Genomic DNA, 288358 nt, shown 5'->3' with positions numbered 1-288358 from the left:
GAGTGTAGCCGTCTGGAGGTTGCCTGGTTGTGGTACTGACAGGATCGAGGCGTGTGCAAGTGTCAACTGCGGCAGTATATCTCTGCCAAACGGATCTACGACTAAAAGTTTGGAAATCGACGTGGCGTCACACCCGCCGGCGGCAGGCATCCTGACAAGAGCGAGCTGCCGACGGACCGAACCCACGCCGCCGCCCAGCGGTTCCGTCACAATATATATATATATATATATTCGGTAGATATTCCACGTGTTGGGGTAATATTAAGAGAAACAAGGTTGAAACTTTTATGCTTTAATCCAACTTCAATACATTTTGTTGGATTAAAGCATTAAAGTTTCAACCTTGTTTCTCTCTGTGTGTGTATGTATATATATATATATATGCATTTTTTTTTATTTTTTTTTTGCGGAAATCATTTTTTCTTTTTCATATCAGTTTCCAATTGAATGAGTTCAAAGTTTCAATCGTACATGTGGGCCTATATGACAAAGGTAATAATAGGATGAATCTTAAACAGTACTTAACATATTAGAATAGGTAGGGATGCGGTTTCACGAGAAGTGAGCTGACAGAGTGCCTCCTCACGCTGTCATCTATAATGCCGCATGCTAAGAACCATAAGGTCCGTGGTTCTAGTCCCACAACATCACTCGTGTCGTGCTGAAGTAAAGGCCACCACACACACGCCACTACTTACGACTGTTTCTTTATACCCCTTTTCCACTAGGGCCAGGAAATCGTCAGGACAAGGCGCGGAATGTAATAATTGCAATCCGCGACCCTTCCGCAACCTGTCCGGACATTCCTGGGAGTGTCCGCACGCTGTCCTAAACCCTTCCTGTTGTTCGGGAAATCAAAATTTGTCCGCATCCAAATTTTGGTCGAGACCAAAATTTGGACGCGGATATTGAATTCCTGACACCTTCGGGACCCTGTCCTGACGATGTCCTGCCCTTCCTAAACCCTTCCGCGTCTTCCGGAAACCATCCGCAATCAGGTCAGCTTCAAGAAGGAAAGAAGAAGCCATGCGGAATGTTTCAGGAACGTGCGGATTGGAATAAGAAGGCAAGCGGACAGTTTCAGGAACGTGCGGACAGGAATAAGAAGGCAAGCGAACTGTTTCAGGAACGTTCGGACTGGGATAGGAAGGCAAGAGAAGTGATTCAGGAATGTGTGGATCCAATGCTAATTATGTATGGAGCGAGTACACTTAATATTTCAAGCAGTGTTTTAAACATATTACGCGAACGCGAAGCACGAGTTGATTTTTTTTTTTTTGGGGGGGGGCGGGTTACAGACTTGAAGGAGGAATATTTCAAGCATTTTCTACTGATCCGAAAAGTGGACTTTTCGAATATTTATTGCAATAGTTAAGCTGGAAATGATGCGAGCAGATTTTTTTTGTTCTGTACTGAACATAAAAAGATGTTTCATGCAACGTATGATTATGAATTAGATTATTTTAATGTACTCGACTGAAAAAAGGACCGTGTAGGCAGCGCTTGACTTTACGAATAGGACAAATATCATAACAAAATTAATAATACAGGTATAGATTTCAAACTGAAATTCAAGTTTATATTCCCATTACATTTTAAGTACTTTGTTTGATCATGAATGAGATATCATTAATAATAAATTATAGCAAGTTTATAAATATCGCTTTTCTCAGAACGGCTCAAAACGATTTACCCCGGGATTCATTTCAATCCCGCATGAAAAGTGCACAATTTCCACACCCTGGGAAGCATTCCTTGCATTCATCGCAGCCTCAAAATGGCACTGGCAAATTCAAGCATACAATAACTTTCGCATCCAACCGGGTACCCATTTAGCACCTGGGTGGAGAGTGGCAAGCTGTGCAATACGTCTTGCCAAAGGACGGTTTATAGACCGCGGTGGGAATCGAACACATGACTCTCCGTTTACAAGGCAGGAGTCAGAACCACTACACCACGACTATTTACAAAAAACATGTTTCTCATACACATAGAATATGAGCGCGAAGCGCGAACTTCTTTTAAACATCAAGGACGAAAAAGAAAAGACAAAAAGACCTAAGTTTTTTTCGTAAAAAAATGAACAGCGTGCACAATCTTTTTATAATTAAACTATTGAAAGAATGAACCATTAATTTTTAAAAATTGACCTAGATGAAACGCAGATATTCTCCCCGTCTGCAGGTCTGTCAATTTCTTCACTCTTCTTGCTTTTCCCCCTCTTTTTTGGTTATTCCATTTGTCCTTTTTTAACGCAGAGAATAGGGCGTAGCAATCGCATTCGGCTTCCTGAAATTTTACATTTTCTTTCTTAGTCTATTTCAATTTGTACAAGAGGAGACAAAGGCGATTAGACACTGGATTCACATTTTTTCAAAAAAAATACTGATATTTCTAATCTTACATATTCATAATCTCGGTCAATTATTTTCTGATCATTATCGCGATTTTCCCCCTACTTGATTCTATTTCACCTCATTTCATTCATCTCCTTTGTTTATTCCTATTTCTTTTGGGCTGTTTGTATATCTCTCTACTGGGAGGGGTAAGCCAGAAGCATGGGGAGGAGGGCCGTATCAGCACGGCATCCCCCTTTTTCTTTTCCACCATATCATTTTTTAAGTTTCCCTTTCCATTTCACTTATTTTTCTTTTGTTTGTACTTTTTAAAGGGGGAGTAAGACCACCTCGCCCATTGATCCACATGTGCCTGTCGAATGCAATTTGCATCATAACTTCCTGTTTTCTTCCTCTTTTGTAATATATGTATTGATCTGTTGAAAATTCTAAGAAAGTAACGTTATAAAGAGAGCCCCGACTTTGCTATGAACATATGCAGTCTTTTTAAAGTTACCTTAGTTGAAAAAAATCAAGATCCGAGATAGTTTATTGTTATGTATAAAAATGCACAAAATCTGCTTTAAAAAGTGAATACTACATTACACCGACAAACACACTTTCCTTTAGCCTACACATTTTAACAATCAAATAATGCGAGCGCGAAGCGCGAGCTGAACATTTTTTACATTCCGACCTAAATACTGGGTATTCTAAGCACCTTTTAAAAGCATGAACAGGATAGGGGTATGACTATACACTTGATTTGAGCGCGAAGCGCGAGCCGAAACGAAATTCAACATCAGGAAAGGGATGGATAATTGTTTAAATGGATAACAGTGTTGTAGTCAAGGCTCAAACCTCCAAGGCCAAGGCCAAGGCCAAGGCTTTAATACCCAAGGCCAAGGCTTCAATAACCAAGGCTGAGGCCAAGGCATGGAAACCCAAGGCCAAGGCCAAGGCCTGAAAACCTCAAGGCCAAGGCCAAGGCCAAGGCATTTCAATTGTACAATATATGGAAAAAAAATTAGACAACAATGCTTAGGCAGCATACATGACACACAGGACCAAATGTATAAAAGGTGTGAGCGAGCAAAATTTTTGACCCTTGTACATTTAAACGAAAATAATTTCATGATAGATCATGTAGATTTAGACATAAAATTAAAATAAATATGTAGTTACCTTTGTACATTTAATTATTGTTCTAGGCGATTCACATTGCAATCATTATTACCAAGGTGATCTGATCCTGGCATGCCCATTCTCAACATATGTCTTTCTCCTCTACCTGGGACAGGGGAGGCAGAATGTATTTTTTTTTTGGGGGGGGAGGTCAAAGCCAAAAATGCACTTACAGTATAAGTCAAAATGATAATTTTGGTGCAGTTCAGCAAAGCTTTTTTAAGTTATTTCTAATTGATAAGACAGATATTTTGATTTAGGCTTTAATTAGCGAGCAAGTGGTTTTGAAAAAAAAAACAATTTTGAAGTTGTAAAACTCGATTTTGGGTCAATTATGGTGCTAATCACTGTTAAAAGGGCATCCTTGCGAGATGTTGTAATAAGATGTAATAAGAAATGAAATTTAAATATTTCGAGCTGTTTTTGTAATCATGAAAAAGGTATGCATCTTACTAAACAAATTAACGCAAGCACAAAACACAAGCTGAAATTTTTACAGACCAGAAAAGGAAGCTGTTCTGGACTGCATTTAGTGACTCATAAATAGGATACATAACTCACCAATCAAATAATGCGAGCGCAAAGCGCGAGCTCAAAAATTTGTAATATTCCGACCTAAAAACTAGACATTCTAAGCATTTTTTTGTGTAAATTGAATGCGAACCTTAACAATAATTTATGCAAGCACAATCCAAAATTTGTTGATTTTGAAACCTAAAATTTTGCTCTGTATGCCATGCTTGGCCCCTCAACATTCTCAACAATTGAAGTTTGTGTTCAAGTTTACCGAATCTTTTCAGAATATCATTAAAACTTAAACTATCTTGTTGGTCAAAGAAAATGATACAAGGAAAACCTAATGGAATAGAAATCAACCTTGTTATCATTCTTTAGAGTAAGCTATTTTTAAAGTATGAAAATTGTTGTCTAAATTGCAGTCAGATCTGTCAGAATTATTCCTGTCATAAAATCACTATAATCAGTGGCGTAGCGTGGGTCACGGCATTGGGGGGCACCAGCAAAAACTTGGAATTGCCTAGTGAGCGCGCCCAGTTGCCAGGTAAACTGACCAAATAGAGATATTTTTATAAGGACAGTGCCAATAAACGGACATGTATCTCACTAGTCAAATAATGCGAGCGCGAAGCGCGAGCTTAAAATTTTTGATATTCAAACCTAAAAAGGGACATTACAATCAATCTTTTGTAATCATGATACGTACCTGTCTCGCTAAATAATGCGAGCGCAAAGTGCGAACTGAAATTTTTGTAAATATTGACCCCAAACAGGAAGATTTTAAGGACTATATTTTAGGAATCTTTTATCTATTAAGATTATCCACATCTCACCATAGTCATCTAATGGGAGTGCCAATAAGCGCTTGCTGATTTTGTTAGAATTACATCTAAACATGCACATAAAGCACTTGTAATCATGATTAACATACCCATCTCACTAATCAAATCTTGCGAGCGCGAAGCGCGAGCTGAAAATTTAGGAAATTCAGACCTGAAGAGGGGCATTTTAAGGCTTGTTTGTAGGAATTCAAGAAGACATTACGTAGTTCACTAACCAAATGATGCGAGCGCGAAGCGCGAGCTAAAAATTTTTGATATTCAGATCAGAAAACAGAAAAGGGACATTTTAAGGACTCATTCTAGGAATTGATGGAGAGCAGACATCTTTCACCAATCCACTACTGCGAACGTAAGCACGGACAGGAAATGTTTTATATTAAGACCTTAAAATGGGACAATCACTTAAAGTATTCATGAAAAAGAAGCATACTATTGTACATGTAAAAGAATAACTCGAAGTGCGAGGAAATATATTTGGTAGTTTGGTGTATATTGACTTGAAAACGGGAGGTTTTAGTATAACAGGATTATATATCTCGGTAAACAGACAATGGGAGCACCAGGAACAATGAAGACATATGCCCTGAGCAAATTATGTGTCATTTATATGAAAAAATGTTTCTTATGTAATGTAACATAACATAATTATAACATTATAATGAACATTAATGTCTTCTTTCCCACTACGTTTCTCTTCCTTTCTCCCTCTTTTCCTCCTTTTTTAGTCAGCCGATTGGGGGGGGGAGGGGGGGGGGCACATGCCCCCATGCCCCCCCTGTAGTTACGCCACTGACTATAATCCTAATCATAATTATTATCATTATCATTAATATTGTCATTATCCTTATTAGTCATGATTACATCATATTACCAATAAATAAGATTAATTTTCATCACTTCTCTTTGTTACATAATTATGTGATGATAATTGCAATTGATGGCACTGCTAAGTACACTTACTGCTTCTGCTGCAGCTGACTGGTAGTATTTAGTGTCATTAGATTTACAGAATAATTGAAACATTTATTATTACTTGTATAAAACAAATGAAAGTACAAAATACAAAATGCCTTGAAAAAGCCTTGAAAATGCCTTGAAAATGCCTTGAAATTTCAAGGCTCGAAATCCTCAAGGCCAAGGCCAAGGCTCTCTCAAGGCCAAGGCTTGAATGTTCAAGGCCAAGGCTTTGAAAAAATAGGCCTTAAGGCGCCTTAAGGCCAAGGCCGAGCATCAAGGCACTACAACACTGGTAAATAGATAGTCCTACATTAATAATTTTAGAATATCTGATCTGAAACTGGCACAAGATTCGTATCTAAATAAACATGCGTGCGTGTGCTCAGACCTAGAATCTGGACATTCTAATAACATTCTTTATGATAATATTAATAATAAGAGCGCGATGAGCGAGCTAAAGATATTTGATTTTCCGATCTAAAAAAAAATTAAGCTCAGGTATGAATTAGATATGGATCGCGCTTAATAAATGATGCGAGTGCAAAGCTCAAGTTGATATTTTTATCAATACATATATTTTGAGTTGCGACCGGGACATTTTAAGGACATTTTTTGTCTTCATATGACTATGATGACTATCTTCCTAAGCGAGAGATGAAACTTGTCGATATTCCATTTTGAAAAAACGGACAATGATTATAAAGAAATCATGAAACTATTATTATCTTACTTATTAATCTAATAAGCTAATAAGCCCAATAATCTAATAAGCCCAATGAGGGCGCGAAATTGATGATGATTGATGAAATTGATCATGAATAGGATGCATGGGTTAATATATTTTAACAAAAATAATGCGAGCGCAAATTGCGAGCCGAAAATTTTGATAAACTGTTAGGAAAGAGGAATCTAAAATAATTTGTTACAATTGATACAGGTATACATAACTCCCCAATCAATCAGCTTTAGCCGATACTTTTCACAATCAGCCCAGCCTAAAAACTGAAAAAGGGATATTTTTCAAAAAATTAAGGAATTCACGAAGAGAATAGTTATTTGACAAATCAAATAATGCTAGCGCGCAGCGTGAGCGGAAAATGTTCATATTTAGACCATTAAACATAGTTATTTTACAGAAAACTATAAAATCTATTTGTAAACCAAACAAATTCAAAATTTAATGTCCGATAGATGTTTTGTATATTTACTTAAAAATTTGATATTTGAAGCTCAGTATAAGTCTATTTAGCAAGGTATGTCTCTCATAGATTAGGCAATGCGAGCACAAAGCATGAGCGAACATAGTGACATGAAAATCACCCCCTCATCTTATTTAATTCACTCGTCTTTCTCCTCTTGTTTTTCCTCTTCATTTTCTCTTCTCTTTTCCCTTCTTGTTCTTTTCCCTCTCTTTCCACTTTTTCTTTTTTGCTCGTTCCAAAAAGTTTTTGGAAAGGGGAGGGGGGGCATTTGATATCAAATGCCCCTCCCTTCCAAAAAGTGAGGGGACGCGTCGCCCCTGTCCCCTTGGCCACCGATGTATGCAATTTGATTTGAAATAAAAGAAAAACCTACATAGTCTTTGTAGTCGAAAAAAAAAACAAATAACACCCCTAAATTCATTAAAAAAATATATGAACGATAATTTTTATGGAGTATTCTCAAGTTGTCCGATTGTCCTAGTCCTTGAATTCACCACTCGTGACGTTGTCCTGAATGTCTCCGGTTCTGTCCTAATACGATCTGGATGCTGTCCGCACCGAACGCCGGCAAATTTATTTGGATAATCTTGTCCTAGGACAGTCCCAGGAAAGTCCTACGACAATACGCTGACAGCCCTGGTCGTGTCCTAGGACAAGATCATTTGCATAATCTTTTACGGAATTTGGTTGCGGACAGCATGCCGAAATGACAAAAGTTGCTTCCGCAACCCTTCCTGGTCTTGTCCGCGCCCTAGTGGAAAACCGCCTTTAAGGAACACTATCCTATTTTGGAGCAAATCGATTTTTTGCTTATTTTCTGAGAATTTGAATGAAAAGTACTTAATATGAGGTTAAAATTGACTGAAAAAATACTACACTAACATTGTTTGATGATTGTACGCCTTTTGGAGTAAATGCCAAATTTATAGCATAGTCGCAGATTTCAAGTATTCGTACGATGATTTAGAACATTACACAATAAGATATTCTATGCCTCAATATTAGCATGAAATTCTACGACGTTTTAGTAAAAAATCGGGTCACAGACCTATCATATAAGGGATGCGATGTCCTATAGTCATCCTCTGAGACTACTGCTGACGTTACGCGTAATAGCACTAGACTCGCGTTAAGTTGAATACAAACGTTGCAGCGTATGCCTCGACTAATTCCATTGCTACTCAAAAAAAATTAAGTGAATTAAGGGATTATTTTCTTCTTCCTCGTATGTCGAATTCGATGAAAATGGCATAAAATTTTGTTAACATGATAACCATTCTCTCTTTTAATTGCTTCTCATTAGGAAGGTGTATTCATGCACGGAGTCCTGACCGTCATCGCTTTAATCTATTTTTTTGTAGGTATTGTGGGTTTCGTCTACTGGTGCAAAACTCTCTGTGGAATGACTGCAAGTGTAATAAACGTGGTATGATAATTATTGTACAACAATATATTAGATGCAGAATAAACATCATGTTATGGTTATGGAGGAAAGGGTGGCGTAGACGAACAAGGGAGTTGGTGTGTAGTTGAATCTGTGTCCTCAAAAATAAACTTACATAATGATTTCCGAATCTGTTCAATCATCAGGCCTCAAGCCTGATGATTGAACAGATTCGGAAATCATTATGTAAGAACAGAAATGTATAAAATCGTGATTCGTGTACAGATTTAATGCATATCATGTTTGCAGGTAAAATCAAATTTTCTAATCAAAATCAATAAATGTCACGATGCTTATGATCGGAAAAAAGTAGCCGAGAAATAAAAAACAATAAAACCAAAAAACTCAACGGAATTCAAAAGGGTTTTATTTATATCATTTTATAGTCGAATTCTACTTTCGTTCATAAATTATGATAAAGAATAAATATAATTCAACACCTAAAACAATTTGCAGGTTACGTCGCGCGTGATGATTTTCTTTGCAATCACGCGATCAGCAGCTGAGATCTTTGGGGAAGGGGGCAAAATACCCTAGTCTTATTAGGGCTAAGTCTTATTACTTCTACTTCATCGGAAACCTCCGGTTTACTCACTACGATAATCGACTTAAAAAAAGATATGTAGATCTATCATTACGGAGTAGGTAATATACCACTGATGCTTTATTTTTCACACCTCCTTCATTTTCAGTAAATAGAGGAACGAAGCGCCATCAACGCCCATCCTTGAGGTCCCAGCCTACTGCAATGTATCAGCATCAACATAATGAATACTGGATAGATCAGGGGAGCGTTTCATGAAAGGACTTGTCGGACGTTTTATCCGACAAGTCCCGTTTTATCCGACAGTTACTATAGTAACAGTGCCTCTCAGCCAATCACAATCAAGGAAAGATGTCAGATCTGACATCTTGTCAGACAAAAATGTTGATGAAACGGTCCCCTCGTTGTATGCTCCTACACACACGACCTTAAAACAGAGTACTCCATGGTCAAGTCCATCCCAGACAAGTATTGATTTGGATAAAAAGAGAAAAATTGAACAAGCTTAACACAGAAAATTTCATCGAAATCGGATCTAAAATAAGAAAGTTATGACATTTTAAAATTTCGCTTATTTTTCACAAAACAGTCACATATGCACAACTCAGTGTTAAGCAGATGAGAGAGTCGATGATGTCCCTCATTCACTATTCCTTTTTTTCATTGTTTGTGAATTATACAGTATTTCAATTTTTTTTACAGATTTGACATTAAGGACCCTCTTCTTTAAACCACAAAATGTTAAAACAATGATAATTCCACATGTTCAGGTAGGTATAAAACTTTGTTTCACATGACAATGAGGAGAAAAGTAAAATATTTCATATTCCATGTAATGAAATACAAAAGAAATAGTGAATTAATAATGCCATCAGTCTCCTTATTTGTATAGCGAACACAATGTGAATATAACTATTTTGTGAAATTAAGCAAACTTTAAAATGTCATAACTTTCTTATTTTACATCCGATTTTGATGAAATCTTTGGTGTTATGCTTGTTTGATTTTTCTCTTTTTATTCAATCCAACTTTTTTGTTGGGGTGGACTTGTCCTTTAGCAATACGAGGGGCCATGCCTAACACGTAACAAACAACATGCACACAAACATCCAAGAAAACAAATGCTTTGTGTGCACCTGACTATTTGGAGAAGTTTTAAGCATTTCCGGTCGCCTCAAACAAATCAAAATGAACCCGTTTTTGTTCTATCCATTTTTTTTTCAAATCGATAAGTATCACGGATCAGCTGGCCATAAAACTTAAAAAGGGAGATCATGATGAGGGCGTAATCTCATTTAAATTTAATCTACGTGATGTTTTGGTGTTGGTCTGCCTCTTTATTTTGTAAATCTAGAATTTATAGCCATGTGTCAAGTTAAGATAGGATTATTCAAAGGGGAAGTTTACCCTGACAAAAAGTTTATTGTAAAAATAGCATAAAAAATAATAAAAAATATTGCCGAAGTTTTGAGAAAAATTCATCAAATAATTGAAAACTTATGAGAATTTCAATTATTTGATTAGTGACGTCATATGCGTGCAGCATTCCTACAAAGCGAATGGTAAAAAATCAATGAAATGTCATTTTCTAAAAAAAATTGAAAATGGTTTTCACTGTACCCTATGTATATCAGTAGACAAATCATTTCACACCAAATCATGAATAGAAAACAAAATTAAGTCATCAGGAACCATACAAAATTTGAAATTCATGCATTTTTTATTACATAACACATGGGACAGCTGCTCGTTTATGACATCACAAATCCAAAACTTTGAACTCTAATAACTTTCTTACTCTTTAACGGATTTTCCTCAAACGTTCACCAATATTTTTTACTATTTTTTCTGCTAATTTTACAGCAAAGTTTTCTTCAGGGTGAACTTCCCCTTTAAAGTACATGCGATTTATAGCCTATATACAAGTCTGATTCTGTTATGCGAAACGTCAGCAATGCGTCTAATGCCTCAGACAAATTCCTGACGTTCGTACCTCCAATGATATCATTTTACAAACAGATCATTCCAATATCACTGGTATCAAAATAATATTTATTAAAAGATAGATAAGATAAAGCAATGCGCATCACTCACCTGAGAAGATTAATTAATGTAACCTTAAAATTGGAACCTCTTGAAACATTTCCCACGACCTACTCCTTGTACTTTAAGGATGATTTAGAAGTTGTGTCGAAATTGTTTTTCGTTTTAGAAATTCTTTGGAACTAAGGAAACTTGAGCTTATGTTCAGGTTGCCGCGTAATTTTGGAATATTGCATCCCTTGTTTATTTACCGTATCGATATTAGAAAGAGAATCATATTAAATCGGTCGAAGCAGAATGCTCCATTCGTTTTCATTTTCAATTTTGAAAGTCCAAATTCTCTTTCATACTACGTCGAAGGTTTATCAATGTTAGGCTTGTTACCTGTTTATAATAGAATGATATACTTTGCTTTGTTTTTGAGGTTCAATGTGTAATTTTACCAGATGTACTTTTGCATATAGTTTAGAAGGAAACCTTTGATTCTTTTTTCTTACCAGTAAAGAAATTTATGATGTTTAGCTCCCCCGTTTTCTTGATAAATTTCTATCTTTGATTTGTCATGAGTATCTTAATCTGTTTGACATTTTGAAAGGCTATAAATAATGCATGCAGCCGAATGCGTAAGTGGAAATGCAGAGCACGCGAGGTCTATTTAGATAGGTGCCGCAATGTGCACGAGCCGCTTGTGGTGAGTGCCCAGTGTGCATCATCTGAAGAAACCGAGCTTTCTCTGCATTTACTTTTAAGCACGACAGAGCAAGTGCATTATTTATTTTATAAAATAGCAACACAGAAACAATTTGTTTAAAAAGTTACAGTACAGTTTTGTTGGACTTCTCCCGGGACTTATACCGCACTGGTTTGCAAGAGCGTTCAATGTCAATTTTCGTTGCGCACCTTTTGCACTGCCGTGCATTGCACCAAAAAGTTGGATGTCATGTGACGCGTATTGGCCAATCGCGATGCTTGAAATAATACACCTATTTTACAAATGTATTTAATGTTCTTTTGGCATGCCTCCAATATGGTGGATTCGTAATATGGTGTGCCATCTATCGGTTGCAGCGAAGAGGCGAAATTTCTTGTGATGCGCGCGGTATTCACTTTAGTACTTGCACGCCATAGAGATGTATACTAGTACTAGTTTATATCTCTATGCATCTGTTGTGTGTGCAACAGATGCATAGAGTTGGATAAAGCGTATCGACTTTTCTCCATGATGCATTGCGAATTATGGCCTGTCCGGTCTGTCTGCTGCAACCGAAAGATGACGTACTGTGTTGTGAATCCACCGAATTAACCTTTAAAATAATCTTTTATCCATTTTTTTTTCTTGTATATTTATGTACAAAAGAGATTATTTCTATTCTGTACAGGGAAAAAGTCATCTTTTTTCAAAGTCTATTGATACATTTTTTCTCTGTTTTCACATTGTTATGGAAGATAAAGTTGGGCAATTAATTTCATTTCTAAGAATTTGTAGTCCCATTGATATTGATATATTTCTTTGTTCGTATACATGTACAAAATCTTGATTTATATGAATCGTGATTGTAAACGCTTATTGATTTGAAAGAGGAAGAAAATAAAATATCATTTTAAAAAAAGTTGTTGATGCATATATAATTTGTTTTATTTGTGATCAGAGTGTTCAATGATTTTGATGGTTCCCTGACGAATGTAACAGCAATTTCTTCTCACATTCTTCTGTCACATACATACTCTCCATTTTGTTTGTATAACTATGTATCACAACGAGTAAGCATAGCCTTTTTACAAAAGAAAATCTTTTCGGTCATCAACAGGCATTGATCATGTTTGTGCCGGATATATTACGTATATTGTAGGTTTCCTTAAGAAATGTTCTTTGCATGTCATTCACCATTAATAAATTTTACAGAAAAAACAGATAATAAATAAGCATATACATATCAGAAGCCCACTTCCTGTTAATTAACCTGCGCCTATTTCGACTAATTCATTACGGATACTTTGCCTTGAGAGTTTCTGGCAAAAACCTTGGGCAGAGGTGATTCCAATAAATGGGTGCAGTAAAGTAGGATTGGAGACACTGAAGCCCATAGTTTAAACTAGAAACTCGAAATTAGACAGGATATATTTGGGATCAAATTTTCGTCCTAAAGGGGGGGGGGGGTAATTGCTTACTTATTATACCTCTACATGTCTTTTTCCTACTTCCAAAATCAAATGCAATGAAAACTAAGTTTAAACAGTCAACGGGAAAATGTGTTATGAGAACTCAAACTATTATCTTAACATATATTTTCACTTTCCAACTGAGGTAATGAATCCATCCAAGTCATCGACATTATACTGACCACATCGCTTGTTATAGAGGAAGCCATCCTTGTTCAGCAGACGACTAAATTCGTTTACAAGCTAAACTAAAGCAATATCAAAAGCTGGCGCTATTCCGATCGGTATGTCATGTGTGTGGCAACTTGCTACAGAGTGATACAAGTGATACAAAATATGAAAGAAATGGCCTGAAATGCATTAAGACAGATGTGAACATATGTAATGGAATAGATCCCTCTATTCATCAACAATTAACTTAAGTAAAATATTCTCAGCATGAATTTAAACTACATTTTTAGTAATAGCGTACAAAAGCATAATGAAATGCAAATTTGTCGTACTAGTATGACCTTCTTTCTCAAAAGCAACGAGCGAACGAAAAGGTTACAAATCGAAGATTTTTTCACCTTTATGATATATTTTGGAGAGTGCAGGACTTATCGGGCTTCCACAGCTTTATCATTTAGCTGCATACTCTGGTGTGACTTTTTTGTATCGATGCTATTTTTTCACTCCATATCCCATGACTGTGTTGTATTTGTGTGCGTGTGTGTGGGTGTGTAAGGATGCGTGTGTATGAGGGTATGTGCGTGTGTGTGGTAATATTATGTATGAATTCGTGGTTGCAACCAGGTAATGAATTTTTTTAATGAATTTTTTGAAATTATGTTTTACGGACTTGGCGAATAACAGCCTTGTTGGCTCAGAGCAGGTTACTATTTAGGTTTTTTAAAAGTATTGAAAAATATAAACCAGGGGTTCTCAAACTTTTTCCTTGAAGGGCCAGATGAGACTCCAAGAAAACCTGAAAGGGCTAGGGTGAAGTGGATACTCAGAAAGAAGAAAAAAAATGTGCGCGAAGCGCAAAGACCCTTGCGGTCAGGGCCCTAGATGCTCTCTTGTGCAATCTGGCGCTTATTTTGGGAGCATTTAATCCATTATTAATACAATTTGTAACAGTTTCATGGAACGCAGGCAAAATTAGACTTGAAAAATTTAAAAAATACAGCCAGAGACAATATTAATGATAACAAAATTGTAGTACTTTGTTAAAAGGAATCTAGATTGTACCTTTACACACCTGGTATTGGGGAGACAGATAATGTCTTGAAGTATCAATATTTTTTGTAGTCAAAGTAGAATGAGTAATAGAGCATGTCTGTTGTAGACTCTAACAAGGATGTCAGTCTCCCGTCAGTCTCCTAGTCACTTTCAATATGGGAAACGTGACAGTCTGTCAGCAACAAGTTGCTTGAACCTTGGCACAAAAGGTGTAATTGCCAAATGTTCACTGGTCAAGCAGGCCTTCCCCACTTTTTTTTCCAAAACCATGTACAAAAACGTAAAAATGAACATATGATTGTGATTTTTTTTGCATGGCCAGCCTCCCCCACCCCCCTTGAAAACCGTTCCAACGCCCCTGTCAACGTACTTCGATATGAGTTAGTTTAATAAAATGTTCATCGTGGAAAATGCACTTTTGCACCTGTATGTATGTATAGATCCAAACATGGTGAGAACAGCGCTGGTCATCTAATAAGAAAGTAGATCAAACAGACAGGAAAGACTCCAATAAACTTTATTTAAAAGTAAAATTAATTTGACTGCCATTACTTTTATTACGGTTAGGTCTACATGGATACACAATGTAATCATATTGAGATATGTTTCATATTGTGACTTAAAAGTGATTAAAAAAAAAAAACAGCAGAGTCTCGCGGGCCGGAATGAGAAGCTCCACGGACCGGATCCGGCCCGCGGGCCGTAGTTTGAGAACCCCTGATATAAACCAACAAACAAACACATTTGCATTTTTCGTCAGCTTCGAAACTTAGGACGAACTGCCGTTCCAATTCACAAATATATCGACAAAGAACTTCCAGCTGTTCATTGTCATTTGACTTCCATTTTCAATACATTAACTGTCCTCTAGAAATCGTTCTTCATTACAGTGAGAAAACTCGCCTCTTAACGGGATGGCGCTATGAAACCAAAAGCTTCAAAATGAACATTGAACCCGATGGTGCAAGCAATCAAGTGAGAATTATTGATTGCACAATTCAATAAACGTGTTTTGATGAAGAATGGATACTAGTTATGACAGAAGAATCAGCCGTGGGAGAGACATATAGGGCAACCGATAACTTCTAAAAATATATACATCCTTCTTACAGAAAAAAAGAGCGAGATGTCGTGACATTGTTGAGCTATGAATGGTATGAATTGAAGAAAGACTTGAAGAGAAGTATTTTTCGCATACATTCGTAATTCCGAAGCTTTGTTATTCCGAATGTTCAGATATTCCGAAAACGAAATGATTAAGGAACCTTATTTCGGACTAACAAACCTTCGGAACAACGAACCTTTTTTCGTTTTCGGATTTTCGAACCTTCGGAATAACGCCACAAATGATCGGATTAACGAACCCTTTTACGTTTTCGGATTAACGAACATTGAGGCACAGGCAATTTACGTGTTTCGGAATTACGAACCTTCGGAATTACGAAGTGTAACCATATTTTTATACCCGCGTTTATCTCTTAGCTTGCTTTTTGGTCTGATATTCTATATTTTCAATTTTGTCAATTCAACTCATTCCTATCCCATCCACAGGTTTGCAAACATAATCCTTTCCTGTCTGATGTTTGAGGTTAGAACATATCACAATGATGTATCTAAACCTCTGGCGTACAGATGGAGGGCTAGGGAGACACCCCCCCCCCTTCTCCCGAATAAGGTTCTACGACCGACCACAAAAAAAGGAAAAAGGAGAAAAAAATAAAGGAAATAAAACAGAGTAAGACATGATGTTATTTAAAAAAAATAATATTTCCAAATCTGAGAAAAAATTATATTTTTTTTACAATTTTAAGAAATTTTGTCACACACGTCATGTTGCACCCCCTCAATTTTTATTTTGGGCTATACGCTCCTTGTCTTACACTGCCTTAAGACAATCTTGAGGGACTATTTACCTGTCCTATATCTGACAGGGGTAAGTGGTCAATTTCACTAAATGCCCTTCGATTGGTAATCTATATTATCTTCTGTTATGGATCTTCCATAGTTCATATAGCTTTATCAATCGTGAGTTTACCAACACGAACGATACCACATTTGTGTTAATGTTCTCTAATGATTTGCATGGCTGTAGCTGGAAACTAAATTGACATTGTTTTAATGTGAAAATCGTAAATATACGCCAGTAAAATATTGTAAGAAAATCAGTGGAAGGTGCATGAGTAGCATCGATACCGTGTTAAACAAAAAAATTCAAGCACCAAGTCCCGACGTGGTTTCTGTACCATGTATACATGCAGTGTAAATATACATTGACTTGTATATTCATGCAATTAAGAAAGGATATGATCAGAAAGTAGAATCTGCTCCTTTCATTTTAATGATACAAACATGAACAGTATCATTTTCAGTATATTCAGCAATCTGTACCGGTTTTTTAATAGCTAGCAGTTCTTTTGATCGTCATGGAAGTGTAAACTTGTGTTCGAAATCAGGAATTACTTGTTTATTACATTAACATTGGTGCGAATTAATGACAGTGTGTCACTGTGCACCCGTACCATCTTCTGTAGACAACTATATCATCAGTAAAGGTTAATAACTGAAGCCAAACTTCGGAATGGTTAATAACTGAAGCCAAACTTCGGAATGTCATTTAGGTTTTAGTTGAAGCATGAGAATCAACATTCAAATATCATGTCAAAAGTACTATAGGGGCTATTTTAACATTATTGACAATCTGTGAGATCTGTGAAATAGCACTTTTGCTGGTAGAACCTTTGTAATCGTGATCAGCATGCTCAATGTTAACATGACCTACAACAAGACTGTTTTGCATATTGGATTAACGTGGAAGCTTGTGATTTATCTTTTGTGTCCATTTGTGTCATATGCTATATTTCTTGAAGCCGGACCCCGAAACATGACAGTAGTGGAGGGAGAAAGAGTGTCTATGATTTGTGATTTGAATGATAACAATGATAAAACAATATTTTGGACTCATTTGCTCGGACCATCACGACGCCGATATGTAAGTAGCAATGACAACATATATCCCAGTACAGGATATGATGTGGACCCTGGGAACTATGAAATGGTAGTAAATCAGTCCCAACAAACTTATGAGCTTATAATTAAAAGCATCAGTAAGACTTCAGAAGCTGGAACCTATGAATGTGGATATACATATGGCCCCAATGTGTTATACACACCACTTTCCAATGCAACGATTACTGTTCAGCCATCCGAAGAATCTGTAAGTTTCACAGCCGAACAACCATTAGGAGCGGTCGAACTCAATACAGACCAAATCACAGCTAGTGAGAGACAACCTCACGTTGATATGACAGTCAAAAGAATGTTAACAAATCTTCCTCAAACGACAAATGAGTCAACAGTTGGAACAGATGCCTATTCCATACATGATGTAAACATTGTTACACAATCTACTGATCCTCCAAGACAAGGTGTTACTATGGCTGTTATACTGTCAGTAATTGCGACCCTCATCTTAGCCATATTCTCAATTGCTGTTTTGTTTTTTCTAAAGAAGCGGTCACCTCCTCGTGTGCGCGAAGATAGGAAAACTGAGGACATAGAGCTTACGAACATCCCTCACATAATGCATAAAGAGAGTTCGGAGATGTATGCCTTATCCTTCAAGGATAAACGTCTCCAGGTACGAGGAGGTGGTGAGCCTGAAATCCTACATCGCAGCGGAGATAACCTTGACAGTGTACCTTCTTCATCTACAGGGATGCTGCCTTTGCAACTGCCTGAGTGTAAGGATGGTCACCAGTATGCTGACGCCAGTGCTGCTGATACTTCAGACGAAGTACATCCTTTTTCAGACGAGCCGCTATACCACACCATCTGAAAGTAACATGGTGTATGTCCATATTTGAATAGCCTAGACATCCACCCCGGAATTTCTCCTTTATAGGTCCCTTATAATTTGCTATAACAATGTGCCAGTTTGTCCGAATTTGTGGTCCATCGACAATATTGCACATTCAACACAATGATTCGTCTGATAAATCAGTAGACTGACAATTGTTCATAAAGTATAAGTGCAAAATGCATGCCACTGCTGAATCGCATTAGCATGATAGCTACATTGGTAATTCGACAAAATGAATTGAGAACGAGTGCAATATCAGATCAGATGATATTTGGTAATTTGGTCAAATGGGTATGGTGGTGATTGGAAAAATCAAGCATAGACAACCGTTTAGGCTCAAAGAACGATTTAAGTGGAACACGATTAAAATATATTTAGAAGCATAAAGTATATAATAAAAAGTTATAAAGTACATATATTTGAATTTCTACGCATATCTGCAGATGGTATCACAACCTACATGTACATATTCTGTTTCTCAAGTTTTCCCCCGAAATATATTTGAATGAAATCAATCCAGAATCACTGAGTGAAACTGTCTAAAATTGATGTCTGAAAAACTAGTTTCAAATGAAATATAATTGATTTAATCACCATCGAGGATGTTTCGTGTATAGCTTGATGAAATATCACGCACCATTAGTAATGATGTTATTAAACATCAAACAATGATATGCTACCAGTGTGGAACGCTGGTCTTACAAAGTATCAGGTTAGAAGGATTGAGAGCATCCAGAAAAGAGCCTTGAAGATCATAATGGGCTCTCATTATTCAACCTATGAGAGCGCTCTTCTAAACTATGGTATGGCTACCCTGGCTGATCGACGTTATAAATTGTGCAAAGACTTTGCAACTAAACTGGACTATAAATCCCGATTCAACCACCTCTTTCCAACTGCCCCCGAAAGAGGATCAGCTATGAGGCTCCGAAGGAGGGTGAAGGTACCAGAGATAAGATTTAGGACAAATAGACTTCGGGATAGCCCGGTACCCTACTTGATCAAGCTGATTAATGAATCGTGATCACTAATAAGACATTGCCTATTTTGATGTATATATTGTATATTTGATGTATATATTGTATATTGTATATTTAAGTACCTGTAAAATAATATACATATGACAGTCATTTGATTTGCACTCTGTGATTTGGTCAAGTTATGGAATTAAAAATGAATTTAAATTATGATCAAATAACATCAATAAATAAATCGAATGTCTTAACAATTGAAATTTAAAAAAAAATGCAATCTCATTTATATTGTATTATATATCTACCAATGTATTAATTATCTGTATATATATTGTACATAAACATTCAATTAATTTGCATTTTGTAATTTGGCTCTAATATAAGTTTTGAAATTAAAAATGAATTTCCATTATGATAAAGTAACTTCAATCAATCGAATGCCTTAACAATTAAGACTATATTAATTGCAATCTCATTCTTGTACTATATCTACTTAATAATTATCTCAATCTTAAACAGCTCAATTCACAAACTGATCGATGCATTATTTAGTAACTAGCCGCAGTTATTGACAAATTTGCAATAGTTTCTCAACTTCTCATTCAAATCATTCCTAGTTAATATTATTTAATTATTGTCGCCATTTCACATTTTGTTCTATACATTCAATTAACTACTTTTCAAAATCAATGTTTATATTATATTTATCAATTAATCTCCTGTTTAAATCAGTTTCAATTCAATTTCTTCTAGTTCACAATTATCCAATTCCAATTATTGATGCATCAAGGATTACAGTTACATTTGCGATTAATGAATTTGTATTTTAATGAATTTGCATTTTAATCATACTATTAGGTATTTATATTCAACAATGCTTGCGTTCATTATTATTCATTTCAATGATATGTATTCAATTTTTGATGTATTGATTTATTTTTTTTTAATTTATATGTAAATGCATCACAATTCGGCTTGGCCGCCATGATGTATGAGTTTTATCAAATAAACCATTTATCTATCCATCTATGCTACCATCAATTTAAAATTCGTCATTTAACACAAACAAAGCTGTTCACAAATATCCACACGTCATTCTGATGACATTCATCTACCACTACCCGGGACCATCTTTGCAACATCAATATCTACTTTCGAAGACCCTAGACTCTGGGGCTCTATTAAAGGACAAGTCCACCCCAACAAAAAGTTGATTTTAATAAAAAGAGAAAATTCAACCAACATGAGACTGAAAGTTTCATCAAAATCGGATGTAAAATGAGAAAGTTATGACATTTCAAAGTTTCGCTTAATTTCACAAAACAGTTATAACTATGCACATCCTGGCTGATATGCAAACGAGGAGACTATGACGTCATCCACTTACTATTTATATGTATTTTGTTATATAAAATGTGAAATATTCTAATTTTCTCCTCATTGTAAAGTTTTCCAACGATTAATTCCTCCCTGAACGTGTGGAATGAGCATTGTTTAATACCAATAAAACAAAATAGTGAGTGATGGACATCATCGACTGACTCGCCTAGTTTTACATATCACTGTTTGGTGAAAAATAAGCGAAACTTTAAAATGTCATAACTTTCTTATTTTACAACCAATGAACTTTTCAGCACTATGCTAGTTTGATTTTTCTCAATTTATTCAAGTCAGCATTTTCCTTGGGTGGACTTGACCTTTAGTAACATTAAAGGCGAAAGAACAAACAGGTCGACAGACAAGGTGTACAAATTGAACAATTTATTTTTGAACACGATCCACGGCAAAAGCGTGTGAGCATTTCTGTGTGTGTTTGCTTGTTGGGTTTTTGTGCGTGTATGGGATTAAGGATGGTCTACCGCTTGATTTTGCTTAACTAAAATAAGAGTTACCTGATATAAAGTGTTGAAAGAAACTGCACATAACATCTCTTAATCATTTTGTTCAAAGAATTTCAAGAAAATATCTTTATCTTTTTATGGTGCAATGTTGCCCCTGAAAATTTATGGTTCTTCATTGATATTTTCTCGACTGAACATGCTCAAAGGTTATTTAGGAAAGTACTATGCAATAAAAAAAATAATAATCTGCATGCAAGAAGTAACATCGAAAGTAGGAAATGGTATAAGGAAACTAAAACATGTAAAACAAGAATGCTGAAGTATATCATTACAACATAATAGTTCAAGTTGAGATCAACTTGAATAATGGTGTTGATATTAAATTCATTGGAAGTTCATGAGTGTAGTGATATTAAATTCATTGGAAGTTCATGAGTGCAGTCACAAACAAATCCGAGTGGGCGGGTGATTATAACCAATTTATGGCATTAAAGGTCGGGCATTAATGGTAGCTGTATGTTACGCAATGCAGGCCTATTTACACCAAAGGCGTTCATTCACCCCAGAGAGTGATTGTGGTTGATTTATAATTTCGATGACTGCCTGCCTTAATTGTTTGTTGTAAGAATGCCAGAAAAAAAAAGAAATATTGGTGAAGGTTTGAGGAAAAAAATCCATAAAAGATTAAGACAATTATTGGAATTTTACGTTTTTGTTTTGTAACTAGCAGCTGCTAAAGTACATTATATCTTATAAAATGCATGAATGTCATTGTTTTTAATGGTTTATGATGACTAATAAAAACAATTATTTCAGGACCAGGCGTTGAATAATTTGTCTGTTGATATAATCATAAGGTACAATACAATTCCAGTGAAATCCTTGGTTTTGATTGGCTTAGAGGCACTGGCCTCTGACAGTTACCATGGTAACTGTCGGAGTAAGACGACTTGTCAGTGCTGACAACTTTCATTAAACGGTCCCCAAATTTATTAGACCTATACATGTTTGTTAAAAAAAAATTAACAGAAGTTTCTGTAGCAGTCTCGAGAACTCCTGTAATCTTACTGCATTCTGAAATCGCACATGGATTCTGTGACATAACATAAAATTGGTATTGATGATTAAAACCATAAGAACCTTACAAATTTCCTTTTATAGATTTTATTTTTTCTATTTTGTTTCAAACAGACCTGTTCTGTTAATTGCAGGAAAATGTTCATTATTATTATCATTATAATAATCATTATGATCAAATATCATCATTATTGCCGAATACATTGCCTATATAAAATAAATTGTATACAAAAGAAAAAGAAACAAATAGAAAAATATCTAAAAGTAATTGAAACGGTCATTCTTTCAGCATCAAAAAATAAACTTAACTGATAAAGATAATTAGTGTAACAAGGAAACGAAACTATTAAAGAAATACTATACTGTAGACCTTTTATGTTTTATTACGGCTATAATATGTTTAAAAATTATTTGTAAATATTTCCAAATACAAGGAAATTGTATCAAATAGGGAACAATCTTCGATTTTCCATCATTCAAACTCCACTTTTCTGCTCGTAGTCTTCTCCGGTAATTTCGATATTTGAACCATCTTTGTAAAGAATCGAGTGATTGACTATATTTAATTATTTCACGGAGCTGTACAAGAGCATCATTAGGGTTCAATCAAAAGCAGGAAGAAGTGCAATCTGCATTACAAGAAAGCACATCGAAACATGGCTTATAACAAGGCTGTATTGTGTTGTGGAATGACCTCGATGCTTTGGATATATCTCTCATGTCCATTGGTGTCATATGCCATATTTCTTGAAGCCGGACCCTGAAACGTGGTAGTAGTGGAGGGAGATAGAGTGTCAATGGTTGTGATTTAAAGGAGAATGAAACCATTGGAACAAGATAGCTTGTGTTAAAACAAAAAAATCAAAGAAACAGATCAACTAAAGTTTGAGAAAAATCAGACAAATAATGAGAAAGCTATGAGCATTTGAATATTGCGATCACTAATGCTATGGAGATAGCAAATTGGCAATGCGACAAAGATGTGTGATGTCACTTGTGAACGACTCTCCCCATTACTTCAGTATATATTTCACTAGAATTGCCTCTTTTATCACATATATCCATAAATCATGTGTTCTGTCTACATGAGGGCATTTAATGCATATTTTTTAAGAATACATCATGGATAAAGAGTTTGTATCATCATATGAAAAAGCATATGACATCACACATTCTTGTCGCATTGCCAATGTGAGGATCTCCATAGCATTAGTGATTGCAATATTCAAATGCTCATAACTTTCTCATTATTTGTCCGATTTTTCTCAAACTTTCTTTAATCTTATTCTTTGATTTTTCTCTTTCTACACAAGCCTATTTGTTCCAAAGGTTTTATTCCCCTTTAAATGATGACAATAATAAGACAATATATTGGGAATATTTAGGACCATCGCCATTCCGATATGTAAATAGCAATGATAACATATATTACGTGGGGTTCGGTTATCATAAGTATGGTTTGGACCATAAGAACTATGAAATATTCATTAATCAGTCCCAACAAACCTACGAGCTAGTGATCACAAGCGTAAATTTGCTTGCAGAGACTGGGACATAATGCGTGTTGATATAAACATGGCACCAACAGCATACATAGAGAACTCGCCTCAGCAACCATTTCTCTCATCAGTTGTCATCAATATATTTTGCCATCTTTGGGTTCCGCAATTAACCAAGAATTTGAATTAGCATTCTTCTCGACCCCTATTCAAAAACAGGCGAGGCAAAGTTTTACAGTAGCAACGGGGAGACCGTCCATGTTGATCTCAGAGTACCAGGTCTAATCATCAGTCGTATTCAGTCTGAAGGTAATCCGGAAGTAATCTGTAGTTTCATGCAAGACAGTGATAGGCCTGCTTCTGAAATTGGACATAAAATGTGTACTGGTGGAAATAAAACTGGATCAGTATAAGAGTTGACCCTTTTATTGGTAAAGCCACTCTTGGTTCCAACCAATCTTATGTGTGTACTTCTGTTAATCAAAGTTATCCTCCTGAATTTTCGTGGAAGCTAAAGGTCATTGGAACTTATCTTTTCGGTAGTCATGACCGAATTGTCGAAATCGGTAATGTAATTTCAATTGTCAACGTACAGGAAGAGGATCGAGACATGCTAATCGAGTGTCAAGTCAGTATATCTGAAGATGTGATGAGGTCGAGTTATGCGTCTTTGCAGATTCTGGAAATCACAACTCTTCTGTCTCGGAGTCAGTTCAGGCTCTCAACTGGGGGAACAACATTGCAAAATGAAATCATTGAAGTTACGAGACCCGCTCTATCCATAGCGATTTATAACGTGAGAATTACCAAAATTGTAATAGTATTTGTCGTGGTTATACTTGTCATCATTGTCGTATTCGTTATCAGAAGATATAGCGGGCTGTTATCGCGACTTCATGAGTCCGATCAAGCTGACGATGAAGATGATTGTGTTAACATGGTTAGTAGCAGGTCTCAAAATGTTGATGATAATGAACTCATTCATACCTATTTGAGTGATGCTCAAGATTCGTCCAATTCTCATTTACCTCACCAACTGGGACTGGGACTGGACTATGCAACTACAATATATATAACTACGTTCTCTTGGTCTTCCCCTCCCGACCCCGAAAGAGGGGAATGCCTGGTTATGGATACTCCAACCTCCGAAACCGTCAGTGAGCTGATTCATACCTATATGAGTAGCAGCCCCTCTTCTCAGCCACAAAACATTTACCAGAACAAAGTAACGTCCTTTAACGGAGCATTTATGAGTCATTTCCCATCCAATCCTGAAGATAGAGAATGTCTCTCAATGGATTCTAAAGCCTATGAGGCCGTCAGTGACTGCGAGATTGTTCATACTTATATGAGTAATGGACCTTCTCCACTCGACTATCCGCAGTCGGAGTACACTGACCATAGCAAGATAATCACACTCAACGAAGCAATTCCATCCAGTTCTTCCCCACCCTATCCTGAAGAAAGAGAATGTCTGTCCATGGACACTCCAACCTTTGAGACCATCAGTGACTACGATATCGTAACTACATACATATGAGTAAGGAACCCTTTTCACTCGACTATTCTGTGCCAGAAGGCATTGGTCACAATAAGTGAAGCTCACATAATGGAGCAACGTCATCGAACACTTCCACATCTGGGGCCCGTTTCATAAAACTTTTGACTTGCAACTGTAACATCTCCCATATCTATGGCAAATCTTGTTATTGCAATGGCAACTTGTCATAGTTGCAAATATCCGTTTCATAAAAGCAATGACAAATTGTTATCGTAAATAAAAATAATTAAATGAAAAATAGTTCGTGAACGAGCCTGATATGCAGCTAACAGCCGGTTTTTTTCTTCACACACGTCGTCTGCGATAAAATTTTGATGGTGACAGAATTTACGGAAAATTTGAATCGGAGATGTAAGTACTTTCTAATTATCGTGTTTATTCAATTATTACATCATTTGATAAAGTAATGAATAAATCACTTCCGAAAGAATGACATTGATAATACATATCATATTTCCACCGTTTTCTACGAGGTAAACATGCATTTTGCCCGGGGATATCGTGGAGGCATCATCGAGATGCCGAGTGATCGCTATCCCGGAGCTTCCGCGTAGTAGTGTTGGTGTGTGTGGGGTGGAGCTCGAATGAGCGGCGTTGCGACTGTACTGTCTTGACTCTGAGAGTTGCATCTGTCTTTCTTTCTGACTTTAGTCTTTAATTACCTAATTCAGTGCGATATGTGAAAAGCTGTGTGAGAGTGAGCCTTTATTTTTTGTGGCTTGGGTTGTTGTGGGCGACAAAAATACAGTCAAGTCTCGAGAATCATGAATGGGTTTCGATTGGTGTTCACGCTCAAGTTTGGCCTCGGCTTGGGCATGTTTTTTTTTTTTTTTTTTTTTTTTTTTGGGGGGGGGGGTAACTAACACAAACATTTACTCTGTAACTGTGAGGGATTGTTTTTCTTATAGTTTTCAGGAGGGGGGGGGGGGGCTTGCGAGTATAAAAAAGTTTGGTGGCCAGACAGTGATCAAAAAAGGCAAAATTATTTTTTTTTGAAAGCTAGCTTGGGGGTTTAAAAGGTGCAGCACGTCTCGGGCAACCATAAAATCACTGGCTTGCCCTAATACGAGGACTTTCGGGGGACAAAAGTCAGTGAAAAAAAGGGTATGAATTTTTTTTTGTTGAGAGGCCTGAAGGGTATTCCGACGGCCTAGCCGGGGTAATCACATGTCCTAACTTGTAGAACTTGACTCGGGCAACAAGAAAAGCCCTAACTTGACCTGGCGCATGCACATTAAAGGGGGCTCAAATTAACAAAATTAAAGGGAATAAAGGGCTATATAGAGCATTTTTTTTAATTTAAAATAAGTATTTTTTTCAAGGGGCCCCAAGGGATACCCCAACGGCCTAGCCAGGGTAACCACCTATCTTAACTTGTAGAACTCGACTGGGGCAACAAGATAAACACTAGCTTGACCCGGCGCATGCACATTTAGGAGGCTCAAATAAAATTTAAAGGGAATAAAGGGCTATTTAGAGCACTTTTTAATTAAAAAAAGTATTTTTTTCAAGGGGCCCCAAGGGATATCCCAACGGCCTAGCCAGGGTAACCACCTATCTTAACTTGTAGAACTCGACTGGGGCAACAAGATAAGCACTAGCTTGACCCGGCTCATGCACATTTAGGGGGCTCAAATAACAAAATTTAAAGGGAATAAAGGGCTATTTAGAGCACTTTTTAATTAAAAAAAGTATTATTTTTCAAGGGGCCCCAAGGGATACCCAACCGCCTAGCCAGGGTAACCACCTATCTTAACTTGTAGAACTCGACTGGGGCAACAAGATAAGCACTAGCTTGACCCGGCGCATGCACATTTAGGAGGCTCAATCAAATTTAAAGGGAATAAAGGGCTATTAAGAGCACTGTTTAATTTAAAAAAAGTATTTTTTCAAGGGGCCCCCAGGGATATCCCGACGGTCTAGCCAGGGTAACCACCTATCCGAACTTGTAGAATTCGACTGGGGCAACAAGATAAGCACTAGCTCGATCCAGCGGATGCACATTTAGCGGGCTCAAATTAACAAAAATGAAGGGAATAAAGGGCTATTTAGAGCATTATTTGCATGTTTTTTGTTGAATTCAATTGACCATTGACCCCCCCTCAAGAAAAAAATAAATGAATAAATGAAATAAAAATATTGAAAATAGAATAAATAAAAAAAAAAAACAGGCAAAATATATTACCGTATATATAATCTATAGAGGGGGGGGGGAATCTAGATCTAATAATGTGTGCATTAGAAATTGCACATTACGTTGATGATGGACACAATTTATGTGCTGGAAATGACCGCATTTGTCAAGCCTCATAGCTGAAATATCAAGACAGAGCGACCGAGGCCGAGACATCAGGCTTCGAGGATGCAAATTCTGGTCCCGAGGCCAGCCTCGGTATACAACACTGATAACTATAGCATCAGCATGCACTCTATACCCTAGAAGATTGATAACAAAGACATGTGTTTCAACAAGAAATAATTGGTCAACATATATCTAAATGGGGTATTATACAGTATGATTGATCAACCAATGATACCAGTTCTTGTATTCTGACATTTAAATCCATGTTCCTCTGACCAATGTTGTCAAATAAGAACCTTGCTTTGAGCATAACATCCTCAAGGTGGTCTGAAATTCTATTAGAGGAAGGTGCAAGTACTCTTCTGTTTAAGTTTATTTTATGCTTTGACTGCTATATCTACAAGTTTTATTATCAATATGCTAGTGTTCTGAAGTTGATGTGTTAATAATCAAATGTTTATTCTACTTAAAACATAATAGATGGAGACCAGCAGCGTGGCAGCAGGAGCTAATGTTGGTTGTAATAAGGCATATACCACCATCAACAATGCTGCAATTGCAGTCACCACCACTACTGCTGCCACCACCATCAGTGCTGCTAATGCCACCACCACCAGTCTGCTTCTGCCACTGCCATCACCATTGCCACCGCCACTACCAAGACCACTCCTGACACAAAGCCCCCAAGTCCTCAACTGACCAGATATTGCAGCTGGAGAAGGATAGACCAGGAACTTCAAAGCCAGGGCTTGCCGGTCTCCTACAATAAGAAAATTGCCAAGGGCCCATCTAAAGAACTTCTAGCAGAATATTTGGCCACAGTTGTAGAAATGCAGAGACTAACAAACTACCACAGGTAATAGGCTTTGAAATATGGGTTGCAGAATGAATATCAGTAAAACCCATCATGATTTGCAATCTGATTTAACCCTATAAAGGTGGTGGGGGCCCAAAAATTTTTACGATTAATCAACAACGTGAAAGATGGTGCCGCGTGATTATATGCCTTTTTTTAAAGATTCAGGAGTTTTCAGACAAAATTTTTGACACATGGGTACCCGGTCCTGAAATTACGCAACGTTGTGTAAGCACATGTCAGAATTGCTTTAAAATGCGATTTCCTGAACAAATCCAATGGAAATTTGGTTTCTAGCCAAAATTCATAATTGCATCATACCGGTTAATAATTATTTTTACTGATTAAAATCAATTAATTTCATGGTGATTATTATGATAAGAAAATTTTGTCAACAATATAAAAAAAAGTAAAAAAAAAAAAAAAAAGAAATACTTCAGAAAGGAAAAAAAAAAAAATCGATTTTTATGTTTCTAAACAAAAAAAACTTCAAGGGGTTTGTTTATAAATTTCCAGCCAAATTCTAATTTCATGGATGATTTCGTAAATTATATTAATTGAAAATAATTTTAAATAATTTTAGAATTATCAAATATACAATTTTTTCATCTGTGGCTGGCATTTTGCATTCCTTCACAATTGCGCAATTAACTGTCAATCTTGAGGGCCCCCACCCCCCTTCCACCCATCTTTCCTGCCTCCAAAATACCCTGGCAGTCTTATTAGGGTTAGATAAGCAAACAAAATTCTTACAATGGAGTGGCGTTATGAGCCAAATATTTTGAGAGGGCTAAATATGGCGGATGGAACAAAAGTTCTCCAAAGATGCGAGAGGGCGAAGGGAGTGAGCAAAATTTTTGAACTTTTTGATACAGAAATAAAATATTTGGAAAGATTTTGACGTAATAATGTTCAGTAAATACTTCTCTATTTCACCCTTTCCTGTTCTCTTTCTTTCTTTTCTTTTTTTTTCTTGGCCCCCCATCTATATGCCAGTGATGGATTTAATACTTTTTGCATGTACAATGACAATGCTCGCTCTCTCTCTCCATCACCAATCCTCACTATGTGTATATGTGTGTGCAAGATAAATTATGGGAATAATTGCATGAAGTGACGTTTCTCAACCAGAGATTCCCTATATATTATTTACTGTTGCAGTTTTGTTCATCATATTAAACCATCTTGACCCCTTTACCCCCCCCCCCCCCTGACAAAAACCTAGTAGTCACATGAAGTTTCCTTTTATTTTCTTTGATATACATGCAATGTATCCATGTGAGAAAATAAATTATAGTGCCAAACATTGTTTGAAAATTTCAGTTTAATTTATTCCTTCAGGTGAGGCTTTGTCCATAGTTCCAGAAAGACAAGATGGTATCAGAAAGCCATGCCAAAATCAATGACTGAAGGGTTTGGAGAGCCAGATAAAGAGCCTAGAAATGTGATTTAACAGTAAGTTAAACTTATTTATAATTCTGATTCATTTTGGCATAGGAAGTAAGTCACATGATAACAATTTGAATGATTTTTGTCTTCTTGATTTGCTCTTCGTCAAGAATCCAAATTTTAGAATTAAACTCTAAATTTGAGGTGTTGATGAATTTTTTTTGAGCTGCAAAAGTAACAAACCAATATCAATCATTGGTAGATAATGTGACTTGCTTTCTCTTGCCAAATTGGTACATGTACACAACCTGCATGTACATGAATATTCTGCATTTCTATAATGATTGACCCACACCACTACCACCTAAGATGTAACAGGTCAAATTACTGTCAAACTCACTTCATCATGTTTTTAATTACCGGTATTAATTTTTCAGTAAAGGAGTAAAAGGACTCAGAAAGATTACCCAAAGAAGCTCACAATTTGGTAGACCCTTTACATTCATTTGAAGAATTGAGTTCATACAAAATCAACTGCATGTAATGAGTACAAAATCCTGTTAATACACCTTACTAGGTGAGGCTATTCTGGTAGGTCATCCTGGGGGTGCCTGAGGATCTTGTCCATTTGGATAAATCTTGCAAAGTATCAAAAGGTGTCTATTAAGGCCCGGGGGGGGGGGGGGCCCACTTCCATTCACGAGTGGATACCATGCGCGACCATGGGGTCTCGAAAAGCACCCTAAACAGGTAATTTCCACATTCTGAAAATGCATGCACCCCTTAACAAGTATTGGCATGTGAAACCCTACCCTTAACAATAATTGGAAACAAAACGATACTCTTGGCAAATATTCACTGAAATGAACCCCTAAACAAGTAAAGGAATGTTATATTGTTACGGGTCCTTTGGTCGTCAGCTTTACCATAATTGGTTTAGTACGACCCACCTTCTACACCTCGCGCAAATCGGACCCTAAATACGTAGTGTTGGGGCAAAAAGGACATCAGTTATAAAACATTTTAATTTTGCGTTATCATCCCCGCAAATTCGACCCTAAACACGTAATTTTTCTCGCTAAATAGATACCTTTTTTCATTATTTTGGTGTTTTTGACACCCTTATCACGTTACGTACGTAACGTGCCCTATCGTGAAAAAGACATCCTTTTTACGTGTTTTTTTGGTCGCGCATTTTATCCACTCGTCAATGTAAGTGCCCCCCCCCCCCGGAGTTAAGGGTTAACAATGAAAGTGAAATTAGAAATAACTTTAGTATCTTGCTTATATGCATTATAAATTAATTACTATTTCAGGTACTTCAATCACATGATCAGTAGCAGGAGCAAAAACAGCAGCAAACACACGGGAGATGTAACGACTACATTGACCAACAACTACAGCAGCTTCCCACAATTTCTGCAGGAGATGCAAAAACCACACTGGCAATCTCAACAACATCAAGATGTCCAACAACCCCTCCGGGAGCGTTAACAGCAACCACATCTTCTACTCGAGTTTCAACAAACACATCAGCAAAAACAGCACTTATGAAATGAATCTAATTGAAACTCAAAAGCCAATCTTTTACAAAATGAGACATCATTTATTCATTCTTTTACAGTATAAAGAAAAGGTTTTTTTGAAAGTGTAAATTTGCAGGAACACAATGGATGTTCCTATATGTATCTATTTATTGAAATAAATGTGACTTTAATAGGAATGAATGATGATTCAATAAATATCTACTTTTTATTTGTCAATTAGTAAAAATACCTGTATTTTCTATTTAGAATGACAAAAGCAATTTATCAAATCAAAATCATCAAAAAATTTAGCAATATGGCTGTTAGGCCCTCAAAATTGTTGATATTTTGATAAAAAAGCTGTTTCTGCTGCAATATTTGACGCAACTCAAATAGCTGCGTCAAATATTTCCGCAGAAATTGTCATTTGCCGCTGAAAGTATCTGCGGCAAATATTTGACGCAGCTCAAGTAGCTGCGTCAAATATTGCCGCAGAAATTGTCATTTGCCGCTGAAAGTATCTGCGGCAAAGTTTTATGAAACGGAAACTTGCCGCTGTTTTGAGATTTGCCGCAGAAACACAGATTTGCCGCTGAAAATGGGAGTTGCCGCTGCGGCAAATGTTTTATGAAACGGGCCCCTGGAGTTCAAAAATAGAGACAGACGGTTCATGGTTACTCCCATGTACGAGGCTTCCGATGATCAATGCATAGGCCTAATGAACATCCATTCTTTTAAAAACCTAACCGGCAAGGGGGGGGGGTTCAATGATGACTACGACTGCAATCAAATTTTCTAATAAATAAAGATTATTACCCAAGGAACTTTGGTCATCCTGCTTATGCTGGTATAGTCTAGATCAGCCATTCTCAATTACTTTTTTTGAAGCGCCACATTTCTTGTTGAGAATCTCTAATGCTCCACTATCCATTACGCAAACCAGCAATGTATCAATGGAGGGGTCCAGAGGCCCTGGTGGGGGTCGAGGGGGCAGAGTCCCCAGAAGTTTTGGAATATGAGGCCTTTTAAATTGCCCAGAGGGGCTCTAACAAACTACAAAATATTGATATTAAAAGAAAAATGACCAGTGACTTTTTCACAACATACCAATGATACTACTAGTTCAGACTGTTCTGCATCAGATCAATTGGCTGAAGCAAGTGGCGTAATGAGTATAAAAAAATGAGGGGCTAAATATGGCATCTGAAGCAAAAATATTGAACTTTTCAATACAAAAATCTATATTTTGACATAATTAAGAAAATAACACAATGTTCCACTCTTTCCCTTTCCTTTTCTCCTTTTTTCTTGGCCGTGAAACACTTGGGGGCATTAATCCCCACCCCCATCTCTACGACAGTGGCTGAAGTTACGTTCCCCGATTTTGCAAGGGCTGAAAATTAGGCCTTGCACTGCACTAACGCCCCAAACAGCCCCCTCTCTACAACTCACGTGTGGTATCATTCATTCAGTTCGTGTTAATAAAGGTCAAGTCCACCTCATAAAAAATGTTGATTTGAATCAATAGAGAAAAATCAGACAAGCACAATGCTGAAAATTTCATCAAAATCGGATGTAAAATAAGAAAGTTATGACATTTCAAAGTTTCACTTATTTTCAACAAAATAGTTATATGAACGAGCCAGTTACATCCAAATGAGAGAGTCGATGATGTCACTCACCCACTATTTCTTTTGTTTTTTTATTGTTTGAAATATGAAATATTTTGATTTTCTCGTCATTGTCATGTGAAATGAAGTTTCATTCCTCCCTGAACACGTGGAATTCCATTATTTTAACATTTTGTGCTTCAGGCAAGGAGGTCCTAATCATCAAATTCATAAAAATTGAAATATTGTATAATTCAAACAATAAAAAACAAAAGAAATAGTGAGTGAGTGATGTCATCAACTCTCTCATTTGGATGTAACTGGCTCGTTCATATAACTATTTTGTTGAAAATAAGCAAAACTTTAAAATGCCATAACTTTGTTATTATACATCCGATTTTGATGAAATTTTCAGCATTATGCTTGTTGAATTTTGCTCTTTTTATTCAAATCAAGTTTTTGTTGGGGTGGACTTGTCTTAAGCAAGAGTGCATGCAGGCAATCACGGCAGGCAATGCATCTGAGCATACATGTATTTCACTTTTACAACTTTGGATTTTAATCAGCTCCGGAAACAAAGTTTCTGCTTGTTATGTCCCAAATTCATAATATTTTATGATCAGGATGTTCTTTGAATATCATATTATTTGATGTTTAACTCTTAACCAAAACGTATACTCTGGAAATGCAAAATTTTTCGCCGTTGAAATAGAAATCCTACAAACGGGGTTTTCAAATCACTTGTGTGGCACATAAACTTTGTACAGCATAGAATGAATAAAAAGGAGAACACCGTAGATCCTCCATAATAAGGGTTATCGAGTGCTAAATTTGACAAAATTTGAGGAAATCAATTAGCAATTAAGGGTCAGATAAAGAGTTTTGTTTTCTCTTTGTACTAAAATGATCACCAAATCCTTATTTCCAGGTTACTGGTAGATACATCTTTTTTCTCCCCAATTTTTCCTTTTTTTTTTTACTTTTTTATATCGGCTCCCAAGCGCCACTCCGCAAGGCTCGGTGCGCCACAAGTGGCGCGCGCGCCACCATTTGAGAATCCCTGGTCTAGATTCTAGACGTCGCGTCGGTGTACTTGTTATTTCTCTCCATTTGCTTCATTCTCCATCCCCTGCGCGCCTTCCCCAGTGATCGCGCTATCCCCTCTTTCACGCCCCTCACCAAGGATGATGGCAGGAAATCGTGGGGCTGATTTCATTTCGGGCGTAGAGGTCGAAGATTGTGTTATTGATCAACAACGTTAACTGAAAAGTAGAACAGTCCTGGCAAAGGACTAGTCAACTCCCTGCAAAATGTCCGAATCATTCTCCCCATTTATATAATGTTGTCAATTTGATATGTGCGCACATGTGGGTGCGTATCTAAGGGAAACCCCATAACTGCAGCAATTGTCGCTGAATTAAAGCAGAATCTAAAAGCATTTACCATTTGCAAGGATTATATAGGATAAGCCTCAAGCAATGTTCTACCCACACACTCCGTAACTCCGTAACAATATAATAAACTAAAAAAAAAAAAAAACAGACTTTGCAAAAATAGCAGCCTTTATCTTGCATACTTGATTTTAATTCATTGGTAGAGCATATTCGCAATTTTCAAAATTTTAACTTATTTCAATCTGAAAAAATCCTGAAATATCGATTAACCCCCTTTTTAACCGAATATTTGTTATTTTACTTTTATGTTTTTGATTTCTGTTTCAGATTTTGTTTCTGTTTTGTTTCACCACCCCCTTTGATTTTGTATATAGATTTGGTTTTACTTGGTTTACTTTGTAATGATCTTTTATTGGTGTCAGTTGTGCTGGTAGGATAAAACAACCATTACGGATTACTTCATTTATATTACTCGTGGAATGTTATTATAATTATTTCATCATAATAATATCTTTCTCTCTATCAGTCACTTTTCGTACTATTCTGTCTTTACTGTTTCTATACATTTATCCATTTCCCTTCTTTTTCATTTTCTATATTTCTTTCTTTCTCTCTTTCTCTACTTCTCTCTAATTCTACTTACCTATCCTATGTGTTTTCTCTATCCTGCACCCTTTCGCTCTCTCTCCAGCTTTCTAAATATCTAACTCCATGGCCCCACGCCACTAAAAATGCATTAAAATAAACAGAGATATCAAAACGAAACAAACACAGATTTTAAAATGGAAAATCAAAATCTTGGACACTCGTCTTACAACATGAGATTAAATTCGATTCGGGGTTTTAGTGCAAAAAAATTATTTATTGAAATTGCCAAACATACATGTACACGAAGATCCAATATCACGTGATAGGCCATGACTGACGTGCTACACAAACCCTCATACACACAAAAGTTTCTCGTTTATTCTACTTGGTGATCATGACCAGTGTCAAATGTAATTTGTAATTTCCACTCAATCGTGCACAGATAAAAAGATGTCTATAAGTTGTGAAGCTCGTAGAAACGGAAGGTTTGCACTACAGTGCGTATCAAAAATAAGTTTACACTTTGAAAAAGCCCTGGGAATTAAAATATATACAACATGTGGGTAATTTTTTCACATATAATATTGGGTTTGGGTCTCATCTATCCAATGAAATTAAAAGTTTTGACAGAATGTTACACTTGAGTGAGCTCTGTCCATTTTTGTAAAGCTCGCAGAAATCTGTTTGCGCAGAAATGTTCGTTTTTACGCTGTGTCAAGGGGAAAGGGCGATATCAAACTTACTCTGCGAAATATTTCTCATACATTTTCCTGCACTTTCAGTCAATTTAGATAAAACGGATACATTCAAGCATTTTGTAGCAATTTTGCCACCCAAATTGAAATTTCAGCACTTAGTAAGCACAACCTTTACCCTTTTGTGCCAGCTGGATCTGAGGACATAACTGAATCTGAACAAAAGTTTATATCAGACATCTTCAGCATCTTTTCACTAAGTTTTTATCATTTAAAGTTTAAAGTTTACATTTCATTTTTCATTTTATACTTGTTTCTCCACACTTTTTCAAAGCTTGGCAATGATTAACAAAATGAAAATCAAACCTTAGCCATTACATGTAAATCACAGGTCAGTGTAAAGCAAATATCGTCACGACGGCGTTTGTGTGTGGGGGAGAGGGGTGGGGCGCAATGCACTCTTCGAAGTGTTTTGGGCAAGGAAACAAGTTTAAAAGGGTAAAATATATCTTCAAATAAATTCTACTAGCTAAATTCTACATGTTTTTCATGATTAAGGTCAATTTTTGTTTGCTTAACTATTTCAAGGTTCTGCGCAAATCATTTTTCACTATCTTTTCAAAAGTAAGTGGTGCTCACTCAAGCGGAAATATTTCTCGACAGTTTTATCGTCATTTACTTAAATGGATCTGCACCAATTTTAAATGTGGAAAAGTCTTCAGAATATTACAAATGTATAATTTTACAGGGTTTTTTTCTAAGTGTAAACTTTTTTTTGATACGCACTGTATATTGTGACTATAATCATTGTCATTAGTATTGTTATTATTATTTGACAGAAAGCACTTATCCATTAGCATCCAAAGTGATTCAAAGAAAAACTGAAAGGAAAATTGATAATTTAATCTAGCTTGATTAATCTGTAACTATAATGAGATTATACTTAAGATCAAATAGCCCTTGGCATCGGACAATAGAAAATTCTATAGCAAAATGTAATTCTCAGTAAGCTCCTTTAGCCTCTCTTAAGACTTTCATCCGTCCTGAAATGTCTTCACCCTCTTTCAAAATTAATTTTAAAATGATTTATTGCATTGAACTTAAGAGTTTATTATTTCGTCGACAAAGAGGGAAAGAAGCCCGCCCACAGATCGTGTAATTTCTTTGTTACCCAATGATGGATTGGCTTTTAAAAAGGCAATCGAAAGGGAGAATGTCCTCAGAACTTTATTTTGCAGTGGATTACTGATTGGTATACAATCATGTATACACAGTATATATATATATATATATATATGTATATATATATATATATATATATATATATATATATATATATATATATATATATATATATATTAAATAAAAAAGCTGCTTAAAATTTTAGACGACGCTGTTTACTCCATGAACCTTGCAGAGTGTAGTTGTTTAAAGGAATGGTCCTGGCTGGAGATATTTATATCTCAATAAATAGAGTAAAATTCATAAAGCAAAATGCTGAAAAATTCATCAAAATTGGAAAACAAATAACGAAGTTATCGAATTTTTGACATGTTGCATTATTCCGGTGAAACGGTTCTAGGCATGTCTTTGTAAATATTCATTAGGTGGGCTGATGATGTCAACCCCCACTTGTTTTCTTGTATTTTATTATATGAAATTAGATTCATTTAACATTTCTTTCTACCAAGAATTGAAACAATTGGATTGACAACTAATTAGGTGCATTAGTTATTTAATGCCGCAACTTGTTTCATCATAATTGAGACACATCATTAACACACGTATGAAAAAAAAAATTTATGATTTCATGAAATAATTTAAGAAAAAGGAGAGTAGGGATGTGACATCATCAGCCAACCTAATGAATATTCATGACGATGTGCACATGACTGTTTTCACAAAATATTGAAAACCTTGAAAATTCAATAACTTCGTTATTTGTTATCCGAGTTTGATTAAATTTTCATCATTTTGCTTTGTAAATTTTACCCTATTTATTTAATATAAAAACTTTCAGCCTAGACTATCCCTTTAACAGTTAAAAAATGAAATGAAATATCAAAAATGAAAAAATTTTACGATTCGTAGCACTTATACTGTAAAGTTCATATAGTATACATACAACGTTGTATAAAGGAAATGTGAACAGCGTTTTTACTGTTCATATACAGATAAGTGGAATTACAAGGGATACTTATGATGTCTTCGCGGTCAAATGTAATGGTCAAATCATAACAGAATCCGCTAATTTACGACGGACAATTCACTTTGATACGCTGATAATATGCTAATTAATGAATCAATGAATTCACGATTCCTGTATTGACATTCACAATGTATCCATGAATCCACAGGTATATTTGTTTACTTTTTGTTATTCATTTATTTTCGGTCATGAAATTCTTAGTCTAAAACAGTGACCTATATCAAAAGGCAGAAACACCCCTTTTTGGGGTTTAGACCCCGAGATATTGTATTTAGATTTGAAGAAATCAAATATATCATTCAAATATTCTCATTAGACACATATTATAATACATATAGGGTGAGAGGGTAGGGATGAAGAGTGATAAATATCGATTGAGAGAGAGAGAGAGGGAGAGAGAGAGAGGTAGGGAGAGAGAGAGAGAAGAGGAGAGAGAGACATGTCAGTCAATATGTTAAATACTAGACAAGATAGGTGTTCGTTAGTTCATTAATGTCATACTTAAAGGCGTATTGCTTTTCAATCCAAGAATTTACGATATTACGGTAAGACGATAATATCGGCAGCGCAAAAACTCATCGTAGCCCTTTGATGTAATGAAAGCTGTACATAAAACGATCGCCCAGGACGGATGATGATGTGTTTGAGTGCACACGTCCCTACAATATATTCAAGTATAAATATCATATATAAATACAAACACACACATACATTCATTCAATTTATATATTCTACTCATTAAAGTTTTCGTTTTCCTGTTATTTTACGAAAATACCATTTCAACTTCTTAGAAGGAAAAACATTATTGACCAAATCGTTTAAAACTGACCATCATAGAAAAAGATCGACTTGAACGCTCGCTCGTAAATTTTAATCGTGCACTGTTTTTATTTAAATGTAGCCCCCCCCCCTCCATCTTTTGATCCCGTTATCATGGTTATGTTATAAAAAAAATACTGTGAAGGAATGCCGTGATGAGTTATAATGCCGCTAAATATTCCTGTTTTAGCAGGAATTACACACAAAATATTGACATGATAACTCTTTGTTTATCAGGTTTGTGCTTCATGATAAGAAATATCATCCTATTTGTGCATGATAAGTGTGAGACACTGAACTATAGGTAACTACACAAAAGAAGTATTATCTAGTCCTTAAGATGCGTTTTAAATACCAGTGCTGAAAGTGTGAAACGTGTCAAATATTTAGGTCTAAATCGCTTAAAAAATCCAACTCGCACTTTTGTACCGAATATGGTTAAGATGTAACTGTCGGGTCACCCTGGGCTGTTCCAACTCTTCATGTACCGACAGTGATTAGAATGTTTAGGCTGTAGGTCTAAATTGCCAAAAATTTCAGCTCGCGCTTCGCGCTCGCATCCTTCATTTACTAAGATCCATACTATCATCACAATTTTCTTCAGTGTTTGACAGCGCTTAAGAATGCTCCCTTTCAGTTCTGTATCCCCCCCCCAAAAAAAAAAACAAATTGCGCTCGCTTTAAGTAGTTATTAAGATCCAGAACTTGTTGTTTATTGCAAAACGTTTTACATAGTCAAGTTATGATCAAGTTAGAATATCAAAATTTTGTTGGGCATGATACTCTTCTTTTCTATTATTACAAGAAGTGCAAAGAATATCCCATTTTTAAGTCTATACCTTAAAAAAATCAGCTTGTGCTTCGCGCTCACAATAGTTATTCATGGAAAAACATATATCTTGATATTTATGAAAAAAGGTGCTTAGAATATCCAGTTGTCAGGTCAGAATATTATTTTTTTTGTTGGCGGTTCGCGCTTGCATTGTTTCATTAGACCCCCAGTATGTAATATCCAGTTTTCATGTAGGAAAAAAAATCGGCTCACGCTCTGCTCTCGCAAAAAAAATTTTTTTAGTGATATACTAAATTAAAAATTGTTTTGGTAAGAAATAGCGTAAGTAAATAAAACATAGCAAATTTGTTATAATTAAATATGTTATAATTTATCATGTTCAAGGTTATATTGCTTGGAATGTCCTCTTTTAGGGCTAAATCTATTTCCAAAAATCGGCTCGTGTTCCGCGCTCTTAATATATGTTCTTCAGTAAAAACGTGCTGAAACTTGTCAAGTTTTCAAGATGGAATAGTTTTCAGCTCGTTCTTGCATCAATTGTTTATTTTGATTCATATCCTGTTCATGATGAAAAAAAAACTTAATATGTCCGTTTCCCCGTAGAGTATCGAAATATTGCGCTCGCATAAATTGTTTAATATACATACCCATTTTGTGCATGGTTACATTAGGGGCTTGTCCTATCTATGATTGCAAAAGTGGTTAACCAGTCCAGTTTTTTAATCAGAATCTTTATTTAAAAAAAATTAGATCGCGCTTCGCGCTTGCATAAATTGGTTAATTAGATACCCATTTTACTTTTGATTTAAAAAAGCGGTTAACCTGTCTAGTTTTCAATCAGAACCTCAAAAGTTTTCATCTCGCGCTCGCATTATTTGATTGGTGTCTTGGATGAGACATATATTCTATTAATGAATCACCACAAACAGCCATTAGCAGGTCCCTTTTCAGTCGATCGCTGGAAATGTAAATGGAAATATTTTCCCGCCCCTCTCCTATTGATGACAGCTGGAACCCCCCCCCCCTGGTATGGCAAAGGAAAATGTGACCGTTGAAAACAGTGGCGTCAAATTTTTCACGACCAAGGGAATAAAAAGAAAAGGAAAGAAAAGAGAAGAGGGAAGGGAAGGGTGGAATATATCTTTTTCTGAACATTATGTCAAATTCTTTAGCAAAACTAGATTTTTGTAAAAAAAGGATTTTTTTTCTCGCTCGCAACTTTTTATTAATTTTAATACGTGAAAGCACCATATGTAGCCTTCTCAAAATTTTGTTCTTGTTACGCAACTGGATAAAAATATGGAACACTTTTAAAACTCATAGTCGTTGGTCGTCGGTAATCGGTACTTATATCTGTCGGTAATCAAGGGCCCCAACACCCCTCTACTGAAAAAAAGGCCTATCAACACCCCTGGGTAAATTTATCAGAGGTAAAAATGTCAGCAGGAAAAAAGGGGCTTCTGAATATCAACATGAATTTGCATCCGATAAACTGCATATATAGTTGCATTTATGTGAGGTATTTACGTTGCAAAGAGAAAGGAATACGTAGCCTAATTAAGTCTACAAACAGGAATGAAAAATAATAAAAGGCAGTTTTAAGTGTTCTGCTCGAAAATCCTAAATTTTGATTATCTAAATATTGTTCCACAATTTTTCCTGATCTTGAGTTTATGTATTGCAGGGTCCTCGGAACAACTCCCATTTTTGCTTTGACAGTTCTTAGCCCCCACTTTCGATTTTGCCCCCCCCACACCACCACCACCATCATTAAAAAAACTATTCCATGGCCCCTGTAATGGACATCACTAATTTTTTCATTCTAGAAGAAATTATGATGGTTAACTAAGAATTGAACTAAATGGGGAGCGACCTGTGTGTGGTCTCTCATTGACTGTGTATTATAAATATATTGTCTTACTTAAATATACGTTTGCAGATACCTACTAATACTACAGAGACTAAATTGACCTATAATTGTATTTGTATAGATAAACTAAAATGTTTTGAGAGGTAAAGTAATTGTTTTGCTACTTGGTAATATAATTATTGCGGTATGAAATGTATTGAGTAGTTAACTAGCATGTTATCATTCTAGTGTGTCTATATTACTAGACTACACTAGCATTTATGGGTCAGGAAACTGTCCAGGGCGCGCGTTTCCGTTTTACACCCTGGCGAAGGCATTTTCCGGAAAAGTAGCCAAAAAGCGACTAGTGAAGAGTCTACACACGTCGCTGGTTGCATGCAGCGTGCGACACAGGTTACTGATCAGAGCACAGAGTTCCTCGGCACTTCTTTACTGGCACTTCATGTACAGAGAGAGCGGCAGTCAGGAGTGAAATCCGAACATGCTTTTGCAGTCGCGTTGTTTATGATAGTTTTTTTTTCTAAAAATAAATTAACTAAATGAATAGAATGACAGACAAAATCAAAATAAACAGATACTTATAATGGAAAGACAATAGATATAGAAGACTGATAAATAGATAGAGACAAGATAGACAGATAGATAGATAGATAGAAATAGAGAGAGAGAGAGGTGGATAGATAGATAGAGGGAGAGAGAAAGAGGGAGAGATGGATGGATAGATAGATAAATAGAGAGAGGGGGGAGAGACAGAGAGGTCGATATATAGAGGGAGAGGGGGAGAGAGAAAGAGAGAGAGAAGGATAGATAGATAGATAGATAGAGAGAAAGAGAGAGAGAGAGATGTTCGGTAGATAGAAATATGGACGGAAAAAGAGAAAGAGAGAAAAAAGACAGGCATATGCTAGAGAAGGAGAGAGATAGAGAATTTGAGAGACAGATAGATAGAAAGATAAAGAATGAGAGAGACAGAGAAGATAGACAAATTAACAGATAGATAGATACATAGATAGATAGATATATAGATAGAGAGAAATAGAGAAAGACAGACAGATGGATAGATAGATAGGTAGATGAGAGATAGATAGATGTTAGATAGATAAAGAGAGAGAGACAAAGAATATTAACAAATTAACAGATAGATAAGTTAAAAAAATAGATAGATAAATAGAGAGAATAAGAGAAAGACAGACAGATCATGATAGATAGATAGAGATATTAAATAGATAATTAAAGAATGAGAGAGACAGAGGAGATTATTAACAAATTAACAGATAGATAGATACTCTAGTTAAAAAATAGATAAATAGATAGAGAGAAATAGAGAAAGACAGACAGGTGGATAGATAGATGGATAGAGAGATAGAGAATTTGAGATAGATAGATGTTAGATAAAGAATGAGAGAGACAGAGAAGATAGATAGATACTGCAGTTACATAGATAGATAGATAGAGATAGAATTTGAGAGATAGATATATAGACAGATAGAGAGAAAGACAGACATCAGCAAATCGGCAAGGCAAATGATCAAGGCAAACATTCGTATTGAACCTGGAAAGTATAAGCTCAGCTGCATTTGCAAAATTGTTCGGTGCGGACTTTGGATCGCGCGCCCAGCTATAATGTAAACAAACGTAGACGTAGACTCTTCACTAGTCGCTTTTTGGCTACTTTTCCGGAAAATGCCTTCGCCAGGGTGTAAAACGGAAACGCGCGTCCAGGTACGAGCAGCTGAGGACTCGAGATGGCGCTATTGGTTCGTACCTGCTTTAACACATTTGATGAAAGTCATTTATCGCCGATGTGTTTATTTGGATTGGAATATGGACGGGTTTATAATCATTCATAGAGATACTGGAATGTGGTCACGCGGACTCAGGATTAGTAGCCGGGGATTTCTCAGGTTGATCAAATATAGGAACCCTCTCCGTCTCAGACCGAGAGAACAGATCGCGGACAGCCCTACGAAATTTGGGGTACTGTAGAGTGTAGATGACAGGATTGGCGCAGCTATTAAAAAACGCCAGAACAACTAGTGCTCGATCCAATGGCCCGTATAGATAAGAAAATGGAAGGTATCCAAGGTTGAATGCCAGGTAAGCCGACTGATTAGGACCCCAACTAATGATGAAAATGACGTTGATGACGAAGATAAGTTTGATGACGCGCCCCTTAGCAATGAGATGGCGTTCGCTGGACTGAGTGGCACCGCTGCCTGGTGCCTTAAAACGTGAGGCCTGGCGATGGAGGGTCAACGCAGTGAGAGATTGCGTCACCAACATGACTCCCATGGGTAGAACCAAGACAATGACGAAGGAAGTAATACCTAGAACCTCTGCGCCATTGGCCGTAGGGAATTGAAGGATGCAGGACTGAGTATCAGGGTCGACAAAGAATACAAAGAAGGCAAAGCTGTTGAGGATGAATGCCATGATCCAAACGATGATTATTGCCAATCGTGTCCTGGTAGGACTGAAGAAAAAGCGGAACTTGAAAGGTTGCTTAATAGCGATGTAACGTTCGACTGAGATTAATGTAAGAGTAAAGATCGAGGCACTGACAGAAATCCACATGAAGCGAGCCGTGTAGATCACCTTGCAGTAGAAGCCCCCAAGCCACGTGTAGGGGATGTTGGAAACATCCGGAATAGGTATGAGGAACACCGACGTCAGGAAATCGGCTATGGCCAGGGCACCAAGAAGCGTGTCCGTGGAACGTCGGGCTTTTTGGGGTCTAAAAACAACAAGCATCACAAGAAGGTTTCCAAAGATACCAGCAATGGCGGCTATCAGCTGGATAATCTTCCACCAAGGCCAGACTATCCGATGGGCGATCCAAAGCTCTTCAGTATGGTCATCTGATCCAGAGGAAAGCGTTTCATGAGGCTCGTGGTACGTCGTATGATATTCATCGCTAGTCTGGCTGGCATAGGTATCGGTAGCAAACGACAGGTTGATTTCCGTTGCATATTCTGATGAAAGAACCTCCGATCCGTTTCCTGGGACATGGGGCAGTTCCTCAGTAAACTGAGCGCTGTTTTGTTTAAATTCGATGGCCGATATCGAGAGGAGGATGAAAAAGGTTGATCCATACATTGTCATGGCCATGATGGCTTCTATCTGAAAGAAAAAAAAATAGTAATTTAACGTTAGAACAGAGTATCATCGTGTCTAATGGCACGAAATGGGAGTATTAAAATGATTTTGTGTATCGGGTGTGTGGTGCAGGTAAATGCGTTTTTGTGAGGGTGTGGGAGATGTGTGCTCCTACGTGTGTATCGGGTGCCGTGGCCTAGTGGTATAATAAAGTCCAGGGTTCGATTCCGGGTACTGTCTTTAAGTAGGACATTTTATCGACATTGCTCTTTTTATCTTGCGTCAAATAAATGAAAATACTTTTGCACTATAATTGATACCAACGTGTGCGCATTTATTTTTTATAACGTGTGTGTGGGGGTGGATGTGTAGGGTGTTAACGGTGCAGGGCCTGTGAAGGGTAGCCTATGCGGTGACTCGGCGTAGCACTGCTGGAATGGTGTGCAGCCAAAAACTGGAGCTTGCGAGAGGGTGACAGCCTAGGCCTATAATATGTGCATGTGTGTTTAAGTTTGGAATGTCCTCTTTAAATATGAGAGTGCGACAATAGGTCATCGCCATTTCCTTTTGGATTCGTTCGCATCATGCTAATTACATCATGCTTATTACATGTGTAATGTAGACACTCTCGATTAAAGCTAAGAGCTCACAATGACAAGTGCAATCAGCAAGAGTGTGTAGAGTCCACTAACATGCAAAATGACACAATATTGATAATAGTAATAGCTAGAATCATCTAGCGCTTTTTGCCCGAGAACTCAAAGCACTTGCTATTATTACCCCGGCTTTAGCCCGAGCTACCATCACTGGCGCTCAGTGCATGCAAGGAATCAATCCTACCCGGCAGGCCTACCCATTCACCTTACCTGGATCGAGTGAAGCACAGTGTGGATACATTTGTTGCTGAATGGAAACACGCCACGCTAAGATTCGAACCCACGACCCTCTGTTTGAAAGACGAGAGTCAGAACCACAACGGGCTCACAAATTAATATTGAGTGAGAATAACAAATCGGGGTGAAATTCATTCAATATTCATGTTCTAGTGCAATAACCTGTCACTTTGCCGAAAAGATACATTTTGCGTTGCTCGAATAAAACAGCCATTTAAACCGTGATATCATTCTTAATCTCTTGGGAAAGTTGCATTATACATTATGTTAAGATTACTCTAGAATAGGCAAAATTTTCCACACACTGGATAAATAAAAATACCCAGAGAAATGCTTAATGTTGGTTGGACACATAATTACACTCATGGAGCATTTTACCCATTATCTTGAGAGTGTTCTGTCCACACAACAATTGGTTTGTAAACGGTATTGGTTTAAAACTACGCAGAATTGGATAAAGTGTTCACCAATTGTTGTGTGGACAGTATGTTGCCCAACATTTTTAAGAGTGCATCTCTCTGTTATACTGACCTACCTATATACATGTACCATGCCTGCAGAAAGATAATTTTTCACATTTATTTTACAAATTTACTAATAATTAGACAGTTACTATCAAAATATGATTATGCTGTAATCTTTAGCACAATCCTTGCTTGAGAATAGGTATTTTTATTCCACAAATGAAATAACTTGGACCCAGGTGTTGGCCATTATAATTATGGAATATGAAGTATCATAATATCATCTTCACTTTCATGTGAAATATGTTACCTCCCTGAACTAATGCAACTGACATTGCTTAACTTTTTGTGTTTCAGTCAAGAGGGTCCTAATTGTCAGATTTATAAGAATTGAAAATATATAATTCAAACAATAAAATGACATAGTGAGCGACATCATCAACTCTCTCATTTGCAAATCACGAAGTTGCGCTTATATTACACGTTTTACTTCAGCAAGAGTTTTATCCACACTGTGCAGCACTCGACCCAGGCGAGATGAATGGGTAGCCAGCAGGATTAATTCCTGATCGCACGAGCACTGAAAGGCAGCTCGAGCTAAAGCCGGGGTAATAATGATAATAATAACAATGCGCCTCTGAATAGATTGTTTCTAGATAGCTGGCGCTATACAAATGCCTTTATTATTACTGTTTTTTTTTTTTAGATATGCGAAACTTTAAAATATTCTTACTTTCTTACTTTGGACCGATACATGAAAGTTGTCAGCATGAAAAGTTGTTATTTCTCTGGCAGTTACCATAGCAACAGTCAGAGACCAGTGTCTCTCAGCCAATGAAAACCACGGATTTCACTAAAATAGTCAGCGCTGACAATTTAGTCAGTGCTGACAGTTTTCATGAAACGCCCACCAGATTTTTATTCAATTTTCAGCGTTTTTCCTTGATTTTGTCTATAGTGATTCAAATCTATTTATGTGGTGAACTTGAACTTTAAAAGGGGATTTAATGACATTGGACTGATTCTTTTTATATATATTAAGCAAAATCTTTAAGCAATTAGTTTCCGTTTCTTTGCTCTCACTTCAAAAGGGGGTTTCAACCCTGCATTATGGATCAAACATTATTCTGCCCATACTGTATTTTATGCGAGTGTGAGAGAAACGGAGAATTCATTTCATTATGTGTATTTTTTTTCTTCAAATGCAACAAATGAAATGGTTTATTATTGCTTACTGGTATCCATGGCAACAAAGCCACTTATCCCATTGCTTTAATCGATATCAATTGATAAGCAACTGATGATAAGAAGTTAATGGAAAACCGAATAGATTTCAGCACAAACTTGGAAAAGCTAGTTTTGATTTTTTTTCTTTTCTTTAAAACCCGGGTATGATTCTGGCGATAAAGCATGCCTTTTCAGTAAAATTTTCTATGCATCCTTTACTGCAAATCAATTCAGAAAGGCGTGGAATGACGATACTGAATTCCGTTTCCAAGTGGTAAAAGCATCTTGTTCATCTTTCAGAACAAAAAATGTCTAATCGATGGTAGGCCATTTTCTGACTCAGATCTTCATGCAATATAAATATAACGATAAAATAAATGATGGCATGGGTACTCCGATTTTGCGAGCCAAAGTTTATAGAATAGGAGCAAGTAAAAAATGTCTAGCAAAATCATTGCTTATACACACTAAGAAATAGAGGTTCAAAATTTGAAGCATAGGGGTTTGTACCATAGCAGCATCCCAAGGGGTGCTGATGAGTGCAATATGCTCATTTGTGCACCTACAAGGGTGCAATTACCTATATTAAACAGAAAAGAACCATAGAGTCAAATATTATGCAGATAAAAAGGTTCAAATTTGCATCTTTTAGGGTGCAAACGAGCTTCTTTTTTTTGGGGGGGGGTGATCGATCTTTCCCATTATAAAAAGTAAAGAAATATACTGGTTAAAGATATGAATACACTGTAAAAAAAAAAAAGAAGTACTAATTTAGTTCAATTTTAAACTAGAAAATCAGCACTCGTAATGCAATAACTATACAAGCACTGTAAGTGCTAAATTAGCACTTCATTTCTACGGTGTATATAATTATGTCTACAAATGAAAAAATTGGTCCACTTCTAGACACATTAACACCATATATGTGTACTTTCACCTTGGGTGAAGACATGCAGATATAGGGGCTATACCGACGCACGAAGGAATCATGAACAGAATAAATGTATTGTCAAATGCTCGTCATAACATACTACTACAGAACAAATCTTCGTCAAACACTGGTGAATCATCACAGTAGTTTGGTCTTTCTGGGAAAAAGTCATTTGCAATTTTTCGTCAACTCTGAAACTAGGTTCACCAATTTTCGACAAAGGCTTCTTAGTGATTCTTTGTCACATCTGTACGTCCCTGAGCGAAAGATCTCTATAGGCGAATATATCTACGGACAGTTACGGATATCTACATGATGTATGGACAGTTACGGATATCTACAAGATCTACGGACAGTTACGGATATCTACAAGATCTACGGACAGTTACGGATATCTACAAGATCTACGGACAGTTACGGATATCTACAAGATCTACGGACAGTTACGGATATCTACAAGATCTACGGACAGTTACGGATATCTACAAGATCTACGGACAGTTACGGATATCTACAAGATCTACGGACAGTTACGGATATCTACAAGATCTACGGACAGTTACGGATATCTACATGATCTATGAACAGTTACGGATATCTACAAGATCTACAGTTACGGATAGTTACGGATTTTTACTGATGAACACGAAGTGGATGAAAAATACTTTTTTTATATTCATTTCATACTGATAACATTAAACTGGAAGACTGCATACAATAAAAAAACTTATGACAAAAAAATAAAAATAAAACTTTAACAATAATTTGATATTTTTTTGTAATGTGAACATGTGATGAATCTTTTACAGCAATGAAATCATTCTGACATTAATATTTCCATAATTTAAAGTATTTCCATACTTAATTAGCTAGATTTAAAAAATGTATGATAAAGTTAGTTTCATTCATATTTCTTCCTATTTGATTACGAAGTAAATTGATCTAATTCATTGTATTCATCAATAATGCCTTATGTAAAAAATGTGATGGCAATGAAATTCTCATAAATTGTCCAGAGTCCCAAATATTAAAATAATATAAATACAGCTACCATTATTGCTATGAAACAACACAAAATGTCGGTGGGCGAAGGTAGGTGTTATATTAATTTTGTAAAGGAGAAGATCTTCAAAATGCATTTAAAGTTTCTGAAATAATGCATCTTGCTATATCAATAAGGTGTAATATATATTACATATTTTCAATTTGTAACTTTAAATCATATATATATATATATATATATATATATATAGACATGTTCCTTATTTGCAATTAACACCAAATTTTATATGTCAAACGATCAGATTTACGCAATTTTGTAACTAATTACAGTACTTAAAATTATATGCAACAATTAACAGAAGACCTTTGTACTTACGGGACATTTGGCAATATATCGCTCACAATGAAAAGTGCAATAGAAGGTAAAATCATTTTTTGGATATTTTTATGAAACGTGATCTTTCAAATTTGTAAAAAAAAAGGCTGTTGAATTAGTTACTTAAATTTAAAATGTAGCGCCTGTTTATTGTGCGTCCGTTTTGGCATTTCCGTTTCCTAACGCTGCTAAGAGTTCGAATATGTACAAAGAGTAAATTATGAAGGTGAAGAATGTTTTGTGCTGCTAACAAATAAATTCAATACCAATGAATAGAATAAATATTTCTATGAGATCGTCAAAAAAAAGATTGTTGTGAACTGTAACAAGTATTTATGATTAAATTTACCCCGTGAACAAGCAATAAAAAAGACTGACCATGACGATAGAAGGGAAGAAGCGGGTGTGAGGCGGGACGGGTACTTCCGCCTCCCAGGGGCAGTTCTAGCTTTTTTCTAAGGAGGGGGCCTCTCCGAAAAATTTGACAAGCAAAAAAGAAAAAAAAAGGTTTCACTTCCAGATGAACAAAATTAATGAAGGTCATTTGGTACCGAGAAATTTGACATGCAAAGAAAAAAAGTTCACTATAAAATGAATGTCATTTGGGGTTGGATACAAAACGTAAGTCATTAGTTTTCTTTTTTTTTTTTACTTGGCAGACCCAAGAGGGGAGTTTAAACTCTCTACACCCCACCCCCTCGTAGATCTGCCACTGTCTCCTGTGTGTCAAAAGTCCGATTACCGCGGCAGTAAGGAGCAAAAGACGAAGCAGGGGACCATGAAGGAGAATTAACAAAAGATCTGTACAATGATGAACCAAGTCGTCTGTGAGAGTTCTTCAACGGATAGTTTCATTGACAACAAAAAATGAGAAGGATTGTTTTAGTATGAGAAAATATCTTGGGAAAAAGACGGAAATGTATTAGACAAACCCCACTTATGTCATCATAACTAATTCTTTATAAATTGCATATCAAAGACTGGTTTCTAAGTGGTTTGTGAATCTTAACAAGACAATTTTCTTTATCAGACATCATCAATTAGAGTCATCCGTTGTCCTTAGGGAGCCTCTAATCAATGTATCTATTATCATAGACAAAAGAAACGTAGCACAGCAAAACGGTATTGGCGGTGAAATTTGATGATCATCCGGGGCCCCCTCCGATGATAATTGATTCCCGAATGAAAGTGTGTATTGTGTAGGTTTTAACCGCAAATCATTATAGATTCACTCCCATATGATTCAATCCATTCATCTTTTCCCGACATTGTCTTATTAATATTTGAGTTGTAATCACCAAAGGCCTAATTAATTTCTAATTAAGACCCTTTTACTTGTGAATAGATAGACTGCTTAATTGTCACTAACCTCAGTTCGTTCTCCACCAGAGCTTTACGCTCCTAAAGATGTTTATTTATCTATTAAAATATAGTTATCCTGCTATACTACACGAGATCAGCATAAAGCTGTTTTATTTTTCAATGACCTGATGAAAACAGAATAAAAAATAACAGCAAAAATCATATCATACACCAAAATGAAATCAAAATATGAGTAAAAAAATATCTACGCAATGCTTGGTAATATAAACAAATATTTTTACATATCAAAATGATAACATGAATATAATTGAAATGTTTAAGTTATCAGAACGGAACAGATATAAAATAAAAGTTTCAATAAAACGTATTTGGAGAGATAATTGTTTTTTAGTCATAAAACGTCTAATGCTAGGGGTGTAGCCATTCTCTTTGCGGAGGGTGTTATTTTTAATATAAATCAAATCAAAAGGTCAACCGAAGGGAATTTTGTTGCTTTAGATCTCCAGAAATATGATTATAGTATAACATTGATATCTCTATATGGCCCTAACCAAGACAATGTTAACTTTTATTCAGATGTTGAAAATGTTGCATTAGAATTTGAAAACCCTTTAACAATTTGTTGTGGTGATTGGAATTTGGTCCAAAATTTTGATAAAGACACATTTAATTATGTTCGTTTGAATAATCCAAACGCAAAGAAAAGAGTTGATGAAATGAAAACTAACTTAAGTTTGGTGGATCCATGGAGAGAATTACATGAACATGAAAAGATATTTACATGGCGCTAACGCACTCCATTTAAGGCAGCCAGATTGGATTATTTTCTTGTATCTCATGAATTAATGTCTCTTGTCAACAGAATAGAAATTCTACCGGGATATAGAACTGATCATTCGTTGGTGAAGTTATCATTGAATCTAAATCATTGTAAGACAGGACCGAGTTACTGGAAATTTAACAATTCATTGTTAAAAGATGATATTTATATAGAACTGATTAAAGGTGTTATTCAACAAACAATTGATACCTGCTCAACCCGACCGGTAAGATTCGGTGGAAATGTAGTCGATGGTCAAAATCCTTTGTATGAGTTTAATGTAAGTGATCAGCTGTTTTTTTATACGCTGTTAACAGTTGTTAGAGGTGAAACAATTTCATATGCTGCTGCAAAAAGAAAAAACCGTTAATCTAGAAAATGATTTAGAGAAAGAAATTGTAAATTTAGAAAAGAATTTGATACCAATTTCATGTAAGATCACGCAATCTGGTAAGATTACAGGTGTTCTCGAGACTCTGCTGCAGGAACTTTTTTTAGTTTAAGGATAAATTTTCTAACAGTGCATAACTATTTCACCGGAATAATGCAAATCTTTAAAATTCAATAACTTCGCTATTTGTAATCCGATTTTGATCAAATTTTCAACATATTGCTCTGTGAATTTTTCTCTATTCATTAAGATATAAATATCTTCGACCCGGAGCATCCCTTTAAGGTGGAACAACATTAGGTATATTGTAATTACGTGCTCTAATATCATGTCTTTTGCAAACCATTTCAATATTTTTACATAAGCAAGATGGGGCCAGTCTGTAAATACATTTATACATCAAGTTGTCTATATAAAAAAAAGTCCCTTCTTTGTTCATTAAATGTCCATTAACAATAACTTATAAACTTGAATTTTCCAGTAAATATCGGGCGGCTCGTTTCTGAATTCTGTAAAGTTTTGAGAGTGCCTTTGAACCAATTTTATTTCCCCAGACTGGTATTGCATAGTCGAAACAAGGTTGTAAATTGAATCTGTATCATATATTCAATAGGGTTTTAATAAGTATTTTACAAGCTAAACTTTTGGACAATTGAGCAATGTGTGAATTCGATTTCATATTTTCGTCTATTTCGACTCCAAGATATCTAACTGTTTGGACTTATTGGCCTGTGTTCTGAAGTCAGGTTTAACTTAAACTCAGGTTTAAAGTTGTAGTTTAAGTATGGGAAGCCAAAAGTATCAATTTTTTATTAAGTTGTATGTTTCTTGTGTTTACTGTGCTCCTTCCTGATTCATCGATGGTGAAGACAATCATCTATTCATACTTCCTAGACAAATATGAATGATTTGAGAGCCAAGTGAGCTGAAGTATGATATCTCTACAGTTAGTGATTTTTGTAGCAATTGGCTCTCCATACTTAAACCACAACTTATAACCTGAGTTTAAGTTAAGCCTGCTATCAGAATACGGGCCATTGTGTCTGGCTTTTCATCAATCAATAAAGTGAAGCCTATCGGTGGATCTATTTTTGAGCACCATGACTTTCGTCCTTATATCAATATTGATTGTAAGATGATTAGTGTCATACCACTTATTAATTTTATCTGAACATCTGAAAAAGGGTTGTCTTGCATATCAAAATTTATTGTTGTTGTATTTGGACCAATGTTATTTATAACAACATCATCCGCAAATATGTTACATGTGCCACTTACACTTTCAGAGATATAATTAAATAATTAGAAGCAAATATCAGACCCAGAACACTTTTCTGTGGGTAACATTTTGGTAGGATGATAATAAACTGTGGCAATATACAGTTTGTTTCTGTTGCGAAGGTAACATTTAAACTATTCCAAATGGATATAATGAATTCCATATTTCTCAATTTTGAAATGAAAAAGATTGTGGTCAATTGAACCAAAACATTTTGATGTATCTAAAAACAAAACATACTCCAAGATCTTCATTTTCGTTAAATGGTTTATATGCACATCCTGGTCGGTATGCAAATGAGGAGACTGATGACGTCACCCACTCACTATTTCTTTTGTATTTTATTATGTGATACATGAAATATTCTAATTTTCTCCCCATTGTCAAGTGAAACAAAGATTAATTCCTCCCTGAACATGTGCAATTAGCATCGTTAGATATTATATGGTTCAGTCAAGTTGATCCTTATTGTCAAATCTGTAAAAAAAATGAAATATTGTATAATTCATACAATAAAAAAAAGAAATAGTGAGTGAGGGACATCATCGATTGTCTCATTTGCATGTCACTAAGTTGTGCATATCACTGTTTTGTGAAAAATAAACGAAACTATAAAATGTCATAACTTTCATAAAATGTCATTTTACATCCGATTTTGATGAAATTTTCCGCGTTATTCTAGTTTGATTTTTCCTTTAACCAGTGGTTTGGAAAAGCCGTTAGTGCATGTGTGTGTGTTTTAAGGAATCAATGCGTATCTTTCCAAGCATATATAATGTGTTGTTCAGTTTTAAGCTCGTGTTGCTTACTTCATTCGAAAGAGCAGTATGACCTTGTCATTGTGCTAATGTGTTTTAAGCATTTATTTACGACTATGGTAAGGTAACACCATAATGGTTCCTACTACATTGTTTGTATTATGAACAATAAGTCAAGTCTATCAAAAACCGCTTTTATACAGGTAAGTTTTCAGGTTGCCCTTGAAGGTGGTCGCTGAAGTCTGGGTTTTCAAACTGTGTGGGAGAGAATTCCACAGGCTATGTCCTGCATGAGCAAAGGCCCGCTCCCCGGATGATTCTTAGCAACGGGAATTTGTAAGAGATTAGATGATGAGGATCGTAAATTTCTTGAGGGTTGGCAATGATGCATCAAAGACCTATTGTAACTGGGGGAAGTTCCATTGACTGTATGAAAAATCAAAAGAAGGATTTTAAAGACTATGCGTTCCTTCAGGGGCAACCAGTGAAGAGTTTTTAATATAGGTGTGATGACATGGGTTTTAATAAAGTGCATCATTTTTTGTACTTCTTGAATTTGTAATAGAAATGTCAATTTTTTTAGATATGTTTTTGTCATCTTTCACACAATTTTCCTGAATTAAAGGCACTGCTAACCTAAAAAAGCAAACTAATATCAATATGAATGATTTTGAAGTATACTGTAAAATTGGATGAAATTTACATGGACTTTGACTGAGTAATAGAGGTTTAAACTCAACGTTATGAGCCCATGAGGTCGAAAATGCAAAATTATTCTCATTGAGTAATATATATATATAAAACACACGTATATGTTTGTGAGGGTGATGGTGTGTATGTGTGTGTGTGTGTTTATGTTTGAGTTTAACTCTGTAGAACATAAAACCGGAAAACTCAATTGTGTCCCCCTACCTTTAGGGAGAGATTTCCGCCCATGCCAGAAATGGAAAAAGATTGAGGAATTTGAAATAATCTCTCTTTAGAAAAGTGCATTCATTGAGTGGTATAAAAATGTTAATTTTAGAATAAAATGCCTCCCTAGGTCAGATCAGATTGATGGCAAAAAATATTCAGCCACATTCATTATCTTAATCTCTGATATTTCGATTTTTTTTCTGAAGCCTAAACCTGCCCTAGATTCTGCTTAGATTTTAAAAATTGATTACAAAGAAAAAAGAGCTCATAATGGGAAAGGGGTGAAACAATTAGGGGGGTCCTTTCCCATGCACGCATGCAAGCACAGAAACATGTGATTTATTTTGAAAAAAAAAGAGAAAATATGTGTAATATTAAGCGCTTCCTTTTGTATGATTAAGAAACTTGAGTAATATTGAAAAATTCAAATGGCGCAAAAACAAGTTGGGGATAAATGTGCAGCGATATTGAACAAAGTGTCATCGTATATACTTTTGCGTATAGCACGGCACGAATTTCATGCCTGCCCCTAAAGCAGATACTTGCAAAAAAATGCTGGCTGAAAAGAAAGAAATAGCATATGGGGACTCGGGAAATGGTGGAGGTGTTTACCCACTCTGACCAGAAGAGCGATAATTTTTGTGTTAATGCAATTAAGAAAAACGATACTTTACACCAATGCATCTTTTCTGACATGAGCTGAACGAGTCACATAGTCGGGAGGTAGAAAATGGAGTAGCAAAATGATGTGGGGAAACAAAGGGGAAACGCAATTTCGATATTTTTATTTGCTTCGCGCGGAAGCAAAATTTAGTTTGAAGAGAGAGAGAAGAACGTTTTGTTTAGGTTTCTATTTTTTCACCACAAAATAAGAAGGAAAAACAATAAATCTATGCCTTTTTTCTCTTTTCTCCCAACCCCCATTACACCAACGCTACTTCCATGCAGTTCTCGCTACGTCAAAGAAAAATTGCCATGACGCAGTGGGAACTGCTGCAGCGTACTGAGAGCGTAGAGAGAACTGTTATTGACGTGGCAAAGTCTGCATGATCTCCGAAAACAAATTTTCCGCTACGTGGACTATGAACATGTCCAAAGTCCGCGTAGCGGAAGCGCCGTCTAAACCGAGCGTAGTAATGACGCAGTAAAGACCTACCAACAGCTTCATAGACGTAGCGGACACCGAAAGAACGTGGCAACAACTCTGTCCATGTCTACTGTACTCAGCGGCGTACCGTGGGTCATGGCATTGGGGGGCACCAGCAAAAAAAAAAATCGGGTCACTTAGGGAGCGCGCGAAGCGCGCTCAGATATCAGGTATACTGACCTAAAAGAGATGTTTTAAGGACATGCAGTGCCATCAAACGGATATGTATCTCGCTGATTAAATAATGCGAGCGCAAATTGTTTTGTAATCATGATACTTAACTGTCTCGCTAAACAAACAATGCGAGAGCGAAGCGCGAGCTAAAATTTTTGTATATACTGACCCTAAACAAGGAAATTTTAAGGATTATATTTTAGAATCCATTAAGAGTATAAATATCTCACCATAGTCATCTAATGCTATTGCCATCCTTTGCTGATTTTGTTAGAATTACATCTAAACACAGTCATGAAGCACCTTTTGTAGTCATGTAATCATGATTATCATACGCACCTTACTAATCAAATACTGCAAGCGCAAAAGCGCGAGCTGAAAATTTAGGAAATATAGACCTGAAGAGGGGCATTCTAAAGGGTTGTTTGTAGGAATCCTCAAAGACCCTACGTATTTGATTAACCAAATGATGCGAACGCGAAGCGCGAGCTGAAATTTTTGTATATATTGTCCCCAAACATGGATATTTTAAGGACTATAGTTACGAATCCATTAAGTCAGAGTATACATAATATCACCATAGTAATCTAATGCGAGTGCCAACCGCTTGCTGATTTTGTTAGAATTACATCTAAACACATGAAGCACTTTTTGAAGTCATTGTAATCATGCATTGTATTCATGATTATTATACGCATCTCACTAATGAAATACTGCGAGCGCGAAGCGCGAGCTGAAAATCTAGGAAATTCAGACATGAAGAGGGGCATTCCAAGGCTTGTTTGTAGGAATTCACTAAGACCCCAAGTATTTCACTAACCAAATGATGCGAGCGCGAATCGCGAGCTAAATTTTTGTTATATTCAGATCAGAAAAAGTGTCATTTTAAGGACTGATTTTAGGAGTTCATGAAGAGCAGAACTCTCACCAATCCACTAATGGAAATGTTTTATATTGAGACCTTAAAATAGGGCAATAACTTCCAGTAGTCATGAAAAAGAATAATCACTACTTAAAACAATAATAACTCTAATTGCGAGGAAATATATTATTTTGTTGTATATCGATTTGAAAACGGGAGGCTTTAGTACAGCAGGTTTATATATCTCGTTGAAAAGTCTATGCGAGCACCAGGCACAATGACGACACAATTAAGCAAATAATGTTTCATAAAGTTGTGAAAAAATGCTTCTTATGTTATATAACATAATATAATATAACACTATGATAAACAACAATTCCCTCTTTTTCTCCTTTTCCCCTGTTTTTTTGGCCAGCCGATGGGGGGGGGGGGCACGTGCCCCCCCCCCCCCCGTAGTTACGCCACTGACTGTACTGCCACTACGCGGCCACCACGTAAACTCGGTTGGCTCTACGTCCAAATAGACGAAGGTACAGAAAGTCGCGCAATCTGCTGGATGTAGTCGGAACGTAGCGGGAACCGTTTCGACGCAGCATGGACCGGCTCTGCGCGCAGAATGAACTTTGTGGGCACACTACACACGCAGCATAAACGTCACACAATTTCACATCTTTTTGTTTTCAAAATTCCTATCGGGGGGGGGGTCAAATTCGATATAGTCCTATAAACATCATACTACTATACAATAAAGATCTATCAAAAACTGCATAAGCCTCTATGACCACTATAAGTACCCCTAAACCGCCATTAGAGTGGACCTGTCCTTTGAGAGGTTGAAAGTTATGCGAGAAGTGAAGAAGTTTTCATACTGAGACAAAAAAAAACAGGAAGTGGCGCAATGGGCGCGCCCCGCTAAATATCGACCGATAACAGCTTGAAAAGAATGTATAACAAGCTATCAATAAAAGTACATCATCAGGGAAAGGGCTAAATATGTGAACTTAATTAAACTTTCATATGTAATCTGTTTGGAAACTTTCACTCTTCGCGTCACTTCCTAGTGCCCCGAAGCGTGTGGGGGCGAGATCTCAAAGAATCCAGGAATTCTAGATACTTTTGCTTGATCCCTTCCCAATGGAATATTCCCTGCCATGAATTGGAATGGAAACCCGCTCTAATAATTATATATAGACCAAAGAAAATAATTTCTTTCCCCACTCCTATCTACATGTTCTATATCCTTTATGTTTTTTTTAATTTCTTGTTCACCTTGAGCATAATTATAATACCATTGTTCTCGTCAATTTTATTTATTATTTTGATTACCATTCTTAAATCAACCTGTTTGTTGAAGTTTCAATTTATCAAACTCTACCATCAATGATAGTACACGGTGCACTTAGCGCATCGAACTTTTCTTCTCTTACAATCTTTAAAATGATCAACACAGGAACAAAAAAAATCGAAACTGTGCCAAATATTTACCCTGTACTACTGGTTGACCAATGATATACCTAAGATTCATTTTGATCATTAAGACCAATGTGGTAATAATGAGAAAACATCAGTTATATTAGAGGCATAGTCGTAAGCAGCGGGGATAAGGCAGTTGCCCCAGAAATTAAAATGTCCATAAAATTCACCAAAAGTGTGCATAAACACATTTAATTCCATTTTATTTTTAGAAAATGAAAATGTAAAAGCGCCAACATGACGAGCTCGGTCGATTTGCTCCCTCTTTTGAGTTTCTTCGACATCTTTCACACATCTTACCCCCGCCAGGAAAAGAAATTTCTGCGTTCCATAATGATTATTATTATTCATACAGACAATTTTAGAGCCCGAATACAAGTGTTATTTTGTTGGTGCACTCGACCCACTTAAAAAGTTTGTTGAACTCGCCTAATATTTTTTCCGAGGTGACACAATATTGAAAATATTGGACGACTAGAAGGGGAATTCCCGAAGTGTACGCACCACTCATCGCGCGCGCATGCAGTTATCAATGGCAAATGCGCACTGTGTGTGGAACTGTGACTGCATAGTGATGAACAATTCCTATTAAATTTTTTCTACAGAGGCTGCAGTAAATCTCTAAATGCAGAGAAAACCAACAACTGTTAGGAAGTTTGGAGTTATATTTGCTTTAATTTCATTTTATCCTATAATAATTTGAATATATTTTAGAAATTGAGGCACAGGAAATACTATTTTTTTGCATGATAAATCGAGTGCGTATAGCTTTAGGACCCCTTCTACATCGGGCGGCGAAATTAAGAAGCTTTCGAAAAACACGACGGGATTTTCGTATTAGTGAGTTTTGTGATATTTTCTTCTTGGTTAATGATCTTTAGAATGTTTGCCACAAATTAGTGAAATATAATTTGTTGAAATATTAAAATTGGGACAGTTTTTATTGTTTGAAAACAAAGTGCGTAGCTTAAGGCCCCCCCATATCATACAGCAGAGTCTCAGGGCGGGAGGGTAAGTTAAAAATTATTTGCTAAAATTCTCTGTATGAATGATAATCATAATACTGGATGTCCCATTTTTCGGTCAATACAAGGAAATATAGGACTCGCTTTGCAAAATATTGGACTCGTCTTCGACTCGTCCAATATTTATGCAAAGCTCGTCCAATATTTCCTTGTATTAACCTCAAGGCCATCCAATATTATATTAATATTGGTTCACAAATAGTTCTTTCGCGCACAGTAGGACACAAAGAAAGTAACCCTGATCAGTCGTGTAACATAAGCAAAAAATTTAGAAAGGAAGGCATATATGGGACATTTAAATTCGAAGTCGCAAGAGAGCATTTGTTGTATATAGAATTTGATCTGATAATCATGTTTCTCTGCCTCCCTGGTCGTTGTAATTTTTAGGGTACAGTGCCCCCCCCCCCACACACACACACTCATATATGCCGGTGATCATGACAAATGATGGAAAACGTTAGTTCGAAATCTGTTCAGTCTTAATTGAAAACGAGCAGAAATGACATTATGTTTTCTCATTTACAGGCCTGGACTTTGTTTTGACTATTCCCCCCCCCCCAAAAAAAAAAAAATGCACACATGCAAACGTTCAACGAATATATAATTCAGATGGAACATCAATATTGAAAAAAAAATAACAATAAATACTTTGCATATTTTTCGACATGCAGGCGCGCCGAACTCTTGCAGTTTTGAGGGGCGTGCACAGATTTATGCCTGTGGGATCCAGATTTTTTCCGGGGGGGGGGGTTAAAATGTTTTCATCCACATTTTTCCCAATTGGCCGCTAAAAGCTGATGTTTTTTTGCATTTGTTGGCTTTTGGAAGCCTCAAGGGGGCATTCCAAACTTGTTATCCGAAGAAACTTGATAGTATCGTATTTTAAGGTCAAGTTTATTTCAATATTATCATGTAATTAGAATTTAGAATCCAATCTTCGGAACATGACAAAGACTGTTTCCATTGAGCCAGAAAAAGATTTGCATTTAAATGTACGAGGAATGCGTGTATGTACAGCACCCTGGTGAAGCATGAAGCAGAGGGGAAAAAGGGCGTTGGTTTATCGAAATGTTTCGGGCGAAGAAACTTCGCTGTTTACTTCAACTTAATATGATTTTGGCCCGAAATGATGATTATTTTGATCGAAACTGAACTGCGTATTGTTTCTACAAAGAATCATGCTTTGCCAGAATAATTCAACGCATCGAAAGTGAGATTTTGAGCTGCGTCTGAGAACAGTAATCCAACGGATTGCTCACAGTCTCTGCACTGAACAATGTGGACTGAGTCTGAGTGAAATGTGGACAAAGTGAACGCGGCTGTCTATCATGGTCATGACGATCAACACGCTAACATGAATAAGAGTGATGCCTGGATGGACTTAAACATGAGCTCACTCATCTGCAATTGAGGTTTGATGAACTGGATTCCGACGCCATTAACATACAACACATTAAAATTGCAGAAATTCATCTTTAGTGGGTTCCAACGCATTTTACGGTAAGTTACTCAACAATTATTATTGAGCTCATAACCACGTGTAACTAAATTGGTTATGGAATGTTTTGTGGTTACGTAACAATCATACATAACATGAAACCAATTTTGGATTCATTATCATAACAAACATGTTCGGAGTGATGCAAGTTGTAAACTGGAGGCCGGCATAAGTATTCATCGGTAATGAGATACGAAGTTGTTTTTTTTTTAATTAAAATTCCAATGTAGCACGATTTATTTGACTTAAAACCAAATGACTTCAATATTTTTCACTTGTTCACTGCTACCATCTGGCCTGTGGAGAATCTACAGGTAGGACTATGGTATGCCAATGCTGTATTGGGCACACACTTTAAAAAATCATTAAAATATTACTTTTGTGACCAAAATTACTAATTTCCATACAGTTTTAATTTATATATCATTAGTAATGTGGGAATAATTTTTGTATTCACCAGAGCGCTCAAAAACTTGAATTTTGGGCATATTTTTGTGTACGCCCTCTATTGGTGAAAGTAATACGGCAAGAAAATTTTCATTTTTTGATCTCTATTTTTAATTAAGAAAAAAATAATATAAAGAATCAAATTTAAATAAGAGCCAAGTTGTATGAATAACAGGTCTAATGGAAACTGTCAGTGTAAAAAAATAAAGCATTTGCCCCAAAGAAAAAGAGAAAATAAGCCAAACATTGCCACCCTTATTTTGCCACACATGGAGATATAACTGAGAACAAGGTTATATCATAACCTTGTTCATTGAATGAGTGATATTTTTCGCGAGTTTGACGCAGCCGAGCGAAATCACTGTAATAACAAACTCAAGGATAGTGTTATCAGTACGGTTCAGCCTAATTCATACAAATGAGACAATGTATCTCATAAGGCCTATATAAAGGCCTGGTGAGACCGTCCGAGCGTTGTTGGAGCGGCGTAGAGCGGTAGGGAAAGAGGGTCGAATTTCGCTCTCAAAATTGGGGGGGGGGGAACAATCGAAATCGAAAATTGTAAACGGTAGCGAGCGGTGATGATTTTTTTTCTCTCCGCTCCACGACCGCTCCAACAACGCTCGGTCGGTGTGACCATGCCTTCAATGATGCGAATGCGCGAAGCGCAAGCTTAACTTTTTGTACGTTTCGTGTATTCACATCTGAAAATTTAAAACTCTGATATTTTTTTTCTGTAATCATAAAAAATACGTACAATATAACAATTAATGTGAGCGCAAAGAAGGAAGTTTTAATATACAGACATAATTACATACTGACCTGAAAACGGACTTGTTATAAGGACTGTCTACAAACTAAGATTCATGAAGATGCATATCTCATTAATCTAATACTAGCGGGTTGGGTGAGTTGAGATTTGTATTTTTAAATGTTCTGCAATATTGGGGTGTTAATGAACAGGGTGCATACCCTCAAAGAAAATAAAGAAAACTGGAATCGCGAGCGGAGAATTGGTGCATAATAAATATAGAACTGGATATATTACGTCCCATATTATCCTATTGAATATTAGGATAATATTATTGATTATTAGCTCTCCCAACTTGCCCGAGTTTATGGTAGGGTCCATATGCTTTAATATATATTTTGACTTTACCATTCTCCATCCAGATAAAATAAGGTGCACTACATAACATAGAATGCGAAATCCAGTTCCAATCTACCATGAATTCTTGTGATAATATATTCAAAGGGATGGTCCGGGCTGGAGATATTTATATCTCAATAAATAGAGTATAATTCACTGAGCAGAATGCTGAAATATGATCAAAATCAGATAACAAATAACGAAGTTATTTAATTTTAATGATTTGCATTATTCGGGTGAAACGATTCTTGGCATATCTTCATGAATGTTCATTAGGTGGGCTGATGATATCATATCCCCACTTGAACGTTTGTATTTTATTGTACAGAATTAGGTTTATTCATTTTTTTTTCTACCAAGAACTAAAACAATTGGACTGACAACTGATGAGGTGCATTAGTTATTTATTGCCGCAACTTATTTTATCATAATGGAGATACATCATTTACAGATGTATGATAAAATGAATCAGTTATGATTTCAAATAACATGATCAATTCATGATGATGTGCACCTAACTGTTTTCACAAAACATTTATAAACTTTAAAAAAATCAGTAACTTCGTTATTTGTTGTTCGATTTTGATGAAATTTTCAGCATAATTTTGCTCTGTGAATTTTACTCTTTTTATTTAGATTAGATATTTCCAGCCTGGACTTTCCTTTAAGAGTGGTACATAAATATCCGTAAATGCAAAAGAGCTCATCTGGTCCGTAATCACACTCCTCCCAGAGTGAGACGAGTCGTTTTGGAGTGAAGATTTACATTTTTTGACAGTGAATTATAACTCATTCTTGAGCGAAAATGTATTAAAATACACTGTTCACTCCAAGAGAAGCTATAATGCACTCTCAAAAGATGTAAATCCCACTCCAAAATGATTGGTCGCTTGTCTCACTCTGAGAGAAATGTGATTTTGCAACTTTAAAGGAACAATATCATTAAAATGAAACCACACGTAATATTCCTCTCTTTCATTGTTTTCATTTAATTTATGCATTTATACATATTGAAATATTTAGAAAAATATACAAAACAACAATGGTAGACCAATAAAAACATGGGCGTACAGGTGAAGGGCGGGGGCTTTGCCCCCCCCCCCATTTTCATGAACAAAAATTAAAAAATCAGGAAAGCAAAGGGAAAGGAATAAGGGTGAAATATTATATTATTTTGTGAATATTTGTCAATATCTATCACAAACTTGGATTTTTGTAAAAAAAAAATGTCGAAATTTTTCTCGCTCGCAACGTCTTATCAATTTTACGCGATTCGCCCTATTGAGCCCCCTCATTTTTTCGGCTCATTACGTCACTGAATAGAAAGCTATTGAGGCTCAACATTCATACATAAGTTACATCAAGCGGCATTAAAACGGGGGTCATATTAGAGACAATATGGCCAAATGATGTGCAGACATGAACCCCTAAAACAAAATTAAATATAAATAGAACTAAAATGTGAGCTAGAAATTTGTTTTGTTACCTTACAGATGTGATGACTCGTCTTTTTGACCTGTTCAATATCTGAATGACACCCGTTAGTTAACTGGACGGAGAAAACACGAATGATATCTCCGGAGCGTTTCAGGCTCGGACAAAGATGATGGGTTTTAAATCGGATCGCATCACAAGAAAATTGATTAAGTTGAAATCGCATTCGGCTAAACTAAGATAATTTGCACATAATCATAAGAATGTTCTGCGCATGCGAAGGTAAGTGCGCATTATGCAATAATCATGAGCATTGCGCATGTCCGTTCGGGTGGGGCAGATGGAATGCCCTTTCCTCCTCAATGGGAAAATAATGACGTCGAATAGCCTTTCTGATTGGCGGATGCTTTACTAAGAAGCTATCAGATTTCGTTCAAGTAGCATAATATTGCGGGTGTATAATTTTTTAATGATTATAATCTGGTCAATAACCAGCGAGACAGAATTATAGGCATATTTTTTTTCTTTTATTCCATTTACGTCAGAGCTCTCATTTTTTTTTTTTAAAGAATCATCTTAACTTCTAACTCCACCCAACCCTCTCTCTATCACAATTCCCTTCATTCTAGCTTAACACATATAATTGCAGCAAGAAACAAAATAAAAAAATAAATGCATGGTCCACCGAACTAATATCTTAACTTTTACACTTTGATTTGTTACGTCTTTTTTTTACAACCATATACGACCATTTCGGGTATGGTGAAATTACGTCACAGATCGCAAAACCACATTACTTTTCTGTTTCTGTTTCTGTTTGTGGTAACTCCCGTAGGAACTCGGCAGGACAGCATTTTTCGCTGGTAAACGCCAAGCTGGTATATAACCAATTACCTTGGAAACATTTTACGTCTAGGTTAATCAGTCATAGTGGCTGACGTAATAGACGACAGATATCACTCTTGGGCCTTTTTATCAAAGTGGAGACAATGGCAGAGTTGGGATTCGAACTCACAACCTTGCGATTATGAGTCAAATGCTCTAACCACTGGACCACACGACCCGTGGTCACGTGGGTCTGATATCATTTCACCGAGGAAAAATTGTCCCCCTTTTCCTATCATAATAATATATTGTTATATTGTTGTCGAAAACATATTAAGGAATAGAAATCTACACACAAACATAATGTGTAAACGTCTCTCCCAATGTTTCATAGGTGCAGGCTATGTTACAGTGGAAAACAATCCGTCCCTCGGATAGGACGTTAAATGGAGACCCCTCGTAGAGGAGAGCCACCACCTTTGCACGTTAAGAACCCACTGCACTATTCGTATAAGAGTAGGGGGAAACCCCGGTGTAGTGGTCCACCTGCACTCCCCAATCAGTTATATAGGGAGGAGGGACCTGCGGGTCAAAGTGATTCATTCGCTTTTCGCATCCCAGGCATAGGTGACGCCAAAACAAATAATAATGATATTATTATTATTTATTCTTTTACAAGGACAAGTACCAATTATTTTTAAGTGAAGTTCAATATTACATATCTATAGCTATATCAGGCAAGTCTTTGTAGCTGAGTAGCAACCTTATCCCGCGCACAACATTAAACGAAGTCGTCACGACTCGTTTTTTTTTTCTTTTTTTCGAAAGCTTGAAAGCTCCCCTTTCATATTCGGATGTGTGTGGCTGCTGGATGTAGCGGCGACTTTGTTTCCACCGGCGGATACAGTATCCGCCGGCAGATATCGTTCATATTTGCAACCGCAACCATATCTGCCGGGTTTGAAGCGGTTTGATGTATGCATATATTGGGTTCAGTTTGAGAACGGGTATTCGTATGACACCCTTCGGAAGCGCATGCGCGACTCTGGCAATATCGGGGGGGGGGGGGGATTTACGGCTGCATTTTTATCCAGGGGTGGATCCATGCAGCTTTTGGCAAGGGGCGCGATGGAGGTGGGGGATTAAAGGCAAATGTGTTGATATTTCATGTATTTATATACCTGTAGATTTGTAACATTTGCCCCAAAGACCTATAAAAAGAGGACCTTTTTTTTTGCTTGTCAATTTTTTTTCGTGGACGAAATGTAATTAGAGGTATACTCCGGGATGAAGATATTTATATCTAAATAGAGTAAAATTTACAGAGGAAAATGCTGAAAAATTTCATCAAAATTGGATAACAAAAAACGAAGTTATTGAATTTTAAAGTTTATCAATAATTTGTGAAAACAGTTATATGCACGTTGTCATGAATATTCATTTTGTGGGCTGATGATGTCACATCCTCACTTTCCTTTTTTTATGTTATCACATGAAATCATAATTATTTCATTTTTTCATAAATATGTAAGTGAGTGATGTGTCTTCATTATGATGAAATAAGTTGCCGCAATAATTAACTAATGCACTTAATCAGTTTTCAATTGTTTTATTTCTTGGTAGAAAACTTTTGAATAAACCTATTATAATAAAATACAAAATAACAAGTGGTGATATCACATCATCAGCCCACCTAATAAATATTCATGAGGACATGCCTAGAACTGTTTCACTGGAATAATGCAAATCTTGTTTTATTTCTTGGTAGAACATTTTTAAATAAACCTATTATAATAAGATACAAAACAACAAGTGGTGATATAACATCATCAGCCCACCTAATAAATATTCATGAGGACATGCCTAGAACTGTTTCACCGGAATAATGCAAATCTTGTTTTATTTCTTGGTAGAACATTTTTGAATAAACCTATTATAATAAAATACAAAATAACAAGTGGTGATATAACATCATCAGCCCACCTAATAAATATTCATGAGGACATGCCTAGAACTGTTTCACCGGAATAATGCAAATCTTGTTTTATTTCTTGGTAGAACATTTTTTGAATAAACCTATTGTAATGAAATTAAAAAAAATAACAAGTGGGGATATGACATCATCAGCCCACCTAATGTACAGTGCGTCCCAGAATAAACGAAACCGAGATTTAGCGATCATTTATCATAACTTAATCATAAATAGAATAGACAAATGACCTACCAATTTAAAGCTTAGAATCTCCTCTTTCATCTGATATTACTTAGGTTATTTCTTATTCACGCATGAGTGAGCAAAAACAATTTGAAGAAAGGATACCAAAAACTCATTTGGCGGGGGTTATCTGGGTTTCAAAAAGAAAACCACATTTCTGAAAAGTTCAATATCTGCTCTTTAATTTGGTACCAAAATTACAAAAAATGGTCAAGAAATAAAAAAGTTCTGTTCATTTGAAATAAGGCTTGTATTTCCATAATTTCATGAGATAAACGTGATTTCACCGGTTTCCCACAGAAGCTTTCGCATGGTGAACAAAAGATTTAATGCATGGCTGATCGTCAACAAAACAGAGTGTCGAGAGAGTTTGAAAGCCATCCTGGAGAACCTCTTCATTTTATGAAATTATTGAAATTCAAGCCTTATTTCAAATGACCAGAACTTTGTTATTTCGTGACCATTTTCTGTAATTTAGGTATCAAATTAAAGAGGAGATATTGAACTTTTCAAAAATGTGGTTTTCTATTTGAAACCCAGATACCCCCCGCCAAATGAGTTTTTGATATCCTTTCTTCAAATTGCATTTGTTCACTCATGCGTGAATAAGAAATAATCTAAGTAATATCAGATGAAAGAGGAGATTCTAAGCTTTAAATTGGTAGGTCATTTGTCTATTTTATTTATGATTAAGTAATGATAAATGATCGCTAAATCTCGGTTTCGTTTTTTCTGGGACGCACTGTATAATCATGAGGACATGCCTATAGAACTGTTTCACCGGAATAATGCAAATCTTGTTTTATTTCTTGGTAGAACATTTTTTAATAAACCTATTATAATAAAATACAAAATAACAAGTGGTGATATAACATCATCAGCCCACCTAATAAATATTCATGAGGACATGCCTAGAACTGTTTCACCGGAATAATGAAAAATCTTGTTTTATTTCTTGGTAGAACCTTATTTGAATAAACCTATTATAATAAAATGACAAAATAACAAGTGGTGATATAACATCATCAGCCCACCTAATGAATATTCATGAGGACATGCCTAGAACTGCTTCACCGGAATAATGCAAATCTTCAAAATTCAATAATTTTGTTACTTGTTATCCGATTTTGACTGAATTTTCAGCATTTTGCTTTGTGAACTTTGCTGTATTTTTTGTTTTTAAATATAAATATCTTTAGCCTGAATTATCCCTCTAATTTTTGGTTGAAAACCTTTTTTTGGGAGGGGGGCTTGCTTGTCAAATTTTTCCTCGGGGAAAATGTGCTTCCCCTTTTGAGTGTAAACAAAGTAGTTAACAAAAACCTTGTAAGATAATAACAATGACTTGTCAACCGGATGAGAGGGTGGCCAAGCAAGAAAATGTCAATAATTATTTTTTATAGGGGGCTGGAAACGTGAACCTAAAGTACGGTAAAATATGGAGGGAAACGGCGTTTAGCCCCACGCCCCATATTTGGACTAAGAGTCACTGTAGGCCATGTTAAACCGACAACGACATTGGACTGCGGACTTTTCTATTACCATTACTAGTACTTTGCTCCCCTAGGAGATATACAATAACGATAGAATGACAAATCTGATTTTATGAATACACACCTCGGTTTTTTTGTATTCCCGTCACATTAATGTTTTAGCTCCTGGTTCAAAAGACTTTTGAAAGACACATTAGAGAACATTTTTTTTCAAAATCTTAATTCGCAGGCTTCTTTTTTTTCATAAAATTTATGACGAACTCTAAAATGGACAGAATAGCAGCAAACAATATTGCAACCATGACACTTTCAAACATAAAATATAATTAAATAATACTATGAATAATAACGATTGGATTTATATCGAGTCTTTTAAAGAGTATACAAAGTGCTATTTGCATGAACGGAGTGAAGATCTAAGATAATACAGGTGTGTTTTCCTATTCTTTTTGAAAAGGTCAAGTGAGGAAAATGTTTCGAGAGTTGAGGGAGTAATGGATAAAAAATGAAGCAATGGACAAAACAATCAGCATTAAATGATAGCAAAATTTAATGTCAAATATTGTCGATCTGATAGATCCGATCGTGAAACCATCATCATCTTGGTCACTCTTACCTATAAAGGGGCAGGTAAAAAGTTAACCATATTTTTTTTAGTCATTCATTGTAATTAATTGCATATTGCTTTCTAGCGACATCCACATATCGTCTGATAAAAAAGTGATTAGAATTCAACCTTGTTGAAAGCGACGGGTGTTATTATTATTACATAAAACTCAACTCTCTTTCTATCTACTACTGATTTATGACGTTCGTATTCCTGGTATCGGAATGATATTCAGCTCTTGGCATTGAGTACTGGGTTACATATAATGGTCCATATTCTGATAGCAGGTTTAACTTAGACTCAGGTTTAAAGTTGTGGTTTAAGTATGGAAAGCCAGAAGTATCAAAATTTTCACTAAGTTGTATGTTTCTTATGTTTACTGTGCTCTTTCATGATCAATCGATGGTGAAGACAATCATCTATTTATATTTCCTACACAATTATGAATGATTTGAGAGCCAAATGAGCTGAAATATGGTATCTCTACAGTTGGTGATTTATGTAACAATTGGCTAGCCATACTTAAACCACAACTTTAAACCTGAGATTATAAGGTAAACCTGCTATCAGAATACAGGCCAAGTGTTTACACCTATTAAGCGTCTATGGCGTAGACAATAGATTACATGTACCTTCGATACAGTAACTAACTGCAACAAGCATGACAAGTATTATTTTGAACATATTTTGATCAAATCTCTAATTTACAAGATGGTTTCATATGAATGGGTCAATAATTACTTGCTTTTCTAATACATGTAAAGCTTCTTACGACTTCGCCTCCGGGAATATTAAATTCACGGGATGGAAAATGCGTGTGGGGGGACAAAAAAGTCTCGAGGGGTTGCAACGAGATTCACAAACAAGAAATCTAATGATATATTCTGTGTAACCCAAAATTTAATAATAGTTTCTTAATGTCATTGTTGGGGAATTTTGTAAAAAAAAGCCTAGATATAATACCAACACCTGCGCACAAATTTGGTGGGTAAATAAGAAAAAATAACAATTCAACTCTCAGTTTAATCATTCAAAGATTTTGATTTTAGCTCAAAAGAGTAATGGCTGTACAAAATATGAATGAAAATTGCCATGATTATATCCAATTATTCATATATTGATTGTTGATTAATTTACTTTTATATATTTCGCAACAAACAAGCTTTCCATTTTATAAAAGTGATTTTTCATTAAAATGGTGTTCTAACAATAGGACTGCATCATAGATAAGTATTCGATCAGGCTCCATGCGCGTTGACGTAATTTTGATTTTTTTCTCAAGACAGTCATAGCTGTACAAAACACGAGAGAAAATTTCGATGATTATATCCAATTATTCATTGTTGATTTACTTTTTTTGTATTTCGTAACAAACAAGCTATCCATTTTATAAAAGTGATTTTTCATAACAATGGTGTTCTAACAATAGGATTACATCATAGACAAATATTCGATTAAGTCCAATATGCGCAATGTTCTATGATGATCCAAAAATTATTTTCAATCCGTTATGTTTGTGCGCATATTTTACGCCATGCGCGTTAACATCACAATACGTGAACAGGTGAGTAACCAGCTCCTACTGGTATCAGCTGATTTTTCCAAGCATTTGCACTATAACAGCAAATCTTGATGTGTTATTTTACGAAGCTGGTGGGTGTTTCATAAAGCTGTTCGTAAAGTTACGAACGACTTTACACACGACTGGAACATGTTCTTAGGTCATACCTCACCAGTCGTGCGTAAAGTAATTCGTATCTTACGAACATCTTTAGGTACTGTTATCTGTAAATAATACATGGACCAACTTTTATAACGCCTCTACCTCTTAGGAATACTTTACTCTGCAGTGCTGCAAAGTATGACGAATATGACCTCGAGTTTGACCAAATGACCCGGGATAGTGGTCTAGAATTTGCCTTTGGCGCGTTTTCGTCTTTTTAAAAGCACAACTCCAATTTTTTTAACGTTCACACCTCCTTAATATACCTTTCTCTACAACCATGCAAAATTCGGTGAGAATAACATGGGATTAAAATAAAGTGCAGCATTTATTGTACATCTTAAATTTGTTATATAAATTTAAATTTTTGAGATATGTTTTCGTCACCTTTCACACCTTATTGTTAAAATTGAATGTGCAACTACTCTTTAAAGTGCAAAAGAACAGCAGTATGAATGAATTTTGTATAATTATGACCTATAATGTAACATTTGGTTAAAATTAGATGGATTTCGACTGATGAATAAAGGTTTACACTCAACATTGTGATCTCGTTGGGTTTAAAAACGCAAAATCATTTTAATGCGTATTTCTTGAGACCTTGCAACTGGGTGAACTGCAAAGCTCAATAGGAACAAAAAAAAATCAAGCACATGAACCCATGTTAATGTTGGCATATTTGGAATAATTAGGTGCTAAAGTAACTCTGTGCATTTTGCCTGTGGAACGTCTTTAAGATACACAATGATTTTCAGGTGTGCAATCGCCCTATAATTCGCACGTTTGACTTGAGTTATTCTTCCCTCAGACTTATGACCATCTCGCGAACTTACTAACTCCGTAAGAGCCATCTATTAAGAACGTAAGGCTTTTTTTACGATCATTGTAAAACTTTTGAAACGCTTCTAGAATTGTCTCTCAACCCCATAAAATCGTTATAAAAGCATAGTAAGAACTATGCTTTTATGACGTTCGTAAGACTGCCTTACGAAAAAAAGGGTTTGTTCTGTGTTGAATACATCTTGGGCAAGGCCATCGAATCAAGTGCAAACTTACAAACGGTCTACGAACTGTCTGCGAATGCTACTTTCGTATGGCCTTAATCATGTTAATAGATCGGCCTAAAAATCGTTCGTAAGGCACTCGCAACAGTTTTTAATGGCATTTGTGACCGAGCCATAAGCTTACAAAACTTTTTAATCATTATATTAATTTCTGTCAACCAAATAAGATGACATTTTATTGTTTTCCCCTAAATTTGAATTAAACCACATGTGATTCTAAGTCCACTCTCAGAGATAAGTGAAAAAAAATGAAACAAGAATGCAAAAGATATTCTTTTGAGCGCAGCCATCCCCTTCCTGGTCGTCGCATCCTTAAAAAATATCGATCTATTTTACGTTAACTATTCAAATGCTCATCTTTGCATAAACTGTACATTATATTTGGCATCAAAGTGAAGAAGAAAAGCTGAATGGTATGATGGTTACTTAAAAGAAAGACTACAAATAGTTGGACTCCTTTAAAAACAATTACTGTGTAGTAAACAGGATTTTATCAAAACAAAATAAAGAGCGTATTACTTTGTATGATATTTATTTTCATATTTTGAACTTAGAGAATTAGATTTAAAGTAGTTGAGGTATAAATTTGCCAGTTAATGGCTCTGCCATTTGCAAAGTTGAGCGTAAGTAAATTCTTGACTCCCCCTTCTCACCCCTGTTGCATAGATGATAAATTTACGACGCTATAACTACTAACATTGAACTAATATTTCACACAAGATTAATATAGGATAAACTAATAAATAATAAAAGCGACATTCATGACCTGCACATGAGAACAGATTTAACCGTAATATAAAGTAAACACTAAAAATGTTTTACACTTTTATCACAAAATCTGTTTCAACCTCGTCATCTGATAGTGAGAATTCTGCGTTTCATTCTCCGAATCATTCTCCGGATCGAAGTCTTCGCCATCGTCACCGTCCTCGTCAGATAACAACGAGTCCAAAGAATTCGCTTCGATAACCTCGTAGGAATCTTCAAGGGAACCCTCGTAGCTTTGAGTCGTTCCCTCTGCTTCAGTTTCATACACAGATGTGGTAGGTGATTCGCTATGGTTGTCGGATGACGAAGTCGTCTCTGCGTTGGTCCTATTGGCGAGCTCTTTCTCAACGGGTATGCTCTCGTAAAGAGGGTTCTTTGATAACCTTTCCCTTACCTCTTGGATAATGGACGATTGTATTACATTGACCTTGTCATATCCACCATATCTAAGTGATGCAGAAGGGCCTGTGAAATCTTCAAGATCTGCATAGAGGGGTGAAGATGATGGTAGCGATCGCGACTTGGTAAACGGTACGTCAGGTTTTGTTTGAATCCCCGATTCCCTACCAGGAACGCTTGGTGATTCTTCCATTTTGGAGGTATCGTCGTATCCGCTATGTGACAATCCTGTGACCTCGGAGTAGGCTGGCACTTTAGAGAAATTATCAGTGTCCACTCGTTCTTTAGACATAGACATCCACTTCCTGGTCTTGGAAACGGAAGACTTTCCGACTTTTTGAGATACGTATCTCCTCCCTTTCTTGTTTGGTTTCGCATACTGAGGAAACAACCCCAAGCCTGTGATCGTCGTATCCAGAGAAGATTTAGATCCATCTGGCACTGCATATAGTGACCCCGGCTCTGATGCTTTTCGATGAAGCGGGTCCCGATATCCTTCTTTAAAATCAATTCCTACAAAGGCACCTGTTCCTTGAGATGCCCATTTTCGAATTTTCGGCTTGTCAGGTTTGGCATAGACCACAGAAATATCGGCATCGTTATCACTTTCACACGGAGTCACGCCCTGCGACGCCCACTTCCTAAGATTCATCTCAAGTGGTTTAGCGTAAACGACAAATGGCTCAGACTGCTTTCTATCTCGAAAACCAATATTGGTTATGCTATCTTCGAGTCCATGGTAATGGATCATTGAATCAGGTAAAGACGAACGTCTTGTGGGAGTCTCGGACGACGTTGTAAGCGGTGGTGATCGTAAAGTTACCTCTGGGATATCCGGCGTAGAGGGTGCTGATACAGCATATGCGGAGACGTCATCAGTAGTGTTCTTGACTTCCTGTTCATCTGATTCATCCAATACCAACGTGGTTTCCACCAGCTCAACTGACGGTTCAGAGGTATAGTTTGCTTGGAGAAGAGCCACCTTTCTTCGCCTGCGACGGGCACTCACCCCAACCACGGCGATGATACAGAAGATCATCGTCCCCATGGATGCAACAATAATGATTATCGTGTACAAGGTCCGGGCTTTCATCGAAGAGGCGAAAGTCGGGGTTACGGTATTCGCGTCAGTAGAGTTAGTCAGAGATGTACTAGTGGTGTCGGTTGTAGTCTGAAGGGCAGGTAGAATACGAAGAACAGACTCAACTTTAATCATAGTACCAGGTAAATCAGATGCGATGCATACTAAAACAGTATTGTTCTCTTGAGGAACGGGGGTAAATTGAACGTTCAGGGAATCCATGAAAGATGATCTACCTAGATTCTTTCCATCTTTCGTGATCAAGAGGTCTATGGGATTGCGTCCATGACCGTCGATACTGCAAGAGAAATTTGCAACATTTCCTTCGTAGACATCATTGATAAGAGGGTCCATACGAATGCGTGCTATCCGATCGGAAATGACGTCACATGTGGAGTTGATGGAAACTGTAGAATTAGCCAGGACAAGACCGCAGGCAAAGCCATAAATGTCCTGTTGCGGAGACACAATTCTGCTAATAATGCGATTCGCAAGGGTAATGTTATGTCCGAATGGTGCACCATTCCAAAACAGAGAAGGTCGTGTGTTTGGACCCCCGTCAATCCACGAGCAAACGATGTCGACTTCGCTAACCTGGCCAGGAAGCATTGGTATCTGGGCAACCGTGCATACTGGGGGTGACAAGATCATCTCTGGAGGTCGATGTGACACCCGAACATTAACATAGGCAGAGTTTCCTAATCTTTTATAGATATTCATTGAATTTAGGTAGCCGCATTCATACCACCCTGTATTTTCGATTTCTGCATGGATGATTTGCAAGTTGAACGAACGGACACCTTCGTCGACCAGAACGTTATAATTTTGCGGCAGTCCTTCGTTGTTGTAGACATGACCCCCTTCGCTTATAAAGATGTTCTTGCTTGCGTGATACCATAGAATCGTGTTCACACTTTGATCTGTGACGTCACAAATCAGGGTTATCAACTCACCAATACCAACGGTCGCATTTGTTGGTCCTTGTTCTATACGAATGGCTGCTGTTGCTTGCAGATGAGAGAAGATAAAGACAGAAAGAATTAAAAGAATGACTTGTGTGTACTTTAAACAAGCCATCGCTGATGAGATGCAGTCCAGGTTTTCTAATAGCTTCTATGTTCGGCTGATTAAGCAACCAAATTAGACAAAATGATTCATTCTCTAATTGTGTATGCAAATGGTGTTGATCTGCGATTGAACTCGGAATAATACCAATTACACTTGTTTCTGCACTTGCTCTGCAATTGCCGTAGGTGCGAATAGTACATCACTGAACTTGTATTGATACCAGTAGCATCCGCTTAGTTTTAGATTGACTCAATTCACACAATAGGACTTCATGTGCACTTCCTGTCATGGTCAATCAACGTAAGTTCTTTCTATAACGTATAATGAATCATTAAATAAGCGACAATTGATTCATTAAAATTTTCTCTTGAAGTGATTAACACGATGAAACTGTATAACTATAAACTTACTGAATAATCCTCTCTCCAAATCGAAATTTCAGAGTTTTAATTTTGGTAGTAAGCGTTTAATGCTTCAAAAATATATGAAGAGACGAGATTTGTCCTCCAATTATGGTCGACAATCATGTTAAACAATATTGACACGACCGCTGAACACAATTATATTTCGTATAATGGTAGAAAGCCTCTTGACAATAAGTAGGACAGCTTCAGTTGAAATGTCTAAATATCGTTTTCAGCTCACATTTCGCCGTTATCCGCAAATAAAGAGATGGGTGTCAAGGTAAGGTCCAAAATTATATTCAGATGAAAACTCTCGACTGATATACCGTTTAGAAAAGTAAAGGTGTTGCAAAGAGCTTTCTAGGAACTGATTTTCTTTCCAACGTACATAAACGCATATTTCGTTCTCAGCGGGAATAGTTGCCGTTGGTTTAGATAACACGAACTTTTTTGCAAACGCGGAAATTAATCATTTAAAAGTTTCACATCAAAACTTCTTTTATCGCGAGATCTCGTGTCTGGGGTGTATTGCGACTTGCGTGGGGCCGTTTACTTCGCCAAATGGCACTCCGTTTGAATGTTGAACTTGGTAATACATCATGTGGTTTTCATTAACGGAGACAAGAGGTTGACGCAAGATTTCCTCCATATCTTTAGATTAAATTTCACCCCCTTCCCCCCCCCCCCTCCTCGCTCACCAAACAAGAAAAGTACTGTCCAGATAAAGAGACCGTTGAAATGATATCCAGTTACAAAAGAAAGCATATCCAAACGAACATAAAGCTAATGATTTTATGGCAAAATAAAATGGATAAAAATAGATGTTATGGTAATTCCATGTTAATGTAACCCCTACCCCCAATCTTGCCTGTTCCCCAACGCGCTCCTGGCAACCCTCTGAAGTGCAGGCGATCACGTGTAAGTCTACTTCATATTGAAGGGGTTGGGATGATTTCAATTGATACATTAAGAATGCACTGCGGCATCGTGACGACGAGTCCCCGGTAATAACAAAAAAACAGAGAAAGAGATGGAGAGAAATATACAAAAAGAAAGAGGGAGCAAAGAGAAAGACACAGAGAGCGAGGGTGTGTATGTGTGTGGGAGAGAGAGATAGAAGGAAAAGGAAAATTATCTGATTGAAGAGGGAGAAAGGGAAAGAGAACATGGAGACAGAGGGGGGGGGGGCAGGATAAAGAGGTAGACACAGAGAGAAGACGTTCTGAACAGTAAAGCGGTCAACATAAGAGAGAAATGTTGCAAATATAGTCAGGGAGGAAATGCGGAAATGAGGCATTCATGTAGGAATTTCCTCGGGCATGGCACCGCAAGCCACGAGTACAACTTTTGGCTTTATTCATCGATATTTGGCCACGATTTCTTTATTTGTAGTTCATATAGAGAAACCGAAGCTATATGTCTTACGGAAATTATATGTGGGTCAATGCTCTGCAATGTCGTATGTAATCTCAAAAGACGAAGAGATATTATCTTTCTTGGCAATACCTTCTTTCTCCCATTCTAAGGCTACAGTCACACCAACGAAACCGACTCCAGACCGTTCAAATCATTTGTCGGTTTGGGGTCGGTTACATTGATGTGACTACACTATTACTCAAGCTTGTAACTTCACGCTCCTTATCCCCAAGTGCATGCCCAGGCTACATGCCAGTTGTGTAGGTTTAATATTCCACTAAAAAAATGATGTTATCAGTGCTCGTGACCCCAAATCAGTCTTGGAGATCTTAATGGACGAGCTTGAAGTAAAAAAGGAAAAAAAGATGAAATTAAAAGTTGAGATGTTGAAAGCTAAACTGATATCGCTATCGTCATCTTTATCTTTATAATTCCTTTACGTCTTTTAAAAGACACACAGAGCTAAAATCAATCATAAACATTTTTAGAACAACCTTGAGAACAACCCGACAGTACAGATGCCGGTCAGATCGTCAATGAATTGAACTTTTGTTTATAACATGTTTTAATAATATTTCCGTTTTTCACCAGAAATGTGTCAGCTCTGGCGTAGAATACAATTACTGGTCATTCTTGCGTAGTTATAAATAAAGTGATACATACATGAAATTATAGATATACAAAATAATTGTTGTTTATGACGATCAGTACATTCATTAGCTCTACGTTATCTGATCCTTTGCTTGTGAGTTATGGAGTACCACAAGGCTCAATATTGGGCCCTATTTTATTTACTATACATATAGATGACATAGTTAAACAAGTTAAGCACTGTTAAATCCATCTATACGCTGATGATTCTGTTTTGTATTTTTCTGATAATGACGTAAAATTCATTGAAAGCAATTTAAATGCTGATCTAAAACGTATACACGAATGGATGTTTTAGGTAAATTAAGTCTTAATATCGACAAAACTGAAAGTATGTTATTTGGGTCACGTCATAATAATAATAATAATAATAATACTCAATATTTATAACGCACTTTTCCCAAATGGCCCAAAGCGCTCACAATTTCAATTAACATATAAAAGATACAAACAAAAATCAGAATTACATATTAAATGAAGGCAATTGCCTAGAACGAGAGAGTTTTAAGTGACTTCTTAAAAGACTTGATTGTTGGGGATTGTCTTATTGCAAGAGGGAGCTTGTTCCATTCCATAGAGGATGCAACAGTGAATGTTCTATCTCCAGTCTGTTTTCTTTTTGTTGGATATGTCATAATGTTGTCTGTGCACAAGTCTCTTAATGTCAGAATTTCAGGAAAATGTATTCAGTCTAAAGAATTTGTGAAATATTTGGGTTTTTTTATTGATCCAGAGTTAAAATGGAATTGCCACATTGATAAACTTTGTGGTCGGCTTCGTTCATTGTTAAATGAGGATAGTCTGACATTAATTTACCGTTCAGTAATTTTGCCGTTGTTCGATTATACTGATGTAGTCTTTGATTCATCAAATTTGAAATGTACCCAACAATTGCAAAAAATACAAAAATAGAGCTTGCAGAATAATACTCAATATTAATCCGTATAAATATATATCTAACCATACTGTTCATCAGCTATTAAACTGGGAGTCATTAAAATCAAGGCGTATAAAGCAGACTCTTTCAATGGTTTATAAGAGTCTGAATGGTCTTAGTGCGCCTTACTTGAATAATATATTTCAGTTTTCAACTCATAAAATGTATAATATTCTCTCCGTTCTGATAAAAGCCTTTCTCTCCCTAAACCACGGACGTGATGCTAAATGTTCTGTTTCTTATAGTTCATTTAATAACGTAGTTAAAAACCACGTCTTATATTGGGTCTGACTATACATTTTTCTCTGTTGCTCAATTGCTATGCATTGAAATGTAGGGTTTGTTAACGTAGGGGTGGAGGGCTTGATGTTATGACCGATTAGTTTTATTTCTCATTGTTTTTGTATGTTATTTTTATATTGTGTATAATTAATTTTTTGTGTATTTTTCTTTTATGCTATATGAGGACCCCTCGGTAGACCAGCAGCACCATGATTGATGCTGCTGAGTAGGGCCATCCTCCCGTTTTCCATCTATCAATTCACATGTATCATTTTATATGTATTGTTATCTGTTTTTTTAACGGAAATAAATTTAATTCGATTCAATCGAATTCTTTGAATTATATCTACTTCAGACAAGTGTACGTTAATGCCCATTTCATCTCGGGCTGCCGCCCGATCTTCATTAACCAAGTAATAACATGAAATTGTAAAGAAATTAATGAATCATTCTACTTCTGGTAAATTCGTAGGAGGATTATTTATAAGTCTCAAGAAATTTGGGGTATAGATGTCGGTGATTGTTGTGATAATTCAGATTATAGTGTGTCATATTTCATTTTTATTATCTGGTCACGTCTGATGCGGAAGACTATGGACAGGAGCTGCAAAGCGGTTACTTCGCATCCACCGTGTATAGTCTTCCGCATCAGACGTTTTGTAGACGTTCCGAGTAACAGCATCAGACTCGCAAAGGCAAAGACAAAAGCTGAAGCCTCCCCCTAGATATTTTTTTTTCAAATTTGCCTACAAGTTTCTTTTATTTCACTAACAACGACACAGGGAATCGATGACTGTTGGAGTGCCTTACTGAGATTTCTTAAGTCGGATCTTAATTTAAAAGCATTTACATTTTTTTTAATGTGTCAAATTGTCAGCATTTGTGTTGCTGCAAGTTTAAACGCCGTCATTGCCAAAATGTCACTTGACTATCCTCGCCAATCCCACGAAGGAAACCGACTCCAAACCGACAGATAGTATATCGATGGAAATAACGGAATACCTTTGGCTGGTCTGATATCGGTTGTGCCTGTATGTCTGTGTCATAACTTATGCTTCCTTTTCTCGAATGTGAGGAAGTAATATATAAGCTATATGAATGCACAATCTTGCCAGAAGAAATGACGAGCTATCGATTCGACCCATCAAAGGGATAAGTATTAAAGTACATACGGAAGTTGTTAACGTGACGCACCACCAGGTAGGGGCGGTCGAGGATGTCCAGGCGCCGATCCAGGGGGGGGGGGTTGAGGGTGCACGTAGCCTGTAAAACTGTGACAAAAAATGAAAAGAGGGAGAGAAAGAAGAGACCCCCTTCAGAATTCCCGCCTGATGTCACAGATGTGGGAGTTCCTTCGAATTATCTTAAAAGCAAAGCCAAGTAAGTCTAAGACGCGAATGTCCCCATAGTGGCAAAACGGAGGTGCACTTCTCAAAAAAGGGGAAATTAAGACGGTAGCAATGTTAAGCAGAAGAGGGGAGATATGCCTACTGCCCCCTGCCCTGCATTCTAGATCAGTGTCTACTCTACACCCCGGGAAGTGGTTTCACCAAATAGTAGCTATAGGCCTATTCGGAAGTGAACCTTATATCAGGTGTTGTGATTTGTGTCACATCGGGCATGCTTGTTGCTTATCTGATGTACTAAGAATGGAATCCTAAAATAGCTTCCACCATCTACATAGTGGCATGAGGAGGGGGGGGGGGGGGGTGTGGAGCAGACACCCCCCCAAAAAAAAAAACATAACCATAATCATTGTATTATGGCATGGGTTTATTCCACATTGTTGGAATGCAAGCAAATTAGCGCTGTTTACAATATTTTGTTACAAAAACATTTATACAAGGGAATAATACTTGTCCCGTTTGAAACGTTAATCAATCAGCTCTGTCGGTTTTGCCACCTTGCAAATATTCAAGATAGCTTACACTGGTCTATATCGATAATTCGCATTTTATATGTCTATTTTTTTTTCAAAGTAGCGAAACAAAATGAGGAAAAGGAGTAAAAACGGGCGGGGCCCGGGGGAGAAAAGTCCTGAAACTATTATTCGGTGATCAATTACTTTTATTGACCTCATCATCGTTGCATCTGCTTGACTCACAGCACAATTACCAATGAAAATAATCATTTGTCTCAGGAAATGCTCTCCTGGTTTATATTCAACTCCCCCGTTATTTGATTGAAGAAGAAAAAAAATACCATATGAAAATACCCTGGAGCCGCGCCTGCCGTCTAACAGGACTGCACGGTCTAGCACTTGCGTAGAATTCAGACAATCATGTTTTAATTCAAATGGTATAATTATTCCAATTCCTTCCAATCATTATTCTAGCTAATATTATTAGAAATACAGTATTTTGGGAATGTTTTAAGAATTATATTATACAGGGGTGATAGTAATAGCCATATAAAAACGTCTATATATATATATATATTTAATTTCAATCCTTTCTCGTATTAGGGAAATTTAACCTATCATCGTTTCATAAAAGCACACAGCTGAAAATTAAAACGAACCCCTAAGCACTTACTAAAATATTGCGCCCAACAACCCCCACCCCCTTCTTCAAACTACACCCCCCCCACCATCTAGAGTACCCTTATACTCTATCCCTCTCTAGTAAACTACGCCCTCAGATGTCTCATGTGTGTGTGTCTGTGTTTTAGGTTGGCTACGGGACAGAAAATCGAGACCCAAGTCACGTTCTTAATTCTAGTGCCAAAAAATAATGAATTTACCGATTTTCATGTATGTTGGTGTACTCTGTTGTAGATTGAGCGACGACAAAAATCTTGATCTTTTTAACGTAATTGCATTACTATCATGAGCGTCTATTTGGGATTGCTCCAACATCAGTCGACATCATTTAGGGAGTAGAATTATAAGAATTCCTCAGTGATAACTGTCGAAAATGACAACTTTTCATCGTGGGCGGTGCAAGGGTATCTTGATATTCTTTTTTCTACCTTACCATCTTCTTTTGTGGGGCGGGGGGAAGGGGGCTCTCTATTTTTTTCCCCCAAAACGGATTGCAGTCGACCCCCTGTCCACACATGTAACCAAACAGCTAAAAACTATTTTGGATCTGCACTTTGCTGCTACTTTTAAGATTGATTTTTATACACTCTATAATTCAAGGGATTAGAAATCACAAACGGGTTCCAGTCGACCCCCTGTCCACACATGTAACCAAACAGCTAAAACTATTTTGGATCTGCACTTTGCTGCTACTTTTAAGATTTTTATACACTCTATTATTCAAGGGATTAGAAACTAGTTTCATGACGTATATACACATTGTCGATTTAAACACGCACACACAAGGTAAATTTTAAATAGTTCTGACACACTCGAGGCATGTTCAAGGGCATTTGGACTGTAATTGCTCTCAAGCTCGATTAAAATAAAAAATAAGAGAGTGACGTCTATTCTTGTTATTTCATAAACTAACCTCACTAATCACTTTTGAATCCATATCACCATCTTTAATCTTCAACACCAATGCTACCTGTATCACCGATAGAAGAAAGCACTAATTGACAGTATGCCTAAAATGATTCTAGTTACTGCTTTCTCCAGTGGAAGGGAGGGGGATATAAAACATGCGTCCTCTAAATTTGAAGAAAAAAAGAAAAAATGATGACAGACAAGAGCTATTGAATAAAATCATCACAACTATTTATTAGCTTTTGTTATCAAAATATTTTCCTGCCAACAACGACTCTCATTTCCCAGAAGTACCCATTAAGCTTTGTTTTAGAGAGTGCCTTTCTCAGTTACTGTTGTTTAATCAATAACTTATTTTACTTTGTAGTTTAGTCTTTCATTCCTAAATCTCTTTGCTCTAGTAACGGATTCTCAACGATTCTCCAGTGATCAGTCATTATGATCCTTCATACAGTGAGATCAGCAGGCCTCTGTCTACATTCCTCTTGGGTACAGCTTCTTCATCCTCCTATGTAGCTCCTCCAGAGATGGATTAAGAAGATATTCTCTTGCAATCAAGCGGTCAATCTTCTCAAGTGTTGGGTTGCTAGGCCTTTCGGGGCTTTCATGGAATAATTCGGATTTCCTGAAACAATTGAGGCACTTTAGACTGTCCTTCTCTGTTTGCTTCTAAGTCTACACTCCAACTGGGGTACAGCTTCTTCATTCTTCTATCTAGCACATCCAGAGATGGATTAAGAATAGATTCTCCTGCGATCAAGCGATCGATCTCTTCAAGGGTTGGGTTGCTAGGCCATTCAGGACTTTCACAGAATGATTCGGATTTCCTGGAACAACTGAGGCAGTTTAGACTGTCCTTCTCAGTTGCTTCTAAGTCTACACTCCAACTGGGATACAGCTTCTTCATCCTTCTATCTAGCTCCTCCAGAGATGGATTAAGAAGAGATTCTCCTGCGATCAAGCGATCGATCTCCTCAAGGGTTGGGTTGCTAGGCCATTCAGGACTTTCACAAAATGATTCGGATTTCCTGAAACAACTAAGGCAGTTTAGACTGTCCTCAGTTGCTTTTAAGTCTACACTCCAACTGGGGTACAGCTTCCTCATCCTTCTATCTAGCTCCTCCAGAGATGGATTAAGAAGAGATTCTCCTGTGATCAAGCGATCGATCTCAAGGGTTGGGTTGCTAGGCCATTCAGGACTTTCACAAAATGATTCGGATTTCCTGAAACAACTGAGGCAGTTTAGACTGTCCTTCTCAGCTGCTTCTAAGTCTACACTCCAACTGGGGTACAGCTTCTTCATCCTTCTATCTAGCTCCTCCAGAGATGGATTAAGAAGAGATTCTCCTGCGATCAAGCGATCAATCTCCTCAAGGGTTGGGTTGCTAGGCCATTCAGGACTTTCACAGAATGAATCGGATTTCCTGGAACAACTGAGGCAGTTTAGACTGTCCTCAGTTCCTTCTAAGTCTACACTCCAACTGGGATACAGCTTCTTCATCCTTCTATCTAGCTCCTCCAGAGATGGATTAAGAAGAGATTCTCCTGCGATCAAGCGATCGATCTCCTCAAGGGTTGGGTTGCTAGGCCATTCAGGACTTTCACAAAATGATTCGGATTTCCTGAAACAACTAAGGCAGTTTAGACTGTCCTCAGTTGCTTTTAAGTCTACACTCCAACTGGGGTACAGCTTCCTCATCCTTCTATCTAGCTCCTCCAGAGATGGATTAAGAAGAGATTCTCCTGTGATCAAGCGATCGATCTCAAGGGTTGGGTTGCTAGGCCATTCAGGACTTTCACAAAATGATTCGGATTTCCTGAAACAACTGAGGCAGTTTAGACTGTCCTTCTCAGCTGCTTCTAAGTCTACACTCCAACTGGGGTACAGCTTCTTCATCCTTCTATCTAGCTCCTCCAGAGATGGATTAAGAAGAGATTCTCCTGCGATCAAGCGATCAATCTCCTCAAGGGTTGGGTTGCTAGGCCATTCAGGACTTTCACAGAATGAATCGGATTTCCTGGAACAACTGAGGCAGTTTAGACTGTCCTTCTCAGTTCCTTCTAAGTCTACACTCCAACTGGGATACAGCTTCTTCATCCTTCTATCTAGCTCCTCCAGAGATGGATTAAGAAGAGATTCTCCTGCGATCAAGCGATCGATTTCCTCAAGGGTTGGGTTGCTAGGCCATTCAGGACTTTCACAAAATGATTCGGATTTCCTGAAACAACTAAGGCAGTTTAGACTGTCCTCAGTTGCTTTTAAGTCTACACTCCAACTGGGGTACAGCTTCTTCATCCTTCTATCTAGCTCCTCCAGAGATGGATTAAGAAGAGATTCTCCTGCGATCAAGCGATCGATCTCCTCAAGGGTTGGGTTGCTAGGCCATTCAGGACTTTCACAAAATGATTCGGATTTCCTGAAACAACTGAGGCAGTTAAGACTGTCCTTCTTAGTTGCTTCTAAGTCTACACTCCAACTGGGGTACAGCTTCTTCATCCTTCTATCTAGCTCCTCCAGAGATGGATTAAGAAGTGATTCTCCTGCGATCAAACGATCAATCTCATCAAGGGTTGGGTTGCAAGGCCATTCAGGGCCTTCCGATAGTGATTCTGATTTCATTCCATGGCAACGCGACTTTCTGAAAAATGCCAAACAGCTTCCAAACAATGATCGAGATCGCTTGCTCTGTTCCTCATCGTCTTCCCAGTAATCCGGAATAATCATATCCGGGTACAACTTCATCATCCTGAGGTCTAGTTCAACGTCTTCCCAAGATGTCTTCAAGTCTGCTGAATGATTTGGTTGATGTGATTTCCGGAAACACTTGAAGATACCCTTTGCACGTTTCATCATTGAGCGGAGAGTGGCCCATGCCTTCCCCTTATGGACGCCACGAGAATTGAACTGCTCAATGCTGCGGTCGACGATCTCCTGGAAGTACTCTTCATTCAGAACGTCTAAATCTGTCACAGAACACGAAAGCGCAGGAACGACTTTTCTTTCTGCTCTCATCTTTAGAATTAGTTAAAAACAGCTAAACATAACTGAATATGAAAGTTCAATATTGCTGAAAAATCAGAAAAAGCTTGCTTCGAGAGGACTCGGGACACAAACTGAGATTTGTAAACAAACGCGCAAAAGAAAACTTTGACCGGCCGGTGACGTAAACAATGACCGCGCATAACACTAGACGCATGCGCTTAGAGTAATCAGCCATCATACCCGTTGCAGAATGTGGAGAAACAAGGAAAAATTTTTGAGAATGTATTGAAAGTGATCCAAAGAGAAGAATTTATGGAAGCAAGCATAAGGAAATATATTTAAATATATCAGTTATGGAAATCTGAACTCTTTTTGTTTTTAGGTTAAGTCTAAAAATATTCATTCAAATCAACTGGACATATTGGGACAAATTATAATATTTTGTCATCCCTAGTCGATGTTACAGCATGATGACGTAAACAAAGATAGCGCATAGTGTGATCATGCACATTGACAATGAGAAACGTACCCAAGGCCCAGGCGGAGCCGCGAAGTGGGTGGTTGGAGGTCATGAATACCTCTTGAAGTAATCCAAATTTGTCCACCTTTTTAAAGTGTAGACTGGAGGGTACCGCTCAAGATGACCCTCTGTATGGGTGACCTTTTGAGGGGCTTTAAAAGTCGTAGGTGTGGGGTCAGTGGCGTAACTACAGGGGGGCACGTGTTCCTCCCCCCCCCCAAAAAAAAAAAAAAAATATATATATATAAATATATATAGGATTTATATATGCATGTAAGAGGGTAAAGCTACCTTTCCCTTTCATAACCATTATCCAATGGGAGAAAACAAAACCATCCTCATCGAAAGCTATACCCCCCCCACCACCAAAAAAAAGGCTTGTGAATTATAGGATGCAAAATAATTAGTAAATCTGTTCTTATTCAAAACTCTGGTTGATGATGACAGATATATTTTACAAATATTTTTTATGGTTTTCATGCCCTTACGTAAATCTGTTGTTCAATTTACAATATCAATAGACTACATTTATCAAAACCACACGTTTTACTCATTCTTTGTTTTCATAGAAGTTGGATCCTAATTTTGAAAACTTATAGGGCCACAGGAGATCCAATCCCACATCACATTATAATAAGTTATCAAAAGTTACTAGAATTATTGCATCTGATTGGCTCTGGAAAAAAAACAGTCAGTGAAAATCAAATGCTATTTGCTTCACGAAACATATCTATGCTTGGCAGGGGTGGTTCCAGGATTTTCCAAGGGGGCGGGAGTTAGTACAGGAAACAAGTGAAATGCCTCTGGCCGTCTCATCTGCATCACGCGATTCAACATAGCAGTAGTGCTGACTTTGAAAACTACTATAACTCACACAAGATGTTCAGTGATACTTGGTTACTCTTATTTCCACGTTTTATGAATTAGACCAATACACTTACAGAGATAGGATGGTAATTCAACAAATACCCCCAATGCGGCCAAAGTTCATTGATCTCACATGACCTTTGACCTTGATCATGTGACCTGAAACTTGCACAGGATATTCAGTGATACTTGATTACTCTTATGTCCAAGTTTCAAAAGTCACATCAATAAACTTGCAAAGTTATGATGGTAATTCAACAGATACCCCCATTATGGCCAAAGTTCATTGACCTTTGACCCTGGTCATGTGACCTAAAATGCGCACAGGATGTTCAGTGATACTTGATTACTCTTATGTCCAAGTTTTATGAACTAGACCAACATACTTTCAAAGTTATGATGGTAATTCAACAAATACCACCATTTCGGCCAAAGTTCATTGACCCTAAATGACCTTTGACCTTGATCATGTGACCTGAAACTTGCACAGGATGTTCAGTGATACTTGATTACTATTATGTCCAAGTTTCATGAATGAGATCCAAAAACTTTTAAAGTTTTGATTGTAATTCAACAGATACCCCCAAATCGGCCAAAGTTCATTGACCCTAAATGACCTTTGACCTTGGTCATGTGACATGAAACTCTAATAGGATCTTCAGTAATACTTGATTAACCTTATGGCCAAGTTTCATGAACTAGGCCCATATACTTTCTAAGTTATGATGTCATTTCAAAAACTTAACCTCAGGTTAAGATGTTGACGCCGCCGCCGTCGGAAAAGCGGCGCCTATAGTCTCACTCTGCTATGCAGGTGAGACAAAAAATTGACAAGCAAAAAAATGAAGTTTTCACTACAAAATGGAAGTCAATTTGTTCCAGGAAATTTTGGAGAAAAAAAATTAAAAAGCAAAAAAAATGAGCCTTGAATATGCATGACATATCCCCCCCCCAAAAAAAAAATATATATATATACATTTGTGCCTCTCAGGGGGGGGGGGCACACAGGCTGGATGTGCCCCTACCTGCACCCGCCACTGATGTGTGGTATGAGACCGTCTCAGACCAAACACTGATAGCAAGACTCACAAAAATTGTTAACACAAGTGATACTAACACAAACACACATTCTTTTATATCATTCATAATGTATTTCATTATCAAATCACAATATATCAATATAAAATCTATCCCATGAAGCATTTTATGCATACAAAATATGATTAAAAAAAGTGTTATGACTGGCCTGTCACACACAATGTTGTCTAATATTGTTTGTAAGTTTCTATATGGTCTGATCCTAGTTTGTCTATAAACCATTTGGTCTAATTACAATTTAGCCATTTACCATTTTGTATAGGATCCACTTGGTCTAACATCACTAATATAGACTAAACGGTGAAGTGTTTATGAAACAAACTATCACCTAAGAAAGTTCAAAATAAAAGTACATGAATAAGAAAATGGACCTTCTGGGGATAAGACCAAATGAGTGTTCTTGCAGAGTGTCTCCTGACCTTAAAACGGAGGGCCGAGGGTTCAAATCCTAACCAAAGTGTAATTTCCTTCAGCACAAAATGTATCCACACTGTGCTGTACTCGACCCAGGTGAGGTTAATGGGTGCCTGGTAGGATCAATTTTCTAATGCACTGAGCAATGCTGATAAAGGTGTAGCTTGATCTAAAGCCCGGGTAATGATAGTTGTGTTTTGTATCCTCTGGCAAAAAGCGCTATGTAAATCCAGATATTATTATTGACAAATTCTTTAGACTAAGTGGGTATTAGACCAAGTGAAGTTAAGACCAAAAGTATTTGATATTAGACCTACTGATAATTTGGTCTAATTGTGTACACCACATGGGTTAAGCCCATGTATCTTTGGACTATCTGAGAAGCAGACTAAATGCTAGTAGACCAAAGTCGGTATTTGATACTTACATGCAAGCAAGAATTGTATTTTACTCAGTATTTTGCTTGAGTAAAATACTTAACCATCTTTGGTATTCAATAGCATTTGTGGCAAAGTATTCTTCTTAAATCTAAGTCAGCCGCCTACCTGGCTCAAATTTTGCATGAAGTTTACAAATGTGATATACGCATTCAGCACACGGATGAATACATACATACATTGCGCAGTATTTGGCTCAAACTTTACGACGTCACAATGGGTATTAGTACGTATTTTGCTAAAATTTTGCTTGATAAATTAAGACTTGGATGCGATCTGAATACAAGCACATTTCGCTTAGCCAAGTAAAATACTTACAAAATCAATGCTTTTGATTGAATACCAGCCCAACTTCTGCCCAAGTGATTAGAAACCAAACAAAGGTATACACTGGTTTCTCAGATGGTATCTATGGAAGGCAGAGTTTGATTATGGTGTGACAGGGGCCTTATGAAATCCAAAAAAGTAAAATTGGCCACGACACATAGTATTCTCAAAGAAATCAGTTATTGGTCATTACAAGAAAATCCAACCTTGGTACAAAACAAATAATCATACTTATTTGCCACATCACAAACATGACAAAACATTCTCAAAGGGATGTCATTAATAAGTCATTAAATCTCCTCATACCAGAAAAACCTTCATCAGCATTCCTAATGGATCATACATCCTCCAATATCCTCTTCAAATCTCTCTCAGGTTCTCAGGAATAGAATACATACATGTATGTCTTTACCAAGAATATAGCAAGTAATTACAAAATAGTATACTTCAACACCTAGCATCAGCGAGTTGCCACTACAGGGTGCCTCAAGTTTTTTCTCTCTCTCTGAAAAGGATTGATCATGTTCACTCTCAACAAGTTTTCTTAGTGTGAACATGATCTTGTAGCTGGAGGAAATTGCAAGCACAGGGTGCCTCAATATTACTCTTTCTAAAAATAATGGCAATTTTCTTTTTAACCTTATTCAGGACACAATTTACGGTATAAAAAAATACTGTAGTTAATCAAAACTTAGTGACTCTTGGCTTGATAGAGTTGCCAATACAGGGTGCCTCAATTTTACCTTCTCTCTCTCTCTCTGAAAAGGACTGATCATGTTCACACCTAATGTGTTTTTTAACCCAATTTATGATAATTACTTGACATTGTAGTTCATCAAAACCTAGCCTCAGTGAACAAGCTCACATAGTATTTCTACTGGAGGAAATTGCCAGTACAGGGTGCCTCAATTTTACCGACTCTAAAAAGGAAAATCTAGACCCAATTCATGGCAACTAATATTCATCCAAACCTGGTATCTGTGAAATGACCTCTAGTCCCCATGCTTCTGGCTGGATGCAATAGCCATTAGAGTACAGAATGTCTCAATTTCATATTCACTCTGGAGAAATCATTAATATATTAGTCATTCGAAGAGCATCAGGAAGGATCACTCAAAGAAGGATTGAAATTTCAATCTACATTCACTCGAAATTCTCTCTAATTTGTATCCTTGACCCTAAACAGACGGGGCTATTTCGACGCCTAAGAAGACTGAATCAGCCCCCCCCCCCCCTATGATCTCTGCCGTCAATCGCGCCTTCCCGACTAAAATTGGCACGCGCATTACCCATGGCATTATATACAAAAATATATCAATTGTGCGAAAAATCTCATTTTTCAGTAATGATGCTAATTTATGCGTAAAATCTTAAGTTGGCTCTAATTAACAAAATAATGCCCCTAAAATGCAAAATTTTTGTTTCATATACTCTTTATACAGGATCTGATCAAATTGATCTTTAAAAGATGTCAACATCACATTTATTTTCTTATGTACATGTATTCTGTTGTTTTCTTAATTTCTTATGTATTTCTTAGTTTTTTTTACTTTTTGTTTTTTCCATGGAAATTGTCGGGGACTTTATTTTGACCATAAACAAGATAAAATTGACTGAATTTGAGCAGTGAAAGAAAAAATAATGATACATTTTATGAATTTTGGCTAAAAACACTTAGCATTGGATTTGTACACAAATTCATGTTTTTGAACAATTTTGGGTCTGCATGCACTTATGAAATGTTGCGTTATTTTGGAACCGCGTACCCGAGGGTCACAATTTTGGTCTCAGAAGTTGCGCGAGACATGAAAATAAAAAGTCGGTGAGCAACCCGGTCAAAAGATTTAGGGCAGCGGATTGATCACGGAAAATGTTGAGGGGGGGTTGAATCAGCCCCCCCCCAGTCTTCTTAGGGTTAAAAGTAACAGTGTCATTTTTCGATCATCTTTTTGTTTTAATACATTAACAAATACATACATGTATCATGGGTATTAAGGCCACAAATAGAGTTGGAATCCTTACAAAAAGACAAACTAATTTGTAATAATAACAATACTTTATCACTGTATTGCACCTATGTATAATCATATTATATTAAAGGTGCATTACAAATTAAGTCTCTTATTATGTACATCTTAATTTAATCAATTAATGTTCTCAAAAGATAGGCAACACCTTAAATACTAATTATAATTATTTCCATTCACATGTACAGTACATGTTTTTCCCAGAAGTATATGAATAAATTATTCCTGAGAACAAAATTTGTCTTGACATAATTTCTTAACCATCAAGATTGAAAATGGAATGATTTTACTGAAAATTACAAATTTTAATTCAATAGAGATTTGTAGCTATAGCATGCTTTTAATGTCTCATACAGACAAAATTATTTCCATCTTGTTCAATGAGAACACAGTTTTCAAAGACTGTCTTGGTCAACCTTATAAGCTAGAACAAACTAAACTGTCATAAAATTGCTCCACCTGGTACTTTTTTATACAAAATTAATGAAAATTAATCAAAATTAATCTTCAAGTTCAAGCATTCAACCATTTTCTCCAATACACTCTAAATTGCATTATTCATGCTTGAAACCACAATACATTCTTTGTCAATTAAACATTAATTTCAAATATAATCATATAAACCACATTTACATGTATATTTCAAAATTTCTTTAAAGGACAAGTCCATGCCAACAAAAACTTGATTTGAATAAAAATAGAAAAATTCAACAAGCATAACACTGAAAATTTCATCAAAAACTTGATTTGAATAAAAATAGAAAAATTCAACAAGCATAACACTGAAAATTTCATCAAAATCGGTTGTAAAATAAGAAAGTTATGGCATTTTAAAGTTTCACTTACTTTCAAAAAAATAGTTATAAGAATGATCCAGTTACATCCAAATGAGAGAGTTGATGACATCACTAACTCACTATTTCTTTTGTATTTTATTATATGAAATATGAAATATTTTTATTTTCTCATCTTTGTCATGTGAAATGAAGTTTCATTCCTCCCTGAACACGTGGAATTCCATTATTTTAACATTTTGTGCTTCAGGCAAGGAGGTCCTAATCGTCAAATTCGTAAAAATTGAAATATTGTATAATCCAAACAATAAAAAACAAAAGAAATAGTGAGTGACATCATCGACTCTCATTTGGATGTAACTGGCTCGTTCATATAACTATTTTGTTGAAAATAAGCGAAACTTTGAAATGTCATAACTTTCTTATTTTACATCCGATTTTGATGAAATTTTCAGCATTGTGCTTGTCTGATTTTTCTCTATTGATTCAAATCAACATTTTTCTGAGGTGGACTTGACCTTTAATACACAAGGACCACATTTACAATGTATCTGGGGCCTTCTGCAAAAAGTGTTGTCTTTAGACAAAAAAAAAATCAGACACAAGTTATGCCATCTCAATACATGCTTCTGATTGGTTGAAAAGCTAGTTGTGTTCAATTCTATTGAGTTGTGATTGATTGCCACTCTTTCTGCAACAGGTCCAAGATCAGCGGACCCTTCTGGAATCTCAGCATGAACATGGAAGAGTTCCTACTGATTCAGTTTAATCGTTTCATTAGGATTGACCTCAGTTATGTGCGCCTAGGAGAAGAATTAAAACCACTCTTAGGAGAGGTGTTGCAAAAAAATATTTGCAATTGATTTCAAATTACTCTTGCTGCTGATAGATCTTTTTTCATATTTTTGGAAACCAGTCTACACTCCTTGTTGCTAGAAGCAGACGATCATCAATTAATTGGCAGTCGGTCGTAAGAAATACGACTGATTTAGGGACCCCAAATTGATTTGCAACTGATTATAAGTTTCTTGCAACGCCCCATCAGTGTCACAACTGATCTGGGGCCCGTTACACATAGCTTATCAATGATTGTAAAACATTTTTATCTGATTGATTCCATTGAATACAATGTACAATCACGAAAATCAAGAGTACAATTAATCTTTATATTAACCTTTGTGTTACGGGACCCTAATTTGGTTGTGACTTTTCATAAAAATTCAAAAGAAACTGTGTTGGAATGATAAGAAACAAGTGGAATGCCTCTGGCCGTCTCACCTGCATCACGCGGTTCAATATAGCAGCAGTGCTGACTTTGAATACTACTCTAACTCGCACAAGATGTTCATTGATACATGGTTACTCTTATGTCCACTTTTTATGAACTAGACCAATAAACTTACAGAGATATGATGGTTATTCAACAAAAAACCCCAACATGGCCAAAGTTCATTGACCTTACATGACCTTTGACCTTGATCATGTGACCTGAAACTCGCACAGGATGTTCAGTGATACTTGATTACTCTTATGTACAAGTTTCATGAATCAGATCCATAAACTTTCAAAGTTTTGATGGTAATTCAACTGATACACCCACTTCGGCCAAAGTTCATTGACCCTAAATGACCTTTGACCTTAATCATGAGACCTGAAACTTGCACAAAATATTCAGTGATGCTTGATTACTATTATGTCCAAGTTTCATGAATCAGATCCATAAACTTTCAAAGTTATGATGGGAATTCAACAGATATCCCCAATTCGGCCAAAGTTCATTGACCCTAAATGACCTTTGACCTTGGTCATGTGACGTGAAACTCATGCAGGATGTTCAGTGATACTTGATTAACCTTATGTCCAAGTTTCATGAACTAGGTCCATATATTTTCTAAGTTATGATGACATTTCAAAAACTTAACCTCAGGTTAAGATTTGATGTTGACGCCGCCGCCGTCGGAAAAGCGGCGCCTATAGTCTCACTCTGCTTCGCAGGTGAGACAAAAACCATGATGCATTCTATTGGTTCATAACATATCTCATAAATCCCATTTTACATGTACTACTACATGTAGTATTGTATTCTTGCAAACCTGATTTATCATTAGAAAATTTCACCATAGAATTTCACACATTTATTTTGTTAATAAAAAGCAGACCCCTAGTCATCACATCATGTGTGTATGTAGGGCCGATCTCAGGGAACCATTTGTCAGCGATTTTGAAAGGCAACTGTTATAAGCTATCAAAAATCAAGCTTCTGATTGGCTGAAGGCTAATTTGAAACTGAAAATCAACAACAAATTGTTTTTAAGAAATAGGGCTAATGCCACATGACATATGAGAAAGTAAGTTGCATTTCAGGGAACAACTTGTGTTTGTGATTTTTACTGACTAGTGTTATATGCTGACAAAATCAATATGGTTGGCTGGGGAAAAATTTGTAACTAAAAATGACTGACGAGAAATGTTATGAAGCAGGCCTAAGTAATCATTATGGCATGCGAGAGTTGAGGTTTACAGCTTGCCCTTCACGAAGCTTTGGAACAACGGAAGAAGCTTTTGGAGAAGCATGATCTGACCTTTAATCTTGATCTTGCCGGAGAAGAACGCCTGAATCAAGAAGGAAGTGTGAAAGAAATGGAGAGACAGTGAAAGATGAATAAAACAAAAGTGTAAGGAGACAAAAATATAAAAGAAAAAAAGACGAATTAATTGACAGAAGTGACAATACATAGGATTAGAAGTATCTAGATACGCCACTTAGAGCTGCATAAGCATGTATAAAGATAGGTAAAATATAGTACGTGTTTGTATCAACAACTACATAAATGGTGCGAATGATAAATGCCATAAATCACTATCTTTAAATAATGTGACATAACCAACAATAATGCCATCTGATATATTTTTGTAGGTTTTCATTTTAACTTCATGCCTATACCACTGATAACAAATGCAATGGATTCACTGAAAAGTGAAAATGACAAAATAATGCTACACTCGCAATCAATGTGGAAACTTTTAAGTCACACAAGATATTGTCATCAATATCTGTAGCTTGCTATATAAGCAAAAATGAAACAAAATAGTCAGATGCAGATCAAGAAGTTCAACAAAGTCTTTAAAATTAGAGGATTTTATTCTAGCGTTCTGCGTTCATCAATTTTGAAAAATTGGGAATTTGTTTTACTACGATCAAAATCTTATAAAATTTGATAAAGTTACAGCTGAACAAATTTATAGAATTTAGGAATACATAATAGACTAGGATTCTTATGCAGGTCAGAACTGGACACCAAATGGTATGTCATTTAGGGTCAAGTTGGTTTAAAAAATGTCTGTCATCACTTCAGTCTGAGAAACCACACACCCTTCCCCTTCTCTTCACCCCTCCCTCCCTAGTTATTGATGCTTTATCAACATACCGTCTGTGGTTGAAGCGCTCCAGAAGCTAGGGCCACAAAGTCGTCATCAGAAACAGTAACGGTAGCATTGGCCTTGCCAGACTTTGGCTCTCCTTGGTAGACTCCACCCGTGCCCTTCAGATCAAAGGCTAAAAATGTAAAATAACAATTAGAATAAACTGATTTAAAGACTTTCAATCACAAACAGGAATTACATGTACCACTTTGTCTTTACAATGTTTCCCTAATAATCAATCGGTTCATTTGCCTGAGGAAGTTGTGGTAACTTCTGGGGTTGGTTGCAAAAAGACTTGTTATAATTATAAATGCACACATTTGATATCAAATTTTCCATCAGCCAATCAGAATGAAGGATTTCAATAGCTTTTAACTGTTATTGCACATTTGTTACTATAACAAGTAATATGAAATGGGGCCCTGATCATAATCATAATATTCAACTACTGGTCCACTGCAAAGGATTGCTCTTCCAGTACCCTAGTACCCGGTATTCAAATTAAAACAAACAATGGCTGATAGTGTCTGGCTGAATATTTGGGTGCAGTCCCACACATTCCTATCTGTGTGCAGTGCATGTAACCTTCAGCAGAATTGAGTCAATCGAGTTTGGTGGTTCCAATGCCTTACAGCAAACACAAGCTATTTGGGGGCATTTATAAACAACCTTTCAAGATCATTCTCAGATAGATTCCTCCAAAATGATAATTCACAACTGCAACTCAATGTTACCTTCATAGATATATGCCATGTAAGGTAATTGTCCTAAAATGGGCTCAATCCGAATTCGATAAATTGACTGCCAAAGTGGTTGCATGTATAAATAAAAATATTTGCCAGAATGATTTTGGTAGAAAGTGTTTTATTGCTGAGAAATTGGATTAACTATGGTATTCCAGTCAGATGTCAGGCCTTTTTTCCAAGCAATCAAAATACACTGCCACATATGTGTTTGCACTCTACCTGTGTTGGGAGATTTTCCGTGTGATAATACATGTATTCAGCGATGATTTTATAATTTGACAGAGTAAGACAAAATCTAGATCTATGCTGGAATGGTGACGAATAACCTTGATAATAAAAGACTTTCTCATGAAATCGCTATCGCTTGCTGCAACTACGTATTAAGTACTGTCACTTTCAAAATTACAACAACTTACTCCACACGGCAGCCACCTTTCCGTTGGATGTGATGTTGAACTGGATGACACCGTTGACCTTCTTAACGAGGTCAGGAGAGCTGCTGACGATCTCATTGGCTGCAGAGAGAACCATCTCGGACTTCAGACCGGGCGAGGGAGGCTGCAAAAAAGTTGGGAAAATGACATATCACCTTGCGATTAAATCTGCTGTAAAGTTTGTTAACGCTGCTGGGTCTCAACCAATTTGAATAGCGTTATCTCAAGTTCTTACTCCTCCACGACAATCCTGCAACCTTACCTAGGGTGCAGCATTTTTCATCTGAAGTCTTAGGATACGTTCACGACAAAATCAAAGGATGTCCTTCAAATCTAACACTCATATTACAATTTGACCATAAATTTGCTTTTAATTTTCTTCTAGGCATTCCTCTTCTCCAAAAGAGATCAATGACCATCATATATCATAAGAATTAAGAATGTATTACTGATTGTTAAATAAGATAATCAACGTATCAAAACCATCTTATTTGCGTAGGCCTATGGCAGGAATTCCCTGTGCTTAATTCTAAAGCCCAGATATATATGAAACAGCTGGGTTGAGACCATGCAATAATCCAGACATGTACTTTACCTGGTGGGAACTTTAATAATTCAAATACATGACCAGTGATTACCAGTAGTACCTGAAGCATTAACACAGACCATGCAGTCCTCGAAGTCAAAATATTCATATGTATCAACATCACAACTTCTTTATTTAATCAATCATCATACACATGCATCCTTACCTGATTTCCTGCAGCATTTGTCAGCTCAGCTCCACCATGTAGATCCACGTAAGCTCCGGATATACACACAGCTCCAGTCTCGGCGACCTAATAATCAAAACAACAAACAGAACTTGAAGTCACTGTAAACTTATACAGCAACTTTTTTCTTTAAGGACCCTATTCACCACCGTTTCTTCAACAATCCTCCAATTTCAGGACAGACAAAAGCAATACAGAATGCTGCCGTGAATGATACTGAGCAGGATTTTTATTTAAACTGAAAGATGAATTCCAATTACTCATTCCCAAAAAAACTGTAGTGCTTACGGGTAGTATTCATTATGAAAGAGACCCACTAATATTAATCATAATGACATATTTCACCCAGGGAAGCCACTTCAGTTCTGAAAACTGTTCTACCTGCAGGCCCTGCTTAACATGATAAAGTTATTTTTAACCCACCTTTCCCTTGATCTGGCTTGATCAGGTGTTTGAGCATTTGAGGAATTGTTCCTACTGGGTAGGAACCCATTCACCTCACCTGGGTCGAGTGCAGCACAGTGAGGATACATTTTTTGCTGAAGGAAAACACGCCATGGCTAGGATTCTAACCCGCCACCCTCTGTTGAAAGGCGAGAGTCAGAACCAGAAGATCACGACGTGCCCTCTGTTAATTCATAAGTAATACATGGTGTTGAGGTATGCTTGTCAACCAATCTCTCACAATTGAAACCACGGAGTGAATGCACAACAAGGGTGCATGTAGTATTATGAAACACACACATTTGAGAGAACAATGTACCACAAAGCTGGCACAGCAAAGACATACCTTACTCTGGAAATGGATTCTGCTACCTTCCTGCCACATATCGGTCTGTATGGTCTGACCAGGGAGAACGGGCTTAGAGAAACGAACCTGATATCATTGATGAGAGGAGGGGGAAGGGGAGGAGGAGGAGGGGGAGAAAGGAGAAGGGAAAGACAGGGACAAGGGAAAAGGGGGGAGAGGGGTTTGAGGAAGAAGAAGAAGAGAGAGTGAGTGTGTAGAAGACAGGAAAGAGGAAGAGAGGAGGTGCAAGATATAAAGACATAGAGATAAAGGCAAGGCAGACGGTGCAAAGGCAACATTGGGAGATAGAAGATTAAGACGGAGGAGAGTCAGTGACGAGAGACAGACAAAAGAAAAATAAAAATTAGATGGAAAATAATGTATCTCAACAACTTAACCTTATTCTTCTCAGTTTACAGACAATCTTTGAATAATCTGACCAGAAATATATACTTTATAGTAATAATTTAGTACAGGTAGATCGAAAAATATATAGTCAAAGACTGTACAGTGCATCAACAAAAAACACAACCGAGAATTTTCATTCAGTTATCAAAACTTAATCACAAATACAATAGACAAATGACTCGTCATTGTGAAGCTTGGAATCTCCTCTGTCTCCTGATCTAACTCATATGATTCTTTGTTCCCCGGTGAGTATAAATACTTTTAAAAAATTATACCAAAAAGGCACTTGATGAGTGGTATCTGAATTTCAGAAAGAAAATGCAGTATGTGGGAGACAAGGCATATCTGTGGATGGCTTTATGTGAATATGATTAGAACAATGGCCCAGAATTTACAAAGTGGTTTTCATCTTTGCTTTGGAACCATGACTTATGCTGATTTCATGGATTGATGCCATGGAAAAAACAAATGACAATTGCATGCTTTTGTTACAGGGTAAAATTATTCATACTTTGAAGGTTACCTCATTGATGAGGTCACTGTTTACGTTAATCAAAGCATGGTTTCTGACCTGAAATTCCAACAAAATTTGCGAATTTTTAGCCAATGGCCCATACTCTGATAGCATGTTTAACTTAAACTCGGGTTTAAAGTTGTGGTGGTTTAAGTATGGATAGCCAATTGTTACATAAATCACTAACAGTAGAGATATCACACTTCAGCTCACTTGGCTCTCAAATCATTCATAATTGTCCAGGAAGTATAAATAGATGATTGTCTTCACCATCAATGAATCAGGAAAGAGCACAGTAAACACAAGAAACTATATAAAAATTTTGATACTTTTGGCTTCCCATACTTAAACTACAACTTTAAACCCGAGTTAAAGTTAAACCTGACTTCAGAATACGGACCAATGTGTTTACATCAACCACATGAAATAGTTCCAATATGTAGTCAATTTCTGTTTTACCTTGATAGATTTAAACTTGGTCACATCATTATTGGCATACTGCTTCAAGACATGCCTACAGGCAAAGCCAAATGAACAGAGCCCATGAAGAATCGGCTGCTTGAATCCTGAAAACGATTATAAGAACACATTGGAATTAATATTCTCAGAGATGAAGAAAGCAAATCATTCTAATATCAATATCTTACAAACATATAGTAACCGTTATAACAATTTTAAGTGATATTTCTTAAAAAATAGAATTTGGTCACCTTTCATGGTGATGTTAGTATTTTTCTCATGACAGACCTTCCCTACTCTTATCCTAATTTTTACTGAATACATCTACAAGAACTTGGGCAGATAAGGTTTCTACCTATTTTATTTACTTTTCTTTTTCTTATGGGGGGATTCAACAGTTAAAAAGTGGTTTTCTATCAAAAAGAACAAAATATAAGGATTAAATGGGAAACCTATCATTTTTCATTCAGGGATAATAATTGTAAATTTTGCCATTTTCAAAAGATAGTGGGCTGAGTCTTTCACACATTTTATATGAAAATGAATTCAAAGTATAAATAAATGAGTTTATATAGTCATTTCTTTCATATGCAGGGCAACCGATTCAAAAGGCCAAGCTTACCAATTTTACTACCAATAGAAAAACAGTTGTAAAAAAAAAAACTTTCAAAAAATTGCTGAAAATAAAATCTAAAATTTCACATCTTTACACCCATGACATGCCTATCTATTTCACATATTTTAATTCATTTTGATTCAGTTGGTAAATACCAAGAAAATGAAGAATATTCCTCTCTTTATTGACTGTGAAAATCTTTTTTTTACTTGATATCACACTCGGTCTTCCTACATGAACCTCTTCATGAAAAAATACATAATTGTGCATATTGTCAATGTCGGTGTTCACAACAACAAGCATTTCTATTTCACCTCCCATAGCAGCAAAGGATGGATCAATATGAAGAGGATTGTAGTCTCCGCTAAGCCTATAAAGGGCAGCCTGATCTACAGACGTCTTCTCTTTCATAGAGGCATCGGGTTCACGGGATGGTGCTTTCACAGTTTCCTGTCGAATGGTATATTGTCAATGGTAAATCAAGATCTTCATTTCATTTGATAAATTCTTGTAGTTAACATTTTGTTGATACATGTAAGCTGTTAAAACTTCTTATCACGAAATCTAGAATATTTGGGTGCAGCTCACAAAATTGGGCAAAATGGCAATATGAACAAAATATGGTATTAGTGCACAAACTAAATATAGACAATGTAGGATAAGACCATGCGGGATGAGACAAGCTGGTGTCCACCAAGTGGCAATTTAACACAAGAAGGACTGTATTAAAGGGATGCTCCGGGCTGAAAATAATATGATCTAATCAGACAAACACTGAAAATTTGATCAAAATCGGACTAGGAATAACAAAGATATTGCATTTTATTCATTATTCCGGTGAAACAGTTCTAGGCATATCTTCATGAATATTCAACGAGCAAAGTGATGATGTCATATCCCCACTTGTTCTTTTATATTTTATTATATGAAATTAGGGTTATTCAAATTTTTTCTACCCAGAACTGAAAAAAATTGGATTGACAACTGATTTAGTGCATTAGATATGAATTGCTGCAACTTATTTTATTATAAAGGAGACGCATTATTCACACATGTATGAAAAAATGAAACAATTATGATTTCATGTAATCACATATAAAAGTGGGGATGTGACATCATCAGCCCACCTAATGAATATTCATGATGACATACATATAACTTTTTTTGAAAAAATATTGCTAAACTTTCAAATTCAAAAAACTTTGTTATTGTTATCCGATTTTGATGAAATTCTCAGCATTTTGCTTTGTGAATTTCACTTTATTCAATTAGATACAATTATTCTCAGACCGGAGTACCCCTTTAAAGCATGATAGGGCTAGGACTATAACAGTTTTGTATAATCTTTACATTCACACAGCAAGAATGTAATATGAAACATGAGATAGGATATACCTTGAGGTGAGGAGAGGATCGTTTTCCTCCAAAACCTCCTGCTCCAACTAGGAAAACCACATTCTGATTGACGACGACCAGCTCACCGTTTTCATCGTAGGAGTTCACTGAAAAGAAAAGAGTAACAGACGACGTACTCGAGTTGGACTGGATATAGATATTTATTTACTTCTCTTCTTATTATTTTTTACGCCATTATAACTCGCAAATGTACACTGCTTCCTTGCAACTGAATTGTGTTTAATTTACAAATACCCCGTTCATATACGAAAGCCAACTACAAAAAGCCATAAATTGCGTGGTTATTTTTAAAATGCTATATTATGCGCCTAATCCTTCAGCTGGTGTACATGAATGGCGGTCAAAAAATTTACTGTTGTAACATGAATCATTCTAACCCTATTATTGTGGGATATTTTAGTACTGTAGGTCTGGGGGAGGGGGATGGGGTATTATGGCCTAAAAAATCCTGACTGTGGATAATCTTTCAAAGAGATGTTCTGTTCTTCGTATGATGTACATGTGCATCATCATTAACATAGTTAATCATTAAATACATACCATTTGTGATGATGAGGGCGCCAGACTTCTTGTCCACGATGTCCACCACCATCGGTTTGTTGGTGAGTTTCATGGAGGTACTCAATGGTTTCTTGAGTTCTAAATACTGCTCACCATGGAGGATCTACACCAGGGTATAGAGTGATGGAAAAGGGGAGATAAAAAGAGAGCTTTCGCACAGTACAGACAATTCAAGAACAGAGAGAATGCATTGTCAGATGCCCGTCTTGACAAAACACAACCAAGGAGTGTTTATGGAAACAAGTGGAACGCCTCTGGCAGTCTTGCCTGCATTACGCAATTCGATATGGCAGCAGTGCTGCCTATAATTGTTCACAAAAGAAACACTAATACAATGTATAATAAAATATCACGTCCATTGATCCCAAATGACCTTTGACCATGTGACCACAGACATGCGCAAAACAATCATTCATACTTGATTACCCTTATGTCAATGTTTCATGAGATAAACCCATAAACTTTCTAAGTTATATTGAAGGTTTTACGGTAAACGCCATGTATGTAGTCCTGAAAAAGACTGTTATTCTTTCTTGATTGTATGTAACCTCTGAAAAGAACTGTTAATGACATTTCAACCAGCATGTTCTGGTTGAAACGTCATTAACAGTTCTTTTCAGAGCTAATATACAATCAAGAAAGAATAATTAACAGTCCTTTTCAGGACTCCATACTTACATGGTCTTTACCGTAAAACCTTCAATATTCTCTCCACGCCTATAGTCTCGCTCTGCTATGCAGGTGAGACAAAAAACGGTGAATCAACACAGCAGTATAATCCTTGACTCTGGACAAAACATATTTGCAATTTCTCGTCGGCTCTGAAACTTGGGACGAAACTGCAGTTAGCATTGACAAATTTCAAGAAAGACCTTCCAGCTGTCTTTGTCATTTGACGGACATTTTCAATAGATTTACTGTGTTCTTAAATCATCCGGACGTTGAAGATCGAAAATTCCCTATTGACGCAACAAACACATCCCCTTAAGATGATTATCCATTGTTCCATTAACCCTATTGAAAATGGAATTCTCTAATTCAAAAATACTTTCTTGTTAGGGACCAATCAGTTTTCTGCAGGCAACAGCTTTATAGAGCCTGTCGAAAGCTTTCTTGGTAAATGGCCAGTAATGTGAATGATACTCCAGCAGGGGGTTACATAAGCACTTGCCCGATTTCCCGGAGCAAGTAAAAGAGTGGGGCAAGTGTTTTGAAGTAAAGAACAAAACAAAATTCTCACAGTAGAATGACCAAATTAGGGTCAAAGATATGATATTGGCCCTATTTTTGGTCATGGCAGGCAAGATAAAATCATTTTGGAATAGAAATGCAATAACAAGGTAGATCGGTTCATGTCAAAAGAGAGAAAAAGGTCAATGGCTTATAAAACCGCCAACCTTTCTTTTGAAGAGGTAAAACTTTTTTTTCAAGAATTTTTTGTGGGCAAGTTAAATAGATTTTTGGACAAATATATTCCAAATATTTAAAAATGAACTTGCCCGATCGGGCAACTGCTTCTAAAAAGTTATGTAGCACCCTGTACCAGTATCATCTAACATTTAATTCTTACATGTGTAATGACTGGTGAATCCTTTTTTTTATCAGTTGCAGATTCTTTGTGAAAATCTAGTTTATAGAATACTTAAGATATCTAGCACCCCCTCAGAATAATTTCTTTCATCTTTCTTTATAATGGACTTTTGAGCATGTGTCTTATAAATTTAGTGAATATATATTACAGAGATACAGACAAATTATTTTCAGCATATTGTATGCTTGAGAAGCTTAACAATAAGACAACCATTTACCCTTGTCACATCGATGGTCTGTAATCCCGGGACGGAGGTTAGGTTTGATAGTCCAGCAAATGCTGGGATTACTCCAAATGTCGGCAGTACACAGAAATCTTCGTTCAACTCAAACAGGAACTTGAGGTAGTCTGGCTGGGTGGTTGATACACCAACTACAGTGTAGGAGAAAATAAAGAATGTTTAGTTTATTGCAATTGATCATTGTGGTAGTATATCAAAATAGCTGATGATAGTTTATGAACTAATATTAATGTTGAGTTTACAATGCATTGATGGTGTTAAGACATAGATGAAAACAACTTCAAGATTTTAATTAATCTGCTTTTATTACTCCTTAAACTGGCAACAATCATATCTTTTTAATGAGTGATAAAGAATAAAAACCATGATTCAAACTAATCTGATCTCACTCCTCAAATTGGCAATAATTAGATTTTAAATGAGTGGTATGTAACACACAGAAGTAAATAAAAATTCATGATTCAAAGTAATTTCATATCACTCCTTAAATTGGTAACAATTGTATTTTTCAATGAGTAATATGGAACTTTGAGATTTAAATCAATCTTTTATTCCTTAAATTGGCAAGAACTACTGTATATTATTTTAATAAGTGACATGTAATCTAACCTTTAGAGAAATATAACTTTCACATTCAAATTAATCTGCTCTCACTCTGCAAATTGGCAATGATTGCAATTTTTTACCCTCTTTAATAGTTTGAAAAAAAAAGAAAAATTGAATGTAAAAAATACAAGTAGTTCCAGCTAAGAAGCATTCACATTTATATCATAACATGCATGTCATATAAGTCTGAATGAACAAACATGTCAAAATTTCATTTCAAAGTAGCCATTTGCATCTTCAAACGTGATTTCATTGTTGTCATTGCTTTGATAATAACAGAACAGAGATTTGATTCGTTGGTCTTACATGCAAGCAGCACATTCACATAACATGTACTATATTCCACTAATTTACATTGGTCTCATGACATTGACCTTACAAGCTTGATCAATGTCTTATCATGCAGTTCTAATACAATAAAAAATATATATGTATTCAGTTTTACATCAAGCAACATTGAAAATGGAAATTTATTGAATATGAATAACATGACAAATTAGGGATCTGCTGGCTTGTGACATTAAGAAATTTAATATTGAAAGATCATAAATCTATTATTCTTTGATAGATTTTGGTCAAAGTTGCATTAGTACTGTTTGCTATTTAAAGCTTTCTGGTTTTATTATAACCAACTTAACTTCAGGGTGAACTTTCCCTTTTAAACCACATTAAAACTTACCTCCAAGAGCATAGAGAATGACATCTCTGGATGTGTATTCAAAATCCAGAGGCTGCATCTCGAACCCTATCGCTTTTGACTGTGGAGGAATTCATACAATGATAGTTTTAAAATATTGATTACTTTTCAAGATTTAGGTCACCACATCAGTTAAAATAAGTCAATTCTCTTTTTAGTAGTTGATTGAAAAATTGTTCATTGGAATTCACACACTTACAAATTCATATACATGTACAGACCATTCAACCATCCATCCATTCACTTATCATCAGGTGAGTGTTTCATAAAGCTGTTACAACTGATAAGTTACAACTGATTTTACACGTGGCTGGTGACCCTTTTCTGTGCCACACAGTATATCCCTATGTAGCTGCCTTAGGTCCTAAGAACAGGGTTCCCACAGAAATTTGAAAACAGTATTCCAAGACTTTTCCATGACTAAATTGCTACTATTCATGACTACCCGTGACATCCCGGGAGTTACGAAGAATTTGGGATGTCACAAAACTGGGAAAAATGGAAGTCATGAACACCAATTATAATAGCAGAGAATAATTGCACGGAGTATGAGAGTTGTGAGACACGACAAACTGGAAAGCTGCTATAGCCAAGAGGTAAATGCAATTCCATGACTTTTCACAAACTTTCCAAATTCCCTGACTTTCCATGGCCACAAATTTTTCCAGGATTTTCCATGACTGTTGGAACCCTGCAAGGAATACACTCCAGTTGCTCGTTAAGTCGGGCAGAATTTTACGAACAGCTTTATGAAACACCTACTGGATATGTTTTCATCGACCCAGGTGAGGTAAATGGGTGCCTGGCCTGGCAGGAATTTATTCCTTAAAACGTTTTAGTGCGTAAAAGTAGCTTGGCTAAAGCCAGGGTAATTATGCTGCGTTTAATTCATATCACTTAGTGACTTCTGATGAAAAGGTATTAGGTGCTTCATGTACATGTATATAGGCAAACATAATTTTTACTAATCCATCCATCAATTCAGTTATCTATCTACCAATTTATCTGACCATCTATTAACCCTATTCTATTCATTCATAAACTAACCGCTCATTTCACTCAATCAATCCATCAATGTATCTATCTGACCCATCAACCTATCCATTCAACCATTCATTTTTTCTATCTCTCAATCAATTCATCTATCTATCAATCCATGTACTTCATGTCATCCAAACCATCCTTACATTTTGACAATATGAAGACAAAGTTACTCTTTCATATGAGCCGATTTTCAAATTTTCTGATTTTTGGAGAACAAATTATTCTGCCGTACTTTGGCAAAAGGAAGCAAGTTACTAAAGTATCATTTGTTGTAAATGAGCAATGTATGTTCATCATTTACATAGGCGTCAATGCAATTTAACAGCATATTTCCTCCAATATCTTTCCATAGAGCGATCAATTCCCCCCCAAATTTTGCCTGAAAGTGCAGCATACAAAAGGTGTTTTAGAAACAACAATAACTCAAATTTGACTGATGTGTCACTTGCTTCCTTTTGCCAGAGTTGGGCAGTATTGTTTTAGCTATTAACAGAGGTCCTTCACTTGCGACTTATTGGTTTTAAGGTGGGTGGTCACATTTGGGAAACCTGTTCATCATATAAACAAGGTACCTACTGGATTGAAACCACCATCGTCATCACCATCTCCACCTGTATCACTACTAGAGCTAGCTGGGGATTCCTCATCAGAAGATCCAGCATTGAAACTCTCCAACATAAACATCATGGAGTCTGAAAAATAACCAAACAAAAAATAAGAAAAAAAATCAAGGCTCATAACTTAAATTTCCAAATGATTTTAATAAATCAAACTCAGCAGGAGCGTTTCGTGAAAGGACTTGTCGGACATTTTACCCAACAATTTCTGTTTTATCTGATAGTTACCATAGGAACCATGCTTCTCAGCCAATCAAAATCAAGGAAAGTTGTCACATCAAACATCTTGTTGGACAAAAATGTTGATGGAATGCTCTCCTGGTGTGAATTTATGGTTTAACCCTAAAAAGACTGGGGGGGGGCTAAATCAGCCCCCCCTCGACATTTTTCGCGATAAATCCGCCGCGCGAAATTTTTTGACCGCGTCACTCGCTGACATTTTACTTTCAAGTCTCGCGCAACTTTTGAGACCAAAATTGTGACCCCCGGGTACGCGGTTCCAAAATTATGCAACATTTCGTAAGTGCATGCAGACCCAAAATTACTCAAAAACGTGAATTTGTGTACAAATCCAATGCAAATAGTGTTCTTAGCCAAAATTCATAAATGTATCATTATTTTTCCTTTTACTGCTTAAAATCAATCAATTTTATCTTTTTTATGGTCAAAATAAATTCCCCGACAATTTCCATTGAATAAAGAATAAAAAACAAAAAGTAAAAAAGCAAAGAAATACATAAGAAAATTAGCATAATCAATGAGACATGATATTTTTTGCAGAATTTGATGTTATAGTTTTGTAGATAATGCCATGGGTAACGCGTGTGCCAATTTTCGTCGCGATCGCGCGATCGACGGCCGAGATCATAAGGGGGGGCTGAATCAGCCCCCCCCCCAGTCTTCTTAGGCGTCGAAATAGCCCAGTCTATTTAGGGTTAACTTTGAATAGCCAAGCAAGACACAAACAGTACATAATCTATTACAATACAGGGTTCCATTTATCGGCTCATTTGACATTAAAATCATTCATTAATGTCAATCAAGAATAACTGAAATAGTTTCTTCTCCATCAAAAGCGGGGAGAAAGAACAAAGTAAACATAAGAAACATACCATTTAAAGCAACTTTTTACATTTTCTGCTTCCCATAAGTTTAGCAAAGAATTTAATGGATAGTGTTATACTGGACTTCAAGTTCTGACCTCAAGTAATATTCCTTTCAAGCAACATGCATTCGTAATTTAAAGGCTTGGTCCCTCTGCACTTTATACGGATGCAGAGAGGATGTAAAACGGAAAAGAATCTTGCCATCCGTAGGAAAACGTAAATGTATCCGTTGTGTACTCTTTGCATACGTGTTTTACATGCTCTGTATCCAGGAAGACGTTTCGTGTCCGTCGGCCAGTGGGACCAAGACCCCGTCTTACAAAGAGTTACGATTAATCCAATCAGTATTAACTCTATGGAAATCCATCAGTGTCATAATTTTTTGTACAGTAAATTTGCAAAATGTCCTTTGTAAACAAAGGAGAACAGATCAAATTGTCAAGAAATCTATGAATTCATGGATATACATTCACATCTAGAATTTTTTTTAACAAACATGCATTTTATATGTCGACTTTAAGCCACCTTATACCAGTCATAAAACATTAAAAAAGCACTAGCACATGCGCATCATAATGCCCTTCTTCCACAAAGTCCACAATTTGTCCAATGCAGTTACTCTACTCTTATCAAAGCTCATGCTCCCACTTTCTGGGGCTTCGTTTTAAAACCTACTGCCTAAATCTGCAATATTGGATATGCTTTAGCATTGCAGTGAATGGGGACTTGCATGGCTCTTTTGTGCATTTCTGGGGTAAAATCGCTGAGCCCCTGCATAATTCTATTTCCCTGCTCGTCATATTCAAAGAACCTGTTCTTACCTTGCGAACTTGATGGATAAGTGACCTTCCCGTCAAAATTACAGATCTCTTCCCAGTTGTCACGAACTAAAGTAAAAAAAAAGGGGGGAAAAAGGGATAAAGACGATTAGATCTAATGATAATTAATAGACAGAGAAAAGCTGTCTTCTAAACTGTTTATAAAACAATGCCTGGTCAGAGCAAAGTTAGAATCTTCAAAGGAAGGATGAATTTGACATGTAAATGTAAGTAAACTCGAATTTGGAAACTCTGGTAGGCTGAAAAATTTTAGTTTACAAACAAATAGTATACAAAGTGAAATAAACATAATAATAAAAATACATTCACTGTATTGTAAGTCAACTTTAGCAGATGTTATATTTTAGTGATATGAATCCTGTTGCACACTAAATCAATATGAACGAATATTTTTCTACAGCATTTTACTTCAAAATTCAGAATATACAAAATCACCACTACAAATTAATAAAGCAAATCTTGTATGAGGAAAAAAAGACAAAGTGAAATAAGAATTCATGTGGGAAACTTACCCTGTTCAATTGTATATGGCTGATTAGGCTTTAGACAATTAGCACCTGCTGTCCTCTGCCATCGTACTGTGTCAAAATGGAGAAAATAGATAAAATTCTGAATTTAAAAAATAAATCCACAGAAAAATGTGGAAATAATGTAGACTTGAACAACAGATAGCATCACCATTACAATGTATATCAACTTCAGAAGATTTACGTCTCTCATTTTAAGATACCATACAACAAAAGACATACACATAAAATCATATCTATTTTGTGATATAAAGTCTGTGACATTTTATTTTTTTATTTTACTTTGTTAATGCCAGTCTCATGTCAGATTCTATCAAAGGATATTGTTTTTTTTTACTTCCTTGCCCTACTGAGAGGGCTAGTACATGCATTTGGATTACCCCTACCAGGGGATAGAAAATTGATGGAGGGGATTTAAACTGTTGTACAGGTAGGAATTAGGGGTTATATTGTATACAACAAAACACAACACAATTGTATCACTTTGAACATCTTGAAAGTTGATGCAAAAAATGTGTTAAAGCAAGGGTTTTTCCCCCTTGAATTCCCTCTAGTCTGGTCTGTTAGCGTCAAAAATGCTCTACTTGTGGACACGGTGGACAAAAGCATGATTTTTTTCTCCAGACCTTTGTTTATGTATAAGAATTAAGAATGGGGTATGCTCCAAAAAATCTGGCTGCAGGAACAGTGAAAAAATGGGTGAAAATGTCAGAATTTATGAGTTCAGATTTGTCTGATATATAGACTAGCGCTAGTGCAAAACTCAATAGCAGTGCATTATTTTGCATTGGATTAGTTCTTGAATTCAGACCCTTTTTGAACAGATCTTCTGTTTGTCCTCGCATCTCAATGCACCAAGTATCTGAATGAAGATGCTAACCAAGCCGAAGGGTGACGGTGGAGGGGGTTGAATGTCGGTGTGTATGTACATATTTTGGTCTTGGGGTAAAGGTGTGCAAGACACATTTTTTGCATGTGTTGGAAATTGTGTTGCCATGGTAACAGTGTATTATTGCAAAAATAAGGTAAAAATCTTGCAGTTAGAACCACTTCCTCTGTTTTTAACCGATTCTCATGAAATTTGGCACACACATCGGTCTTGAGGTGAAAATGTCTAAGACACACTTTTGTGTGTCTTTCAGAAATCTTGTTGCCATGGTAACAACATATCTGGTGAAAATTGGGGAAAAAACCTTACAATTCAAACTGTTTCATCAGTTTTCAATCAATTTTCATGAAATTTGGCACACACATTGGTATTGAAGTAATGATGTACAAGGCACTTTTTGTGTGTGTTTCCAAAATTGTGTTGCCATGGGAACAACATATTATATGGCAAAATTTAGGTAAAAACCTTGCAATTTGAACTACTTCATCTTTTTTTTTTTTTAACCAATTCTCATGAAGTAATTATGGCTCACACATTGGCCTTGAGGTAAAGATGTGCAAGAACCTTTTGTCAGAGAGTGCATTGCCTTGGTAACCACATTTAGCCAGAAATATGGGGAAAACTCATTGTGGATCAGTCTACTTCTCAGTTTTCAGCCTGTGCTCATAAAAGTTGACACAAATATTCATTTTGGGTAAAGATTCATATTCAGTATTAAAAGGGAATCAAGCCTTGGTCATAATGTTGTGTGCATGGAAAAGGAGAAAAATAAGAATGGTGAAAGTTTTAAAGAAATCGGACAAGCAAAATATAGATATGGCTGCTTTAAAATTAAGATCCCTAAGGCTACTAGTATGTAGAATTCAAATTGGCAACTGGGTAAGTAAATTATGACAAGGGGTGGGGCCGCAAGGACAACTTTCCCATAAGACTAGTAGTTATCAGGATTTTTGGTTTTCTCCTAAATCCCTATTCCATTGGGGCCGTAGTATAAACCCGGTAGTATGTTTTATGTCCTCATGAAAGAAAGATATAATTTGAAGTAAAACTTTTGAAAAAAGAAATTTTAGCTAATTAATTATTCCAGTACATGGAAGAGTGGTCCTTGCCTTCTTAAATCACTGTGACATCACATATGCGGTCAATTTGAAGTCTTCATGGGTATAGTGATTACCAATGTTTATAAGTTTAACATGTTCACAACTTTGTTATGGTTTGTCCGATATTGTTCAAACTTTGACCTATAAACTTGTCTGATTTTTCATTTTCCTCTAAAAACAAGTGTTTATTTGGGTTTGATTCCCCTTTATAACGTCATATAATAGTGCAGGGTATTAATCACCTTCGATAATATTTATAGGCTTTTTTTGGGGGGGGGGCGGAGAAGGTCCTTAAAAACTGACAACATAAAAATATAGGTTAAAGGCCATGACCATGAGGAACTTACACACTCTTAAAAAAACACCCCTTACATTTTTTATTTGGGGGGTGGGCTTTAGAAAATTGCCACATAAAGATTAAAATGAAATTATAACGACTAAGAACTTAACCCCCCCCCCAAAAAAAAAGGGAAATCCTTTACACTTCAGCATATTAATTTAAAGCCTCAAACATTCTGCTTTGAAAAAAAAAAGTTTCCGGTGTCCAATTAATCAATGTTTTATTTGAAGCATGAAGCAGGGGCTGTCACAGAAATATACTGAAAAAATTAAATGAAAGAAAATATGAGGCTAAAATCTATTGTGCACATAGGTATATTTTTGATATGGTATGTTACTGAGTCATGGATTTGCAAGTGAATTTCTAAAACAAGTGCAGATATTTTTGTATATATTTATATTTCTATAATAATTAGTTGCATGATTAAAGGTACACTTTAAAATATGTCAGAAAAAAATATACTTAGAGAGAGACAGGAAACAGAAAAGGTTGGCATGGTGAAGCTCAAAATCAAGAGTGATGTGAAAGTTAAAAAGAAAGAGTAGGAACGGAATATGGATAAAAGACTGAGTAGAAGAATATGAATAAACAATGGTTAATTGGGTACTGTAAACAATTTTTTTATCAAATCAGAATGCATTAAGCTTCAAATGAATGGTCTGAAGTGCAAAGGACTCTTCTTCCCTTTGAAGGGGGGGGGGGCATTTTCTGCTAAAAAGTATTATCAGCCCCCTATTTTTTCAGGGGGGGTTAATTTCCTAGTCATAATCCTTTAACTGTAATTTTAATGAGGTCATTTTCTAAAGACCCACCCCCCCCAAAAAAAAGAGTAATGTCTAGCTTTAAAAATGCATTGACCCCTGAGGGACAAAGGTTTAGACTGGTTTGAGCATGGGGAACATGGGGAAGTAGAACTAAATGTGGTATGGGGAGGGGTGCACATCTTGGGGAGGTGGAACTAAGGTTTGGAAAATCAGCTGTTGAAAGTAGAAGGGGTACACATTTTGTTTTGCTTGCCAGTGTTGGAACTCCTCTGCTTCAGCAGAAGGTTTCATATTCACCCAGTGTACTTCCAGCCTATATGCATGATATGCCCTTAAGGGGATGTGTTTTTTAAGAGTGTTTATCATTTTTATGTTTCTAATGGCCACTGCCTTTAACCTTCTTTGATGTCAGATTTAAAGGACTAATCCTGCCCCTTCCCCCAAACCCAGAAATATTAATGAAGGTGATTAATACCCCCACATTCTAATGCAGAGAAGACATTTATAATTTAATATGAATCTTTACCCTAAGATGAATATTTCTTCCAATTTTTATTAGCACTGACTAAAAACAGGGGAAGAAGTTTGATCTACAAGTTTTCCTACATTTCTGGCTATCATAATGTGGATACCCTGGTAATGCACTCTCCGACAAATGCAAAAAAAAAGGTTTTTGCACATCTTTACCCCAAGGCCAATGTGTGAGCCAAATTTCACGAGAATTGGTTCAAAACTGATGAAGTAGTTCAAATTGCAATTTTTTAACCTAAATTTTGCCATATGATATTTTGTTACCATGACAAAAGTTTCTGAAACACACACAAAAAGTGCCTAGTACATCTTTACTTCAATACCAATGTGTGTGCTAAATTTCATTAGAATTGATTGAAAACTGATGAAGCAGTTTGAATTGTAAGATTTTTTCCCAATTTTCACCAGATAATATGTTGTTACCATGGCAACAAGATTTCTGAAAGACACACAAAAGTGTGTCTTAGACATCTTCACCTCAAGACCAATGTGTGTGCCAAATTTCATGAGAATCGGTTAAAAACAGAGGAAGTGGTTCTAACTGCAAGATTTTACCTTATTTTTGCAATAATACACTGTTACCATGGCAACACAATTTCCAACACATGCAAAAAATGTGTCTTGCACACCTTTACCCCAAGACCAAAATATGTACACACACACCAACATTCAACCCCCTCCACCGTCACCCTTCGGCTTGGTTAGCATCTTCATTCAGATACTTGGTGCATTGAGATGCGAGGACAAACAGAAAATCAGTTCAAACAGGGTCTGAATTCAAGAACTAATCCAATGCAAAATAATGCACTGCTATTGAGTTTTGCACTAGCGCTAGTCTATATACCAGACAAATCTGAACTCATAAATTCTGACATTTTCACCCATTTTTTCACTGTTCCTGCAGCCAGATTTTTTGGAGCATACCCCATTCTTAATTCTTATACATAAACAAAGGTCTGGAGAAAAAATCACGCTTTTGTCCACCGTGTCCACATAATTCCGCTAACTGACCAGACTATTCCTTCTTTCCTTGTCTTCTTTCTTTTTTATGTTTCTTTATTTCTTCCTTATTATCTTTCTTTTTCCTTCCTCTCATGCTTCCTTACTTCCTATGTTTCTTTAATGTCTGTCTTTGACTCATCCGTCCTTCCTCCATTTTTTCCCTTTTCATTTCCTCTACATTTTCTTCCATTTCTCTCTTTCCTTCTTTTTCTCTCTACTTCTCTCTTACTGTCCCCTCCTTTTCTTTTCTTTTCTTTCTTTCTTTCTTTCCTTCCTTCCTTCCTTCCTTCTCACTGTCTCTCATTTTCTATCTCTCTTCCCTTCCTCACTTTCTCTCCCCTTCCCCTCTCATTCTTTCCATCTTTCCCCTCTCTAACTTACATTTAGCTGCCCATCCTGCTCCACATTCATAGATCCCTCCTGTTGATTTACAATCTTCATGGCCGAGGTAGGCTACCATAGGAGCCACGTAGTCAGGCTTCAACTTCTCAAAAATATCTGGAACAAAATTGAGAGAAAAATAGCACAAATCATTAACAATCAAAAGAGGTAAATGAGAGTATATATGTGAAAGTGTGATGATATATATCAAAATCATAATAGGGTTGATAAATTGTGACCTCAAACTTTTGATATTGTGACCTCACAGGTACCGCCCAATTTGTTATTTCGATAAAAATACGATCAACTGTAATTTTTCTTTGGTTCATGACAAATTTAGATATTTTGTTACTTCAAGTGTTAATGAAGTACCTGTAAATAATATGTCAGAATCATATATTTGATGCTCAAGATTGGGTGGTCCTTTTCAGGACCAACACTTGCCCAAGAAAGATATATGGTGTACCGTGAAACCTACAACACTATCATTTTTAACTGTGAGAAAATGACAATTCATGGAAATGATATTGCATGACGCAAGGGGTGCAGTATAAATATGCATACATGTGATATCACAAAATTTAAACTTCAGATTTCCTCACTGGCTCACTCTGTTGGATAATATTTTCCTCACACATTTCTGCTACATGTATTACAAAAGCACATTTACACCAGTGTGAACGAGTATCCCCTTAAACACACTTGCTGAATCATAGAAGTTCTGTACAAAGCTGTAAAAGCTGAAGTATTGATTTTTATTTCTATACAAGGCACAAAATACAAATAGGTCACAAGAGCTTTCAATGGCTCTATTAATGAGGGATTAAACCAGTGCTGTGTTTTCAATACAAACTTTCAACTACAGCACTTCAGAACAATGTACTTCCTGTTCATTCATCTATTCACACTTTCTCCCCAACTCCCAATGACCAACACTATTCAGTGTTGATTCCTGAATGCTGCTTCGATATACTGGGTCACTCATGCAGCAGAATTGCACACATGTACTGGAAGAAATGATAATCGTGAGGCTCCTGTAGCCCCTCTCCCCCCCCCTATAGTGTAATTACATTGTTTCATGTTTACCCCTCCCACCTGACTTCTTGGGAGTGCTCCTATTGTTGCTTTGTAATATATTACTACGTAAACTTCATATAATACATGCTTTATGTAGGTTTTATGATGACCAAAAAAAATTTTCTCATAAAATCTTAAAGTATGAAATAATGTTTCAAATTATACGGAGTGCAAAGGTAACAAAGATTTGTTTAATTTTCTGTGAAAATGTAATGTTATGGAATTTAATAAACATGGCATATGGAGACTGAGCTGCTCGCACATTACATAACAAAACCTTTAAAATTCAGAATTCTGCATTTCTTTGATTGAGTTTCTCCAAACCCTCTGGAATGTTTCTCTCATTTTTCTGCTTTTATTAAAACCCATTTTGACACTTGAAACGAGAGTGTCAATCTTTTACTTGCACCATGTAAATACACACCAAGTACATTTACACTGGGTATCCCTCTATACACAAGTGCATCTGCTAAAATCTTCAGCATTGAAGGAGGCAGTTAATTCCAAAGAAGAAGAACAGATCATACTGACAAAAAGTACACACATGTGTGAAACAATTATACAGGAATGAGAATATCATACACAGACAACCCAGAATATAAGCATAATGGGTACAATATTACCTGGTGGCATGATGTCTTGAGTGAGTCTAGAAGCTGCCACTGGGGCAATGGTATTGCAGAAGATGTTATATTTGGCGCCCTCTCTCGACAGTGTGTTGCTCAGTCCAACCAAGCCAAGTTTGGCTACACAAAAATTATTGTAAAAATGAAGGGGTATATTTGGATTAACCAAAACACTTCATAAAGTAAGAAATATATACAAAGGAGAAAAATACTGAATAACGACAAAAGCATATTAATGCAGGTGATCAAATTTGCTTTTTTTCCAAACAACACAAGGAACAAACGACAACCTCCTCAAAAAAGAGAAAATACAAAATAGGAATCACAATGTGACTTGTAGTTTTTATGACCAAATTTCGGCCAAGAGATATATCTCTTAATACTTTTCTACTAATCACACAACTAATTTTTTTGACTGATTACCAATACAGAGCAATGCAATCAAATACAAAATCTAAGCATTGTGACACTAACCAAAGTAAATCAACCATTAATTGCCTGGTTAATATACAGGTATGTATAAACACATGCCATATCTTTTTGCAATAAATATATGAGCTTTCTATTTGTGGGCACTTCTCTCCCCCCCCCCCCCCCCCCTTCTAGTGGTTTGGTCATTCTTATACAACTCCAATTATTCCTGAAGTACATGTAGATTTGCCTAGTTAATCTGATGAAATAAATGCATTTCTAATGGCATTGTAACCCCCAGTGGTGCATGGTTCTAGCCAGGTTGAACAGAGTACCATTTCAGGGGCCCACACAATAGTCAGTCTCTAAAAAACTATTGTGTCTAATCTGTTCCTGGTAACCCCCCCCCCCCCCCATTAATTCATGCCTTTGAATACAGTAATACTGTATCTAACCTGCACTATAGTTTGCTTGTCCAAAGTTTCCATAGAGACCTGAAGCTGATGATGTCATAATGATGCGACCATACTTCTGTTTCTTCATGTGAGGCCACGCTGCCCTGGTAACAAGAAATGAACCCCGTAGATGAACTCTCTGAATCAGATCTGGGAAAGACAATCACAGAAATAGGGTAATGGAGGCTGTACATAAACAAATTATTTTGCAGCCAGAGGCTTAGGTAGCAGAATTATAAAAAAAAATAGAATACAAACATGACAAACAACAACATTGTGAGGTAATTATCATTAAATCAAAAGAGGAATTACATTTTCATTATTTAGAGATAAATGAAAGTAGTTGCAGTGAACACTGATTTCACAAGAAAGTGTGTGAAACCAAGCTTAATTATCACTATATCATTGAGGATCTAGATCTGGTAGTTACATAAACTGAACTTTGTGAAATCTACCCTGAAATATGTTCACAATGAAGATCACCCACCCAGATAAGCGCACGTGGGACAGTGTATTATTATTGCTTTGAACGTCAGCCCGACATTCAAAATTCAGAAAAATGTTTATATTTACCCCAGTCGACATCACTGATCCTTGCAAACGAACGATCTCTGAGAATGCCAGCATTGTTGATAACGATATCTATAATCATAAAGGAAAAGAACAGAAAAAAGATGAGAAATCAGTGATGGAAGCTATTCTATAGAATTATATTCATCAACTTTGTCTTTTGTGGAATGTAAAATACTAAATCAAATCAAATCAAACCAGGTGATAGCTTAATTTGATTTTTTTCTTTCTAATCTTGAAGTCGGGTAATATGATACATATACCTTTAATTTTGAGGGCGATTTTCATTTTGCCATCACTTCTCTTCAGCATCTGAAATCAGTGAAAAATGCTTACATTCAGATTAAAAAAACAGTTCAAAATTTCATACAGATTAGCAATGTGATAAGAAGTAATATACATGTATTTTTAATATCAGAGTGTGGAATCAAGTAGTCACACAAGTGTTTGTTGATTCAAAGGAGACAAAGTCTAGTCCATACAATCTTTAAACTTACCGATCCTTCCATAGTTATCAAGGGCAGTTTGCACAAGCTTATCTCCATCCTCAACAGAATCTACAGGAAATAAATTTATACATATTATATTATCATCAGCAAAAATTACAGCCCTGTCAGACAAGGTTATTGGACACGACAGGGCCTTGCTATATTGTATTGAAAAAAAAAAATGCTAGTGTTGTGTATGAGTTCAATCAATATCAAATTAAAGAAGAGTGTTGCTAAGGCAAGCACATAATATGCCCACCTGTAACACAGGAAATTAAATTATTGGTCAGGCAAGAAAAGTGGAAGGTGGTGACTTCATCTTTAACCTTCTGACCTCAAAATCAATAGAATTGCTGGGATCTATGCTAGTATCATACACACCAAATTATATGAGCCTAGATTAAGTTAAACTGAAGTTATCACGTTTACAAGGACTGCAGAAGAGTAAGATCAAAACGTGTCACTGTGACTTGACCTTTTGACCTCAAAGTCAATAGGCTTAATGGGATCCATGCTAGTACTGATCATACACACCAAATTATATGAGCCTGGGTTAAGTTAAACTGAAGTTATCACGTTTACAAGGACTGCAGAAGGGTAAGATGAAAATGTTACTGTGACCTTCCCTTTTGACCTCAAAATCAATAGGCTTCCTGGGATCCATGCTAGTATCATACATACCAAATTATATGAGCCTAGATTAAGTTAAACTGAATTTATCAAGTTTATAAGGAAAAGTTAACAGACGACCGGATACTGAGCATGATACCATAATAGGCGTTTAATAACCACAGAGTGTATGTTTGTAAAAGTCCAAAATATGTGCCTAATTATCCTGGTAGAAATATGTAACTGCTAAATAATTAGCGAAAATATGCATGACATTCCTGCTACTATAGGTGCCGTTTATTTTCCAAGCAATGATTATCTGTTCAACATGAGCTTGTTGGTGGTGGCAATCGCCAGTGTATTTGTTTTTCAACTTAGATATTACTATTTGACAAAAACCGGGTTCATGTTAATATATCCAGATCTAATCTATTCATGAAAACAAACCTAAATTCAAAGAGTTTCTCATGAAACCATGGTTTTGCTTCTTCTTCAAACCTGTATTGCTAATACAGCTGAATCCTACTGTATATTTTGAAAATAATTACCATAATTGGGAACAGCCTTTCCTCCTTTTGATCTGATTTCACTCACAACTTGATCAGCGGCCATCGCACTCTTTCCTTGACCGGCTCTGTCTCCTCCAAGGTCGTTGACTGGTCAAAGGTCAAATAGAAATCATAAGTATAAAATGAAAAAATTAATTTATACACAGAGGACCATATGGATAAAGAGGGAATGAAAATCACAACAATTCAAACAATGCCATTAAAAACCCCGTTAAAAAAATGGTAACAGGACTTTTGCTCCTGCGACAATTGCTCCGGGTTATTTCGTCTATTTATGTAAGGTTAGGGTTATGGTTGCAATAGGGTTTTATGCTAGGATTAGGGTTAGGTTTATAATAGAATAAAGTGTTAAATCCAGGGTTGAAGTTGGTCATTCCATTAGTGCGTGGAATTTACTGCAGAGAAATTGTCGCCAGAGCAAATGCCATGGAACCTAAATAAAGCACCAATTGTGGATAGAACCAGGAAAGAAAAAGAAATGAGGTGGAACAAAGAAAAATGTTGCCCTCGTTTTGGAAGAAGGCATATCAAATGTTGCCCTCTCTATATTTGGATTTATTGTAGTCTACGTAATACAGCTGTTTTAATAGTTTATAGCTATAGCCATAATCCTTGTATAGATAATCATTAGGGATATCTACTTGTACTTACCCACGACCGAGGCCCCCCTTGCTGCAAGAAGGAGAGCATATTCTTTCCCAAGACCTGTTTGAAAAAAAAAAAGATTACGGTGATTATATTTGTTACTAATTTTTTTTATTGTAAATAGCCAACTAAACCTCCACAGGAGATCCAGCCCCATGGGCTAACCAAAGGCTAACTGCACCTTGAATTCTAGGTGGATGAAAGTAATGTGAGACAATATTACAACACAATCTTTAAAGCATGCATGTATGTTGAGAAAACCCAAATTTGCTTTTATTCAGCCCAGGACAGGCTTTTGGATTTGTTTAGGTGTGAATATGCTCCTTCCAAGGAACATGCAGAAAGGTATATTTGGGGCAGACACACCCTGCCAGCTGGAGAAAAGGACATACCCCCCCCATGGGCATTGGTTTTCAACCAATTTATTGATATTTATTTCTTCATTATTTCTCTATATACATGTACTTTAGTCTATTTTTGTATCATCACAAGTTCTCAGCTTTGAGAGCAGGAGAACCTGTTTTTGAAGAATGGCAGGGTATTTCATCTATTGTATAAAATCATCTTTAGTTGTAATTCAGCACCACCGGCGAATTTACTTTGGAGCTTTTGTATGTTTTTTAAAGTAACAGAAAGAAATGACATGTATATGATTGAAACAATAATTTATAATAAAGGTTACCGGTACTTATTATGGTCAATCTAAATGCCTAAAGGCCTAATTTCATTATTTAATTTAAAATCGAATTATCACATAATGGTGGACTTCCCATTTGATGAAATTTTAGTGCTAACGATTAAATTTCAAAGAGGACAATATTAACATGATTTTAGCTGGCGACCAAATTGGGCCTGAAGACAAACTAAAGACTAGATCTAAGTGTATAGTCATGTATTGTATTACCAGACACTATTATGATTCCGGACGCACATTCGAAAACAATTTCATACCGTAAGACTTCCGCAATTCAATTTCAAAGAGCAATACATAGAACAAGATTGCAAAAACAAAGCGAAAAAATCCAAGTTTTGCCTTATTAATCTCTTAAATGACAGAAAATGATTAAAATATCATATAACATAGTTTTGCATTGACAATTGTTACATTTTCTAACAGAAATATGGGCCTGATTTGCAGAATTTCAATCTCGTCCACTATTTCGATCGAATGTTGAGGTGAGGTGTATTGTGGGTGATCGTCGGTACCCGTGCGCGAGGTTTACTGTGATTAGAGCCGTCGACGATCTGCATGGCATCGATATGACTTCATGAGCGTAACGATACGAACGAGCATAATATTGGAAAGTGCCATGGAACATTCAGCTAACAAGAAAAAAGAAAATAAGTTATTAAACACAAATTTATTACCAACACCTGCTCAGATTCGATATGAAAAAAGCAAACAAAAACTTAGAATTTACTCATGATATAACACACAAATTTGTTCTTACATCATTATAATCAAGGATATCTTTACCCCTACAGTGCGCATCCGGAATCATGATGTAATTTGTCACGCACGAAAATAATAATTGTTTTTCGTTGAGGGGTATGCGGCAAGTCAAGTGCGATGCAAAGAAAATGGTTGGTAAATATAACATAATTTTATCATATTCATAATATTTGGAATAGCAAGCGTGATTTTTTCTTGATTGTATTTCCTCTAGTTGTTGTTTTTAGAGGACTGAAATAAAGGTGTCCGGCAGTCACTCCTAGTACCAATGAGGTCCAAACATTACATGTATGGACCTCATAGGCGACATCAGTGCTAAAATTGGGTTAGAGATTTATGTGGATCTAAATTTATTGTAATTTCAACAAAAGTACTAGCTAAATTTGAGGCTTTTGTTGAAATTTTGCTTTAATGATACATTAATGCTTCAATAAGTAACAAAAAATTGAAAGAAATGAAGGGGAACTTACATTTTGACGACTTTTTCCTGATTTTCTTGGCAGTTGTCCTTCACTTCTGACTCTCGATCGGACCTGATATGCAGATCACGTATACGCGTTCTCGTCAGGTGATCGGTCGGTTATTCTTTTCGCCAGATGTTGATAATTATATATTTCATAACGCAGCGTTCATCGCAAATTTAGCTGAAAGAGATTGAAGTTGAACAGCGCAAGCTTTAATTTATTCAGAAATAACGTTTGATTGCACAAGTTTCGCCTCGGACATTTAGGATCATTTGGTCCCATATTGGCGTAACTACGGGGGGGGGGGGGTGTCCCTACCACCGTCCACACCGGGCGTCCACAAGCCAGCAATTATCTTTTTTCTCTTTTTTTAACCAAAATGCTTCCCCCCAGAAAAAAAGAACCAGGGTTAAAGAGAAAGACAATTATGATAGAGGAACACAAAATACTTTATTTTTTCAGCTTTTAATGCATCGACTTATAATCAAATATTAAATGGGGCTTAGAACATTTTTTTAAAAAGTCAATTAATAAAAATATTCCGCTCTTCGGGATTTGAGCTTTCATGAAATATCCGATCTTTTTCATGATTACCGAAAATACTTCAAATGTCAAAAAAAAAATTATCGGTGTAGTAGCTGATACCTTGCGCCCGCCTTAATTATTTTAATGTTGAGATACTTTGCTTTAATTTAATGAATTCCTAAAAGCATTAATTCTCAGATCATTTGTCGCAATCGAATGATTCGATTGGTAAGCTAGTTGTATAATTATTATGATTCATGAATTGTTTAAAATGTGTCTCTCTATCAGTTTTGAATATTTAAAAAAATGTCAGCTCGTGCTTTTTGCTCGCAATATTTTGATTAGTAAGAAATTCTTGTGTATGCGAGTTTGATACATAAATAACTAGAGAGAGAGGGGGGGGGGTGTCCCTCAGCTACTTGTCCTTGCTTATTCCAATTTTTTTTATTATGCTCGTGTTGTGAGTATTTCAAAGTCTTTTCTTTTTCTCACCCTTTTTATTGTCTCGGAGCTTCCCTCTATTTCTTTGCTACGATGTATAGCCCATCTTACTTGTTTCATTTTTTTATGTTCTCATTTCATTGAAAACATAATTATTAAACTGACGTAGAAGACTTTACAACAAAATTTTGATATTGTTTTTTCTTGTTTGTTTGGCTTTCTTTTTTCTTCTCCTCAGTCCTTTTTCTAATTAGTTTCCCTTTCCTTATTTTATATTATTTCATTTCATGAGGCATCCGCCAACTTATATACAACAACAAACGTTAGAGGCGGATATCCAGTAAGGGGGCGTGGTGGTGTGCCCTCTAAAAAGAGGAAAATAGGAAGGAAAAAAAGCAGGATTTATCTTGGTGAAGATGATAGTGGTGGTGATGGTGGCGGTGATGATGATGATGATGATGATAATAATGATGGTGGTAGTGGTGATAAAGATGAGAATGAAGTTGGTGACGATGATATGATGATGATGTAATTTTGTCTTTAAAAAAATAATAGTGCAAAGGCGAAATCATTTAAAGTTTATTATGAAAATAGCAGAAAAAAATAATTTGAAAAATTGTACGTATGCGTATGGAAAATCTATCCCCCACCAAAAAAGAAAAAAAGTGAGATTTTGTTTTGTTATTTGTGACGGCGTAGGCCTATGCGAACAGCTGTGTGATATAATTATGGTAAAAAAAGTAAATGAAATGCCAAGAAATACATGATAATGACTTTTATTGTACATTCAGTATATCAGTAGATAAATTCATACTCGTTCCAAAAAAAGAAGAAAGTGGGTATATTATGGACCATTAAAAATGGGCAGTTGCTCTATATATTATATTACATAGAATATATAGAGCAACTGCTCGTGTGTAGCGGTAAGTTATTCACCTGATCTACATAATTCATGCGGCGCACGGCGCGTGCGCAATGTTTAATAATTATTGTTGTGAATACAATGAATGTCATCAAAAACATAATAACACAGATCAAATAGTGCCAGCTCGACGCGCAAAATGAGAAAAAAATATATATTTTCTGCCCTGATAATTTGATAACCCTAACCTAACCCAATTTCTAAGTATTTTTATCATAAACAGGATAACTATATACAATGATTGAAATTAACTTTATATTCTTTTGCGAACAAAATGAATATGAAAGACAGCTTTTTGATAAAGAACACAGTTTTAGAGCGTTAGAGCGCGATTTATACCTACAACCGCTAACATAGGCGGATCCAGGGGGGCCGAGGGGCCCGGGCCCCCCTATTGGCGGAGCAAAAAAAGAAAAAAAAAGAAAGGAAAAAAGAAAAGGAAGGGAAAAGAGAGGAAAAAAGAAGAAAGGCAAACATAAGAGGAGGAACATGATTAAATGAAATAACATTAGGGGAAGACTCTTAAAATAATTTTTTTTAAAATCTATTTGTTAGGATAAAAAATTTTCGCTCGCGCTTCGCGCCTTATTGTCTTTTAGGGTATTTGCATATCTTGCTCAATATGGAGCTTGAAAAATCAAACTTTGAAGTCATTATACAAAACATATTTCAGCTGGGAAATTGAACTTTCATTATTTTGTTTCATTTACAAATTGATTTTTAAAAAGTGCTCTGTAAAAATGTCTGTGATATCATCTGAACATTATCATTTTCTGCTTGCGCTGCGCGCTCGCAAAATTTGAATTTTCAGGTACGTATTATTTTCCTGTATTCCATAAAGTTCTCAAAAAGTTCCCTATTCAGGTCAGATTGTTAAAACGTATCAGCTAGCGCCGCACGCTATAGCATTTGGATTAGTCGGTTATGTATATCCCAATATTAATTCTAAATCAAACTAATTTGATGACAGTTTATCAAAAACTTCGACTCGCGATTTCTGCTCGCATTGATAGATATATAATGCCTCTTATGCATAATTACAAAGTGCTTTAAATGTCCAGTTTTCAGGCCATAAAATTAACACATTTCGCGCTCCCATGCGAGAGAAATAGGAAGATGGTCATCAATTTCATATGATGACATAATGCCCTCATAGCATGTTCCGGTCCTATGTAAAAACTCAAAGTAATAAAAATAAAATACATCAGCTCTTTTTTAACTGTGATCCATCACAATTCACAATTTTCCCACAAAGTGTTTGCATTACAGAGCTTAAATTCACCCTTTGTTATATCATATATTTTTAGCTCGCGCTTTGCGCTCTCTTTATTGATTTTCATGATAAGAAAGTTACTTAGAATACCCAAATTCTAGGTCGAAATCTAAAACACACGTTAATTCAGATACGCAGATTGTTCTCTATTTAAATCATTATCCAGTTTCAGATCACAATATCAAAAAGTGTCTGCTCGCGGATAAATAACTTATCCTTTTCATGATAAAACATGAATAGTGCGTCCAGAATCTTTCCCCATAATTTTGTTTACCCATCACATTTCTCCTATTTTCTCCTCCCTTTTATTTTCCATTAATTTTTCTTTCGTTCACTTTTTTTCTGTCCTCTTTTCCCATAATTTATTTTACCCATCACATTTCTCCCTATTTACTCTTCCCTTTTATTTTCCATTAATTTTTCTTTCGTTCACTTTTTTTCTGTCGCCTTTCCCCTTCTAAGTTCTATTTTTTTTTCTCGTCTCACCGCTTTTCCTCATCCCCAGCCCTCGATCGACGCCCGTGCAGATTCGCAAACAATATCAAGAGTATATGTCTACTTGCAAGGGCGGAAATCTCTCCCCAAAGGTAGGGGGACCAGGGGCTGGAAAATTTGACAAGCAAAAAACAAACAAAAAAAGAAGGTTTATCACCCTCTAAAGAAGGTCATCTTGACCAAAAGAAATTTGACAAGCAAACAAGCAAAAAAAAGGGGGCATGCCAAAAGTAAGATCGTCTCTTCCAAAATACATTTCGAATTTGAACGACATGACCAAAAATAGTAGGGGGACATTTCATAATGTGCCCCCTACTATTTTGGGTGAGGGGACATGTCCCCCGGCCCTGGGGTTTGCGCCCATGTGGGTGGGGGTGTTGCGCCTCCCTATCGGGATCATATCACAGCGAGTATACACTCTTCCATATTGGAAGAGTGTTTACTCGCTGAGATTTCGATCTCACACATAATTTTATAAAAAAAAATAGAACAGCTACGCCTTGAACACAGGCCAAAATGCCTAACGATTTCTCCGCGGCATTAACAACTCTCGTAAAGGGCGCTCCATTTATAAATAACGTTGCATGAACAGCTCTCTATGGCGACGAAATTTACCGCGGAATTGCAGCCAGCAGCGTGGGAAATTGGCAGAAAATTCAAGAAGAGAACCGGTGAGTACCGATTTAACAGTATTCATGTATTAATTAATATTTATTTAATCATAAGAATAATTTTTTTTTACGGAAAGAAAGCTTAGTTCTAAGCTAGGGCGGCCCAAATGCGCGTGAGTGGAGTCCCAGTTTCTTAACACGGGTAAGTATTGCGGTGTCGCCTAGAGTGTCCGGCAATAGGATACACTGCCATAACTAGTTGTACTAACGTTGTCCCGACACAATTTAGCGCATGTGGGACTGGGACCGAATCAGACATAACTCTCGGCCTGGCTGCAACTTACCACCTCCTGCCCCTGTAACAAGTGCAACGCGGCCGTCGAATCTTAGATCCTCCCCCATTTTCAACCGACTTCTAATTTCTAGCTCGAACAGATCAAAGAGTTAAATTCAGGAACAGCTATCAGAGTAAAAATATCTGAAACTCTATTTGTGATAGATATTAACTTCGACCAGGGTCCAAAATTAGCCTTCATTCAGCCGCTCACACGCCTACAAAAGACATATCCCTCCCCCCTGACGAGCTTGAAATGTTTTTTTTTTTGGGGGGGGGGTACGTTTGAAGAGCTTTTTGATTGAAGACCTTTTTTTTTTTTTTGCTTGTCAAATTTTTCGACCGGTTTTGCCCCCCCCCCCCCCTGTGGAAAATCCCAGGTACGCCAGTGGTGGAATACGTGCACTGTTAAATCAATCCTTTATCCTTAAAAAAAAATTCCTGCAGTAGCAGTGGTGCAGAAAGGATTTTTTCCCGGGGGGGGGGGCTGGGGGGTCCTAATTGCTTTTTCAGGGGGGCAACATTTTTTTCTGGTGTGTTTTTGTGTCACTAGGGCGGATCCGACATTATTTCATTCACTCGTCTTCCTCCTCTTATATTTTCCTCTTCATTTACCTTCTGTCTTTCTCCTTCTTTTCTTCTTTCTCCCTTTTTTCCTTTATTTTTTGCTCTGCAAATTTTTTCAGGGGGGCACACAATGTCAGAGGAAGGCACGTGCCCCCCCCCCGTAGCTACGCCACTGTGCAGCAGAGTTTCGAGAACACCTGTAATATCTTACCAGATTGTTTAACATTATATCATGTAAAATTACAAGAAATTGGTATTTGGTGTATGGAACTTTATAAATTTCCTTAGATAAAACATCACTTCCCTTTTTAAACAGACCTGTTCTGTTAAATTGTAGATAAAATTCCTGTTTAATCAATATTTACAGAATGATTCTGTTATTGCTTTCTGCAAAATCTTTTGTTTTTTGGAAACTCAGGGTTTTTTTCAAAGGACAAGTCCGCCCCAACAAAAACTTGATTTGAATAAAAAAATAAAAAAATCAACAAGCATAACACTGAAAAATTCATCAAAATCGGATGTAAAATAAGAAAGTTATGGCATTTTAAAGTTTCGCTTATTTTCAACAAAATAGTTATATGAACGAGCCAGTTACATCCAAATGAGAGAGTTGCATGATGACATCACTCACTCACTATTTCTTTTGTATAATCATATTAAATATGAAATATTTCTATTTTCTCGTCATTGTCATGTGAAGTGAAGTTTCATTCCTCCCTGAACACGTGGACTTCCATTATTTTAACATTTTGTGCTTCAGGCAATGGGGTCCTAATCATCAAATTCGTAAAAATTGAAATATTGTATAATTCAAACAATAAAAAACAAAAGGAATAGTGAGTGAGTGACGTCATCGACTCTCTCATTTGGATGTAACTGGCTCGTTCAAATAACTATAGTGTTGAAAATAAGCGAAGCTTTAAAATGTCATAACTCTCTTATCTTACATCCGATTTTGATGAAATTTTCAGTGCTATGCTAGTTTGATTTTTCTCTATTTATTCAAATTAACATTTTCCTGTTGTGGACTTGACCTTTTACAGCGTATTTAGGCCCAGCGCATTATAAATCAGCATTTATTTAATTGCTTCGAGCTCTCATCGTGTGTCCATCGTGTTTTCTGTTATTCATATTCTGTATTGTTCCTACTTAATTACTTTGTTAATTTGTTTGAAATGAAGAAAAAATAAATTCAATCAATCAATCAGTAAGATTCGTATGCTCTTCATAAATTCCTCTAAACAGTCCTTTAAATATCTCGTTTAACCCCCCAAACGTCTGAGCTATTTTTTATATGTGGCAGGGCCCGGATGCGGGGGTTCTTATATCTCGGCCGCCGTTCGCGCGATATCGCCGAAATTTAGCGTGTCCATTCTTTACTACATAAACTATAGAAGTCAGTATAATAAAATATTCTGAAATTAATATTTTTTAAGGAATAATTTAGGCCCCTTTGCCGAAAATTATATTTGCATATTTAACACCCAATGTCACTTCAAATATTCCTCCCCACCGATTGCGAAACCGGTAATATTTTCCTCATGTATTTCTTTTTTCTTAGAATCGTATTTCTTTGTTGTTGTTTTCTTTTGTTTTTCATTGTTTTTTCGATTGAAAAGAATTATTACAGACCATTTTACAACTAAATTAAACCCTAATTTAATAAAGCAGAATAAGTTGAATGAAAAATAATCACCTTTTTTTGAATTTCATCTCCCATAGACTTTAATTGTACACAGAGGATAAAAAATTCGGCATGACATTGTCTCGTAAATAGTCATGTAGCGTCGCGAGTTTGGTCTCTACTAAGGTGACCGCACACCTCTGATTGGTCTGCGACCCGATTTCAGAATAAAATATACGGTAGAATAAACATTGATGCTAACATTGAGACTTGGAATATCTTACTTTGTAATATTCTAAATCATCGGTACGAATACGTTTGTTCAAATTTGTGACTATTATGCTATCATCCTTCTTAGAATAAAAGCGAATTTAATATCTAGTCAGACGTCATAGCAGGTACGATTGGCTACGATTTGTAACTAATTTGGCCTTTACTCCGAAATAAAGGCTTGTAATTTTTCAAAATGGTTATATTAATATTTTATCAATTAATTTAAACCTCAAATAAAATGATATGTTCCATTCACATTTTCAGAAAATTAGCAAAATGCGATTTGTTCCAAAATCGGATCGCGAACAGTCGTAAGGTGTGCGATGGCCTTAAGGTTGCTCGATCGAGACATTGACAGAGAAAAAAGTCATTCATTTTTGCGGGGCTATCTTTTTGCATTTCGGAAATATCGTGCGAAGAGTTGAGGGGGGAATATATTGGCCCCCAGTCCTTTTAGGGTTTATGTCAGTGCCCCCCCGTCAACAACAAAAACAAAAACAACAATACCCTACTTGACCCTCGGTACGCTAATGCCCTGTTCCTCGATCGGCCCTCCGCAATGGATATTACAAATCAGGCAAGGGGGGGGGGGAATGGTGGGGTTTTTAAGTAATTTAGAAAAGTAGAAAAAGAGATAATTATAAAAATGAAGAAGAGGAAAGGGCAGGATGGGGAGAGGGGAGAGGAGCTGCATGAGAGGCCTGGGGCCGGATGAGGAGGGCGGGGAAGAGGAGGAGGAGGAGCCGGCCGGGGGAGGACGAGGGAGGAGGAGAAGCTATAGGAGGAGGAGGAGGGGGGGGGGGGAGGGGAGAGGAGGAGGAGGAGAGGGGTAAAACTTGGAGGAGGGAGAAAGAGGAGGAGGGTGGACTCGGAAGAGGGAGAGGAGGAGGAGATCCTCGGCCCTCTAATGGATGTTCCAAATCAGGCTGAAAGGGGCCGGGGGAGGGGGCAGCCTGGCGAAATTCAGAAAAAAAAAAAGAGGACAGAAGGAGAAGACAGACGAGGAAGAATAAGAGGAATTAAGAAGAAATAGAGGAAGAATAAGAAGAGGAGGAGGATAGGGAGCTAGGAGGAGGAGATGGAGGAGGAGGAGGAGAAAGAGGGGAGGAGGTCTCGGGGCCGGTGAGGGGGGGGGGGGAGGAGTAGGAGGGGGAGGGGAGGGGCGGGAGGAGGAGGATCGAAGAAGAAATAATCAATCCTTCTTGGACTTATGTTGTCATGAGCGCAAGCTGGCGCTATATAACAAACACATTATTTACATTTCGTGAGCAGTCTGGAGAATTTATTGAAGAAGGACGGAAGCAAAATCTCCGACTGAAACTCCGGGTAAAATCTCATTTATTGTCAAAATGATATTCCCAGACTTCGTCACTAGGAGCACTTTACAATTTAGGTAAGACAAATATTAATATCTCATCTGTTAAAATGTGATAAAGATTGGATTGAAAGAACAGAGTATATGCAGACTTGTGATTTGTGTGTGATGAGTGTGACTTGTCGTGAAGGCAAGAAGTCAACCGGGCCGTGCCCGTAGCAGCAGGTTGTCGTCTTGGCCCGGGCCGTCCCGTCATTCCCTCTGCGGACATAACTTGGCTGATCCCTTTGCTGATGGCGACTTTACTCTGCAAAGTCCCCAAAGCCCATCTGGGATTGTTATTTATAGTGCATGTAGCATATCTATCATGTCCATGCTAGGCAGCTGGCAGCCATCTGTTTTGAGGAGTTTTTTTAAACATTTTCATTTTTTTATCTCCTTGACCTAACATAGTGACTAACGAGTAACGTTCGACCAAAAGCTTCAGTCTCTGTTACTAGTCTGTATTTTGGTTGTTCCGCTGAACTGCGTTGGCTTACTGGTAAATACATAGACTGAAGTGAAGAGCTTGGAAGCCCGTACGTACATGTACAGACAACGTATTTTAGCAGTAACGTCGTTAGATCTAACAGCGGAAACCTAATTTTCCGATTTTTTTTTGTACATAAAATGTCACATTATGAAAAAGAAATCACATCCATATTTACGAAAAAATGTTTAAAATTCAGAAATATCGTACCTTAGATCGCAGTTACTGCTAATTCCTTTCAAATGATGAACGAAACATCGTCATCTTCGATCCTTTCGTTGGTCAACGTAAGTTGCCATCTTGGATGACGTCATCATCCTTATAGACGTATTTACCAGTCGCTATATATCGCGATTTGTGCTGCTGCTTTGCGCTTGTAGATGTGCGTGCGTTTGGAACTTGTTGCTCGCATTGATTGGCCAAGATATCGAAAATTTAATCGGAAAGCCTTGATAAAAGCACAACTCGTTGACGGCTGCCATATTTTCCTCTCCGGCAGAAAATTGAAAAAATAAGGAATAACCCGGGGAATAACTCTTCGGTAACGTATATTTTCAATATTTTATAGATTTTACATAGTATCAATAGAAAGATTAGAGTCTAACGAAAATAGTGGGCCTTCGTTCAAGATCTTATAATATCATTTAGAATCTAAAAGAAATTAAAATCAGGACAAAACCCGCCCTCCGAATTGTCGACCCAGATTACTCATGCAGGCTCGCACTAACATACTACCGTCGGTGAATGGGGAATTGGGGATTATAGTAAAATATCAGAAATTGTTGAATAATCCCCAGAAACGACGGTTATTCCTGTCTACTTGTACACTAACTTTGTTACAATTACACAGACTGCTCGCGATTGTCATTGTCAAGCCGCCATTAGGGATTAACAATGCAAAATCCTCCTGAAGGGGCTCGATTTTTTTCTTTATTTCATTAAAGTACATACAAAAAGAACTTGACCAAAATCAAGATTATTATTCCCTTTTGGCCTGAAATGCATCAAAACAGGGAAAAATAAACTTAAAAGGAATAAAAAACAACAGTGACTTACTTCGGCTGTCGCGCAACTCCCACTCCTTGGTATATCTGAACTTAACACTTCAGTCTCTGGTATTGGTGAGTGGAGCCAACGGAATTCAGCGGAACAACCAATATAACAGAGACCAAAGCTTTTGGTCTAATCTATGCAAGACAAATTAGTATAGACCATGATCTAACGTTAAATTATTAATGTTAACACCTCATTATTTTGTAAAACAGCTCTTTCGTTTTATTAAACAGTTGAAAAAAACCTCTGAAAATTGTTGAAAAATAATATATCACATCTTTCCATGAAATGTCTTTCTATTATACTTGAAAAGTAATAGTTGGAAGCTATCAAGAAAATAAGGAATAGATCTAGACCTAGGCCTAACGTTAGACCCGTTTCCCTTCTTTCTTGACTCTGTCTCTGAATCTTACTTTAAAGATTTAGATCTGTTTCTAGAGAAACATGTCAGTTGATATAAGATCTAGTTCTAGACTTTAATTTGTGGGAATGAATCATTTTTGGCAAAGCCAACAACAAAAATGCCTTTCAATTTTGAATTATGCCAACAGATTATATGAGCATACATAATCTACAACTTGTAGTTGTATGCCCAGGCCTGGGCTCCTTTCAATGACTTGAAGAAAGGAGATGGAATATAGTAGATCCAAGATTGCATTGTAAGGCAAGTCAATGAAATTCTGCCGTACCCTTTGTCCTATAAGTACAACTCATAACCTTGAACCTTGAAGAGTAGTCCCTTTCAGCAGCTTCAAAGCTATCCCAGGATGAAAACATTCTGTGTATCCATGCGAGGTGGCATGGTGAGGTATTTTTAAATTTCACTTATTTAGTGCATATCAAAAAAGGGTTGTAAAAAAAAAATCATGTGAAATTATATATTTGTAATATCCTGAAGATTTTTCCACATTTCAACATTGGTACAGATTAATTTAAGCAAATGAAGATATAACTGTTGAAAAATATTTCCGCTTGAGTGAGCACAACTTACTTTTGAAAAGTTGGTGAAAAATGATTTGTGTAGAACTTTGAAATAGTTATGCGAATAAAAGTAGGCCTTAATAATGAAGAACACATGAAATTTAGCTAGTAAAATTGATTTGAAGATATCTTTTACCTTTTTAAAACTTGTTTCCTTGCCAAAACACTACGAAAAGTGCATTGCGCCCCACCCCCTCCCCCAAACACCGAAGATATCATGACAATATTTGCTTCACACTGAGCTGTGATTTACATGAAATGGCTTAGGCTTGATTTTCAATTTGTTAATCATTGTCAAGCTTGTGAAAAGTTTGGAGAAACAATTATTAAATGAAAAATGAAATGTAAACCCACTTCAAACGATAAAAACTTAGTGAAAAATGCTGGAGATGTCTGATATAAACTTTTGTTTAGATTCAGTTTAATGTCCTCAGATCCAGCTGGCTCAAAAAGGGTAAAGGTTGTGCATACTAAGTGTTGAAAATTTAATTTGGATAGCAGAATTGTTACAAAATGCTTATTTCAATTGACTAAAAGTGCAAGGGAAATGTATGAGAAATGTTTCGCAGGGCAAGTTTGATTTCGCCCATTCCCCCTTGACACAGCGTGAAAAAGAGCATTTCTGCGCAAACAAATTTCTGCGAGCTTTATATAAATGGTCAGTGCTCACTCAAGTGTGATATTCTGTCAAAATTTTTTACTGACATTGGATAATGAGACCCAAATGTGTGAAAAAAAATTACCCACATATTGTTTTTTTTTTTTTACTTGATACTTGATGTAGTATAGCAGCTCATGTATACAGAGGCTATACTGGGATGACACTATGATTTAATCTCTTAATTTCCTGTCAAGAAAAGGAACCCAATTATTAAAGCATAATTAAGTTCAAAATCAAATATTCTATAAATCTTATTCTTGAATTAAAATTTGTTGACATGAAATGCATTATTATGTAAAAATTACATTTTTTTGTTGGCTTGCAAGAATGTGATAAAGTCTCACACTGATCCCACATTTAAACATTTATCAACATCAACTGAAATTTCCAGAAACCAATCTGTCAGAGTCATGAAAGAAGAGTACACCTTTGATTTTCTAGGTAGTTTTTTTAACTACATAAAAATGCATGTACTTCCAATTTCTATCACTTTCCAATTTTCTTCACTTCCCCTTTTCTTTGACACTTGAAATATGGCGGGGGGGGGGGGGGAAATGCACCCATTTCATGGATCTGTATTAAATAGAAACATGACATTTGAAAAAAAAATGTATGTGTGTAGACATTAACGCTATATCCAGAATTTTATTTCTACTTTAATTAATGAGCATATTGTTTGTCGAAAAAAGTAGATAACAATTTCCTCATTCAAGTGTAAGAGTGAGATTGGATTTCATCCTTCCTGTTTTCTTTTTTTCTTCCACAGATTACAAGCTAGGAGAATCTAACAGTAACTGTGAGGAAATCTACTTTATGTGCTAGATAATTTTACCACAAATTTCCAAGGCTTTGTCCAGTATAGCAGTGCCCGACTGAAGGAATACTAAAGGCGACCAGAGTCTCGATTGTGAAACATTTGGAGTTGCAAACCATGGCTGGGGTTATGAGTCATTTTAAGAAAAACAAAGGAGGACCTAATATGGTAGGTCAAAGGTCAAATGAAGAACTGTGGACAAGAACAGGAACATTTATCAACAAACCAACGAGGGGTTGGTTACACATTGAAGAGGAACTCAAAGAACATGGAGGAGTCTGCTATGGTGTTAGGGTGAGTAGCAATAATATTTGGATGACAGTTGACATTTGCAGGTGAAATTCATTGGGTCATATCCAAGTCTGTGCTACATGAATCTGGAAACCCATGATCATATGCAGAATTCAGAAAACAACAATTAAAAGAGGTTTCCTTTTACCCTGGAAGAATCATGATCTAGGCTTGTAGTTAAATATTTTTATATTTCTTCAGTTTGCAAAAAAAAGTCAGCACAAAATCTGTAAAAAAAACCTCAAATGAATCCTTGATAGGTATCGTATAGTCGAGTAATGCGGTACATGTAGGCTTAATGTCAAATCATTTCAACAAGAGTTTCGAGATTTTATTGCTAAGCATACTACACATATAGTCTTTCACATCCTACTGGGGGAACAAGTTTATGAATCCTTGATAGGTATCGTATAGTCGAGTAATGATGTTACATTGTAATTCATACATTCACTGTTTTCTTGACAATTAAGTATGCTTCTCTTTGTTTTCAAAGGACATTGTGCAAATTTCCTAAAGAAAAAAAATAATGACACTGATGGATTTCCATATTGAGCTTGATCGGACCAATCATAGCTCTCTTTGTAATACGGGTCCCCCTCTGGCCCAGGCATCGCTGCAACAGTTTGGTGGTTGTAAAAGGGACTCTGTTCATGCATTGTTAGCGTCAGCAATAATCTAGGCGGTGCTGCACCATCCCGAGTTTGCTCAATCTCCAGATTTTAGCCCAATTGGCCCTCTTCGCGATTAATCTCGAGATTAAAGAAACCCTGTCTCCACCATCGCAAGAAGAGGGATTCCTGCTTGAGCGAGGCATCGATGCATTATGGTCTGACGCTGTGAATAAATAATCCCGAATGCGTCTGCACCTACGAATTAGCGCGCTATTTCGCGCTATTTTACAAATAATCCCAAGTTGACTTGGGATTGCAATCTCGAGATTAATCCTATGAATTAGCGCAATAATTGCGTCTCCATTGCAAATAATCTCGAGATTGTTCAGATCGGGATAATTTGCCGGATCAGAAATAGCACGCTAATTTGAAAACTCAGGATGGTGCAGACGGCCCTTCTGTGTGGCCAGTACAGAATGTTTTGATTTGAGAAGTAGCATTTTTCCCTGCATAGGGGAGTTCACCTTGGCAATTAGCTTTAACAAGTAAAAATGCCAAAAATAATTATTAATTACATACATAAAGATATTGGGGAAGGTTTCAGGAAAATCCATCAAAGGTTGAGAATTCTATTAGAATTTTATAAAGTTTTTGATTTGTGATGTCCTGAGATGTCATTAATGAGTCGCTGCCCAAGTCATGTAATACATTGTATGAAATGCATAAATTTCAATGTTTTAATATAAATGATTCATGATAGCTAAAAATATGTTTCTTTCCGGAGCTGGTGTGATATGAATTGTCTGTAGATATATAAAGGTACAATTGATTAAAAAACATTTTCAATTTTTTATTTTTTTTTTAAAACCTCATTAGTCATTATGATATTGAGAAGCTGCTTGCATACAAGTCGTGTATGATGTCATAAAATTCTTATATCTTTTCCAATCTTTGATGTACATTATTTTCCATTTTTTCTGCTTGTAAACTTTTCGCCAGGGTTTACTTCCCCTTTCAATTCTAATTTGTGGTTTGACTGTCCATAGGAAATTGTGACACAATTCTCTACATATTTAGACACAGGTTCGTTTTATGATCTTGTCTGTTTTACTATAAATCATATTCAGATTAATAACCATCTGGGAATAATGACTGAATTAGTTTTCATTGCCATCATAAAACATGATGAAAGAGCGGTATGCAGCACTTGTACACTTCTGATATTTTTTGCTTCCCATTATTTTATTAAGGGAGTTCTTAGAAAAGTTAAATTTACTTCAGAATACCGACCAAAGAAATTATTGCAGCGATAATGTGCATGTTTTACTTTAATAATTTGCAATATCTCACCCAAATCCAAATTCATTGGCCCTACAGCTACATGGTCATGTATGCAGGACCAGGTGTTCCCTTTGAACCTACATGTATCCCATTCACTTTGAATTGTGACAATATACCTGTACAGTATATGTTGTTGTTTTTATATCTATCTGAATATAAAAAATAACCGTTAATTACTACATGAACTCAATCGGGGGGGGGGGGGGGGGGTATTCTGTTATTTGATAGTGAACAAGCGTACACTGTACCTGTACCTGTACCTGTATGTGAACTCTGAACCTGATCATCTCAGACATAATATATTTGCAATCTTCATTGTTGCGCTTGCTAGAATTTTATTCTGTCAAATAAAACAATCTCTTTGAATCGGTCTCGGTCAATATGAAATGTATATGAAATGTATATAATTATAATAAAGGATATGTGTAGTGTACATTACGTGTACTGAGGATGACATCCATGCAGTATGTTATTGCACTCCTATAATCAAGTCGGGTATGCCAGACTAACCATGGAAATCTCATTTGGTTGGCATGGGAAGATTCCCGGAGGCTATCAGTGATGTAAAAAGATTTGTATAATTTGAAGGTGTCATTTTGCTCTCATCGGTGAAACCACCTTTCAAGTGTGCTTGGCAGGAAGGAAGTAGCACGTGGGGCTCACAATTGCGGAGGTGTTGAATTGAAAACCGTAATTGCAGTGGCACTTGTCTAGAACATGGACCAAACAAGAAGAACAATGTACATGTAGCCCCCATGATCATGTACAGTATACAAATGAACATGTTTATTTGTGCAATGGACAGAATACTTCATGAGGTGAAAGATGAAACGATCCATTCAACGAGGCGTAGCCTGGTTACATGTAAATGGATCATTCATTTCATCTTTCACCGAATGAAGTATTTTATCCATTGTACGAATGAAAAGAACATTCATATTTGGTTTTTTATGACACCTAAAAATATATAATTTTTCATCTGAATTTTGATGCAAAATATGCTTGTTCAGTTGATTGTCGCGTACATACATGTACAGCATGCGCACTGCAAACACTGTTCATAGCCTACAGGTACTTGTAGTGCCTCCAGCGGTCAAGCGTGTGCAATGGACAAAATCATATGGATCCAAAATTGCACGGTTCATGATGTCATTGTAAAATGGACTGAATGATCGTTATCAAACAACCAATCAAATGACAAGGATCTAATTAGGTGTCGTATAAAATGTACTACATGTACTGTACACTCTATGTACATGTACATGAACATGTGTGAATGTAAACAGACACTTTGGCAGTTTCCACAATTTGTGATCTATAGTCAGGAGCAGCCCTGTAGAGGGAGGTGATGCCTAGTCTAGTGATGCCCCTTGATTTTTCATGTGAAAAGAAAGGAAGGAGAAATTTGTGCATTAAAAAGAGAGACCCGACGAGGACTTTAACCATTTAATAATTCATCTTTTGCAGTAGAGAGGAATAATGAGTATCTCTTTTGTATTAGACAATATTACAATAGCCTAGGATTCGGCCTGCATATGTCTCCAATCCCATAATGTATTGAAAATTACTAGCCTTATTAGCCTACATGTATGTTTTTTTTCTGCATTCTAAAATCAATATTTGTTAAAATGAAGTTCATGTTGGCCTATGTTCAGTACATGTAGGCCTACATGTACTTTTCAAAAGAAATCTTCACTTGTGTAGAAACATATTGCCTATTAATCATTGTTCAAGAAGAATCAATTGGACATTATGTTTACATTTACTGTACATTGATCTGGGTCTTGTGTCACAAATGAACAGTTTCTATATAACAAATTTTGTATCAGCCAATCAGATTGGATGATTTCAGTAGCTTTTAACTGTAATTGCATATTCGTGATGGTAACAAGTTTTATGAAACTGGCCCCAGGAATTGAGAATCTGTACAAACCATACTGTATTTTATAGGCATTATACATGTAGGCCTACATGTAGTATTAAAGTATTGAACTTGCCAGTTAGTTGGCGAGTGGCAGATAGCATGCTGGTGAGGTCCTGACAGATTTACTTCTTCTACCACATCCCTGACCTCTGAAACTCCCCTCAGAAAGAAAACAAAAGCTCCTCCTGTTGTGTCAGATCGCAGACTGGCATGGCACCACTTATGATCAAAAATCAAAACAAAAGTCCTTTGGAGAGCAAAATATTTAGGTCTACCTACAATTGGTTTGATATAAAGTGGGAGATTGTAGTCCGTTTTTGACTTGTTTTGTGTGTTCAGGAGACGGTGTACTTTGAATTGGTAAAAAAATTGAAGGTCATGAGCCCTATCATTGGTGCGCCATATTGTGCAGGACAAAGGTCATTTCTCAATATAGTTTACCCACTTTGTAGGTTTGCTCTTTATTACTCACAGAATTGTAAAGAAGACTTCCATTTTGTGACATGCAGGTAAATAGGGATTTGATTGAATAATATTTGCCATAAATTTGCACAGTACTTTAATAAGGAGATATCTAACACATGTTTTTCATGTTGCTGGCTCAAATCAGTTCTTTGATTTTTTTATTCTAAGGAAAAAAGTTACAGGGCTCTGGGTGATTTTACCCCTAAAATGCTGAAAAATACATGTAGCCCTGGGAAATCCCAATGTAAAATGTTGCAGATTTTATAGGCAGTAGGTTAAAAAATCCGCCCCCCAAAATGTACTTTTTGCCTGTATACATTTACACAGGCCTACATTTACATGTGATATAGGTCGACTTAAAGAGCCTGCTATGTCAACTTACAATTTTGTATCAAGGTTATCTTCCATTTCCGGCTTTTTCCTTCTTTTATTCATAGATCATCAGCCTTATTCAAGAAACCACGATTACCAATTCAAGTCCCGTACAGACAATGTTCAGTTAATATGCAAGCTTGCCATCTCCTATGCCATTAGTCCTTTAATCAAGAGATGATTCCTTAATGGACCTGGCTGGGTCGATCTCAGATTGGGAAAATTGATCCCTCAAAGATTTACTAGATATTCATTTGTTTTTTAGATGCAGAGCATAGATATGCAACCATATGTAGTACATGTAGGTCCATGAAGCATCTAATGGTCGGTATTGAAAAATTGTACATGAATTCTTGGAAAGCTCACCTCAACCTCCTCGCCTCCTCGGTTGGGCTCATGTTTCATGAATGAGCGGTATGCCCAAACGAATGGAGTTTGTGATTCATCAAGTTGCTGCATTTTGATTTGCCTTGTTGAATTGGTTTAACAAGGCTTGCCATTTTACAAATTATTTATGAATGAAATTCCAAATTTTACAAATTATGAATGAACTCATGTACATTTGGGTGTACTGCAATACTGTACAATGCTTGATAGTGTGTACTACATGTAGTGTGTTTACAGTTTTAAATGTCACGCATACATGTACACGTCCTGTTATCCTTTAAAAATACTTTTTTTAAATGTATTCATCTCTGTTCCTTATCAATTTTTTTCCCTTTGAAGTTTTATTGATCACTGTAATAGGAATGATAAGAAATAAAAAATTCCCATAGAAAATAAAAGAAAAAATAATAACCAAGAGAGAGAGAGAGAGAGAAACAATTCCATATTCACAAAAACCTCGTTTATAGTTGCATGAATCAGTAGTCAATCAAGTAGGGTAATTTCAAGAAACGATTTTTATATTGAATCTGCATGTAGATGCTCATTGTTTATTTTATTTGGTATTTATTTATTTTTTTGGGGGGAATATTTCTCAGTTTGATAATATTTCGGTTTTAGCATAGAGGATTTTTAATCTTAAATATTAATCTGTCTATTATATGTATTTGTTACTAATCCGAGTAAAATGCTTGCGTCATTCTCTTTCAGTATGTCGGCTGTGTGGAAGTGAAGCAGTCAATGAGGACACTGCCCTTTGAGATGAGAGGCCAAGTTACAAAGTAAGTTCTTCATTTTTCTTCCAAGTACAATTTTACATTGATACCCTTTTTACACAGGCTAAAATTTCCTTAACCCACTTTCTTTTTACACAGCATTTTTGCAAAGTGGGCTAACCCCACCTATAGTACGGGATTATTTGGCCCTGCAAAAAAGCAGGGTTATCCCACCAATTGCGGTGCTAAGAGCAATAGTACGGGGTTAAGATCGCATGTGTAAAACGAAAGTGGGCTAAGCTTAACCCCGTACTATAGGTGGGGCTAAATGGCAATTTAGCCCCACCTATAGTACGGGGTTAAGGAAATTTTAGCGTGTGTAAAAAGTGTACGAGTGAAGTACTTGTACTATGAATGATCGACAAAAACCACTAGTCCGGGGTTAGCGAGTTTCGTGTGTAAAAAGCAAGCATTCCTTATCCGGGGTTAGCAATAACAATTTGGCATGTGTGAAAAGGAAAAAAAATAGTACGGGGTTAAGGATAGTACGGGGTTAGCGAAAGTCCGGGGTTAAGAAAATTCTGTGTAAAAAGGGTATGAAAGGAAATGCTCATAAAACTGTTTTTGTCTCACCTGCATAGCAGAGTGAGATGGCGGCGACGTCAACATCAAATCTTATTAACCAAAGGTTAAGTTTTTGAAATGACAGCATAACTTAGAAAGTATATGGACCTAGTTCATGAAACTTGGACATACATGTACATGTAAGGTTAATCAAGTATCACTGAACATCCTGCATGAGTTTCATGTCACATGACCAAGGTCAAAGATCATTCAGGGTCAATGAACTTTGGCCGAAGTGGAGGTACAGTGTATTTGTTGAATTTCCATCATAACTTTGAAAGTTGATGGATCTGATTTATGAAACCTGGACATAATAGTGATAAAGTATCTTTGAACATCCTGTGCAAGTTTCAGGTCACATGAGTAAGGTCAAAGGTCATTTATGGTCAATTAACTTTGGCCAAATTGGTGGTATTTATTGAATTACCATCATAACTTTGAAAGTATATTGGTCTAGTTTAAACGTGGACATAAGAGTAAACAAGTACATGTATCACTGAACATCCTGTGTACATTTCAGGTCATATGTCAATGAACTTTGGCCATAATGGAGGTATCTGTTGAATTACCATCATAACTTTGAAAGTTTGTGGATCTGACTCATGAAACTTGGACAGTAATCAGGTATCGCTGAACATCCTGTGCGAGTTTCAGGTCACATGATTAAGGTCAAAGGTCAATGAACTTTGGCCATGTTGGGGGTATTTGTTGAATTACCATCATGAATTACCATCATACTTGTATCTCTGTAAGTGTATTGGTCTAGTTCATAAAGCATGGACATAAGAGTACCCAAGTATCACTGAACATCTTGTGAGAGTTATAGTAGTTGTCAAAGTCAGCACTGCTGCTGTATTGAATCTTGTGATGCAGGTGAGACCGCCAGAGGCATTCCACTTGTTGATTTATATCACTGAAGCATAATCACAATGAACGTAACAAGAAAGGGGAAGGATTCCCATTCCATCTCCTGTAAACCATGTATGAAAACTGATATTTAAGCATTTTGTAAACTTCATATTTAAACTTGATACATTTTATCCATAAAAAGTGAACTTGGACAGGATTGGTGAACACTTTCCATTTGCCAAATTTTGTGCTTTATCTCTATCAATTTTAACTCTAAGTTGTAAACAACTGTATGTTGTCAAAGAAAACTAGTTTGTATGCCAGAATCCAGATAAAATTGTAAACTTTTTCAAATTGTATTGTAGGGCCTAGGCCAGGAATATCAAAATAAAACAAGAGAAGGAAAGGAATCTACAAATATATTATCTATGACAAATTTGGTCTGAGCCAATCAGATGCAAGAATTTCAATAGCTTGTAACAGTTTTCAGTGAAAATCATTGACTATCTGTTTCATGAAATGCTCCCCTGGAGGATGATATTAGCTGTACGTGCGTTTCAGGCAAGGTCAAGATGGATCCCATCCGGTGATTACATTAGAGCATGAAAATCACACCTGCCTTCATGGAAAGCGAGACAGCATGGAGTCTCTGTGCTAACACAGCAAGCAAAATGTTTGGGATGCGTTCCCACAGCTGATAAAAAGAAGAAAAAAAAGAAAGAAAGAAAATTGAATGAAAAGCTACAGTAGAGTTTCTGTCTGGCCAGTGGTACACATACATACATGAAGACAACTCTTTCTTTTAATATTAAAATAGGTGGTGAGAGATACTAATAATCCTAAAATCAAGCTACAGGTAAATCTTGTAATCAATTGCAAATTTACATTTCATACTGCTTTGTTTCAGCAGCAAAAAAATGTATGGATGCATCTTCACTGCCGATTATTGAAAATTGAAGAAATGAAAATGAAGATCATTATATCATGATAAAATTTTTTTTTTCCCTCATTATTTGAATATATCGATGCACAGTTGTACACAGATCAATCGTTATAAAAAGGAGTACTGCAAAACAATAAGAAATCATGTACATCCTAGGTCCTCAAAACCAATCACAAATTTACATGTACAATAAACTGCAAGTTTTTCTTGCAACAGAAAGTTCAAATTTATTAAAGTTAATGAGGGACACATAATTTTCTCAATTAGATTTGTAATTTGTTTTCATTATTGAGCAGGAACTTGTATTTTTAGTAGATGGATCTTCAAAATTTGAACACATTAATTTCTAAGCATTTCATATTCAATATATTTAAAGATAGATATTGAACAAAAAAATAATTTAAAACCCTAATCAATGAAATCAGAAATAGTATTATCTTGAAAACTTTTAGATAATTATAATCTTATATCTGCCTCTTTCTTATTGTAATGTTTCATGATTTCATTTCTTTTCATCATGCTAATCATTTGTAAATATTGTGATTGTTATGATTTATTTCAATAAAAACTTAAAAAAAGAAAAAGAAATAGGATTAGCTATCATTAGCATGTTGTACATGTACTGTAGCTCCTCACCTTCCTGTCTGAAATGATGTTTACAGTCCCCAGTGCAGATTGTAGAGTGCCTTATGAAAGTAATGACACAAAATATTTTGAATTCTGCATGCAAAAAACATCTTCACAAATTGATGTCCTTATATTTTGTATTCTATAACTATTATTAAACTTAAAGCCACTGCTACCAACTCCTTGCTGCTACTCAGATGGTGATATTCCACATTTTAAACATTTTTATCATTAAAAAGTCCCTAAAAGTATAGAATATCACACTCCGAGAGTAGACATTTCCATTTGCTTTGTAAGACTCATATATGTATTTGGCATTTTTTTATCTCTAGCAATCCAATTCTTCCACTTGACAGGCAAGCTGTCACCTAGTTTATAATCAGCTCGTTCGATCCTTGTATAGTACTCTATATTTCACATGCCAGTGAACTACATAATGCGGATGTTACTTCAGGTATCCTATGAGCCAGAGCACTTGACTTAATATTAGGGTTTACACTAGGAATGAACTCTCTCCAGCAAATTCATGAAAAGGACAGAATATTGAGTAAGACAAGCGTTAATAATCATGAAAGCAGAAATCCTTGTATTGTCAGTTGCAGCGTCTATTAGAGTGTGGTTCTAGACAAAAATAATATGTTTTCACTTTTGGCAGGAAATTACTGAAATGGATGTTATCTTACTTTTTTAATTGTACTGTACAAATGCAATTCACTGACAAGATCCTTAATTAGAAAAAATACATGAAACAAAAACTTAAAGATTCCTCTAATACAAAATAAAGTACCTCAGAAGAGAGAAAAGAATATATATTAAAAGAAACTTTAAGAATTCAAATTTTGATAAAGAATTGATTGACAAAGAAAAAGAAAATCACTTTGAATATATTTTTTTATATTTTGGTTAATACCAGTAGTGTACACAGGATTTTTGAAGGGGGGGGGGGGTCGAGTTGAATGAAGATTTGACAAGCAAAAACAAAAAGAAAAAAAAGTTTTCACCCCTCCTCCCCAAAAAGAGGTCTTTTCATAACAAAAACATTGACAGGGGGGGTTAAACCTAGTCTGCTGGGCAAACCCTTCACTCGAAATAAGGGTCTGAATGTGCAGCCTACTCATGCCTTGTGTACTGAAGGCTCTCAAGTTTTGTCTGTGCTAGTCTTTGCGTGGAGGCACACTTGTTGATCAAAGTTCCAATGAGGGTCTGTGCCTGCAGACTAGGTTAAACCCCTGTAACCCCCCTGCCTGCATGCTTGATATCAATTTCATATCTTTTAATTATTCTCAGTTTATTTTATTCTACTTTCATTTGAAATTGCATGTACTTTATTTTCAAGCATTAAATACTTTTTTTCAATTAAAACTATACACATGTAGGGCACATATCTACATGTATGTTACAATACTTTAAAAATGAAAAAGAAAACAACAACAACAAAACAAAACAAAAAACATTAAGAGAACAACAGCAAAAAAAAAAAAAAAACGCCAAAATGTGCCAGACCAATGTAATGGGCATTGAGGCATGTACGTGTACAGTAGGGGAAGGCGGGGTAAGTTGAGCATAGGGGCAAGTTGTGCCACCACCTCCAGGCCAATAATGAATGAGTCGGACATTGTGGTGGTGTCATGTATTGATGACCCATTACATAACCCTTTACCCAACCATATTGTTTTCGACTTTGAAACAAAAAGTACTTTTTTAGACGGAAAAATACAAATTTCAGCGAAAAAAGTAAAAAGGGGTGTAAAATAGTTGAGTGCCATATGATAAAGAAATAATAACAATATTGTTAGACCAGGTATGGATCTTCATTCTTTTCATAGTCTATTAAATGATGGATGCATAAGAAATGAGTGGATGTGAAAATATCGCATTAAGTTCGGACTGGGGTACTTTGAGCCAGCCAACATGGGGCAAGTTAAGCCATGGTAATTCTTATGGTAATAAGAGTAAAAAATTAAAAAAAAACCTTGAAAAGTCATTGTTATGCAGGCAGAAAGGTGTAAATTCACATGGCAGTTCTTTTACTTTTAGCGGATGTTAGTATTTATAGAGAATTAGCAAGTGAAAAGACTTGAAATAAAAAATTGTCATGCTGCTTCTTCCCGCATACGTTTTGTACATATTTTTTGTGGCCCAACTTACCCCAGAAGGTGGCACAACTTACCCCATATATGTATGGGGCAAGTTGAGCCATTTGACATCGTTTTTTTCAAAGGTCACAATGAATTTCATTTTGGGGGTTGAAAGTTATATATACAGTAGGTGAAAAATGTTTCCCAAGAATCAAATTTAAAGGCAAGGTACTTATTTCTACAATATTATTAGTTACATCAATTCAAAGATGCAAAATGCAAACAGTGTCACAACTTACCCCGCCTTCCCCTACATGTAGGGCATCCAAGCTTGGTCATGGCCTTGATGTCATTGTGCTTATTTACCTGTTTGTGAAAATTGATATTCTAAAAACTATGTAATTCATTTTGTAAATTTGAGTCCATTCTATTTCATTACCCTCCCAACTGCAAGGGGGTTGGGGTAGGCATGTACCAGTACAGTGCCTACATGTAGACAAGTGCAAGCAAAAAGAGAGTGCTAGTATGCGTATGAAGTACAGGCTACAGGTATGCATGCATCTTGTACGTAATTACTTGGCTTTGCTGCCCATGTTTATGCACTTTAATTTGTAGTCAGAGAGAACTGGGGAAGTGAAAGGAAATAAGATTAGTCCTAAATCAATTTAATTTTAATGAATGCGCTGTGTATACGTGTACATGCAGCAAGTGAAAAGGCTCGTGGATACACGCATGTATTGTGGAAAATGTTGCAAAAATTGTGAAGTGATCTTGTTTTTCTTAATACAGACAGTACTAAAGAAAACAGCACACTGCATTTGATAAAAAGTTTCATTGATTTAAATGTACTATGAAGATTTGAGATTTGTTGATAAAAAAATATACACTGACCAGGGGGCTGCAGGAAGGGGGGGGGGTGGCATACCAATCATGTTTTTGTAATGTAGACATTTACAATGTATATGAAGGCCCCCCATCCCGGTTTTATGGCCCTTTCTAGAAAGGATAAAGGGCCGTTTGCCCCAAATAATGAAAACAGTCTCTGTATAAGACTTGTGTTGCAAATACATGTATGTACATGAACTACATAAAGGACAAGTCCACCCAAATAAAAAGTTGATTTAAATAAAAAGAAAAAATCCAACGAGCCAACACTGAAAGTTTAATCAAAATGGGATGTAAAATGGGAAATTTATGACATCTTAAATTTTCGTCTGATTTCAGAAAACATATATACATGTACATGTATGCACATCCTGGTCGGTATGCAAATGACGGGACTTATGACGACACTCACTATTTCTGTTGTATTCTATTTATGAAATATGAAATATTTCATAAATAATTTTCCCCTATTTCTCATGTGAAAGAAAAAATTATTCCTCCCTGAACATTTGGAATTACAATTGTTTTTAATAACATTTTATCATTCAGTCAAGCTGGTCCTTATTGTCAAATATGTAAAAATTATTGTATATTTAAAAAAAAATAGCGAGTGAGGGACATCTTCGTCTCTCTTATTTTGTTATTGGTGAGTTGTGCAGAGCGAAACTTTAAAATGTCATAATTTACATCTGATTTTTATTAAATTTACTGTATTTTTCTTGTTTGATTATTATACAGTGCGTCCCAGAAAAAAATACGAAACCGAGATTTAGAGATGATTTATCATAACTTAATCTTAAATACAATAGACAAATGACCTACCATTGTGAAGCGTAGAATCTCCTCTTTCATCTGAAATTACTTAGATTATTTCACACTCACGCATGAGTGAGCAAAAACAATTTGAAGAGGGGATACCAAAAAGTCATTTGGTGGGCTGTATCTGGGTTTCAAAAAGAAAACAAAATTTTAAAAAGCTTAATATCTGCTCTTTATTTTGATACCTCAATTACAGATAATGGTCAAGAAATAAAAAAGTTCTGGTTATTTGAAAAAAGACTTGAATTTCAATAATTTCATAAAATGAAGAGGTTTTTAATACAGGCTAGCATTCAAACTCACTCGACACTCCGTTTTGTTGACGATCAGCCATGCATTATAAAGTCCTTTGTTAACCATGCGATAGCTTCTGTGGGAAACTGGTGAAAACACGCTTATTTAATGAAATTATGGAAATACAAGCATTGTTTCGAGGGAACATAACTTTTTTACTTCTTAACCGTTTTCTGTGATTAAGGTATCAAATAAAAGAGGAGATATTGAACTTTTTAGGCATGTGATTTTCCTTTTGAAATTCAGAGGCCCCCGCCAAATGAGTTTTTGGTATCCTTTCTTTAAATTGTTTTTGCTCACTCATACGTGAATGGGAAATAATCTAAGTAATATCAGATGAAAGAGGAGATTCTAAGCTCTACATTGGTAGGTCATTTGTCTATTGTATTTATGATTTAATAAGTTATGATAAATTATCGCTAAATCTCGGTTTATTCTGGGACGCACTGTATATTGATTCAAATCAACATTTTTCTTGGGTGGACTTGACCTATAATATTGGAGATTATAAAATTGTCCCTGTGTAGTTTGTGATACCCAGGAGCTAAAGATAAAGTATATACTGCGTCCATGGCCCTCCCTCTTTCCGAACTATTTATGTTTCTTTTTTAATTGTATTTGCATGAATAAGTATTGGATTGTTATTTTTATCTTTGACAGAGAAGCCATCTTCAGAGTGTGTGATGCTGCAGGCTTTAAATACACAAGGAAGAAAAAGGTAGGAGAGGAAAAAATATATACACATTTTTTGTTGTTGCAAGAACAAATTATTCTAACACAATCAAACAATTTATCATATTTTCTTCGAAATTGTAATCAGAGCACCAATTGATTGAAACCAGAATCACCTGTTAAACCACAATGGTCATTAAATAGCCATAAACTGAAGTGTTTAAGTCTATTGAAGCATTTTATTGTATTTGATGGGTGTATAATTACTTTTCCAATTGTTCCAAACTAGAAAATGAAACCTGCATAATTACTTGTGTTTCGCCGGGCTGTGTTTAAAGATAAATTCCCGTATTGGTAACGATCTCAAAATGACTTTTTACAGAATCTAATATACATGTAATGACCACCCAAGTGTCTGTTTGTATGAATAAAAAATATGTGCCAAAGGATTCTTGAAGAAATTGTGTAATTGCTGAGAAAAAAGCAAAATAAGCGCGGATTTGGTCACTTCCGTCGGGTCTTTATTCCAGCAATGATAATACACTGTCCCACGTGTTACTATCTGTGTTGGTGATTTTCAGTGTGAACATTTTTCAGCGTAGATTTCAAGATTGTTCAGTTTATGTAACTGTACCAGATCTAGATCCTCGATGATATACTGACAATTAAGCCTGGATTTACAGACTTTCTCATGAAATCAGTGTTTACTGCAACTACTGGCATTTCTCTTTAAACTGTATCAACTTTTCCCATGTAGAAGTTATATCCACCATCAAAACATGTTTTCATAAGCCTTTGCCAAAATATTTCACCATTTTTATACAGCACCTGTTGTAGATTGCGAGCTGAATATGTCATCTTCCCCACTTTATAGTCTTTGTAATTATAAAGAAATTATGTTAATTCCAATTTTATAAGACCTTCAAGAGTGTGAACATAGGATTAACTGTTCTACATAATTTCATATAAAGATAGTCACTGATGAAACAGCATTACCTGGGACAAATCTGATGCACGTTTTTGGATATATGAAATTATTATGATTTTTCAAAGGTCAAGTCCATCCCAGAAAATGTTGATTTGTATAAATGGAGAAAAATCAAACTAGCATAACACTCAAAATTTCATCAAAATTGCATGTAAAACAAGGAAGTTATGACATTTTACAATTTTGCTTTTTTTCACAAAATAGTGATGCACAATGCAGTGACATGCAAGTAAGACAGTTGATGATGTCCTTCACTCACTATGTATCTTGTTTTTTATTGTTTGAATTATACAATATTTCATTTTTCTTTTACCTTTTTGACAATAAGGACCAACTTGACAGAACAATATTATTTAAGAATGCTAATTTCACAAGTTCAGGGAAGAATTAATTGTTGTTTCAAATGACAATGAGGAGAAAAATAGCATATTTCATATAATAAAATACAAAAGAAATAGTGAATAGATGACATCATCAGTCTCCTCATTTGCATACTGACCAGGATGTGCATACATGTATATAAACTATTTTGTGAAATTAAGCAAAACTTTAAAATTTCATACTTTCTATTATATTTTTTATACATGTACATGGATCCGATATTGATGAAATTTTCAGTGTTATGTTTGTTGCATTTTTCTCTTTTGATTCAAATTAACTTTTTTTGGGGTGAACTTGTTCTTTAATGTAAATCAGGTGTGAATTTATGATGAATTTCCAGTAATTTGATTGTTGAATTTTATTCTGTTTTTTTTATTTTAAAGGTGTTATAATTTTCAGCCTGGATTAGCCCTTTAATTATGCTTTCACTCTACAAGAAAGTTTACAGTGCCGTTTTCAGTGACAAACTATGCGTTATCTCCAATTGTAGTGTGTGGATATGCTTCCTGCTAGGCTGGCAGACTAGCGTTGAATTCCTTTCATACCTGTCACTCCATGTTGGTTTTGCTTTCTTGATAGGAACTTTTTTTAACTCTTTGATGCCACTTAAATATTTAAAGGTGCCTGAGAAAAGTTTGGCTGATGCCCGGGGGGGGGGGGGGGGCACTCAGTATATAATGCATAGTGGGTATGTGCTGCGGAGGAGACCCCCATTTTTACACAAAAATTTCCGTTCCAAGGCATGGCATTTTTGTCTTATTGTGAAAAAGAACAAAGAAAGCCGCTCCAAAGCATAGCATTTTCTTCTTATCGAGAAAAAGAAAGAAATCCGCTCCAAAGCTTCGCATATTTTCCCTTATGCCGTTCTGACCGCATTGATCTGCTACAATGAGCCGCAATTTTGGTGTAAAACGGTCGCAGAGCGCTGTCCGACCATCGCCTCTGCGCTAGCGCACCGGGCGCCCGTGCCGCCGGGCTAGCTGCATGCATGTTCCATAAGGATGCATATGCACTCACACGCAGGCGACCCGTTCCAAGGACCCCCATTCTCACAAACATGTGTAGTTCAGAAGCCTGTTCTGAGGACCCTCCTTTTTACAATAAGCCTGCTCCAAGACCACTTTTTTTGTCTCGCCCACGGCACACATACCTACTTCTTTTTTGGTAAAGGCCAAAAATTTGGCCCATGCTAACAGGAAAACAGGGACATGTATGAGGACAGCTGTATGAATGAAAGACAGATGTTGACAATTTCTAAGTACCGTATAAATTCTGAATAAATGAGGCTTCAAATAATTCATCATCCCAAGGCTAGGCATTACATATCATCTACAGTATTATACAATATTTTTCATTGTTAAAAGAAAACGATTATTTAACCATGAAAATTGAATAACATGATAAATACATGTGTTCAAAATTATTCCATCCAAATGAACCGTACAGGTATTTTCAGAGGGGTAACTTTTGCCGACCCTGATACAATACATTTTTGTGTCTTTATTAAAAGCCTGCATCATGTAGCCTCACCAAGCACAAGGGGTAATTTGAGGGTGTCGTCCTTCTCAGCTTGATAAAGTGAAAGCTCAAGTTGGTTTCCATCTGCGGCCATTTTTAAAGCGGCTGACTGTGTCATGACGGCCTCATGGGGGCTAGTGAATGAAACTAGATACATGTATCAATAGCAGGTTGAATTCTACTGCATGCTATAAAACAATATATAGCATCTGCCAGAAGTGATAGGGTTCAAATAAAGTAGAACTTAGTTTTGGGCATGAATTTGCAAAATTTGATATTTAGGAAGTTTGAACTTGCAAAGTTTTAGCTTATTAAATCTGGGTACTTTCACATTATTTGCGTTTTGTGTTTGTATTTTTTGTGTACTGGCCTACATGTACATGTATGACGCACTATTAAAAGAAAAGTGGCATAAAAGTGTAGGTGTTTTCTTGCAGTGATTAAAAACTGCTCTGTCTCCATTATGAGCTGACAAACTTACTGATGTAAATGTTCACTCATGTATTGCTTGAATGACAGTGTGAAGGTCGCTATCAAACAGTCTCTGCTGTTTCCATGGCAACCAACCAAAATATATCCTCCTCAGGGCTGAAGGCTCTGTGTACACTTTGTTTGTCCTGTTGGTGTTCCAGACTACCCTGCTCAAAACTTTCTACTCCGACCTCTAAAAATATAGCTTGAAATTACCAAGTGCACTCTATAATTTTAACTGTAAAATAAATCCATATCAGCTGTGAATGGGAAAAGTGGATGTATTTTTAAATCTGAAGAATTAGGATTTATTTGTTATTTTACAAAAAGGATTTAGATTTTTAACTTTTAGCGTTCAATTCAAATCTGCAGGCTTTAAAGCTTCACGTACAGTTTTTCAGCTGGTCAATTCACAGCCGCTATGTACATATCTTTGAAATATTAAAACAGAATATACCTCGTATTAGTTTTTGCTTATAATGTCACTAAACTCACTATTCAGAGTGTTACATGTATTTAAAGGCCAAGTCCACTCCAATGACAAGTTGAAAATAAAGAAAAGTAAAACAAGCAAAGTAATGATAATTTCATCAGAATCAGATGTAAGATATTAAAAAAAGTTATAGGGCCTAGTATTTTAAAAGTTCTGCTTATTTTAACAAGCAAACTCATTGAAATTCCATGGCTAATTCACCGTCAAAAGTATTTGAAAAAAAGAAGAAGAATAGAAATTTATGGATAAAAGTGAAAGTGTACATGTATCATTGGCTATAACTCATTTAAACAACATTCATCAATTTGATGAAACTTTCTTTTCACTCCCCTTTTTGCACGTCAAAGATCACTCTATTTGGAATGACTCCAGAGTGAACTAAGAGGCTGTTCTTATTACGCTTTCTAAAACTAGTAGTTTACTGGAAACCGATTCAGGAAACCACTTTGGAAGATAGCTTTGCTTGCGTTCCCACTTGATCATGCAAAAGCTTTTCAAATTCACCTCACATAAAGTGATCTTTTTGCTATGGAAACGCTCTCCATGGGGTGACACGTTTTGCGCTGAATTAGAAACTGCAGCGTAGGAATTCTACACATGTCATGTGGAGTAGCGCGTTCAAAATGTGCGAAGATCGCTTCCCGAAGAATGGTTGTGTCCTCATGCTAAAACCAATTTTATGAGGCAAAGCGATCTTGAGGCCCTTCTCAAATGTTAGGCTTTTCTAAAACTAGTAGTTTACTGGAAACCGATTCAGAAAACCACTTTGGGAGATCGCTTTGCTAGCGTTCCCACTTGATAACACGAAAGTGGTTTTCAAAATCACTTCACGTAAAGCACTCTTGTTGCTATGGAAACGCTCTCAGTGGGGTGACACGTTTCACACAAAATTCAAAACTGCAGCATAGGAATCTACACCGGTCGTGTGGAGTAGTGTGCTCAAAATGTGCGAAGATCACTTCCCGAAGAACGGCTATGTCCTCACTTATGCTAAAACCAGTTTAACGAAGCAAAGCGATCTTAAAAACTACATCGCGAGGTGGTTTTCCAAACTGGTTTGGAAGATCGCTTCCAAGACCGCTTTGACCGTTCTCACTACGCAATAAACTAGTTTCCACTAAAACTAGTTTCCAGTTAACTAGTTTTAGGAACGTAGTCAGGACAGCCTCCTTGAAAACTACATTGTGAGGTGGTTTTCTGAACCGGTTTAGAAGATTGCTTTAAGCTATCTTCTAAACCGGTTCAGAAAACCACCTCACGATCGTTTGGACCCTTCTCACTACACGTTAAAATAGTTTTCACTTAACTAGTTTTAGGGAGGTAGTGAGAACAGTGTCAATTTCACAGTTTACTCACTTGTTGCTATATAAAACACCCAACAAATACATGTAGTGAGTTCTATTCACTCCCTCTGATGGGTGAATTATTTTTTTTTCCAGAGAGGAATATAATATTTGATTTATTGGCTTACATTTGTATGCCTGCCTGTTTATAGCATTCAAGCCAGACTTCATAGTCAATCGCGCAAACATTTGACATCTTTACATTGTGTCCTAAAACTGTTTGTCTACAATACTTTATAGTGGTAATTTCCACAGAATTGACAATTTGTATTTTTAGTACCTCACTTCCTCATTTTTAGTAACTTTGTGTTTAATACAGTAGCTCCGATTCCAACAGATTTTGTGAAGAGAATAAACCTTTTGATTTCTGTTTTGTGCTCAGATCTATAATTACCTGTATAACACACTTTATTGCTGTTGAAATGAAACAAGCATTGTGCCCACACCCACCCTTGAAATGGCAGTGCCCCCCCTCAGTCAGGACCATTGAAGGACCTTTTTTCTGCAAAGATTATTGAGTACATTTTAATGTATATGTGTTCTCTATAATACTAATATCCAATTTCAAATAACTTGGATGCAATTGAATTTTGTAAACCCTGATGGCATGATGTACAGTACAGTTTACAGTTTGTTTTATATTTTTTGGATTATTTTGTATGTTGCATACAATTGTGACATTGATATTGTATTATTTGAATGCAGAAACAAAAGCAAGAAAGCAAACAAACAAACAATAATGATAAGTGATAAGTGATAAAAATTTGATATCAAAAATCAAAATCTAATGCCTAACCCTGTCATGACAAATTGATATGTTATTGCATTTTATTCTGTTTATATTCCAATGTCAGATCAGTTTCTTTAAATTGATTAATAATTTTCTTCCAAACTCCCGTCTTTATTCACTTTTCAGGCAAGCAAGACAATCTGTAAGATAGTAGGAGAGAACCCCAACATTCTTTTCGGAGGTGCTAATGTAAATCTCACAATATCCACAGCCAGCATCAACATCAGAATAAAAGAGACCGGAAAGGTAAAACCATAAAGTATTATTTTATTTTGCTGTAATTCCTCCTCCTGCATAGACTGCATTTTCTTTTCTTTTTTTAATGTGGGGAGGGGGGGGGGGAATCAGAGTATCTTTGCTTTGATGATCATATTTTCCATCATCTTTGTTTACTAGTATTAATTATTTCTCTACGTGCTGACACGACATTTGCTCCTGCGACAATTGCTCCGGGCTTTTGTATTTTGTGCCGTCACCCCTGTTTTCTATTATGGAAGTGCCCTCCCATTTTTTTTTCATTTGCTTGTCATATTCTTGGGATTAAATGGTACATAATTGTTTTAATCAAGAAATTCCTTGCTTGCTTGTCACAACTCTGAATAAATTCATCACAGTTTTTTTTAACCACCTTATGTTTTTGAGATATCTCTTGTGCATCCCTGCTTGTATACCCCAACACATGAATCCTCAGTTACCATATTTTTTATGAATGCACACGGACTGCAAGAGTCAAATTCACTTGCAAGACATGTACCATTGATGTAATGAGGAATCAGTTGCATATTGGAGATCCATTGGCAAGAAGATAATGATATATACAGCTGTGTTTATGAATGTAAATTGAGTCTCGAGATAGATGGATGACAGTCGTCTCAATTACTGAACATCGTTCTTGTTTCTTGTCCAAGTTTATGATGATGCCTTGTTCATACATGTACATGAGGCATTTGACACTGGTTTCAGGGTAAACACTCTGGGTGATATTAAGCTGGCACTGTTCAAACATTTAAATCTTAAGTATTTTAGTTTGTATTTTTACACACTGCAGGCTAAAGGCCTGGTCACACTGCCCGAGCGTTGTTGGAGCGGTCGTGGAGCGGAGAGAAAAAATCATCACAGCTCGCTACCGTTCACCATTTTCGATTTCGATTGTTTTTTGTTGTTGATTTTTTCCCTAATTTTGTGAGCGAAATTCGACCCTCTCTCCCTACCGCTCCACGACTGCTCCAACAACGCTCGGGCGATGTGACCAGGCCTTTACATATTTGCACAAAATTGAATGTTGTTGGAACTGCATTTTTATAGGTCCAGGACTATGTAAAACAAATTGAAGGTCAATGAAAGCCTGTTTCAAAAAAACTACCATGATATTAAATTTTCAATAAAAGTTTTAAAGCTACTGAAGTCTTTCAATTTGATTGACTGGTGGCATAAAACTTGTCTTTATGAAATGGGAAATGCTTAGGTAGGGGAAGGTGGGGTACATGTAAGTTGAGCCACCACCCCCAGGCCAATAATGAATGAGTCAGACATCATGGTGGTGTCATGTATTGATGACCAATTGCTTAACCCTTAACCCCACCTTTTTTTTTCAACTTTGAAACAAAAAGTATTTTTTTAGAGGGAAAAATATAAATTTCAGCCAAAAAAGCAAAAATGTGTGTGAAATAGATAAGTGCTTTAAACACGCACACACCTTTATTATATAAAAAAGATATAAGAACAACATTGTTAGTCCAGGTATGGATCTTCATTCTTAATTGTTGAAGTTTTTTACATGATGGATTCATAAAAAATGAGTGGATGTGAAATTATTGCATTAAGTTAGGACTGGGGTAAGTTGAGCAAACCAACATGGGGCAAGTTGAACCATGGTCATTCTCATGGTAAGGTATAAAAAAACTAACCTTTAAAAGCCATCGATATGCAGGCAGAAAGGAGCAAATTTACATGAGTGTTCTTTTCCTTAATAGAGGATGGTGGTGTAAGCAAGTGAAAAGACTTTAAATGAAAAAATGGACATGGTGGTTCTTCCCCATAACATTTTGTACATAATTATTGTGGTTCAACTTACCCCAGAAGGTGGCTCAACTTACCCCACCGATGGGGCAAGTTGAGCCATTTGACATCTCTTTTTTCAAAGGTGACAGTGACTTTCAGAGTGGGGATGGAAAGTTATATATAGGTGACAAATATTTCAGAAGAATTAGATTTTAAGGCAAGGTTCCTATTTCTTCAAAATCCTTAATCATATCAGTTCTAACATGCAAAAAGCAAAAAGTGTCACAACTTACCCCGCCTTCCCCTACATCATGTACATGTAATGTACAGGGGATACAATGTTTTTAATTAGCGCTGTTTTCTGTGAATGTACATGCTCTCATAAATGTTTTGTTTGCCTGTTTTTTCCCTTCCTCTTTTTGACTTTCAGCCAATAGCCAATCATCAGATGCAAGGCATCTCATTTGCATCAGGTGGCGATGCTGTAAGTATAGTGATCTCTGATTTTATAATAAAAGATTGGTGTATTAATGATTATTTTTTTAATTTTACTTTATTACACATTCTGAATTCATTTCTGTTCAATTTGATGTATAAACATTTATTTTTTTCCATTTCACAAAGTCTAAATAAAGTATAAATTTTGTATAAATTGCATAAATATTTTTCTAGTCAAAATTATATGTGTAAGTTTGGTGACCCTCATGAAGCTCTACCAGATGGATGAAAAAAAAATTGGTCAACAAATATTAAAAGAAGAAGCATTTTTTTGTGATTGTCAATGAATTTTGCATAAATTAATATAATTGTCTAGTCAAAATTTCAAAATTCTGTGTACAAGTTTGGTGAACCTCATGCAGCTCTACCAGATGGAAGTAAAAAAAAAAATCAAAATCGGTCAAAAGGAAAGAGGGAATATCATTTCCTGTGAATTTTGAAAAATGCCCATAAATTAGTATATTAGTTTCAAAATTGTGTGTGGAAGTTTTGAATCCCCCACTTAGTGCTATCATATAAAGCAAACAGAAATGAAGTCAGACTTGAAATTATGAAGAAGAAGCATTTTATAAATTCGGTCAACAAATAAGGAAGAGGCATTTTCTGTGATATATGAATTCCACATAAATTAACATTTAAATGATTTTCTACTCAAAATTTCAAAATTCTGTTTAGGAGTTTGGTGAACCTCTGGAAGCTCTACCAGATGGAAGAAAAAAATTGAAATGGTCAACAAATTATGAAGAAGCATTTTATGTGAATTTTTAAAATGCACATAAATTAACATATTCAATGAGTTTCAAAATTCTGCGTAGAAGTTTTGAATCCCCACCTAATGCTATCATATGCTATCATATGCTATCATATGAAGCAAACAGAATTGAAATCGGACTTGAAATGGTGAAGTAGAAGCAATTGAAAATTTTTGGACAGACAGTGAACACCACGCCAGAGCATATAAAGCTCATTTGGCCATTCGGGCCCGATGAGCTAAAATGTGACATATAATCATGATTATATTTTTTATTATGTAGTATTTAAAAATGATAAAAGTCATAATGACTGTGACAATAATATTATTCCATTATTAGTCACTAGCGCTGATGATGATAGTGATGATGGTGATGATGATGATGATGATGATGATGATGAGGAGGATGATGATGATGGTAATGGTGATGGTGATGATGATAGTGATGATGATGGTGAAGATGGTAGTGATGATGGTGATGATGATGATGATGATGGTGATGATGGTGATGATGATGATCAAAGTGTTGGTGATGATAATGGTAATTATGATGATGATGATAATGGTCATTATTATGATGATGATAATCCTCATGTACAGTGTATTGATTTTACTACTTCACCTTCTGTATAGTTCCCTTTAAATGAGCAATTACCCAAGTCATGTAGCCAGTAAACAATATTTATAAACCCTTGGCTATGTCTTGGATATGACCCAAATCTATCACTCAATCACAGAGGAATTTAACACACGTGTTTATAGGAGGGACATGAAGGTGTTAAGAATTAAGGTAGTTCTTCATCAGCCAGAGTTTGCTGAAGGTTCCAGTCTGATGAGCCCTCATCCCAATAAAAGGAAAGCCCACCTCAACCAAAAAGTTGGTTTGAATTTCAAGAGATTTGATAAATTATAACAAATATAAGAAAATTTCATCTGGTATTAAAATCATATTTAAAATAAGAAAGTTAAGACATTTCAAAATTTTGCTTATTTTCATGCAACAGTTAAACGCAAAGCATTGATGAAAGAGTTGACTCATTTGACGATGTCACAAACTCATGATTTCTTTGTTTTTTGATATAGGCCCTATATATTGTGTGCATGTCTATATTAAAAGCTGAAATTCCATGAGTCAAATAATCACCAAATAGTCAAAGCAAGACCAGATTATGGATAAAGTTGAATTTCTCGACAGAAACAGATTTCTATGGTTCTGTGGTTGGCTGAAAAGTAAAAGCATCAATTTTGCAGATGTGACAGCAAGGAACCTGTATATTGAATGACAATGCTACCTTGGCAGTCACACATGTTCAGGGAGGAATGATGAATCAAACTTTATTTCACATGATAAGGAAGCAAATATTAAAATATTTGAAGTAAAAATTCTCAAAAGTAATCAATTGAAGCCAACATTGCAGCAGTCTCCATACACTTTTGTAAAAATAAGATGTTTTGATTAAACATGCTGTCCACTGTAATTTACATTATTTGATCCTTACCAAAAATTCAAGACAGGCTTTAATGATAATTATGATAAATTATCCTGTGGAAAGTAACCCAGGAACAGGACATCCTGTTATAGGATAACATTGTTATCTTCCTGTCCAAAGGGACGGCTAATATATCTTTTTTTTAATACAAAAACCTACACCACGTGTACAGTGTGTGTTATGAATAAGAAAAGCGATACCAAGCTTTTAAATGTTTCTGTTTAATTTTCTTTTTTAATTCAAGATTTTGAATCACATATCAATGACTGAGTACACACATATTAAGTATAAACTTGATGAGTGTAATTACATGTATGTAAAAATTTGGACATTGAATAGAAACTAGGAAATATTATTTAATACACTCTGTAAATATTTACTCCCTAGGGTAGTCTTTTATTCCTTCCTGTTTAATTTTGGTGTATGATATGGTCTTATTTCAAACAAACAAGGAAATGTGCTCGTAGGAGGGTCTTTTAACAATATACGGAATGGTTGATTGTCCTTACTCTGATCAAAGTATGTGATAGGCATACTTGCCAACTGTTAAATTGCATGTTTTTTCTGTCTATCTAATCTAAAAGCAATCTTTATATTATGAGCACACATTTAATAGATAATTTGCTAATTCTATGTACAGTATCTGTTCATTGTAAATGAATCAAATATTGGTATTCAGTGATGCATGGTCCTACATGTAGAAGCGAGGGTCCAGTCAGATGCTAAAAATATGTTCTTTGTTGTGTTCTTATTGCCACTGATTCACCCCCCCCTCCTTAAAAACATCTCATAAAAGGATATGGGAGTTTAAGAGGTTTTTTATGCAGCCTGTTTATTTATTGGTTCAGTGTTCAGTATGACTTTGGATAAAATATGGCACTCCCTGTGGCGCTTACTTATAAAATGAAGGAGCATCAAAGGACATTTGATGGTGCTAAAATTCTGATGGGGGGGGGGGGGGGAAGGTTGTGAATTACATGAACTGAAAGCAATTTTTAGACTTTCTGTTGCAGATTAGTCTAGCATGGATCCGGTGCAGACTGGGTGCAGACCAGCACTGGACAATTAAAGGGATGGTCCGGGCTGAAGGTATTCAAAGCTTAATAAATAGAGCAGAAATCACTGAGCAAAATGCTGAAAATTTCATCAAAATCGGATAACAAATAACAAAGTTATTGAATTGTAAAGTTAAGCAATATTTTGTAAAAACAGTCATCATGAATATTCATTAGGTGGACTGATGATGTCACATCTCCACTTGTTCTTTTGTATTTTATTAGGCCTATATGAAATTAGGTTTATTCAAAATTTTTCCTCCAAGAACTAGAAAAATTGGATTGACAACTGATTTAGTGCATTAGATATTTATTGCTGCAGCTTATTTCATTATAAGGGAGATATATTATTCACACAAGCATGAAATAATGAAATAATTATGATTTTATGTAATAACATATTAATGGAAAGTAGAGATGTGACATCATCAGCCCACCTAATGAATATTCATGACGACTCTCAAAATATTACTAAATTTTAAAGTTCAATAACTTTATCATTTGTTATCCGATTTTGATGAAATTTTCGGCATTTTGCTCAGTGAATTCTACTCTATGTATTAAGATATAAATATTTTCAGCCCAAACCATCCCTTTAATACACCCCTTCTACAATAGTATCATGGACCTGTGGTAGGTCCATGATAATATTAACCATTATTCTATCAATATCAGATTATTAGATTCTACAAACTGGTTCAAGTCTGCCAATTTTCTAATAAATGCTTGGAAGACTTGCGTTCCGCATCCATAATCTAATACATCATGTGTTTACATGCAAAGCAGCTTCCAGTGTTGTTCCCTCTTCCTACATGTAGTTCCACCCAGTAGCAGTTGTTCCAGGTTCATCAATATAGAGATTTCCTGCTTGTCTTAAAGTGATCATCCCCCATTTTCAAGTTATTACTGGAGATCTTGACACCATTGGGCAGTAAAAGATGGGATTAAGGAGGGTGTTAGACCTTTAAGGCTTTGGGATAAAGAGGTCTAAATAAAGCCTGGGAGGATTGTCTTTCGTTTGTAATCAGCTATAAAGAGAAGTCGGCAGGGCAGTAATACAAGCATATTGTAAATTCTGAACTATCAATATCCACTATCAGCTAATTTCATGTATGTACTAAGTGTAATATTTTATGTATTTGATGAAAAATAAACACAACCATAAATAGGTGTTTGAATTTTATAATAATTTCGATTGGAAATAGTAGTAATTAAACCAACTAGACTCTGTGATTGTTCTCCTCTTTAATTAGGGGTTTAATACACAAAATTTCACATTTGAATATAGCGAACACCCTGGAAATTTATTCCCAGTTTTTCCCAACATAGAATTTCCAATTAAGACTTTGATGATGTGAAGTGTTATGAAAACAGTTTGAAAGAGTATCTTCCCATGCTTCCATAATTGAAGGTGCGTCATATGTATTACCTTTTCTCTCTTGTGAAATGTAAATATTTATCATTTTAATCTTTAAAGTATGATAAGTGATGAGTCGATCAGTGCTTATCACTTTGAAGGGTGCTCCAGGTTAGAAATTATGTACATGATTTGAATAAATAGAGTAAAATTAAGCAAGCAAAACACCACACATTCAGTGAAATTATGCTGAAAATTTAATCAAAATCAGACAAAATGAAAAAAAATTACGAAATAAATTGCAATTTTATACCCCTTTCATAAACCCAATTACTATGAATTAGGCGGCTAATAGCAGCATAATTTGGTCGTAAAATTGGAGGACAAGAGTTATCCGCATTACTCTGATGCTGCTATTATCCGCATAATAGCAGCATCAGGACAAGATTTTGAGTTTATGAACGCATTTCCAAATAATGCGGATAATTGCCATGGTGCGGTCACAAGGTCACCCTTTTCCAACACAACCGCATCGGAGGGGGCGTGTCCAGTTGTCATGGCGATTATCCGCCTTTTTCAGGACGGGCGCTCGTAAAAATAATGCGGCTTATTTTCGGAGTTTATGAACGCAATTTTTATTGAATTATCCGCATTACTCTTAGGCGGCTAATTGGAGGATAGGTTTATGAAAAGGGTATCACTTATATTTTCAGAGAACATGTACACAACACATTGGTATGCATTTATGATAGAGCCAATGATGTCACTTTATACTCAATATAACAATATTTGATTTTTTACAGATTTTACAATACATGAATTCTCCACTAATAGATCACAATAGGTTTTCATACATCCATGGCAGTTCATCGTGTTCAAGACAATTTTTTGTTGCAGTTGACTTCATGCATTGTACATTAATGTCTCCATTTTTCTGCAATATGTTTTAAAGTGATGATTGATGGGAGTATATACCCACATAGACATGTACAGTTTATATGTAATTAGAATTGTGAACATATTTTCATTTTGATTTATTTTGTAATGAAAATCTTTGTTTTATTTGTCTTTTCATAATACAGGAAACTCAGAACTATGTGGCTTACGTTGCAAAGGACCCAGTCAATGGAAGAGGTGAATATAATAAACATATATTCAGACTGTCATAAATTATAGGGCAATTCCTTGAAACAATCCAACTGTTTTACATCCGTCCCCTTTTCTTCTCCAATTTGACATGGTAAAAAATAATGTTCTTCTTGCTCTACTAGTACTATATAAACTGATTAGGTATTGTTTGAATTTCAAACAGAATATGAAACATTTAAACACATGTGTCCAATTCCCAATATTTCTTTTCAAGAGTTGAACATTTTTGTTTAGATTTGTTAAACAATTCTTTGAGCTTTTTCTTAAGAAATAAAAAGTACTCTATTAAAGTTCTTGTGGTTAACCACTGGAACATTTTTTTTTATGGTACTCAGAACTGATTCACAAGGTCTAAATACAGGTTTACACAGGTTTGGCAAAATTTTTTTTTGAAAGTGCTGTGTAATCTTATCATGTTTTGCAGCACATTAATTAAGGGAAGAAGGGACTGAAAGTTAGGTCTTTCTTTTTCTGAACTTACATCGATAAATATTCAAATGAGTACAGAGAAGTAAAAAAATGTGTACACAAATAATTGTGATGGTCTTTGCGAAATCCAAACATTCTTTGAAAGTTGACAATTGGCACTCCCTGTTTAAATTTCAAGCTCAAGTACTTTTCGAAACATTTTCAGAGAGGGGTAACGGTTGTGCATTCAAACATAAAATGTTTAATAAATTCAGACAACTCAAACATAAAATGTTTGATAAATTCAGACAACTCAAACATAAAATGTTTTATTCAGACAACTGATTGTATTGCAAAAGCTACATAAATCATTGTCAAATCTCTTTATCCTACAGGTACAAAAAGTCATTGGTGGTTATTATAGCCTTGTGAAATGTCTTGAAATAAAATGATCTTAACTGTTTCTCAAATGAAGTTATTCTTGTGAATCAAGGACCATTCTTCAATACTTATAAAATCTATATTAAAATTATCATTCCGCTTTCTTCATCTTACATAGGGTAAAAGAAATTAAATAAACCCTACAAATAAGCAAATCTTGAAAACTAGCAAGCACTTGATAATTTTTCCTTCAATATCAAATCGCAAAGGTTTCTATCTCCGTTCGACCACATTTTATACAAGGGGATTGCCCTCATCAAATAAGTAGGCCTACACTTCCTCTTACCTCGAATGGGAACGTCCAACTCTAGCACCAATTAAAACAAACCTTTTTCATACCAAATTGAGTAGAAGAAAAATTGTCAAAGTTAAAACACAAGTTCTTGTTATACCACAAAGAATCCTGTTTGTGAATTTTCACAACATTCTTGACTTAAACAGTACCAAGTTCTCAATGTTTTTGTAAGTTGATAGGGGAGGATTTCATGGAAAGAGTTGTTGGATGTTTTGTATTTTATCCAACATTTGCCACAATGTAGGACCTACAATTCTCCAAATCAAAGAAAGTTGTCAGTCCTGATAATTAAAAAAAAATGAAACTCTCCTGGTTTTATAAAAATTATACATTTTGTTTAATTTGTGTGTTTACACTGAACTTCACTTATGAACTGCTGAATGCATTTTGATATGAGGGTTTTATAGCCTATTTATTTTATGAACTTGAAAACAGAGACAGTCTTCTCAGGAAGGTTCCATATGTATACATGTGGGGGATCAGACAGCATATTTTGCAGTATTGTACTCTAAAGATAATTGTTACAACAAATTTAATTGATATTAAAACCAGTTTTTATCAATGGAAGGTGATGTCACAGCTGGTCTGAGGTCTGAAACATGCATTGCTTTTTTGTTTCAACTTAATACCCTACAGTCTTTTTGTGTACAGACTGAAGTTATGATTAAAGTTGCTAATTTGCATTCTCGTATCGTTCTTTGATATCTGCTTGAGTGAAAAGTGACGTGTATAGTACATGTGTCCTTATACTGATAGCTAATATTATATCAACCATGGGGCATTCGCATCATGAGTGGTATACAGTGAATTACCACAATTACCTTGAATGAATGGTATTAAAATTAAGATTTGTTTTCTGATTAAATTTTAACTGAGACTCATTTTTCTTCCCATTTTTTTTGCTAGAATTTTAACCTTAAAAGTTTAATACAAGGCTTTGTCTACTGATTTTAATATATGTTTCCTTTTTTATGCTGTTTCAGAAATATTTTGTGGAGGTCTGTATTAGTTTATCATTATCTTAATAATAGACAGAAAAAGGGAACAGAAATAGAAAGAAAATTATAAAACTTATTAAAAGATCAGGCCCACTATCAGTGTGTCAGTGGTCCTATGTTGGTGACCTATGACAGGATTTTTACTCACTTTGGTAAACACAAGTTCACACTCACTTTAAATTTCTTTGATTTGTTCACATGACCACAATTGAACCTATAGTATTCTCATTGTTTGGGCTGCATGTGAACAAAAGAATCATTGTTGTCTGAAGTTTTAACACATCTGAAGTGTAATGTAAATCGACAATTTTAGAAAACAGCACAAAATTTGGTTGAAATGGGGGCATGTGCATTTAGATGTAGTGTAGATTACTGCACAGACCTACATTACAAAATGAATTAGAACACATTTCCCCCATTGATTTGGGTTATTTTTGTGTTCATGCATGTAATACCTCATAAGGTAATACCTTATAAGGGTTGAAATGTCTTCTAATTGCATGGAGGGCAACCCCCTTTATTAATTTTGAGTAATAAGAATAAGAGGGACAGAAAGGAAGAAGGAAAGAAAAGGGACAGGAATAAAGAATATGATCATTAACACTTTATTTCTCTCTAATACCTGTATACCTGTCGTACCGTATAATTCAATCAAGACAAATTAAACAGTCACTAATAGCACAATTTTGAAATTCCCTCCCCTCATCAAAACATCCTAACACTGCCTCTCTGTCATGGGCATAGAAAAAAAAAACAGTAAGGGTTTTCAAGTCCTGAAGTGTGTACATGTAAATGCAGTCAGAACGTTTTATGTGAGAGATTGTCACCTTGCATGTTTCTTGTCTTGAGTTTAGTCTACAGTATATCAGATTACATCTATCTGTCTAATAAGAGAAAATGTAAATAGAAACCAGATTACATAAGCAGCATTTAGGCCATAAGCTAGCCATGTGTGTTAATCATGGCCAAAGAAGATATATCGGCTTTTCAGACGAGTGTTTTGCAAATGATATGCAACCTGAATTACACTTTATTCCTGCAAATTTGAGAGAAAGTCCAACCCAATGGAAAATTGACCAGAATTAAAAGAGAAAATTTGAACACAAACGCTGAAATTGTATATAATTTAGAAGCGGAATAAGAATGTTTTGCTTGATTTCACTAAACAGTTTTAATGTCCTTGGCCCGTTGCATAGCGGTTTTTATTAAAGGTCACATCCACCTGAGAAAAAATGTTGATTTGAATCAATAGAGAAAAATCAGACAAGCACAATGCTGAAAATTTCATCAAAATCGGATGTAAAGTAAGAAAGTTATGACATTTTAAAGTTTCGCTTATTTCTAACAAAATAGTTATATGAACGAGCCAGTTACATCCAAATGAGAGAGTCGATGATGTCACTCACTCACTATTTTTTTTGTTTTTTATTGTTTGAATTATACAATACTTCAATTTTTACGAATTTGACGATTATGACCTCCTTGCCTGAAGCACAAAATGTTAAAATAATGGAATTCCACATGTTCAGGGAGGAATGAAGGAAAGCCTTGTGCAAGGTCTCACTTTCATGGCATGAAAATGCTTCTACACAAAAATGTAACTCATGGAAGACAAAGACTTGTCACAAGAAGTGAAGTACTCAGGTAATTATCTCACATAATGATGGTGGTGATGGGGGAGGGGGTTAGAACTGTCTTACTAGTCATTGTTTTCTTGTTATTGTCCATTACTCGGTGCAGGATTTTTGTACAGAAAACCTGCCACAGTGACTGCACATTCATTGATAATAATAATACTCTTTATTTGTAGCTTATTTTTGCGTTTGCTTTTTTTTTAAATTTCATTTATGATGAGTACCTTTAAAATACTGCTGTGATTAGTCAGAGAGAGAGAAAGAGAGAGGGAGGGGGTGTTGCCTCACATATGCGTACCAGACCCAAGCAATTGTACTTCACTGGCTTGTAGACTGTTGTATGGCCTGTTCAAACATGGGGAAGCAATCTTCAATGTCTAATTAAAAAAAATGTTTCACCCCCAAACCAAAATATAATTACACTACCATGTACATTTATGTTCCTCATTATACACCCTTGAGTAATATAGGGAAGTTGCATTGAGAGTTGTTTTTCTTTTAAAATATGAAGTTTAGCTGGATGTAGGCCTAAATCCATTTTTGCCACTTTACATATTAATCATGCCCAACTATAATTTTTGAGGTTGATATGCTGTCAGACAGAAATGTTGCTCAAAACCACTATTGACATAATCTGTTTTCATGTTCAGAGTCAGTCTCAAAAGTCATTGTAAAAGTGTGGGATAATTCCCCTCTTTGAGGAAGAAATGAGAGCCTGGTGATATAGCTCTTGTATTTGTCTGAACATGGTGGCGATATGACAGGAGAATCTCCCAGAAGGATTCCTCAGAAGATGATTCACAGGCTTCAGCCAGGTGACCCCCCTACCTCTTCCCTCTACCATTAGTCATATTCACACCTGCCCAATCACAAAAATACTATGAATTACAAAAAAAACTGGTGATGCCTTAAAATACCAGATGCCTTAAAAATACCAGATACCATTCACATCTACCTGTCCACATAAAATGAATGAGCCAGCAAAGAGACCTGTTCAGTAAAATCAAAGAAGAATGGATACTCTTGTAAGTTTTGAATAATTTTGTAGAAGAAGTAGATGTTCCTATTTATTTACAACTTTTTGCTTTTGTTGGCTCATTATTAATATGCTTCCAAAAGACTTGAGCCAGGTTTAGGGTTAGGTACATGTATTAAAGAACAAAACAGATTTAAGTATGTTTTTGCTGCTTCTATTTTATCTCTTAAAATTACTGATTGTATTTCAATGACTAAACATATGTTGAACTACACTCTTTTTAATTTTGGGGGGCATCAACCCATGTGCATTTTTGTTGGGCAGCTCAACGTCTTGATCAGAAAATCCAATGTTTTTCATGGCTGACCAGGTATGAAAGTAACCTTTACCATTGTCACCTGTAAGCTAATACTTCCTGTCTTGAGGCGGTGTAATATCACTCGTTGCAGAGAGAAAGAAGAAGAGGTGGAAGTGGAATAGGATACGAAGAAATGCACGGAGCTGACATGTACTCATACATAGCTCTTGGCAATGTAATGATTATTGGGAAAAGTCTTGTATATTGATTGTAGGGGTGGCACTACATCAAGGCAGGGGTGACTGCCCTCCCATGATTTCTCAAATAATAAAAGAAGAAAAAACAAGCAGAAAAGGGCAGAAAGATGACAGGAGAATATTCTAAAGAAAGGTCTAGGCCTATGAATGAACTCTATTTCCCTCTGTCATTTGATTGGAAAAAAAAATGGTTGTCTTATCGCTCGTGGATAGTGTTGGAAAAGGTTTGAAAAATTCCAGTTGCATTGAATAGCAATTACTGGTAACAACTGGAAGTGAAATTGACAAAATTGCTTCTTGAAAATGTCAAATTTCGATATAAAGACTGAGAAATAAACTCATTCTCCTGGAGGGAGCTACGTAGGAATTCAAATACAAACCGCCGCGGCACGCCGAGCCGACGAAAAAAAACCCTGTGGGGATACCCGTGTTTTTATAAAATCGATTAATTTCACCATCAAAACAGAATTTCTGTCCTTGTGCTTCATGTTATATCATTTTTAGGGCAAACACAATCATATTATTCATAAATGAAGTGAAATGAAGACAAACGCATTTTTGAGAATCTCCAAAACTATCCACCCTCTTTAACTCCCCACTAACATAAAATCCCCTGGTGCCACCTTGAGTCTCAAACAAAATGTCCAGATTTTGGATAGTTGTGAGGGGGATTTGCTGATTTTTTTTGTAAACATGCTGTACATTAATCCTTGCTTTCAAGAATGAACATTCATAGACACAGAGAGCCAGAGACGAAACCACCGAAACTCCTTAAATAAATTAGGGGAAAATATTTATGGGGGCTGGGGGAAATTGGGCCCTGAAAAGCTCATAAGAGTCTTAGGTCCCGTTACATAAAGGTTTGATAACTATTAATTGTATGCTTGATTTTGCAATTGAATGTAAATTGTAGGCAATGCAATCAATAGTAGAAAATGTTCTACGATCATTGCTAAGCTTTGTGTTACGGGCCCCTGGCAACTGAAAAAGGATCTCTGGAAAGTCCCAATTTATTACAATTTTATGTTAAAGCTTATCCAATGTTTGCAGATTTAGGATCTAAGTTGTGAAAAGTAGCCCCTGAAAAAAATGCCTGAAATAAATATAATTGAAGGAAGTAAGGAAAGGATTGATAGGCAAAAAAAAGAGAAAAAAATTACACATGGAATGTAGAAATCTGTTATATGTACATGTATATATGCAATCACTTATTTACTGTCAGATAATATGGACATATACAATACTACAATGTATACAAGAGAGCCTCATATTGACCCACACTTGTTAATTACATTAATTAGCCTCAAAATCATCAGGAGGTAAATCACTTTTTGGGGCAGTTGAAACTGAAACCGCCAGCTGCTGCCTTTTACTTGATTAAATAGGGCCTCATAACCTATTTATAATATACTTGCAATTGATATTATAATTGATCGTCTAGGTTTATCATAGATTCAATTTGAATTTATATTATGTTTGTACAATCGATTGAATATTTTATGCAACAGGACCCAGCTGTGACAAATCAGGTGATTATGTACATGGTGCAGTACTCTAAAGTAATTAATGTCATATCTTGGTATTGAAACACACATCCAGTTTATTAGTATTGTTCCCTGAGGGCTGATTCATTAGTGTGTCAATATCACTAGAATGGATTCCTCGAATTCCAAACTGTCTCTTTAACTTCTTTTAATGTTTTGTGATGAGTAGGCTTGTAGTATGAGAAATGAAAACGGGCTTTTAAGCACTGCCTTCTTTCATTTTGCTTTAATACTTCGAATCAGTTGTTGCCATAGTATCGTCTAGTTTGGAACAAACAATATTTGATTAGGGGTCAATTGTTTTAATGAATGTTTATGCTGATTGATTAAAAACAGAAAATATGAATCAAATAACATATAGCATGAAATAAGAAACGACCCGCATAGATGAACATGTAATTTTTTCTTGAAAATTGTGGGGGGGGGGGGGGCTGTTACGACATGTGATTAGGCCTATATCTTTATCTTTTTGTAGATTGCTGTAAAACTACATTGCTTCCCTTTTCCTGTTTTCACTTAACATCTTCCTTTTGAAAAGGGAAAATTTTTAGGAAATTGTTCATACTGTTTGGAGTCACACGGTGACATTTTCCTGGTAAAAAATAATGATCAAAACCATGAAGCTGAGGTTTCTGTGGTTAAGCCCTGTGTATACTGGTTTGTTAATGAATAGGACTAGACATTGACCTCACATTCATCTAATAATTTGTAAACAGAACATTGTAATATACATTAGTTGTGGTATGAGAGATCTTTATGGGTTGGTTTCATAATGTCACACCTTTTTTCCCAGCTACCCTGGGAAAATGAGAATGTACTTGACAACTCAAAACTCTTGTTCTGAAAGTGTATAAGGTCGGTTTTGTTTTGCTGTTGATTTCTTAAGAACTCCTTGACTTTTGAATTACCTGGCTCTTTTGAGAGCAAATTTCTGTACAATGGTGAAACTGAGAATAATCACTGATTAATTGTAATTCAATCACAAAAAAGAATAGACAAATGGCATAGGGTAAACTCAAGATGATTCCTCTTTCACATGTGAGTGATTATATAAACAGATTGGAAAAAAAAAGATTTCCAAAAAGTAACTTGGCCAGAGGTTATTTGAATTTCAAGAAGAAAATTACATGTCTGAAGTTGGTCGATATAGACCTGCTCTTTAATGCAATTTAGGCTTATTAATGTATACCTGGGCTAACAAATAAGCTATAGTGAAATACGTGTAATGAAATTGAACAAGTTAGAATGAGGGTAATTGGCAGTCCCTCCTCTTGGGAAGAAAGTCCATTGAAATATCTTGATTATGACACCGTTCTCACTACCTACATGTAGTTACTGGAAACTAGTTTTAAAGTGGAAACTAGTTTAACGTGTAATGAGAGTGGTCAAAGCAATCTTCCAAACCGGTTCATAAAACCACTTCGCGATGTAGTTTTTAAGATTGCTTTGAGGCTGTTCTCATTACGTTCCTAAAACTAGTTTACTGGAAACTAGTTTAGTGGAAACTATATGCGTAGTGAGAACGGTCAAAGCGGTCTTGGAAGCGATCTTCCAAACCAGTTTGGAAAACCACCTCGCGATGTAGTTTTCAAGATCGCTTTGCCTCGTTAAACTGGTTTTAGAGTAAGTGAGGACACAACCGTTCTTCGGGAAGCGATCTTCGCACAATTTGAGCGCGCTACTCCACACGACAGGGTTTCGAATTTCACGCAAAATGTGTCACCCCACTGAAAGCGTTTCCATAGCAACAAGAGTGCTTTACGTGAAGTGATTTTGAAAACCACTTTCGTGAGATCAAGTGGGAACGCTAGCAAAGCGATCTTCCAAAGTGGTTTCCTGAATCGGTTTCCAGTAAACTAGTTTTAGAAAGCGTAATGAGAACGGCCTCTTTGCCTTGTTAAATGGTTTTAGCATACATGTAAGTGATGACACAACCGTTCTTCGGGAAGTGACCTTCGCACATTTTGAGCGCGCTACTCCACACGACAGGTGTAGAATGCTACGCTGTGGTTTTGAGTTTTGTGCGAAACGTGTCACCCCACTGAGAGTATTTGCATTGTAACAAGATCACTTTACGTGAAGTGATTTTGTAAACCACATTCGTGTGATCAAGTGGGAATGCTAGCAAAGCGATCTTCCAAACTGGTTTCCTGAACCGGTTTCCAGTAAACTAGTTTAGAAAGCATAATGAGAATGGTGTCTATGAGAGGGCAGGAAGAGAAGGAGAAAGTGAAAAGAAGGAAGGTGCTGAATAAGGAAGAGAGAAGGAAAAAGAGGATGAGTAAATAAAGGATATAGGGGAGGGGGGAGAATGAGAGGAAATGTTTGAAGTTTTATGGAGGAATAAAAAGAGAGGATGAAGAAAATGAAGAGGAGATAAAATGGAGATAATAATGAAGAACGAATAACAAGGAAGAAGATAGTTGGGAAAATGAAGGAGGATGGGAGGCGATAGAATTCAAAGAAAAGATTATTAAGAAGAAATAATAGAAGAAAATGAGGTAAAGGAGGAGGAAGATGACAGTTCTATTAAAGTGATAGAGATAGAAAAGGAAAATTATCAAGGTGAATTAAAAGAGATGGTTGTCAAGAAAAAAGGAGGAAGAGGAGCGGCAGATAATGAAAGAATAGGAGAAATTTTTTTGACTTATTCTTCTTCTAATCCACTATTTGCATATTATTACAACAATTAAATCTATCGAAAACAAAGGCTTTATGACATGGTATTCATAATTTGTTTTAATATTGTACATTTTTTTTCCATTTTCTACCATTTTAATCTTTAATAAATACAATGTGGTATGATATAGCAGCAGAAAAGAAATGGGTCAACTTGTGTGGGAAGCAGTGAAAGACTTTGAAAGTGAAAGAACGCCTGATCCTGGTGGGACGCAGCAGTGTGGCATTATCATTCTGGCTATGTTCAGATGGCATATATAGTTTTTAAACTCTTGGGTCAAAACTTATCTTGCCTGTGATGTATGTTGCATTTTGGGGGAACCTGTTGCTATTCACACTATCCTTGCTTTTCATAGGCCTACTTGTGACCAGTGGCTATTAAAAGTTTTGCTTGTGTCTGAGGTTTCTATTTGAAATTAATGCCCGTCCAGGTTAATTCTTCATTCCTACATGATATTGATGAAATTTAGCATTTATCAAGTGCCTATTAAAGGATGCACTGTATATTATCATCTCCTTTAGCTCCGGCTGCTGTCGCCAGTACTAGGTTCATTCAAGGAATCCTGTCGGCTACACATTCACCTCACCTGGGTGGAGCGCGCACAATAGGAATCAAGACATTGTATCTTACAGAAGGATACATGTACATCTTGCGTGTGAACCACGTTGGGGTTGCCCCTGACATCTGAAGGCCAGTGAACATGATGTACTCATTAGAAGAGTATCTGTCTAGATTCATATTATGAATCATTTCTCTATTAATAGAGATCATCGGTGATGAGTGCCTTAATCCTCCCCATGACCTCTATCAAACAAATTCATTTACCTGTAATGCCTTCTGCCGTGATGGCGACATCTGTTTAGGATGGGAGGGACACATTTCAAAGATGGTACACTGTAAAAATGCTGCTTGAATTTTAAAGCAACTCTATTCAAGCCTGTCATTCTAGCAACTATTTTATTAAAAAATTTTACACATTGTTGAAAAAAGTTTAAATAAGTGTTCAAAAGTTTAAGCAATGGTTGTTAGAGGGACAGGCTTAAAACGGCTTAAAGAGTGTTGCCATTAAAATATTCAAACTGTTTTTTTATGGTGTTTAGTGACAGAGTTTAGTGAGAGCAGAAAAGACATGAATTCCATCATTTCCATGGCCTCTCTCTCAGCTCTCTCTGAAAAAAGAAGAACATGACTTGTCTGTTTTTTTTCTTCTACAGGCCATGACATAGGAATATTGTTTTTAGTGTATAAAATTTTGGTTTGCATCAATGTAAGGTATTTCTGCAATGAATGATGCATAATCCTTCACTTTTCAATGAAATGATGAGAATTCATGCCTAAAGTGCTTTAATATATCAAACAATGGTCAAGTCATCTTTTGAAAAGTAAGCATTTTGCAATGAATTTTTACCATACTAAATGGGTTCATTATTGCGGATTGAAATAATCGCTAGAGGGTACTCATTTGTCTCGCAATCTACTATGGTCAACAAGGAAATTCATGATCACTCTCACAAAAAGTGTTCACTGGCTTTCTAGGAAATTCGTGATCACTCTCGCAAAAAGTGTTCACTAGCTTACAAGTTCATGAGCTTTCGAGTGCCACTGCAACTCTGTATCAAGTGACGGAAATTGTCTGATATCGTACTCTATTTATACTAATCTCCAGGACCGTACGCACGAATGCGAGAACAATAGGTGGGCACTGATCCCTTGTGTGATTGGTCAGGAGTTTATGCAAATGAGCCGGGGGTATATGCAAATACGCCGTGGGTCGGCAATATGCAAATGAGACCAAAATTGGCGGGCTCGCTAGTTTCCCGTGGGCGGGGGTTGACTAGCTGAGCGGTCCCTCGTTTGGGGCCGGGAACGATAGGGTCGGCGTGCACTGCCAGGTAAAGGGATATTGTGCTGTCGGATCGTTTGCATCCAGAAATCGGGGATGTCGATCCTGCTGTCTCTGTTGAAGTTGTTAGGACAAAGACGTATACTAATAGCCTCCTTAATCCTGCATGTATACCAATGTCTTTCTTTGGCAATGCAATTTTTACCATGTTGATTGGAACTCTTGTATGGTTATAGCTTTATTGACATCTGGATTTATTTAATGGCATTCATGCCTAACTTTGACACTAATCTAAGTTTACATTTTACAGCAAAGAATACTTCCTTATCATCAAGATGTAAACATTAACCACACAAATATGGTATAAAATTACATGAATTTGAGAGAAGGTGATGCTTTCATTACATAACTTCTTATTCGTGTTCATGACAAAGACTTTCATTAACATTGGGATTTTTAGCTACATTTTTTTTGGCACACACAATATACTGTGCTGTAAATTATAGAGAATGTTCTTAGTGATGTGAGGTATCCTTTTAATATGTTTCTCTATTTTGTGTTTTTGTTTGTCTTCTAGCGTGTCATGTACTGGAGTGTCTTGCAGGTTTAGCTCAAGATGTCATTACGACGGTTGGTCAAGCGTTTGAAATCAGGTTCAAGGACTACCTTCGCAATCCACCACAAGTCTTCAGTACTCCTGACAGGTATTTAAAATTCAAGCCTCAGTGGGTTGCATTGTAAAGCCAGGGCCCCGTTGTACAAAGAGTTATGATTGATCTGATCAATTGTAACTCTATGGAAATCCATCAGTGTCATAATTCTTTATACAGGAAATTTGTAAAATGTCCTTTGTAATCAAAGGGGAACACTCCAAATTGTCAAGAAATCAATGAATTTATGGATATGGATTCATATCTAGAATTTTTTTTGAACAAACATGCATTTCATATGTTGACTTTGCTGGCTTTCCATAGTTGTGATTGATTGGGTCAATTGTAACTCTTTGTACAACGGGGTCCAGATGCACACTTTCATGAACTATTCTGTTGAGATCTGATTTTCAGAGAAATAGCATTTTGATATTATAACATTCCAACTTATGTTCTAAAAGATTGTTTGTATTTGTTATAGTATATGAAAAATAATGGATCACCCCCCCCAAGAAAAAAAAATCGCAACAGAATAGCAATGAGAGTTTGATGAAAGGTAATGAAAGATAACAGTAATTGATTATTAAAGGTCTGATTTTGTGATGACCCATGTGAGTTGCTCCCCATTTGTTATCATAAAAGACGATTATAAGAGAAATATTTTCATTCCTCATGAACCATGATTGGTTTTCTTCATTTCCTTGCAGAATGGAGGAGCCTTTATTTCAGGAGGAAGAGTCGGCTTGGGGCGATGATCCCGATTATTACAACGACATCAGTAAACTCAACGTGACGCTGCCAGACAGAGTCGTTCCTCCGCCACCCTCAGGCCAATACATGCCAACCAGCCCAACAGTAAGTATCACTGTAATGTAGGGGAGTGTTTCATCAAGGCATTGATTTCACCTGGAAATATTATCAGCTACTAGAAATCCTTGCATCTAATTGGCTGAGAGCAACTTAGTCAGTGAAAATCACTGTCAAGACTCTTCGTGAAATACTCTCCTGTTGGTTTATGTGGTTTATTGGTTTGGTTTGCTCGGTTTATATAAGGAAGCAAGAATTATACATCATGCAATAGGGGTAAAGGTGGATTTAAAAAAAAAATCAGTTGTGCCCGTGTGTCATTTTGCATATCACTTTTAGGTAACAGGGTGTACATGTATGCAGGATTTTGCAGCAGCTTTTTCAATCCCAAAATTGTTTTGTCTGTGTTTGGGTTTAAAAAAAAAAAAGAGAGAAAAAGTAAATGTGAGAATGGAGCTCAATAATTTTCAATTTCTGGTCACTGAATAGCGCCACCTCTTGGTTGAATATCACCATCATATTCACAAACATCTGGGTGTTGTGTGATGGTATGGTGAAGTTATTGACTGACTCAGACGTGGATCCAAATTCAAATGTGATGTTAAAGGTCATATTCCAAGGACTTTCATTAGATCTGATATACATGTAGGGGGGGGTGCCTGGCAGTGACACCAAAGTGTTTGGGTGCCCCTTTATACATGTACATGCACTAACTCATTGTTGCAATGACATGCCTCCTATAAACCATCTATAGTATTTTTATATAATTAGCTTAATAATGAATACCCCATGCATATATTTGCTTCATGGAGGTATTTTCCTTGCCGTTCATGTTAGATTCATTTAGATTTCTGTGGATTTGATTGTCTCCGTTTCGGTCTTATGCCAAGAGGGCATCAATGCCTTTGACTTGGTATAGTAACTGCGCGTTTAGCACCAGTCTGACATCATTTTGCCTCTTTAACTTCCTTTCAAAATTTTTAAATTGTCTCACATTTACATATATTCATTGAAATTTGAACTGTTGAAAAGTATTTCTTTTCTTTCTGATTTATTTATCCAATACAGAGACAACAGCCTTACCAAGAACTTATTGGGCAGCAGGCATCAGGGGGCTCTTCCCCCGCGGCTCCCCCTCCCGGCTACACCGCCAATCCCCCATCGTACCTTGACAGCAACCACCACCCTTCAAACAGCAGCCCGACATCGAGTAACCCTAGAGGCCCCCAGGGCCCCGGCCCAGGCCACCAGCCCATGACGGGGAGGTTAATTGATATAGATAACGAGCCCCCTATCTACGGGGCTACCGCAGGGACGCCCTCGCCCACGAGGAACAATGTACCAACAGCACTGGACAACCCACTTCAAAGATCATGTAAGTACAAGGTGTTTGGTTCTCAAACTTACTGTATCTTGTTCATTTACATCCTATTGTGATAGTGGTAGATCCTTGTGTCATTTCTACGTTATTTGCCCATGTAAATGTCCTGCATATCTGTCTACGATCACTTAGTGTTATTAGTGGGACCTATGTAGTTTGTATTTTCTGTACCCCTCCCTGGTTTAATTGTTGAAATTTGTTTTGATTCAATATTTTCATTGATATTGATAATTCCTTTTTCATTCTTTCCTCTTTGCCTTATCTCCTCTTTTCAAAAGATCCATTGCCTTGTGATTTTCTGTTAAAGGGGGAAGTTCACGTGATGAAAATTTTGTTGTCAAACTAGCATAGATTTCTTGTTAAAAGCATTTTATACATGTAACTTTCTCTTTAGGAAGCAAAACATGTTGAATACTCTTTGAGGGTTGAAAAAAAATCATATTTTCATGATCAGGGTGGTGTTTCATCAATATTTTCGTCCGACAAGTTGTCAGATCTGACAACTTTCCTGTATTCTAATTGGTTGAGAAGCATTGTTACCATAGTAACTGTCGGATAAAACAGGACTTGTCGGATGAAACGTCCGACAAGTCCTTTCATGAAACGCCTTCCTGGCAGGTGTAAGTAGGCACTCTTGAATTATAATTCATATCTGATAATTCATCTGCTGCAGTCAATTCATAATATTCAAGATAGAAAAGACTTATTAGATAATGAATCATAATGCCTCATTATGATTCATTATCTAATAAGTCTTTTCTATCTTGAATATTATGAATTGACTGAGGTAGATGAATTATCAGATATGAATTATAATTCAAGAGGGCCTATGTACACCTGCCTGATCATGAAAATATTATGGGTTTAGTTCAAATGGAACACAGTTCAATGGAACACAAATCATAAAGATAAAATGAAATATCTCTTGTATCGTCAACCACATATTTCTACTAAATACAGATGTTTCAATTTGGAATGGGGCTTGATTTGGAATAGAATATACATGGACAGTAATTGTCAAATTCTTGCAATGGCAAATGTGTATACTGTACAAGTGGCTTTTTGTATTTAGTTTTGCATCCCATTGCACCAAATCAGCAATATAGCTTTTAATAATTTTTATCACAGATATTCAAGGCCTTATGTATAAAACTGTCTTTCTTCATAATGATTAAAAAAAATAAGATTTCAAGAATTTCATTAATTGCCTTTAATACCTTGAGATATATTCTTTCAAATTGAATTGCATTCCTCCTTCACCTTTTCCTTAATGTTGGTGGTAAAGCTTTCATAGAAATTTGGGCTTCATTGGTCATTGTCTTGTCTTGTATAAAATAAAACCTACAACTTGAACCCTGTGTCCTTCCCTTGTGCGTTTTCTCATTAGTTTGTAGCATTCATAAACTAGCTTTAAATTACCTATAAGGAATGCATGCTTAATGTGGTATTAACAAGAAGATTTTATGGTTATTTCACTCAGAAGGGAATATCCGCTTCTCTAATGGTTGGTTGATATTCTGTAATGTTTGTCTTTGTACATGTATGCCTTACTCTTTTATGTTTGTCCTGTGCTTTTCTCCTTGCTTCACTCCTACCACTGTCTTTACTAGCAAGACATACTAGCTCCTCCTCACCCCATCTTAGTCCACAACATAGCCCCATCCACAACAACAACGTCAAGAAACCATCCCGCAAGGCCAAGCGGAGAACCCCGTCCCTCTACGACAACCCACCGACCAAGGAGGACGTCGAGGCCAGCCTCCTCCCGCTGGCCAAGCAGCTCACGCCGGCAGAGAGGAACCACTACCAGAACGTCATAGCCAGTCCCGACTGGAAGAAACTGGTCGATTCCGGTTACGACAACCTCCGGATGCTCAACATCTGGAAGCAGAGCAAGTCGGTGATGCTCCATAAAGGTGGTGATGATGAGGCAGAATATGCCAATGTTGTTTGTTTCCATGACGATCTTGCTGATGATGATGGCGATGATGAGCATGGCAACCGGAATGATGGGGAGGAGGAAAAGGAAGAAAAGGAGGAGGTTGATGATGCACGTAATGCACGCGTCTCTTTAGCTTTCTTTCTCACCACAATACCTTTTTTCTACTTTCATCCGCAGATTCTTCATTATTAACTTTTTATTATTTCTTCATCACTTTTTATCATTTTATGTTTGATTTTCTTTTTGTTTCAGAGCTGGCAGGGAACTGTTTGGGATATATCTAATTCATATCAAGTCTTGTTTGTGCTGTATTCATAATAAAAATCTATGAAATTGAAAAACCAATGGAAAAAAATTAATCATTAAGATTTTACTCATTCAATTAGAAAACTTATTAACTGCACTAACATATTTCTAGGTTTTTACATTTTCTTTTACCACATATTATAGGTGTTGTTTTTAGGGTGTATGATTTTAAACCTACATTTTGAAATAAAGTTCAAAACATTATTTTTTTCCCACCGTCTTATTTTAGTTCACTCTTTGTTTTCTATGATTTTTATTTCTGCTCATACAAAGCATGGCATGAAAGTCTCTTATCCCAGTACCTAGCAATGATCACACTGCATGTTTGAATTCAAGAATGTCCACCCATCACTTTCAAATCATGAATGTATACATGTGTATGTATGCATTTGATATTTCTATAAGACTTTCTAGAAGACTTTGGAGAATACCAACCTGTTGAACCATCAGGCACCAATGCCTTCTTCTGTTCTCCTGTAGAATCTAGTCCAGAATAGGTTGCCATAAACACTCTATTGTGAATGGGATTAGAGCATTCAGAAATGGATAGTGGCCGCTTGGTCACAGTTACACATGTAGGGCCACCGCACACCTTACTACTGGTCCACGATCCGATTTGGAGCAAATGGCATTTTGCACATTTTCTAAAAATGTGAATGCAATATGTCTTTTTATTTGAGGCTAAAATTAACTAAAAGTACTCTTATGTACATATAACAATTTTGAATAATTGTAAGCCTTTATTTTAGAGTAAAGACAATTAGTTTCAAATCGTAGCCAATTGTACGACTGCTATGACGTCATTACGGCTAGATATGAAATTTGCTTGCATTATGATAGCATGGTCACAGATTTTAAAATAGGTATTTGTACAGTGATTTCAAACTTTACTCGGTAAGATATACCATGTGTCAATATTATCATCAAATTCTACTGTTTATTCCAAAGTCGGATCGCAGACTAATTGTAAGATGTGGGGTGTCCTTTAGGCATACTACAAGACGAGTATTTGTTGCATATAGACTTGGAATCAGAAATACTGCCCTCTTCCGTTCTCTTGCAGACAGTCTATTCCAGAGCAGACTGTCATGAATAATCTGTAGGGATCAGTCGCTGACCAGCAACTAGCAGCTGTTTCGGTTGTACTTAGACTTACTTTTTGTCTTGGATGGATTTAGAATTAGAAATACTGCCCTCTGTAGTTCTCCCCCTTCCATGCTGACTTGTTATAGCAGGCCACCTGAACACCATTGGAAAATAACCATGGCATGTTCCTTACTTTGTTTTGATTGGTCACAGCATGATATACTGTACATATTCTTTTGTACAGTGCTTGCCTGGCATATCATTGCCCACTATGTGTAAAACATATGCCAAACTTGACTGTCCGGGCCTTCTTGTTGCATATACATGTATTACAGAATAACATCCTAATTTACTGGAAAATATTTGAAATGGATGGTTCTTGCACGACACAGGCAAGGCAGAGCTTTAACGTGCTTGATTGATATTTTCAATTTCACTCGGTGCTATGTGTAATTGATCTTTTTTTTCATCAATGCCCCTATCATTTGCAATATGCAGTGTTCCCTCATGTCAACACAACGTCCCAGTATAGATCATGACTTTTCCAAGTAATACTGATCAGGCATCATAGTGCCATGTGAGAACAATCAGCACTAAAAATGCTTGTTTTTCAGAAACTTGTATCATTATTAGTATCTGTAATTTATAGCAATTTATGTGTTAATCTCATCAACCCATTACAACTTTTATGCCTCCATCTGCCAAACTTAGCTGCCTGGGGCATAGTGTTTTCAGGTTGTCCATCCATTTCTCTGATCCACTTTTGTTCTTGTGATGGCCTTAGAGACATTTAGGATCAATTTTCAACTTGATGCCGAAATGGGAAACGTGAAGCATGTAGGAAAATGCGAGTGAAAATAAATGTGATCAGAGTTTTTTGGGAAAAAAAATCAAGTGTTCAAAGAGATGATTGCATATGAAAATGGCTTCTACTCACTAAGGCTTATTCTCTCTATGACTTATGAATGTTTGACCCATTGACTTCCAACTTTGTTCACATGCATGTATATGCATTCAAGGATGCTGCTGATTTGATTGGGGGGAGGGGAGGCTGGTATCAAATGTCACAATGAAAGTAGTTGTATTCAGTGGCGTACAGATGGGGGGGGGGTTAGGGGCACTTGCCCCTCCCCCCACCTAATTTTTCACAACAACAAAAAAAAAAGAGAAAATTAAACAGAGATAGGGGAAAACTGTTATTATCTGAATTCTATGTCCAAATAGGGTTTTTGTAAAATGCTGATGCAAGTGATGACACTTTATTTAATAGAGTTAATAGCCACTTGGTCTTCACCCACTCCGTCTACTTCCCAGTTGGTCTAATCCCACATGGTCTAATCCTGGTATCAGGGTGCTACATAACATTTTAGAAGCACTTTCCCGGTTGGGCAAGTAAATTTTTAAATAGTTGGGATATACTTGCCCAAAAATCTATTTCACTTGCCCGAAAGAATCCTTGAAAAAAAGTTTAACCTCTTCAAAAGAAAGTATTGCGGTTTTATGAACCATTGAACTTCATTTCTGTCTTTTGACATGAAGTGATGTACCTTGTTATTGTCTTTTTCCAAAGGGATTTATCTTGCCCGCTATGACCAAAATTAGGGTCGATATTATATAAAAGATATCAAACCTAATTTTGGTCATTCCACTGTGAGAATTTTGCTTTCCCCATTCAGGCAAGTAGATTGGGTATTTACTTCAAAACGCTTGCCCAACTCTAACTTTTACGTGCCGCAGGCAATCGGATAAGTGCTTATGTACATGTAGCACCCTGCTGGTATGTCCACAACAAGCTTGTATTCTAACATTTGGACTGATTGCCATTTACATATAGCCCATTTATCTAATTCCAGTTAAGCTATCCCCATTTCTACTAGGCTTTTGTATTTTGGGAGGGAGGGGGGGGGGGGGAGGGCAGGTTTCTTGAATCACTTACATTCCCAGTTATAAGTGATTTTCAAAGATGTTTAGTTCATTCCATGGGTGTTCAAAATCAAATCACAGTTGCGTTTTTGTTGGTCTTAGAGATAATTGTCTATCAATGTATGCACACATGAACTGCTGAAAAGGTTTCTTTATAAAACCAATCTACAGATCCATAGTCAATGAAAATTAGTCAAAACACAGCAGAGATCTTAATCATCATTCTACGCATGAGTGTTATGGTTTGGTCATGCATTTTTTAAACGAAAGTTGAGTTATACTTCTTGGTTCAAACTGCAGATTATGATGTCCTGTGAAAAGAAGGAGAATGTGTGGTGGATGAAATCTTTGTTTTCTGTTTGCGATTTTTTAGCTTTTTGATTCATGTTTGCGGCTCTTAAGAGAATCTATTGTGTGCACCCCTATTAAGTAGCATGTAAACATTCCATACCAAAATAATATCTCCTTTCATGGGGATGTTTTTTGTTCAGTTTGTCTCAATCTCCCAAGCAGACAAGAATCTCATTTCTATTTTGCAATATTTTGCCTTCAACAATTTAACAGCTCCTGCACAACTTGAAATGACAAATACTTGAGTTCAACCAAGTTCAGGGGCCTAAAATAGACCATGCTGACTTTCATGCTAGTATCACTTACTGCAAACAAGTCTGTCACTTAGGTTGGCTTGACATTGTGATATATATTTCTTTTGAAGAAAACAATGTAGTATTTGAAGTGGGCGTGAGGCATATCAACTTTTGTTTGTAAAATATCAATTCTGTTAGGGATACATTTTTCATGAAGATGGTACATGTATTGAATTTCAGGAGCCATTATAGAACATTAAATTACTAATGTTTAGGTTCAGGGGCCGAAAATAGACCACTCTAAATACATTTTGAAGATTATTTTCTGAACAATCCTTGTTATTCTGAATTCTGAAATACATAAAAATGACTAAAAAATCTAAAAACTGCATTTGACAAATACTGGAAAATGATATCCACTTTCGGGTACATGTGCATATTTTTTGTGTGGAGGAATTGTGCGTGAAGTTTTGAAATAAGATGTTCTGATTCAGCGCCAATTCATGTACTCATGTGAAATGAAGGAAATAATGCCATGATTATCACGACACACTTATATTGAATATAAATATATGGATATCATCATTGATATTATATTCATGACATTTTATATAAATGAACCCCCTCTCCCAGCAAACACATCCTTTATTTATAGAGTCAGAATACCAATTTCATTTTAAAAGATGAAATGACCTCACAGTACTGCCCCAGTTTCTAAATGTTGTGAACAAGGCAAATAATTGATCAACTTCAATGGGGCTAATTATGTATTAGGTCAAATCAAGAGCCCCCATGGACCTATTCCCACCAAAATGGGTCGTGGGTGTTATACATCATGTCCTGCTGAGCTAAAAATGCTGAAAAACAAAAAAAGGTTTGTGACGTTATCACTTTGGTACTCCATATTCAGGGATGCCTTTACAAAGCATAAGGGTGGTGCCATTGACCATTTTTCCTAGAGGCTTCCGGCAGACACTTGAGCATATTCATTAAGATTAAACTCACTGTCCAAAGACATCAAGGAAAACACTCTCTGTATAGAGGAATGTCTCCAAAGAATCTGTTATGGGGGGAAAAGCATGTCCCTCATGGTTGCTGTATTTGGTCCGTTGTTTGTAGGCATTGCGTCTTCGAAGACACTTGAGCATTTTCTTCAAGAGCGGTTCAATATTTCATGGCCTTGATAATCCAAACGTGCTGTTAGAATGCCCTTTGAACTAGCGTCATTGCCCATCTTGTTGAAGGTGACTTGATGGCCACTTCAGATGCACTCTTTGCGTGCATTAGTGCCAATTTAAGAAATCAAAATGGCATACTCTTAAAGGGGCAGACCTCCATCACTCCCAGTTTTCCAATTATCCACCTTTTTTCTGATCTCCACATAACCCTGATCTTAACAGTAAATATAATGGAGACATAATTAGTTGGATAATGGAGACATAATTAGTTGCTGACTTCATTGGTTCATATGCAGTTTTCATTCCCAAATCTACACAGGACTTTTTTTTTTGAGAAAGCAGGCTATGTTGTATTGAATCATCCAGCTTAGTCACATGTGGAGAATCACTCGGGTCTTCGTTCGGGATAATTTATCCATTGTTCAATATCCTCACATGCTACATGTATTCAAACAAGTAGCCTCATGCTACAGTCTCTCGAACAAAACAGACTCCAGACCAATCAAATCTATTATGTTTTTTCCAGTGATATGTTATCGGTCAGTTTGGAGTCAGTTTCTTTGATATGACTGTAGCATTAAGTCAGGGGTGGATCCAAGATTCTCCAAAAGGGGGGGGGGACATTTTTCCAAAAAAATTGTGATAAACAAAAAAAAAAGGTTTTCACCTAAAATTGGAGGTCATTTCGTCCACGGAAAGTTTGAAAAGCAATAAAAAAGGGCCTTCACTTTCAAAGGGGGGGGGGGATTAACGGTATATTGTATATTTAATACAAATTTTAATTATGATTCTCAAAAAAGGATCCTCCAGTGCATAAAGTAATAATAGTAATATGTTAAGCTTATATAGTGTTAGAAATAAATGAATCTCTAAGTGCTAAAAAGTTATAATATAAAAAGGTAGGTACAAACAGATATAATAGTAAACAGTATGAACTGATCAGTATAAGTTTATTTTAGGGTGAAAGTGCATTGAGTGCTTTTCGGAGTGTTTCAATGGTTGCCTTGGTTCTGATGTGCAGTGGTAAAGTGTTCCAAAGTGTAAGTTGGTGCAGAGAAGGCAAACAACCTAGAACCATAAAACTTTGTACGTGCAGATGGCATCCAAAGGAGTAGATGATTTAGTGAGCGAAGGGTCTGCTGAGGGGGATACCGTTGAAGTAGTTCAGAAATGTATGAAGGTTCAAGTCCATAATCTACAAGGCTCTACATGATTTCGAGTCTTGTACATGTAGGATATGCTTATGGTCTGTAACTTGAAGTCACTTTCCAAGTTCAATAGAGAATGCCCCTACTACAGCCTGATATGGATTGAGTTTCTTTTCTCTAAGGATAAGTCTCCATAAGGGCTTGTTAGAGGAATTAGAGAAATCGGTATAGAAATATTTCTGAGGATTGTTGTTTTCTTTTCCATTGTTATGAACGTGTGGTCATGAAGCTCTTACGTACATGTAAGAAGTATTCTGAAAATGTGCCATTCACTCAGTTTCATTTGAAAAAGGATATATGTTTGAAAGAAAAATTATATAGTAGGTAACGATACATGTACTTCAAAGTTTGCGATCATCTAGCAAACTATGATGTTTGAGAAACTTGCAGCAGAAATAAAATGATAGGAGTAAATCTCAAAGGAAACCTCTTTAGAATTGTTAGAATTGTAGCATTGTTATTTTTCTTCTTTGAAAAAATCCATTTCCAAGATTAGGCATTCAAATATTGCTTGTATTGAAACCCTATATATTTCCAGTATCTTTAAGCAAGTTGAAGCAAATGTGAACTTTGTCAGAGTCCCATAGTGCCAGGAAATTCATCGTGATTTGAAGTTAAAAGTTTCATTGTTGTATTTCCAGAGACTGTCTTTCAATATGTCCTCTCTTGGGAGTTGTGATTTTGAAGCAGTGATGATTTCAAACAAAGTAATTTTAAACAACCACATAATCAATTGTGCAATTCATCCCAAGATGAAATTTGATATCTCCTTTTTTATCAATTTTTCTTCTTTTCTTGCCATCAACTAAGATGAAATAGGATATTTTTTGTCCAAATTGTTATTTCAACACCACCATCTTGGGCCTGTTGCATAAAACTTTTTACCTGAAAAATAAAAACTCTGGTAAAAACTGAAAACTAAGGTTAGTCTGATTTCTGCCATTGACATTAACACAGGGCAAAAACTATGGTAAAAACAACCTGAGTTTTCTCAGGTAAAAAGTATGATGCAACTATATTTCCTATTTACATATACAAGTCTTAGTGCTAGAGATTAGCTACAAAGAATTAAAAGATGCTTTGCCCTCCGAATGTTCAAAAGTGGCCCTTATAATCAGCAAAAGAATCCATGCAAATTGCTATCGGCTTCTGTCCAAAATTGAGCTTTGAATGGATGAATGAAGAAAAAAATTGCAATGTACAGAAAGTGTATTTTTATCCACTATTCAGTGTCATTAAAAACATAGATGTGTTTACTTGAACAGCAGTGTGTAAACATGCTTTGATAGGACAGTTAAGATTGAGACATTTTTTTTTCTCTATCTGGGAGAAGATGGAGCATTTGCAGAATTTTTTACAATAGCGATTTAGAGAGGAAGACTTGAAATTGAAATATGGATCATGGGAAGAGGTTAAGAGATAAAATGTAGTGAAACAATCTGAAAATTTAAGTTTCCTGTTTTGATGGTGGAGTTGGGGCCTAAAAAGACTATTCACTCCGTAGTAACCAGCACTGGTAATTTGGGAAAGATCACATGTTAAATGATATGTGTTTAGTCCAATAGAAATTGAACTTGACATGGACAGAAGTAGAGTAGAATATGATATGGAGAGGCAGGATGAGATAGGAAGATCAAAGAAAAAGCAAAGAAGGGGTTAGAAAAAAAGAGGAGGGGGAGGAAAAGGAAAGACAGAAGAGTAAGAAACGAAAGAGACAGAGTTGAGTGATTGAGAAGGATTATGACTTGCATTAAAGAAGGAAAGAGAAGGGATATATGCATGTACTTGTAAACTCGTATAATTTTATCAAGTTCTTATTTCTTTGAATCAATAATTTTTCTTCTATTGTAGAAGCTGAAAATATTTGGGTCAGTTTAAGTTCAAATGGAATGCATTCTTTAATAGTGTAGCATATGTTTTATATTTTATAAAGGGAAGATGTAAACTTTACTTCACTTTCACGTTCCTTGGAAGTAGTAAAAGAATAGAAGTAGAGGAATGTAATTCTCTTCTTGCTTTTAGTGTTTGAGTGGGATTGATAGTTGATTATTGATTAGAAGCCCCTGTGCTCCTGCTACTGAATAGACCTTCAAGGAATGCTCCCTAATCAAAGTGGAAAATAAAAAGGGGGGAAATGATGGATTTATTTCTTCCATTTGGAATTCATTTGCATTCATCCCTGGAGCAAAGTTTGTATACCTGTAAGAAGATCGGTCCACTTTACACTTAACCATTCCCCTTTTCTTCATCAATCACCAAATCAATTGATTAATCACTCCCACGTTGGTGGGGAAAGAGGGAATTGTTAGAAAACCTTGTTAGTAAAAAAACTATAAAGAAAAAAGAATTAGTGTGAAACATCAAATACATGTAAAAAGAACTTTTGCCTCTTCAGAGAAATGATTTTTTTAAAAATAAAATCTGTGGCTTGCTTAAGACAAATTAGATTTTTATATTAACTTTTTGATAAAGGAAACAAGTTTAAGGCAGTGCAATATATCAGTTTTTGGGGTACCCAACAAACAATACATGTATCTTGATACAAGTAAGTCTAATTCATTTCCACTTCATCTTACTGATTATATTTCACTTTGTCAAACAAAATTTTTATTCACTGTACCATATAGGCTCAATGGTCTTAGACCAAGTGGATATCACACAAAACTGGGTAAAGCCTCACTGAAAATGATGAATCTGCTAAATGGCAATCGGACAAATCGTCGGTGTTCATCCAAACCATCATACATGTATCAGTCAAGTTTGGTTTAAAAAAAAATTGATTTTGAGATTTTCGCAGAAAGTTGAAGTACAAGTCCTATCCTATTCGTAACTAAATTTCTAGGCAGTATTTTAATTTAGTTTCTGAGATGCGGGGGGATTTTCACGGCAATGCCGTTCAAACTTTTGATAAAATGGGCAAATCCCATTGGAAACGTGTACTGTAGCAGAGCGATACAACGTTTTGACTGACCGCGATTTCAATGCGCTCAGTCAGCTAAACTGTTGTATCAGCCATCTGCACTGCATTGACTTTGAACGTGAAAAGCGATAAAACGTTTTGACTATCTGCGCATTGAAACCGCAGTCAGGGTTTTAGTATTACCTATGGCGTTTTTGTCCAGGAGAAATCTTAACCGCTCAAACTGAAATTACAAGCATGTAGCTCTTTTGCAATATTTTCTCTGATCATTGGTTTTGTGTAAAAATAAGGATACCAATGTCAAGTAATTGTCTTGATCTTTCCAACCATGTATTTTTCTAGCAGTGAATACATGTATGTTGTAAGGCTGCGGAACTACATGTAAGTGTGAAAATTATAGTAAACTTTGAAGTTGATTCTCTCTGAAATGGGTTTGCACCATCGTGTGATATGGTTTGGATGACCGCCAACAAAATGGTTAGTAGCTTGAAGGTCAAGTCCACCCCAGAAAAATGTTGATTTGAATAAATAGAGAAAAATCAAGCACTGTTAAGCATAATGCTGAAAATTTGATCAAAATCGGATGTAAAATAAGAAAGCAATGCCATTTTAAAGTTTCACTTATTTTTCACAAAACAGTTATGTGCACAACTCAGTGGTATGCAAATGAGAGAGCCGATGATGTCCATCACTCAGTATTTCTTTTGTTTTTTATTGTTTGAATTATACAATATTTCAGTTTTTACCTATTTGTCATCAAAGACCAACTTAACTGAACCATAAAATGTTATAACAATGGTAATACCACATGTTCAAGGAGGAGTAAAACTTTGTTTCACGTGACAATGAGGAGATAATTAGAATATTTCATATAATAAAAATACAAAAGAAATAGTGAGTGATGTCATCAGTCCCTCATTTGCATAACGACCAGGATGAGCATATATATAACTTTTTTTGTGAAATTAGAAATAAAGCAAAACTTTAAAATGTCATAACTTTCTTATTTTATGATGAAATTTTCAGTGTTATCTTGTTCGATTTTCTCTTTTTATTCAAATCAACTTTTTGTTGGGGTGGACTTGTCATGTACATGTGTAGATTAGTAAGGATAAGTGGGATTATCTTGAACAGAGAGTAGACAAAATGGCCTGTATTCTGAAGTCGGGTTTAACTTAAAACTCAGGTTAAAGTTGTGGTTTAAGTATGGATAGCCAATTGTTACATAAATCACTAACAGTAGAGATATCATATTTCAGCTCATTTCGCTCTGAAATTATTCATAGTTGTCTAGGAAGTATAAATATAAGATTGTCTTCACCATCAATGAATCAGGAAAGAGCACAGTGAACATAAGAAACATACAACTAAATAAAAATTTTGACTCTTTTGGCTTTCCATAATTTTCGCACAGAGTTGAACCATGGTCTGACTTAAACCTGACTTCAGAATATGGGCCCATGAGTGTAAAGCAATCACATACATGCATATACAATAGCTTGACTTAAAAATTAGATTAAAGCCCAGCACACTCTACATGATCTGATACGATGCATTTTTGCATTAAAAGTGAAAGTGCCAAGAAGTTGTATTATTTTCATTTGAAGTTCGGCATAATGTTTAAGGAATAATATAATCATATAATGTTGCTTTGCAGCAATCCCTGTAGTCGGAATAAAGTTTGAATTGGCTTGAGTTGGAGCCGGTGGTGACGTTATTACGACTTGGATTTGAATATGCTTTTATGGACTACAGAGAGGCTCAAACTATACTGAAAATCTATTTCAGTAGTCCTACCACTATTCTGAACTCAGATCGCTAGGATTTTATCGGTTAGAATGTTGCTATTATACGTATGTTATTACATTTCTTTGAAATTCGGATCACAATAAACCCTATAATGTGTGCCAGGCTTAAGTCCTAAGTGGTTAAGAGATCTTTTAGATAGGTGAGGGATTTGCATTTAACATGAATGTAAAATGAGTAGAAATTAGATAGCCTCTGCTCAAATGTAAAGCTAAATTTAGAAATGCATTTGAAATTGTGATAAGGACAAATTCAAAATTGGGTTATTAAAGAAATAATCAAGAATAATTATTTATGTTATTTAAATCTAATAAATTTATGTTTTCTTATTGATGTTTTATCCCTCCATGGGCCTGTTGCAGAAAGAGTTGCGTTTAAACGCAAGTCAAAATATCAAGCGCAAGTCCCGAATACGGATGCTTCATTGGCTGACAATGAAGTTGCGCAAGATTTTATTAGTTGCGTTTGATTGCAACTCTTTCTGCAGCGGGCCACAGTCCCATATGAAATCTATAGGCCTATTTATATCATAAAGGCTGAAAAGATTTTATCCATGAGCATGGTAATTTTGCTTTGAAAGAGGCATGAAATGCATGTTGCTTTTTGAATAATCAAGAACTTTTAGAATCTTTAGAAACCTTGTATAACCCAAATTCTCAGAGAACTCATTCGTATTCAAGGCTCTGTCCATACTCTTTCTTTTTTTAATTGTCTATATATTTTTTTTTTCTGTAAACAGCAATACTACTTTTGATAACTTATTGGCATAGTTTGAATCCTGTATTAAGTTTGTTTAAAGGACAAGTCCACCCAAACAAAAAGTTGATTTGAATTAAAAGAGAAAAATCCAACCAGCATAACACTGAAAATTTCATCAAAATCGGATGAAAAATAAGAATAAGTTATGACATTTCTAAATTTCGCTTGATTTAAAAAATAGTTATATGCACATCCCGGTCGGTATGCAAATTAGGGAACTGATGACATCACTCACTCTTTCTTTTGTATTTTATTACATGAAAAAAAAAGAAATATGAAATATTCTAATTTTCTCATTGTCCTATGAAACAAAGTTTTTTTCTCCTTGAACATGTGGAATTAACATTGTTCAACATTTTATTGTTCAGTAAAGTTGGTCCTTCTTGCCAAATCTGAATTGAAATATTGTATAATTCAAACAATAAAAAACAAAAGAAACACCGTGAGTGAGCAACATCATCAATTTTTTCATTTGCATGTGACTAAATTGTGCATATAACTATTTTGTGAAAAATTAGCGAATCTTTAAAATGTCAGAACTTTCTTATTTTACATCCGATATTGATGAAATTTTCAGCCTTATGCTTGTCTCTATTTTTCTCTATTGATTCCAATCATCAGTTTTCTGGGGTGGACTTGACCTTTAATTCAGTGACTAAATATATATATATTAAGAAAATATCCTGTACATGTATGTTTTATGTCGAATTGATCTAGAATTATGTTTAAGTGGTAAACGTTATAGTTAGAAAATAGAATATCTACAAGATGAAATATTCATTTATTATTTTTATAATTCATTATTATTATTATTTGTTTGGCGTCACCTGTGCCTGGGAGGCGAAAAGAGAACTGAATCACTATGACCTGCAGGTCTCTCCTCCCGATATAGCTAATTTTGGGGAGTGTAGGTAGATCACTACACTGAATAGTGCAGCAGGTTATTAACATGCAAAGGTGGTGACTCTCCTCTACACGGGGCTAACGTCCTATCCGAGGGACGGAGTGTTTTCCATTGTAATATAGCCTGCATCTATGAAACATGGGAGAGACGTTTACACACAACGCACTGGCTCCAGTCATCCGCCCGGGATGGACTTGAACCCATGATCTTTGGTTCGACGGGAAGACGCGTTACCGACTGAGCCAACAACGCTCTACATCTATATGTACATGTAGGATGAAATATTCAAGGAATATAAAGGAGGAAATAAAGGTTGAAGTTTTGGGTTCATTCTAGCATGTGGTATTCACACTCTATAATCTCTGTGAAACTTACAAGCAGTCTGCATAAAATGGTTAAAAAAAACATTGAGTATTTAAAAAAATTTAATTATACAACTTTAAATTTGGACAGTATAAAGTACAATAATTACTTTTCCTTATATAAACTTAGTTTCTAAATTTTAGTTTTTGATGACTAAATTGTTGTTTTTGACTAATTACAGAGAAGATTACCTGGCAACTTATTGTTGGTCTTGGGGTGGGCGAATCAAATGTTACCTCGACTGACTTTATAAAGTCCTGTTTATCCTTTCTGCGTGGGTTGATGTTGAAGTTAGCTTCATGAATTAAAGATGGCATCCATTAGAAAAAAGTTTGGGGTAGTCTGGGGCCTACAGCTTAAGAGGCTTCAAGTGACATTAATCACCACATTGTCTCCCATCAGGCGGCAGATTGGGAAGGGGGCAGTGAAGAAAAATTCCCACTTATATCGGCAATGACACTGCAGATTGTTGATCAATTGTCAGTGGTTATTTTTTCTTAAACTGATCAAGGTTATTATTATCAGCTTGGTGCAGATGGGGGGAGGGGGGAGAGATGGCTAAAAGAAATTCCCATTAATACATGTATTTGTAATGATTCTCCAGGGGAAATAATTGTGTCTTTGTATTAAGCTATTTAGGACATGCTGGTAGTCAATGATACAGTTAGAAATAGTTAACCTAGTATCGTTAATGACATTTTTTACATTGAGTATTTTTATTGATTAAAGTTTTTGCTGTTTATTAATTACTTATTTACAAATGCAATTGTCTACATCTCTATTCCTTGGTAAGCTTATTCACTCAATATGGATGTATTTCCTTATTCATATCGTGTATATTCACTTTTGTCGTAAAATTCATACATGATAATGCCTTGTCTTTTCAAAATATATTCTTTTATTTTGATATCCTTTTTAGGGGGGGGGGGGTAAAAAAATGGTTCAGTCTCATTCTGTATCCCCCCACCCCAAATAAAAGCCCCTGATGCGGTTGATATACGTTTTTTATTAAGATACATGTACAAAAATCTATTCATCATGTTTACCTGTAGAGATTTCGAAAACTAGGCCCATGCTTCTTTAAAATTCTTTTAATGAAATCAACAAATCTGTGACAGCCCTGAAGGAATCGGGATAACAGATTATCTTCCATTTTGCGAGCAACCACTTAATAATATCCAAGACTCCTTGCATAGCCCGGGGAACAACCCTTAACTATTCATGCAGTGGGAATGTACTTTCTAGAGCTCTGTAACCCAAAATCTACCCTATGTAACCCAAAATCTATAGAGTTTAGTAGTTACAATAGAACCAATAAATACCCACGATTATTGCAGGTAAGATGATACAAGATGTGCACCTAAAAACCCAGTTTGCTTTCACTGTCATAACTAGTAGAAGACAGTTTCTCTCCCATCTTTTGATTGATCTCATATTTCCTGTGTACGTTTGAAGACTGAACAGCCAAGGTGCAAGTGCAGTATTAACTTGGGTGGGCGGTGTATACAAGACAGGTTTAAACTTCATCCTATTCAATAAATAAATATATGTGAATATAGAAGAAAGAACCTGTCCTATTTTTTTTTTGCTTGGCTTAGAAGAAGTTTTCTTTGCTTGACTTAGAAGAAGTTTTCTTAAACGTGTATTCAATTGAATAAATCAGAACTTGTAAAGTTAAATTCGGGCTAATTTTGCTTTTTCCTTCTTCTAAGCCAAGCAAAAAAAAATTAAAAATAGGACAGGTTCTTTCTTCTATATTCACTTATATTTATATATTGAATAGGATGAAGTTTAAACCTGTTTAAACCGAGACGCGTAAAAATTTTCAATAGAAAATCAAAGGCAAGGGAACAAAGCAACTGAGCTTGTCATGGAAGCACTTGTATTCTAAAAAGTGAAATAAGAGGATTTTGTGCACACTATGGTGGATTTTTGTGACAATTTTCCGTAAAAAAAGTGTAGGTTCTCAAAATTGTTGCCTCTTGTTGTGTATGTTAATGAATTATTAGTCAGAGTAATAAAAACTTTCTTCAAGTACTTCCATGTAGGATGCATTACTACATTATGATATAAAATATTTATTACAGTGGTTCTATACGTCTTAGAAGACATTTTCAGGAGGCTACATTATCATTATTCATCCAAAGCATAAATGTCATCCCGTCTTCAGTCAGAAAATTGAGTTTGAGTTTTATGATACAGAAATTCAAAATGGAGGTTGGCTGTCTGTAGGAGTGTCTGGCGAAAGTTTCATATTGCAAATAACTTCAAGTTTTTGTCAACATGTTTGATGCAGTGATAATATGTCATTTTTTGTAAAGGGTGCACTATTCAAGTTTTAATGTACATAAGATGATATTTGTTTGAAAGCGTTCACTTTTCACATGAACAATGATTTGGCACGTTGTTTGTCGATGACGATATGCTTTAGAGGAAAAATTGAGAATTCACTTTGCCTTTATGTTCGCTGTATTTATAAATCCATTTTATTTCTTTTTTAATTTTGTTTTTATTTCAATATGAACACCACCATTTTCTATCACATATACACTGTACGTTCAATACTCTAATTTTGTCATTCATTCATTCATTCAACATTACATCATTTTTCATTCACTTATGATTTTTGCATCGCTCTTGGTTTTCATTATTCAAAGAGTGCATCTTGTAAAGCAACTTGCTTGCCCAATTTTTTCAGCAAAACAATTATTGGTTGTATGCATTGTTCATGTTTATAAACTAATAAATTAACATGGACCACAGAAGGGGAGGGGGAACAGTGCATTAAAAAATGTGTACAAAAACCATTACCATGTGAGTGTGATTTTTTGCATGGTCAGTTCCCCCCATCCCTTAATAATAGTAGGCAGTTATACATGTATCTCTCTAGAGATATTCTATTCCGAGGCACACAAAAAGAAAAGAGTTTGACGAGTGTCAAAGGGCCAAGAACATATACTTTTAGAAAAGATAGGAATTCAGCTTACATTTGAAAGTCTCTAGTGATATGATTCTTAAATCCAAAGTCACATTTATTTATTTCAAAATGTTCCTTGGCCCCTGTTAAAGACACAGTTTGGAAAATAACAAATCCCCCCCCCCCTCCAGTTAGATATCAGGTGTTATTTTCGTCTCAATTTCATTTCTGATTTCTTATTTTTCGGCTCTTTTGTTCTAAATGTATAATGATTGTTTGTACATGAAATACTGTAGAGTTGATCAATGTTTTGTAAAAAAAAAATATAAGGATTAACCCACACCTTCTTTTTAGGCAGAATAAGAAATGATAAATAACATGTAGATCAATGCACCTGATAATATAATTCTTATATAGATTAAACTCATTATCATTGCCCATCACCATTATGCATCATGCATCCCAGTGCATGTCATTCTGTATGTTTAACGAAGACATGTACCAAGAGGTGATATGTATAATAGGTTATTTAGTTCTTAGTTGATTGAAAACGTGCACATAATGATTGTATGAGTGCATGTGCGACTGTGCATTTATAACTGATAAAGTTTCATAACATAGTAAGTGGGCACAATCCATGAAGAACTGCCCGCTTCCCTTTAGCAAACAACAGTACATATGCTGAACTGCTTTGAATAGTTGTTTTTTTTATATTTATTTTGTATTATTATTATTTTATTTTTATTTTATTCTATTATTATTATTATTTTTTTTTTTTTGGGGGGGGAACTTGGTTTCATATCATACTGGCTTTGGGGGAATGCTTTATAATGCTTTCATAATTTATTCAAGCTTTTCCAAGTTTACTTCTCTTAGTTCTCTTTACTTTTATGTTTTGCTCTCTTCTAGGCGCCTTGAGCATTTCATCAAAATGAAAAGGACGCTGTATAAATCATATGTATTGTCATTATTGTAATTATTATTATTATTATCATTAGTATTGTTATTATTATTCTTGGTATTATTATCATGTAGTATTTAAGCTCCACAGCTTTTATTAAATTATTCAAAACATCAAATGTTGTAGGTCCATGATCTAATGGACCACATGCTGCATCCCACATGAACTTTTTGTACATAAACAAGCAAAATTTAATTGCATAGACCAAAGATGATAACAAAAAGGGATTAATTCTATAAACATCATTTCTTATGTTACAAATAATAAGTTTCTAATTGTATATCCCAGTAACAAGTAAGTAAGTCACCATTCTTTTCTAATCTATTCTTGTCAATTAAATTGGGGAAATTATTTTTTTTTCTTCTAATAAACCAGTTATTTCATTCTTATCTCGTTCTTTTGATGATTCAGTCGGATCCATGATGTACGACGAGCAGAGACCGGTGTCCGCCAACTACGACAACCCTCAGAGTCCAAAGTTTAGCGAGCGTAAAATGGCAGAGGCTGCATACAATGCTTCATTGCCAAACCATCCCCTCAACCTGGAGGTTGGTCATCAACTCCAGAGGGCGGCAAACAATGGTGATCAGCATTCAATAGATCCATTTGATATGGGTAAGTATTGGAGTCTTTGGAGGGTATTTTTATCCTTTTGGGGGGGATCCGATTGATAATGAAACAATCGAAATTAATGTAAATTGGCATACAAGAAAGATGCATTATATGACCGAACGTTGAAAATGAAAATGAAATCATGGGTCAACAGGAAGCGATCTCGTTAAGAGCACTGAGTCCTTGATATCCAATCTTTTGAGTCCAAGGCTCAGCTATTTTATTGTGAAAGAAAGGATATTTTCTTATGTCATTACACTACCATAATCAATAGTCCATGAACATTTTGAGCTAGTTTGAGCATTGTTTCAAAAACAAACAGCAGTCCATTGTAAAGGATAGTTTTGTGGGCATTCATCTGAAAAGGGTTTGAAAAATAAAGTTTTTTTTTTTTTTTGGGGGGGGGCTCCATGTGGATGGTTGATAATTGTCTTCTGTTAGTTATGATCTTTATGATAAGACTCCTAGCATGGAGCCATTTCCAAGCTGCTTGCTACATGTATTTGCTTATAACAAAAATACTTTTAAAACTATGGAATTTGGAAAGTTGTAAAGCTTCTATAATTCTGCAAATGTTTCTTTATTGCTTGATTTTAAAGATTCATTCCCTTTGGCTTTCCTCAAATACTTTTAACTTCAAAGACCATTCCCATGTCTCATTTTTTTCTTAATTTGATATTTCAAAACTAGAGGAGGATGTCTTGAACTGTCTCTCTTTTTATACCTCTTGGTGTATTGTGCATCATTGGCGGAGTAAAAGTATTATTGTCGGCATTACTTTTACCTCTTTGTATTCTCTAAATGTTTTCTGTCATTTAACATTTCAATTTACTCTGTAAGTGCCAGTTTCTCCTTGGGCAACATCATGATACATTGTTTAATGGTATGCTTTCATGTGTACATTTAATCAAATACAATATGAAAAAAAAAAGATTTATGGTGCCAAGCTGCAAGAAGTTTTGTCAGTCTACCACTTAACATCAATAATCCATCAAGTTTATATCCTAATGTTGTGTGATATAAAATCTCATCTTTGTTCTTTAAATAACATTAACAAGCTAATGAAGATTTTGATTACACAGCTAGATTGATTGAATAGATTGAATATCATCACTTTAATAAGTATTGATCAATTGCGTAGAATTAGATTTGTGCAATGAGATCTTTGGCATGTCTTTGATAATTTGAACTGCAAGCGACTTGAGGGAATCTGTTTTCTCTTCTTTGATAAAAAGGAAATTCATGAAATAAAAACAAAATTTTTGATTTATTATCATAGATTTGATCTTCACTAAAATACAAATTTTGTAAAATTAATGCAAGCAAATACAACACTGCATGATGGGTAATTTTTTCAACAGTATTATTTACCCCCTATGTAAGTGCAAACTGTAATCATTCATTACAATACAAAAAAAAGAAGAAAGCACGCAATTGCACAGATATATACATCAATTTTAAGAATTCTGCCATTTCTGAAAGTGATAGGCTGCATGACTTTTCTATTATCCAGTAAGATGACCACTTGTTGGATCACTTGCACTCACAAGGGATGCGTTTGCCTATAAACTCGGTATTTGTCACCCCTTGCGGATATTCTAGTCCTAGAAATGGAGACTTCACTCATTAATATTCATGGGCACGGAACCAACACAGCAAGAGATACCCCCTAAGCCATGCTATATCTTGGAACTGAATCAAAGGCCTTATTGTTTGTCGCGACGAGCAAGAGAGTCATTTGAATTATAAATGACACTCCAGATTTCAGATGGCCAATGCATGAGCTGTAGGGTGCGCCTAAGGAAGTGAAAGTTGAACAAACATGCTATGAACAGCATGTATGCATTATGGCCACAAAGAGAAAGATTTCGATACCATCTCATTTTCTTTGACAACCACTAGTATTGTTTTGATGGACAATCTGCAGGAAAGCCTAACTTACAATTTGAAACCTAATCTCAAACCTATCACCTACTGAGATGAAACAGCATTTAGGCCTATTTATTTAAGGTTACAAAAGCGAAGAATTTTGATACCATGTCATTTAACTGAGGGCAATCGCTCTGAGGAACCTGTCTCTTACTGAAATGCACCGTTCTAACCTTCACAAAATTCTTAATCAAATACCCTATCACATTGCAAAATCAGTGGTGTTAGGCTAGCACTACACCACCAGTGGTTTACAGAGCACTGCACCTGGGGGGACCTTTTCATAAATCTTGTCATAATAATGAATTTGAAATAACATTTAAAAGCTGCTGAAATCCTGCTATCTGATTGGCTAATAGTAAGTTATAGAAAATGTGCATTTGTTATTATAACAAAACTTTACTTAAAGTGATTGGTTAACATTGGTTTGACTTTTAAAAAATCTGAGCTAGCAGGTCACACTTGTCACCTGTGTCTGTGATATGTTACAAAAATGAAGCCCAGAAAAAATTGCGTTCGAAAATAATTATTTAGTGCTTCAAAAATCAAAATATAAAGTGACCGGAAACAACATCTTAATTTCATCCCATACACTTATGTGTACTATTTACATGTAGGTGTCTATAAGACGCCTATTTACAAAATCGGTGTTTGCCTGGTAGTTTTAGCTTTTCATTCTCAATAATGGTTGTTTTCAGGGTTTATTAGTTCTAATACATGCACTTGTACACATGTTTCATCTTGGTTTGAGAATTTTTAAAATCGGCTGCTCACAAAGTTAAACAATACCTTTAACGGAACTCGGGCATTTTACATTGGTCGGCGTTGAATTCAGGGTATTATGCAAACTTTTCTTTACCTAAGTTTTGTTTGATACCTATAGATTCAAAGCTCACTGTGGTGGTATTCTTTTCATGAATTCACATCTTGTGGTAATGTTGGCTGGATAAAAGAAAATCAATTCAATGCAGTTTTATTGCCCAAAATCATGATTGGGAGTCACAGATGAATCGTAGATGTTTACACAATGCCAGTAAAAATGATTAAAGAAGAATTAAAAATGATTAAGATTCTCAATAAATATACAAAAATTTAAATTTGATGATTAACATTTTTAATAAATATACAAGAATATGAATTTGATTAATAAATATAATTTAGATTTTTATGTATTTATGGAGAATCTTAATATTTTTTGTTCTTCTTTAATCCTATTTTACTTGTATTGTATATGTGCAGGTAAAAGATAGAAATAAAAGGGCTAAAAAGATAAATAACACCGTATGGCACAGGTGTCATAGTAATTACAAACTCATTTTGCCTGGTACATGTTGTGAGACTCGGTACTATTCTGAAATCTTTTGGTTTTACTTGTAATTTCCCTATACAGTGCAATAAGTATGCAACATAAATTCAATGGCCCGTATTCTGATAGTAAGTTTAACTTTTAAACTCAGCTTTAAAGTTGTGGTTTAAGTATGGATAGCCAATTGTTACATACATGTACATGTAGATCACTAAAGGTAGAGATATCATATTTCAGCTCATTTGGATCTCAAATCATTCATTATTGTCTAGGAAGTATAAATAGATTATTGTCTTCACCATCGATGACATGGGATAGAGCACAGTAACATAAGAAATGTTGCAACTTAATAAAAGAAATTGATACGTTTGGCTTCCCATACTTACAACTTTAAGTTTAAGTTAAACCTGACTTCAGAATACGGGATAATGTGTTTGTTTTTCAGTAAGGGTTAACCAGGTATGTACAAAGCAAAATCTCCATTAAAGTGATCTTGGAAATATAAGAAGCACATAAGGGGCCTGTTGCATTAACCGTTTTACCTGAGAAAACTCTGGTAAAAACTGATAAAACTGAAAACTAAGGTTAGTCTGATTTCTGCCATTGACTTTAACACGGCAAAAACTCCGGTAAAAGTAATCTGAGTTTTCTCAGGTAAAAGGTCTTATGCGACGGGCCCCAGATGTTTCTAATGATGATGTTAATTCAAAACAGTGGCCAGCCAAATACTGTATGAATCTCTTGTACAAGGAGACGGTCGATAAATATCAGAATTTGGACCTAAAAAGAAATTGAATCCCATTTAGAAGATCATACATTACTTTAGTGTAATAAAGAAAAGGATCGTCAGAGAGAATCTACCCGACTATAATAAACTGGGTTTACAGTTTTCATGGACAGGGTGGGAACTTTGATATAAAGAGAGAACTACATGTGCATTTACATTGGTTTCTTTGACTTAAATCCTCTGTAATCATCAGTGTGTCGTTGTGTTTGTGTTTTTGTAACCTAAACCTAGCTTTTGATGGTGAGAGACTTGGCATTCAAGAGGTTAAGCACCTCAATGCATAATAGACAGGTAGCCGGTGGTCACTTAAAATGTGTGTTGATACACTGCCCCATATGGACTGTTACGTCAAAGCCGCTCACCGACTTTCTCTTCATTCTCGAGATAAAAAGATTAATTTTCAACCACAATTATTGAAATGTATGCTGATTTCTCCCACGGGCCCGTAGCTCTTTAGAAATTTTTTCAAGGGCCGTTTCTCGCCTTTACCTGGGGAAGGCAATCAATTTGGTTAAAGCATCGCTCATCGGGGTAGTATCGCGGAAAATGTTTTCCAAAGGCAGTCCCCTGCTCGCAAAGCTGGCAAACACTTGATTTGAATGCTAATGAGTGATGCAGCCTCCCGGGGGCAAAATCCTCAAAGGTAATATCTACAACAAGAAGGATCTTTTGTCTTGTATCGGGCTTGGAAGCAGGGATACGATTAGTTTAAATGTCCATCTTGGGGATCTTGTAGAATAAAACAAACTCAATAAAAAGATTGATGAAGAAAGAGAGAAAAAAAAGAAGGAAACAAATGAAGAAGCCAAATCTTTTTTTTATTCCTTTTATACATTGAGATGAAATTTGTAGGATGAGATATGGTGTCAAATTGTTAACAACACTTATTAGTGGGAATTTTGAGGAGTACATTGTAAATACATTGCAAGGTTTTTAATTCTTAGTATGCAAATTTACTCATGGAGAGCATACCATTTCATGAAAATGAAATGAAAATCTTTTCAGCACATTGCAAAGTGGGTTATGGAAATTTATAGGGTATAATTTTAACAAATTAAAAATGTAAAATTAAACATCAAGAAATTGTTAGTTGACTTTAAGATGATACGATATAGTAATAGGATCATGCAATCCTCAGAAAATCATTCACTACTGAAGATTGTCGTACTACATGTACATCTCTTCTTTCAAGATAAGATGCAGGTTTTATATTGGCTCTTTAGCTGATGATTATTTTGAGCAGTAAAAAATAAAACGTAGTTTTGTTACTTTCTGTATATTCTGTTACTACCTGCATCTACGTTTTTTCCCAAAAGAGCCCATACATGCATGGATACCCCTTTTTATCAAGTTTTATGTTTTTAATGTTTCTATTTTTATTCTGTAAAAGATAATCTCTGAGTAAGAGTAGTCTTTTTGGCTCTTTTGTGTTCTTTCAGGGGTTATGTTGTTTTTAGTGAAAAAACCCACCATAATCTAATACATGTTGTGGGTTTGGTAGGGCATAAAAAAATAGTTTCAGGCAATATGTTTTATTTTCTTATTTTAGCCTCATGAATATAAATGTACTACATGTAGAATTAAGTGCCAATTGTTCTGTTGACTGTTTTGGGATAATGTTTGATGGGTAATTTGCAGCACTGTTTAGGAGTCTAATATAAATCTAGCGATTGTGACAATTTGCAAATAAATTGAATCAATTATCCCAATTGGCCACTGTCTGGGCTGTCCGTGGAATAATTGGAGTGGTTGAAGTCCCGTCAGTGCTCCTTACGCTGCAGAAAGAACTTAAAGACATGATTTTGTTAATTAAAGATCTTTAATGTTTAAGAATACCGAATTTAGCTGTGTGTTGTATTTGATATTGTTCATGAGAAAAAAAAGCACAAGTGAAGAACCTACAATCGAATTCATGTCTTTTCATTTGTGACTCAAAAATCATTTAATTTCCCTCAGCATGTACATGTAGTATAAAATCAGAATGTTGATTCCCCTCACTTTTTTAAGCACTAAATATTAAAATAGTTTTCAGGTGCAATATTTTCAGTTTCATTTTTACAACATTCTTTATGCACTATTATATTTTGCGAACAAGTATTTTGTGGTTGTGGACTGTTTCAAATTTGGGAGTTCTACATTTTGTGACCTTTGTGATGTTTCCATTTGAGTAAATGGTCATGAATTGAATTGAAAGATATTTTTTTGGCGAAATTCACAAAAATATAACCACTGCGAAAACTACTGCTCATGAATTATCACAGACAGAATGGGACCTTACATGTACACCTCAGGATTTTTTATAAGTCAAATGAACATTAGCACGTTCCTTTAAAGGAGAAAGCGAGGCAGGTCTGAAGGGGAAGAAGTGCTCATACTTCACCATTCAAGATCTGAATTAGATGTGAATATAGCATGCCAATTTGGGATGGCAAGTGCCAGAACAAATCGCAAAATGAAGAAGCCTGAAGACAGGAGTGAAGAGATGGTCTCATTTGATTTTAATTGAGACTTCCATGAAGGCTAATATGCTTTCTCCAGAAATAGACCAGTTGCGTCGGGCTCTTTATAACCCCACCCACTTATTTTAAAGGAAAAAAAATAGTAGGGAGGTAGTCAGGAAATATATATTTTTTTAATTTCTTTGGATCCTTTGTCCAACTTAGCTAATCTTTTTCTTGACTAAACATCAGGTTTTTCATGAATTGATTTAGACGGTTGTTCAGCTGTTAATTTTACCGCATGCATGAACTGTTCCATGGAGAAACCAATATAGAGCAAGAAAGAAAAAGTTAGTGCAAGAAAGGGATAGAACAAGAATGGAGAGAATGTGGCGGTCCCCATTCGAATTGTTGGCTCAGTTTCAGGCCAGAATAGCAGTTTGGAGTCATTGTCCATCATCTAGTAGTGTTTAAAGGACAAATCCACCCCAACAAAAACTAGATTTGAATAAAAGGAGAAAAAGCATAACACTGAAAATTTCATCAAAATCGGATGTAAAATAAGAAAGTTATGGCATTTTAAAGTTTCGCTTATTTTCAACAAAATAGTTATATGAACGAGCCCGTTACATCTAAATGAGAGAGTCGATGACATCATTCACTCACTATTTCTTTTGTAGTTTATTATATGAAATATGAAATATTTCTATTTTCTCGTCATTGTCATGTGAAATGAAGTTTCATTCCTCACTGAACCCATGGAATTCCATTATTTTAACATTTTGTGCTTCAGGCAAGGAGGTCCTAATCGTCAAATTCGTAAAAATTGAAATTTTGTATAATTCAAACAATAAAAAACAAAAGAAATAGTGAGTGACATCATCAACTCTCTCATTTGGATGTAACTGGCTCATTCATATAACTATTTTGTTGAAAATAAGCGAAACTTTGAAATGTCATAACTTTCTTATTTTTCATCCGATTTTGATGAAATTTTCAGCATTGTACTTGTCTGATTTTTCTGTATTGATTCAAATCAACATTTTTCTGAGGTGGACTTGACCTTTAATGGAGTCATTGTCCATCATTTTTACCTGAATAGAGATACTTCTTTCTAAAAATGTTACATTTCGTGCAATAGTTTTTGTTAAGGGGGGGGGGAGGGAGGGGAGGTAATGATACTGGCCTGTATTCTGAAGTCAAGTTTAACTTAGACCATGATCTAAGGTAGCTTGTCAAAAGTCCATGCACCGTTCTTCATCGTTCTTCCCGCATCCGGGTTTTCGCTTCGGCTTTCCCGCCCAACGTTCCCTTGTCTTCAAAGGAACGGCCGCCATCAAAGGCCCTTTAATGCCACCGTTCTTTTGTTCGTCTTTCCTGCAAGTCTTAATTTCTGTCGAAAGGCCGAAGAATCTATTCTAAATAGCTCCCTCTACGACCAAAACAAACGTGTGCCTTCATCATGTTCATATTGACTGTCGGATCGAGAGTTCGGGTCACTGTTCTGAACTGTGGTTCGCATCTATCGGGTGCATTCATAAAGCCACGGTAGCTTAAAAAAAAATCACGCATGTGTCAAAAATCGTTACTGATCTTTCGAATTTGCTGCAATAACCATGAAAACCTCTTTGTTTGCAATTGGAAGACAGTCAATTCATGTTTTAGGTGGGAAAATAAGATTCCACATATTTTCGTTTCGTAGGCCCAAGCCATTCGTAGAATTCACGTCGACTTGGAATATTAATTATTACTCGCATCTCAAACAGGTGTTGAGAACGCCCCCCCCCCAAAAAAAAAAAAACAGAAGGAAATAGAATGATAAAATAAATATGACCGGAACAGCTAGCTTAGCGCTATTAGGCATAGAAATATAAAAGATTTACAAAGATTTATTAGAAACTGTTTTAGTTTTTTTCATATTTTTGACGGGCAACCATTTCCCCAGGATAGCATATTGTCTCTTAATTTTCTTTATCTCCATGTTTTAAAGAAACGGGACCAAAAGGGATTGTGAAAAGAGGAAAAAGAAACTAAGAGGTCAAAGGGAGAGAAAAGGAAGGGAAAGCAGAGAGAAATAAGAAAATAATATTGGGATGGAATAAGAGGAAGGGTGAAAAAAAATGGAGGAAATACAGTTGAAAGAGTGGACAAAACTCGGAAATTTGAGAGGGGTTCTCCCGATTTCTGCCTCTGCATCGAAATCAATATTCATGAGAAAGCAGAGTTGTGTCCTCGCAGAAACCGTGATCAAGTGGGGGTGAAATTATTTTATGACTTGCGTCTTCGGAATGAGATTACGCATGCGCGTGGACTGGATATTTACAAAATTGTGGTCGTCTTTTTCGAAAATAGTATGCCATGAATGAATCAGCATCCTCAAACTTCCTGTCACCCTTCTATCACTGGGGGATTTAGGGGGGAGCCGCCCTTGCCCCCTTCCATTATAAGAGGCACAATTAGAATTTGTAATGCAAAATGCAGCCAAAACAGAAGAGTGCCCCCCCCCCCCTAAAAGCGGAACCTTTTTTCCCCCTGTCATGGATCCTCCCCTGACCTTTAGATATTATGTTGTATAGATCCGATTCTTGGTTGGATTTACATTTACAAAGGCCCCCCCCCCCCTATTGGCGGAGCAAAAAAATGGAAAGAAAGAAAACAAGAAAGGAGAAAAGAAGAAGAGGAAAACATAAGAGGAGGAAGGCGAGTGAATAAGATGATGCGAAGACTTATTAAATAACTTTAATAATCATTACGCCACTGGGACAACCAATTCAAAGAAATAATTAAATATCAACCTTGGGCGGCCGATCGGGGAAAATATGGGTGAAAAAAAATCACCCCCCCCCCATTGGCGGAGGCTGGATCCGCCCCTGATTTAGATTTACATTTTATTCACCCTATCGATCCCCTCTCGGGGTATGAGAGTACAACATAAAAACAACATATTACAGACTAAAGTATAACTTCATTTAATTGGTTTAACGTATTAAACGTAATGTTCGGAATTGAAGATAAATACCAACTGTGGTAACGATCTGAAAATTTGTTCGATCAGAATCCAATGAAATTTACCAACGAAGTGTTTGTATAAATGAAAAATATTTGCCAAATAGCCCTGTGAAAGAAAGTCGTAAAAGTGCTGAGAAATGAGCGATATAAGCACAGAATTCCATCAAATGTCAGGTATTTTTCGAGGCAATGTTATAATACACTGTCCCACGTATGCTTTTCTGTTTTAGTGATCATCAGAATTATCGATATTGAGCGGCGATTTCATTATTCTACAAAGATAAGTGTATATTAATGTACTAGGTCTATGATGAATATTTCGTATCGAAATCGTCATGTAATCATATTTGAAATTGCGCCTGATACGTTGTGCTGTACATGGTCTATATCCTCCCATAGTTATCGATATCGTCATCACCGCTGTTACTATCGCAATCATCTTCATTTCTCTATTATAAGTATTATCTTCGTTAACATTTCTATTAATTCATTATAATTTTATCATCATAAATCGATGGGGTGGGAGAAGGAGGAGGAGAAGAAGAATTACCAAGGAGAAGCAGACGTACATGTAGAATGGAGGAGCAGTAAAAAGGGATGAGATTAATAATGAGAGATGAGGAAGGATACGGAGAGGAAAAGGAAGATATAGAAAAAAAGGAGACGCAAGAAGAAAAAGAAGAAGGACGAAGGAAAAGCAGTAGGAGACGTATAAGAAGGGCAGGTGGGCAGAAGAACAACAAGAAGAGAGGAGACGTAGAAAAAGGGGAGGAAGGAAAAGAAAGAAGCAGAAGGAAAGGATGAGGTGGAGAAAAAAGAATAATGAAAGACGACAAAGGATATGAAGAAGAAAAAAGATTTTAAAAAAGGAGGAGTAAGAAGAATAGATGAAGAAGGGAGTGAAGGATGAGAACAAGAAGAATGATAAGGTGGAAAAGAAGAATAACGACGGAGAAACAGAAGAAGTAGAAGAGGGGGGTGAGTTTGTTCTAAAGTAAAATCAATGTGAGTAGAATTAAATTAATGTTTTTATTTATATTGCACTTGCAGTGATTACATCATTACAATACTAGGATGCCTTTATGTTCAATAATTTAAGCTTCAAAATTCGGTAATTCACGGGTGAAGATGAATTATGGGGCCGTAAGCTGCAGGGAGATATGTAGAGTGATATTAGCATTAGGTCATTGCTCTAAAATAGATGGAATGTGATTATTTATTATTAACATTAGTTAGTACACTTACTGGCCTAAAAGCAAAAGCAAATATGGCCATGATATAAGCTTCTCCATCAAGAGAATTGAACATTATTGACCTTTCAGGATTGCTTGGCATTGATACTCATCGAACTGTTCTTAGTCATTGCCCTGGCCTATGATCATTAAAAAGCAAGATCAGTCACCCGTATAGTAGAGAATCATTGACAATAGCATGCTCAGCGGGTCGCCACAGAAAACAATGGGAGAGCTAGAAGCTCACAGTCTTGAATTCCCCATATCCACTGCCGTGATTATTGTCGTAATTTCAATAGATAAACCTACTTCAAAAGACAGTTGGCCCGCCCGATGGGGAATCTTTTGTAATAATGTAGTGTATTAAAGTATGTGTATGCAGTAACTACCGCCCCGAATTCTGTTGTGCTATTTAAAAGATTTCTTTCACCATCATCGAGTAGCGATTAGCGTGTAAAATCGCATAAATTATTTCACAAAACGGATCTATTGTTCATGATTACCAACATCACCATAATCATTACCATTATCTTTCATTTTTTTAATAATAATAATAATAATAATAGCGGCATATTTACCCAGGGTAGCCACTTCAGTTCCGAAAACTGTTCCCAGAGGGCCCTGCTATTATTACCCCGGCTTTAGCACGGCTACCTTGATCGGGAGCTCGAGCATTCGAGGAATTTCTTCCTCCCGGGTACCCATTCACCTCACCTGGGATTATATAAACTATAAAATTGATACTGGAGAACGATTGGAAATAGATTATGAATGAATGATGATGATAACAGTGATGATGATGGTGGTAATTAGAACTTTGAAGTGATATTAATGGACATGATAATACGAATAATAATATCAGTGATAATGTTGATGATTAAACATTAACAAACGAAGATGATTGGTATATTTGCGGCAATGAACCATGTATAACTTGAGACGCGTTTTTCATTTATCATGTTTGTTATAAAAGGGTTTTCATATCATGATCCTGAAAGACATAGATTATATTTAGATTAAAAAGAAAGAGAATGGATGGTCATCTAATTATGGAAAAGATTTTGCGGGATGTCAAGTCCGATGCAGTATAAAAATGATTGCATATCGAGGTAGATGCGATTTTTATATCAACGATATCATCCCCCAGAGTCTATCAAGTTATGAGTTTGTGTGCATTTTAGCAAAATTGACATTTGTAATACGAGATTATTCTAATTTAGAGTGCTGTAACATCCGAACTGCATGCCATTCCTGCTACGTACGTTTTGAATTCATCAGATATTTCGATTTCTGGATGCATGTTATATCAGTTAAAGCGGTGTTCGCCTGAATCACATTGATTGTCATTTGTCATTAACTTTATAATAACGTCGATATACCAAAACAGAATTCATCAGGTTCTTTATCATTACAACAATGATATGAACTTATACACATATAGGCCTACGTCTTTTGCTTGATAGAACACTGACCCCCCCCCTCCATTAGAGCGAGAACAATATTGTGCTCTCTCATTAATATTGATTTCGATAAGGAGATCGGGAAACGCACGCCATTAAAAGTAATTTACATTATTTGTATACCACTTACAAGTGAAGCACAAAAATATGTATCTAAACGCTACGGAACAAATAGAAAGAGAGAATGAATTTCACTAAAATTTAAAGTATTTGCACAATTCACAGTAGGCTGTAAACGATAGGGGGCTTCACATGCGGAGGGAAAGGCTATTTAACCCGCCCCCCCCCAAAAAAAAGTTTTAACATTGACTTGAATTTCTCTCTTGAATCTGCTCGTTTAATACTTTCTATTAGATTGTTCCAGAGTTGGATCTAGGTGGGGGCATGGGGCCCGCCCTCCCTCCTCCCTCTATTTGCGGAGCAAAAACAAAACGGGGAAAGAAAGACGAAAAGAGGAAAAGAGTGGAGAAAAAACATAGGAGGAAAACGATTGAATAAATAAGATAAGGGGAAAACAATTAAAAAAAATTATGTCATGTCATTATATAAAATGTTCGCTCCTGCTTCACGCTCGCATTGCCTTTTAGGTGATTTACACATATGGAACTCAAAATATCAAATTTTGAAATCAATATAAATAACATATTTCAACTCGGAAATCGAACTTTGATTTTTGAAAAGTGTTCTGTAAAAATTTATTTGTTTATTGTCTGAATATCAACATTTTCTGCTCCCGCTGCACGCTCACAAAATTTGATTTGTCAGGTACCTATTATTTTCCTGTATTCCATTTTAGTTATCAGAATATCCCTATTCATGTCAGATTGTAAAACATATTAGCTAGCGCTGCACGCTCGCATATTGATTGGTGAGTTATGAAAATTTCAATATTAATTATATTACAAACTAATTAAAATCTCCATTTTATGACAGTTTATCAACAATTTTCGGCTGGCGATTTGCGCGCACATTGATTGTTAAAAATATATCAACTCAGGCATCTTATTCATAATTACAAAAGTGCTTTTAATATATAATATTGACAGATTTCGCGCTCTGATTAGGCTTATAAGATTAATTAATTAATTTATTGATAAATTGTCCCTTTTTCAGAATGGAATATCAAAAAGTTTCATCTCGCGATTTGATAAGAAGAGAAATAGGAAGACAGTCATAACTTTCACATGATGGAATATTGTTCTTAGAATATCCCGGCCCTATGTCAAAACTCAAAGTAATAATAATGAATCATATATGTTCCTTTTTAACTGTGATCCATATCCACTCACAATTCTACAAATCTCGAATTTTCCTCGCGCTCGCTTCGCTTGCTTAGTTATGTATTTACCTTTTTCATGATTACAAAGATTGCTTAGAACTTCTATTCTTCAGGTAGAAAAGTAAATATTTTCAGCTCACGCTTCGCGCTCGCATTATTTGATTGTTGAAATATGTAACGTTTTCATTTACAGATAATTAAAAGTAGCCGTTAACAGATTCTTTTTTATCAGGACGATCAATGCGTACTAAATTCATTCATCTCGTTTAGGATCACAAGCATTGCCAGAATGCTATTTTAGGACAAAATACATGAAATAAAAAATTAAAAATTAGCGCGCGCTTCGTGCTCGCACTATTTAGATTAGGCTTGTGAGATTATTTTACATATATTTTTACATTTGATTTAAAAGAATAAAGCTTAAAAGTGACACTATTTGGTTTACCAATTATGAAGGGCCTTCTCATATTTCCATTTTACCTTAAACGCAAGTATTTTATTTTCAAACGAAATCTATGAAAAGGGTGCAGTTAGGCTTTCATTTTGATTCCAAATAGTCTCATAATTGGGATTAGTTGCAAACACGGTTTTCGAATAGAAGGCACATCCGGGAACATCAAAGTATCAAGACAGTCATCCGCGCTGACAAAGTGATAATATCCCCTTAACATACCCGTACCAATCAAGAGGTCACCTTTCTATTGAAATCCGCAACCCGTCAGACCACCTCTATGTTCAAGAATATACGTTAATCTCCCCAATCAAGAATGGGGTAATTTAAATCTACCTTGTCAATGGGGTAAGCCGTTAAATACAGCTTGCAATGCGCTGGCCCATGTCATTTTCAACGTCCGGCTTTCGGGGAATTAAAATGAGCATCATATGGGTAGTTTTCTTGTTCTCGTTTTGTCCCCATACTAGAACCTTGATTTTGTTTCTTTTCGTAATGTGCATTTTGATATGGTTTCCATTACATTTCTTAACATTTCGACATTTAATGTAGTTTAATGCTTGCCTTTATAAAGAGCAATATTACATAAAACCTATTTGGCGAAGCAGATTATAACATAACGTTCGACTGATATTTTATCAACACATTTTTGATTAACCATGTAACTTCCCTCTTTATAGGTCTACTCTTAATGTGAACATTTGAGTTATATTTATTGCCTACCAACTCTCTGTTTACCAGGCTAAAGTGAAGGTCCTCATTTCTGTATGAACGACATGTTCTCATTAAAATACATGTTGTGAGTTTCAAATAAAGGGGGCACACTTGTGTAAAAATGGCATATTTACATTAACAAATTTGATAAAGGCTCTCAAGGGGGGGGGAGGGGCACACGGACCGGATGATCCCCCGGGATTCACTACATAACTGTACCCTCTGATGTGCAGAATATATAATCCATCGTATAGACCCACTGACTTCTTTAAGTAGAGGTCACAAAATAGACCACAATACTTTTGAGAGCCCAACTATTGTTCAAAATAAATACGGCGCTGATTGGATTGTATTGTGTTACTCCGGCAGGATCCGCACCAGCATGCACTCCATTCTTGTTGATCTAGTATGCTAAATACCTCGGTCACATTTGTTCTAAGGCGAGTCGAAAACAGTCATTTTAACAGTTTTTGGACCTGCTAAATATAGGTTTTAATAAAATGAATAAAACGGCTGTTTTCGACTCGCTGTATGGCCGCCGTAGAATAAATGTGACCGAGGTATTACCATTTTCTGTACGTTAATTTATTTTTGGTGCATATTTAAATATGCAAGCTATACAGAATGCAGCTATACGATTAACAGGTGAAGTACAAAGTTGGAAGGGAAACTAGGCCAAAGAGGCTTTCGTATTACTAACTTTACGTCGGTAAATTATGTTTACCTTAGACACTGGGAATCTAATTTGCAATAATTTGACATACACACAGTGCAGATTAATTTAAATATTTGATAGGAAGAAGAAATCAACGGCAATATACACGTATTGTTCAAGTCAAACGTGAAGGTTAAAAAAGAATAGGTATAGAAAAGTTTTAGAAAAATTCAAAGGAAGAAATAAAGTTGGATGAAAAAAGAAACCATCAAAATTAAGTTGACAAAATTGAATATTATAAGTAGAACAGGAAAATTGAAAGAAATAATTAAGTCCCCTCCCCCCCCCCCAGCGGACTGGTTTGAAGGGGTGGGGTCACCATGCATAAAATCATGGTACTTGTTGAGGCCTCAGCCCCAGACCCCCCTTCGGTTATGTGGCTCCAGGATGGTAATCAAGAACACTAGGTCACAGAGCACTCTAGATCACAGGGGAAATTTATATAAGAGAATAAAGAAGGATCCCAGGTAAAAAGATTTTATAGATTTTCCTGTCCAATATCATGTCGGAATCACTTAAATGTGTTAATTTGCATTTTCATTCACGCGATATTTTTCATCGGTCATTAAAGTGTAGAATGTGATTAATAGAAGACGCTATAATTCCTTTATAAACACTCAACTCTATTCATGGTCAAGACTACCTCAACTTTGATAATTTCAATATTCATTTTTAAGTGCTTTTGATTTCGTTCGAAGGTAAAGATGTTTGTAATGGTCTTAAAAAGTAACGAAAGTACTTTTTGTTCTGAATTTCGGGCAATGAAATTCAAGATTTGTGCATTTAAGCTACAATGACCGATATGACAGCTTGAGCATTCAATTTATTTTTTAAAGTTCAAATAAATGATATTTTATTCGATTGTTTTGCACGGCATCTGTATTATGTGTGAATATATAAGTTTCTAGAATTCAAATGTTTAAACAAATGCAGTGGCGTATTTAGGATTTTCCACAAGGGGGGGGGGGCAAAATCGCCCAAAAAGAGTCCTCAAAAAAGGACATTTCACAGCAAAAACAAATTGACAAGAGGGTTAAATTAAACATAGACCTATGTTAAGTTCAAATTTGAATTTCAACGCTGCCCTTAGTTTTCAGCCTTTTTTTCCCAAAAAAACGTTTGCATTTTATGTTTTTAGTGTTTTTTTTTCACAGTAGCGTTTCAGTGTATTGCTTTAAATGCTATCATTTTTGGACCCAGGTATGATTTATATTGCATCTTTTGCGTGGGGTTTTGCATTTCGTTTACAAAGATGTTAAGGTCAATTCCATATCTTTCCTTTTCACCAGACAATGCTGACTGTGCGGGCTCAGTGTGATGAAAAAAAATCTTACCCTCGCCTGAACACTTACTTTCAGAAATTCAATTTCTTAATGGTATGTTCTTCAAAATAAAACAACATGCTCGTGCTAAAGGGCTAAAGCTTAATTGTTCTATTAAAGAAATGAAATCTAAATCTTATTGAATTTTGTCATATACTGAAACCCGAAACGAAAAATTATCAAAAAAAATGTGAAAGCGTAACTTTTGGAAATATACACTCCACTGAACTACGCACACCGATACAAGGACACAACGATATCCAGATCAGTGACCAGAGATCGCTCGTTTAATAGTTTGCCTAAGACGTCGATATTGTGGACATAGAGGGCGCTCATGCAGAAACATCTAATCGGAGAGCCAACCGGGGTGTGTCAAAAGAAAAGAAAAAAGCGCACGCTTCCGTTTTCGCTGCAAAAGGGAACGCTGTCGTCTTAAATTGCAAGAGCACTGACCCGTACGAAAGAAAAATGGACAATGGCACGCTGAGCGGGTTCGCCGCAGAATATAAAGGTAAAAACGCACGCACACCTTTGACAAGCCGCCTAACTCTGTGCTAAAACAATTGGAAGCCATAAGTGTCAAAATTTTTGTTAAGTTGTATGTTTCTCATGTTTACTGTGCTCCTTTCTGATTCATCGATGGTGAAGGCAATCATTTATTTATACTTTCTACACAATTATGAATGATTTGAGAGCCAAATGAGCTGAAATATGACATCTCTACTGTCACTGATTTATGTAAAAACCACAACTATAAACCTGAGTTTAAGTTAAACACGAATACGGGCCACTGTCTTTGTATTATTCATCTTTAGCTTGCATGTCAGCATGCACATAGTATTTAAACTGGTGTCAAGTTTGAGAAATGATTCCTTATATATATGCTTGTAGATAATAATTTGTTATATTCAACTTTGGTTTAGGGGGAAATGGACAATGATTTTCTTTTGACTTTGTTCTTTTATTATTGATATGAAACATTTATTGTGGAGTTACCACTGTCTTTGGAGTGTGGTGGTTGATTTGAGAAATATATTCAGTGTATAAAATATGTCTTGCTTATATCCCAATGTATTTCATTCAAAACAAAAAATGAACTTACATGATGGAGCTACTGGAAACTGATTGAAGTAGAGAGATTTCCACATATTAAAAAAAAACTATTTTCTTTTAAATTCTTTCTTTTTGCTCATAGAACCATTCAATCCAGAAGCTGCCAAACAACCCTCCAACCCTTCTGCAGTTGTCGGTGCCTCAGGCCTGCATCTTCAAGACACTGTTAGCAACGCAGCTTCCGCTTCAGCCCCAGCCCCTCCGACAAATCCCCTCTACAATGAAGAATGGTTCCATGGGCCAATGAGCAGGAAGGAAGGGGAGGCACTGCTCAGTAACGATGGAGATTTCTTGGTCAGGGAAAGCACGACAGCCAAGGACCAGTACGTCTTGAGCGGGATGCAGAATGGCACACCGAAACACCTGCTACTAGTCGACCCACAGGGCAAGGTAAGCCATGCCTTCATGTTTGCTTAAATTTGACTATTGCTTTGGTCAATTGTTTCAGAATCTGTATGGATGAGAGCTTATAATAAAACGAATGACCGGAGTACATTGTACAGTAGGTAGTATTTGTATTTAATATGTTATAGTTATTGTAATTATTATTTTCATTCTTTAGTTTCAGTTACATTTATTTCAAATCTCTCATAAAAACATTTAAATAATACATACAATGTATAAACATATACAAATATGCGCAATAGATGATGGATAAAAGGTTTGGCTTTACTAAAACAAAGAAGAAAAAATACACAATAAATCAATTTTAAAAAAGTGGATGGATAGGAGTAAATAACATTCCAATCATCATCATCACCATCACCATCATCATCATTATAATCATTAACATCATTATTAATATATTATTCATTTAACCACACAAAGGTATTTTTACAAATTAAAAGATAAAGACTATATACCATAGATTCACATAGTTCTAACTTGTAATGTGCTTTAAATTTATATTTCTTGTCCAAATCTGTTCACAAATAAGCAACTTCATGTACACATGTATTCTTTGTTTACAATTGACTTCCGATTCCTTATTTTGAACAAGTAATTAGCAGAAAATTAATCAAAGGCAGGAATAAATACAGCAAATCAAAAAAATAAAACCAATTCTGTAGAATAATACTAAGGTAATAGATGATACTTTTCAGAAACCCCTGTATATCTTTTCCTATCCACTGTTTGTACATTTTTATTACATTATCAATAAATATGTACTTTTCGTCATGGTATCACAGTAAGTAAAATCATGTTTATTTTCATGTCCTCCATTTGCAGGTAAGAACGAAAGACAAGGAATTTGACAGCGTGAGCCATCTCATCAACTATCACCGGAACAACCGACTGCCGATCATCTCTGCCGGTAGTGCTGTCCATCTCAAGACCCCCGTCGTCAGGAAATTCAAAACATAGGCTCAACCCTCCCCCCCACAATCCTCCCCCACCCCCATTGCCACTCCCCAGATTCATATTTCCACCCTCATCATTTTTACATGCGAACTGTTATGAAAAAGCATCATACAATCAATGGGCGAAGGACATGTAAGTATGCAGTCACAGCTCATCAAGCATTTTCTTAGACGTCTTGGTAGCTCTCCATTAATGCCTTTCAGCCGATGGCATGATTAGTAGAGCTTTGCATCAGGAAATGTTCGGTCCCTTGCTCTAAAGTTACAAGGCAAAATGACAAATGTCTGGGTCTTGTGATACAAAGGTTAGTGATTAGTCGTTTGCTTGATCTTCACGTTTGATTGTACATTGTAGTCGATGCCATCAGTTGTACAAAATTAATGTGTGATCATTGCTAAGCTTAGTGTTACGGGCCCATTGGAGGGCCCATTGGAGGGGCATTTCATGGAACAAGTAGTCAGTGATTATTAGTTATAAAAGAGTAAAATCCTTGCTTCTGATTTGCTCATTGTAAATTTCTCAGTCGAAGGACCTTTGGTGGTGCTATTCTTGAGGATTTGGATGACGTACACGTAATCACTGCATAATGAAATTTCTAATTTACTTCTGTTGATCCAGACCGGCCTGGAATCGCATTCGACCAGGAAATATACGACATTGCTTTATCCTTCTTGAACACCTACTTGTGTGTAGATGGAATATTACACACTCAGAAAAAAAAATTATAACATGGAGAATGTACATTGAAATGTCGTTTTGAGGTAAATTGGAAGTATAAATGCACATTATATGTACTGTACAGATGTTAAAATCTGATGATTAGGTAATTATTTTTATGGGGAACATTGAAGATTCTACCAGTGACATCCAGTACATACAATAAATGGTGAATCTGAGGCACTTTTGAATGAGACATCTCATATTAAGTTAATTATCATAGTTGTAATTGCTATTATCGTAGGCGTACATGTACAATTATGGCATCAATCGTTCTATACCATCAAACATTTTATTAGTTTTTACTAATCCGATTAGTTGTTATTCATGTTATGCTTTAGAAATGCTTTCAAATGGTAAAATTCAATGTTGAAGAATTGTATTAACCAGTGCTCGCCGACCCCCACTACCCTGGCCTACCCTACCCTACAACCATGACTCCCCTTGTATTACAATTGATATTTGCTGCAAAATGAAGTACACATGTTAAAATGTCTGTTTTACATACACGCACCAATTATAAAGTTGATATCATGTGACTGCTCATGTGATTCATCATGTGACTAGGATTTGGTTTCATCACCTGTAGTCAGATCAGGGGCCCCTTTCATAGAACTTGTTGTGATCACAAATTTGCAATCAAATTTTAAAGCTACTGAAATCATTCAAGTTAATTGGCTGGCAGTAAATTTCTAACAGAAATCGTGCATTTCTCATTATAACAAGCCTTTATGAAAAAGGACCAGGTGCAGAATAAACAGATCTTTAGTTTATTTTCTTCCGTTTCTAGCCCCAAATTCAAGAACTCTGCATAAATTTTATTTTAGGTCCCTGTGGTATAATGAGATATCGATCTAGAATTGTAGATGTATGTGCATTGTTTTCCAAAGTCATATAGTTACAATCATGGGTACAATCGTAGTATTACATTGCCCAGGACCTGGTAACTTGAAGAGATGCAATCAATGTTTACAGTGGATTGGAATTAAGTACACATGAGAGTTGTGAAATTGATATATTATATATGTAAATCATTGATCATGCTCTTATTTTTTTCTTCTTCTCTGTCAAGTATTAATGAGATATTAAGGAGATATAATTAATGTTTATTATAAATTGGAATGATATGCACATTATTTGCTAAAGGACATTACAATAAGTTATAACATATTTTGTATTTTTACAAATGATTGTTATTTGTTTTTCCTGCCTTGTCAAGTAACAGGAGATGTAAGTTTGATTGATTTTTTTTAAATGGTGTTCAGTGACAGTTTGTCATTTGAATTTTGATTTTATCAATCAAATCTTTTAATAAATTTGGTCAAGTTTGTTTTAATGGACCCTTTAATGTCTCAAAGAATCAATTATCAGCATTATCATCAGCATCTTCCCTGTCATTTTATCATGAATGTTGTTTTTTAATGAATCATAATATCCTTTGTAATGTTTTTATAAATCAATTTATTTTTCATTGTTTTATTCCATTTGTCTGCAAAATCTTTTCCATACACGTTATCATACACTCTATACTCTTAATTTGCCTACAGGCATATCCCTTGTGACCGTGAAATGACATTTTGTATGTTGCATAATACATGAGTACCACCTGTCATTTGTGTGAAAAACCTGCCTCTCTTTGGGGGACAACAACTTTTCCTAGAAAAGAAGCACAACAAATGAGAATTGACATTTTAAAAAATGAACATTTTACTAAATAATGAATCCCAAGCGCAGGTAGGAATAAGGAAAAATGACCAGAACTACCATTGAGATCCCAGGAAAACCATGGTGTTTAAATGAGATTTGTGTCACGTTCAAAGAGAAATATGGTAATTGATGCATTGAGTATTTTATTGTTGACCAATATCTCTGACTTCGCAATAAGTGCACAAATTGGTGCATGTATTATGATATGCTCAACTCAATTGCTTGGTCCCTATAACATCCATCAGTAGTGCTATTGTTTGGTTTGAAGTCCTTCTCGAGTTAACGCACCTTCCCATAAACCTTCACAGTATTATTAGGTTATCTTCCAAACTCAATCACTGGCCAAAGATTATTGCAGTGTCATGGATTTTTTTCTCTTAACTTTAAATTGTGATGTACGCATGCATCCCATGAATAATATAAGTGTAAAATAAACAGTAAAAGTGAACAGTAATTATGAAGGAAATACCTGACTTCAACCCCGAGGATTAGTCTCCAGACTTTTTCTCAGAGGATAAATTTCCAGAATTTGTCTCTGAGGATAAGTCTCCAGGCTTTGTCTCTGAGGATAAGTCTCCAAGCTTTGTCTCTGAGGATAAGTCTCCAGACTTTGTCTCCGAGGATAAGTCTCCAGACTTTGTCTCTGAGGATAAGTCTCCAGAATTTTTCTCCGAGGATAAGTCTCCAGACTTTGTCTCTGAGGATAAGTCTCCAGACTTTGTCTCTGAGGATAAGTCTCCAGACTTTGTCTCTGAGGATAAGTCTCCAGACTTTGTCTCTGAGGATAAGTCTCCTTAGGCCGCCTAGCCTATAATCTAAGCATATGCTGCAGCTTTTGGCTTTGCCTTTATTGAGAGTCTGATGCTGTTTTCCCAAATGTCAGCACTTCATGTACATCTGATGCAGAAGAATATGCACAGTGGCTGCAAAGCAACTTATGTCTGTACAATCTGATCTTGTGTTAACTTGTTGTCATTTTATCGAATAGGATTCAGTGCTGGTTTTAGATGAAAACCATTACTGGACATTCGTCGATAAAAGAAGATAACATGTTTTATGCTAACACGGTCTATACCCCAACTTTTCTGTAATATACAGTACATATTTGGTCATACTTGCTATGTTTTTGATTATCTGTAATTCCTAGTGGCAATCCAGGTTTTAAAACTGGTATGGTCCCTGATAACGGCTTATGGCCGGATTCACCTCGCACTCACAGAAATCACCCTCGCCCCTTCCCCCTACCTTATTTGGTGCATCCTCCTCCCTCAACCTCCCCCCTTCCCCCCCCCCCCCTCCTCTCTACCACCACTTACTGCTTCATTTTTTTTCTTCTTTGGTTGCCCCCTCACCCTCTGATAAATTGATAAAAATAACTTGAGTTAATGTTAGTCAATTTAAATGTAGTTAATCGCTTTCAACATTAGTTGACCTGCTATGTGCGAAAGTACCTTCAAATTTATTCTTTCGTTTAACTGGAGTATGCATACCATAATTTGTCTATGATGTTATAGACCCTTTATTGACGAAAAAAGGAGATGAAGAATATGACGATAGGTCATTTACTACATCGATGCTGCTTATAATCTTTCCAATCATTCCTAAGTTATAGATGATAGTAAGTTACACCTCATAGAGTTGATGAGGTAATTACAGCAGGCTGTGCATTGCCCTTGATCTATCATCAAATTCCATTATTTCTTGACTCTGTATGTTTTACTTGTATTCGCAATGTATCCCATAACTGTATTTTTGTGTTTGGTGTATATTATATCTGTTTACACAAAACAAAAATTTATAATATTTTTTTTCTCTCTCTCTTCCATTTCTGGGGAAGGTCTGTTCAGCAATATCCGATTATATATCTCCATGAGGATGTGTAGAGATTTGGAAAACTTAGTTCATGGCCGTTTATTCTTTTATTTTTTATTTTTCAGAATAATATAATCACAACTTTATTGATTGTTTTTTTAGGATGGACAGATGTGTGGATCACATTCTATCCCTCCTTTCCCCTTGTCCTTCGATGCTAATGCCGTGTGGACTCCCTATATTGTTTTTTCTTATGATGTCTTGAATTTAAAGGAGGGAAGATCACCTTGTCACCAAGCTGGTTGTATGAAAAGAAAAATGAAAGAAATATATTAATGTTCATGTAGGTTTGATTGAATTATGTCAAAGACTAACAGACGTGGATTTTTTTTAAGTTTTAATTTTTGACATGTGTGAGCGGCTACCCGACAGGTCATATCATATTTACTCCACAATTTTTACGGTCACATGTGACTGAAAATATATTGTATGGTTGTATATGAGGTGCTATGCCTGATAACCTATTTAATTTAATTCTAATTTATAACTCTATGATATAAAATATATACATATAGATATTTTCTTTAACTGGCTTTTACATAAGAAATTGATGTAAAAATAATAAGCCATCATGTATATGAACAAAAAAATATTACACTGCATGGAACACAAACTAGGCCTATACAGGGGACCATATTGAATTAAAGTTTTTAAATATCTTTTTTTTTGTAGAAAATGACATTTATTGAATTTACATCACATGACAAGTTGAGGGAGCTTCTCACATGTGATTTCACCCACTCAAAACTTTATAATTCTTGAACTCTTCTTGTTTTTACGCATTTTCATCAAATCTACACCTGATCTGCTTCTTTCACTTTTCTGCTTTCATTAAACCAAATTTGACGTCAGGGTGATCATTCCCTTTAATTTTGCAGTTGTTTACCATATACACTCAGGCTGAATCTGGTTATCATTTTCATACTCACTTTCATACTCAATCAATTAATCTATTTCAGTGATTGAATAAAAGAAAAATCAGTACACTCAGAATTTCATTAATATTATGAATTGATATTAAAACATACTTTGCAACTTTTTACTATCTTCATTTTATTCAAATAATTTTTAAATCATAATTTGTGATGAGTAATTGGATGCACCCAAAGCACATTCTTCTGAGGTATTTATCTTCATATTTTTTTTTTCATCAAAGTTTATATATTGGATAAGAAATGATTTGTTTTGTACTTTGTGTTTACTTTCAGAGCTTCTTTAGAGGGAACCATGATTCATCCAGACAGAAAGTATGGTGTGTACTTTTGCGTCTACCTGTCATTAAGCATTAAAGCAATACAATTTTCATGAAAAGTTTTGATTGAAATAATTATTTACCCCCTTTATCCTGATTCTGAAATTGATGTCGATGAATGCTGTACAGTATACAAAGTTTGGCAGAATTATTTTTGAAATTCCACTGCATATTTAGTTCACCATTGTCATGTGCTTGTTTGTATATATTCAAACGTATTAATCATGATAATATGAGAATAATCTACAAACATTCATAGTACTCTAATTGCTTGTTTTCCAGCTTGTAAATAATGATAATGATACTGAATGTTAAACATTTAGGCCTTACCGTGTATTATGCAATGAACTTGTTCTTTTGGTGCGACTGATACAAAAAAAAAAACACACAGATATATTAAAAATATATTATGATGCTATTTTAGCAGACATGTAAAGTGGGTGTGTAATAGTATGTAATATTATGTATTATTGCAGTGTTATAGGGAGCTCATGCAACCATAATTTTACAGAATATATTGTTGATGTATGAAAACACTGTATTTTTACCACTATTGCTTATTTTTGTGAGGTTCACCCCTCAATGACTCCTGTATTTGAGTCTAATGAATAAAACTTGATATGACCACCAGTTGGAACATTCTGTTTTTGGTCAGATGTTTAATCGTTTGTTTATCCGTGATGACAATGATGGAAAATGATCATACATGTATTTCATTGAGATGAAAAGATGATAATTATGTAGAGAAGTAAAGAAAGAGAGAGAGAGCGAGAGAGAAGGCAAGGATGCGAGAAGATGACAAGACAAAAAGACAATAAACTGAAATGATAGTGAAAACAACCCTAAGAAAGAGAGTCAAAGGGTGTCTAATAGTGCCCCCTCCCCTTCATCCCATTCGTTGCACCCCACAACTGGAATATAATGAGCAAATAGAGACTGTTGATGAAAGTTATAGGATAAACTGGCCCGGTAACCTGGTCAATTTCCATGGCATTTGGTTGAAGATATCTTTCTATTAAAAGTCAAGCACATGGAAGATGGCATCTTCATTGATGTCGCCAAGGAAAAATAGTTTGACTAGTCCATTGTCAACAATATGCATCGAAAACTAATAATAATAATTGGATTTATATAGCGCTTTTTCAAGAGGATACAAAGGATAATATCGGCATCGATTAAATTATATGAAATAAATGGATCGTTTCTTTTTTCTTTTAACAAAGCCACTTACCGTATTGACCTTTTATCTGAGAGTGTAGATTATAATTAGGTATTTTACCAAAATATAGATCACGATTCATGACACTTCTATTTTGTGCATGCTTTCAAAAATAACTTTCATTGTGACTCGTCAAAGCTGTAAGGCGCAGAGCACGAATATTTTTATTGACAAAAAAGCTATGATATATCACATAATTTCATTTTCAGTACTTTTCCATTTCTTCTCGCAGACGTTTCCTTAAAAAAAATCCTGATAGTTTAACAGCAAACTCAAAAATACGAGCAGAGACATCATGTGGAAAGTTTCAGGCAGTTGTGTAAGCTGGTAGGTCCATGTGCTTACTTGCACTAGTCTTCTCACCCCCCCCCCCCCCCCCATCCCGTGGACACCCCATGGGCAACATTTAAACGTGACTCTACCGCCAAAGACGGGTTACGCTCTAGTAAGAATCATACCCGATTCCTATAGAGAGTTTCGGCGGATGTACTTTATGACCCGAGAACTCACTCCATCGAAAAGTACCGGTGATTCTCGAGTTTGAGTGGTTTTAAATTCCGCATGATGTTTAGAGTCCCTTTGAATCAGTTTGAGTTTATTTCATGAACTGTATGAGGTATCTTGAATATATAGAAAACAAAATCGATTTCATATAGTATCTTAAGACGCAGCGAATAATCATCTTGCTATTTATTTGTTCTTTAATGTTTAATACTATTTCCATTGGCTAATCTATCTTGGAAACACTCTTTTCCCTCTTATTTTTTACAGTTATATATTCATTTATTTTATTTATTTATTTCTTTATCTATTTATTTATTTATTCATTTAATTTCTTTTGGGGGGGGGGGGGTCAATATCCCTCTGCCAGGAAAGTAACATGTTCATTTTCATTTCGTCCGAACAAGCATTGTGTTTGAGATGGCCATTACATTAAAGCGTATTATTACTGACAGTAATTCAGATTTCGCTATCTCAGAAATGTCCGTCGATCTAACTATAATAACACAATTTTACAATGAGTAGAAGATAAAAGGGCGTTTGGATCCCCCTGTTCTTCCTCCCCACCCCATCTCGGGAGGCGCGACGCCTTTAAGTGTTCATGGGCCAGTGAACGGATTTGAAGAAAAAAAACACACCCTCCCTCACACACACACACACAATCAGAATGTCATTTTTTTTTAGGTGTGCATGGGGAGGGGGTTGATAATAAAAAAATTATACACCTATTACCCCCCCCAAAAAAAAAAAACCATATATATATTATTGAAAGTAAACCCATTAGCATTCAAACATAATTATGCGAAGTGTGGAATCCTTCCTGCATTACAAACCAATCATAATCCTATAACATATTCACAACAATAGGGGTCCGTTGCAGAAAAAATTGCGTTTAAACGCAAGTCAAAAAATCAATCGCAAGTCCCAAATGCGCTCTGTATTGGTCGAAATCAAGTTGCGCATGATTTTTAGAGTTGCGATTCATTGCAATGGCAACGGGCCCCAGAACAACGTAAGTTAATCCACGAGATAACATATCCCCTCATTCCCAATTCTCATCACTTTACTATGAATTTGATTATAATTGAATCGTCGCGTTTGATACGTTAATAACACTTTTCTCTTGTTGTATGTTTATGTATACCATACTGTATTCATTTTATGTTGCCCTGTATTACGTTCGTCTAGAACTGATAACCTGGGCCCATTATTGTAATTGATTCCCTTTTTTGTATGAATAAAAGGTGATTTATAAAAACAGAAGAAAAAACAAGAGCAATGTCACTATTGGTCAGTAATTAATGATAAAGGTACGCGCATGCGTGTAGTATTGCGCGCAGTCATTGTTTACGTCATCATTCAAGCATGTTGTCTTCACGTCGCGTTTGTTTACAAATCTCAGTTTGTGTCCCGAGTCCTCTCGAAGCAAGCTTTGTCTTATTTTTCAGCATTATTTGTGAGCTTTTGAATAGATCCAGTCATGTTTAGCTTGATGGGCCTAATTCTAAAGAAGAGAGCAGAACGAAAAGTCGTTCCTGTGATTTCGACTTCTGTGGCAGATTTAGAGGTTCTGCCTGAAGAGTACTTCCAGGAGATTGTCGACCGCAGCATTGAGCAGTTCAATTCCGGTGGCGTCCATAAGGGGAAGGCATGGGCCACTCTCCGCTCAATGATGAAACGTGCAAAGGGTATCTTCAAGTGTTTCCGGAAATCACATCAACCAAATCATTCAGCAGATTTGAAGACATCTTGGGAAGACGTGGAACTAGACCTCAGGATGATGAAGTTGTACCCGGATATGGTTATTCCTGATTACTGGGAAGACGATGAGGAAAAGAGCAAGCGATCCCGATCATTGCTTGGAAGCTGCTTGGCATTTTTCAGAAAGTCGCGCTGCCATGAAATGAAATCAGAATTACTATCGGAAGGCCCTGAATGGCCTAGCAACCCAACCCTTGATGAGATCGATCGCTTGATCGCAGGAGAATCACTTCTTAATCCATCTCTGGAGGAGCTAGATAGAAGGATAAAGAAGCTGTACCCCGATTGGAGTGTAGACTTAGAAGCAACTGAGAAGGACAGTCTTAACTGCCTCAGTTGTTTCAGAAAATCCGAATCATTCTGTGAGAGTCCTGAATGGCCTAGCAACCCAACCCTTGACGAGATCGATCGCTTGATCGCAGGAGAATCACTTCTGAATCCATCTCTGGAGGAGCTAGATAGGAGGATGAAGAAGCTGTACCCCGATTGGAGTGTAGACTTAGAAGCAACTGAGAAGGACAGTCTAAACTGCCTCAGTTGTTTCAGAAAATCCGAATCATTCTGTGAGAGTCCTGAATGGCCTAGCAACCCAACCCTTGAAGAGATCGATCGCTTGATCGCAGGAGAATCACTTCTGAATCCATCTCTGGAGGAGCTAGATAGGAGGATGAAGAAGCTGTACCCGATTGGAGTGTAGACTTAGAAGCAACTGAGATGGACAGTCTAAACTGCCTCAGTTGTTTCAGAAAATCCGAATCATTTTGTGGGAGTCCTGAATGGCCTTGCAACCTAACACTTGATGAGATCGGTCGCTTGATATCTGGTATACCACTTCTCTACCATGCAAGCTGAATTCGTATCAGGTTCTGCTTTGGAACTTTAATTAGAAAGTTACTGAAAACAACAGTCGTATCTACTTCGATTGCTTCAAGAAGCCAATTTCACCCATCTGAAGGACTTACATGATTGCGCAGTCATTGTGTCATTAAGGAACCAGATGAACGGATGAAGCAGCTCCAAACAGCAAATAGTTACTTTGAAAAACGACAAAATCACCTGAGAAGGACAGCACCTACCTATCTCTAAAAATTCAGGACGACAATTTTCTTTGATCGCAAGAGAACTACTTCCCGATCCATGTCTTGAAGAAAATGACATAGGGATGAAAATTTACCGTGCAAAATTTAACAGATTGAACATGTTGAAGGCAGCTTTCAGGCGTCCCAGGCTGTTTTGGGGATGTTGGAGTCAATATCTGAGGGAAAACGATTATTCTAATAATAAAATAGATAAGATGGAGATATTGTACAATTCGATCTTATGTGTTGCCTTGGTATACCGTCGTGCATGGCAACTGAAAAGATGATGATTTTTATGCTGTTGGTCGACCTCGATTGACAGGGGTGGTGTAAGACGCTGTCTGATATTCATAAAGGTCTGGTTACTTCACTGCACCCACAAAGCGTCAACTGGGTGTGTGTGGGTGCCTGCTTGTGTGCATTTGTGTTCAGGGGGTCAAAGGGAGAGAAAATTACCATGGAAACTTTTAATTCTATTTTCTTGTTCATACTCTAAGAAGTGGACTCATCCCAAAAAGTTTCCATTGTTTCCTAACGATCTTGATTGGCCATTATTTTCTTTGGATACCAAAATGATTTTTGTTTTAGGGTGGGAGGGGGGGGGGGTAAGAGTTTTTTTGATAAATGGCCCGTATTCTGAAGTCGGGTTTAATTCAATCTCTGTTTTAAAGTTGTGATTTTGTAAAGCCAATGGTGACATAAATCTTTAACTGTATAGAGGTTCAGTGTATCAGCTCATTAAACTCTCAAATCATTCTTAACTGTTTGGAAAGGATGCATAGGGAGTTGCTATACCCCCATCTCACTAGATGGCGAAGGATCACTGCAGAAACATACAAAGTGAACAAAACTTTAAAATTTTTAGCTTCCCATAATTCTAGCAGAGAGTAAGACCATGGCCTAAATTACACCCGACTTAAGAATATGGGCCAATTTGATGGCATGTCTCCGAAAAATTAAGGATTAAGAAATGCATTAGGGCAAACTTTCTGTAAAGTCCTGCTGAGACCGTGACGTACTCTGATGATGTGACTGGCATGAAACATACATTATATGTGAGTTTGATGATTTACATTGTTTCGAACTTGATGAATTTAAACAATGATTATTTCATTATTTCTTGCACTCATTAGCGTGTATCCTGGTGTTTAACACTAATCTATTTCTATGTCATCATAAAAATAGATTGAAAAAAAAGTTACATAATTTTTCTATGAAAATGTTTCTGACACAAAAAGAAGTAATTGAAGGGGGGCACTTCAAGGCTGTGCGTATGTTAATTTTTAAACTAATCTGGATAAGACTATGCTGGCGATTCAGGTCCCGGTTCCATGAACTTACGGATTTCGAGTACGTAAAACGTTAAAAAAAATCTTGCCTTCCGTTGGAAATCGCTATGCATCCGTTGTATACTCTTTGCATATACTTGTTTCATACGCTCTATCCATCGAGGGCATCCGGCCAGTTAAAGGCATGGTCACACCGCCGCGGCGCGCCGTAGCGTTGTTGGAGCGGTCGTAGAGCGGAGAGAAAAAAATCATCACCGCTCGCTACCGTTTGCCATTTTCGATTTCGATTGTTTGTTTTTTTTTTTCGATTTTTTCCCCAATTTTGAGAGCGAAATTCGACCCTCTTTCCCTACCGCTCCACGACCGCTCCAACAACGCTCGGGCGGTGTGACCAGGCCTTTAATTTTCGTCAATATTTTGTCAAGTTCTGGAGCGGATGAAAACGAATGGAACCACCTCCAAAATTTTGCTCACCACTTCGTCCGGTATACATACGTTTTGTGTCCATTGGCCACTGGGTCTTGGAGGCATACAAAATTCTTCTCGAAGTTGTTGATTCGAAAGTCAATGAACTCTATCCACGAGACTCATTCACATGCAGGGTATAAATGATTTCCAGTAACCACCACGTCCCCATAGTGCAATCTTCTGTGAGAGGGTTTAAACACTGACAGGGATGGGTTACTCAACACCACCGACGTAACATGAGGCCATCTCATTCGATTACTGAAGCGGGCCGGTATCAGTGAAAGTGGGAGGAGGATGGGGTGGGAGAACAGTAATTCTTTGAGATTAAACAAAGGTATCATATTAGAGGGGGGGGGGGGGGTCAGGAGTCATCACACTTCAATCAAGGGGAAAACAAAGATCTCATTAAAACACCTTCGATGAGAGCCCTTCCGATGAAGCTGGGGGTGTTTATAATCAACGAAATACTTTGATCTGAAAATAGATCTTTATAGGAGGGGGGGGGGAGTTAGAAATCACACTTTAAGAAAAAGTCAAGGATCTTTAAAAAAAACACAAGATTAACTTTTAGAAAAAATCGGATGCGTTACTGAACACCACTGACATAACGTGAGTCTTTCACATCCTTCCTATTATTCAAGAGGGTCTGTACCAGCAATAGCAGGAGGGGTGAGTGATGAAGTATTCTAAAATTGAAATAGATCTCACTATAGGAGAGAGGACATCGGGGATTATCATTCTTTAAAAATCGATCAAGGAAATGAAAATAAACCCCATTAAAACACAAAGATAAGCTTCTCAATGCAATCCCCATTTTATCATCGAAGACTGAGAGCATGATAGCTTCGCAGTGAGTAAAGGATTGATTTTTAAAAAAAATGATCCCCAAGACGCAATTTGTCTTTCACTAGTGGCGAATATATTGTTTTCGGAGGTAAAAAAAATATGTTACTTTGGACGAGTCTGGAATGTTCACATTACCCATGTTACAAGTCCTTTTAATCTCGTGACGGGATTTAGATCTTACAAAAATACTTACGCCCCCTTCCCCCGCCCCGAGGACTCCGTGTGATTGTTCTCTGTTTTTTCCAGTTTCCAGTTCGTTTATAATGCCAATTCGACTAACTGCCAAATCATCTACTATCATTTGATCTACCATCAGTTCGTCCACTCACCACATGGTCTACTTTCATTTAGTCTAATGCCATTACGTCTAATAACCAGTTTGTCCATTAGCCACTAAATGAATGGATATTTGACTAACTGGTTGTGAGACAAAATAGTGATTAGACGTAGCGCTGATTGGACCAAATTTTTGTTAGACGAAATGTTGATGGCACATAATTATAGGCTACATGAAAGTAGACCATGTGGTGAGTGGATGAGTTGGCAGTAGACGAATTGGTAATTTACCCTCTGTTTTACCCTAATTCAAGGCGATAGCAGACGCACTCCTCCGCCCATTTAACTTGTGGTTCATTATATTCGGATCATGTCGTCATAATTCTTCTCATCATCACTCAAGATGGTCTTTTCCCCTCATTGATGGGGCATTCCGGTACTTACACAGCCAACGGCGCCAGGCGTACACCACTCTCAAATCATAATTTTACGCTGTTTTTTCTTTACACGTTTGAGAGGGTAGATCTGACCACTTTCTGATAAAGGGAAATTGAAGAGGCTAAGGGCTACCCATTTCTTATGCGGTCTTCAAATTAAAAAAAATCTTCAAATCGTCAAAATTAAATATTTGGGTGTCGTAGGCATAAGGTTGCTGTAAAACACGTTAACAACAATTATTCTTGGAAGAGGATTATCTTATTTTATGAAGAATAGTATTTTCAATTTCTTTGTTTGATATTTGAGCATTGTCTTCTTATTCGGCCTTTGAGGAATTTTGATAAATCATAACGTAATACATGTATATACAGGAACCTCTTTAAAAGAAACATTAATGATTGATCAAGAAGGAAAACATGACATGTAAAAAATAAGCGTCAGAAGATTTCGCTTGGGTACGGTTGAAAACAAAACAAAAAATCATTAAAAAAACTGATCATGTTGTGAAAATGTGCAATCAATTAAGAAATTGAAATGTGCTAGCTCCCGGCAAAGGGAAGACAATTTCCTTTTCAAATCTATTTATGACATTTTCCTTAAAAATACATGCGTCATTTTCGACGAAAAGCTTCAAAACGTGATTAAACATTAATTTTAGATTACGAACAATAGGAGTGCGGTGGTTTGGGGATTATTCTGTTTTGATAATCGGAGAGAAGTTCTTTCGTCATAAGCTATCTAGAGGAAATAGTTGAAATGAAAATAGACGATGAAATGAGAGAGATGGTGGGATTGACATATGATGGGAGGAATGATGATAGAGAAAAACAACAAATAAGAAGATGATGAAAAGTAAGGATACGAAGAACAAAAGGAAATAGACCAAAACATCAAACAGAAATAGAAGGGAAAAAGAAAATATGAAGAAGAAGAAGTGAAGAAAAAGAAGAAAAAAAATGAAGACGACGAAAGAGAAGATAAAAAGGGATAGTATAGGAGAACAAAAGAAAGTATTTCGAATCCTACATGAAAGTAATTCGTTTTTATTATTTTTGTGAGTATTTCTCTTGTTAACATTTAATTCATTCTGATTATTGTATATTTATTTAGGCATTTATTTATTCATTTTTATCTGTTTATCAAATCTTTGCTTCCGTTATGTGACGCTTGCAAAATAATTATTGACGAATCAAAAGAACTTAACATTGTCTTACAACCGTATGCAAAGCTTGTTTTGCAAACACTTGCAAAAATGATTAAGGGAGGGTAGATTCGAAAAGAAATTTGCGACAAGAAAAATTTTCAGACAGCAAAACTATTTACGAGTTTTCTTATAACCTTTTACCGACTTTTGGAAACCTTCAATTGACCCCTGCGAGATCTGGGATTCGCGTAGCCTCTTGTCGAGGCCCTGGCGGCTGCTACCCGAGCGAAGCAAGGGATATCCTAATTAGCGAAGCGAATTAGACCTGGCGAGAGCCTGGGTCGCTTCGCTCGGGAAGCAGCCGCCAGGGCCTCAACTCAACAAGATGGTAGGATTCGCCACGCTCGGATCTTCGGTCAGTGAGATGCTTCAATGTATTTTATAGTGATTTAGGAATTGTATATAATCACCATACATCATGCACACTGAACCAAAATAATATTTGTACACTTTGGGATTATCAAAGAAAATAATTTTCAGCCTTTCTAATGCAAAATGCTCTATCCTTGACTGAAATAAACCGAATCACCCTTTTTTCCAGTTTAGTAATGTATTTGTCGCTTAAAGCTTTTCTGTTTACCGCAGGCAAAATCAAATTAGGCGCACTCCAAATGATTAAAACCTAGGTAGAGGGTAAAGAGACAATGAGGATTTGCCACCGGATTCGAATATGAATACATTAGGGGAACCCACAACTTTGATTGCTAAGTACTCATATGGGTTCCTGAGGAAATCGGATACTTACGGCAAGTAATCCCATGGCTTTGATTAAAATACAGTCGCTACGGTCGTCATGCGATTATTCCTGATCATAAAGTTATTTTATCTAGACCGTGTAAACGGTAGACAAACAATAAACCCTGTTCGAAACGTTATCATTTTGCTTTTCATCTTTCTTTTCTTTTCTGCAGTTGCCATAAGCATGTCTGGTACCCTGAAAGGGGTCGCTGACAGTGTGTTAGGGCATCCATGGACCTACTTGGTCCATGGTGCATCAGAGACTTGCAGAGTTGTAGGCTGGGGTTCTTAAAGCGTGGATGATACGTACAGATGGAGAGCTTGGGTAAATGCCCCAGGCCACCCCCTACCCAAAAAGGACCCACGATCAAGAAAAAAAAAACCAGAAAGAAAAGGTGAAAAAAGAAATAAAAGGGCAAGAAACCTGTAAGGTATGATGCCATTTTCTGAATGTTATGTCAAATCAGACTAGGCCTACAATTACAAATAGGCGGAAAATTTTCCCGCTCGCTTCGCTCGCTCAGGACTTAAAATATGAATTTTGCCACATACGCAATTATGTGCCCCTCGTTACGCCACCGGATGACATGCTGCGAGCAACTGCGTCAGGATTTCATTTTAGAGCTAGGGGCGTTAACTGCACGCGAAATAAAGGATTTTGAAGATTTTCAAATCGTCTATTTTGTATCTCACACCTTTATAGGCTCAAATTCACTTTACTTTGCCATGATTTTCAAAACCTGTGTTCGAAAGTAATTCACTGTGTATCTCACACCTTTATAAGCTCAAATTCACTTGACTTTGCCATGATTTTCAAAACTTGTTTTCGAAAGTAATTCATTGTGAACTCCCACAAAGGTATAAGATGGGAAAAATGAACAAAGGAGACGACGGGTCTGAAAGGAGAATGTATTTTTAGTAGGCCCTGCATCAGTGTTGTAGTCAAGGCTCAAACCTCCAAGGCCAAGGCCAAGGCTTTAATACCCAAGGCCAAGGCTTCAATAACCAAGGCTGAGGCCAAGGCATGGAAACCCAAGGCCAAGGCCAAGGCCTGAAAACCTCAAGGCCAAGGCCAAGGCATTTCAATTGTACAATATATGGAAAAAAAATAGACAACAATGCTTAGGCGGCATACATGACACACAGGACCAAATGTATAAAAGGTGTGAGCGAGCAAAATTTTTGACCCTTGTACATTTAAAACGAAAATAATTTCATGATAGATCATGTAGATTTAGACATAAAATTAAAATAAATATGTAGTTACCTTTGTACATTTAATTATTGTTCTAGGCGATTCACATTGCAATAATTATTATTACCAAGGTGATCTTATCCTGGCATGCCCATTCTCAACATATGTCTTTCTCCTCTACCTGGGACAGGGGAGGCAGAATGTATTTTTTTTGGGGGGGGGTCAAAGCCAAAAATGCACTTACAGTATAAGTCAAAATGAGAATTTTGGTGCAGTTCAGCAAAGCTTTTTTAAGTGATTTCTAATTGATAAGACAGATATTTTGATTTAGGCTTTAATTTCCCGCTATAGAAAGCATAGCGAGCAAGTGGTTTTGAAAAAAAAATCAATTTTGAAGTTGTAAAACTCGATTTTGGGTCAATTATGGTGCTAATCACTGTTAAAAGGGCATCCTTGCGAGATGTTGTAATAAGATGTAATAAGAAATGAAATTAAAATATTTCGAGCTGTTTTTGTAATCATGAAAAAGGTGTGCATCTTACTAAACAAATTAACGCGAGCACAAAACACAAGCTGAAATCTTTACTGACCAGAAAAGGAAGCTGTACTGGATTGCATTTAGTGACTCATAAATAGGATACATAACTCACCAATCAAATAATGCGAGCGCAAAGCGCGAGCTCAAACATTTGTAATATTCCGACCTAAAAACTAGACATACTAAGCATTTTTTGTGTGTAAATTGAATGCGAACCTTACTTAACAAAATTTATGCAAGCACAATCCAAAATTTTTTGATTTTGAAACCTAAAATTTTGCTCTGTATGCCATGCTTGGCCCCTCAAAATTTTTGGCTCATCATGCCATTGATGCCATAGCCCATTTGGAAATGACGAAATTGAAGTTTGTGTTCAAGTTTACCGAATCTTTTCGGAATATCATTAAGACTTAAAACATTCTTGTTGGTCAAAGAAAATAATACAAGGAAAACCTAATGGAATAGAAATCAACCTTGTTGTCATTCTTTAGAGTAAGCTATTTTTAAAGTATGAAAATTGTTGTCAAAATTGCAGTCAGATCTGTCAGAATTATTCCTGTCATAAAATCACTATAATCAGTGGCGTACCATTGGTCACGGCATTTGGGGGGCACCAGCAAAAACTTGGAATTGCCTAGTGAGCGCGCAAAGCGCGCCCAGTTGCCAGGTATACTGACCTAAAAGAGATATTTTTATAAGGACAGTGCCAATAAACGGACATGTATCTCACTAGTCAAATAATGCGAGCGCGAAGCGCGAGCTTAAAATTTTTGATATTAAAACCTAAAAAGGGACATTACAATCAATCTTTTGTAATCATGATAGGTACCTGTCTCGCTAAATAATGCGAGCGCGAACTGAAATTTTTGTAAATATTGACCCCAAACAGGAAGATTTTAAGGACTATATTTTAGAAATCTTTTATCTATTAAGATTATACACATCTCACCATAGTCATCTAATGGGAGTGCCAATAAGCGCTTGCTGATTTTGTTAGAATTACATCTAAACATGCACATAAAGCACTTGTAATCATGATTAACATACCCATCTCTCTAATCAAATCTTGCGAGCGCGAAGCGCGAGCTGAAAATTTAGGAAATTCAGACCTGAAGAGGGGCATTTTAAGGCTTGTTTGTAGGAATTCAAGAAGACCTTACGTAGTTCACTAACCAAATGATGCGAGCGCGAAGCGCGAGCTGAAAATTTTTGATATTCAGATCAGAAAACAGTCAAAGGACTTTTTAAGGACTCATTCTAGGAATTGATGGAGAGCAGACATCTTTCACCAGTCCACTACTGCGAACGTAAGCATGGACAGGAAATGTTTTATATTAAGACCTGAAAATGGGACAATCACTTAAAGTATTCATGAAAAAGAAGCATACTATTGTACATGTAAAAGAATAACTCGAAGTGCGAGGAAATATATTTGGTAGTTTGGTGTATATTGACTTGAAAACGGGAGGTTTTTGTATAACAGGATTATATATCTCGGTAAACAGACAATGGGAGCACCAGGAACAATGAAGACATATGCCCTGAGCAAATTATGTTTCATTTATATGAAAAAAATGTTTCTTGTGTAATGTAACATATCATAATTATAACATTATAATGAACATTAATGTCTTCTTTCCCACTACGTTTCTCTTCCTTTCTCCCCCTTTTCCTCCTTTTTTTTAGTCAGCCGATTGGGGGGGGGGGCATGTGCCCCTATGCCCCCTATTGTTATGCCACTGACTATAATCCTAATCATAATTATTATCATTATTATTGATATTGTCATTATCCTTATTAGTCATGATTACATCATATTACCAATAAATAATATCAATTTTCATCACTTCTCTTTGTTACATAATTATGTGATGATAATTGCAATTGATGGCACTGCAAAGTACACTTACTGCTTCTGCTGCTGCTGACTGGTAGTATTTAGTGTCATTAGATGTACAGAACAATTGAAACATTTATAATTACTTGTATAAAACAAATGAAAGTACAAAATACAAAATGCCTTGAAAAAGCCTTGAAAATGCCTTGAAAATGCCTTGAAATTTCAAGGCTCAAAATCCTCAAGGCCAAGGCCCTCTCAAGGCCAAGGCTTGAATGTTCAAGGCCAAGGCTTTGAAAAAATAGGCCTTAAGGCGCCTTAAGGCCAAGGCCGAGCATCAAGGCACTACAACACTGCCGTGCATTCATCCGTTCTTATAAATATGTTTTTTTTATAAGATGATTAAACTTGAACTGAGGAATGTAGAACGCAAGCGGAATATCTGTCAGTTATTGGAATTCTAAAATAGGTAAAATGTGTATTTTCTTGAAAATCATCATCATCATCATATCAGCCATGTTCAGCCCACTGCAGGGCGAAGGCCTCCTCAAGTTGGTGCCAAAGGTGCTTGTCTTGTGCTGACGCAATCCAATTTATACCAATGAATTTAGTGAGCTCGTCACTCCATCTCAATTTCTGTCTACCCCGATTTCGTGATCCTAGCCATGGTCTCCATTCTGTGATGCGTTTGGTCCACCTATATTATCATGTGATCTTGCAAGGTGGCCAGCCCATCTCCATTTCATTGATTTAATTGCCTTAATTATGTCTATTACTTTAGTCTGGCTCCTAATCCATTGTATGGTTTTCCTATCGCGTTTTGATATCCCTAGCATTATACGTTCCATACTGTGTTGAGTGGTTTTTAATTTCTGTTCCATTTTCTTTGTTACAGACCAGGTTTCGGAACCATAGGTCATTGCCGGTATAACACATTGATTAAAGACTTTTCTTTTAAGGCAAATTGGCATATTGCTCTTCATAATGTCATTGAAATTCCCAAAAGCGATCCATCCAGCTCTTGTCCTCCTTTTAACTTCTTCCAGTTGTTCATGATCCATTCTGACATGTTGCCCAAGGTAGATATAATGATCTACTCTCTCGATTTCAGAATTATCCATTATGATTCTTTGCTCCGTAGCAAATTTGTTGAACATTACTTTTGTCTTTTTCATGTTGATCTTCAGCCCTACTTTGTTACTTTCAGTGTTGAGATCGTTAAGCATATTTTCTAGCTTGAGGCCACCATCAGTGATTAGAATGATATCATCGGCAAACCTTAGGTGATGGAGACACTCGCCATCAATGTTTAGCCCTGTACTTTCCCAGTCTATTTTACGTATTATTTCCTCCAGTGCAGCGTTGAACAATTTGGGTGAAATGGTATCTCCCTGTCGCACTCCTCTGTTAATGGGGAATTCATCACTGTCTTTGTGCAGGTGAATGGTTGCAGTTGCTTGGCTATACATTTCCTGAATTAGTTTAATGTAGCTATGGTGCACACCTTGTACCTGTAAGGCTGTTATTACTGCCTGAAATTCTACACTATCAATATGAAAATAAATGGTACAAAACAGACAGGAGATGGATGTGCAGGGATATATCATTATAAGTTACGTTTGTATGCTATCATGGTTCAAATTTTACAGTAATTCATGATGTTTGTTATAAAAGAAATGTTTACCAAAAGTGAACCCATTTTAGAAATCGAAGCAACCGGACGCAGAATCAATTGTTAAAGCTAAATTGCATGCATTAATATCATAATGGAGGTCAAATCTAATTTTGATGTGAAACAAGCGCTAAGGATGTTGCCATAGTCAAGTACGAACTGTTAAACCGATACTGTTTCCGAGAATAAGATCTCATCACTTTTGCCCCCCACTCTCTCTCTCTCTCTCTCTCTCTCTCACTTCTCCCTTTCTTCTCCAACCCCTTCACTTTCCTCACATCATCTCCCTCTCCCCTTTTCACCCACACCCTACCATTTTTGTTCTTAAATATTATTTGGAGTAGAGCCCAAAAGGAATGATAATATTCATTACTCAACAACCACTGCATGCTCCAATACTTTAAGTTCGTCAAAGAGATTAGGTTCTTTTTCACTGAAGTTTGACCTTCTTCCCAAATTCATGAGGACATTGACTCTTTTATATAATTAAGTGATACAATTCTTTTCCCTAATAAGCTCGAAATTATCGAGTGTTGCCAGGGTTAATTCCATTAATTGAAAAATTCAAGGATGTTGACATTGACGATGATATATCGATGAAAGTTAAAAACTATGGTGACGATGACAATAGTAATGATGAAGGTGATTGAAACAGTGGGGGTGGTTATTGTTAATGATTAGAATTGTCAAGATGAAAATGACGATACTAATCTTAAAGCCTCTGATGACAATTTGAAAATATTGCTGATACAATTACAACCATGACGACGACGATGGGCATGATGTTGACGACGGAAGTAGGAATATTGCCGACGATGATGACGACTACGATGATGCTAATCAGTTTCGTCATTATGGCTTCGTTGCCGATAGGTACATGTAAAAATGTGAAAATTAATATAAAGATGATGATAGTTAATTTCCTCATTGTTCGAAAGGCACGACCCATTCACGATTCCTTTTCAAGTACCCATTGCACAAGACGTCGGCCTCCAATTACGTCTCTGCCATCTAATGGTCACAACCATGGTAACATTGCTCAACAGCCAATCAAAGTCAAGAATTTCAGGGAAGCTAAACGTTGATTGGCAGTGTACCTATGATAATATTATATTTATCATATTTTTTTATGTAACGCGACGACCCATAACTCCTTCATTTTTTTTTACCATTTCACTCTTCCACGTGGCACTTCAGACACAGTTCAAGGATGCATTTCCATTTGTATAATAGGATCATTAACGGCTAATATAAGTGTTTATCGATTCATATTAGCCGTCCTCGTTAAGGTGAGGGAGTTGGCAAGTTTGCACCTATGAACCATGGCCATCGATAAAGATATATCTTGCCGCTGAATGTCTGAATGTGATATCTAGAGGGTCAAAATAAGTTGAATTCCATTGGGTGTCAACTTTTGACTTCATCGTCATCTAGAAATAGTGAGTTGACTTCATCTTCATCTAGATAGTGAGTTGAATATAGCATGCAAATAGGAAGAAAATTGGTTGTCGGATGTTGTTTGAAGCAGATTGACCGAGAATGTGAACAAAGTTTGTCAAGTAGAATATTTTTAACAAGCAAACAAAAAGTTCATGCTGCCAAAAAACAATTTCCTGTTGAAATATCTGAACCACAACACACCCATACACACACACATCCCTCCTTTTAAACCTCCACACACCTCCACCATATCCTTCTCACTCTGAAACGAAAAAAGATGAAGCAATGTGCGTAGCAATGTAAAATGTAGAACACATCTAGAAGGAACAGCGGGTGGGGGGGGGGGTCGAAAGAGACGACCCTCTCCTTCATATGGTCTGCAGTAAAAATTATAAATTTATCAGGCGGGAGGGGGGGGGGGGGCGTAATTCAATAAACTAATATCCGGGTGTCGCAAATTTGGTCTCAAAAGGGCATGACACTGAAAGAGAAAGAGTATTGAGTCAGACATATCTCGGTAAAAAGCTTATGACGTTATAGATTAATCGCGAAAATTATCAGAGGCATCAATCCAATTCTATTTAAAGCTTTCCTTCACGATTAATGTGCATGACACACAGAAGTTAATGTATGTGTGTCATTAGACTCGCATTAATCGTATAAGAAACCACGTGTGAATAAATGAAAAAAAAAATCATTTACCCTATAAAAATAAAGTGCGTATCAAAAAACGGGACAGTTTTGAAAAACATATAAAAAAATTGTTTCAAATTATGATGTTAATAGATGCTCTGAAATCTTATCTTCCAAATGCCATTAAAAAAAATTGTTCATGCTTGGGCGAACACGGGACGTTTTTGTAGGGGGTTCAAAAAGAGGCTTGCGCCAAAATGGCAGAAATGAAATATTTGATGATCAGACTTTTTTGCTAATCAGCAGACTTCCTCTGAAAATTTTCATTATCTTGTCACGATTTTCGAATTAGGCCTACGCTTTCAAATTTCATTTTAAAAAATTATTTATTTACTTATTTTTTTTTCATTTAAACTTTTACCTTTGAACTTTCCTTCATAGGTACGAAAAGAAGACTTTGTCAACCCAAGCAAGAAGATGTGCATTGTTTATTGGGAGAACTTGTAATTATTCAAATCCTTTTATTATGTGAAACGAATTATGTTATGGTACCTTTAAAAAACATGAATCCTATTTTTAAGGGGTTATTGATTCCTTTACCAAGTCTAATTATCATGATTATGTGCTTGACAGGAAAACAGGAAAGGATTTTGGTCTTTCAATGGCAATGGCGTATTGAGTCAATTTTGAAAGGAGCTAAATATGGCAGATCTGATGAAATGTGTTAAAAAGATTTTTAAACCCAGACAAAAACATTCCGTGTTCGCTCAAGCATGAACAAAGCATGAACAAAAACAATTTCTTTTTATGGCATTTGAAAGATAGGACTTCAGAGCACCTATTAACACAAAAATATTGACATCATAATTTGAAACAAACATTGTATAGACTTTTCAAATCTTTCCCGTTTATTTTTATACGCACTGTATATATCTATATATGAATATTAAAGACGTACTCACTATCGGCGCAAGTCTCATACCTTCTGTGAAGGTCAAAATCCACTATAATATCGTTCTTTTGTCCGATACCTCAATTGATCACAATAATCGATTTTCTTTTAAAAAAAATCATAAAGATACCATTTCACTCTCGATTAAAACCAGCTGCTTTTCAAAACGAGATTTGATATGATTGTAAGTGATTGGGGACATGTCGAGGTCAGATTCCGAATATACATATTTGTATACGTATATCGATAAATTGTTATTTTCTAAAACACTGGCTTGGGGGTACAGGCACTTCTCACCAACAGCAAAATGAAAAAATAAAATAAAAAACATAAGAGCATAAAATAAGAGGCACGGATTTTGTAACTCTATATAAACATTATTACCTCAGTTATCTAATTGGCTTGAGTGAGATTCATCCTGCAATCAAAAGCATAACAGTGCGAGGTAAATTGCCATAATTAATTTCTCATATATGTGCGTTGGAAAGTAAAAATATAAAATAAGTGATACGATAAATACAAGGTCCCTACGAAATATAAAAATAAACACCAAAAAACACCGACCCCAACCCCCCCCCCCTCCCCCATAAAAAAAGTGAAAAAAGGCAGAGCCGAAGGGAGAAACTTGAAAGAAATCCAGTAAGGCATAAGAATTTGAAATATAAGGTATATCGTCAATTCTCTCATAACATTAAGCAAAAAGAGAAGTCAGGGTTAGTGAAGGTGATGGGCAAAATGATAACTTTCGAGGCAAGCTGGATGTAGCTATCTTTCTGAAGCGTAGATGAGGAAACGTTCCATCACTGCGAGTGATAAATGATAGTCAAACTACGTAACCTTTATCACGTCACTAATATTTGACCAATCCTATAGCAATATATAGTACGCAGAATATAAACAAAATTATCGACGTTTCGAAATTTTCATTGTAAAAAACAAATTTTGTAATAGATTTTGACAGAAAGTTGTATCATATGTTCACCCTTTTGTCTTTCCTTTTCTTTTCTTTCTTTTCCTTTCTCTCTTTTTTTGTCTTAGACTTAGTCATGATCATTTTCTATTTAAGAATTATTTCTTTATCTATTTAATTATTATTTTATCTTTATTCAATTTAATCAATTTATTTATCTTATATATATATATATATATATATTTTTTTTTTTTGGGGGGGGGGGGCAAATCCTAAAATTAAGTGATTTCAAGTTGCTACAACATTGTAAATTTTATTGCCCTCTTATTATTCGTGTTATTTTTTTTCCTGATCTCACTTGTCTGCTTTGTCTTTTTCTTCTTCTTTAATTGAAACAATTTTTTCTCCCTTTAACTCTAGTTAACAATCACGTTGCGATGCATTCAACCTATGTATTATGCTCAAAGAATGTAAACAAAAAAATATCTGACCCCTTGCAAAATCAATTCTGCTATCTTCAGTGAAGATTTCAATTGGCTATAAATAGTTCTGCGAGTGTGAAGCTTCCGACTTGTTCGAGCAACGCGTGAAAAGAAGGAGACGGTGTTAAACACGCCTTTGAGAGCCAAGAATGTCAAAAGTGGCGGGGTGTCACTGCTTTCCGAACCAATGCGCGAATCCAGTTTACTGTGTTAGATGGCATCTCTGTGCCAGTCATAAGCCAAACTCCCCCTTCCCACTGGACATTGGCAATTGACCAGTTCGTAGTTACTTCATGCACAATTTTGGTCAAATGACCTTTAATTTCTTTCATCAAGATAGGCAGATTTCAAAGCACGATATTACGTAAGCTTGCCTCACATAGCAGGATGAAGAAATTGAATAGACCAGGTGATTAGAATAGCACACCAATGAACACTTAATGAAGGTATTTGTTGCATTCCTACTTTGAATGCATATCTTAGCATGTTGCACAATGTACTTGACAAACTGTGAAATACCAGTCGTTCGTGGAAGCATTGTTTTTTTTTGTGGATGTAAATGAAAACGACAATTCAAAAGAATATATGAATAATCAAGACATCAAAGTTGGTGTTATCTCATTAGATTTTAAAGCACCATGTCACTTAAGTACAAATGACCTTCTTCTGATCATGCTCAGAAAGGAACTACGAACTGGCTTATTGACCATGATGGCTGTGCATTCTGGCGTGTGCAACTACATTGGAAGGTTAAAAATTAATTAAGAGGTTTTCGCTTCAAGTCAGGGTCACTTCTTTATAAAGGTGTCGTTACAACCTGGCCTCATTATGCCCATGCAGACGAAAATCACAAATCAGATTTATTTGTTAGTTTTGTTTTAAAATGAGTGCATAAAGCCTATAGCGATTTAGTGAACTTGATATATGATATGTAAGATCTTTTTTTTCTAAACTGAAGGTAAGAAATTCCTTGCTGTAGGCACAAAAGCGTACCATGGGTGGGTGGGGGTAGGATAGTGCCCATTTAATGGTGACCTGAATTGATCGAACCTCGGACTTTCACGCGTGGCACCAGGGGCCTTAGAGCACTTAACCTTGGCATCTCTCCTTTCTCTTTCTCTTAAACACACACACGAACGCACATCCCTCACTCACCTTCACCAATTGTATAGCCTACCCCAATATACCCACACTCCTTGCAGTGTGTCCCCCCCCCTTCCGAAAAGCTCTCGCACTTTTCTAAACCCATGCACATTTCTAAAGCAGACTCCCGTTAACATTCAATGATATAAATTTAAGGAAATATGTTTGAACCTTGGACGATGTATATCAGTTTCAGACCATTCCCTCTCAATCAAAGGTATGATATTACCTAAAAAGATATCGTATGGACATGTTCAAACTTTTCAGTGAGAGAGAAATTTCACAAATGTATTCCACACTGTGAACTTATTGTGTGTCACATTTTGGCACTACCAATGCTCTTCATAGGGCACTTGCAACATGATGGCGTGGGATGGTGGGGGGGGGGGGTGGGGGAGAGTGGGGGTAACCCTGACACCAACTATGATCGCCGCTTAATTCCAAGGTATTAAGAACATAAAGGATGGGGTATCTCTCGCTGGCGATGCTCACACCAAGAGCGGCTGCACTGCTTCCTTTTCACTTCCCCATCGTTTGACTGCAGATGTTCTTACCCTTCATTAACTTGAAATAGGAAACGCGGTGCCATTGTTTCAGGAAAAAAAATCAATATAACCGGGGTCAGGGCGTGCTAGCCAAGCCAACTACCAGTGTGTGGTGTTTGGAAATGTGTTGCCTGACGTATTGGCCGATTACTAGATGACGTCAGCCCGAAAGGGTAAAATAATAAAGAAAAAAACAAATCATCATGTTTTGAATGTCGTTTGTCTTTAGAATCGAAGATGAGAGAGAGAGAATGCAAATATCTTCGTCTACCATGTCTAATGTGTTAAAAATAGATGAGACAAATTTTAGGGTATGAATTATTGCACTTGTCTGGTTTTCTTTTCCTTTCGAGCCCTCCATCATTTCCAAGCTCTAAGCTTAAAATTGAGGTCTCTCAAATTTCAAAATGTATTATGTCGATTTATGTAAGGGAAGGCGGGGTAAGTTAAGTATAGGGGCAAGTTGAGCCATGGTAATTCTTATGTTAATGTATATATAAAAAAAACGTTAAAAAGCCATCGATATGCAGGCAGACAGGAGCAAATTTACCTGACTGTTTGTTTCCTTTCAGAGGATGATAATATTCATAGAGAATTAGCAAGTGAAAAGACTTTAATAAAAAAAATGACATGCTGGTTCTTTCCCCATTCATTCTGAAGGGGAAGGCGGGTTTAAAAAATGAATATACTTGTATGTACTTTTATTTTTGGAATGTCGTAATAAATAAATAAAAATAAAACAGAATCCACTTAAGATCGTTCTAGAAAGGATTGCGAATTAAGGCTGTAATTTTGTGAGGGAGCTGAATTTTTAATCTGGCGAACTATTTCTACCATATTTATCGTAAAAGTATACCAGCAACACGATGGAGCTGAAAATAGGCATAGTTCTACAAAACGTTAATAATACATTATGTAGAAGATACAATGCCTGAAATCCATAAAAATTATCACGGGGGGGGGGGGGGTGCCAAGCCCGTTTCCCAAGACCATAGAATTTGCTTTCAAATGCATTTTTATAATGACGCCTCAAGGCCTAACAACAAAAATAATCAAAAGATATGTCTGAGTTATGAAATAATTTGGCGATAGATATTGGCCCTTCTGCGAAAATAAATTTTACATTACCATCCAATTCCTATATCGAATCCTGTATTATACTTGACATGAAAATGACGAAGACGTAGCAACATGCACTTTAATCTTTATGCCGGACTTCAACCCCGTATACTCGTCCAATGAGAATATTCCATGGAAATGAATTGAGACAGTGCAGACTATTTTGGAAAAAAAAATCGCGGACAAGGCCCCTCCATTTTAAGATCTAGAGATGAATAAATTCATCGTAGTTCAAAAAGTAAAATCGAAAGAATGTCACAGAAAATTAAGTCAAAATCTTGATTGTTTGTTGAAATAGAATAGACAAGATTATTTCATTTTCTTGTAAGGATAAATGGAAGGGGGGCGCTACGCCCGTCCTAGCTCCCGTAATACATCCCTACATACAAACATTGTTTAATATGATATATTCCCTTTTGCCGTGTTGTTCCATATTTCCTTCTTTCCGGATAGGGTTTCGTTTCATGTCAAGGATCACTCGATGTTTCCTGCAATTGCTCGAAAACATTTTCAGCCCTAGTTTGTAAACATGACAGTCTTCATTCTATACTGTTTGACATACCAGTTCAATAATGTAGGCCTTTCTAAAGATACCTACTGTCTTTTCACATTAGAATTCAATGATAAAATCGTTTCCCGATTTCGTTAAACAAATATATATACATATGATAAGCGAGTCTATTTAAGGGGGGGGGGGGTATTGCAAAATTACAGAAGAGGAAGAGGGTATTTTTTAAAAAGTACTTATTCATTATGTTTTCATATAAAAAATAATTAGCTGTCATATTGATATGTGTTATCTACATAAGCGTTGAGACAGACTAATATAATGATAAGAGATCTCCTTCTTTGCAGACACACGTAAACTCTTAATCGAATATGATGTAATTTGGTTTTCAATATAAACTTTGCTCAGGTCCTATACATTGTTATACATTGTTACACTTATCCGATTCGCGATGCTAATTTATGTTTGTGATTTTTTTTTAATTAAAAAATAATCTGTACTCTGGTTTTAGTTTACCAATTAAATTCTCGTTGGTGCCTGATTTAAAAATAAATGTTACTTCGTTTTTATCAACTACATCCGCATGTTGAATTACGCTTTCTTCATTAATTTTGTAAATGATAAAAAAATCACATGCCTCGCTAACATATTGCATTAGATATATAGAGTACACTGTGTGGAGATCTCTATTTTCCCTCTGATACAAACTACATTTAGAATTCCATTGGGAAACACGATCTTGAAGAGGACAACCCACCCAGCTAACAAAAATAAAATCAGGAAAGCAAATAATCAATATTAGCAGAATGTGGCTACAAAATACTAGAGCAAGTAGATACTAAAATAATAGATGAAAGGTGTAAATAACATTGCAATGGCAATTAATGATCATATTATTTATACACCTCCACCCAATGACAAATACTAACCAATATTATAGTAACTTTGAATAAACATACTTATTCCATGAGGCCTAAAACCATAAGAAACTCAAGACATGGCCTTTTTTGAACTTATTGTTAAGTTACGCAGATAAAATAAAAGACGGGTTTATAATACGCCAAACTTCAGTGTAGGCTATTTCGGAAGGTAATACGGTTCTTCAGTTAATCTTATTAGAGTTGTTTTCTTTTTATCGTTATCATAAACATCATCGCCATTATCATCATCGTCATCATAACGTCATCATCATCATATCATCATCATCATCACCACCACCACCATTTATATTATTATCATCAAAATAATTACTATTATAGTGCGATACATTTAATTATTGCTGAAACGTCATAGCGTAACAACCATAGAGAAGTCCAAGGGCAAACCCATTTCAGTTGACACAATGGGGTCTACATACAGATGGATTCTGCTACTCATAATCCCAATCCAAGGTGGATCTTAAACAATAAGAAGCTATACATAATTAATGAACGTGAAACAACCTGCTTCTGGCCTAGATTACAATAAAACCTGGTGGAATAAATTGGTTGACCAAATGAAAGCAACACCGGATCAACGTTCTTGTAAGGAGAGAAAGAAGTCAGGCGCGGATCCAGGAGGGGCCGAGCCGAGCCCGGCCCCCATTTTTTTGTCAACCTGCAGAAATAAGTGTAATCTTAAACTTAATAGAAATTATGAAAAATAGAAAGAAATGTAAGAAAGAGGTATTATATCCATGATGTGTAATTTACAGCTTCGTAACGACCGTCGCGACTCCGAAAGGAAACAAGAAAATGGTGAGCGGAAGAATTGGAAAATAGACTTTAATATAGATAAAATCGCTCGCGCTTCGCGCTCGCATCGCCTGTGTAATGACTCCCATTCAAGATGATTAAATGACACTGAATATATCGAGTTCTGAAATCAATTTTCACACAATATTTTAGCTCGCACATTAAGCTTTCATTATTTTGTTTATTTACAAAATTATTTGTATATCAAAATTTTCAGCTCGCGCTGCGCGCTCGCATTGTTTTATTTGTGAGATACCTATCCTCTTTGGAAATTCTTACCAAAATTTGTCAAAATGCTCCTTTATCATGTCAGTATAATATCAAAATAATATCAAAAGATTAAGCTCGTTCTTCGCGCTCGCATTTAATATTTGAGACACATGATAACGCGCTTAGACTGTCCAGATTTTAGTCAGGTCGGAATATAAAAAATTTTGAGTTCGCGCTTCGCACTCTCATTATTTAATTGGTGATACTTGTATCCTCTTTATTAATCACTAAAACCGTCCTTATTGAGTTTTTTTCACGTTACTATAATAAAATTTCGATTTTCAATTCTAAGGACATAAAATATGAAATATTGTTGGAAAAAAATATAAATGAAATAAATGAAAATATCAAAGAATTCTAGCCCTCGCTCCGCGCTCGCATAATATATTAAGATCACTTCAGATACTTTATCTGGTTTATAACAATAAAAACTAACATATACTTAAAACTTCAGTCTATAGGACTACCCCCTGAATCGAATAAAATGTTGATGAAAATATTTTCGCCCAATCCCACACTTACGAAAGCTGGATCCGCCCCTGGAAGTATATATATAAAAAAACATGAAAATTGTGGAAAAATAACAGAGAATAACGTACTTTGCACCAGGAATGCGTATACTGTTTCTTTAGATGACTGTTGTAACACCTTTCTATGACATAAATTTAAACAACAGTCGTACCACCGAAATCGACTCCCAGAAACCAGTTTCATAATGACTTGTTATGATAACAAATTCACCATTTCTACAAGCTTACGTATTACCCCATCAAATAATAAAAAAAAAATCCAATAATTTATGTAGCTTAAAACTGTTATGAAAATAATGTTATCATGTTAGGTTTTCTGAAACGGGGCCCAGACCGACGGAAGTTATGATATTTTTAATCTTTGGAGTTGTATTTACCATAGTAAATGGTCACAGTCACAATAATAGAACGGTTCATAACCGATCGGTGGTATGTCATTAAACATAATGTAATAGTTTTGATCGATCTGGTGTCAGTTACACTGGTGTGACTGAAACATGCATTAGCTACAAAAACGTTCACTTTTTAACATCAGCTATCCCTCATTATTGTCTTATCAAGACATGTCACCTATGTCTGGACCATTTTGACACAAAGATTCTAATTTCAGTATAACATTTCAGAAACAGTAATTTACAAATATCATATATTAACCTCCCCCTTTTTTCTCCATTGTTCTCTGTGTCCCAATTTTTTTTAGGGGGGTTGGTCCAAATCCCTGTCTGTATTTGCCTGGGGGCAAGTTACCTTGACTGAAATATATTGGCGTCCGGCATCGTATCGGGTCACTATCCCATAGGTCGATGCAAGCTGCAGCATCTTAATGAAGACAAAACCCAACAAAAACATTTTCTATCATTTAACAAAATCCATCCAATTAAGTGAAATAAACAAAATCGATAATAAATTAGAAACAGGTGACAGAAATTGTCTGCATTATCGTGACGATCATCCCCCTGAAGTTTGTGTATCGATTCTCTTAATTGCATGCAGGACTTTATCGACAGCCTAGATCTTGATAACCCAGATGAATGGTCGTCCCCGTTCCTCGATGATCTCTTGGGGTGACGTCAGGATTTAATCCTCATCGTATCCCGTCTTCACTGCGGATCAGTACAGAAAACTCCATCGCGAGGCATTTCAACTGAAAGGATTTACCCTTTATGATGTATGAGATGACGGTCGCTATCTTTGCGGTGCTGGTTCATAAGGGTAATGAGGATTCGTTATTTTCCAACTTCAGAGGCCAGTCTACAGAAGCTTCGCTCAAACGCGGGTTCCTATAGTCAAAGTAAAATTTTATGACACATGGATTAAAATTACGGTTGTTCCTCGCGAAATCTGTATTTTAGTAGACAGATCTAGACCCAGGAAGCTTTTCGCGAGGTCGTAAGAACATTATACTCCAAGTGGATCTACAAAGTGGGCCCGCACGGTACTCCGACTGTCTTGATAGCTGGATACGGGGGGATACAGGAGTCTCTTGGTCGGAGGAAGGGACTTAAAGCAATATCTTTCAAGACAGGCACTAATTTGACATTTCCTTCGACCTTATACTCCGACTGGGCTTCCACTGATCTTGCCTCGACCAAATAACTCTGCGTCTGAACAAGGCTAGTATATCCTGTGATACACTCACGTCTTTCTAAGGATTATTACGATATCCCCGTCTATTCTGTGCGAATAATTCGGTCATATTAGGTTAAATAGCACTTCATTTAAGAATAGAATTAAATCCCAATATCAGACGTTTGCATTTAATATCGGTTTCAGAAATCAGTACCTTGGCCAATAATTCCCCCCCCCCTGAGAGTGAACTTCAATATTTTTAATGTAAATATGCCTTTCATACACAAGTGTGCACCCCTTTTGGATTATTAATCAAGTCACCTAGTCTCGATAATGCTATATGTGTAAATATAGAATTATAAATAACAGTAAGTTACTAAGTTATAAGGATTTGTTGAACAGATTAGGTCAATTTCTTTCTTCTAAAAACTTGGATTGGAAGTTTTCTACGAGCCTATGAATACCTATAGTATTCAAGACAGTTAGATGGCAACATGCAGCGTTCCTGACCACGTGGCTGAGTTACGGATTCCTTAACAGTTCAAATCACATATCACTTTAATCAGCCCATGCCTCATTACCCAAGAGTTGCCGACAAAATCCTTCTTTGCACCGTCATCCCTGCGTGCATACCTTCTCCATTCAACCAGTGGCATTACAACCAGACGTTCTCAGGGGTACAATATGATGTATCAATATGATGTATGCAACAAAACTTTATCAAAATTCTGAGCGATAAAAGCGAGCGAGCAAACTTTTGACCGTTTAAGAATTAAAATATAATTTCATGCTAGATTTTGACATGACATTCAGGAAATGATATCATACCTTACCCATTATTTTTTCCATTTTCTTTTTGCCTTTTTTTCCTCGTCGGTGATTTTATTTTTATTTTTTGCCAAGGGGCATAGCCCCTGCACCCATCTGTAAACCAGTTCATTTATGCGGATTTAAAGGGGAATCCAGCCTTGGCCATACAATGTTGTGTTGGGAAGGAGAGAAATAAATTAAATAGAATGGTAAAATTTTGAAAGAAATCGGACAAGCAATAAGAAAGTTATAGCTGCCTTAAAATTGGGATCACTAATAGTATGTAGATTTCAAATTGGCAATTTGGTAAGTAAATTATGACAAGGGGCAAGGACAACTTTCCCATAAGTACCCATTCCCCTGGGGCAGTAATCTAAATATAACCCAGGTATAGTATATTGTTTAATGTCCTCATGAAAGAAAAATATAATTTGAAATAAAACTTTTCGGAAAAAATGCATTTTAGTCATAATATGTAGTTGAGTACATGGAAGCGTAGTCCTTGCCTTACATCACTATAACATCCCATATGTGGCCGATTTGAAGTCTCAATGAGTATAGTGATTACCAATATTCACATCTTTTAAAGATTCATAACTTTCTTGTTGATTCATTTTTGTCTAATATTGTTCATACTTCCACATATCAACTTGTCTGATTTATATTTTTCTTATAAAAAAAGGTTTTCATTTGGGTTGGATTCTTCTTTAAGGATTAAATATAATAAATCCAGCTGCATTGTGCCGATTTACTCACTGATGATATTTCATATTAATCACCCCCCCCCCCCTTCGCCCGTGTGTTATACTCAGTTCATATCTTCTATAGATAGCTGATTGCATAGCTAGTGAACTATCACGATTTAATCTGGTGAAATAAAAATGATTTCTCAAATACCGTTATGATGATGATGATAATGGAAAAAGTAACAAAACATATAATGATGTTAATTTTGATCATAATACGATGATAATTGAATTAGTGCAATTTATAATTCGAGAAATGCGTATAAACTATCTGGGGTTGGCCGTTATGATATGATACACTTACATATTAGTGTGATGAAAAAGCATCTTTAGTGGTGCACAATAATAATCATAAATGATAATAATATGTAACATTTTTATAGCACTTAATACAATGTTTCTAAGCACGACAAACTATTAACCTGGCTTTAGCATGACTACTCTTATGGGGCGCTTCGAGCATTGAAAGACCCTGACCGGTGTAAAAACAATCATATATCAAAATAAAGGTAATGATTCATACAATACAAATATACCAAAATATTACATATATCTCCTTCCAATAGTTAAAAATATTAAATAAAAATCGAAGAAACTGCTCCTCCAAATTACGCTTCGATTGAGCACCCCCACGTCGCCTGGAAATGATGACGTCACGTTGTGTCTGGAGGGTTGTGATTCCATAGGTTTGTGTACAAAAGCATTGGGTATTTTCTTCCATTTCCATGTTATGAATCCATTTTTTTCGTTTTCAGATGAAAATGGCACTCAAAATTATTCACTGTTCAAATTGTTGTAAACCTACAACTATTCACTACCTTTTTTGTGATTTCTTTGTTTGGCTCTTATCGGGCCTAAATTGCTATGTCAGGAAAAGTTGTTATACATAATCTAAATGCAGATAGAATTGAAATCTGCGCCAAATAAGCAGGAAATAAAATATGGCAAAAACTAGTTCAAAACTGTAGATTTCATAAATTCAAGCTTGTGGAAAAAATATATGTGATATCCCTCTGTGATAGAAGTTAAGAGAATGAAATGCGTTATCTGGAAAGCAAAAATATCACCCAGTTTTTCTTTGTACAAACCTATGGAATCACGACGCTTCTTACACAACGTGACGTCACGGTCTCGAGGCAGGTGAAAAGCACAATAAAGCATATTTTCTAAACGGTGTTCGAAATCCGATAATTAGAATATTCTTAAGCAAAATACTCAGCTGGGAAGCGGTGAAAATGCATAAAGCATACCTTGCTGTATTAGGTAACTTATAAGCTTTCGATTGGTATATTATTTGTCAGTTTCCTTTTTGGGTCCGGTCTGGATCTTTAAGGAAATTCGTCCAACCGGGTATAAAAATTCTGATGATTTCGAACCTCGGACCCTGTGGTCCAAAGTCCGTGACTTATCCACTGAGCCATCTCAATATTATGCCATTTAGAAAAGAAAATCTAAAATTCGCAAGCGAAAATTTGAACGAGATACTGACTATAATAACACCCAAGAGTGTATCACCAGCAACCGTTGTTTGCAATGCCATTCATAATTTACAAACAGCTTTATGAAACACCCCACAGGTATCAAAACAAACTCGACAACATCAACCTAGCTTTCATTTCTATTCGGGATAAAAAAGACAGGAAATCAGTGGGCAAAATATGGTCTTACTTGAGAGCACAGTTGTAAGCTTGTAAATGTTATCTTAAATCCCGTTCAGGTTTTCGATAAATTACAAATACGAAAGAATCACCGTCATTGGTTCCTGATAAGTGTTTAAAAAGATAGCTCATAATTATGCGACGGCGACTTTGATTGGTCAATTGCACTCAATGTGAATCAGTTCAAAACCCTACTCAAAACCTATATGTTTAATAGATGATTCACAGTTGTGGATCGGTCAATTGGAGGTGCACATCAGTGTTAACTTTTGATTATTAGTAGAGTTGCTTTAGCTGTGTCATTTCATTTCTTTTCTTTGAATCTCAAGTATAAATCATAAACAGACCGCAGTGCGCTTAGAAACACCAGTAGTAAGCGCCTTATGAATGTTTTGTATTATTGTTATCAACATGGATCCTACTAGAACTAGTAGGATCCATGTTATTATTAATGATTGATTGCAAGCCTCCATTTCATTTTCGGAACCCTGATTATAGATTTCAGGGGCCACGGAAGCGGGGGGGGGGGGGGGGGAGGCTTCAGCCCCCACTTTATCCAAAGCCATGTACAAAAACGTAAAATAACCATACGATTGTGATTTTTTGCATGGTTAGCCCCCCTCTTTTGGCTCAGCCCCCCCACTTTGAAAACCGTTCCGCGGCCCCTGGATTTCTAGGACGAGCCAGCACTGAAAGCCATATTCTAAAAAAAAACAAAAAAACAAACAAACAAACACACACACACAATGGCAGCTCTCCAATTTGCATGTTCTTGTCACGGTGCAAATTTTAAACGTGAAAAAAATGAATGTAGGACACATCATTGTTTTTAGAGGCATTCAATTTCCTTATTAATGGGATCTGTAATCATATTCTTACCTCGCAGGTTCCATGCTATTAAGACACATGCCCGCCCTTAAATGAAAAATATGTGGTTTTTGGAAAAGGTAGATCTCGGGGGAAGTACCTACTTTTCATTGTTTTAAAACTATAATTGAAATTGATTTAGCGGTAATCTCGATTTGCCTTCTTTAGATTAGCATACTCTTGAACTTTGGGAGGGGGGGGGGGAGGAGAGGGTAAACATTAAGTGGAACTCTGCAAGACAATCTCCCAGAAAGCGTTCGTGGTGGTGGGTTCGTATAAGCCAATATCAAATAAAATGACTTTATAGAACCGTGGGTTCCTGGAACGAAAATCAAACCTATGAATATTGCATGAGGTTGCTTTGCAGATTCAGATGAGGAATAATTGAATTTCAATCAGACCTAAAATAAGCGAGGGGAAACACCATCAATCACGGAAAGTCAACACAATCCTTTTAGTGAAAAGTTAGCCCTTCCCTCCTCCCCCTCCTCCGGCCCAGCGCATGGCCTAACCACTTTTTTTTCTCCTTTATCACTCCTCCTTCTTTTTTCCACCTTGCCACCTTTGCCACAAAATATTTCGAGGGAGGCGCCGAAGTAGGTATACATATAGTGCCTTTGATATTGATTTTGTCTTCAAACGTGACAATATATACGTGATTGGTTGTTTGGCTTCAATTTCAAACAAACAGGCTCCGCACAGACTCAGGACCCATAGAACATAAAAGAACAGTGATAAAAATTGTCTTTGGTTGATGATGACGTTGCTAAATTAACCGTTCGTATACAACCGACGTACAAAATATTATCTTTTCATTACTTCAATTTCATTTTTTTTCAGTTGGACGTATTAATGATTATAAGCACACATATTTATTGTTTGGGCCAAGAATAATAAACAAAACAATAAAATACCATTGGGTGCATCGAAAAGTGGTGAATTCGGACATGAAATGCGTTGTTTTTTCGGCAATATAATTTGTAATATACATTTTTTTCTGAAGTCTTTGAATATTAGTAACTGTTTGTCATGATTGTCGAATATAAAGAAAATAAAGAACCTTTTGGTTTTAGGTGTCGAGACGAAATTCTCCTTCCTCGGTGTTGTTGTGTTTCTCGGATGTGATGATATCATGGCACTTCACTTAAAAAATATGTAAACACTGCATCGTATTAAATTCCAAAGTGGTCGTAAAGCCTTTTTCTTTAAATGTGTTTTTGAAGCCCATGTATTTCATGCATATGTGCTTTGGACAGGTGACACATACATGTAAAAACGCTTCACAAAATAATGACATCTTGTTGATTACAAATATTTTTTTTAAATTGTGACGTCATCTTTAATTATTTTACCCCCATCAAATATCCTGGCGCCGTCCCTGTCCTTATCGGCATTATTCAATCGATATTTTGCATCAAAAAACAATAAGAAGAAGAAATAAACTATCCCCTATTTCTATGGCATGTATAAAAAATGTGGTACAAAGTATAGTTCAAGTCAAGAAAAATATAATAATTTAGAAATGAATTCATGTATGGTTGGTTCTCATTAATGGATGAAGTCACTTAGCTTGATTAATTGCTTTATTGTATCACCAACCATGGATAAGGGTGACAATTGATGGTAGGAAACGGGCTTAGAAGATGAAAGTTGTAATGGATTATTAAATCATCATGATAAAAAATTGAAATTCTTTATCAAATAGCAACCTTATCTAAATAACTGTGATGACAACACCCACCTTCAATTTCATGATTGCTAAAAGCAATGCCCGGGTACACCGACAATCGTTGACAGTGATTTTTGATCAAGAGTAGGTTGCTATTTTTTATATTGGCTTTTAACAACGATGTACTTGCTTTTAATGACAGAATATACTAATTAGGAATCTTTTATAATCGAAAGTGCTATTTGTATGAAAGCTTCTTGGTTCATCATCCATGGGCGGTGTGGATTTGAAATCAAAATCAAATGGATGTAAGGCGCAGTTCCAAGGGGGGGGGGGGGGCGGGTAGACGACGGTTGATAATGATAAAGAAGCAGATTATCTTGAAAACTATTTGTAAAGCGCTATTCATCTGTGCTAACAATTCAAAGGTGCCGGCTGCTTAAATTTGTCTCACATTATTCACAAAGTTGTTGTAAAAGAATGGTCTTTAGTTCAGATTTGAATGTCTGAAATTTGTTACTATTTCGAAGTTGGATTAAGACTTGGAGCAACTGATCAAAAAACACTATACACGTATGCTTTTAAGCGGGCGATGCAAGTAAATCAGGACTAAGGATCGATGGATAGGTGCTTAAAATGCCAACTACAGGTGGTTTGGGATTCGAATCCCTTTGGATCATTTTGAACCCCTTCCTAACTTCGCCTTGGGTCAACTTTATTTCAAATGATACCACCCGAATTGTCTCGCTTCATCTGTTGATCATGTTTATAGTTGGTGTCAAATGAGCCAGGACATTATTCTTTAAACCCCATTAAATATTTCATGAATATATATATATCTACTTCAAGTGTGTTTTGTGTTGTGTGCAAGCCTGATAGTGCGTGTGTGGAGGTGTGTGAGTGAGAGAGAGAGAGGGGGAGGGGAGGGATATCACAGCCTCTACTTCATGAACCACGTGCAGGGGATCTACATGAACGTTGATCTGAAAGATGTCGAGGTTCAGAGGTCTGGTCACTTATTCTGCGATCCACTGATTTAGGATTCAGATTCACTTTGCTCTAGAACGCAGCTTTCACACATACTTAAATAGTGCAGACAGGAGGCATCGCCACGAGGGGGGGGGGGGCGTGGCAGCTTGGGACGACCGCCCTCAGGATTTTGATGTATTGAAGGGGGGGGGGGTGAAAAGGGGAAAACATTGAAAGATAATGAAAAAATACACTCTATAAACTCAAAACACTTTAGTAAAATTTTACCCAATATTCGGTAGACAGGGAACATGCATGTTTGCTGGGTTATTTTTTACTCCATATTGGGCAAAATGTATGTTTTAAGGGTGAATTTCAACCCAACAATGTGTCATTTACAAAACATTTGGTATCTTTTTACCCATTCAACATGCATGTTCCTATTTTACCCAATATTGGGTAAACCTTTTTTAGAGTGTACAAGCGGTATGAGCATTGTATAACTAAATTTTCCCTGTTATGCAACGGGAAAATAATGTGACGTCATTTTTTTGACGGCAACATCCTGGTTCTGTATACGGCACGGAATAATTCTGTGGACTGTAGTGTATTAAGGTCTTCTTTCGAGGATGGGAAGGGGGTTTGGGGGAGTTGTTAGTGAAGGGCTCATTAAACAAAAACATATTTCTAAATGTACCATTAGTTTTAAGAATGTTACCAGCTATCTATAGAAGATCTGAACTGACTATATCACACAAGGAAAAATCCTCAATATGAAATGCGTCGATGAGCCGATACATGTATATCATGCTAGTAACTAATGATATTTGATTTAATTGTCATTTTAATTGTGTAGTGTTTTTTTTTTTTTTGCAAATATTTGTCCGACTATACGGGCCCGTTTTATGAAGACTATGGCAATTTTACCATTATAGCAACTAACATTTCAACAGGGCTCAGCAGCCAATCTTAATCGTGGTAGTTGCCATAATGACAATGTTGTAACTCTTTATAAAAATGGCACCTGGACTACACACTAAAAATGGAAATCCTAATTCGAGCAATTTAAATGTTTGAGAGACAACCTTTCCAAATGTTGTATCCAACCATGCATACAGCTGAATTCAACAACTTAAGTGTTGGATCGAACTATTCAAAGTGGTATACGCAACATTTTGAAAAGGTCCTCACTCCTCCAACCTTTTCAATTCTCCATTTAACTTTTCAGTTCGTACTTTCTTCATTTATTTATCTTTCTATACCACTTCGGTTTTTAAGGAAACCTCTACCGTATTTTGCCTATCATTCATTTGTAAGAGAATGCGTTCTCAGCATTGACCTATTTACCTGATATGAAATGGACATGATTGAAAAAGAAGCTTCGCCGGAAAACGTAATTCAAATTTTTACCTGCATCAGAATAGAATTCCTTTACATTTCGCCATTAAATCTAAGAACTTAAAACATACCAATTAAGGCCACCGCACACCTTACGACTGCATGTTCGCGATCCGATTTTAGAACAAATCGCATTTTGATCAATATTTCTGAAAATGTGAATGGAACATATCATTTTATTTGAGGTTTAAATTAATTGAAAGAATACTACATAACCATTTTGTAAGATTGCAAGCCTTTATTTTGGAGTAAAGGCCAAATTAGTTTCAAATCGTAGCCAATCGTACGACTGCTACGATGTCATTACGACCAGTAGCGTACCTAGGATTTTACCACGGGGGGGGGGCAAAATCTTTCGCCAAAAAATTGACAAAGCAAGGTCTTCAGCCACAAATAAAGGATTTAGTGCCAGAAAACAAATTTACAAGCAAAAAAAAACGGTCCTCAACAGGATACAAAGGACATTTCACAGCAAAAAAAGGTCTTCAACTTCTCGTCGGGGGGGGGGGGGGAATAGGTCCCTTGCATTGGATTGTGACTCGTAGGTACGTTAGTGATTACGACTAGATATTGAATTTGCTTTTATTCTAATAAGGATGATAGGATAGTCACATTATTTTAAGGTAGGTATTTGTTCGATGATTCCGAATATTACACAGTAATATATAAGTACCAATTTAAGCATCGAATTCTACTACGTTTTATTCCAAAATCGGATCGCAGAATAATTGTAAGGTGTGCGGTCGCCTTTAAATATATCTTTAAAAATATTGGTTAACGTAGATTTTATCGAAAACGCTATGAACTTTGATATGGGCGCGTAGGCCTATTTAATATTGTTCGTATGGATAGAATATCTCCTAGGAAGAAAAAGAAAATCGTGAAGGCTCTTTATGACGAATCCGTGAATGTAAAATTATCTTCATAATAATATCCTCGGGAGATGAAACATATTTATGGAATAAAATTTGGATGGTATTTCCGCCTACTTTTGTCAATATTTCAAGCACTTAATAGTAATTTCGGGTGTATAATTTTTTGTTTTACTACATATCACAAGCATAGGCAACAAACGAGATCAAATTTTGTCAATGTCAGTGCTTTTAAGTAGTTCTAAAATACTCGTGGCATTTATATCGACTCAGTGTTTTTCAAAGTACGAGTCGAAAATAAGATAACCGGTTCTGATTCTAAAGTACGCTTTTCCTGATTGAGTTTGAAATAGATCTTGTTTACGATGAGCCGAGGCATTTTTAATGTCGGTCATTCAACTAGTTGAACTATTCATCACAGTTGCGTTTTCGTTCTGTTCAGCCTTTAAAAAGAAGCATTCATATGCTCCTCCTTGATTGATTTTTCAAATCGTTTGGGACACTTGACTTTTCAGACACGACCCTTTGGAGTACAGCTTCATATTCAGTGCTCTTTCTTCAAGTAGGACGTTATGAGACGACATGGCAAATTAAACGTTTCCTTTCATTATTCAAAGAAATGTCAATCCCTTTAGGCCAGAGCACATTTCGGAGCTGCATATGCTGTTATAGGATTATTTTCTTTTGCATTCATTTATTTGCTCCCGTCACGCATTGTATCCGGGTTAAATGCACGTTAAACAAAAAATAAAGTTAATTGCCAATATACCATCCATGGGCCATTAACTTTACTTTCATGATTCATATGACCTCCGCAAGGAATAGACCTTGCAAATCCATGAATAATATGATTTGTCCATGCAGTATATAAACCTTGCATTGTAGACCCTACAGTATTATCAAACCTTTTACGAAAACACCGCAAATCTTGTTATTAATGGTATTCGATGATTATATGAAATAATTGATTAAAATCAATATTATTTTTTGTATATTTTTTGCTATTCATATAACTTAAAAAATCAAATCTTCAGAATATCCCGTGTCCCCATTTGTCATTGTACATGTAAGTCATATCAAGAGCCTCAAAAATTGTCATGACTATATCTTTCTACAAGAGTATATACACTGATGTGGGACATTTCGGACGATGTCCTCCTATAGCTAATGATGCAGAGCAAGTAAGAAACTACTACTGATTCTAAGAAAAACTGCAAAATGAATGAATTCCGAGAGGAAAGCCACCTGCTCCCTGCCTCAGTCCCGATCATCCAGTATCATGTATCTGTAACGTCGAATTAACCACAATCCCTCGAGGGTATATCTGACAATACCACGCACGTGACTTTAGGGCCGTCTGCACCATCCCGAGTTTTCAAATTAGCGCGCTATTTCTGATCCGGCAAATTATCCCGATCTGAAAAATCTCGAGATTGTAATGCAGACGCAATTATCGCGCTAGTTCGTAGGATTAATCTCGAGATTGCAATCCCAAGTCAACTCGGGTTTATTTGCAAAATAGCGCGCTATTTACGAATTATCGCGCTAATTCGTAGGTGCAGACGCACTCGGGTTTGGACTCGGGTTAATTTATTCATGACTTCAGTCCATAATGCAATTCGCGTTCCATTTCCGCCTTGGTAAAAACATAAACAGCGATTATACCGAACGCATGCGAAAGTCAACTTTATCATAGCGTTCATCAATTCCCAATCAGCAACGATGGTGTCAAGCCCCCCGTGAATGGATTTTGGGAGAGACCAGACCGATGGGGGAGGCGCTCATTATCGACGATGGTCATAGTCAATAACAATACTGACAGCATTGTCGTCTTATTCCTTTGCAAAATGTGAGCAAATAGCATTTCTTTCCTCCCCTCTCTCTCTCTCCCCCTCTGTCGTTGCCTCGGAGTCCGCCATCATATTAAACGAAGAATACTTCACTCGCTTATAATTATAGCGCGGCTTAGCTGAAAGGATTGTTGCATAACAACGGTCGAATTCGGCGAAAGAGTACATGTACTTGATTGCATATCGCGGGAAGTTATTCAAAAGCGCGGGCCGTTGAAACTCCAAGATCGAAAGTGCGCATGCTCGGAATATCGGGCTTGTTGCCTCGCTCGAGCAAGAATCGCTCTTCGTGCGATGGTGGAGACGGGGTTTCTTGAATCTCGAGATTAATCGCGAAGAGGGCTGATCGGGCTAAAATCTCGAGATTGAGCAAACTCGGGATGGTGCAGCACCGCCTAATGAGGCTCTTTATCTGTTTATCTCCTTTTGCTGTCCAGTAAACTCTTACGAAAACACGTTGCCACAATGTTTAGTTTTATGCAGCTAGTGAACATTCAGACCCGTTTATAAACACCCACTTCTTGAATAAGAATTCTGGATTAAGAATTGTGTATGCTAGCGAATGTTTGTAACTTTTGCATTGTGTTATTTTCAGGTTTTAGGGTTAAATCGGAGATTTAGTTCGTTATTCATTTTTTGTATACATTAGAAATGCAGCTGCTGAACTAGAGCAATATTATTAACAGCATCATAATTATCATCATCATCATCATCATCATCATCACCACCACCACCACTTCATCATCATCATCATCATCATCATCATTATCATCACCACCACCACCACCTTCATCATCATCATCATCATCATCATCATCATCATTATCATCATCATCATTATCCTCCTCAATATTATCATTTTCATTTTGACGAAAAGTATGTTTTTTTAAAATGAATTGAATATCTACGGCATCTGCAGCGTACATGCCTAAAAGGTATGATGGAATTTCCATCACAGGGAAGAGGGGGGGGGGGGGGGGTTAAATAGAGGGATGTCCTATTAATGGAGTTACACGACCTTTCCCAACGCAAGACCGCCTTTTTTTCTTGTTCCTTCTTCTCTCTTCCATCTTTATCTTCTCCCCTTTTTCTCCTCGATTTTTCCACACCTAGGAAAACATATTGACGGTCGCCCTCCCATCCCAAGTACACCCCTCCATGTGGCGCCCTTGGACATTTTGGGGCAGATACATTTTTAATCTATGTCCGGCAAAAATACAAGGGTCACTGTTTAGTTGTGAGGAGTATCATTTGTTATGTATGGGATGAAACCAGGGATTGTGCGAGTGTTTCTATGACATGCATAATCATTCGCTAAACATGCTAAATGTACATATTTTGATGGCTTCAAATATGATTAAAAAGAAGTTAGTAGCGGTTGTTTGCTCGTTTTTTGATTCGGGAGCAGCCAATAAACTATTATCAGAGGCGACAACAGGATTTTAAAAGGGGGACAATATGAGCTAAGTATGACGTCGTATTTTTCTTCAGTTGAATAACATAGGCATTATACTATAGCGACATCTGGACCCTTCGGAAGATTGGCCGTTCGGCTGAATTAAACAAAAGTGACACGGACCAAGAATTCTAAGCTTTAGTCTTTTTCATTCTTCCCTCCCGTTACTCTCCTCTTTTCGCACCCCTCCCTTTTTACAATACTTTGAAATATGTTGGGGATGGGGGACGGTCATGCCCCATCCCGTGGCGCCACACCTGGCTATGATTACTGATTACAGTCTGCGAGCGAAAGTATTAATCGACAGCGAGTGTCTGGTTATTATAAATATTAGAATACATGTTCGTATATAAATTGGAGTTCCCATTTTAAAATCTAGACAGCTCATAAAACTAGAAAGAGAAAAGAAAAGAAAAATATCGGCCATCCATGCATTTGCTCAAATGACATACACACATGATTGGAAAAAATATGATGGAGGAATAAATAAAAGGGGGAGGGGAATTGGTGAAAAAATACAGCGGTAAAATGACCACTGCATGGTCATTTGATAATATGCGTGACAAAAAAAAGAACCACGTGAAAGGATCTCTTTTCCAATATAGGGCACGTTACGTACGTAACGTAATTAGGGTGTCAAAATCACTGAAATAATGTAAAAAGAGAATATATTTCGGTAGGAAAACTATGTATTTACGGTTCAATTTTCGAGGGAATAAAAAGACTAAAATACTTGATAAAGGATGTACTTTTTGCTTCGGAACACTACGTGTTAAGGGTCCGATTTGAGCGAGATGTGTGGGGTGGGAATAAACCAAATTAAAGTAAAGGTAAAGCCGACATCCGTGATCACGTCCGTGACACAACAATTAAGATATCGTTGTACTTGTTTAAGGGGTCAATTCAGGGAACAATTGTCAAGGGTACCGTTTTGTTTCCAATACTTGTTAACGATAGGGTTTCACATGCCAATATTTGTTAAGGGGTGCATTTTCAGAACATGGAAAATACTTGTTTAGGTTGCTTTTCGAAACCCCATGTTCACGCATGGTATCCACTTGTCAATGGAAGTGCCTCCCCCCCCCGGCGGGCAAATGATATGGCCTACACACACGATGGGAAGTACAAGGACTTTAAGATTTTTTTATATTCTCTAATTATGTTCCAACCTCAGGACAAAATCCCTTAAAAAGTGATTTTTGTGTATCGGGATACGTGCAAATCTGGAGGCATTCCGTCTCTTACTGGGTATTTATTAACAGAATACATTTAAATAGGAGTAATGTCGCATGCATATGAATTGGGAACCATTGTGCATGTTTTTAAGTTGTCATACTGATGTTGCTAACTGATGCTGTTCAAAAAGGTTGCGACAAATTGCCAACAAACAGCCAATTGCGACAAAGGGCCAACCGGAAAAAAAAAAGGTGCATGACAGCTTGAAAACCACAATCTACTTTTCTGCCATCTCTTTATTCAGGTGCTCTGCTCAGACAACTGAAAAGAATCGGAAGGTATATCTGTCTCGGTTCTCATCTATTATGAATGCAACATCTTGTTACACTTCTCCTTGTCCGAAGATAGTCCATAGAGCTCGGTGGATAAACTGACCTATTCTCTCTTCTGTAGCAGTCCCATAACAATGTCATCTGATCAAAACATCAAGATATGGGTTAATTTGCTTACCCATCTTATGGTTGCACAGCCGCAAGCTAAGTACGTGGACAACCACGAAAGGGTGCCGATATTGGGGTGGGTTGCATGGGGACATACATCTCATTCGTATCCAATCCTCTTCTGTCTCCTTGCTTTAACACGGGAGAGGGAGAGAAAGAGAGGTGGGAGGGGGATTTATGGAGGATGTATGGCTATAATGGCGTATGGATACATGACGTACTGAGATGGGACGTATAAGAACAGTGGAAGTATAAGGTGTATGGACATAGTTCGTATTGATATTGGCCGTATGGATAAAGTATAATAAAAAGTCGTGTCTAGAACGTATAAGTATAGGAGTTTTTGAGTCCGAAAGCTTTTTATTTTAACTTTCTGTGAATATAACGACGAATCATTGAGCCTGATATGACCATCTCCTGTTCCAAAGTCAGATATCCACTTAATAGATATATGACTTAGGATGCATGACGTATGAATATGGTATGTATGTATATGGAAGCAATTATTATGATAGATAGATGTCGTATTTATGTGGGACGTATAGACGTATGGACATAGGACGCATGAATATACGACATATTGATGTGGGACTTATTGATGTAGGACGTATGGTTATGGAACACATGTATACAAAAAGTATGAATATAGGACATAATCAATATAGGGAGAACGGAAAGGTAATAAAAACAGTCATGTATCAATTTCGTTTTAGGAAAGGAGAACGTCTATTGGCTCCATTGATTGACGTACGTTCGTGGGGAAGGGGGGGGGGGGGGGTGTAATAAAACGTAAATCAACGAAATAAAGAAATGACAGAACGAAATGAATCAGGAATGGGTGAAAGGTGAATTTATATGCAGGGTATGGCGATACAATCTAAATCAAAATTAGATATTCTTTTTAAAACATCGACTCGTTTCTTTCGCTTGCAAATAATTAAAATCTATCTGCTGTGTGAGCCTTTAACTCTATGAATTCTGTTTGAATATGTCCCCCTCAACATGTGTTCCCTTTGTACCCACGGAATACCCCCTTACCCCTCCCGGTTGGTACGTAAGTGCCCGAAGCATTCTTCTCGAACAGTTCTGATTTTTTTACATTTATTTGCTAATCATTTTTTCGGTTGTTTTGTAGATGCATGATTCTCGAATGAGGTCAGCTTATGATTTTGTCTGTGCCTGGAGAAATTCGTGTTCGCTTTTAAACTATTACCGAATTTGGAATTTCCTTTCGGCTACATCATAAAAGGAAAAAAAATAGGTTAAGTATTGCGGATTTAAGAAAGGTAGGCCTGATTTTATATGTGATAAAAAACTAATAACATAATAATCCAGAATTCTATCTTTGCGAGACATAATATACAAAGAATTGGAAATCCCGGCGGGCAAATATTTAAAGTAAGAATGATAATGATAATAATATCAATAATGATTTTAATATCAATAATATTAATTGTAATAATAATATATTATAAAAACTATTACGACGATAACTCATGCTCTCTTTTGTTAGATTTTTTCCTTGGTAATATAATGAGGAAAATATTTATGTCTGTGGAGGAGGGGGAATCATTCATTAAAAAAATAATGAAAAAATGACGTATGTTCTTCTTGTGACTTCTTCGGAGATACACACACGCACACAGTCTATTTCAGATTAGTGTACACGTTTGAGGGTGAATATCAATACAAACCCTCACGCGCGCGCGCGTGCACACACACACACACCCTCACACACTCATCACACCCTTTCACACACATACACACAATCCCCACCTCCGATAATATTGACAATATTTTGCTAGAAAAAGTATTTTCGATCTAACTCTAAGCTATGTTTGCTTTTTATATATCCATTTTGGTCGCATTATTTGTAAAGAAGCCAGCTTTGAACATGATAATTATGTTCACCAGGGGTCGACATTGTTAATATCATCCAGGTTCTCATCACGTTGTGCTCACTGCAACGTAGCCTACACCCGTCAATGCACACGCCCGTGTGTTTTAATCGCACTAAGCACTTTTAATACAACACCTAATAAAACTTGCATGTAGATTAACGTACACCGTGAATTTTAGCACTGACGTCAAATGCTTGGTGCGATGCTCTACAAACACTGGTGACACTGTCTTGTAATGCAGGATTGATATCATTGGATTTTTCTTTCAGTGTAGTAACCCTCGCTTCAGTTATCTAAGTGAGTATCGTCTTTTCATGAATAACTGCCTCCCAATCATGGCCTCGCTCTCACTTTCACATGCTACAGTCATGCACACCAATGTTACCGACTCCGGACCGATCAGAGCTTTTACGTTATTCCGATGGAGTCGGTATTCGTGACTGTAGCATAATGTCGCAGTCACACTGAATCCGATAATATAAAATACTGAGCTGCTTGTAGGTCATTACTTTCATTTCCAATTACAAGCCATTGACCGGTTTGGAGTCGCTTTCTTTTAGTACGTGACTCTGCCTATACACACATCTTTCAACTAATCCCTCTCTCACTCTTCACGTTTGCTATTCTTTTCATGGAATCGCATTAATGTTTCCAAGAATGGCCAGGTAAGCCGGTACCCGGTTTCAATGTTACCCCGTTTAAAGATGATCCCTCTTAATCCATCTTGGTCTTCTCTTCGTGACCGACCACCCTTTTGGGCAGACGGCAATTCGACACGGGACGGACTACTTCGCGGTGGTTGCGTGAGAGTTTATACTCCTAACCCGATTTCCCAAACGTGATCCATGCAACACCTACATGCATAGCGACGATCATGATGGCTATTATTGACACTCAATAACTCCCCGAAATTAATGGATCTTGAAAAACATATTGCTTATAAATAGAAAGCAACGTGTCTTCGGTAAATGCTTTTAGCGCACCATCTAAAGATCTTGCATGACCAGCCATAAGGCATATAATGTACCACAGAATTTCATTTGGGAAGGGTTTTTCATTTATTAGCGCTTGATTGATACATTACGAAGAAACTTGTGTCAGGTCTTGCTAGAATTCAAATAGTTAATAGCACGTCAGCTTATGCGTTGGGTGATGTGAGAATGTGAGATTATAGATTTACAGAATAAAAGAGTAATAAACAATCATACAAAATGTAAGAGCCCCCAGCTAGTCTCCCATATTCTTGTCATATATCTAGATATTCGTAATCCTTTTCTTTGTCAGCTTTTAGGTGGCAGAATATCGGTTAATCTCAGAAAAGGGGGTATCACTTATATACCAGGCTGCAGTCGACTTTGCATGATCCGATTCGTCTTCAGATCAAGAATATTGTCATCTCATTCCTCCTTCTCAAGGGATTTTTCTTTACAAAGGATATCTAAACTGATGAAAGCAAAAATCCTTGTTATTTTCTTTGTTTACGGTATCGAATACGTTACGAGCTACATGACACATGGTAAATCTCCTATGAGCGATGGCATATATGTAAATATTTCATAACAGTCAAAGAAAGCTAAATCAGATATTAAATCATATTACCAGGGAAGTAAGATAATTTTAGATTTAAAACAAGCTGTGATTCTTTCAAGAGTCAGGCATGAGTGACAATTGGATATTAATTATTACATTGCTTAAAGGACAAGTCCATCCCAACAAAAAAATCATTGGAATAAAAAGTGAAAAATCCAACAAACATAACACTGAAAATTCCATCAAAATCTCATGTGAAATAAGAAAGTTATAACATTTTGAAGTTTCGCTTAATTTCATAAAACAGTTTCATGCACATCCTGGTCGGTATGCAAATGAGGAGACTGATGACATCATCCACTCACTATTTCTTTTGTATTTTATTATATGGAATATGAAATATTCTGATTTTCTCCTCATTGTCAGGTGAAACAGTGATTAATTCCTCCCTATACATGTGGCATTAGCATGTTTAATACTATTTGGTTGAGTCAAGTTGGTCCCTATAATGTTAAAACTGTGAAAAATGAAACATTGTATAATTGAAACAATCAAAAACAAAATAGATAGTGAGTGATGGACATCATCGACTGACTCATTTGCATGTCACTGAGTTGTGCAAATCAATGTTTTGTGAAAAATAAGCTTAAAAAAGTTTAAAATGCCATAACTTTCTTATTTTACATTCGATTTTGATGAAATTTTCTGTGTTATGCTAGTTTGATATTTTTCTATTTATTAAAATCAACGTTTTGCTTGGGTGGCCTTGACCATTAAGACAGTCAACCCCTTTTGATTACTGGCACATTATTAGTCGAATTTGAAATACTGACTGAGGAAATATTCTTCTGGTATCATTATTTGGTTACAAATATCATTAATAACTGATTCGAACGGCATACTGATTTCAACGATTGATAGTCAATTTCGTATATGTTCTCAAGAATGCCAAACGAAACGAGAATTTCTAGAACCTTCGGTGGTTAGGTGGATGGTCTAGTTGATGATAAAAAAAAAGTCGAACGAAAATCTCTCTTCGCAGAATGCCTAACGATCGGACATTCAAACGGCGCTCTTATCACGACTTCTGGCGTTTTTAATACGGTTGCAAATGACTCGTAAGGCGTAGGTACACAACTTTTGAAACTGTTGAGTAAAATCTTCTTACACTCTGAAATCGCTGAGTAAAATTTTATCCAATATTGGGTCGAAAGGGAACATGCATATTTGCTGGGTATTTTTTTTACCCCATATTAAGTTATTTCAACGCAACATTGCGTTTTACACAACCGACTTGCATGTTTCCATTTTCCCCAATATTGGGTAAACCTTTTCTTAGAGTGTAAGAGTGATTTCCTTTTTCTTAATAATAATAATCCGCTTTTATATAGCGCTTAATCCATCGGAACGACGTGTCTAAGCGCTTTACAGATATATTATTACCCCGGTCATCGGATTCAATCAGTCATTCCCGCACACAATGTGTACACATCCTCACTCCTGGGGAGTATACCAGTCAGTCGCCTGTGAGGCGCACACAGTACTGGACAAGCTACAATGACTTTCACATCCTACCGGGTACCCATTTAGCACCTGGGTCGAGAGTGGCAAAGTGTGGAATAACGCCTTGCCGTGGTGGGATTCGAACACACGACCCTCTGTTTACAAGGCGAGAGTCAGAACCACTACACCACGGCTCCCCTTACGAGTGGCATGAGTTGCACATACGCCACTTTTTAATAGTATCACCCCTTCCTTTTGAATCCTCTTGCCTTTCCACTCCTTTCTTTCATTACTTATGCCGATCACCCTTACCGCCCACAGTGCCTGCTCTGCGTGGTCGTTTCATATTCTACGTCCTTCTTCAGATAATCACAAACTGAAATCACGTTCTTGATAATTTTCAACAGAACACGTGTTGACTACCACGAAGGTTATCTTAGAGTGGTTATTCACTGAAGATTTCCGTCAAATCATTACTAACTCTGATTAGCTAGAAAGAAAATCTTGCGATTGTAACTGTCAATGAACGAATACTCGCCCTCGACAACCTTGAAGGTCAAATTCTCACCTGCGTGAAGTTGGTTTCGATGCAAGCAAAAAAAGAGGGAAATTATATGCAAGGGAGATATTGGCGGGGATTCAGCGAATATCCAGCTGATCAAAGATTAATAGTTATGAATTCTAAAGTATTGGATTTGTTACGTCACATAAAAGCAGCCCCTCATTGGTCATGTGATATAAATTACAAAAAAAAACTCTGAAAATTGAGAATGATGTGTCGTGTGCATTCGTTACACCGACTGGCACATCATTTCATGTCCGTTTCTAGCTATTCCAGAAAGCATTTTCAGTAAATTTTAAGAATTGAAGAATGTAGATTTATTGAAATGAATTTATATGACACTGTCGAATTCACAAATTTAATTCTTTGAAACTATCATATTCTTTATTCCATTTTTGAAAATCTCTCCTGGTATTTTTCTTCATTCTTTTAATGTTTTTTTTAAGATACAGTTTTTAGCTTCCCCTTTAATGAAAGGGTTAATCTTTTCAGGTCAGAAAAAGTATTCAAGGCAAACTTTAGAATGTCTCAAACTGTTCTTTACTTTATAGCTAATTTTAGACTGTCTGTGCCGAGATGCTTTCTTTAGCAGAGAGACTTGAGAGTTTTTCAGTCACCAGAAGGGCTTTCTATTTTAAACCAAGCTTTCATGGCTGTAGGCGCATGTCTACCTTACACACCCTTAGAGCGAGGTACGGATTCCATTCTATCGAAGTTACACACACACCCTCACACATAAACCTAACACACACACCCGCGCTCACGCAAACGCACACACACACACACACACACACACACACATACACCCACACACACACACACACACACACACCGTCGGCACATATAAAGCTTTCATTTTTATCAAAATCGGAGGATTTCAAGCTATTACATGTTGGTATCATTATATACACTGCAAAAACACCGGTGTTGATTTAACACCAGCCCGGATTATATGTCCACACCAGAGAAGTATTGAAACAACACCAGTTTGGAATCAAATCGATGCTGTTTTAATACTAATTGGTGCTGTATAAACATATTTCCGGTGTTAGACCAAAACGAAACTGGTGTTGTTTGACACTTCTCTGGTGTGGCCATATATAAATTCCGGGCTGGTGTTAAATCAACACCGGAGGTTTTGCAGTGTAGGAGGGGAATAAAACAAAAACGTGGTATAATACATTAAATATGAAAAAGAAGGTATTTTAAGACTCTGTTATATGATAATTCTTGACTGAACTATGCAATTTGACAAACCACCTAACGTCAGACACAAACACTTACACTTGTCATACTTGTGGGGAGGGTGAGATGGGCCTCGCATTCCGTCAAGTGACATCTGTAGCTATATTTTAGCATGCACTTGTTTCAGTTCTCTTTCAATTACTGCTTTTCACTTCACCTCTGCACATTATAGGAATAAAGCTGCCGAAGTTGTCCTCTTTCCATCCCATTCTCTTTATATATTGTAATCCTATATACATGTAGTTAAGGGGAGTGAGTGAGTGAGATAGAGAGAGAGAGAGGGGGGGGGGGGCGGGGGCGAGTGGATGTGATTTGTTTGTTCGTACAAATATTGTATGATATTTCAAGCTAACAATCATTGGCAGAAAAAGAGGGCAATAGAGATCGAAAGTGAAAACGAAAAGGGACAGAAGAGGCAGAGAGAGAGAGAGACACACACACACACGCTCTCACACACTCAAATTGAGAAGATGGGGAAAATGGGGCAACCGAAGTTTTGCTCGCCCACTGTTTGGTTTGATACGCTCCCTTTCATATTCGTCAGCTCTATGTGTGCTCTGGGAGTATTGCGTGACTGGTCGTCCACCGCGAACCGATCTCACTAGCACGCCAGACTTCTCATTGAAGAGGGCTGTTCGAAAAAAATCCCCTCTCCGTTTTCTCACCAAAGTTTTTCCTTCTTCCTTCTCCTATAAGCGAGCATCAGTGTTTACAGAGGTCCATGGTGTTACCACTCATTTGGAGACCGGACTTCTTGGCTGCACATTCGTGATAAAGTGTTGGATAATTCTTTCCAGATCTGTAAAATAGTTGATGGTGATATATTTTTTTTAGCTCCCTCTCTCTCTGTTTCCTTCGACAATTACCATGATTACGGATGATACGGACATGGATGTCGGTCTTTGATAAACGATAAGGGTTTATGATTACTCTTACTTTTTCAAAAGCTGTAGATAAAAGGTGATTCAGACATTCGTTCTTTCCGTCTCATCCGATCTACTGGTGACTCTATGAGGAGTTAGGGTAAGTTTTAATTTTAGATGATAAACTACACTTTCTACTTATTGCATGGATAATGATGAGAGTAGAAATGGTTTGATGTGTTGATGGCTTAACCTAATTTGTTGAAAAATATTACATATAAATGAGTTCATTTACAACCGTTACTTGGCGAATGAAGTATCGGCGTTGAACGTAAACAGGTAGCATAAAGGGGGTACACTCCAGTCTGAAAATCACTGGCATGGCTAGGATTCCTTTTCTGGAGGGGAGGGGGAAACAATCTTTTTTCTTTGTGTAGGTGTCACAGGGGCGGATCCAGCTTTCGCCAATAGGGGCTGGGGCCGAAATTATTTTCACCCATATTTTCCCCAATCTGCCGCTCAAATTTTTTGTTTGTTTGAAGGGGTTGTCCCTACAGTCACTAGTCTTACATAAATATGAAATAATCTCTTACGCCTTATACATAAAAAAAAGTGCAAGCGTGAAGCGCGAGCTATTTTTTCTTTTAACTTTCATGTAGTTTGTCCTAAAATTTTAACATTCTGGGCAAGGTTTGTGATCCTGAACAAGATGCGTATGTGACCAAACAACTACTGCGAACGCCAAGTGCGTTAATAAACGTTCTGGCTTGATAAGAACTGTTTGCAGTAAGCCATGAAAACTATACGTACTTCAATAAATAATGGGAGCGCGAAGCGCGAGCTGAAAATTATCATTCCTAAGCACTTTTTGTAATTCAGAGAGGTATTGGTATGTAACTAAAAATAAAAAGTGATTCGCGAAGCGCGAGCTGAAGAAAATTCAGATTTTAGACCTTAAAAACGGGCCTCTATTCATGTTTTGTAAATCATGGATAGGAATGGGCATCTTCCTAAAAGAAATCATTGATATACTGGTCTGAAACTGGATAAAGCACAAACTGTCTGTCTCACTAAACAGTGCGCGTGTTTTAAATTTAGACTTAGAATCTTGTCATTCTGAATATATATTTTTTTCAACAAGAAGCTCAATAATGCGAGCTCGAATCGCGAGTTGAAAAAAGTAGATTTCAGCACTATTTCAAGCATTGTGTAGGATCACACTTAATAAATGATTCGAGCGCGAAGCGCGAGCTGATATTTTTATTGTTATTTTGACCTAGGACCGGGACATTCTAATGAAATTTTGTCATCATATGAAAGTGATGACTATCTTTCTATCATTCCTGAGCGCGAGATAAAACTTGTCGATTGTCCATTTTGAAAAAGTGCCAATTTATTTCAAGAATTTAGAATTTGTGAAAATGTTATTTTCTAATTTCATTATTCTAATGTGCTTAATGAGAGTGTGGAATTGATGATATTAAGGCCTAAAAACTGGATATTTTAAGCATTTTGTAATTATGAATAGGACGCATGGGAAATATATTTTAATAATTAATGCGAACAAATCGCTAGCCGATTTTTTTTCTTTATGAAATGTAATGAAAAGAGGACATACCAAAATCACATCTGAAAAGGGATATTTAGATAACTTTATCGAATACATAAAGGCAACAGGAACTTGGCAAATCAAAACTCGACCGCGCAGCGTGAGCTGAAAATATTGATATTTAGACCATAAAACGGACATTTTACAGAGCAATTTAAAAAATCTATTTGTAAATTTAAAAAATATGATAATGAAAGCTCGGTATCCGAACTCAAATGTGTTTTGTATATTGACTTCAAAACTTGATATTTTAAGCGCGGGTGAAAATTTCATATAGCGACATGAAATATCTTTTCTGCAAGTCTTCCCCTCACCTTATTTTATTTACTGCTTCTATCCTTTTGTCTTGCCCCTTCTTTTTCTTGCTTTCTCCCTGTTTTTTTTTTGGCTCCGCCAAATTTTTTCCGGGGAGGGGGGGGGGGGGCAAGTGTCCCTCTTCCCGTAGCTACGCCCCTGCTGAAAATGATATTTCCTAAATCAAAAAAATTAATGCAGTGAGAAAATATTTCACCAAAATCTGAGGACAAAAAGTGAAAATAAAAACAACTTTTCGTGAAAAAGGTTTATATGTCATCATGCATATTCATTAGGTGAGCCGATACTGTTAGGTCTCCACTTTTCCTTTCCTTTATTATTGCATCATAATAATCATTTTATATTTTCATACATGTGTGTAGACATCTCTCCAGAAAATAGGTTTCAGCAATGATAATTTTACAAATTAAATCGGTAGTCAATCCTATTTTTATATACCAGGGGAAAATGATATTTAGTATAGATGCAAAAGATGTGGATGTATGACGCCATTAGCTGACTCATATAATGCGAAATTCTTGAACGTATACTTAAAAAGTGAAATTTTGCTACCATTCAAATTCATTAATGTTCGTATTTAAGCCTCATTCATTTCCATAAGAAAATGTCATACAAAACCATTACAAATATTTTTTTTAGAATGAGCGGATACCAATTTGTCGAACATCGATTATTCTTATTCTGTATTTGTTTTAATTTGTTTGGAAATGAGATGGAGGTGGTAGATTTACACAGAAATATAACTAGTGTAAAATGACGCCTCCAGAAACAAAATAGTTGCTATTTGCCTACCATACTACTACAATACTACTGTACTATGATAGCTGTACAGATAGAATAATTGCAGTTGCAATATGAAGGACACGTTTTGTTTGTCATGACCTGATATTAATCACTGTGATTATCTCCACGACAATTTGACAATTGCTTTTACCTCTTTGTTATGATAACTACAATACTTGCATCGATTGCGATATTCTTGGAGCAAGATAATTATGAAGTATGATTTGGTCGCTCCGGAGAGTAATAATGACAGTGGATTTTATTAATTCCGAATATATCTTTGCTCATTGTATTGAACTATTATGGGTTCGAGAGGAGTGTAAGAAAGCGAGCATTTTCGTTGGTTGTTGCTAAGGCCATGTCGATTGAAAACAGACAAGATGAAATAAGGCAACATAGTCATTCTTTTCGAGTGATTTTCTGATATTTAATGCTATGTTTTGAATTAGAACATCATACCAAGCCAAAAGGGCTTATCGAATTATAAAGTATATTTCGACATTTTCAACTGAACTATTCAAGCCGTGAACAAATATTTTCCACTTAATGAATTTCTGTTAATCAGACCAAGTAAGTGCTTACTCATAATTCTTTGGTCATGAGTTTTGTTCTTCTTTTGTTGGTAAACGTTTTAACCAACCTTTGACAAAGAACCACTCCAAAGTGTGGGTACAATGCCAAAGGATTTTGGACATTTACTATTTCTCTTATTTCAGACATTAAAATGTTACAATGTAATTTGAGTCGAGCATGCAAATGAACAAAGTAGAATTTCGCGTAATATTTTTAAATCAATGGTATTCAAACATGCGTGGTTGTAAAAACGTGATCAAGGTATCATTTGAACGTGTGATCATATCATTTGTATCAAGGTATCATATCATTGGTTGCAAGATATCATTTGAACTGCATGTATTTCTATTATATACAGTATGATATTTGTTTAGGCATATATTTTCCTCATTTTCCTCAGGAAATTATATCAAAGTTGGGTTCCTTCTTTATCCGGTATGCCAATCCAATTAATTTATTTTGAAAAAAAAAATCTTTGAATTTGTCTACTTTGTCGGATATTGAAATGGATATTTGACATACTGATAGATGGGTAGAAGAAGGAAACAAAAAACAACGCCATGTCAACAAATTACGACGTGTTAGCCAAATTATTTTCGCAATATTACACAGACGCTTTCTGGAACGATATGAATCTATTGTCAGAAGCCCTTCAGGACAAAGTGGCTGCATATGTAGTGCAAACTCGGTAAATCAAAACAGATAGTCGTTCTGGACTCTGGACAAACGAATTATATGATGAAGTTTTAATCAGTTCCTTGTTTTAGGACGGTCCGCTGTCCGGCCGGTTCACCAATTTTCGACAAAGACCTCTCAGCTGTCCATTTTGATTTGACGGGCATTTGCGATAGATTCACTATGTTGTAGAATCCGTCCCCGTTGCAATTGCAAAAACTTGTTCCTTTCCAATGGACACCAACGAGTCTACTAGGTTGAGCAGTTATGAGCGTGCCAGAAAGTAGTCTGCTGGGCAAACCCTTCACTCGAGTTAAGGGTCTGAATGTGCAGCCTAAACAGCAAGTTTTGTATGTTCTAGTCTTTGCGTCGAGACACACCTGTTGATCAAAGTTTCAACCAGGGTTTGTGCCTGCAGAATAGCCAGAAGGCGAGGAACATAATAATGTAATAAAAAGAAGAAAAAAAAGTTTCCAGCATCATCAACAAAAGGTTTAGGAAGAGTATCGCTGGTGTGTATAAAGCTAAGCAATATTCACACGAGGGAGACGGAATCCATACCGACAAAAAGAGCTATTACACTATTTCTATTGACAGACCATCGATCGGTATGGAGTCGGTATCGTTGGTTTGACTGGCTGAGGGGATTACTTTCGCATTTTCTTTTTTATTCATTTCACAAACTTGGACGGGGCGTGCTAAGATGCTTATTATTACACCTATATGTATTAAAGTGATTTTTGCATGATAAGGATAATTCACGCCGCCATGGTTTTTTTTTTCAATTAATTTTGGCATGCGCATTTCTTTTCTATACATTTTCATAAATTATGGTTGGTAAAAACAACAAATGTGCTGGCAAATGTTCGAAATCAACCAATTCACATACTTTGAAAGAAAATCTATCAGAAATTCGGTTGATATCTATCATTTTCATCAATTACACTCTAAAAAGGGTTTACCCAATATTGTGTAAAATGGGAACATGCATGTTGGTTGAGTGAAAAGATACCCAATATGTTGTAAATTTTACGCAATGTTGCGTTGAAATAGCCCATTATGGGGTAAAAAAAAAACCCCGGCAAACACGCATGTTCCTTTTTTACCCAATATTGGGTAAAATTTTACTCAGTGTTTTTAGAGTGTATTTGACACTTATTGGAAAAAAATCTCTTTTAATAGTGTAAGGGTACAGTCACACACACAAAAAAAATAAACCGATTGTACAACTATCGGTCGGTTTGGAGCTGATATCGGGTTATCGTTGGTTTGACTATGGCATAAACATGAAAAATTTATATAATATTAACTAGCCTTGAGGGGAACATGAAATATGTCGCCCGCAACAGTATCATATTGGCCCGAGTCTTTAAAGAACCATTCGTATTTTAGACATTTTAGACGGTATATTATTACACTTTTGCATATTTTCGGCACATTTTAAGCGATTTTCAAGCCAGCTTGCAACATTGGACACTGATAGTTTAAAAACGAGCACATGGACCCCATGCCTTTAATATTTTAATGCTTTTAGAATATATTCCTCTACAAATCTAGAGAGTATGATGAAAATGAAAGTACGGAACCATTCGGAATTTAAACGGCATTATTAGACTTTTGCATGTTTTCGGCGATTTTCAAGCCAACTTGCAACACCTGGGACACGAATAGTTTGAAAACAAGCACATTTAAAGAAGACTACTCTCACTTAGGGCAATCGGCATCGTCTTTCTACGAAGAAGCACCACTTGCTGTAATGGCGACAAAATCAGAATATTTTTTGGATGCAGCGTTGGAGTTCAGCAAGGTTGTGTCTTGGCACCAATTCTGTTTGGATGTAAGACCTCCTGTAAGCATACCAAGACTCCATGCAAAAAAAAAAACAAGAATGAAAGGATGATAATCTTGGGGGTTTTCACTATAGACAGGATCTTCAAAATTATACTTGTGGACTACTTTCCCCACACCTGTCTGTGACAGATGTGACAGAGATTGCAAGTCGATAATGTGCTCGCACCGCAATAAATTTCTTTGGCACAGGCCCAACTAATCGCCCTTTCACACGGTTAAAATATCTTAATTTGAATGATGATTCCAGTGAAAAGTAAGGCTAATGACGAATTTTAGTACGTGTGAAACCAGACTAAGACAAATCAGAATAACCAACGCTAATCACAGTTACGAATTAAAATTCTTCACTAGAGGTAAAATCCAGTTCCATTCCATTCAAATCACAGTTTTTTAGTGAGCGTGTGAAAGATCCGATGATTCTAAAGACGAATTGCAATCATTACAATGGTGATTAAAGATTAACGTGTGAAAAGGCCCAAGTGCTAGTTTCCAACCTGAAAGAAAAAAAAACTGCCATCATGCAATGACAGATTTATGACTTTTTACTAAGCACAGGTGGTAAAGTGTCTAGACATTCTTCGTAACTGTGAATGATACATGATAATGACTGTGGTCGTCTTCATCACTGAAGTTTCAAGTCATGCCAAACAAAAAAGCGAGATGCGTCAATACATGTACCACATCTACTGTCACTAATTCCTGAAAAACCACTGACAACGTGGGACCTCGAAATGTTGACATGACATTAATGTCTCCATCATAAGCAGGTGCAAAATGCGTTATGACAGCGCAATAGATATTGATTACAGAGTATAGTGTGAGAGAACAAAATGCTCTCCCGCGATATCATCAAGTTCTTCCAAACATCAGATAGAACCTGAAATTAGACGTGAGACGAACCTGCTACAGTGAAGCGACGTCAAAAATTCATGGTGAGATAATTATATTAAGATTCATGCAATATTATTGCGATATCTGTTTTCAATGCTTACTTCAGGGATACAGAAGGAAAGTGAAATAAGATGACGGAAAAATAGAAACAGTGTAATTTGCGTTCCCAGTATTTCTATTTTTTGCGTTTGTGTTTTTTTTCTTCCATTGCATGTACACGCTTCCAATCACAATCGAGACATAGTGCATATGCGGAGGTTTTTGTGGATTTTTTTTCGATTTTTTGCACCATTCTTGCCAAATGAGGGTGCTAGTGACTCCAAGACTTTCTCTTACTTTGGTATACACTTTGTTATATATCTTGACAATTTGATGAAGTTTGATGCGGTATCCACTGAGTAAAGATGAGTTGTTTTCGCGTGAAAACAAAGATATTTATATAATGGGCGACTTCAACATTGATCTATCATTTCCCTACGATACAGTCGGTCAAAATTTTACAAATTTAATATCATCTTTTAGACTTCAACATTTTATAAATAAACCTACTAGAATTACAAACGTATCCAATACAATTCTTGATTACATTTTACTAACGCACTTGATAATGACAATATTGGAATAATTTACTATGACATTTCAGACCATCTGCCTATTTTTGCAATGTATCTCAAAGCTACTGACAAAACACTATGCGTAGGAAAGAAACCCATCGTAATATTGATTCCTTGAAGGTAGATTTGGCTGAAGAATCTTGGCAAGATATATATGTTGAACATAATATGTTAATGATTCTTATGTAAGATTTCTGGACAAACTTCTTTATTATTACAATAAAAATGTGCCATTGATAAATATGAAATCGAAAGAAAAGAAGAGCAACCAACCTTGGATTACTCAAAGTATAATCAAATCCGTATTTACTAGAAATAGATTATATAAAATATCAATTAAATCGCCTTCATCTGAAAATAATTATGACTAAATAAAAAAAAAACTCAATAAATTGACATCAATTATACGCCAAGCTCGCAAATCTTACTTTTTTATAATAAAATTGAAAATAATAAAGATAATAATTATTCATTATGGAAATTTATAAAAGAAATATTAGGTAAGAAAAAGGAAACATGTGATAATGTTAATTTCGTAAACAATGGTCAACAAATGCAAGACCCCCTTGATGTTGCTAATGCGTTTCCTTCAATAATACTGGCCCAAAACTAGCTTAAAAAATAACATCTAATGATGATGACTTTTCTGAACATTTAAACGATTTTCCAGAACATTCGTTATTTTTCAATCCAGCAAATACTAACGATATTTTTGAAATTGTTACGTTCATGAAACCGACTTAATCATGTGGGCATGATCGTATAAGTCCCCGCTTTCGCATATTTTCAATCGTTCACTTTCTTGTGGTACTTTCCCTGATTTACTAAAATTGGCAAAAATAATTCCAATATTTTTTTTAAAAGATGATCCTTGTCTTATCTAAAAATATCGTTCAATTTATTTATTACCGGGTATCTCTAAAATACTTGAGAGAATAGTTTATAAGCGTTCTTTTTTGAACAGCAATAATTCATTGATTCCTAATCAATATGGTTTCAGGGATAATCATTCAACGGACCTTGCAACTTTTTAATTGTGTGACAAAATTTCTGATACTTTATCTAAAAAGGAACACACTGTTGGGGTTTTGCTTTGTAAATTAATGAAATATGAAGTTAGGGATGGTTCTCGCTTGGTTTAAAGATTACTTAAGCAATCGACGCCATTATGTTTGTTTTAAATCTAAATCATCTAATATTTGCACGTTGAAATGGGGAGTACCACAAGGATCTATTTTAGGTCCCTTGTTATTTTTTATATATATAGAATAGCATTGTGAATGCATCTAGAAAATTAATGTTTGTTTTATTTGCAGATGATACAGATGTATTCTATTCACACAAAGACTTAAATATAATTATTCCAACACTTAATTTAGGATTGAAGAAATTATCAATGTGGTTTACAGCTAATAAGCTCTCTTTAAATATAAGCAAAACAAATTTTATGTATTTTCAACACATTCAAAGTAAACGCAAGTTTCTCATCAACATTTTAGATGATATTTCCATCACTGAAAACCAAGAAACCAAATTTTTAGGCGTTTTGATTGATTCAAATTTGACTTGGAACAGTCAAATTCGCAATATTTGTATGTTGACATCTAGAGGAATAGGGATCTTAGATTGAAATATTATATCTCAAAAAAGTCATTATTTATGCGTTACAATTCATTCATCCTATCCCACTTATCTTACTGCAACATTGTTTGGGGTATACAGTAGTACTAAGTCGAGCATAGACTGATAGAAACGATATTCCGTCTTCCAAAAAAAAAAAACACTTCGCATCTGTACACTTTCACATTACATTGCACACATTAATCCAATATTTCACAACTTAAAGACATTGAAAACTGAGGATATTAACACATACCAAATAGCCATATTTATGTTTAGATTTTCTACAAATACCAGTCCACTTCCATTTCGCAATTTTTGTATCTATAACAAAGACATACATACTTATCCAAAGCGTCATTCAAAAGATATCCACTTAACCAACCCCAGAATATTACTCACTGATAACACAATTCGCCACCATGGTCAAGATATTTGGAATGCCTCGCTACATAACATTAAACAGTCCGCCTCTCTTATTTCTTTCAAAGCTTCATTGAAAAAGTTTCTTATTTCTAAGTATACTTAAGTGAATTCACCTGCACTCACATATAAAGCAAGCTCCCTATTTAATAAACTCCCATTTTCAGTTCAATCCACCAATTCTATAAATTCTTTGAAACGAGGTTACCTATTGGCCAAACATTTATTATAACAAAGTATCTTCTAGTATTCTTTCTTTTTTGTTTATTTGTTTTCTTTTGTGTTTATTTCATATATTATAACTTTTATGTTAATTTTCACTTGTATTTATTTATATATATTATCATGTTTATGTTCTATTTTATGTTTGTAAAGGCGGAGGGCTTCGTTGTAAAGCAGTTTCATAACTGAACCGAACTACCCTCCACCTTATTTTATCATTTGTTATAAATAAAACATGAATAAATAAATAAATAAATGCACTCACACATTAGCACTAACTCGCACCTTTTTTATAAACTTTATCTTATCTCTCCCCAATAAATATCTAAACTTTCATACATTCTATTTTGTGACATAATTTTATCGAATTATATTTATAATCTATTACGGTTCCCATGTAGTCCTCCCTCATGGCTGCTATTGTTTCAAACAGTTACCTACTTATTATAGCTGGCCCCTGCATTTTTACCCACTTTACTATTTTACATGCTTCATTTATGTAGTTTTCAACCTTATACATTATTTATATTTTCGATTGCCGCACAAAAATGTACTCATTTATGTCATTGTTATTGTATCATTTTTTTCATTTGTTATTGATTTATGAATAAAATGCAGAAACTCCTGCAAAAAAAAAAAATTAAACTCATTTGGTAAATTTGTGAAGTGGCATGATTCTCTTGATTGCGCAAGATTGTATATCATTTAAATACGGCGACTTTGAAGTCCCGTAGAAAAAAAACCACATGAACCTATATCATATTTTTGCATTTTCATAATGCATAGATACCAAAGTAACTCTCTGCAAAATTTTTTGGTGAAAATTAGATGGACTTCATTTTAACTGTGGAACGTCTTGAAGTTGCGTTTTATACTTGCGTTAAGGCCAACTTGCGACTGATTCATGATCCGATTTTGAATGAATCGCATTTTGCGCATGTTGTCAAAATGTCATTGAAAAGTATTATTTTATTTAAAGTAAAAATTAACTGAAAGAATACCAGTACGTAAAAAAGAAGAAGATTGCAAACCTTTATTTTGGAGCAAAGTCCAAATTAGTTTCAAATCGTAGCCTATCGTACGATTTCTATGACGTCATTACGAATACATATTAAAATCCCTTTTATTCTAATAAGGATGATAGCATAGTCACAGATTTGAAGATTGCTGCCTGAATTAAGTACGACTATACTCTTCATAGAGGACATGTGCTCAGCGGAAGAAGAAGAAGGAAACTTAAATGTATATTTCTTTTGGAGGGTAAAATCATTCATCAACTTGATTTGAATAAAAAGAGAAAAATTCAACAAGCATAACACTGAAAATTTCATCAAAATCGGATGTAAAATAAGAAAGTTATGACATTTCAAAGTTTCGCTTCATTTCACAAAAACATTTATATGAACGAGCCAGCTACTTCCAAATGAGAGAGTTGATGATGTCATTCACTCACTATTTCTTTTGTTTTTTATTGTTTGAAATATGAAATATTTTGATTTTCTTGTAATTGTCATGTGTTATGAAGTTTCATTCCTCCCTGAACACGTGGAATTCCATTATTTTAACATTTTGTGCTTCAGGCAAGGAGGTCCTAATCGTCAAATTCGTAAAAATTGAAATATTGTATAATTCAAACAATAAAAAACAAAAGAAATAGTGAGTGAGTGACATCATCGACTCTCTCATTTGGATGTAACTGGCTCGTTCATATAACTATTTTGTTAAAAACAAGCGAAACTTTGAAATGTCATAACTTTCTTATTTTACATCCGATTTTGATGAAATCTTCAGCATTGTGCTTTTCTGATTTTTCTCTATTGATTCAAATCAACATTTTTCTGAGGTGGACTTGACCTTTAAATACCGTAACCATTGACATAGATAAAGGCTATACCTGAAATGGGTACAAATATGATCAACTCACTCTGATTATCGAAGATTTGGCTATATACATGTACGTTACAAATAGCAAAAGCTTCAGGGGGGGGGGTTATGTGCCTCAGCTATTGATGATAAAACGTCTTTCTCGAAGGCTTATTAATTTCAAGAAATGTCTGTATGATGTATTTTTTATTCTATCGGCAACTAGGGAATCAAGACGCTATCCTGATGAAACGGAAATTGGTTTCCTCAACGGGCGAATAAAGAAAAAAACTGCCTCCATTTTAACGAGGCCATTTTCAAGAAGAAGAATAAACACATACACACACAGTAATGGGCTTAAGATAATTAATATCAGATCCGTGTTTCTTTTTTGTTTCATATAATTACCAACAGTTACTGCATTAGTTGATGATGGCAAGCTCGCAATAAAAAAAAGATAACATTACTTTATTAACATATTTCCCCTTCAAAATACCAGAATATTTCGAGAAGAGAGAGAAAAGGGGGAAGAGGGGTGGGCAAGGGGAGTGTGGGGAGGTCCGCGTCTCTTATTTCTTTTCAGGCTTCATTGAAAAATTTTCTTATTTCTAAGTATACTTAAATGAATTCACTTGCACTCACTTGCACTATTTTAAAACTTTATCAAGACGCTATCCTGATGAAACGGAAATTGGTTTCCTCAACGGGCGAATAAAAAAAACAGCCTCCATTTTGACGAGGCCATTTCCAAATAGAAGAATAAATCGTGTCTTCAAAAGTCTACAAATAGGCTTTAAGTTAATTATGATGCAGCCAGCTAGCCTTACAAAAAAAAGAAAAGGTATCTAGCTTCCAAAAAGGACACAAAATACATTTTCACAGTCTTTGATCTTTCCCACGATTATAAGTAGTGCTCATTAGTTTATACCATGGGTACCTAAATATATCTCGACCTATATACATTACAGAATTATACAGATATCCAGCCAATGGTCATATTCCGCTTTTTGCTTTTTCCATATCGTGTTATGTTTATAAAAAGTGAAATTGTAGTTTAGTGTCGGTATCAAGATTTCCTTATTCCCATTCCAAAGTTTTACACAACTCCAAATTTCTTTTCTTTCTTTTAATTTAGAGCTGTCATAATAATTGCCGTGGAAAACGGAGGTACTGGGATGTTGAAGCACCCCTCCAAATTTTTCTTGGGGGTTCTGCGTGTGCTATTTTCCATAGGCAGCACCCCTGGAAATCTGGAAGCTATGATAAATGACAGAAATGTAATGATAATGAACGACGTTTAGTAGAATCCCCCCGGTTTCAAGATTTTCCGACACAGTGCTTGAAATAGTGCTGAAATTCACCCTTTTTCAAATAGAAATATCAAATTTTTCAGTTCTCGCTTTGCGCTCGCAATATTAATTTTCATAATGATTAAAAAAATGTATATAGAATTCCCAGGTCTAGGTATAAATCTAAGCACTCGCACGCATATTTATTCAGATACGCACCTTTTTTTCTTATATTGAAAACCTGATTTTAATCAAGGTTTAAGATAGGAATATAAAAAAAAATTCTGCTTGTGCTTTGCGTTCACATTATTAATGGAGGAAGATAACCAATTACCCATCTTCAAGTTCCTGATTTACAAAACATGAATAGAGGGTCCCGTTTTTAGGTGAAAGCTGAATTTTTGTTTACGCGCGCACTTCGCGCTCGCATCAACTATATATATAGTTATATACCTATCCTGTTCATGATTAGAAAAGTGCTTAGAATGTCCAGTGTTTAGGTTGGAATGTCAAATTTTCAGCTCGCGCTTCGCGCTCGCATTATATGATTTAAAATATGTATCGTATTTATTTACTGCAAACAGTCCTATATTAGGTTCCTTTTCGATCATGCCAGAACGTATATATTAAAAATATCTGCTCGCGCTCGCACTAATAATTTGTTTTATACACATCTTGTTTAAGACTACAAACATTGCTCAAAATGTTCTCAATTTTCAGGACAAAATACAAGAAATTTGATTAAAAAAAGCACCTCGCGCTTGGCGCTCGCACTATTTAATTATATATCAATATTTTTTTATAAAATAAAGCTAAGAAGTGACTGTCATATTTACATGTATATTCATTTGAATATGTGTATGTGTGTGTTTGTGTGGTGGCCCTAATTGCATTTTTGGGCTTATTTCGAAAGGGTGGGTGCTGTCGCGTTAGGGTGCGTCAACGCGAACGCGAAGATTCGTCCAAAGCCCCCCCGGTTTGGCCGAAAGGGTGCGTTGGGAGCGCCACGTCGCGTCGCGTTCACTGGAACGCCCTTTCGTCCAAAGCCCCCCCCCCCCCGGTTTGGACGAAAGAGTGTGTTTAATAATAATGAATAAATAAATACAAATATTTATAAGAAAGCTGAACAAACAAAAAAGACGAGTGATATGTGAAATTTGCATAGGAACATAAATCATCATATGGCACAAACATTCTTTTTAAGGTAAAAAAAAAAAAACAATGACGGCATGCTGCATGAGGATTTTTCGGTGGAAATGTTTTATGGTGTAATATTGATACATGTAAAAATTATGACTGATTTCAAGGTTCTTTCAAATAAAAAAAGTAACTTACCTTCAATTTTATACTTTGCAGGTGTGTATTTATTACAAAGGAAAACATTCGTATACCTGGAGATATTTGATGTCCCCCAAATTATAAAACTTACGGCAGATGTGTCCTGGAAGGGCAAGGCCAAAATTGATGTCGGGTCAGCATTCACAACGTTTAACTCTTCAGACCCTACCTATCACACTTGAGACCCTGCCTCTATATATTTTGTGAGATGTATCTGTTGTGTATGTGTGCGTGTTGTGTGTATAATAATAATAATAATATGTGCGTGTTGTTTGTATAATAATAATAATAATACTTATAATAATAAAAATAATAATAATAATAATACTTATAATACTGATAGTAATAATAATTTTCACCCCAAAGAGTGAATTTATTCACTCCAATTTGGAGTGAAAAATTGGCGCCAAGTGGCTTATTGCAAGGGTGGGTATCTGATTTTATTATTATTATTATCATTTGAACTTTTCTTTCTTTTCCTCAAATTGTCAATGCTTTAAATGATTGAAAATCCACTATTTTACGTGCAAATTGGCAATGTTTGACAAAATACCTTATATTCAGCTTTCTTATTAATATTTGTATTTATTTATTCATTATTATTAAACACACCCTTTCGTCCAAACCGGGGGGGGGGGGGGCTTTGGACGAAAGGGCGCGTTCCAGTGAACGCGACGCGACGTGGCGCTCCCAACGCACCCTTTCAGCCAAACCGGGGGGGCTTTGGACGAATCCTCGCGTTCGCGTTGACGCACCCTAACGCGACAGCACCCACCCTTTCGACATAAGCCGCATTTTTGTGCATATCAAAGAAGAATGGAAAACCCAATTGTGTCTCCCCCCCCCCCCCTCCTACTATTGAGGAGAGATTTCAGCCCATGTCAGCATCCCCACTGAAAAATCGTTCCCAGTGCCCTGGTCATAATGTCAAGAATATTGCTTATATTAACACTCTTTCTCCCGCAGTTTGATAAAATATTATGCATATTAGTTGACATTTTACCATATGTTGTAAATCTTTGATAAGTTTTTCTGGTGATCTGTATTATAGATATCTGTTGAAGTAATTCATTTTTTAGAATCGCATCATACACGAGTTTCGTAAGCATTGAAAACGAATTGGAAAATACGGGAGAAAATCTTAAAATCTTAAAATGAACCCAAAATAGGAAGAAATAAATTATATAAGGGACTGTAAAACAAACACATGGAAGTATTTTTTTAAACTGATTATATAACTTTGGTACATGGTTTTCAATGGACTTGCAGTTATGCTTGATCGTACGAGAGATAGAACACTCTTTGACATATTGGGCAACATACAGTCCACACAATAATTGGCTAAAACTCTATCCAATTCTTTGTAGTTTTGAAACCAAGAATATGTGCTTTGGGTGAAAACTACACAGTATGTTGCCTAGCTTTTTAAGAGTGCATACTTTATGCTTTCGGGGCCTATGACCTGATGATTGATATCTTTCATGTAATCTTATCCCTCCTCTTCATTCGTCATGTCCTTGAACATTATACGGTGGAATGCGTACTCGGATGTTTCAGAAATCAAATCTGCAAATTTGATGAAAAAGAAACCCGACAAGACTTGTTTTATTTCTATCCAACTGAAGAAGTTACTTACTTTTTTCCCACGTTTTCCCTTTTTTCTTCTTTGGAAAAACGAAAGAACCGTGGAATTTATAAATTGTATTTTTTTGCAAGTAATTCTTCTTGTTCCACGCAGACATGTTCATGACAAACTTGATTGAGGGGCTGGTGTACAAAATAATCTGATGGAAGTCAAATGCATGTCTCCTAGCATAAGTCATGTGTCAATGATCACGGAAGGATAACATTGATGTGTCAGTGTTTTTCAGATCGATTTTTTTATAGCCCGATGCCATCGAATTGTTTCTGTTTGACGTCATAAAAATTGTAATATTACAAGACATGAGGTTTCCATGAGATAGATAAAGATAAATTGATGGATAGAAAAAGAGAGAGATAGAGAGAGAGGGGGGATAAAGGGGAAAGAGAGATGGGGCATTATAGACAGAGGGTAGGGCACTAGCGTACCTATGGGGGGAGGTGCGGGGGGCAGACTGCCCCCCCCCGACGAGTCACAACCCACGCAGGGGACTTGTCCCTGCCCCCCCCCCTGACGAGATTTTTTTTGGCTTGTCATTTTTTTCTGCTGTGAAATGTCCTATATATCCTGTTGAGGACTTTTCTTTGCTTGTCAAATCTTTTGGCGGACGAATTTGACCCCCCCCCCCTGTGCAAAATCCTAGGTACGCCACTGGGGTAGGGGAAAGGGATAGGCCCTTGGATAGACATACACCACATTAAAGTAGATGATAACATGAACATGATGAGAGAGGACATGGAGGAAGTAGAAAGCTAGTGGGATACATAATATACAAATAAAGAGATACACAAATAGAAGACAAAAGAAAGCAGAAAAAAATATTTACAGTGTAAACATTTCCATATCAGAATATGGTGACACGATATAGGGAACAGTAAAGCGAATTGTCTTCCACACCCCAAAAAATATGTGAAGAAGTTAAGACAAATATATATCCTTTTTAATATAGCGCAAACCCTTATTTTGTTTACTATAGCATTTTGCGAAATATTATATTTTGGTCGATAGTTTGTTGACTACATTAATTTTTGTGTAGTCAACAAACGATTGACTAAAATATGCTATTTCTACATAATGGTAAGGTAAACGTGATAAAGATTCCGCTATATAGACAGGGTACATATTCATTTCAAGAAAGAAGAAAAAAGAACGGACAAACATTATGAATGGAGTAATGCAGCATCCCAATTAAACGAGAATGACGGCACCACTCTGCTGAATCAAAGAGTACGTAGCTACAAAATCTCTCATGATAGATTTAATAAGTCAAGATGACGACGGATCGATTTAACAAGATTGGTGGTTAAAGAAATGTAAGCACATTTTAGAATGAAAAAAATTATTTTTCATTTACTTGATTGCATAGAACATTCTAACTAATCGAAATCACAAAGTTTCTTTGAAAACATAACTGTTCCTCTGCCATGAATGTTATATAGAAAAATCGAGGTAGATTGAAAGTGTTTTTTATTTGCGTTTGTTTAGGGGGAGGGGGGTTCTTGAATTTATACTCACGTCTATTGCTATACAAGCGGGAGGCTATGGGGGAAGGCTTGAAATTAAAACGTACAAGACGTGGACGGGTCCGGTGTCTGGAGGTGAATCGTTGTTTTACGCCCAATGTTCCAGAAGATTATAAACGTTTTGTGATCTACGACATTTTTTTGTTTCGTTTTAATTGTGCTGGTCTATTCCCCTCTCTCCCTAATGCTATCAAACAAAATATTTCTCACACGATCCATCAGTTGTTGTTCTTTCGTAAAGTGCACAAAATTGTTTGTATTTACTTTTAAACAAAAGTTCTATACATCATTACGACCCAGTGTTTTTTGTTTGTTTAATGTAACTCAGTTAGGGGCCTGCCTTTTGTACAAGCTTTGCTTTTTTCGGCAAGACCCTCCGATCTACTTTAAAATACAAATGTAGGTAATTTCATTTATTGAATTGTGTTCCTCTAATCTAAGGTTATGTTGTATTTATTTTATTATGTCTTGCAGTATTTTCGACCTTGTTATGTTATATTTATCATACTAGTGACCCTGCTAGTGAGTTGTCTGCCAGGCTTCGTTTACAAAATACAATAGATGATATGCGGTCATGGATGCTAAACAATAAGTTGAAATTAAATGAAAGTAAAACAGAGTTGTTGATTATTAGTTCTAAATCACAAAGTCATTCGATTAAGGACCGTACTATACAGGTTGGGGATTACTTGATTAAAGCCTTGTCATCAGTTCGAAATCTCGGTGTCGTATTTGACGAAAATATGTCTATGAATGCACATGTAAAGAAAATATGTCAATCGGTATACTATAATATTCATAATGTTAACAACATTAGGAAAGTCCTTGACCACAAGTCTGCTGCTATGCTTATAAACTCATTTGTACTATCTCGATTAGATGTTGGAAATGCTCTTCTTTTTAACATAACCTCACGCAATGTTAATAAACTTCAGTATGTTCAGAATACAGCTGCCAGGGTTTTAACTAGTACGTCAAAATATCAACACATCTCACCAATTCTCCAAAAGTTACATTGGTTGCCAATCCGGAAGAGTACAGAATTTAAAATACTTCTTCTCACTTGGAAAGTGTTAAATGGTTTGGCACCAAATATCTACAAGACCTTGTCACGCCTTATATATGCACCAGCTCGTAGCCTGAGATCATCACACCAGCAACTTCTTAAGACTCCCAAGACACGAGTATATAGCATTATGGCGCACGAGCTTTCTCTGCTTCAGCACCTTCTCTCTGGAATAATTTGCCGTTAAATTCAAGAATTGTACAATCACTGGAGACCTTCAAATCTAAACTAAAATTTTATCTTTTCTAACAGTATTAGTTATTGGCACTTTGACACTCATCCAAACTTTCTCATTCTTTCTTTTCTTGTGCGCCTCGGAATAGAATATTTCTAGATAGATGGCACTTTATAAACGTCTATTATTATTAATATTATTGCTATACTTATGTTGTGAAACGGAAATCAATAAATCAAATCAAATCAAATAAATCTATAAATCATCGCGACACGGCATATAACTAACATGACTAAGGTGAACGATGAGCATAAAAAAGGACAAGCTTGACATTGGAACGTGTTAACACGGAGGAAAAAATATTTTATTTAACAATATTTCAAATTATATAGTATTTGAGATCAGTCAAGAGTAGTCTATCAATTTATCCATTATTTAATGAAATTGTTTTTTTTTCCCGCAAAATACGGCAGTTTTGGTAATTCTGAAGACCTTAACAGTAACGGCTTTCAACATGTTAATTTTTTTTTGCAGGATTGTCTGCATTTATTGGAATAATATACAAAACAAACTTACAATGCTTAAGACATAATCATAATATAGAATAAAGTACTTAACCAAGTGACAATCTTATAGTAGTGACTGGAGAAAGACATAAATACAATATAGACAAAATATATATATAATGAGAAAATACAGAGGCAAACTATATAAGCAAATATACACTATCATAAAATGTAAACAACGAAATACGATATTTTTCGATAACGGTCACATTACTCTTTTTTAATTACAACTACCTCTTGACAAAACCATAATGATGAAGCTTGGGCATT

The 288358-nt window shown here is 36.1% G+C and overlaps 3 protein-coding genes and 2 long non-coding RNA genes across 6 annotated transcripts; 2 read left to right on the top strand and 3 right to left on the bottom strand.

The window, feature by feature from the left end:
* Positions 1–25341: 25341 nt before the first annotated feature.
* On the top strand, positions 25342–31232 carry LOC121415901. The gene is made up of 4 exons (XR_005970069.1): positions 25342–25615; positions 28047–28422; positions 29764–29877; positions 31128–31232. It is a non-coding gene; the product is annotated as an uncharacterized LOC121415901 (long non-coding RNA).
* An 11805-nt stretch (positions 31233–43037) lies between these two features.
* On the bottom strand, positions 43038–64316 carry LOC121415900 (trace amine-associated receptor 6-like). Its single transcript, XM_041609280.1, has 2 exons — positions 64053–64316; positions 43038–44435 (listed from the first exon to the last, which is right to left on the bottom strand). Exons 1-2 carry the CDS (start codon positions 64224–64226, stop codon positions 43182–43184), a joined length of 1428 nt encoding a protein of 475 aa, XP_041465214.1. The 5' UTR covers positions 64227–64316; the 3' UTR covers positions 43038–43181.
* Positions 64317–90793: 26477 nt separating this feature from the next.
* Positions 90794–92459, bottom strand: LOC121415899. The gene is made up of 2 exons (XR_005970068.1): positions 92370–92459; positions 90794–91708 (listed from the first exon to the last, which is right to left on the bottom strand). It is a non-coding gene; the product is annotated as an uncharacterized LOC121415899 (long non-coding RNA).
* Positions 92460–94166: 1707 nt separating this feature from the next.
* On the bottom strand, positions 94167–126440 carry LOC121415898 (peroxisomal multifunctional enzyme type 2-like). Its single transcript, XM_041609279.1, has 22 exons — positions 126245–126440; positions 119723–119776; positions 119051–119158; positions 117903–117962; positions 117409–117477; positions 116836–116985; positions 115967–116089; positions 114267–114383; positions 109245–109310; positions 108715–108780; positions 106747–106862; positions 105109–105187; positions 103800–103954; positions 101971–102094; positions 101410–101516; positions 100329–100464; positions 99399–99505; positions 98018–98104; positions 97207–97293; positions 96437–96578; positions 95280–95407; positions 94167–94464 (listed from the first exon to the last, which is right to left on the bottom strand). The coding sequence occupies exons 1-22, from the start codon at positions 126300–126302 to the stop codon at positions 94369–94371; spliced, it is 2235 nt and encodes a 744-aa protein (XP_041465213.1). The 5' UTR covers positions 126303–126440; the 3' UTR covers positions 94167–94368.
* Positions 126441–129953: 3513 nt separating this feature from the next.
* Positions 129954–215457, top strand: LOC121415897 (SHC-transforming protein 1-like). 2 transcript variants are annotated; one of them, XM_041609277.1, is made up of 14 exons: positions 129954–130091; positions 134004–134345; positions 140151–140221; positions 147935–147992; positions 154057–154176; positions 156362–156415; positions 162165–162216; positions 174183–174309; positions 174963–175110; positions 176131–176437; positions 178054–178497; positions 195715–195918; positions 213753–214060; positions 214901–215457. In XM_041609277.1, the coding sequence occupies exons 2-14, from the start codon at positions 134169–134171 to the stop codon at positions 215033–215035; spliced, it is 2205 nt and encodes a 734-aa protein (XP_041465211.1). In that variant the 5' UTR covers positions 129954–130091; positions 134004–134168; the 3' UTR covers positions 215036–215457. The 2 variants fall into 2 exon arrangements, with proteins under 2 accessions (XP_041465211.1, XP_041465212.1); XM_041609278.1 differs by lacking the exon at positions 178054–178497.
* Positions 215458–288358: the final 72901 nt, after the last annotated feature.

Source organism: Lytechinus variegatus, chromosome 5 (assembly GCF_018143015.1).
Source record: "Lytechinus variegatus isolate NC3 chromosome 5, Lvar_3.0, whole genome shotgun sequence".
In the NCBI taxonomy this organism is placed as follows: domain Eukaryota; kingdom Metazoa; phylum Echinodermata; class Echinoidea; order Temnopleuroida; family Toxopneustidae; genus Lytechinus; species Lytechinus variegatus.
Note: the sequence above shows the minus strand (reverse complement) of the source record. Positions and strands in the feature narration are given on the sequence as shown.

Coding starts and splice junctions, on each gene's coding strand:
- LOC121415900 (XM_041609280.1), bottom strand. CDS start 64,226: ATGCGATTTCAACTTAATCAATTTTCTTGTGATGCGATCCGATTTAAA. Junction 44,436..64,052: donor CGAGTCATCACATCTGTAAG/GTAACAAAACAA, acceptor TTTTTCTTTCAG/ATAGAAGCCATCATGGCCAT.
- LOC121415897 (XM_041609277.1), top strand. CDS start 134,169: ATGGCTGGGGTTATGAGTCATTTTAAGAAAAACAAAGGAGGACCTAAT. Junction 140,222..147,934: donor ATGAGAGGCCAAGTTACAAA/GTAAGTTCTTCA, acceptor TATCTTTGACAG/AGAAGCCATCTTCAGAGTGT. Junction 154,177..156,361: donor GAATAAAAGAGACCGGAAAG/GTAAAACCATAA, acceptor TTTGACTTTCAG/CCAATAGCCAATCATCAGAT.
- LOC121415898 (XM_041609279.1), bottom strand. CDS start 126,302: ATGGGGGAGGATCTAAGATTCGACGGCCGCGTTGCACTTGTTACAGGG. Junction 116,090..116,835: donor ACAAGCAAACTATAGTGCAG/GTTAGATACAGT, acceptor ATTTTTGTGTAG/CCAAACTTGGCTTGGTTGGA. Junction 105,188..106,746: donor ACGATGGTGGTTTCAATCCA/GTAGGTACCTTG, acceptor ATTCCTCCACAG/TCAAAAGCGATAGGGTTCGA.